This window comes from Mesoplodon bidens (assembly GCF_964165515.1).
Source record: "Mesoplodon bidens genome assembly, chromosome: 10".
Lineage (NCBI taxonomy): Eukaryota > Metazoa > Chordata > Mammalia > Artiodactyla > Ziphiidae > Mesoplodon > Mesoplodon bidens.
The window spans coordinates 6596822-6885179 of NC_138172.1; the positions used below are offsets into that span (position 1 = coordinate 6596822).

General features: G+C 48.8%; 1 protein-coding gene and 1 pseudogene across 4 annotated transcripts; both read right to left on the reverse strand.

Annotated features, from left to right (window-relative positions):
* Positions 1 to 65305: 65305 nt before the first annotated feature.
* Positions 65306 to 187507, reverse strand: SLC6A11 (solute carrier family 6 member 11). Of its 3 annotated transcripts, none has more exons than XM_081247222.1 (15): positions 187229 to 187507; positions 184180 to 184314; positions 183925 to 184065; positions 180317 to 180407; positions 163838 to 163970; positions 133241 to 133375; positions 123574 to 123672; positions 97067 to 97170; positions 91172 to 91296; positions 79131 to 79243; positions 76246 to 76383; positions 72452 to 72554; positions 71529 to 71629; positions 70555 to 70725; positions 65306 to 67674 (listed from the first exon to the last, which is right to left on the reverse strand). In XM_081247222.1, the coding sequence occupies exons 1-15, from the start codon at positions 187482 to 187484 to the stop codon at positions 67522 to 67524; spliced, it is 1998 nt and encodes a 665-aa protein (XP_081103348.1). In that variant the 5' UTR covers positions 187485 to 187507; the 3' UTR covers positions 65306 to 67521. The 3 variants fall into 3 exon arrangements, with proteins under 3 accessions (XP_081103348.1, XP_081103347.1, XP_081103349.1); XM_081247221.1 differs by having other exon boundaries at positions 123568 to 123672; XM_081247223.1 differs by lacking the exon at positions 123574 to 123672.
* Positions 187508 to 207867: 20360 nt separating this feature from the next.
* Positions 207868 to 209096, reverse strand: LOC308623901 (26S proteasome regulatory subunit 10B-like; annotated as a pseudogene). The gene has a single exon. The product of its transcript is annotated as a 26S proteasome regulatory subunit 10B-like (transcript).
* Between the last annotated feature and the right edge of the window lie 79262 nt (positions 209097 to 288358).

Below are 288358 nucleotides of genomic sequence, written 5' to 3' on the forward strand. Positions count from 1 at the left end.
TGGAGTTAGAGAAGGAGATTCGAGACAGGAAGATGCTAAAGATGTTCCCATGATGCCCCATCCTTCCTCAATGAGCACCATCGATAAAAATGGGGCCAAACCAAACAGGAAGAATATGTCTGCCAAATCCCTGAATGAGGAAATGCTTTGTAAGGAAAAGAAAACATGTGGAGTTTGGAAGCTCTAGATCAGGAGTGGCAAAATGGGTCAAAATTGGCCCTTGGGCTTGTTTTATTTGGCCTGAACAAAATTTTTTTTCAGTTTGAATTAGGAGCCAGAGGTGTGATGCTCTAGGATACAGCATTTTAACGAGAGGGAACAGCAAGTGCAAAGGCCCTGAGGCAGGAATAAGTTTGGCATGTTTGAGAGATGGCATGGAGGCCAGGGTCACGGGAGTCCCAGGACAGGAGGGGACAGATCTAGTTAGAGGCAGGCAGGGACTAGATCATGCAGAGTCTCAGAGACCACGGCAAGGAGCTCAGATTTTATTCTAAAGGGGAACGGAGAAAGCGGAGGGTTTAAGTGGTGGTGGTGGCCTTACATTTATGAGTCTCACCCTGGCTGCCCAGAAGAGGCTGCCCAAGAGCAAACAAAGGTGGAAGCAGGGAGGCTCCTTAAGAGCTGAGAGTCCACTCGAGGGATGATGGTGACCTGAACGGTGGCAGCTAGGCCGGAGATGGTGAGGGGTTGACGGGGATCTATTTTGGAGGTGGGGCCCCACAAGCCTTGCTGGAGGATTGGCTGTCAGCAGCCCAGCCCTAGGCCAGATGGCAGGCTGGGGGAGGGGAGCGTGCGGCAGCTGCCTTGGACAATCCCCCTCTGTCCTACTGCACCAGAGGGATGGGTGGCTGCGTGGGGTAGGGACCTGGGCAGAGGCAGAAAGGCCAAGGCCTAGTCTCAGGCTGTCATTGTCTATGGCCAGGGCTAGGCCCAGAACCCACTGGGAGCGAGTGGGGCACCGGGAAGAGCCAGAGGCCGGGAGGGGGAGCAGCGGGCAGGGAAGGGGCCGCTCCCTCCCGTGACGCTGTGCCCGCTCCTGCTTTGTTTTGCTCCCGTTCTGCAATTACAGAAATTACAGAGCCTTGCTTCAGACTGCAATCACTCGACTCCCCTTTATTTCTTTTTGAAACTCTGCGGTTCAAGAAAAAAATTAATATTGGGTTTGGCAGCATGCCAAGGGGAAACAATACAGTTTATTCTCCCCTTTAGGGAGAAACGCTAGGCTCAGTCCATTGGACAAGGCTTTATTGAGCGTCTGTTGTGCACCCAGACCCACGCCAGCTCCTACCAAGGGAGAAGAGCCAGCATTTATTGAGCGCCTGTTGTGTGCCAGGCATTTCACAGGTGCTACGTCATCCAGTCCTCCTCCCATCTCTAGAAGCCAAGGGCTATTTCACCCATCTGACAGATGAGGAAACTAAGGCTTGCCAGCCTGAGGCTACTGTAAAGGAGTCTCACACGGCTCAGTGATTCAGAGCCTTGCTACTCAAAGTGTGGCTCTCCGTGGGCAGCATCAGCATCACTGGCAGCCTGTTAGAAATGCAGAGTCCTAGGCCCCACTCCAGACCCACAGAATCAGAAGCTGCACTTTAACAAGGTCCCAGGGATTCAGGTGCACACGGCAGCTTCAGAGGCTGTAGGTTATGGGTGACCCTGATTATTTCATGGAGCTTGATTCAAACCCCTGCATGACCAGGGGCTAGATATTTAGCTTGCTTGAGCCTCACTTTCCTTGTCTGCAAATACGGACCCTTATACTTCATAGGATTGTTGTGAAACTCTGAAGTGAGATAATGCATGGAATGAGACCAGGGAAAGCAGAGGGCCTGGCACACGGGAAGCACTCAGTAAATAGCAGCTTAGATTGCCATTCAAAGAGATGAATGGCCACGGAAGTGCTTTGTAATCGAAACACGCCATACAAATGTGAGGACCAATTAATAGCTGATGATCCGGTGCAGAAGGGTAGAGGGAGGGTGGATTGTGCAGGTGGAGGGCAGGTGCTATGGGCAGCCCTTGCCACAGATTGGCCTGGAGGTCAGTGACGGCTCCCTGGAGAAGGTGCTCTGGTGGAGAAGGGGCAGCTGGAGAGGATCTCCAAGGCCTCAGGGCTTAGGCCTCCGAGGCCTGAACCCAGTCTGGCGGTGAGGAGTCAGTCTTTGCCAGGGTGCAAGCTGCAGGCAAAACGGATGGCTGCAGGTCCAGGCGTTAGGCTCTCATCCTTGGACCAGTGGGGCTTGGGGCCAGGACCAAGGCAGCCTCCTTCCCGGTTCAAGTCTGTTCCATGCCACACGGGTACACCTGGCCTATAGCATCAGTCTACAGATGGAAAAAAAAGGCCCGGAAAGGGCTGGTGGCTGGTCCAAGGTCACAGAGCACATGAGTCATATGACCCTTACAGACCCCCACCACCCCAAATCTCAGCCCCCTGCACACTCTTACTTAAGACATGAAGGAAAGAAGCTTCCCATCTAGGTGCAAACCCCTCCGCTGCTTCAACAAACCTGAGAGGTAATCTGCAGCCCCAGGTGCATTTCTCAGTATTAAGTGTTGAATGCCTCTTCTCTACAACATCTCAGTGTGACTTTCAGGTAAGTTACATATTTTCTCAAACGGTTTGTTTTAACAGGAAATGTGGCCAATGGTCACCACTTTACACAGGCCCAGGGCCAGATTTAGATTTTCTAGCCCTTGGCCTGGCCCGGCAAGTGCTAAATACAGTGAAGCTGAAATGATTCCTCGTCCCATTTGGCAGATAGTGGTACTGGGGCTCAGAGAGGTCAAATCACCTGCCCAAGGTCACACAGCATTTAGCCCAGGCCCCTCTGCTCACCGAGCACCTGCCTCCCAGACACTGGCCTGGGTGAAACTCTCTGAAGCGTCTGCCTGCTGGCTTCTGGGGAGGGAGAGAGGTGACAGCGTGGAAAGCCCTCGAAAGACGACGAAACCGAGGGGCAAGGCCTGCCCCTCGGCCTGCAGCCTTGGAGGGCCTGGAAGTCTGGTTTTCTAGGGTGCCCCCTAAACCAGAGTGTACGAGAAGGTTAGAGGGCACCCCACACCAATAACCAGAGTGAGAAAAAAATCTGATTTATAACAGCTGGAGGCTTCCCAGACTCATTCAGAGGTGAAATAAGTCATGCTGCTCTTTTCCCTGCGGCTGCACACGGGAAAAATTCCCCAACTTTTCATTAACAGAAAGGAAAGAGAAAGGAGAGCTCGCAGTACGAGAAAGAAGTCAGCTGAGTGCTTAACGAACAATGCCAGGGCCTGCTCCAAATGCTTTATGGATAGTAAACGGCCGTGCTCACCCCTCTCCCACATTTTACTGATGGGTAAACCAAGGCAGAGGGAGGGAAAGGGAATTGCCAAAGGCCTCCCAGCTAGGAACATGGGGGGCCAGAACTGGAACCCAGGCAGCTGGGCTCCTGTGTCCACACTCAACCACTGTCTCTAGTGGGGTGCCTGCGGAACCCCCGAGCCCCACCTTTAGGGTGTGGGAGAATGGTAATTCCCTCCAGGGCAAACCCCCAAGGACAAGGCCTGCTGCTCTTTATAGGAAACCCAAAAGAGGCTGCTGATACTACATCCTGTGAGGTCTGGCTTCACGAAAGGCTAACTTGTCCCCATGGTCATACTGGGCAAACCCTGCAGGGGTCCTGGGAGCCAACAAGAGGTCATGTGGGATCCAGGCTGAGCTCTCACCAGGCCCCTGGGGCTGGGGCCCTAATGAGAGTCCCCCAGGAGACAGCCAGCCCCAGGGGTGGCGATCCCCTCTGGGAGTCCCCAGCTCTCCTCCACCTGCAGACACGGCCTGTGCTTGCAGCAGGGAGAGGGCCTTTCTAGGGCCCAGGAGAGGAGGAAGCACAGTTAGCTTGAGACTCTGGAGTCTGCAGACCCCGGTGGTCTGAATCCTCACACCACACACTACCAGCTGTGTGACCTTGAGCCAGGCCCTTTCCCTCTCTGTGCCTGGCTTCCCTTCTGTGCGAGAGGAGAGGAGTCAGACTCTGGCCGGCAGCAGCCTCCTGACTCCCATCCTCATTCTCATCTCAGCCTCCCTGCCTCGCTCACACAATCAGCGGTTTGCTAACATCCGTCTGGCCCCATTGTCCACAATGCCCGACCTCGCACCTCGCTTTGTCGAGGTAATTGTCAATCCAATCTGACCTGCATCAACCTCGCACCTCCAGGGAGCCAGGTCCCACGCTGGGTGCAGAGGGATCGTCTGAGTCTGCCGCCACTGAGCGCTGGGGACAGCTGGGTGACGGGCCGCGTGGATAACCAACATCCATGCGGTAAGTTCTTCCATGGCCCAGATAAAGGGGGCCTGGGTTCAGGCAAGAAACTGGGAGATGATGGCATTTGGGCTAGTGGAAAGGGGACAGAAATGGGGGCATTCTTGTTATCATCACAGCTACAGAAGCAGGACTAGAATCCTTGCTCCTAACCACAAGCCGAACTGCTTCTGGTCCGTCTCAGGCAGAGAGGACGGGGGAAAAGCATAATGTTTTTAGAGACAGTGAGGGGCCTGGCTTGGTTGGACAGAACCTGGGGTCATTTAGGGAGCCTGGCTGGGGAGGTGGCAGTAGTGGAATAGGGCTCTGAATGCAGGAAAACGGGGGGTGCACTGTGTCCCGTAGTACGTACAGTGATCAGGCCAAAGGCTTATTCAGTGCCTACTCTGTTCAGTGCAGCTCACAGATGCTCGTATTTAATTCTCACAGATACGGAGACTGAGGCTCAAAGGAGGGGAGCAACTTGCCCAGGGTCCCAGATCTGGAGATAACAGCTCAACTCCGAAGCCGATGCTTTTAATTGCCCCTCCCCACGGTGAGCGCTGGGAAGGCGGGAGCTTGGGGACCTTGGAGCCTTTGAAGGTGGAGAGATTTGATCTGATGGTGATTGGGCAAGAACCCGTCAGCTGTGTATGTGGTGGGGACAGGGATGGAAGGACAGTGCCTGAGCTGGGACTGTGGGAGGGGGTGGGGGCCACGGGGAAGGCCCAGTCACTCTACACAACTTGGCTCCTATCCTGACGCATAACTAATTCTTCTGTCCTATCTCCCCAGCTCCCCTGTCCCCTCTGTACCAATGGGACCTGGGTCTTCAACTTGCTCTGCTTCCCCCACAGCAGCTCACACAGTACCAGACACACGTCCCGAGTCCCACCCTGGTGGCAGGGGACGTTGTTATTACAAGTCCTCGAGAAATGTCTGCTTCGGAGGAGGTGGCACCTGTCTCCAAAGCAGTGGTGTGCTGGTAAGCTTTAACAAAGGTCTCTCCGGAAAGCAAGCGACAGTCCTGATTGGGGGCGTCTACTGATTTCTGTGGTGTCCATGTTCCCACCAAAGCCTGGTCAGGGTCCACCATGAGGTCACAGGATCAGAAAGAGACGAGCATACTCAGCAAGCCTCATAGGCTCTTGATTGCTTCCTGTAAGGAAAGCCCTGGACATCAAAAATGAGAGACAGAAGGAGAGAGGGAGACTGGAGGGCAGCATCAGAGTGATGGGGAGAAGGGGCAGGAGGGGGAGGGGAGGAAAGCGAAAAAGGAAGAAAGGAAGAAAAGAAGGGAGGGCGGGAGGGAGGAAGGAGAGGAGGAAGGAGACGCAGGTGTGCTGTTGATTTCCTCTGTGCTGCACCAGGCTCTGCTCTGTGATCGCACAGAACCTGCCCAAGACCCCAAGGACAGAGGGAGCCTGTGTTTCAGAACCACCACCACCCCCGACCCCCAGCAGAGCCCAAGGTCGCAAGTGCTTGAAGAGCTGGGATTGGAAGCAGGCCGCTGGGCCTCCCCTCCCCCCAGCTCCCTCCAGCCTTCCTAACCGGCTGTACCAGGGCAGGCTCCAGCACCCCTGAGAACCACCCAGGGGCACAAGGGGACCCGCAGCGGAAGGGCCAAGGCTGCCGGCTTCCGTGCCCCCGCAGTCCGCGAGGGAGTCTCTCTTCCTCCCTTCCTCTGCCTGGTGTGGGGAATTCTGGAGAATTTTGCTCCAGGGGACGCCTCTGAAAAGACCCTGCTCCACCAGCCAGAAAGCATTCATTCAGATCAGGAAATAAGAGGGACAGGATGCCCACCCAGCATTCTTTCACATTGCTCTTTGCCTTTTAAGACACACTTGTAAGAAAACCAGGGGGTTAAATAACCATTCTCTCCTGTTCAAGATGTTCTTCAAGGACTCTGAAGGGCATTAGGATTAAGGCCCTTTAAGAACTCAGATTTGGGAAGAAGAAAAACATAATACTGCAGGGACTGGCTGAACTAAATGGTGATCTGTAACAAGTCATGGGCAGACGTGCAGCTGGAATGGAGAGCTGAGTCCGTGTCACAGAACGACGGTACTTTGGTGACGGTGGCCCTGGGCAGCTCCACGGTTCCTTACCAAGCGTCCACACCTGGGACTCCATGTTCTCCTCTTGACAGCTCTGCAGCCTTTATCGGCCCCATTCTGGAGATGCACACACCGAAGCCCCAAAGACAGACTGTCTGGACTAAGATCACACAAAGTCACAATAAGAACCAACAGGGATGTCAAACTGATGGCCTGCGGGACGAATGGGTCCCACACATGTTTGGTTGCGTGCTTTGGGGAGGGGGAGTAGGTACGTGTTTTCCAGTTTACTACAAGTCCCACTGTGACCGTCACCTTGTTCCTGACCTCTTTGCTCATTTCTTTGACCTGCATGGCCCTCCAATGCCTTTGAGTTTGCAATCCTGATATATAGGAGCAGTCTAGTCACTCCAGACAGCTCTTTTCTCAAAGTGGTAGAAGGGGTTACTGTTGCCGCTTCCCTAGGAAATATGCAAAATTTGGGGGTTGGTTAAAAAAGCGAGGTCAGCAATATGAGTTTATATTTGGGAAACAACAAATCCTACTGTTCTTATAATACAGCTCAGTTAGATTTAAAAAAATGTTGAGAGACATTGCTTCAGAATATTTTGCAAGAATGAGGAGGGAGTGTATTTTCAGAGTTGAATAAGGGTCAGATTCCTGGGTCTCAAACATTTCCTACAAGAGAAAGCTAATTTTGTTTTTAAAAGACTCAAGCGAATGCTCACTTTAGCCAACACATCTGTTCTTGATTCATTCACCAAGCTTTCTAAAGGAATCTTTATAGCAGAATCCCCCCTTCTTTGTCAAGCGAAAAATCCCATGTGGTGAGAAGCACCTATCCACTTGGGAAAGTGAGATTTTTATTAAGTAAATGTTCTTAAGTCCCACGAACAAGGAAGAAATTCATGAGTAACTTCCACTTGAGAAGTCAAGGGTACTCAGGTTTATTTGTCATGAGCCAAGACAGAATAGGGCGGGGTTAGCGGCACTGCCCCTGAGGTCAAGAAAACCTGGTTTTGAGTCTCAGTTCGCATGCTGCGTGACTACAAAACCTCTCTAAGACAGAGGTGATGATATCTTTCACGGCCACTGTGAGAATTACATGGGAGACTGTGTAAAGTGGTTCATACAGAGCCTGGTACATAGTAATTGCTTGTTACCTGGCCGAGATTATAATAAATCACCTGATTAGGGCCATTATTATTATTTTTTAAGATAGCTATGGGAAAAAAGTCCTGGGCAGAATGCCACACTTATCTTTTTTTTTTTTTTTTTTTTTTTTTTTTGCGGTACGCGGGCCTCTCACTGTTGTGGCCTCTCCCGTTGCGGAGCACAGGCTCCGGACGCGCAGGCTCAACGGCCATGGCTCACGGGCCCAGCCGCTCCGCGGCATGTGGGATCTTCCCGGACCAGGGCACGAACCCGTGTCCCCTGAATCGGCAGGCGGACTCTCAACCACTGCGCCACCAGGGAAGCCCACCACACTATCTTAACGCACAGGCAACCGATAAAAGGGAATGGTTGATCCACTGGCAGACGCCAATCACATCAAATTCTCAGAGCCAACTGTTCATTAAACAGGGTCCCTGAAGTGGTCATGGGTACCTATCCCTGTAATTAGCACGTTTGCTCAAATCTCTTTAAATGTCAACCGTCTTCATCTGTCCACAGGATCAATCTCCCTGACTCTCTCCCGCCTGCCGACGATGGAGGGGTCAGAATCTGGGGGGCTTGGGCTCTCTGCTTTCCATGCACCCTGCCATCCAGCCTCAGGAGCAGCAGCGAACAAACGACGCTCCCTCTCCAGGAATCCAGGAACAGGTTGCTACTCTGGGGGTGGATCTGCTCAGACAGGTTTGTGGTAACAAACAAAATGGTTGCTTGCCTCTAACTAAGCAGGATCCCAGCTCTCACCACTGCTTTTGAAATAGCCAAAAATGCCTGAGTCCAGCACCCTCTTTCTGCTTCCAAACTGGAGTGGGGTTGTCTGCCAGCTTGCATCCCATCTTTGCCAGCATGCAAATGATGTACTTTGGGGTTTCTTGGGGTGTTAACCCCATGATCCCCACCCCCCAACTAGGGAAGTGAATATATTGCACCAGCAGTTCGGGATAGAGAAAAGAAGAGTGTGAGTGAGAGTATTTATTTTTCCACAGGGCTGCAGCGCAGGGTCATTTGGATAGCCGGCATAGAGCAAACACGGTTTCCCCCGATGTGGTTTGCAAATAGGCTTTTAGGGACAGTACATTTAAAGTGAGATACACCAATCATGCCTTACAAAGACAAAATATTTATTTATATTTGTGGTGATGGGGACTGTTCATTTGTTCTGCTGATATTCACTAGCCTGGAATGAAGATCCCTGTTATTTATTGCTCTTGCACTTGTTTTAGCCAGTTTCACTCTTCCAACACCACACCTTACAAGCTGATACATGGTTGGGAGCAGACCCTTCTCCAAGCCTCTTCTGTTTGGTTAATAACAGTGACTATTGGTGCTCAGCAGTGGGGCTTGATGCTCTTCCTACCTTACCTTATTTGGTCTCATAACAATCATAAGAAGTAGGTCTTTTATTACCCATTTTACAGATGAGGACACTGAGGCTCAGAGAGGTGAAGTGACTTGCCCTGGGTCACACAGCTAGGATACGGGAGGGCGGGCTTCGACTTTGGACTTACTGTTTCCCATTCCTCTTGGGCTGGAATTGTTGCTCCTGGCCCACCAGAATCTTCATGTTTGAGATTCTTCTCAACAGTCTTTCGAGAGGTCCACGTGTTCCGAGTACACTGTGTCCCCAACTGCCCTCTCCCTCGCTGTGCCCCCTTGTGGGCCCTCCGTAGCCTAGACTCCCTGCAGCCATTGGAGGCTTGAACCCCAGCTCTATCGCTTGCCCGGGGAAGTGACCTGGGTGAAGTCACTTCCCCTCTCTGCACCTCACTATGCACCTCTATGAAGTGAAGGAAATTATCCCTTTCTGCGAGGTTGTAACAAGGATGCTTCCAGACAAAGCAAGTTTCCCCACAGCTGCCCTCACTACCAGCCTCTTTCTTGGGGAAGCTCAAGCCCTAGACACAGTCCCCTCCACTCACTCGCTCGCTCTAGCAGCTCCTGAATCAGCATTCAACACACATCACTCTGCCTTGTGCAACGCCATTATCTCCTGAGGACACAGGCTCCGTTGCCATGGCAACCAGAGTCCTTCCAACAACTCTATGTAATGATTTCTCAGCAGCAGAGCTGGGCTGGCTTGGGGCAGGGGAAAGAGCACAAGGTTAGGGGTTAGGAGCTCTGGGTCCCAGCACCTGCAGGCCTTAGACCCCCTCCTCTCTAGGCCTCAGTTTACCCATCTGTAACAGAGGTGTCTGAAATGGGTGGCTTTTGTGACTTTCTCTGGTCTAGAAAAACCTGAGAAACAGATTTCAAGGTCCAGGAAGCAGGAGGCAGGGAACCAGAGTTACTGAAGAAGACTGAAGGTTTGAGTGACATTTTAAATCCACAAGAAGAACCAGAAGCTGCCTTTGGTGACCACGCTCTCTCCTGATGAGTTGCCATCACAGCCCTCACTGCACCCAACTTGCAGATGTGTAAACTGAGGCTCAGGGAGGGCAAAGGGGTCTATGGGCACCAGCAAGTAAAAGGTCCAACTCCCGGAAAGGCAGGAAGGGTGGTGCCTAGGGAAGTGCGACAGTCCCCTGCCTGTCCCTCTGCTCCATTCAGCCCATGGCTGGCTTTGCTCTGGCCCCCACTTGAGTGGCCTCTGGCTCCCACTTAAGGAGCCACATAGACAATCACAAGCAAGAGCTAAGCACCTGCTATGTGTCCCCAACTATTCTGGGCACCAGAGACACCAGAAGACATGGCATTCCTGCTCCTGGCTTATCTCTATGACCCACAGTAGGGCCCAGCACACAGCAGGTGCTCAAAGTTTTATTTGGTCCAGTTGTTGGCCCACATCTGCCTCTGACCCCCCAGAGGCCTCTAAGAAAATCTCCCAGAGCAGATACTGATGTCCCAGCTCCAAGGAGCCGCTGCGGACCCCATGCTGGGGAGGGGGCCAGTGCGAACGAGGCTTTGTGACTCCTGGATGGCTCCCGGGTTGGGGAGGGGGCGGTTCTGCCTTGGCGCAGGCTGATGGCACTGCTTTTAGGCACAGCAGTGGCCAGCCCAGTGGCACTATTTAACTCCTCCCAGGCTGGCGTTTTCGTTTAATACCCGCAGCATAATTAACAGTGCTGCATCTGCTCTGTCATTAGTGGCATTCACTGCCATTTGGAGAAAGGGCTCTTAGTTTCCCAGTCATTAGTCTCAGGGACGCTATTATGGGGAAATGGAGGAGGAAGTGGGGCACGCAGCCCCCCTTTACCCACTTGGAGAGCTGGCGCCAGGCACACGGAGCAGCCAATCGACGTGCCCAGTCCAAACCCCTTGGCTTTACAGACTGAGAAAGCGATGTCCAGATTAGGGAAGGACCCGGCCCACTGTCCCCCAGGCTAACGGGCAGCCCGTATAGGAGGCAGCTCTCCCACCACTTCCTGGGGTCTGCAAGCCCAGGCCTCGGGTCTCCCAGCACCTGTCAGTCAGGGGGGCAACCCGGGCAACCACAAGAGTGCCCTGGGCTCAATGTCCTACTGAGGATCCTGGGACATGGCTTGTAAAGTGCTGGGCTCACGGCCTGCATCAAAGTCAGAGCTCAAAACTGGGGCTTGTACAGGTCTGATGACTTGGTGTCACAGTGCTGAAACAACCTGTTAGGAGCGTACGTGCAATACAATGAGTGCATTTAAATTCCTTCAGTAAAAAATAAATAAATAAATAAATTCCTTCAGTAAGACTGCTTCTTCTCCATCCCCAAGCCCACTTTAAAAAAAAAAAAAATCATAGGTGGGTCCTTGACCTCAAGCTCTGGAAACAGCCAACATGAGCGCTGAGAGGCTCGGGCGGCGGCGAGAGCTGGACGCAGGTTGGAGAGCGCACAGCGCATGGGAAGTGGCGACATCTGGCTGTGGTCACTTTTGTTTTGTGTTGTTTATCCTCTGCCTCACTGAGTGAAAGCCCCATCTCCCCCTACTATCCTCTCACTCAGGTACTCTCCAGAGGCAGCGGGTGGCGTGGGAAGGCACAGGGGGCTGGCATCAGCAAGTCCTGGGTTTGAACTCTGCTGTGTACCCCGGGGGGAGTGATTCCACCTCCCTCAGCCTCAGGGCCCTCCTCCGGCCTATGGGGACAGCAACACTGATCCCCTAGCACTGTTCTCACCAGCCTCGGGCGGCCCACGACTGATGCTTGGGAGGTGCTCCTGCACCAGTGGTCAGGGCTGGGCTGGCCACGCCGCCAGGGGACATGTCAGACCCTCAAGTGTCCCTGCCACCCCCAGAAGGAAGCCCCCAGACCTCGTGATATTCCACAGTCTTCAGCACGGGCAGCAGTCCATGGGCAGACGGGAAGGGGGTACGGGCCAGGGTGAGTGGTTTGCATCCCATACCCCCATCCCTTCCCTTCCCTCTTGGGTGGGCAAGACTCCAAGCCACAAAGCGGGTCCCAAACCACCCGAGGCTCACATACAAACACTTGCCCACACCTTTCCTGGTTACCAAGGCCCTTGATCTTTCTAGATGATCTCACAGGACCCCTGGTGTTCATTTTCATCTAAATCCATCTAGATACGCACACGTGTGTGTGTGCCCAAGCATCTGAAAGCAACCATACTTCCTTTCCCCGGGCGCTGCCACCACTGGGGAGTCCTGGCCAGATGAGCACACTTCAGACCCCAAACTGGATGTGACGGAGGACACGTCAGCTGCTGGCCTGAGCTCAGGGGAGGCTACAACAAGATCAGGGACCCTGTCCTTCAAACCTCAGGCTGTGCCCTTCCACGCTATCTGGCAGGCTTGACCCCGGTGCTGTGTTCTGCCTCCTACAAATCGAGGCTCCTCTGGGTTCCTTCCAAGGGGCTACCTGGTGAATACGGATTTGGGCTTAGGAAAGGTGATTCTCCTCAACTGGGAAAACAGAGGTCAGGGGTGAGGGTGTTCAGGGCTTACAGAGCTCCTGTTTCCCCATCCAAAAGGTGGAGATAATAATAGTAGTAGTAATAATAATAATATTGCTTTCACCTGGAGCTCCCAGGGCTAATGCAAACTTCAATGGAAAGCATTTTGTGAAATTCTCCTTAAGCGTTAAGTGTGTGCGTATTTCACATGTGTGCAAAGAGGCCTCATCTGAGTCAAGGTCATTCTGATTTGGGCTTTTTGAGAAAAGTCACTTACAGAAGATGTCTCTTTTTGTTTGACAGAGGACTCTTCTCCAGGATATCAGGGACCGTATTTTCTTCCCCTGGCATACTTCATGCAGGAGCAAAAGAAAGAACAGCCACAGGAGCTTTTTTTTTTTTTTTTTTTTTTTTTTTGTAAACTGTGTTGTTCTGATGACTGGCAGAATTGTTACCAGCACTAAGTTCCAGAAAACTGCAATACTGATACCAAATGTCATTTCTCACCTTCTTGTGACTGCTGCGTTCTCCCTGCACAGAATCTCCTTACCAAACAATAAGGCCATGAAAGCAACCTGCTGTCAATGTCTTTCGGGGCATCTTTGACCTTGAATGTCCCTCTGGTAAGAACTCAGTTATCTCCAGAGTTGGCACGCGACACCAATCTTGCAGACACTGGGCAGCTGACAGGTGGGCAGAGCTGCAGGTCACTGTCCGAAGCAGCCACTAACTCCTGCATCCTCCAGGCTGACCTGCATGCCAGGATCCCATCCAGCCCCGGAAGCTGGGGGCCCCTTTTGTAGCCAAGAGGGCCCCTGGCACCCTAATGTGGCCCGTTCCACCTAGCTGCACACCCCCTGCTTGCACAGGGCTCCAGCCAATCGCTCCGCAAGGCCTGGCCTCCTTGTAATTTCCAATTTGTGAGAAATGTAAAAATAGAAGGCCATTCGCTGCAGGCAGCTCTCATCAAATCGGATGCCACTTTCGTGTCACGTCAGATCATCGTACACAGAGCTGATGGCTTCCTCGGCTGCTCTCGATGGCTTCCAGAGCAGCAAGAGGGTGGTGACAAACTGGGGGGCACCGAGAGTTAGGGCAAGGTGGCTGGGTGCACAACATCAACAGCAGCTTTAAATGAATCTAAAGCATAGGTCATGCATGTGCTGTACAGGGGGGCACCTGAGTACAAATCCAGCAGAGGGATTAGCAACTGAGGGGCACTGGGTACAAATTCATCTCTCTGCCTCAACCTCCCCAGCTAGCAAATAGCAGCTATCACGCTACTGGCCTCCTGAGCTGTGGCAAAGCTCAATTGATGGAACGAACTGGGAAGTGCTTTCTATTGCACAGCTCCTTAAACAGGGCATCGTGGTCCTTGCCAAGTGAGCAAGGCCGGGGCCTTTTCCGTGGCAGGGGTGTCAGCACAATGTGGCCGCCTCTGGGCTCCAGGGCCATTTCCTAGGCCAGCGATCTTGCAGCAGGTGCCTAAACCTCTCTCTTTCTCAGTTTCCTCATCTGTACAGGGACAACTCCACTACGTAGCTCACGGGGTTTTGTGAAAATTAAATGCAATTCTAGCAGGAAGGCACACAGCACACTCCCTGGGAGATCACCAACTTGCAAAAACTCTTAGTTATAACTGTTATTGATGATATTATCATTGGAACAACATTTAGTGGGTTTTTCTTTCCTGTTTATGACTGGATCCAAGTCTGTGCTGAAATATCACAGCTTGCATTCACAGCTACAGTCTATGCCAGGCAACCCTATCTCCGCTATTAGCCGGCTTGCCGCCGACTCTCACGCCCTTCCCCTGCTCCGGAGGCCCTCAGGTGAGCTCGGAGTGAAGATGCTGGACATTCGTAAAGCTCACAGAGGCACATTTTCTGGGAAGCCCTATTTTAGGGTCCACATCGGGCCTCCCAGCCTTTCCCCCTCTCAAGTACCACCTTGTTTCCCACCACCTTCCAGCGACCTGCAGAGAATGGGGTAAAGGTGGCAGAAAGGCCCCTCGGTGCTGGGGCCATTTGGGGAGCTGGTGCCGAGGAATGCCACAGAGCAGTGGATGAACAGCTGATGATCTCCTCGCTGGGGGGGGGGGGGTGGCGGTGGGCTGTGGCTGCAGCTCTTTGCAATTGTCGATTCAAGGTTGTTTTTATCGTGGCAGGTGTGCTCTCCCCACTGTCCAGGCAACTTGGCCCGGTTGAATGGAAGGGGCGGTTCTGACACAGGCAAACTCAGGCCAGTTGACACATCTCTGTTTCCGTCTGGGGGGCAGTGGGATTAAGAGTCTCTAACTGTTTGGTGTTGAGATGTGGCTGAGGGAGAGGGCTTAGGTGATCAAAGGGAAGGAAGCGCTAGGCACACCTCAGGCCAGGTGACAGGGAGGGACTCAGGCACCCCACCTGCTCCCAAGGACAAAGGGGATGGACTTTAGGATGCAGGGGGCTTGAGGCGACAGCAAGGCTTAATCAACCGGGGATGATGCTCAGCCTGTGATCCACACCCCACAAGAGAGGGACAAAATGACATCTCCAAATTCCAAGCGGCTTGGGATGTCTCTATCTCAGCTACTGAGCTCACAGCCAAGCGTAGGAACAGCGTCTTTATGTGAAGGCAAGAAGCCACCTGACACTGTGCTTTATTTAAGGTTGCTCTTAGCATATGCTGGGAAGGCAAGGGAGCAGCCACTGCTCGGACGGCAGTCTGGAGGGGCCTCAATGTCAGTCATCAAATCCTGACCATCGCCCCACCACCTCACTTTATGGAGGTGAAAAACAAGGCCCAGAGACCCATCAAGGGGGCAAAGCGTTGGCCTGGAAGTCAGAAGAGTGGGGTTCAAATCTCAGCCCTGCCTCCTCCTGGCTGTGTGACCTTGGGCAAGTCACTTTCCCTCTCTGTATTGCAGTTTCCTCACCTCTGAAGGGAGGGGATTAGAATAGTACCTGCCGCGCAAGGTTACTGTAGGAATTATAAGCTGGATACATTGGCAGCTTTCAATACTGCATTCCTACCTTCCCATGGGGATGAGAACTTGCCCAAGGTCACCTGCAGAAAATGGCAGCAGCCCAGCTCCAAGCCAATCCTTCTAGGGCTCGTTCCTGGCCGAGGTCTCAGAGGCCGTATTTTGTAGCCTTCCAGCTCAATGACGCGGGGAGGTCCATGCTAGGCTGTCCTCACCTTCCATCTATGTAGGCTTTATTGTAAGACATTTACTGAGTGCCTGCTGGGTGCTGGGCCACGCGCAAACACATTCATAGCACTTGGAGCTCCTGGTGGCCATGCGTATGAAATCCAGGGAGAGACAGATCTATTGTGCTTCTTTCAGCTTTGAGGGACTTGCTCTTTCCTTTGCCCTCTGAGTTGCCTCCTCCTTGGCCTCTAGACGCCCCTCCCAGCCCCATCCTGAGTTCCTAGGGGACCCAGTTCTCACTGAGCCTCCAGCCTGGACTAAAGCGTAGAACACCAGCAGAGATGGTTCCCTCTTCTCTCCCACAGCGGCCACCTCTCTACTGTAATTCTTAGGGATCGCCCCACTCTCTAGATGCTCTGGCAGACAAGCCGGGCTGCGTCCCACTGCCTGGGACTCACTGTTTGTCCTCTGAGGACTGGCCACGGAGCCAGCGCCTGGCTAGAGAGAGAGCGCTTTCTTTGTTTGCCGCCTGCCTGACAATTTCTTTCTGAGGCTCAAGGGAGGCTCAGCCATTTTGCCCCATTGGTGGTGGTGGGGGGCGGGGTCCCTCTCACTTCTCCAGGGTCTTGTATCATCCTCTGTGTGTGGGGAGGAGGTGGAGGGAGGGTCTGAGGCTGCTCTGACCAGGACCAGAGCAGGGGCTGGGTCAACCCTTCCCAGAGAGAGCATTCCAAGGAGAAGGAGAGAGTACAGATGCCTGTTGTTCCCACTGACCTCCTTTGTTCTGGAATTTGGGAGTTGGGGTACCTTTTCACACTCCCTTATGAATGCATTTCCCCCAAAGTTCCCAAAGAGAGAATCTAAGCAATACCCAGCACCCAACACCCCCTCTCTTGCCAAACACCCACCTTGCCTGTCACAGATAAAGGTTTACCCCAAAGTCCACTCACTTAGCCTGACACAGTCTCTGATTTGGGGGTGTCACCAAAGCTCAGGAGCCATTTTATTTAGAGCCCCCAGTTCTTCATGAAGATGAGGCTGAGCTTCCTGGGAGAGGGAGAGAGAGCTCAAGCCCCATATCGGGAAGACACTGAGCATCATCACTGAGGTTTTAAAAACCCAATCTTCCCCTTGGGGTTCACATCTATTTGGGGAGTAGATTAGCTCAGAGCCTCAGTGCTGGGCTGCCAGGTCTGAGTTCCTTGTCCAAAAAGCAAGCTACGCTAGAACACGGCATATGTGGGTGCCAGCCGTGGGGACGTGTGGGTACAAAGGGACCACGCATGAAGACCCGCTGATTATTTCCCCCGGGCAACATCGGGGAGCAGGGTCGTCCCTTTTTCCAATCCTCGGAAAGTAAATGCCAGGATGTAAGGCAAGAAACTGAGAATGGTCCCTGCGGTAGCAAGGAGACACAGTCCTCAAACCCTCTGAGGGACCCCCCTTACCCCACATTCCTCGGGGAAAGGAGTGGGGAGACCGCGTCGCGAGCTTCAGTGCGCTCAGCTTAAGCCCAAGCTGCGGTGTGCTTTCTAGCCAACATTTCTTGACAGCTTAAGCTGCCCTAGGACAGAAAGGAGATGTCCCATTCTCAAGTCGCCTGGTCCCCAGAGCCCAGAGAGAACAGAAGAGGGGCACAGCTCGACCTCGGCGCAGCTGACCCCAGACGGAGAAGTGGCGCACGACTACCAAACGTTATCATTCTTTCCCGGGTCCCCCGCCATCCCCTGGGGATGAACGCGGCGCTTCGACGGCTCCAGCAGAATTCAACACCAGCTGGGGATCCAAGGGGCCCGCGACCAGGAAAAGGCAGGAGATTCTAGCGACCCTCGTGCGAGTTCCCCCGGTCCCCTACGCGTCCCATGGGGATGGCCGGGGTGCGCCTCGACTGGCGGAGCGGCACCTCAGGCTCCTTCCTGTGGCCCGAGGCCGGGCGAGGCGCCGGGGCTGTTAACTCGGCGTGGCCGACCCCATCCCGCCCGGCCCGCGGCGGCGGCTCTGGGCGACCGTCCGCGCTGTCCAGCCGTCCCGGACTCTGCGCCCCGCGTCCCGACGCCGGCAGCCCCTTCCTACCTGCGGCCGGGGCTGCGCTGCCCGCGGCGGGCGCTGCGCGGGCAGCTCGGCCGCTCCGGTGCGCTCCGGACGCGGGGCCGCTCCCGCCTCGGGCCGCGCTGCGCTCCCCAGCTCCTCCGTGCCTCAGCTCCGCGTTTCTCGCCCGCAATCTCGCCGCTCGCTCAGTCTTTCGGGGGCGGGCGGAGAGACACGGGGAAGAGAGGGGCGGGGAGTGCGGGGGGCGGGGCGCGCGGGGGGCGGGGCGGAGGGCGCGCGGGCGGGGGCGGGGCCGGGGCTCCGGAGCCCGCCCAGCCCGGGGAGGCGGGCTGCCGCGACCCCCCGCCAGCCGCGCGCCCCGTTCCCGCGGCTTCTTTGGAGTCCCTTCACCCCACTCCCTTCCTTCCACTCCTGTCTTCCCTTCTTGTCTCTCCCGTTTCCCGCTTCCAGTTCTTCGCTCTCCATCTCCCCTCCCTCCCCCCTTTTCTCTCCTTTTCTTCTCTCTCTTCTCTTCCCCGCCCCATCCGCCTCGCCCGCTGCCCTCTCCCCCTTCTCCTCTCTCTCCTTCCTTCGCCTTTCGTCTGGTGGCCTCTTCCCTGCCTTGGCCCGTCTGTCTGGGTCTCTGTGTCCCAGTCCTTTTCAACATGGATTTCCCTCTTGGCTTTTCTCTCTCCAGCCTTGCCGATCTGCTTCTGATGGTCTTTTTCGTTTCTCTTTCTCTGTTTCTCTCTCTGTAGGTCACAAGGCCCCCTCAGTGGGGGTGGGGTGTGGGCTCCTGCCCCCTCTCTGCTCCCCTGCCTGTTACACAGGGAACAGTTTCTGAGCTGAAGCAACGAGGCTTTTGAACCCTGGCAGGATGTGTGCATAAGGCGGGGAGGGGCGGGTTGGTGAGAACTCCCTCTCTGCTGCCAGGGGGTGGTGGTGGAGACACAAGTGGCTATGCGTGTGGATGGACAGATGGATAAACAGATGATTAAAAAGAGAAACATAGCCTGCAACAACACCCAGGGATGGCAGCAGAACACCCCTCCCCCCTCCCCCGCCCCGTCCCCCAGGTACCCTCCTCCTTCCAGTTCTTGAGATTTGAGGGACTGTCCCAGAGAAGGCTCTCTCCCAGCCAATGCTCACCCAGTACCAGAGGACTCCCTCCCTACCCCTTGCCAAGTCCTGACCCCTGACTCTTTTCACAAAGACTCCTGGTAATGGGGCCATGACTGCCCTTCCATCTGGGTTCCCCAAGGACTCACAGAAAGGATCCCTTCTCTCTACCCTTGACCTACTCTTTGCCTCCTCTCTCTGTCCCCAGGGCTGGCATTTGCTGATAGACTTGCCATCCCCCACCCCACATTGCCCGCCCATCATCCATCCTGGGTCCCACAACACACAGTGCTCCCCAAGGTGGCCCTGACTGCTCCTGGCTCTTTCCCACACTCTCACCCACAAGCATGGAATCTTGATATCTTCCTTGACCCATCCATTCCTCCCGTCTACTGGTCACCACCTGGAGACACCATGGTGAACAAGACAGGCCACAGACCCCAAGGTGGTCCTGGTCCGGTGTGCTAGACAGGTTTCTGTCAAATAACCACACAGGCCCAGAGTGACAAGCTCTGCTGGGAGCACACATTTCAGGCAATCCAGTCCAGCTTGGGACGGTTGGGAAAGGTTTCCTCAAGGAAGTGCCATTTGAGCTGATGGCCAAAGGATGAATAGATGCTATCTGGATGGAGATGTGGGACACAGATTTGAGCAAGGGTATGAGAGTAGCAAATATGGAAGCTATTTTCTCTTGCCTGACCTTCATTTCAGCTTGTTCGGGCGATAGCACCTCAATTTTGATTTGAGGAACTTACCCTTCTCCACTCATATTCATATGGTTGGGTGGAGTTCCCTCCTTTCAGGGGTGGTCATGTGACCCAGGCACAGCCAGAGCACATCACCCTGATCTCAATGGAAAGAACGTGTGACATATACTGGTTTGATGAGAACTCCTCCTGGGACTTTTGCTAAAACTACTGTCAAACACAAGTTTGATCTCCACCACGGTTCCTAAGCCTGCAACTGCTGGCAGCCAGCTTTGTCACTCCTTGAACAGATCATATCTGAAAATGAAGCCAACACAGAGGAAGGCAGAACTGAGAGATGGACAATGGACAGAGTCCTGATGAGTACTGTTTGAGTCCCTGGACTCAGCTATGGCTGAAGGCAGTTTCATTATTTAAATCACATTAAGTTCCTTTTTTGTCACTTACGCAAGTTTGAGTTCAGTTTATGTTGATTAAAACCAAAATAATGGGCTTCCCTGGTGGCGCAGTGGTTGAGAGTTTGCCTGCCGATGCAGGGGATGCGGGTTCGTGCCGCAGTCCGGGAGGATCCCACATGCAGCGGAGGGGCTGGGCCCGTGAGCCATGGCTGCTGAGCCTGCGCATCCGGAGCCTGTGCTCCACAACGGGAGAGGCCACAACAGTGAGAGGCCCGCGTACCGCAAAAAAACAAAAACAAAAACAAAAAACCAAAATAGTGCTGATGAATCCAGTTCTGGATTGAGAAATAGGAAGCATTACTGATATAAACGAATTATAGTAACCATTTCCACTCCCTTTTCTTCCTTCAAGTCTCCTTGATAATCTCACAATCATCTCTCTTTTTTCTGTATTCCTATTCAGAAGTTAATTCCCCTCTATTTTCATTTCTCTAAATGTGTTTTGCAGGGGCTTCCCTGGTGGTGCAGTGGTTAAGAATCCACCTGCCAACGCAGGGGACACAGGTTCAAGCCCTGGTCTGGGAAGATCCCACATGTTGCGGAGCAACTAAGCCCATGTGCTGCAACTACTGAGCCAGCGCTCTAGAGCCCGCAAGCCACAGCTACTGAAGCCCATGCGCCTCGAGCCCGTGCTCTGCAACAAGAGAGGCCGCCGCAATCGGAAGCCCGCGCACCGCAATAAAGAGTAGACCTCGCTCACCGCAACCAGAGAAAGCCCGTGTGCAGCAATGAAGACCCAACGCACCCAAAAATAAATTAAATAAATAAGTTTTTTAAAAAATGTGTTTTGCCTACATACGAAAGCAAAGTCTAGCTGTCAGGTCAGTTTCATAGACCGACCATCTAATGCTTGAATTATCTCCATAACATCCCCTGCTCCCCGCTCCCCTCCCTCCCTGCCGGCCCATGACTGTCTAGCATCTGTCTGCACATCTCCAGTGATGGGAAACTCATTATTCCACCAGGCAGATGGTTTCAAACAACAAACTCTTATCTCACTGGTGTTCCAAGGACTGTCTACTGTGCAGCGGGGAGCTTCAGATAAGGGACCCTATACTATAAAGTTGAGATGTCTGATGCACCGTCTAAATCTAAAGCCTGGTTAAAGTCTTCCAGAGAACTCACATGCATCCCTCGTGGACTAGAGGGATGGGTTCTGTTAGCAGAGTTCCTAAAATGTGGGCTGGCAACCATTGGTGGTAGCTAGGATAATTTTCAGTGAGGTGGAATAACCTGGTGCACAAAAGCTTTTCCATATTCATCTCCCTGTAACATCCTTGTGATTTCTGTCCATGGGCAAGTCTCAGGTTGGGGTAATTTGTCTTTAACACCTCTCACAGTACTGAGCCATCCCATTTTAACTAAGAGAGATAAGCCCTAGGACTGTAGCCCTTGTAGACACCAATATCTAGTTAGAATTGAACACATTGCTCAACTGTCCTTGTATCTATTTTAGTGGAGACCTATTTCTGGCAAGTGATACTGATCTTCTAGTTACAGTGTGATGTACAGTTTCCTTTTCAGATACATTTATTTAATCTAAAAAAGGAAAACACTTAAGTAAATAAAAATAGACACAATGCACAGATTTTTGCAAAACTCTTGCGGCTGGTTTGCAAGTGACTAAAGTTTGCGTAGCCTAATTTAGAGAAACATTTCACCCATGTGTTTGTTCACTCAACACATGTTCATTGAGCACCTCTGAGACGAGACACGGGGGAGGACTCGACAAAGAGACAACACAGCTGGTAGGAGATTCCATTAAAGAGGGCAAGGCCTGACCATGGAAGGTTCAATCACCACATGGAAGAACTGGATTTGACCTTGTGGGGCACTGGGGAGCCTTTGAATGTGCTGGAGCAGAAACAGTAAGGTAGGATTTAAGACTGTTGAAACTGGCCAGGTATGCAAGGTGGATTGAAGGGGAGAAGATTGGAAGCCAGGAGACCAGTAGGGGGCTGCTGTAATATTGTAGGCATGACATGAGGGGGACTGGCACCTAACAGTGGGCACTCAATAAATGGTTGAAACTATTAGTGTTAATATTATTGTGGTAGTCCCCTCCCTTCCCTTGACTTGGGGTAGTTCAATGAACCATAGACTTACAGGGCATCAGACTGGAGATGGCCCTGAGATATTACCTAGTCGAATATCTTTATTTTAGAAATGGGTAAACTGAGGCCTGGAGAGACACAGTGACTTGCCTGCAAGCACCTGGCTACCTGGTAGCAGAGCCAGGAAGGTGATGACCGCTAGCTGTATTTTGGAGCACTGCTGTGTGCTAATCACTGACCCATGGGGAAACAGAGAGTCACTGGCCCAAAGTCACACAGTAGAAGAGGAGAAGAGCTGGGATCCCAGATGCAGCCTGTCCATCTCCAAAGGCGGCACCCTGGGCCACGAAGTTCATTAACCTCGCCCCTGCACCCCCAGGCAACCTCTCATCAGGCCACAGGTGATGCTGTGGGAAGATGCCTGATTTTGGGGGGGCGGGGGGTTGGGATATCCAGATCTGTCATCAGCCCTCTGTGTGTCCTTGGGCAAGTCCCTTTCCCTCCCTGAGGCCCAGTTTCCTCACTTTCAAATTAAAGAGATTTCACTTCCCTTCTGACATCCCAAGTCCTCAGGCTGCTGGGTGAGGGGCTCAGGAGGAAGGCCATACCTGAGTCTGCTCCCCACACCTTGCCCAGGCCTCCTGTCCTGAAGCCTTCAGCTGCTCAAGCAGACTCTGTTTCCACAGACAACACAATTCCATCATCCAGCTTGTCCAAAATTCTAGTAACACTGACAAGCCTCCCTTTGACCTAAGAAAATATCCCCTGTAGGGAAACAGGGCTTTGTGTTTTGTTTTCAGAAGGGATGCTATTACCTTAACTACACCTCCTCCATACCAGAAATTCCCCCATTAGCAAAAGAGCCACCACATTAATGTGTGTAACCACTTGAAAAACCACAATAAACCTCGCGGGGGATAATAGGACATAATATCATTTTGTTATCCTGTCCATGAGTCACGCTGGGGCAGATCCTTGGCAGCAGCCTTGTTGCTGAATGTTCAAATATTTGTGCATGTCATACCACGCTGGGCTCAATACTGCAACACCCTGACAGACGGCCACTTCCAACAAGGCAACCCCCCACAAGATGGGGAGCAGGCTGTTCTCAGTGCAGACAGGGCCTGTCCCAAGGAGATGGCCCGATAAACATTTCTCCACAGTGTACAGTTTGTGGGTAATGTGCAGGCTTTGGAGCCAGACAGACCTTAGCCAAGTGACCTCACCTTCCCGGGCCTCAGTTTCCTCATCTATAGGATGGGAATAATAATAACAGTTATAGCTTTTACCTAACAGCATTGCTGGGAGAAAGCCAGCTCATGTTCTGGTGTGTGGTAAATGCTCAAATATTCTTATTATTCAGGCGCCATTTGCAATCTGCTCTACCCCCAAGTCAGTAAGATTCTAACTGAGGGTTGAAGGCAATCTCAAATGCCACCACCTCCAAGAATCTTGTCTGGCTTTTGCCCAACTGCATATGATTTCTTCATGCCTCCAATTCCCACACAGATCTCGTTCCTGCTTCCCTTTAAAGGTACTCACCACTCTACCTTCAATGGGGGCACAGACTGCTGTTCCTTGGAGCCCTGCACACAATAGGGGCTCAGTATTCATTGACACTTTGTATCTGCTCCCAGGACAGAGAGCCCAGGGCTACTGGGTTCCTTCCACACTCATTGCCAACATCCAGATATATGAGACTACTTTCAGTGCTCCTCAAGGGTCCCAACCTCTGGGCCTTTACATATGCTGTTCCATCTGCCAGGAACACTGTTCCCTTATCCTCTTCTCTAGTGGACTTACCTTCACTCTGCAGGTGTTGGCTTGGATGCCAGTGGGATGACTCCTGCCCTCACGGCCCGGCCCCATTCCCTGGTTGGATTCACTCTGCACGTTTCCCCATCATAGAAATGCGCACACTGGGTTGTTTAACTCCTGGTTTCATCCTCTCTCTCTCTCTCTGGACTCTTAAGCTCTGCGAGGTCAGGAATGGGTACACAGCCCAGTGCTTGGCACACAGGGAGTGCTCACTAAATATCTGTTGAAGAGAGAAATGTACACATGAAAACCATGGGATCATGTCTCACTTATGTGGCAGGTTCTTGAGGACCTGCCTGTTGGCTCCTCGGATAGACAGGGTGTGAGAAGGGCTCAGAGTTCTGAGAATTCTGACTTTTTCTCCCCTGAGCACTGCCAGGCTCCTGGAAGTGAAAACCCTGCCTGCTGGCAAGCATCACAGTCACTCTCAGGACGGATCTGAATGTCACTGTCACCTGCGGGCATCTGACAACCAACCCAGGCTGGTTCCCATGTGTAGGGTACTGAGGACCCCCAGGAGGAGATGGGGGGAGTGTGGTGACTGTGCTGGAGGGAAACCAGAGGGCTGGAAGAAAGGCACAAAGAGGCAATTGGTGCTGTGAAAAGAACATGGGCCTCAGGGTGGGGAGACTAATTCACATCCCAGGAGCTGCATTACCATGGGCAAGTTCATGCCCTTAAAATTCTAAGTACTGTAACTACGTATTTATTGAGCTTCTACTTAGTGCCAAAGCCCTTCACATGAATCATAGCGATCACCCTCCCAGTGACCCCACAGGATGGGAGGTGTTATACCAATTTTACAGCTTAAGCTAAGATACAGAGGGTGTCTGAATCCTTTTTGGGTTCCCCGTAGGCCAAGCTGAGGACAAGGACTTGAGTGCAAGTGGGTTATTTGGGAGGCAGAGCCAACACAGTAGGCAAGTGGGATGCAAAAGGGCAGGCAGCCGGCATAGGGTGTTTGATCCAGCCAGCTACCAGGTGGGCAGCTGGCACTTAATTCCAGGGACAAAACTCTAGGTAACAGGGTAGCACATGCATCTCAGAGTTACCCCACCTGAGGGGAAAGGGAGCTGGGGTATTGATACACCAGTTCTTGCCAGCCTTTGGTTGAAGACTGCTCCAAGGGTGCTAATTTCCTGGCACTTCTGCGCTAGGAACCACTTGGCCGAGCAGCCTTCTGGAGGTGCGGGGGAGCCCTCAGGCACAGCATTACAGGTAAGAGAGTGGGAGGTTGGCCAGAGCCCCTGGGAAAGGTCAGGTGCAGGGTTATGGGTGATATACTGTGTATCCTCCAGTAGGGAAGGGGTGGACACTGCAAAGGTACCTGATGCCTGATGGGGCTGAGGCATGGAGCATTATCCAGAGTCTGCTCAACCTTATTCACTTTCTGGAATTTTCGCCTTCCAAGAGTGAGGGGCATCTGGGGTAGACGTGTGAATCCTGATCTTAGACTCAGGAGTTCCTGGCTCGTTCTAGGACCTCATAGCTGAGTGACATCCCTGGGCCACAGTTTCTTCCTCTGTTACACAGGCGCAGCCGTGATTACCTAGGAGAGCTGTTGAGAGGTAGAAGGAGTTCATGGCACTCAAACCCTGGCATGGAGTGGATGCCCCATCAGGGCTTTGGCATCCATACATCTATCTCTATCTTAGGAAATCCAGAAGCAGCAAATGCCTGCTCCACTTTCATTATCTGCCATCCAAATGGCAGCTAATCACAATATTGTTATTTATGACAGAAATGGATTCAGCATTTTTATTCCAAGCAGAAGCTATTGACATTCCTAGAATAGTCCCGGGAGAGGGAAAGCCCATTGCAAAATGCTCCTTCAGAAACAATTTGCAATCTGTGGCCCAGGCATGGGTCCAGAGATGTGGTCCTTGCTGCTTCTCACTGACTGATAAGGAGAATAAAGCACTCCACCGGAGGCCAGGGCTAGGGGCGGGCAGCAGCCAAGAGAGAGCTGACATCTTAATGGGACACAATATGGCAGAGCCCTGGGATTGCAGCTTGCCTGCCCAGGCTGAGGTGGACCGGAGACATCTTGGCAGGTGGGTAAAGAGGGGGCCACAGGGCGTTTCTGTTCTCTTCTGCTTCCCCCCTTGCCCTCCCCCTCCCTCCCTTTCTCTCTGACCCTCTCTTACCTCTCTTTTTACCTTCCTTTTCTCTCCCTCCCTCTCTTCTTTCTTTCCTTATTTTGTTTTCCTTCATTTTTCCTCTTTAAAAAATAGTATTGGGCTTCCCTGGTGGCGCAGTGGTTGAGAGTCCGCCTGCCGATGCAGGGGACGTGGGTTCGCGCCCCGGTCTGGGAAGATCCCACATGCCGCGGAGCGGCTGGGCCCGTGAGCCATGGCCGCTGAGCCTGCACATCTGGAGCCTGTGCTCCGCAACGGGAGAGGCCACAACAGTGAGAGGCCCGCATACCACACACACACACAAAAAAATAGTATTAATTAGCCGAGTACTTCTGGTATTTACACCCTGTAAACGATCACAATATTTAAGACAAAAGTTCCCTTTGATCTTCCCATTTAACCCTCATTTACTCCTCCTCCCCTTTGCAGATATAATAGGAATAGTTTGCTGCATCTCTTTCCAGACATTTTATTCTTCCCATTTGGGTACATCTACAAATACCTAGTAAACATCTTTTTGTTTGTTTGTGTGTTTATATTTTAAAAATAGCATTGTACTCTAGTTGTCATTCTGCCACTTGCTTTAAAACAACTAAACCTTTTTTAAAGAAAGTTTTCAGTTCATGCAAAATTAAGAGGAAGGGACAGACATTTCCCGTATACCTCCTGCCCCCGCACATGCACAGCTTCCCCCATGATCAACACCACCCCGCAACGTGGTACATTTGTTACGACTGATGAACTTACATTGACACAACGTTATCACCCTAAGTCCACAGTTTACCTTAGGGTTCACTCTTGGTGTTATTATATATGTTCCATGGGTTTGGACAAATGTATAATGACATGTACCATTATTATGGTACCCACTGCCCTAAAACTCCTCGGTGCTCCACCCGTTCATCCCTCCCCTAGACCCACTCCTGGGCAACCAGTAATTTTTTACTGTCTCCATAGTTTTGCCTTTTCCACAATGTCATATAGTCAGAATCATACAATATGTAGCCTTTTCAGATTGTCTTCTTTCACTTAGTAATACGCATTTAATATGTCTTTTTATGGCTTGATAGCTTATTTCTTTTCAGTGCTGAATAATGTTCCATTGTCTGGATGTACCACAATTTATGTTTCCATTCACCTACTGAATGGACATCTTGGTTGCTTCCAAGTTTTGGCAGTTATGAATAAAGCTGCTGTAAATATCTATGTTTGGTTTTTTTGTGGAGGTAAGTTTTCAACTCCTTTGGATAAATAACAATGAGTGGTATTGCTGCATAGCATTGTAAGGGTATGGTTTTGTAAGAAACCAACAAAACGTCTTCCAAAGTGGCTGCACCATTTTGCAATCCCACCATCAAGGAATGAGAGCCCCCATTGCTCTAAATCCTTACCAGCATTTGGTGTTGTCAGTGTTCCAGATTTTAGCCATTCTAATAGGTGTGTAGTGGTATCACATTGTTGTTTCAATTTGAATTTCCCTGATGACATATGATGTGGGACATCTTTTCATATGCTTAGTTTTGATCTGCATATCTTCTTCTTCGGTGAGGTGTGTGTTAAGATCTTTTGAGTTTCAAATTGGGTTGTTTGTTTTCTTATTGTTGAGTTTTAAGAGTTCTTTGTGTATTTGGGATATGTCTTTTGCAAATATTTTCTCCCAGTCCGTGGTTTGCCTTCTCATTCTTTTGACATCATCTTCTGCAGAAGTTTTTAATTTTAATGAAGTCCAGTCTATCAATTATTTCTTTCTTGAATTGTTCCTTTGGTGTTATTTAAAAAGTCATCACCATACCTAAAGTTATTTAGATTTTCTCCTACGTTATCTTCTAGGAGTTTTCTCATTTTGCATTTTATATTTAGATATATTTAGGATCTATGATCCATTGTGAGTTAATTTTTGTGAAGGGTATAATATCTGTGTCTGGATTCATTTTTTTGCATGTGGATGTATAGTTGTTCCAGCACCATTTGTTGAAGAGACTATCATTGCTACATTTCATTTCCTTTGCTCCGTTATCAAGGATCAGTTGATTCTATTTATCAGGATCTATTTCTGGGCTCTCCATCCTGTTCCATTGACCTATTTGTCTGTTCTTTCACCAATAGCACACTGTCTTGATTACTATAACTTTATAGGAAGTCTTGAAGTCAAGTAGTGTCTGTCCTTCAACTTTGTTCTTCTTCAACATTGAATTGTTTTCAAGGTCATACAGCTAGTGAACAGTGATGCCAACTCAAGTCTTGGACTCCTAGTCCAGCATAGAAGAGTGGAAGAGACAAGGCTGAGAAAAACAACTAAAGTGAGATCACAGGGGGCCTTGAGCACCAGACTGAGGCACGAGGACCTTGTCCTGATGGCATTGGGGAGCCAAGGAAAGTTCTTGAGCAGGAGACTTACTGGGAAGCCTTGGGAAGATTAATCTGGCGATGGTGTGTGGTGTGGGTTGGATGGACAGAGAGTCGGGGGGGACCAAGAGGCATTTAGGAGGTGGCTGCAGTTATCCAGGGAGGAATGATGACGCCATGAGGAGAAACCCTAAGGACAATCCCTGCACAAAGAACCCCCAACTGTCCACTGGGAGGGCCACATGGACGTCACTTGATGTCCACTCCCAAGGCCACGCCATATACTACAGTGCATGTCATATCATGGAGCTGGACTCACCTTTGGCTCTAGAGATGGGCACGTGACCCAGGCCTGGCCAATCAGGGTAAATTCATCATCCCCGCTTGAGTGATTGGTTCAGGGAGGAGCACGTGACCAAAGCTGGCCCAATCAGAATGAATCCCAGACCTCTGTTGATGAAGACTGCCTGCCTAAAATCAAGGCCAAAATAGAGGCAGATGTAGTCAAGGAGTAGTGAGAGTGAAACTCAGTCATAATGAGTCCTATTGATATCATCTGAGCCCCTGGATCCAGCAACGCCTGAAGCCCCGCTGGGACTTTTTTTTTATATGACCCAACAAGCCCCCTCCCCTAGACGATGTTTAGTGTAAGCCAGTATGCATTGGGATTCTTTTGCTTGCAACCTAAAGTGTCCTGACCAACACACCAGTAACCTAGATCAGGAGTCAGCAATCTATAGCCCATGGGCCAACGCCCACCTACCACCTGTTTTTATAAATAAAGTTCTTTTGGGAACACAGCCATGTCCATTTACTTACATATTGTCTATGGCTGTTCTTGCACTGCAAGGCAAGTTGACTAGTTGTGACAGAGACCCTACAGCCCACAAAGCCTAATATGTTTTTTATATGGTCGTTTACAAAAACATACATCAATGCCTGACCTAGATCAGTCTCTCTCACCTCCTATTAAGGTGGAAACTGGGGCCCAGAGAAGGGCTGGCCTAACACTGGGGCAGAGCCAGGCCTAGAACCCAGGTTTTCTGATGCCCAGGCTAGAGTCCTTGTCCCCAGACACTGCCCCAAAGTGTTCTGTGTCCTTCTGGAGGGTGTTTGATTCACTTGACAGTTGAATCCCCCTCATAGGCCCAGACAAAATCCTTCTCTGCAGCCTCCCTGTGATGCTCCTGGGAGTTGCAGGGAGCATGGGAAATTGAATTCCATAAATAACTGAACCTGACAGTCCAGCCAGTCCAGTCTGCCTCCCCTAGCGACCTGCTAACTGGAGCTGGAGCAGACATGGAGGACAATTGTCCTGACAGGGACCCCGTCCAAATCCCGCAGATGCTCTCCTGGCCATGCGACCCAGGACCAGAGGAAGGTCCACTTGTAAAATGCTTGTACCTCATCCAAATAAGACAAGGCAGGGGTTTGAGACTCACCCATCATAAGGGAGCTGAGAGGTGATTTGGGTCACACGGGGTAGGGTTGGGAGCGCTCCGAGGCACGAGGAATGTGCAGTCAGAGAAGGTTCTCCGGAGTAGGCAGTCTGGAGCATTCAAGGACAAAATTAAAAACGTTCAGGAAACCCTTTGCTACCTCTGTGAACCCTTCCCCTCCCCCAGCTGTCTACACTCCAGCCACACGAGCATAACCCAAACATGCCAAACCCACTCCTGCCTCAGGGCCTTTGTACTTCCTGTTCCCTCGGCCAGGAGTTGCCGACTCTCAGACCTTCACTTTGCTGGTTTCTTCTCATCATTCAGGCCTCAGCATACTTGTCACCACCTCTGAGAAGCCTTCCCTCGCCGCCTATCTTAAAGCTGCTGGCCGAGCCTAGTCGGTCTCCCTCTCATCCTCCTTTCTTGTTTTCTTGTATCTCTGGCCTCTAGAACAGTTCCTGGCCTGGGGCAGGGGGAGGTCAATAATATCTGTTAAGTGAGTGACCGGGGAAGCACCATGTGCCCCCGGGTACTTACAGTTCAGTGTGGGAGACACAAACCCCCTGTGGTGTGAGAGGCTCCACGAAGGGAAGGGGAGGGGAGGGCAGCTTGGAGACGGGATCTGCCGTGGCCTTGGGGGGCAGGGAAGACTTCCGTGAGGAGGGCAGGGTGGGCAGAGCGTGGGTGAGGAACTCAACGCAAGAGCGGAGGGGAGGCGGGGCTGTGAGGCTGGACGGGGGGGGGGGGGGGGGTGCGAGGCCCAAGGCCAGGGCCGGCTGCCATGTGTTAGGGAGGCTGGACTTCATTCCAAGCCAGGACGGTGGTTGAGCAGGGACATGACAAAAGCAGCCCTGGGCTTGAGAGGCTCATTTCAAGGAAGTGTTGGAATAAGAAGGCAGGACCAAGGGGGGAAGGTCTCTCTCCTGGGAAGGGGTAGGGTGGTCACCAGAGAAGAAGATGGGGTGACCTGGACCCTCTGGTCCACCGCCTCCCCCAGCATCCACATCCAGGGCTGCTGTCCTGCCACAGCCCAGGCCTGGCCCCTCCTGGCTGCTAGTTGGGCAGCTTCCTGGAAGAGGTAACCTGGAGCAGCCCTGGACCCATTCGAACAGGGAGACCTTAGCCCAAGATTTTGCTACCAGTGGGTAGTGGGTAGTTTTGCTACCAGTGGGCTGTGTGAACGTGTGCACCTCTCTGTGCCTCAGTTTCCTTATCTGTTGAACAGGGAGAAGAGCAGCACCAACATCTTGGTCTAAATGAGATCGTGCGTGTCAAGCGCTTAGCATGGAGCCTCACACAGGGTCAGCACCTGGAGGTGACTATTAGGGGCTGGCTTGTTCTGGCTGGAGGTTCCCACAGGGGGAGGAGGGGCGAGCTGGGAGTAGGGGAGGGTTGCTGAAGGTTTGGGGGTGTCTAAGGCATTTTGGAGGCCCCCAAATCCCTTCTGGAAGAGACTTATCTTTGGGGATCACTCAGGGCTGGGTCTGTCCCGCCTGGGCCCCCATCCCCCAGGGCAGCTCTGAGAGCGTCAGTCCTGGGACTGGAAGTGGGCCTCAGTCTCTGGAGCTGGTAGCTGCGGACAGAATCCCTGCCTGCTGTCCTGCCACCGTTCCTCTGCAGCCACAGTGCGCAGGCCAGGTGAAGACAGCCCAGCTGCCATGTGGAAGGTGACAGATGGCCACAAATGAGGGGTGAATGAACCTGCTAAATCATCAGCTGGGAAATTGAGCATCTCACCTCCCATCTGTGAGAGCTTCTTCCCTGTGGAAGGGAGCGTATGTTCAGGTGTGAGTGTGGGGGGTGTTTGCTGTACATACAGATGGACTCAGTGCCATGGCTAGGGCGTGTGGCATACACGTGCACACATGTGTACACATGCTCACACACATGTGTGCACACTCACACACATAGGCACACACATGCTTACACCACCCTGACTCACATTCTTCCCATCACATGTGTACTCCCATTTGTCCATTCACCTACAGGCTCCTGCGCACACCACTTACACACTTGTTTTACATCCAGAAACACCTACCTACACCTGTCCACACCCAGAGCACAAGGTATCCCAAAATGTAGACTTGTGCACCTGCACTTTCTCACACTAACCAAGACCCACTGAGACACACAGTTTCTCACACCGCTGAATCAGAGTGGGATAGGCTGGCTCCAGTTCAGGGGTGCCTCCTGGCTCTCCCTGAGGGAGGGGCCACTTCCCGTGAGGACAGATTCAGTCATGTGAGCGGCTCCAGCCCCTGAAATTGGAGGGGAAGAGCTGTGTGTCCCTCTGGGTGGGGGCCTCCAGAGCCAGCTTCCAGGTCCTCCAGGCTCTCTTTTTTTTTTTTTTGCGGTACACGGGCCTCTCACCGTTGCAGCCTCTCCCGTTGTGGAGCACAGGCTCCGGACGCGCAGGCTCAGCGGCCATGGCTCACGGGCCTAGCTGCTCCACGGCATGTGGGATCTTCCCAGACCGGGGCACGAACCCATGTCCCCTGCATCGGCAGGCGGACTCCCAACCACTGCGCCACCAGGGAAGCTCCCAGGCTCTCTTTTCCCTCTGCTGTGGTGACCTGTGGCACTCCGGGTAGAGGCTGCCCATTTACTCTGGGTCCCAGGGTGTTGCTGACAGGGAGCAGAGCCATAGGTGACCCTCGAAGTAATGTAGATGCTGAGAAGTAACTCTACATTGTTGTGAGCTATTGTGCTCTGGGGACCACTTGTTACTGCAGCATGGCACAGCCTTGGCTGAGAGAGACAACACACATGCATACATACACACACACTGTGAGGTAATATAAAAATTATATATACTGATCTCTGCCCCCATTTCCTGGCACAGAGCTCCTGAAGCCCTTAGAATTTCCTGAATAATAGGAGTGATTTTGTACAGCCACTATGGAGAACAGTATGGAGGTTCCTTAAAAAACTACAAATAGAACTACCATATGACCCAGCAATCCCACTACTGGGCATATACCCTGAGAAAACCATAATTCCAAAAGAGACATGTACCAAAATGTTCATTGCAGCTCTATTCACAATAGCCCGGAGCTGGAAACAACCTAAGTGTCCATCATCGGATGAATGGATAAAGAAGATGTGGCACATATATACAATGGAATATTACTCAGCCATAAAAAGAAACGAAACTGAGCTATTTGTAATGAGGTGGATGGACCTAGAGTCTGTCATACAGAGTGAAGTAAGTCAGAAAGAGAAAGACAAATACCGTATGCTAACACATATATACGGAATTTAAAAAAAAAAAAAAAAAGTCATGAAGGACCTAGGGGCAAAACGGGAATAAAGACACAGAACTACCTGAGAATGGACTTGAGGATATGGGGAGGGGGAAGGGTAAGCTGTGACAAAGCGAAAGAGAGGCATGGACATATATACACTACCAAACGTAGGGTAGATAGATAGTGGGAGGCGGCCGCAGGGCACAGGGGATCGGCTCGGTGCTTTGTGGCCGCCTGGAGGGGTGGGATGGGGAGGGTGGGAGGGAGGGAGATGCATGAGGGAAGGGATGTGGGAACAGATGTATATGTGTGACTGATTCACTTTGTTATAAAGCAGAAACTAATAAAAAAAAATAAAAATAAAAAAATAAAAAAAATAAAAAATAGGAGTGATTTTTTTCTAACAACGTGACACTTGGTGGGCTCGTGGATGGCTTCGGGATGGGGGCTGGTCCCCAGAAAACCCAGCCATGATTAGAAGCTTGGAACTTTCAGCCTCGTCCCTCATCCTCCTGGAAGAGAAGAGGGGCTGGAGATTGAGTTAATGATTGGCCATGCCTCTATGATGAAGGCTCCATAAAAACCTCAAAGTATGGGGTTCCTAGAGCTTCTGGGTTGGTGAACATATCCACATGGTCGTGGTGCACTCCAACTCCACAGAGATAGAAGCTCCTCTACTTGAGACACTTCTGGACCATTCCGTACATACTCCTTCATCTGGCTGTTCATCCGCATCCGTTATTATACAATAAACTGGTAACCTAAGTGTTTCCCTGAGTTCTATGAGGCATTCTAGCAAATTATCAAACCCAACGAGGGGGTTATGGGGACGCTGACTTATATCTGGTTGGTCAGAAGTGCAGGTGATAACTCCGGACATGTGACTGATGTCTGAAGTGGGGGAAATCTTATGGGACTGAGCCCTTAGCATGTGGAATCTGACGCTAACTCCAGGGAGACAGCGTCAGAGCTAAGTTGAATTGCAGGACACCCAGCTGGGGTCACAGAATTGCTTGATGTGTGGAAAACCCACGTGTCTGGTGTCAAAAGTGTTGTGAGTGTGGTCGTAGTGTGAGAGCAAAGGAGAAACACAAGGGGGAGCATGTTTTCTTATGTACACACACACTCACATTCCTGCAGGGTTCTCACACACACACACACACACACACACACACACACACCACTCCCTGGGCTCACACACTCTCCACAGCACACTCCAGGCTAGTCTGACAAGCAGGGCGTCCAACCTCTGGTCAGGAACAGGGAAAGCAGCGGGAACAGGGTGAGGTGGAAACAGATGTATGGTTCGGTGATGGAGCTGTGGTTGAATTATTTCCTTAGGGGATTTTCTGTTGTCAAAAGATGCAGAACTCAAGTGAGGCTGAGTGGGCAAGTTCCTGAGGGTCAGGGAGCACTTCCTGGGGAGTCCGGAGTCAGGAAACTTGGTTTTGGGCCTCGTGTGGCCATGTGACCTTCTCTGGTCTGCACCTCCCTGGGGACAGGAAGTGCTTTGAATCCAGGAATGGAGGCTGGTTGAATCCGAATAATAATAAACAGCCCAACAGCAGCCTTCCCCCGGCACTGAGCCAGCCTCTTCCTGAGTGTCCACTCGTGGAATCCTCACAGCAGCCCTCTGAGATCTCAGGTTCCATGGATTAAAGTCCCCTTGACAGACATCTGTGGGTGGCTCCCAGCCTGCAAAGCCCAGTGCTGGGTGTGGGTGTGGGTGATGCCATGATGATCCCCTGCCCATAGACACAGCTGATTGGAGCCCACGCCAGGAGAGGCAGGCATGATGTTGGGATGGAGTGATGTGGGGATCCCCAGGGGCGAGTGGTCACATCTTGGGGAGCTCTGGCAGGGCTACTTGAGCAGGGCCTTCAGATGCTGGTGAGAACATGAGTTTTGGTGACAGAAAGACCTGGTTTCAAGTCCCAACTCCTTTGCTTCCTGGCCGTGGAACCTTGGGTAAAGGACTTAGCCTGACTGGGCCTCAGTTTCCTCACCTGTGAAGTAGATATAATCATTGCTATAATCATCGCTGGGTTGTTATCGTGAGGATGAAATGAGAAGATGCTCAGAGCAGCCCCAGGCAGGACCAGTCTGTGCCTCTTTGCATAAAGGCTCATTTCTGATGTTCCTTCCTCCAGGAAGCCTTCCTTGATCTCTTTTCCCTCCAAGCTCATGGAGCAGTTTGTACCTGATTAAAACACCTGTTCCCACTGGACATGAATTAGAGTTCACTGAGTCATGAATTTGTTCTACATTTTATCAAGCACGTCTCTGTATCAGGACCAGGGCTGGGGGCGAGGGTGTGGAGTTGAATAAGAGATCACTGCCCTCCCCAAATGCCCCACCCATGTGCCTGTAGTCAGGCTTAGGGCCGTGGCCCTGCTGTGTCATTTCCCACTGCTTGTGGGGCTCAGTGACTGGCACACAGGTCTGCATCAGGAGCTGGGAGACAGAAGAGTGGGGTGGGACGGGCTCAGGCCTGGAGTCAAATCCAAGCTCTGTTTCTTTCTTGCTCTGTGACCGTGGGCAAGTCCCTGCACCTCCCTGAGGCTTAGTGTCTTCCTCTGTGAAATGGCAGCTATTGGGCCTGATTGTCTCTAAGTGCCCCTGGGCGCTGGCCCTGCAGAGTTACTGAGCATGAGCTTGTCCTCGCATGGGAGGATGGTGGGTGGCCCAGAGCCAACCCCAGGCTCACCCCCTCCAGGCCCCAAGTGCATCCTGCAGAGGAAGCAAGGAAGGGTTAAGGCCGAGCTCTCAGGAGGCCACCCTTTATTTGGAGTGGCTTGAATTAACATCTGCAGGCCAATCAGAGTCCGGGTATTAATGAGCCATTGAGTCAGAGGCAGTTTTCCAGTGCACCATGTTGTTGATGAATTAATCACTTCTGACAGCTCCAAATGCCAACTCCATGCTTACCCCCAGCAAGCCTGGGGTGGCCACTGGCTGAGCCACCCAGGGCCTAGGTTGGCTGAGCTGCCCTTGGCACCCCCCTGCCCCCAGCGGCATTTCAGTAGTTCAGCTTGGGGTCTTGGCTTCTTTAATCTGAAGCCAGCCTCTTTCCTTTCCATCCATCACTTTTCCCTGATTCCTAATCCAGTCCCATCCAGGCCAAATCATTCAGCCTCCCCAGCTAGAACAGTGGGTGGCCTCTTCCACTCCTGTCCTCCCACTGCATGAAAAAACACTCTCTCATCTCTTGGGTAACAATGTGCTGAAAATCATATGCTCTCAGAAGCTCATTTTCTCCCTAGGAAGAGAGGTGTTTTATTTGGATGAATACTTGTATACTTTTGGGGGGATCAGGGGTGAGGTCTCCAACAGGAATGCAAATTGAGGGCAGAGCAGAATTGCTCCAGCAGTAAAGGGGATTTTTAGAGACTATGTGGGGAGAAGAGAAAGGAAGAGATGCAGACACGCTTTGGTTGCTCCTTCTGCCTTGACCTTTTGGCAATTCCCTGGCCACTCCATGACCTTTCGTATCCCTTGGCCTTTGCTTGAGCTGTTCTCTCCACTTGGAATGCCCAGGTCTCTCTTCTTGATTTGACACAACTCCTAATCATGCTTCAAAGCCCTCTCTACCTTCTCCAGTCAACCCTTTATGGGTTTCCACTCAACTCTGAAAAGATTGCCTCACAGGTGAAATTAAGGAAACAATCCCATTTACCATTACATCAAAAAGAATAAAACACCTAGGAATAAACCTACCTACGGAGGTAAAAGACCTATACTCTGAAAACTATAAAACACTGATGAAAGAAATCAAAGATGACACAAACAGATGGAAAGACATACCATGTTCTTGGATGAAGAATCAATATTGTCAAGGTGACTATACTACCCAAGGCAATCTACAGATTTAATGCAATCCCTATCAAATTACCAATGGCATTTTTCACAGAACTAGAATGAAAAATTTAAAAATTTGTATGGAAACACAAAAGACCCTGAGTAGCAAAAGCAATCCTGAGAAAGAAAAACAGAGCTGGAGGAATCAGGCTCCCTGACTTCAGACTATGCTACAAAGCTACAGTAATCAAAACACTATGGTACTGGGGCAAAAACACAAATATAGATCAATGGAACAGGATAGAAAGCCCAGAGATAAACCCACGCACCTATGGTCAACTAATCTATGAAAAAGGAGGCAAGAATATACAATGGAGAAAAGACAGTCTCTTCAATAAGTGGTGCTGGGAAAACTGGACAGCTACATGTAAAAGAATGAAATTAGAACATTATCTAACACCATACACAAAAATAAACTCAAAATGGACCAAAGACCTAAATGTAAGGCTGGACAGTATAAAACTCTTAGAGGAGAACGTAGGCAGAACACTCTTTGACATAAATTGTAGCAATATCTTTTTTGATCCACCTCCTAGAGTAATGAAAATAAAAACAAAAATAAACAAATGGAACCTAAGTAAACTTAAAAGCATTTTCACAGCAAAGAAAACCATAAACAAGATGAAAAGACAACCCACAGAATGGAAGAAAATATTTGCAAACAAAGCGACTGACACGGGATTAATCTCCAAAATATACAAATAGCTCACACAGCTCTATGTCAAAAAACCAAACAATCAAATCAACAAATAGGCAGAAGATCTAAATAGGCATGTCTCCAAAGAAGACATACAGATGGCCAAAAAGCGCATGAAAAGATACTCAAAATCACTAATTATCAGAGAAATGCAAATTAAAATTACAATGAGGTATTCACCTCACATGGGTCAGAATGGCCATCCTCAAAAAGTCTACAAACAATAAATGCTAGTGAGGGTGTGGAGAAAAGGAAAACTTCCTACACTGTTGGTAAGAATGTAAATTGGTACAACCATTATGGAGAACAGCATGGAGGTTCTTTAAAAAACTAAAAACAGAACTACCATATGATCCAGTGATCACACTCCTGGGTATATATCTGGAGAAAACAAAATCCAAAAATATACATGACTCCAATGTTCATTGCAGCACTATTTACAGTAGCCAAGACATGGAAGCAACCTAAATGTCCATCGACAGAGGAATGGATAAAGAAGTTGTGGTACATATATACAATGGGATATTACTCAGCCATAAAAAAGAACAAAATAATGCCATTTGCAGCAACATGGATGGGCCTAGAGATTATCATACTAAGTGAAGTAAGTCAGACAGAGAAAAACAAATATCATGATATCACTCATATGTGGAATCTAATTAAAAAATGATACAAATGAATTTATTTATAAAACAGAAGCAGACTCACAGATTTCGAAAACAAACTTATGGTTACCAAAGGGGAAAGGTTGAGGGGAGGGATAAATTAGGAGCTTGGAATTAACATACACACACTACTATATATAAAATAGAGAACCAACAAGGACCTACTGTATAGCACAGGGAACTCTACTCAGTATTCTGTAATAATCTATATGGGTAAAGAATCTGAAAAAGAATGAATATATGTATATGTATAACTGAATCACTTCGCTGTACACCTGAAACTAACACAACTTTGTAAATCAACTATACTCTAATAAAATTTTTTTTAAAAGATTGCCTCAGAGGCATTTATAATCCTGCTCTGGATGTATATTTGTGTACCCATCTTCCTCCCCTGGCAGCCTGGCTGAGAGCTCCTTGAGGGCAGGGACCTTGTCTCCTTCACCACTGTAGCCCCAGGGGCAGGCGTGGAGTGTGTCATAGGGAGGAGCTCAGGCCATGGTAGTGAACGGATAGAATTAGTCAAATCCCCATTGATGGGAGAAGGCCCTTTGGGAGGAGTTGAAAGCTTCTACCCTGGGTTTCAGTCGTGTGTGCCCAAAGGATTGGTAGCCCCATGAGGGCAGGGCTGAAGTTTGATTCCTCTCGGAGTCCCGGGCAGCATGGCCTTGACCATGGGTGGTGGCCAAGTGGAAAAACAAGGGTGCTTGGAGCTGAATGAGGCCTGGTGGCTGGACGGTACTCCTCTACCCTGCATCCTTCCCTGTCCCTGGCTCCGTGACTCACCTGGGCCTGGAGCCCGGGCGCCAGGGATCTCAGGCTGCCCAGTCCCGACCCTACACAAGGACCAGGCACAGAACGTGCCACTCATCAGATTGTCGTACGCAGGCAGCATCAGCATTAGGATACAGAACCCCAGCTCTGCCACTTCCCCACTCTGTGTCCTTGGGCAGGTGATTTAACCTCTCTGAGCCACATTTGCACCTCTGCGAAATGGGCACATTAATAGGCTCTGCTTCATAAGGCTGTTGTGTTGATTAAGTGAAATAGTGACTAGAAAGCCCAGGGTTGATGTTCACACAGGGTCTTCCATTCCTTTTCCTCTTTCCTGTTCTTCCTCTCTGCCTTCCTTCTTGTTCCTCCCCTTTCAGTTCCATCTCTTCCCTCCTCTCTGTCAACTTTCCCAATTTACGGTCCAAAGGTCGAGAGAGAAAGAGGGAGAGAGAGTGAGTGAGAGAGAGAGAGAGAGAGAGAGAGAGAGAGAGAGAGAGAGAGAGGACACAGTGATGATTCAAAGGATGGATGCCCTGTGGGGGTCAGGCATCTGCGGCCACACTCTGACCAGCCTCACCTGCAGCTATGGGCCTCCTCCCTTCAGAGCAGGGCTCCCTTCATCACAGTGTTAGTATTTCAGCAACTGTGGACTGTTTCTCCTGTTGGGTAGAAGTGTCATGGCCTCAGCCTGCTGCTTAGGGGGCCAGTAGGCAGCCCAGGGGGCTTGAGGAGGATGAAAAGGGCTGCCCAGATGGCCTGGGGCCTCTCAGAAGCCATGTTCTGAGGGAAAACAGTTGTCACAAGGCTTCTGATCATCCTCCCTGCGTGGGGCTCCCTTTAATGTCTAGGATCACACCAGTCCCCTGAGGCTTTGCTGGCGGTGGGAACACAGGGATGGTGGGGCAGCTGGACCACAGCAAAGACCGTCAGCCTCCTGCCAGGCGCAGCTGCCTGTCTGCCGGGCCTGAATTCCAGGCTCTGTGTGCGGTGTGGTTTCTACCAGATCCTCTACCTCTCCTGCCTCCTCTCCTGTCTCTCCATAAAGGAAGTGGTTAATCTGTGAAGAGGTACAAGGATGCTCACTCACTCATTCATTCACTCATTACTAAATTCTCTTCTCAACCTGGTAGCCAGAGGGATTCTGTTAACTGACCAGACCCCTCCGCTGCTCGGAAGCCACCTCCCTCAGAGTAGAAATGAAAGTCCCTGCAATGGCCTTCGAGGCACGATCTCGAAGGGGCCCCCTCCTCTGGGAAGCCCACCCCTCGTCTCAGCCACACTGGCCTCCTGGCTGCTTCTGCTCACACACTGGCAGGCTCTTGCCTCCGCAGTTTATATTTACCATTAGCTCTGCCTGGAACGTTGTTCCCTCACGCGAATCCTTCCTGCCCTCACCTCCTGTAAGTCCTTAAATGCTGCCGTCTCTGTAATCTTTCTCTGATCACTTTATTTCATTTCATACCCCTCCCCCAGCATGCCCAATCCCCTTTATTTTACATATATATATATATATATATATATATATATATATATATATATCTCAAGTTTTCTCTACAGCACTTGCTGCCTTTTAAAGCCCTACACATTTGCTTGTCTATCTACATCTCTGAGGATTTACGGGACATCAGGGCAGGAATTCTCATTGATTTTGTTCACTTTCTAGCTGTCCAACCTTACAAAAGTCATGTAATCTCTATGCCTAGGTTTCCTTGTCTGTCAAGTGCAGACCACTGTTCGCACAACCGCACAACCTCACAGGGCTGTGTGAGGACTCCGAGAGAGGATATGTAAGGGACAGATTCTGGCCCAGATGGTGGCCATGCAAACCCATGGAAACAGTCATGACCAGGACCCACATCACAGGAGGCTCCGCCCTCTCGTGGGGGTAACCGAGGGTGCATTTCAGGTGGAGGGGGTGCAGGTAATTCCCACTGTGGGCCCTGTCACTCTCCACCCGACTGCTTTCTCTTGCCTCTGCAGGGCAGGCCGGGTGTGCTCCTGGAAGCAGCCCTGGCCAAAGATGGACAAGAGTGGGAGGATGGACCCCAGCTTCTTGCCCCTCCAGGGATGTCTCGAGGTGAACACTAAGCCCCAGCTGCCCACAGTGGGAACCTACTCAGCAGTGAACTGTTTCTTTACTCCCTTCCCTCCTCAGCTTCCTTGACTAGGGCTCCCTGGGGCCACCACCTAATAAGCTGCTTCCATTCAGATCCTTGTCTCAAGGTCTCTTTTTGGGGAGTCCACCCTGAGACAGGTGGATTCTTGGGGAGGTCTTCCTGGGGCACCTCCACATCCCTCTTTTACCAGCCCAGCCAAGACTTTCCATCCCAACAGTTGTCTCTGTGTTTTTTCTCAGAGTGTCCTTGGGGATTTCCCTGGTGGTCCAGTGGTTAAGACTCCATGCTCCCAATGCAGGGGGTCTGGGTTTGATCCCTGGTCAGGGAATTAGATCCGTCATGCCACAACTAAGAGCCTGCATGCTACAACTAAAGATTCCACATGCTACAACTAAAAAAAAAAAAAAAAAAAAGATCCCACATGCTGCAACGAAGATCTTGCACGTGGCAATGAAGATCCCACATGCTGCAACTAAGATCTGGTGCAGACAAAAAAAAAAAAAAAAGTGTCCTTGGCGTTTTCCTTTGAAATTCCACCTGCCCCTGCAAAGGGGCTCCTGGTCAGGACCTGGGCTGCATGGGAGAGGAAGAATTAATCAGAGTGGTGGAAGAAGAAATCTTCCCTCCAACTAGTATTGTCACAGGTCAGGGGAGTGTGTATTCAGCTGAGTCAGAAGGTAACTGGGAGGAAGATGCCTTGTATGTGTGAGAGATTATTCCACCACATCGTCAGGCCAAACGTGTAGGGGAGACTTTGTCTGAAATAAAGTGGGTCTAAACTACAGGAAGAGCTCAGCTGGCTCTTGTACTAGCTTATGGACTCAAGTGTTCATTCATCTGTTCACCCATTTTATTCACTCAACACACATTTAAGGACTCCCTGCTCCATCTGTCAGGATCCAAGGATGCGGTGGAGAACAAGATAGATATGGCCCTAACCCCAACCCTAACTGAACCCTAACCCAACAAGGCCATCCCAAGTCTGTGATGGCTCCATGGCTTGGAGGGTCTATGCATTTGGGAATCAAGTGGATTTGGGCCCCAGTGAAGGGAGCAGAGCCTGCTCTTTGAGGGTCCCTGCACTTCTGTGCAGTGGCAGTGATCAGTTGGCATCCTTGCTGATGGTGCTGGCTCCATCTTGGCTACACTGGTCTTTTTACACTCCCTGGCCTTCTGTGGTCTCCTGATTACACCTGGGAAGGGGCAGTAGAGCTGTGAGGTGGTTTGCTCACCCAAATAGAGAGACAAACCAAGCCCTGGCTTCTCTTTTGACGTAAAGCCCATGTGTCCCAGAGGAGGATCAAGGCTGCAGACACCCAAGTCTTGGATGGTAGTGAGGCCTCCACAGGCCAGCTAGCTGGCTGGATCTTCTTAGAGGGAGGAGGGAAGAGAAAGGGAGAGAGACAGAGACAGAGACAGAGAGAGAAAGAGAGAGATTCCCCAAATGAGAATTAATGTGCGTTGGTGGTATAGTGGTGAGCACAGCTGCCTTCCAAGATGAGAATCAAAGAGCAGCCTAGAGCCCATGAGCTGGAAACAAGAGGTCCTTGGGAGCACTTTACATTCCAAACTTCACTCCCAAAGACGGAAACCTCTAGACACAGCTCTCTCTGGTTGTCTACACTCCACCAAATGAACTGTTTTCAGTAGAGTGGCTTGTGCATGTGCATGTGTGTGTGTGTGTGTGTGTGTGTTGGGAGGGTTGTGGCTGGGTAGGATAATGGCTAAGAGCTTTAGGCCTTTGGAGCTAGATAACCAATAGTAATTGTGAATTTTCGTTCAGTGTGTACTGTGTACCTGGACCATGCTGAATATGTTACATATAGGGTTTTTCTTGGCTTTCCCAGTAACTCCATGGAACAGTGTATCAGGTGGGGTCCTGACAGGAAAGAGAAGGTACATACATAGGGAGAAATTCAGGAGAGTTTAACAAAAGGTTCAGGAAAACCAACAAAGGATGATGATGCATCTGAAGTCAGCAACTAGGGGCCCAAGTGGACCAAGGGAAGGAGATGTTACTGGAACACAGAGAGAGTGGCCGTAGCTTCAGGAGCAGGCTGCCTGCCAGGGGATGTGGCTTCAACAGAGGAACGCAGGCAAACTGCAGTGACCCAACAGGGAGGCAGCCAGGAAAAACACCCCACTGAGGGATGGGTAGCATGCCCTTGAAGCTGAGCACCCGTTCTCCTCCTGCCCTCCCATCTCCTGCCAGGGTGTCCCATTGGCTTAACCCAACTGTTCATCAGAGGACAAGGGAGCCTGAGGGTTAGTCCTTAGAAGCCAACCTTCTGGGCCATAGGGCAGGGGGAGAAGGCTGGAGAGTAGGCCCAGAGTGGAAAACAGAGCATGTCCAGTAGAGGGAGGTGCTATGATTATCATTCCCATGCAGGAATAAGGAGCTAAGTGAGTTTCAGGGCTCCGTGCAAAATGAAAATGCCGATGCCCCTGTTAAACAATTATTAAGAATTTCAAGACAGTGACAGAAGAAAATTAAACCACATGACATGCCCATGAAACCAACCTTGGTCTCTTGTTACAGATGAGGAGACGGAGGCGCAGAGATAAGCACCTTATCTAAGGCAGTTATACCTGGGCTTTGAGTCTGGCTTTGCCCTTCTAGCTACAGCGCTTCAGACAAACCACTTTACTGACCTACATACAGGAGGGTCTCAAGACATCTAACTACTGTGGCAGTGCTGCTAACAAGGAGGGGGATGAAACCAGCCGAGGCAGGCCAAGCCCTTGGGAGCTGTCCGAGGTGCCGATATGGCATTGGGCTCCCTGGGCCCCGCACGGCCCTTGGATGCTTAGGTTAGCAACAACTTTTGAAATAACCCATTTCTACTCTCAGTCTGTCCCTGGGCTCCTCTAAGTGTCAGAGCACAGAGATCTGAAATGTTATTGTCTGGAGTTTGTGATGTGCTGAGCTGGAAAGAGCACAGGAATCGGAGTCAGGAAATGGGGATTTAACAAGGGCAGTGTTGACACCATCTCATTTCATCCTCACGACCATCCCTCAGAATGACCACTGTAGCCACATCACAGGCTTTCCTGGACACTTACTATTTGCCAGTCACAACCACTGCACAGTTACTCTGTCATGTAAGTGTTGTTATCATCCTCACTTACAGATCAGGAATCTTAGGGCAAGAGAGAGTCACCACTGCAGTAGATTCCATTAGGGCATCACCCATTATGCTTGCCCTGTGCACAGGGTAAGCTGAAAACACTGGAGTTGATGCCCATGGAAACACCTCTCAACCAATGATGGGCAAGGGTTGGATGGAGAAATACCCTTGAGTCTTCACCTCAAGGCTGGGATGACACTGAGGCATGTTCTACACTGTCTTCCAGAGTCCCCTGTGGGGTTAAGCTCTAGTTGCCCACAGTGGGATCTGGCTTGATAACACACCCTCTACTAGCTTCCTTTGCTTCCCCTGTTTCACTTGCTGTCACAGCCAACCTCTAAGATGACCCATATGATCCTCACCTCCTGGTATTCACACCCTTGTAGCCCCTCCCACACTGTATCAGGGTTGGTCTGTGTGACCAATAAAATATGACAAAAGTGATGGAATGTCACTTCTGATATTAGGTTATGAAGGACACTGTGGCTCCTGTCTGGAGATCTCTGTCTCTGTCTCTTTCTCTCTCCCCCATCACTCACTCTGGGGAGAGCCTGCTTCCATGTCATGGGAAACAGTATAGAGAGGTCCACACTGTGGGGCACTGAGGCCCCCAGCCAGCAGCCAACAAGGAATCTGGGCTGTCAACAACCATGACAGGCAGCTTTGGAGTGAATCCTTCAGCCTCAGTCAATCCTTCAAATCGTCAGCCCTGGCTGACAGCATGATTGAAACCTCGTGAGAGACTCTGAGCCTGAACCACTCAGCTGAGCAACTTCCAGATTCCTGACCCTCAGAAACTATTAGATAATAGAAACTTGTTGTTTTATGCATCTAAGTTTGGGGTAATTTGTTATGGTGATAGTTAATTAATACACTTTCTTACTCCACTATCAAGGTTTCCTGGGTTCACCTCCCAAATGAACTATTTAAACTTGAATCTTCATTTCAGGCTCAGCTTCAAGAGGAATCCAGATTCAGACCTTTACCCAAGGGCATCTGCCTGGTAAGTGGAGGAGCCAGGATTCAAACCCACAGTGTATGAAGCGACTGCTCAAGAGTTCAGTGCTATATGTGTCGGTCACCCTTGGCTGCAGCCTGCAAGCACCTTGGTTATAGAGACCAGGTCTTGGCTCCCTTGGTGGTCTCCATACCCGGCTCAGTGCCTTCCACATACTAATGCTCAGTATATGTTACTTCCCTTCTGCTCCCTGCTCTGCCCTTTATTATGGATGTTTGACTTCAGAACATAACTTTCCAGTTTAGACTGATATTTAAGTACCCGAACCCTGGATTTAGGCTGTCTGTGTTCAAATTCTGACTCTGGAACTCACTAGCAGGGTAACTTTGGGCAGGTTATTTAATCATTTTGAGCCTCAGTTTCTTCCTCCATAAAATGGGGGTGATAACGCTACCTAGAGGACAGTACATACCTAAATAAATGTGTATATAGTATTGGTCAATGCCAAGCACTTGGGAACTGTTGTATAAGCGTTCGTGTGACTAGGATCATTTCATGCCTGTCCCCACTCTCTCACCTGAAGGGCACACAACTCAGGCAGCAATTGATTTGGGAAATGACTTTGACAGACATGAGAGCCGATTTCTTTCAATTCCCAGAGCCCCTTGGGGACCCTTACCAGACATGTATAACTTAGAACGAGCTCTCACCTTATCCTGACAACACAGAGAACAAAGCTCTTTGGGAGGGGGAGGGGAGATGAGGGGCTTGGGGGATGCGGAGCACACTCTGTGAACTTCAAAAAATTTTTTTTGCCAAGAATGAATCCTGCCTGCCTTCCCATCAGGTGCTCAGTAAATACACATGAAAGGATGAATTGGAAAAATGCTAAGAGGAACATCACCGCCTTGAAGACAGGGGTGCGTTTTACATAAAACAACATCTCCTGGGGACAGTCACATAGCACCTCTCCTAACCACACACTTGCCCTCTTCTCCTCTACCTTCTGAACTGGTGACCCCAGCCCCTGGCTGGTTTTGATAACTCTACCAGAGACCCTGAAGGCACCATAATTCATATTCATCTCCCATGTTGGGTTAGGAGTATTGGCCATTTATGCCCTGATTATGCTAATTAACTGTTTTTTTTTTAAATAAAGGAGACAGTTATTACCTTCAGTTTGACAGCTTCTAACTGCATTAGCAGTCACAGCTGCCAACATCATGGTGCTGATTAGTTACCTTGAATTGCTTGGAGACAGACAATTCTCAACAGGGTGCACCCCCAGCGTCTCCTGCATTAGGGGGGCACCGGGCTCAATGATTTCAACAGTCTAGGGAGATGAGGCCATAGCCGGCATGGTCACCAGCTCTGATCGCGGTTTAGGCAAAGGCAATGCGTTTGGAGCAGGTGGCCACTAGAGTGGAGGTCCAGACAGTTGTGGTGGCTGCCCTAGGATCAGAGGAGCCATGGTGACAGGAGATCCACTTTCCCCCAACAACGTCGCTTTCCATGGTCCTGAAACACCCTGCACTGGGGTTCATGGTTTCTCCTAACTCTTCACTCCTGATTCTGGAAACTCATGGACTACTATTCCCACAGCTCATATACTTTCTTTTCTTTTTAAAACTCTTTACCTCTTGATAAACATTTTTGTCATTTTTTTATACTGTCACCGATTAGTTAGGCCCGTGACTTATTAATAATTCACGGGAGTGATTTCATATACCTTTGACAGTTCCATAATGCTTCTGACAGTTACACACTTTATTTTTGTCTCTGAGAGGCTGGGAGGGGAGCTGGTGTGACCTTAGCTGCCTTCCCTGAGGTTCTGCTTTTGAGCAGTGGGTGCACCTGGGGGAGGGCGAGGCTGAGGCCTCTAGGAATGCTGACTTCCAAATTAGGGAGCCGAGGGCAAAAGTCTGACCAGTGCCACCAAAGGGACAGGAATGAGGGAAGAGGGGGCCTTCAGCAGAAAATAGCAGTCAAATCTGCAAGCATCTTCCAAGCAGTTGTCCGTCAGAACTGTGTCCTCCCCCTGGAGTTCCCTAGTGGTTAGGATTCTGGACTTTCACTGCTGTGGCCCAGGTTCAACCCCTGGTCGGGGAACTGAGATCCCTCAAGTTGCATGGCATGGCCAGAAAGAAAATAAAAGAACTGTGTCTTCCCAGAATTGCCCATTGACTCTGGTCCCCCATGTGTCAAGGGTTGCCTGGGATGGGGTGCTGATTCCCCAGAATCTCTGAGCTGTGTGTGCATGAGGTCCCTGTGAGCTCCATGGGCACCCCCTCATTTAGGCAAAGACTCTGGCATGTCCTTGAGCAAAGTGAAAAGGAGCCTGCACAGACAGCCACAGCTGAGATCGGGGCCAGGGTTGGGGGGCAGTGAGGGGTGGAGAGCGTGTGAGTCAGAATCATTCCAGGCACCAAAATGCATCTGCCATTTACACTGGCTTCCTTTAGGTAGGTCCTTGATAATTCCCTGTCTGTGCTCCCTTCCCTAGCAGGACTGCTCACTCTGACAATATACCAGATAACACTCACTAAGCTTTGCTCTGTGCAAGTCCTGTTCTCATTGCTTTACATCTGTGAACTCTTTTAAACTTCCCGACCATCCTGCAAGCTCACTACTATTATTGTTGTTGTTTCCATTTTACAGATGAGAAAACTGAGGTCCGGGTAGTAAGTGGTGTAAGTTGGATATAAATTTGGCCCTGAAACCTGTCTCTAATTATTCTCCAATGATACCCCAAATTCCAAGTTGCCTGACCCACCAGGAGGATATTTGGGCTATTTCTACCTCAGCAGCACGTGGCTATCCGCTGGCTCAGGTCACTTCCTTGGGAGGGCTTTTGGGCAGAGCAAGTTCCCAGCACTGGGGTGCTGGGGAGAATGGGGCTCAAAGCCTGGAGGAGGGTATCTTTTTTTAACACCTGCAGGCCTCCCCTGGGATTGCTTTTGCAGACCTTGCCCAGCCTTTTCCTCTGTCTCTGGCCATTAACCTGGGCCTGGGTCTCAACAGAACCTCATCTCACATCCTGGAGGTGTCGGCACAGAGCTGCCAATAAATAGCCACCCAGATCCAGTGGCGTCCACAGCTTGACTCCCAGCAGCTGTAGCAGGACAGTTGCTGGGTCATTGACAGCTGGGAATCTCTCCAAGCCACAAGTGCCTACTGATTGCTTCTGAATGCACCGCTCAAGGCCAGCTCCCCTCTGCCCACCCGAGGAGGGGCCACAGCTTATCAAGGGGAGCAGGGGTGGTGTGGGAGGCAGTGTGGTGTCCTGGGTTACCTGGCCCCCCACCTTGGCTGGATGACTGACTTGGGGTCCATCATCCTCCCTTGGACCTCTCTGGAGAGAAAAGAGATTGGGCTGCAACAGGTCTCCCCGCTCGGGGTCACAGAGGATGGAGCAAGGTAATAACTTGCACTGGGATTGTTCATCCACTTGTCAGCAAGCTCTGTCTCTGGACCCAGAGCCAGATGCCTTCTTCCCTCCTAGATCCCAGTGCCGTGCATGCAGGTTTAAGTGCTCCATAAATGTGCAGTGAATAGATTCACATGCAGTTCCTGATTATCATTACTAATAGCTATTGCTGGCTGAGAGTTTACTCTGCACGAGGCTCTGTTACAGCATCACTGCATGTGATCCTCACAGATCTGGGAGGGGAGGGTCTCCATTTTACAGATAAAGAAATGGAGGGTGAGAGAAGTTTAAGTCACCTTTCTCAAGTCTCACACTGCTCCAAGGGCCAGAGCCATGATTCCAGCCTAGGTCTGGCCAGCTCCCAAGCCTGGTCCCCAGCCTCTGTTATACTAGAGTAAGAATCACAGCTGCTGTTTGTAAATCAGGCTTCTCAGCAAGTCCCCAAATAAGGATGTGTATAGATACAATCTCACTTAATCTTTGCAACAGCCCATTTTATGGATGAGGAAACAGAGGCTTGAAAAAAACAAAGCCAATTGCACAGGAGCACAGAGGGCCTGGAAGTGGGGGAATTGGGTTCGGAGCCCACATCTGGCTGCCCTAAATCTTATATTATTTTGACCACCTTACTGCCCCCCGTAACCCCCACTCCAAATAAAGTTGGGACACGTGGGTGACAAGCCCTTCTAGAATACCCAGCATAAACCATAAGGCCATCCCTGCAACCCCCGTGGGCTATGCTTGAGTTGTTCAAACATGCGTCCCCCTCCACTGGCAAGAGGTAGAAAACGGGGTCAAAGTCTCTGGCAGAAGAGGAGCAAATGCAAGATGACAGCCCCATGGCCGGCGGGCCTGCGGGCAGGAGGGTGTGGAAATGGGTTAGTGTCCAGGGCAGCACTGACCCACTTTGGAGCTCATCTCCTCTCTCTAAAGCCTTGCTCGGGCCCCTCCTCCCCTGCCCATTGGGACTGGGTGAGTGGGCTGGCCCCTACCCACAGGGGAGCCAGGGACATTGGGAAGATCCTTCCCTCTTTGCCTCTGTTGGGGAAATCATCTGCCTGGTACCCTCAGTGCCAAGGAGACCTGCCTGAGAGATTTCAGCACGCCCATCTGAGCAGGAACAAGGGGCTGGCTCGGCGGGCCCTGGGAATCATTCGGGCAGCCATTACAAGCTAGTGGTTTCTCTCTAAACATCCACAAGCAGGACATACATCAAAGACAACGGTGAAAACTCCTCCCCTTGATTAAGCACCACTATGTGCCGGGAACTTGACATACCTCATACAGAATCTGCAGTGGGTGGAGGGACCAGAGTTATATTCAATTTTCCCATTATAGATGAGGAAAGCAAGGCTCAGACAGGTTCAGCAATGTGCCCAGGACCCCACAGTAGGTCTGCTAGGACGTATCCCCGGCTTTTCTGCCTCCAGGGCCCCCAGCTTTCCCCTCTGTCCTGAGAGTTGCCAGGTCTCTACCCCAGAGCAGTGGTTCCCAGTCACAAAGAAACTTGCTAAAAATACAGGATTCCCTAGAAAATTCGGAACTGTCAAGTCAGGGATGGGCCCTGGGAAGCCGGATTTTTTAGAAGTTTCTGGTGGGGTTGGGAGCCCCATTTTAAGGAGGCATTGATCTGAATGTGGAAGGTGAGTTCTAGGGGGTGGTCTCAGTAAGTGGGGACTAGGTTTCTGGCTGCCTTCACCCTGTTTGATTCAACCGGATTGGGGGTCCAGGGGACCAAATAGCGGAACTCGTGGAATGTGAGGGAATTTGTTGTCTGAACACCAGACCTCTAAAAAGCTCTTGTTTCAACCCCAGCAGGTGGGCCTCAGATGAGCGTCTCTGCCTAGGGCCTGCATGCCTGGAGCGGCTGAGGGTCAGGTGAAGGCAGCAAGGAGGGGATATTTTTGCAGCTGCTGCCCTGAACAGCTGCCTGGGGCCCCATTGGGCCTGTGGACACAGTCTCTCGGCTGGGGGGCAGCCATGGACCACCCCCCGACCGCCACCAACTTGATGAGGCATCTGGGTCTGGGGCACAGTAGACCCTCAACAAAACAAGGCAGTGGCCTCCACTTGTCCAAAGCAGAAATCGACTGGTCTCTGATTGCACTTTCTCCCTAGCACCCCTGGCTCCTGGCCGCCACACCTGTCCCCTCACCAGGGCCTGCCCACCTGTCCCGCCTACATCATGCCTCTTCACCTCACCTCCTCTGTGTAATTCACACACACTTGGGCATTTTGCTCTTTCCTTTCCCGATCGATCATGCGGTTCTCTCCACTCTGCCTGGCCAGCTCTTTCTCCCGCTGGTGTCTCCTTCAGAGCAGTATTTCCTGACCACCGTCACCAGCCTTAAGACTCACTGTCTCAGGCCATAGACCCCTCCTTTCTAGTGGACATCACTGTCATTGTTTTGTTTACTTACAGATGGATATATTAAGGTATACACTCCACGCAGCAAGAACATGCATCTAGCGTGGTGGTTGGCTCATAGTAGGTGCTCAACAAGGTTTTATTTAGTGAGTTAATGAATAATTAATGAATGATCTCCAACCCGTGCTTCTAGCTGACTGTCTTCACTCCTGTTCCTGGCTCCCTGTCACTTCTGGATCTTTTGAAAATGGAAGATGAAAGGCACTGACAAAATCATGGTGAAAAGATGACTTTAACAAAATGTAAAGAGAAATCTGGGCAAGGGTGGTGCTGGTGAGAGTCCCCAAGCTCAGCAAAACAGACACACCAAGGCTGTGACAAAAGTCCCCTCCCTCTAAATGAGGAGTGATGAGAACCAGCGCAGTTGGAGCAAGAGGCTGGGCAGAGAGGCCAGCCAGACCACAGTCAGAGGAGCCCCTCTGTACCCCAGTAAGGACTTGGGTCCCTCCCTGCAGATGGGCCAAGCTCACCAAGCCCTGGGTCCGAGCAGAGCTGACCACCAGGGGCCCTAGTGCCTGCACCCCATGGTCACTCACCTGCTCTCAGCCACCCCGCATCCACGGGACCTGTGCTGCCAGCCTCAGCCCACTGCTGGAGGCCCTGGTGGTTGCTGCCCAATGTGGGAGCCGAGCCCCTGTGTTCCTTGGCCGAGTCAGAATGATCATATTCGAGATGAGACGATCAAGAAGACAATGGAAACATCTCAGGGGGAGAAAAAACCCAAAGAGCTCTGCAGGAGAAGTCAGCATGTGTGTGTGTGCATGAGGTGGTATGTGTGTGTGGTGTGGTGTCTGTGTGTGTGGTGTGGTGTGTGGTTTGTGTGTACACACTCACGTGCAGGCACATTTCTCCCAGACCTTCTCATTTCAAGTCCCCCCCTCCTGCTTAGAAAATCTTTACAAGAATCTCCTTCCAGCATGATTCTCCTCTGAACACCTCTCTCAACGCTCAGCTCCTGGTCCACGGGGCAAACAATGCCACGACGTCCTTCCTGACTCAGGCAGAGGGCCTGTCCCTAGCAAAGGATGGACCAGGTGGACCCACACACCACGGCACTGGGGTGGGGTGACTCTCTCCCTCCCCTTCCCCACAGCAGCTGCGTCCTAATCCAGCTGCACGCAGAGGGCAGGTCTCGGGAGTTATAAATCACGTTCAAGGATGCTCTGAACTGCAGAACCCAAGCATCTATTCTGGATCCTTATTTGACAGATGAGAAACTGGGATCAGGGAGGGGAGGCACTTGCCCAAGGTCATATAGACAGCGACGGGCACACCCAGGGGCAGAACGCAGTCCCTTGACTGTCCGCTTAGTGCCTGAGCCGACACACAGCCCTGCTTTCAGGAAGGTTACAATCCAGCAGGCACGGAGCTGTGTGCGTTCATTCATCCATGTGTGTGTTCATTCGTGCATCTATTCATTCATTCACGCACGCGTGTGTACATTCAGCCCACACTCACTGAGCACTGCTACGTGCACTTACCGAAAGCACCGACTGTGTGCTCTGGGTGCATCGCGCTGGCTAAGCCAAGAGCTGCCTTCAGGGAGCCCTGCCTGGCTGTGGAGACAGGACCAACGGTGGGTCTGATGAGCACCCTCACCTTCCACGCTGAGGGCAGATGGGGGAGGGGCTCGCAGGCGGGTGGGAGTGGTGGTGTGCTGGTGTCCAGTGTGTCCTGCATGGATTAGAGGAGCCAAAATGGGGCAGTCCAGTGGAAAGTGCCTGGTTCTGGGGCCAGTGACTCTTCCTGTGTCATAGGGTTGAACAAGCTCATTTGAGATGTATGCACGTGGTGTGTGTGTGTGTGTGTGCGCGCGGTATGTGTATATGGTATGTGTATGTGGTGTGTGTGTGTGTTGTGGTGTATCTGTATGGTGTGTATATATGCGTGTGTGTGTGTGTGTGTGTGTGTGTGTGTGTGTGAAGGGGGAGCCCTTGCTGGTTTCTCCCCCGGCAGCCATGATGAGGCAAAGCAGGGGTGGAGTCTGAGTCTGGGGGACAGAGAGAAAAAGAAGTTGAGGGAGGGAAGTTGCTGACTCCAAACCTGAGCAACCAGCCAGACGCTCAAGGACCCCAGCGGCCAGGCAACCTTCCCCCTCCCCAGCCGATACCTGTCCCCCAGCCCCATCTTTTCTTTCCTACTCCAGGGACACCAAGACCCAGGCGCTCAGTTCTGGTCCCTCCCTCTCTCCTCACACTTAACCCCACTTGCTGGGCAAACATCTGCCCCAGGAACGGAGCAGTTGGCAGAGCTGGGACTGAGGGACGTGTGTCCTGGGGAAGGGGATGCCTGGGTTCCAGCCTGGCTCCTGCCAAGCCCTGGAGGAGACAAACAAGAAAGGAAAGAAGGGGTCAAAAATTCCTCAAACACCACCTCCGTGCCCAGTGCCTGGGGAGTGCTTGCACCCACTCGCTGGTTTAATTTTCACAGGCGGGGACTTGCTATCATCAACCCATTCTACAACCGAGAGCCTGAGGTTCAGAGAGGTAAAGGGGCTTGCCCACGGTCACACAGCAAGACAGCACATGGCTTACACCTGAGCTTATCTGACTCCCAGGCCCCATGCACGTTTCATTCTGCCACATTTCTCTGGGCCTCAGTTTATCCATCTGTAAATGAGGGGGTCGGAGCAGGTACGAGATAATAAATTGGTTTATCCTTCATGCCAACTCTGGTCCACTGTTAGAACGGCCTGACCACTGTTTTGAGAATTCTGAGCTAAGGCTGGGCTCGGTGGGAAGGAGTACGGTCATCCACTAGCAATGTCTGCCCTGGCTCAGGAATTGAGGGTTATAGCAAGCATGTTCTTAAGAGCCGACTTTCTAAGGGTCCTGCCAGCTCTGGCATTTTGGTGCTAGGATGAGTTAACCCTCATCTCTAGTGGTCTTGGGTAAGTCCCTGCACATCTCTGAGGCTCAGGTTCTCACTGGGTCTGGCCCAGGAATGGCTTCCACCAGCCCCTTTGTGAAGGACAGAGCCAGCTGCTCAGCCTCCCTCTACTCAACCTCTGCTTGTACCCTCAGCCTTGAGCAGCTGTTGCCTAGCAACAGGGGGTGGGAAACTTGGAGGGGTTTGCAGAATCCTGGAATCTGAGCAAACATTCTGCCTATCTCCCACATCCCAGGCATGGGCCTTGCAGACCCCAAAGTAGCCCCATGATGGTTCCCAGAGCTGGGGTCCAGGACCAGGTAATGGAGGGAGACAGTTCTCCAGGGGCCATGCAGCTGAGCTCAAGCCCTGGCCTTGCTAGACCAACTGTAGACCTGGGGCTTGTGGCCTCACCTTCCTGAGGTGGGTTTCTTCATGTATAACACTGGGGTGTCTCATCCCAACCTGGCCAAGGCACAGAGGGAGGGTTACAAAGATGATGGATGTGAAGGTGCCTTATGATTCTTGACCCTCCAGACCCTTCTGCCTCTGAGGACCTATTTAGAAACTCAGAGAGCAGCTCAGATGTTCATTCCCCTGCCCAGAGGTCAAGCCTGAGACCAAGGTCAGTCTCTAGCCATCTATTACAGTTCCCAAGCACCACTGTGTGTCAGGCGGGTGCTTAGGACATCAGGGGAAGACTTGGGACTTGTGTCTCCCTTCTCAGGTTTGTGATATTGGGGTCCAGCCTGGCCTGGCCTGGCACTTGCAGCACTCCCTAGGACCCTGGGCAGGATGGACAGAGGTCCTTGGTCTCATACACAGATGGGAGCAGGGTCGGGGGAGGGGACCTGCAGAGAGAGAGATAACCAGGGACGAGGTCTTCAGACAAAGAGGGGTGTAAAATGATGGGGGGGGGCAGCAGGAGAGGCGAAAGCCTATGGGAGAGGGGGAGGGAGGAGAGATACCGAAGAGAAGAAGAAGAAGGGGGTAGGTGAAAGGCTGGGGGGTGCTGGAGAGAGAAGGGGCCTCAGGGTAGCAGAGAGGAGAGGGGCGAGCTGATCTGCATGCTCCTCGGAAACCTCTCAGGGCTGGAAGGGCTGCCTACCAGGGGTCGGAGTGGTCCACTCCCCAGAGCTGCCCAGGACCCAGGGACCAAGTGAGAAATAGAATGAGAACTCCAGTCTCTTTGCCAGAGGTCTGGAGCCCCCGCTGCTGCCAACAGGCCTTCGTTTAGGTTGCCTGGGATTCTGAGGACCAGGGCCAGGTCTCCACTGCCCCCTCACTCCCACACCCCAGGAGGGCAGGGCTCCCTTGTCCTAGAGGCCCACAGGCTCTCTCAGGTAGGGAGAGGGATCTAGGGCTCAGACCCAAAGCAGACATCCCCTCTGTGACCTCCTCCCAAGTGGATACTCAGAATCTTCTTGCACTCCTCTCTGCACGGGGAGTTTACTATCCCCGGGGTAGCCCAGTCTCTCCCAGGATAGTCCCGGGAAGTGAGGCTTAGTTCCATCTAATGAATGGACAGGAGTTAACTGGAAAAAGAAGGGAGAGGAGGTGCTCTAAGAAGAAGAAACAGTGATGCAAAGGCCCTCTGGTGGACCTTTGACTCACACAGTGGGTCAAAGTCTGAAATCTGAAAGAAGACCCAGGCACTGCGGGGAGGGGCTGGGGGTGTAAAATGAGGCTGGAGGGGGAGCAGGTGCCAGTCCCTGCAGGGATGTGCAGACCAAAGCGGGGGTTTCAGTCTTTGTGCCTGGAGCAATGGGGAGCCATTGATGCTTTAGGCTAGGAGGTGGTGCTGGTGTTTGGATTTGCATTTTAAGAAGATCCTGCAACCTGCAGTGTAGAAGATGGGTGAGAGGGGCCAGAGTGGCAGCAGGGAGTCCAGGGAGGAGGCTGCTGCAGTGCTTTGTGCACGTGGTGTTGGGAGCTTGGGCTGGGGGCAGGGAGCAGTGGGGGGCGCAGAGAACCACATGGATTGGAGCCCCATTTGGGAGAACAGACAGGTCCTGTGGATGGATGGGGCTGGGGCAGGGGCCTGAGGAGTCTGGGGCAGAGTTGACTGCTGTCAGACCGAACAACTGACCCACACCTGTAGTGTTTTAAAACACTGCTTCCTGGGCCCATCCAGGCCTACTGATTTCAGATCTCTAATGACTGGGTCTAGAATCTACATTTTTAAAAGGTACTTTCAGATTATTCCAAGAATCAGTCCATTCATTATGGGCAATGGCTAGAATTTGGGATGCCCTGAGTCGATTCCCCATTTTAAGGAGGAAGAAACAGGCCCCTGAAGGGGAAAAATGCTTTTCCAGGATCACACAGGACTAGTATAGTAGAAACAACTAGCATTAGATGTCTGATCTATTCTTCTTCTTCATGGTTTCCCTTAACCCTGGCCAAGAGCCCTGGGCAGGCTCTGGGGTGCTGGGAGGCACAGGCTTCGCCCTCACAACGACCTTGGTTCAAATCCAGATTTCACCATTCCCTGGCTGGGTGGTATGGGCAAGTCACATCACCTCTGGGAGCCTCAGGAACCTCACCTGCACAGGACATGAAATAGGTGCCTCAAAAGATGACTGAGGCGGGCTTCCCTGGTGACGCAGTGGTTGAGAGTCTGCCTGCTGATGCAGGGGACACGGGTTCGTGCCCCGGTCCGGGAAGATCCCACATGCCGCGGAGCGACTGGGTCCGTGAGCCATGGTCACTGGGCCTGCGCGTCCGGGGCCTGTGCTCCGCAACGGGAGAGGCCACAACAGTGAGACGTCCACATACCGCAAAAAAAAAAAAAAAAAAAAAAAAAGATGACTGAGGCGTTTGCACACGAGATAGTGTGCCCTAGGTGCCTAGCACGTGCTCAGTGAAGGGAAGCTCTGGTTATTAACGTTCATCCCACTGCACCAAGGGCAGCCTCAAGTACAGGTGGGAGTGTGTGTGTGTGTGTGTGTGTGTGTGTGAGAGAGAGAGAGAGAGAGAGAGAGAGAGAGACAGAAAGAGAGGCAGAGACAGAGAGAAATGGGGTGCTTTGAAGTCTCCCCCAGCCAAAACTATGTTCCTTCTACTCATGACAATCACAATGTCTGAAAGCCCACCGTTAAAGCCACACTTCCCCAGGCACTATTTTTTTCCTTGCTTTCTTGAGCACAGAATTTTGCCGTGGAGGGAATAGAGGCTGGAGAGCGGGGAGGTGACCTCCCCAAGTCCCACAGGCGGTGGAGGCAGAGTGAGGACCCCACCCTGGCTATGCTGCACCCCTCGCGGGTCCAGGGCCCCTGGGTGCCGCGGGGCCACGGTCGGAGGAGCATGGACTCCGCGCGGAGCCTGGGGAGGAGGTTGGGCTATGCGCTCGCCATAATCAAAGCGCAATCAGCGCTAATCAGCGTGTTCTTGAAATAGACCCAACTGGATGGGGGAAGCGAGCAGCCGCCTGGGTTTGTATAGCGGCAATCAGAGGGAGGCAATTTTAGATCTGCGGGAACAACAGCTCTTTGTCCGTGCGCAGGGACTCTGCCGAGCTCTGCGGAGCCCACTGCGGCTTGGGGATAAAAACACTCCAGTGGGGGCTGCAGCTGCCCCCGCCCAGGAAGGGGGGGCATTCAGGCAGTGGGTCCAGCTGCCTCCAGGGTGAAATCCAAACACTCTAGCACTGTGGCTGGGCACCTACTATGTGCTGGGTGCACAGACAGCTGCTTTTTTGGTGAGAGGTGGGCTCCCTTTTGCAGGAGAGGGAGTGGAGGCTCAGAGAGGTGGTGGCTTCACTGTGGGTCACTGGGCTAGTAAGTGGCTGAGCTGGGATGCGAATCCAGTCTGTCTGACTCCAGAGCTTGAGCCTGTTCCTTTTATGGGGGACCATCAGACCCTAGGAGACCTTATCCTAAGTTAAGCGAACACCCTAATGGAACTCTCAGGTCTTGCAAAGATCACAAAGCCTGGGGATTATTGGTTCCAATTTGCAGATGAGGCAAATTGAGGCGTAGATAAGGCAAACTGAGGCTCAGAGAGGCAAAGAGACTTGCTTGAGGTCACCCAGATGGTGTAAGTGGTGGAGCCAGCATTCAAACCACATCTGTGAGATGCCAGAGCCCCCAGTTGAAATCACTAAGCTCTGGACTTCTTCAAGGGCCCAGTCCCCACCACTGCCTCCAGGAAGCCTTCCCTGCCAGCTCTGGGGCTGCCATTCTCTACCCCTCTGAACGACGCTTGGTTATGGAACTGGCCTGGTGGTTAGGTGTGGCTGGGGGATGCACTTTTGGGGCTTTCGGTGACCCAGCATCATTCCCCCCCTCTGCTGGTGCTGGCACTCCCTGATTTCCCTTTGGGGTAGTAACTCTCAGGCAGAAGGAAAGCTCCCTGACAGCCGGTACAGAGTGAGGTGGGAAGTGCTCCAGTCAGTCAGGGGCACTAACAGGTGTGAAGGGCCTGATCACAAGGAGAGAATGCACCGGGGAGGGGCGGTGCAGCCCAGGCAGGAAGCCACAGCAGCAGCCCAGGTGAGGGCGGATAGTCCAGCAGTGGCTGGAGTGGAAGAGTGTGTGAATTTGAGAGGTACCAAGGAAGAGGAACGGGGAGACTGGCTGATTGGTGGAATGTGGGGAGAGAGGAGGATTCTCAGTTGACGAGCTGGCCCACATGCCGGGTACCCTTGATTCCCCTCACATCCACTTCCAACCCCCCAGGAAATCCTACCTTCAAAATATGGCCACAATCTGACAACATCTGCCCTCTCTCTCCAGTCCAACCCCCAAGATCTCTTGCCTGGATGACAACAGCCTCCTCACTGGTCTCCCTGCCTCCATCCAAGCCCCCCACAGCAGCCTATTAAAGCAGAAATCAGGTTATGTTCCTCTTCTGCTCAAAACCCTCCTGTAGCTCCTTATCTCACATCTACACCAGCCTCCCAGCTGGTGATCTGCCCACCACCTCTCTCACCTCCTTTCTACACGTTCCCCTTGTTCCCCTTGCTTCAGCCATCCTGGCCTCCTAGCTGCTCTGGGAACAGTGCAGATAAGCCCTCACCCCAGGGCCATTGCACATGTTGCACATGTTGCAATGAGCCTGGAATGCTCTTCCCCAGACAGCCATATGCTCCCCCGCCCTTCTCCCTCCCCCGCTTCCCTGACCATCCTATTTAAAATTCCAACACAACTCCGTACTCCCTGGCCCTCCCTATACCTCTTCCCCACTTTATTTCTGGCCCCATTATTTATCATCTTCTATACTGTATATTTTTACTCTTTAAAATATTCAGTCATCTTGTAATAACCTATAATGGAAAAGAATCTGAAAAAAATGTATATATGAATCATATATATATATATGATTCAGTTTTATAAATATATATAAATTGAATCTCTTTGCTATACACTTGAAACATTGTAAATCAACCATACTTCAATTAAAAAATATTCATTGTCTTGTCCTCCCACTAGAATGTAAGCTCCGTGAGGGCAGAGTCATTGTGGGTCCTCAACCAATATTTGCTGAATGAAGGAAGTGGTTGGATAATGGTGTCATTTATTGAGACAGGAGGAACAGACTGGTGGGTGTGGGGTTAGAGGAGATGAATTCAACTGGGAAACTTGAGTTTGAGATGCCCCAGTGGACTCCCAAAAGGAGCTGTTCAGAAAGCAAATATACAAGCATGGACCTTAGTTTCTTCATCTGTAAATTGGGCTAATAATCCCCGCTCCCTCAGTGGGGGTGTGTGGGGAGGGCAGGTCTGCTGAGATAAAAGGGTGGCAGTAATTAGCACACAGTCAGCCCTCAACAAAGAGTGGCTTCCTTGCTTGTGTGTTTCCTTCTCCCCTCAAACAGCTGTGAGAAGCTCACTATAGACAAGTTCCCTGTGACAAGCTTGAAGCCGCTGGCACGTCCATAAATGTTTGGAGAATTATATGGCTCAGAGGAGGGGTCCTGCCCCATTTGCTTCTCCCTCCTCCTGAGGCTTAGCTCACTGGGCGCCCAGAGGCCTCAGCAGAGGCTGGAGCCAAGGCTGAGGAACGTATGCAGTGGCAACATCCTCCCCTTCTCTCTCTTGCCATTTCTTCCAACCATATGAGAATCATTTTCCATTCCCTGCGGGCCTGCGTTTGTAACCAACCTCCCAGTGGTGAGGAGAAGATTTTTAAAAATAGCTTTATTGATTTTATTTTTTGGAATATAAAAGCAATAGATGTTCTTTGTTAAAGAAAAAATTAGATGGTATAGAAAAAAAGGAGAAAATTAAAATCAGCCCAAACCGTATCACCCAGAGATAATCATCATCTACATCTCAGTTTCTGGCCTTCTCATCTGTGTGCTATATTTTTGTGTCCAAATGGGTGTGGGGCAGGACACCAGGGCAGATGGAGCAAGGTAGGGACTAGGGGGAGGCTGGGCAGGTACCAAGGCAGCGCCTGGTGACGGGGCCTCTGTAGTTGCTAATACATGGTCAGAGCAAACCCACAGTCTGTCCCACGTCAGGTCCATCCCTGAGAAGCTTCCCTGTGCTACTCATATTTTATCATCATTTGCTTATTCACCTATCCACACTCCCCTGGAAATTTTCATATTTTTAATACCTTTCCTGTTTATTGGGAGCTCTATAAAACAAATGCCTTATAGCCGCTATCTCATTTAATCCTTAGAATAACCGAAAGAGAACATTCCTGTGATTAGCCCCATTTTACAGATGAGGAAACTGAGGCCCAGGGAGGCGAAACGACTTTGTCCAAGGCACAGAGCAAGTTCAGAACCAGGATGCAGGTCTCCTGACTCCAGCATCCTGAGCAGAGCTACATGTAACAAGAAGCACATTCTCTCCATGTGCCAGACACTTTAGGCGCACACCATTGTCTCCTTTAAGCCCCTCAATGTCCCTGACAGAGGGGCTTATTCTGTCCAGTTGCACAGATGAGGAAACTGAGGAAACATCAGAGAGGTGAAGTCATTTGCCTAAGGCCACAGAGCCAGTGAGTGAGGCTGTTGAGAATTGAAGGCAGGGGCATCTCGGTGTTGCGGTAACACTGCAGACACAGCTCAGGATGGGGCGGGGTGAGAAGGGTGAATCGTGCCCTTTTGTCAAGGGCAGCCTCTTGGTCCCTCATCTGGAGCCTCTGGACCCTCTAGTCTCGAGTTCCAGTCTCTGCTCCAGTTCTGACCTCACTGGTCAGAGCCTGGATCCCAGGGACGGGGGTTGGGTTTAGCAGCAGTGCCACCTGGTGGCTGATTTGCTGCCACCAGAGCCCGTCTGAGCCCAGGACTCCGGGTAGGAGGGCAGTGATCAGGGGAGGGAGGTCCCCCAGCTCGTTCTTCCTTGTGGGAGCCCCAGGTCACCCAATAGCCTCCTGGTATAGAGAAAAAAACCAAGGACTCTGGGTTTGACAGACTTGGCTTTGAATTCCAGCTCAGTCTGTGTGATGCTGGGCAAGTTCCCCCACTTACTTCTCTTGAGTTTGTTTCCACAACTGTAAAGTCGGAATGAATCGCAGTTGCAGGGTAGTTTTGAGGCTAATGGAAAATACCTGACCCTATCCCAGGTGCATGGGAGGTGCTGAATAAATGAGACTCTCAGTGATCAGTAAATGACACTTGCCTTTGCTCTGCTATCTCCTCTGACCCCTCTCCCCACTGTCTGCTCATGGGGACCCACAGATCAGGCCCAGACCCTCTGCTGGGCTTCTCCTAAGTCACCCTTCTTTGGTTGGGCCCAAGCTCCTGTTCAGACCAGGCTATGAGCATCTCCTCACTCTAGAAATTGTTCGCTTTGGGAAGATACTCAAAAGAAAGGCAGAGAAGATTCCTGGGAGAACAAGAAAAGCCAAGTGTTGGCTAGAATTAGTCTGACACACCTAGGTGGGGGGTGGGGGAGTCTCTCTGGAAGAGCAAAGCCTGCGCCACTCTCTCAAGATTAAGGTCGTGGAGTCCTTAGCCCAGGCCCTCCTTGCCCACCGCCTCCCGTGGTTTGCAGTTCAGGCTGGGCCGCCCCATCACTGCCGGGCCGCCCCCTGCCTTCATTCACATTCATGTCAGATTCACTGCCTTCCCCCGCCCCCCGGAAAGCATTTCTGAGCGCCCCTCCTCCCCTTTCCTCAAGGCTGCATCCTGCAGGGTGCTCTCCAGAAACACGCTTACCACAAGGTGACCCCAAGTGCCCCCTAGAACTCCATATGGCTCCATAGCCCTGCAGTAATGACCAAGGGCCCTGATATTTTTACAACTCTTGATGGCCCTCAGTAACTCTGACATACTCTCCGATGATTCTCCATTTTCCCCAGCAGTCCCTTATATACGTGAGTACGGGTACCATCCAGTACCCTCAACCCCTCCTAACTCCCAAAGGGCTCCATCACTTACTGATGGCTCCACATAATTCTACTGGATTCCTAGTACCCCCTAACTTGTCTTTTAGGTCTCCAGGGGTCCCAATGGTCCCTTCCACTATCAACACCTCACTGGCCCCAAACGTTCCCTTGTCCCTCTCAGTGAACCCCAGTGGCAGGATATCATTTCTGGGAAACTATGGAGACTTCTAGAGGTCTCTAGTGTCACCAGAGGTGTTTCAAGGTTCCTGAAGACCCTCAGATCTTTCCCACATGGCCTCCACCACCATCTGGTTCCCCATGGCCTTGAATGATCCATCAGTGCTCATGGTGGCACTCGGTGCCTTCCAAATGTGGTCTATGGCAAGTGCATGGGCCTTGGAGCCGGAGACCCCAGGCCTGTTACCATAGCTCTGCAGCTATCCAGTTCTGGAACCTGGGGCAGCCAAACTGACTCCTCTGAGCCCATTTGCTCATTGGTAGAATGTGACCACCAAGCCAACCCACACGGGGAACGAGGGCAAGGTGCTACCTATGGGGCAGCCAGCATGGTTTCCAGCACCAGGTAGGTCTTCAGTGCCTATTCATTCCCTTTCCCATAGCTCCCCACTCTCAGGCAAGCTGGGTGTTTATTCACCGAAGCCCCTGCCCCAGGAAACATCTGCTCTGTGCCAGGACCTGCACTGATGTTGGTGTTACCCAAACCCCTTCACCACAGCCACACAGCAGGTGAAGTTGCACGATGCATTATGAGTAAACCAGGGCTGGGGCGGGGGGGACTCTGGTTTTCACCATGTTTCCCCAAAGACATTTTTCTGCCTCTGCCTTTGCTCAGGCTGTTCCCCCATCTCAAATGCGCTTCCCTGCCTGGCAAAGCCTTCCCATCCCTCAAGGTGCAACTCAAGTCTCCAGTCCTTGGTTAAGTGCTTTGGTATGTGGGCTCTAGGCAGACCTGGCAAACCTCAGTCCTACTCAGCTCCTTCACTTTCCAGGAGGTGTATCTGGTATCATTTTTTGGCACATTATTTATGGTCTCTAAACATTAGTTCTTTTATATAAAAAAATGGGACGAATAACACTTACCTGTTCGGTCTGTTGTGAGGCTCTGAGGAGGTAATGCAGGCATGACCCCTGGAACACAGTAGGTGCTCAATAAACTGCTCTGATCTTGCCCTTGGCACTCCCTGAGCACTTGTCCCTGGCACGTTCTGCCCTGGAGTTTCTCGTGGGGGTGGTCCTGACAGTCCAGCTAGCCTGAAGCTCTGAGGGTGGTGCCTGTGTGGCTCCTCTCAGTATCCTTCGCGAAGTGGACCTTATTCAAAAGTGAGAGACAGAGAAGGCCAAGAGTTGGCAACAAAGGCTGACTCTGCTCCCTAGCGGACCATGAGGTGCCCAGGCCAAGGGCTCATTTGATTTTTCACAGCCTGAGAGGGTGCAGGGGGCTGAGTATGAGACGGGAGGGCAGAGGACTTCTAGGGGCATCTTGAGCCACCTACATTTCCTCTCTGGGTCACAATTTCTTCACCGTTTTACTAATGGCCAATCCAAGGCCCAGAGAAGTGGGCACACTTGCCCGGGGCCACACTGCAGAGCTCAAACTGGCCGGAGAAGACTGGGGAAGACAGAGCAGCTTCTCCCCATGCACTTGCCCCTGTCCAAGGAGTGTGGGCACCTCTCCTCTTGACTAGGAAGGGCAGGAACACTCAAGACAAGGGGCTGTTCCACTTTTCTCAATACCCCTAGTCCTGGGGGTCCAGGCAAGGAACACGGTGCACGCTCAGTAAAACCTACCGAATACATGACCCTATTTTCCAGAATTTGAAGTTCTCAGCCAAAAGTGCCAGCTATTTGGTGCCTGATCCCCTCCCTCACCCCAGAGAAAAATATCTTAGGCCTCCCCTCTCCTCTGGTTAATTGCAGCACCTAATAGAGCTAGGCTGCAGAGTCACACTTGGCCAGCAGGGGTTGCTAGACACACTGCAGCCTGCAAGGTTTACTGGGTGAATTAATGCCACAAGTTACCAATTCTGTAAGCTCGAGAGTCTGCAAATCAGATTTCCTGGGAATGAGGGAGACCCACACTTCCATGACGCAGCCTCTTTGTGTCTGGTTGCTGACCACTGCCTAACACAATATACTTTCAGACACAAGGAGGGCACGTGGGTAGGGGACAGGTGACTGAACCGATCCCCATGGCTCTGTGAAGTTATAAGGTACTCAGGGACCCTCTGGGGAGTCACAGGGATTTTCTGAATTCTGGATCTTTGTAGCATGCTTTCCCTGTGAGCACATGTTACCACATCACAGATGGCAAGAGGCCAAGACAGGTTCAGGTGGACCTGGATTTTAAGCAAAAGAGCCAACCAGATAGGAATGAGCAGACCCTGTGTGTAGACGACCTTGCTGTGCCATGTGCTAGCAGGACAAAGCACACTCCATGGTCCTGAGCCACTGTTTGGAAATCTCAGACACGGATTTAGAGATTTTTGTCTAAGTTCTGAGCAACAACACACTTTGAGAGCTTAGGCACAATTCTTTCAGGATAATGATAACCAGTGTGAATACAAAGCTTTACCATTCACACCCAGAGTTCATAGGATCTCACAGTCATCCCAAGTTTGAAGCAGGAGGTATTATCCCCATTTTAGAGATGAGAAAACTGAGGCTGCCAAAGGTGGATCCCAGAGCCCAAAGCAGAGCTGCATGCTCCAAATCCTTGTCTCCTTCCACCCCCCGTTGCCTGCCTCAGACACGCAGGGCTGCCCCCTAGGACAGGTGCACGAGCTTTGTGGCAACCATTGCTGCCATCATGGGGTGGCTCTCGCCTTCTCTGGGTCTTGCAGCCTGAGGGGGAGTAAGGCATAGTGATAAGGGGACTGGGCTTTGGGTTCAGACAGAGCTGACTTCTCTTTCTGGTCCAGCTATTTACTAGCTGTGAGGCTCTGGCAAATGGCTTGACTTCTCTGTGCTTCAATTTCCCCTGTCTGTAAAGCAGGGGAAGTAAGACAAATAAAGTGGGGTTGTGGTAGGCTTAAAGAGAGAAATTTGTAAAGCACTTAGCACACAGTAGACATTCAGTGCATGGGGATCACATGAAAGGCAGTGTGTGCTCCTGAAACAGCCCTGGGTGTTTCTAACTTGTAATCCCCAGTTGAAACAGCAACCTCCAAATGCCAAGATGGTTTGGCAGGAATATCACAGAAGTAATAAAACAGGAAGAACCACCCGATGAATACCACTCTGCCAGGAACAGCCACAGAGAGTTTGTTCACTTCTTTAATTTTTAAAAATGAGTAAGCTGACAATCGTGTACCCTTTGAATACCCAATAAAAACGTTCATTATGCAAAACAGTACAACCTTTTTCATTTTTTAATAATACTGTAAATATTTCAGAAAGGATGTATTGTTTCTAATGAATATCAAAAAAGTCACTGCAATGACGTTTCACCTGCCCCCGCATTTCCCTCCCCGCCCCCCAAAGTTACCCAAATACTAGTAGGAAATTACAAAAAGCAAAGAACAAAAACCCTCCCTCTGCCCTGCACCATGAGTCGCGTGAAGTAAGTGAAGTGTTAAGTGCCACAAGTACAATGCGGCATGTCCCCAGCTAGGCCGTGGGGCTGGGCACTGGTGACAGTGGTTGGTGGAGAACCGGTAGCAGCAGCAGTGGGGAGACCCCCTCCCCGACCTGTTGGGAGAAGAGCAGACGAGGATGGACACAGGTGGGGGCTCAGCCGGAGCCCCGGTCTTCCTGCATCCGTTTCCTGGGTCCACCGGAGCAGACAGCTCACCCCGACTTGCCTGGGGGGTGCTTGGCATCCCTCTTAGCAAATGCGGGCTTCAGATGGGGGCTGGCCGGGGCAGAGAAGTTGGGCATTTGGGCCAATCAAACACGCAGGTTTATTACAGGAAACTAAATCCTCTGTTTGGAGAAAACTCGCATTTCCACTGAATAAGATAGAGAACATAAAGGAAAAGGATAAAGAATGCACCTTCCCTGTCCCCAAATAACTCAGGATCCAAGGCAGAGGCTTGACATCAAATCCAATTAAAGAAGAGAGGGGTCAGCCAGGGAGGCCTGGAGCAGCACCAGCCAGCTCCCCAGACCCCAGGGCTGTACCGAGGGAGGGGTGGGAGCCCCCATCTCCCCATCAGTGAGGCTGAGGCTTCTCAGCTCCCTGGCCAGGGAGGCAGGTAGGTTGGCTCCTGGGAAAAAGGTAGGGAAGAAGCCTTGTGAAAATTCCAGGTTTCTGCTGGTGACAGGAAGGGATGGGGAGGGATTGGAGGTCACAGGATGGCAGGAGAGGGAGGAAGGCAGGGGCGACAGCGAGAGGGAGAAAACGAGGCAGGGGCACAAAGAAGGGGCTGGAGGAGGAAACCAGGCTCCAGGCCCAACCAGAGCGCCCTCCCTGGAGGCTGCTGGAAGGTCCTACAATGCAGATCCCGGCGGAGGCAGTGGCAGGACAGACAGCCGCAAGCAGAATAGAGGCCGCTGCCTGGGCCCGAGAACCAGCGCGCAGGCAACTCCAGCCAGCCCTGCTGAGGAGGACAGAGAGGCAGAGCGGAGGGTGTGAGCAGACGGCCAGGAGGAGCCCTGCCACAGGGCCGGGGACCCGGCTGGTCTGGAGGATGGGAATGCTCACGGACGAAATCAAACCACATAGATTCCATGATAAACTTGATTTTAAATAAGGGGGTGAGGGGCGAGGGACTGCCCACCCGCAAGTCTTCAGAAGAACCCAAGATCAACAGCAGGTCTGCAAGCCAAGGAGGCAGGCGGAGCATCCCCAAGAGATGAAGCCAGGTGGGCAGAACCTCAGAGGTCACCGGATCCAGCCCTCCCCAACGGGGACACGTAGAAGCTGAGGCCCGAGAGGGGAGGGAAGTGCCCCAGATCACTCCATGGGACCAGGGAAGAGGAGGGTCTGCCACCCAGGAGTCCTGAGTCTGCTGGGACTTCTTCTTCTCTGACACAGCCTTGCTGTCTGCAAACCCACCTCCAGGAAGCTGGGGATGGGAAAGGGAGGGGCTGAAGGGGAAGCAGGGCAGCGCGGAGGAACGGCAGCTGCGCGGTCAGGGACAAAGGTGGGACACGAACGGGTCGGTTCAAAGGCTGACGGAGGGGGACAGGCATTGCTCCCGCCCACCTGCCCCACAGCCCGAGTATAAAAGTCTGACCCTATGATACAACTTCCTAACCCCTAGAAAATGCTGGTTAAAACTGTCCTAGCACAAGAGGATGATACTAGTCCCTGTACAGGATTATCTCTGCGTATCGTTACTCACATGGCAACTGGGGGGCGAGGAGGGGATGTGACTTGAAACCAGAGTGGGTGCGGCCACCTTAAAATTAACTTGTTAATAAATCCTGTGCAAAACGAGCAAGCCTCTACCATTAGAAGTACGTGGTTCAGGTATTCATTTGTACACAGGGCGGGGACGGCGGGGACGAGGAGCAGGAGAGGCATCAAGGTGGCAGGGGCGGTCAGAAGTGCGTCTCCTTCTCTGTGATAGCTGCAATGGTCCCATCACCCTTGAGTTTGGCGTCACAGTCATTAACCATCACCGTCCGTGGGCCTGCCCCAAGCTTGCCCCGCATGTTCAGATCGGCGCTGGGGGTCGTCAACTTCTGGAATTTCTACATGGTTGGAGAGGAAAAGAGCTGTCTGAGAGTGGCTGCCAGGGTCCTGGGCCTGCCTTGGCGCCTCCCAACGGCACGGTGGACACCTCGGGGCAGTGGAGCCACCAGCCCCAGCCCTGCCACTCAGAGCTCTATCCTGGACGATGAGTGGACCTCCGGGTCTCCGTTTCCCGCCCCCACCCCCGGTCATGGGGACACCAGGGTACCCACTGCTATCACTGGATGAGGAGTAAGGAGACAGTGAGCGGAAGTGCCCACCCTGTACCTGGCCCGCTGCAGGTGGCCAGGACGTGAGAGCTGTACCCAGGGCTGCCTGCTGCATCCCTCCTCCCGTGGAGACAGAGAAGCTGGGGTGTGAGCCGCTGCTCAGCCTCACTACATGTGGGGCACGTCACCTAACATCTCTGAGCTGTGTTTTCCCATCTGTGAAATGGGATAGGAGTACCTGCCCGAAGGGCTGCTGTGAGGATGAGCTACGGCACCTCCAGAGCCTCTCATATAATGATCGCTGGATAAACGGGTACGTTTCCCACAAAAGGCTGTCATCACACTCCCCCATCCAGGGGAACAGGCGGTGTGTGTCTGAAGACGGAAACGTTATCCCTAAGGCCACAGCCTCACGCCGCCTGGCAGAGTGGCCGGCTCTGGGCTGGGCGCAGACAGGGTGGCCATCGTCTACTCTACCGATGAGGGAGTGGAGGCCACGGGCAGATCCTGGACACACGATCCTGCCCCCTGGGCCCGGCCTCGGGTCCCACACCTCAGCCTCATGTGCACCTCCAGAAGACATCAGGCCAGGATTTGGGAGGCCTTTCCCGGGCATAAACCTTCTCCCCAGGAAGGCTGGGAAGACTTTGGGGTGGCTGGTTTCTTATGATCAAGGTTCTGTTTTCTCTTTCAGATCCTGCCGTGCCTGAGAGAGGCGGGACCTATCCTGCCCGGGGGGGATTAACAGGCGGATCCTGTACCCCCGCCCACCCCTCGGCAATGCCGAGCACCTCCTGGGTGCCAGGCACGGTGCTAGGCTCTTGACACAGGACAGGCGCTGGGAGCACGGGCTCTGGAACCAGACACCTGGGCTTGACTCCCAGTCCCACCACTTAACTGGGGCAAGAACTTAACCCTCTGTGCCTCGTTCCCTCATCTGTCAAAGGGGGTCACAGTGGCACATGCCTCTAGCGTTGTCATGAGGCGGCCTCAGATTTGTTGACCCATCCACAGCTCTTAGCACAGACTACCCACCCTCACAGCAATTCTCTGACCCCATTTTTCCTTCCCATCAGTGGGCAGAACCTTCTGGAAATGTAGGGAGGTGAACTAACTGGCAGGGGCCTGCCATGGTCAAGGTGTTAGGGCTCCAGGGCTGCTCTCCTCTGGACACGTCTGGTCCCAAACCAGAATCAACAACTGCCCTTGACCTACATTCCCTGCAGGAGCAGAGGACCCTGACTTGCTCCAAGGGCACGAGCAGGCTGGAGAAAGGGACCTTCCCTCTCAGCCTGCCCCTCCTGGCTGGATGTTGGCTTTTCTGGAGCTCAGGCCCCTGGGTGGGCAGGAGAGCTGGCTCTTGCCTGTGCGTGTCTGCACACAGGCCGCATGCTTGTGAGACGCAGGTCAGCCCCGAGAGCCCTGGGGTGCTGCGTTGGGGCAGGAACGAGGCGGGGGCAGGGGGCACAGGGTACCTGCTCCATCACTCAGAGGCTGTGTGCCCTTGGGTAACTTGCTTCACTTCTCTGTGCTCAGCTTCCTCACCTGTGACATGGGGACAGGAAGCTCCTCCACCTCACAGGACTGCTGTGAGGATTCAGTGGCCTAGTGCTTGTAGATGGCTTAGAGCAGCGTCTGGCACACAGCAGACAGTTTGCAAAATGGGCGAGAAGCTGACTCAGACCTTCTGATCTGCCAGCGGGTGGGAAAGGAGAGTGAAGAGAGAGTGGGTGTGGGGGATATGACGCGTTGGGGTCCAAATTCACTCTGCTACCAAGAGACCACATACTGCAGGATTCCACTGGCAGGAAACACCCATAAGAGGCACACACACAGAGACAGATTTGTGCGTGTCTGGGCTTGGGAACAGGGCTTACTGGGAATGGGCACCAGGGATCTTAAAAAATAATAATAATAAAAATAAATAAATAAATACAAATATTTGCAAACTGATTTATGGTGATGACTGCACTACACAGAAAGTTACTAAAAAAACCCCACTGAACTGTATACCTGAACTGGCTGAATTTTATGATATGATATAGAAAACATACCTCAATAAAATTGTTAAAAAATTTTGGTTTGCTAATTTTTGGCTGTGTGATCCTAGGCAAATGACTTAATTTCTCTGAGGACTAGAGGAGATGCAGCACAGAGAGAGCTTGGCACAGCGACGACACAGGATAGATGTTTCACAAATGTTAGACACTCTCCCTGTGCCCTGGGAATGGGGTCCTTAATGAACAGAATCAACAGAGCAGTAAGAGATAACACTTGGTCTCTCTCTCTCTCTCCCAGGGCCTGGTCTAAGCGCTTTCCCTCTGCATACTCACTGAGTCCTCAAACCACCTCTGTAAGTGAGGGACTGCTGTTGACCCATTCTACAGATGAGGAAACTGAGGCTGAGCTCAGGGAAAACATCTCAACCCCGAGGCTTCAGCACAGCAGTACTGACGAATACCCACTGGGGAGGAGCTGGCCAGGCTTCCCTGGGAGACACGTAGGGGCACGTTCTCATCACACCCATTGCCCAGATGAGGAAGCGGGGACCCAGACATGCCCATGGCTGTACCCACACTCACCAGCCCTCCCAGCACTGCCAGCCCCGTCCTGAGCCATACCCCCCACCTCTGAGCCGCCCTTGCTGACCCCTTCTCCCAGGCTGCTCACCTCCAGCAGCGTCCCCTCCGTCTTCCACACCTTGATGAAGACCCAGAGCGGGATGCAGAGCATGGAGGACAGGGCCATGAGCCAGCCAATGCCATAGCCCCAGGTGGGGTAGGTGTAGATGTTGTTGTACTTCAGGGGCTTGTACTTGACCAGGAAGAAGATGAAGATGCCCTGCGGGGAGACATGGAAAGGTCCCTGGGGCGGCCCTCAGCCTGTGTGCGGGCAGCCAGCAGGGGAGACAGTCAACCCTGTGTGGCGGCCTTGGAGAGGTGACGCCCTGCTGGGTCCACAGCGAGAAACACGGGGAACTGACCCCCACAGATCCCAGGAGACCCTCCCCGAGCCCCAGGAGCCTCATTCCCAGCCTCTGCCCAGTCAGGAATTATTACTTTTTCCTAGCTACTTCTCAGGGCTGGTTTCAAAGCTGCCTTTCAGAACTAAGATGGTTTGTGAAGATGCTCTGAGATACTTCCAGTGCCAAGAGCTGGGTGAAGAGCAGGGGGTTTTGTTTTTTTAATTAAACATCCTCTCACAAAGGCCTCTCCCGGTCTGATGTGAGGGGCAGAGCGTGAGCCCCGCTTTACCCTCACACTGTTGCTTCCCTGTGAACAGCAGAGCCAAGTGCCTTTCCTGGGACCCTCGGCCCTCGCAGAGGCAGGTCCCAGCCGCCTTCTATACATATGCAGGCATAGAACCTGAGGTCCCAAGAAGGGAGGTGATTTGCTCACAATCACACAGCAAGATGGTTGCAGGACTGGGGTCCTAGTGAGGCCCCCTGGCCAAGCCCAGAGACTGTCCCCACAATGCTGGCTTTGAAAGGTGTCAGGTGCCTCGGACTTTCTGAGGGCACAGAAGGTCCCCAGGGGGACATCACCTCCTCAGTCTCGGCCTCAGCCAGGTCTGGGCTCTGGGGTGCAGAAGTACATGGGTGGGTGGGTGGGTGGGCTGCAGGCGGCTCCTGGCAGGGCCCTTACCGCACAGATCCCGGGGGTCACGACTTTCCAGCACCATTGGATGAGTGACAACGGCCGGTAGCCAATCATGTCTTCGATGTTATCATAGAAGCGGTTGCTTCCTGTCCAGAATAAAGAAGACGGGCACACACACCCTAGAAGATTTCTGTACAAGACTCAGAGGGAAGGCTATGAGTGTCTGGTTTCCCCAGCCCAAGACAAATTGCGGCAGGAACCCTATTTACCGCTTAAAAACTACCAAGGTGTTACATATGTGAGGTGTCAGGATAAATTGCAGTAGAAGGGACTCTGGTTCAATATTGGGAAGACCCCTTCTGACCTTGGGCAGTGAGGTCCAGGAAACGGGCAGGAGTTTCTGGGGGAAAGGAGGAAGGTGGTCCCTTCGAGGCGGGGCCAAGGGCTGGCTGACCTGCACGGGGGCGGGGGTCAGGGCTCTGAAGGTGAGGGCCAGACGGGTGGCCTGTGGGGTGTCTATTCCCGAACCACACTTGGGAGTGTGCATCATCATTCAGACCAGCAACCCTCACGCACTCATACGGTTTGGGGAACCAGAAGGCACGTGCTGACTTAGGGCCAGGCACTGGGCTGGCTGCTTTGCCTGCACTACCTCCTGCTCGGGGACATGGTGATTGTTTATAGTACTCCATGTTGCAGATGGGAAAACTGAGCATCAGGGGCAGAAGGACAGAATCAAGGTCACAGTGTCTGAGCCTGGAACCCCTCCCTCTGCTGCAGGGATATAAAAGCAGGAGGGTCTCCCGACAAGTGGGAAAGGACAAGAAGTCCCTGAGGGGAGGACGAAGAGGTTGATGCAGATGGAGACCAGCCACAGGGAACCCAGGCCCAGCCGGGTCCCGGGTGGTGCCCATGTGCTGGGCACCATGGTGGCCTCTGGGGTGTGGAAGGGCTCAGCCTCTACTCACCGTATACCCAGCCGATGCAGATGCATTCGAAGATGGCCACAAAGAGAAGGCACATCCCACTGGCGGCGTAGGAGTCAAAGAGCTGGAAGATGTACATGCCACCCTGGGAAGTGAGAGGACAGAAATATGGACAGAGTGACAGACACACTGGACAGCAGGGTCAGCCAGCTGGCCCTGGGAAGGGCTCTCTGCCCTGCGGCTACCACCAGTCGGGACTCACTTCCACCAGGACAGACTGGTCTCCCCAGGGTCCTGGAACACTGCGCCCACCACACCTGGGCCACCCTCTGGGGGTTGCTGGGATTGCGTTGGTTTGTCTTGTCCCTGCTCCTCAAACGTCAGAGACAACACAGAAGACCAGAGACTGGAGGTTGGGAAGGCTCAGCACCTCTCTCCAGGAGGCTGTGACGGCCTCCCCACTGGCCTCCCTGCCTCCAGCCTCCCTCTCCTACCCTTCCACACACCAGCTTTCACAGGGACCTTTCCAACTTGCAAATCCAACCATGTCACCCTACAGTTTACAATTACCCCTTGGCTTCCTTCAGCCTGCCAGCCAGGGCTGCCCTCCTCACTGGGCCTCAGCTCCCCCTCCCACAGTCCCCCTCAACATGCTCCCTCCTGGACACACCAAGGGACTGTCTCACTTCTGTGCCTTTGCACATGCTATTCCCTTTCACTGGGTAAGTTCCTTCAAAGCTCATCTCAAATGTCACCTCCTCCAAGCAGCCCTCCCTGACAGCCTCATTCTGTCTTTGGGCCTCCATAGCACATTTTAAGGATTCATAGTTTAAAAAGAAAAAGTGTTTTGCTATCAGCTACTCTGTTAGCTCTGAGCTCCTGCTGGGAAGGCTCCCGCACTGGTCCTCTGTGTGTCTCCCACCCTCAGTGCAGGGCCCGGCTTGCAGTATGTCCCCGTAAGTGCAAATTGAATCATATGGAGTGAGTGCCCCATTGGGGAGGGACTCTGAATGGCTTGTCCACAGCTGTGTCCCTGTTTCTGGCCAAAGACTCGGCACACAGTAGGTGCGCAATCATTGTGGGATGCAGGAACAAAGTGGGCCAGCTCTGTGATATACAAATCTCTGAAGATTAAATTCAGTGGAAGGCCAGGGAGGTGCAAGCTTGGCCAGCCAAGGTGATCTGGGAGGATCTCTGGAAGGCAGGGGAGGCGTCTGGGTGGGTAGAGGAGGGGAGGCCAGATGCAGGGGTGGGAAGGGCTGGGATCCGTAAAGAAAATCCTACAACACAATGAGAGTCCTCAGCGGGACAATCAAAAGCAGCAGAAATAAAAGTACAAAAGGGAGGGAGGGTCGGGTTGGGGGAGGTGTTCCAAATGCCAGGAAAGGACGGGGGTTAAGAGGCCAGGATGAACCCTGGACAGCCTCCTTATGTGTCTGCCACGGGGACCTCTTGGAACTAAGCTTCTTCTCTGTGTTCCCCGAGCCCCCGGGCCTCCTTGTGTCATGTGAAAGACCACACACCCTGGGACTATTTGTTTCCTCATTCATCTCTTCAACTAGATCAGGGGCAACATCTCAGTGCTGAGTCCAAGTGGTCCTAGTGTGTGACAGCAGGGAGTGGTGGGGACTGTGGCTAACAGGAGAGCATAGGCCCCACGTGGCCACACAACTCCAGTCGATTGCTGCTGGGGGACAAAGGCCTGGGCAGCTAGGTCTGCAGATTTTCTGGAAGATGCCCAAAACCCAAATTTTCTTGAGAAATCTTTCTCTTTAATTTTGGTAACCTCTTTGTCTTCTTAAAAAATCACAGTGAGGGGGAAACAACATGGATCGCTGGGCCATATCTGGTCTGGGACCTCCTGTCTGTGACAGATATGGCAGGCGTTCGGGTCTCTGAGAGTAAGGAGCTTTCTGAGTTAAACCCAGGACTGCCCTCCTAATTGCTCTCCCGAGGGTCTCCTTCCACAAACATCATACATTAAAAAAAACCCAGAAGGAAGCCTTAACGCAGGGCTCTCCAAGTGCCAGCTCTGTTGTCACTGGTCCCAGGTCTCAGTCTAGCTGTTCCTGGCACAGTGTGATCACAGGGCAGGCGCTACAGTTATCCTCAGTGCTCACGCGGGGGAACCCGAGGCCCGGGCCAGTGACAATACGCACCACAGGTCACCCAGCTGCCCAGCCGTGGGGCTGAGGACTGAGCCCAAGTGTCCGGCTGCAGAGCCCATGCCCTTCACCACCCACCACACTGCCTCAGTGGAAGATCAGATATTTGCGGACTAGCTTTTCCCTAGAGCAGAGCTTTAAATGTGTTTAAATGAGGGAGAAGATCCTGCCAGCAATTACTGAGGCCGACAGGGCCCATTTGGCAGTTTGAACTTTCCGGTGTGATCACTCAAGGACACGCTGGTCCTGGGCAGACACAGCGCTGGCTCCCTGATGGGCTGGGGCCCCAGGTGCCCCGGGGCAGACCCGAGGCCTGGAGGAGGGTGGGCTGGAAGGCTCTGTGAGCAGGGCACCCAGGGCCGGTGTCCAGAGGGCCCTCCACCTGCCTGCTGCAAGCCGGGGACACCCGCCAACGCCTGCTCTTCTTGTAGCTCCACCAGCCTTTTTAAGGCATCAGGTTAACCCCCCAATTTGTGCGTGACAAAAGACTCTACTTTGCATAATTAATCAGTACTTAATGGGGCCCTACTCACTGCCTCCCTGGTTCTCCGTGTGGGGAGAGCTGCACCATTCATTTGCTCAAACGCTGATTATCACTCCCATTAATGTGACAATGACTAGGAGCAGTAATAACGCCAGCCACCGTGCCCCAGAGCCCACCCCATGCCAGGTCCCAAAGGGTGCAGAGCAGGTCAAGGCCACCTCCTGTTCTTGAGGACCTCGGGGCCTGGTGGGGGCAGCAGGTGAACAGACAGGTCATTGTCATGGCCAGAGGGAGGCTGAGCTGAGCTTAGAATGAAGTCCTGAGTGGGAAGGAAAGCAGAGGAGGCTTCCAGGAGGAGGTGGCATTTGAACTGAGAAGCGGAGGATGACGATCAACAGCCCGACTTCAGTACCATATCAGCCGCTGTGACAGATTCTGAATTCCCTCATTTCTTTCCATGTTTCTCACAAAACCTCTTCTTGTCTCTAGACAACAGTTTTTAGGCTTTTTGGTGGGGGGTGGTTTGGCTTTTAAAATTAATTAATTTTCTGAGTGTGGATAAAAAGATATCTAATCTCACCTTCCCAAGGTACTTAAGAAAGTATTTATTAGACAGGATGGCTGCAGGAGGGAAGAGAATCATGGCTTTATGAGACAGTCTTAATTTAGGGTCATGATGAGCCCCTCCTGACCCCAGGCAGAGACAAGAAGAGGGTACACATGAAGGGCTGGAACGGGCACACACAGTGCCTGAAGGTGCCAATTCCTCATGCCTATTCTCAGTGATGCCCCAGAAAAGCCTAGTAACTAGTTGAGGGTTCCGTAGCTGACACTGCCCCCTTCACCCAGAAGTTACTAAAAGGGGTGGCCCCGGCATCCAGACGTTCACGATGACCAGGTAAACCCAGCCTTTCCCTATGGGAGTTTTATTCCCTCTGGCGGTGAAGTGGACACCTTGAGCTGAGCACTTACACATGCAGGACACTGTGCTAAAGGCTTAATGAAAACTTCCATGGAGTCTCACAACAACCCATTACAAACATAAGAACACGGAGTCCCCGAGAAGTGCTGGACCTCGAGCCAGGGTCACACAGCTAGTCAATGTCAGATCCACTAAACCAAAGCCCAGGCGCTTAACCCTTGTGCTACCCTGTTCACATCACTTAACCTGTATCCTTATCACTCACCTCTGTTAACATCACGAGGCCCAGAAAATAGGAGGTGACCGACAGGGCCAGGATGAGCAGCTCCCGCCGATAGCCCCTCCGGAAGACCTTGGGGTACATGTCCACCACAGCGGTCACCAGGCTTTCCACACACACAAACTGGACAGGGTAGAAATGATGGTGTGAAACCCAAGAGAAAGGCCGTTCTTACTGGTCCTGCCTCCAGGCAAGCACAGCAGCCTTAAACCCTGGGCTTCCTTTCCACTGGGTCTCACTTTTATTCCCACACTTACCCTGATGGAGGACCCAAGAATAAAAACAATAATCCCAGCGTTTACAGAACTCCGGCAGGCCCATTTAACACATGAGGACCCTGAGGCTCAGAGAGGGAAAGCGACCTGCCTAAAGTCTCTCAGCAAGGAAGCGGCAGGGTCAGGACTTGAAATGAGGTCTCCTGACTCTAGAATTCCTTCTCCCCCAAAGCTGCCTACCACGTGCCTATGTGTGGGGCCCTGTTCTGGGGTCAACGACTTAAATGAGACGCAGCTTCTGCCTGGGAGGCAAGATGGGCGTCCCTGTAACTGTCCTGAGAGCTGAGGGCTCTGCTGCTGGCAGGCTCTGGTCTGTGGGTGGGACTTGACTTGCTTTGTCCTCCAGGCCTGTGACATTTCCCCTGCCCTTTGCTTCTGGTGGGCAAGTGACCCTCTGCTTGGGGGAGGGCAGTCAGGTGAGCTAACACCCAGCTCTTGCGTTTGGGCTGGGCAGGCTTCAACGGCAGAGCCTGAGCCACTAGGCATCTGTGTCCCGCCATGCTGAGACAGGGCTGGGTATGGGATAAGTTACACTCCTACTCACCCATCAACACCCAGCCCAAATATCCCAGCACACCCCTACCCCCCTGCCTGGGTTCTCCCAGCATTGTGGGCAGACCTCCTGCGTGAGCCTTTTCCTGACTGCTCCTCCTTGCCTCCTCCTTGGGCAGAAGAGATTTCCCCTCTCTTCCATGCCTAGTCCACATCCCTCATCTCGTGGGGCCCATGATTGCTCTTGATCTGTCTCCTAGCAAGAAGGTGAGACCCTGGAGGGCAGAGGTCACATCGTTTTCATCTATTTCCAGTGGCACAGAGGAGATGCTCAGAAAATGTTTAATAAATGAATAATAACAACAGTGGCAAACACATGGTGCTTGTCGTGTGCCAGGCTCAGTCCTAAGCAGTTAACAGATATTAATTTATTTAATCTCTAGGCGTTAGGTCCTATTATTACCTCTTTTGTAAATGAAGACACGGAAGCATAGGGGTGTAAGCAACTTTCCCTGAGATCAGAGGTATAATATATTAGGGCCAGAATTTGAACCAGGCAATCTTGTCCCAGAGGCTGGCTGTCACCTCTGCGGGGCACTCCCCCCACTTCCCTGGAGCCATTCTTTGGCTCCAAATCCTTTCTGGTTCATGTCCACCTCCTTAGGGTACGGATTTCTATCCTTATTGTGCAAAGGGACTGTAGCACAGAGAGGTGAGGTGACTAGCCCAGAGTCACACAGCTGGCCAGAGTTGTGCAGCTGGGACTCAACCCCAGCCCTGTCTGGCTTCAACACCTGGACTCCTAGCCTCCAGGCTGCCCTGGCTCTGCAGCAAGGCTGGCCGTGCTCATCCTTTCTCCAGGGTCCCCAGGGAAGGAAGGAGATTCCAGGGAGCCTGTTGATCCAGCACCTAAACTGAAGTGACATCAGAGCAGGTGGGCTAAGAAGCACACAGACCTGGGTGCATGTCCCAGCAAGTCACTCAGCATTTCTGGGCCTCAGTTTCTTCCTCTGCAAAATGAGGATAACAAAAGGGGACCCCCAGCCCATGTCATTATCATGACTGAGAACTGAGGACACAGCCCAGGCACAAAGCTCGTGCCATTTACACCTGGGGGTGAGCAGAGCAGCCATCCAGGCCAGACCTCTGGGCCCCCCGTTCCCCTTTGCCAACCAAGTGTCTCTGTCCTAATGCTGGCCTGGCTCAGCCCAGGGACTCACAGAGCCGAGGCCCAGACCCCACACCCCGTGCGGAGGCAGGCCTGTCACTGTCACACAAGCTGCCAATCCTTCCTGAGGCCTCTGCCCGCGTCAATGGATGGGATGATTATCAGCAAAAACACCCGGTGCTTCCGCAGCTCGGCTTAGCAGTTTCTGAGAAACCATCCAGGGGAAGAAATAGGACTTGGCTGAATAGACAGACACACCAGCCACCAGGCTTGTGTGCTAAGTGACTCGCACAAGGTCACAGGTAGGGGGGTGGGCAGCACCTCGCCAAGGGACCCCTGTTTGAGAACGGAGCACCAGGCTTTGGCTGGAAAATCTTCTCTGGGGCTCTTAGGAAACCCAGCCACGATGGAGCAGCAGGGTAAGGGGCAGATTCTGGGACAGAAGAGAGACTGGAGGCCGCAGGTTTCTGGCAGGAAAACCAAGGAGAGGATTGGAGGAGGGTGGGAGGGCGGGCTGGGTGGGTTTTACAGTGTGAGAAGGTGCAAGTGCACGTGTTCATGTGGAGAGAAAGGAAAACGTGCACAGATAAATTGCTAGTTCTAACTCTACAGCCTTCACGGAGGAAGGCGAGCTGCCAAGTGGAGGGTGGGTCCGGAGAAGCCCATAGTGAGAAGCGAGGCAGGCAGGTGGAATGTCGGGGCAGCGGTAGCTGGTGGTGGTACCGAGGACCCATGTGGCCGCCAGCGGCATGACACGGGGCCCCAATCCAGAGATAAAAGAAGGAAGAAGAAGATGCTCTTCCACATCTCCGTGTCCTCCAGGGTCTGGGTGGTTCTGACGACAAGGACCAGGACGTGGTGTGTAGGTCTCAGAGCTGTTCTGGAGAGCAATATACCTGGCTCCCTGCCCCTTCCCGCCTGGACTCCCCTCTTACCTGGCTGTCCAGGCCCAGGAAGATGAGCATCATGAAGAACAAGGTGGCCCACAGTGGGGAGAGGGGAATCATGGTGACGGCCTTGGGGTAAGCGATAAAGGCCAGGCCAGGCCCTGGAGAGGAAGGAGAGAGAAAGGTGCTGAGTGGAGTCCAATGCCGCATTCAATTGTTATTTTAATCCAACATGTATTGAGTGCTTCCTCTGTGCCAGGTGCTGTGCCTAATTCTCACTCAAATCACATAAATCTCCCAGCCACCCCATGCTATTGGTACTATTATGATGCCCATTGTACAGATGAGCAAGCTGAGGCAGAGAGAGGGAAGCAAGGGTCTGGAAGGGTCAGATTCAAGCCCAGGTTGGTCTGAGACCCAGACCTTCCTCTGCACAGACCTGTCTCTTACTCTTCCTACTGGGGTAGGTGGGGCTAGGAGGGGGACATTCTTATTAAAATGCAGGCTCTCAGGCCCACCCCAGGGATTCTAATTCAGTCAGTCTAGGGTGAGGCAAGGACCAGGCACCCAATGATTCCTATGTAAGTATTTAGAAGTCCAGGCTTGGACAAATGCTGGTCCCCCCAGGCTACCTCTTCCTTTGGGCGTCTCCTCTCATTTCCCAGATCCACACTCCTCTTAGCTGCTCCCAGTAGTGGGCTTGTTAGCACATTCTCAGGATAAGCTTTATTAATGTCAAGGGCGAGACTGTGATGTTCTAGCCCTGAAGCACAGTGGTCAAGGGTTCAGATCCTCATTTTTTACTGTAAGCTCTACCTCTGTCTCCTCAGCTAGAAAATGGGAACAATGTAGCCCTACCTAATAGGGTGGTTTGGGGAATTCAGTGGGACGATACAGAATATGGAAAGCATTTAAAAAGGTAAATGTTCAAAAAACATTCATTCTGATTGTTTTCTACCTTAGAAACAGCCTTGTTAAAGTCTAATTTACCTATAATAAGCATTCATTTTAAGTGTACAGTTCAATGAGTTTTGAAAAGTGGATACACCCAGATACCCACCACGGCAATCAAGATATAGAATACTTCCATCATCCCCCGGGGCCCCTCTGCAGTCTCTCCACCCTCATTCCCTGTCTTTGCCCTGGTCAACCACTGATATGATATTTTTTCACTTAGATTAGCTTTATCCATCCTACCTGGAATTACCAGGTCAGATGGTAATTTTATGTTTAACTTTCTAAGAAATGCCCAACTGACTTCTGAAGTTAACTGTGCCATTTTACATTCCTACCAGCAATGTTTGAGAGTTCCAGTGGCTCCACATCCTTGTCAACACTTGATTTTATTTATTTATTTATTTATTTATTTATTTATTTATGAATGCATGCATGCAGCGCTGGGTCTTAGTTGTGGCACGCAGGACCTTCATTGCGGCATGTGGGATCTTTTAGTTGCAGCAATGCAGACTTCTTAGTTGCGGCATGTGGACGTCTTAGTTGCAGCATATGGGCTTCTTAGTTGTGGCATGCGAACTTTTAGTTGTGGCATGCACATGGGATCTAGTTCCCTGACCAGGGATCAAACCAGGCCCCCTGCATTGGGAATGCGGAGTCTTACCCACTAGACCACCAGGGAAGTCCCTGATGTTGGCTTGCCTTTTCATTTTTTTAATTGTGTCTTGTGAAAATCAGAAGTTTTAAATTTTCCAATTGTTTGTTGCTAGCATATACACAATACAGTAGATTTTTGTTTATTATCTTTTTATCCTGTGACCTTACTAAATTCACTTAGTAATTTTTTTCTGTAGGTTTCTTAGGCCTTCTCTATGTGGTCAATCATGATGTTTATGAATGAAGACAGGTTTTATTCTTCCTTTCCAATCTTAATCTTTTTAATTTATTTTTCTTGCCTTATCACACTCTCTAGGAATTCCAGTATTATATGGAATAGAAGTGGAGACAGCATACATCTTTGCTTTGTTTCAGATTTTAGGGTAAAGCATTTAATATTTAATAGCTAGGAAATTAACATTGGTACAATACTATTAATTAAGCTGCAGACTTTACTCATATTCCATCAGTTTTTTTCCTTATGTCCTTTATTCTGTCCCAGTATCCAATTCAGGATTCCACTTTGCACTTCATGGCTGTCTGTCTTTAGTCTCCTCCATCCTGTGACAGTTCCTCAGCCCTTTCCTGTCTTTCATGACCTTTTGATGAGTACTGGTCATTATTTTGCAGAATGCTCCTCAATGTGAGTTTGTCTGATGTTCATTATTAAACTGAGATTATGCATATTTTTGGCAAGAAAACTATAGAAGCGATACTGTGTCTTTCTCAGTTTATCATATAAGGGGACACAGGATGTCAGTAAAACTTAGTACAGGAGATGTATACCTTGATCATTTGGGTAGGTTGGTGAATGCCAGTTTTCTCCACTATAAAGTTACCATGTTTCCCTTTGTAATTGGTAACCATCTTGGGGAGGATACTTTGAGATCATGAAAATATCCTCTTTCAGGTCAAACCTTTACCCATTGATTTTATCATCCATTGGTGGATCTTGCCTGCAACAATTATCCCTATGGTGTTTGCCTAATGGGTTTATATTTTCTTCATTCCTTCTCTATTTACTAATTAGAATTTTCCTGTAAGAAAGAGCTGCGCTGTCACACCTACTTATTTATTCAATTTTTATTAATCTCAGGTATGGACTCCTGGGTACTTAGTTTATTCTAGGGGTCATAATCCAATACTATCATTATATATTTTGCTATTCAAATTATCCCTGGTTTGGCCATTGGGAACTTCTTCAGATTGATTCCTGTGTCTTTTTGACATACCTCCAGTATTCTTCTGAGTACTTTCTTATTTTAGGGGCACCATAATATGTTCCAACTTCATCTTGTCCTTCCCCAGCACTCAAATCAATTGCTTCTCCAAGGGGCTCTGGTTCCTTTCTAAATGGCATTTAGAAACCAAGATCTGACCACTAGGTATGCTCATTGCTACTGGAGTATCATTGTTCACAGACCCTCTCAGCACACAAAGCTAGGAGACATGTATACATATATTTACCCACACAAACATACACGCTATGTGTCTATATCTACCTGTATAAATATTAAAACCATAAGTCCATACTTATACCTCCAATTCTAATACAGTTCATTCTAGCTTCTTTACTTTCCTTATTTGTAACCTCTTTTTCAGGCAGTGAAAAATCTGCCTCCAATTATCTATATTGACTCGTTTGTTCAATCCTAACATACCCATGTAATAGTTGAGAATTGCTAACCCATTTCCTTTTACCAACAAGGGTTCAGTAATTTTTTTTAGCCTTACAGTTTCCAGTCAACATACTGCTTCCTGAAATTCACTTATGTTAGCTATTTTCTTCCCCATTCTCTTAAGTATGGTTGCATTGTTCGTTTGTAATATAGTTAAGTTCGTTGGTCACTATTTGTATTACATTTTGGTTCCACCCACAAAAGGCAACTATTTATTTTGGGTGGTATGTGAAATATTACTGTGACTCTAAGAGTCGGAACTAATAAGGATATACACTCAGGGAAGGGGTGCTTCCTTCTCATCCTTCCTTCTTATTTTTCCCCTTTTTCTATCCCTTTTCTACCCACCCCTTCAGGTAACCATGCTCTTTCTTTTCTAGTTTCTCCTATTTATTTTAAAATAAATAAACAAGTTTATTATTAATAATTAACATTTAATAATTAATTAAATATTAATAATTATATTAAAGATTAATTAATATTAACAATTATTAATACATAAACAATTAATTATTGATAAAACTTAATAAGTTTTCTCCTTTCTATGTATTTATTTTCTGTTTATTTTTACACAAACACACAGACATATTTTCTTTTATCTCCTTTATTACATGATGGTGGAAATCATAGATACTTGCTTTTTAAACTTTGATATGCATACCTATTTAAAAAATATGCTTCAATTTCCATTTACTTGATTTTTTTTATAGTGAATAAATGTTGAATTTTTCAAAGACTTTTTCAGTATCTATGGAGATAATTTTATGATTTATTTTATTTGGGCTATTAATATAGTGTGTGACATTAATGGCTTTCTTAGTGTTAAATCAACCTTACATTACTCCTGTAATAAATCCTACTTGGACATGGTATACTACCTTCTTAATGTGATTTTGGATTCTAATATTTTGGATTTGAGGTTGCTAATATTTTATTTAGTATTTCTGCATCAATACACATGAGTGATACTAATCTGTAGTTTTCTTTCTTTGCATTGTCTATTTGGTTTAGGTATCAATATTCTACTTTTCATATAATGAGTTAGGAAAGTTTCCTCCCCTTTCAATGCTCTGGAATTATTTATACAGCACTGGGCCTAGCTGGTTCCAAAGGTTTGGTAGAATTCTTCTGAGAAACCATCTGGGCCTGTTGTTTTTTTGTGGGGTAGTTCCTCAATAACTTTGTCTATCTCTTCTATGGAAATTGACCTGTTTAAGCTTTCTAAATCAAATGGGGTCAATTTTAGCAATCTCTGTCTCCCTAGGAAAATATTCATTTCATCTAGGTTTTCAAATTTATATGCAAAGAGGATTGCAAAATAATCTCTTATGATTTTTAAAAATGTCTTCTGCTTCAGTGGTTATTTCCCCTTTGTCATTTCTAATTTTTCTATTTGCATGTTCTCCCCCCACTGTTTTTTTCTTGATCATCTGGTGATTTGCCTATTTTTATTTCTAAAAACCTAGAATTTTAATTTATTATTATTTTAACTTTTATTAGAGTATAGTTGATTTACAATGTTGTGTTAGTTTCAGGTATACAGCAAAGTGAATCAGTTATACATATATTGATACATAAATCCACTCTTTTTTGATTCTTCTCTCAAATAGGCCATTACAGAGTATTGAGTAGAGTTCCCTGTGCTATACAGTAGGTCCTTATTAGGTATCTATTTTATATATAATAGTGTGTATATGTCAATCCCAGTATCCCAATTTATCCCTACCCCCTGATTCCCTGGTAACCATAAGTTTGTTTTGTATACCTGTAACTCAATTTCTGTTTTGTAGGTAAGTTCATTTGTACCCTTTTTTCAGATTCCACATATAAGCAATATCATATGATATTTGTCTTTCTTCGTCTGACTTACTTCATTCAGTATGACAATCTCTAGGTCCATCCATGTTGCTGCAAATGGCATTATTTCATTCGTTTTTATGGCTGAGTAATATTCCATTGTATGTATGTACCACATCTTCTTTATCCATTCCTCTGTTGATGGACATTTAGGTTGCTTAATTTATTATTTTTAAAAAACCAGATCTACTATTTTTCTATTTTCTACTTCACTACTTTCTGCTTTTATCTTTATTATTTCCTTCCTTGCGCCTTCTTTTAGTTCATTTTGTTGTTGTTTTTCTTATTTTTCTAAACAGGGGATGTAATTAATTTATTTTCATTCTTTCACTTTTATTGATAAATGTGTTTAGTAAAGTTTTCTCTTATTGTTAGTTTATTTCTGTCTCTGTCTTCTTTCATCTCCTGCAGTTTTTGCTTCATAAAGATTATTGCTGTGTTATTTATTTATTTATTTATTTATTTTTTATTTATTTATTTTTTTTGCGGTACGCGGGCCTCTCACCGCTGTGGCCTCTCCTGTTGCGGAGCACAGGCTCCGGACACGCAGGCTCAGCGGCCATGGCTCATGGGCCCAGCCGCTCTGCGGCATGTGGGATCTTCCCAGACCGGGGCATGAACCCGTGTCCCCTGCATCGGCAGGCAGACTCTCAACCACTGCGCCACCAGGGAAGCCCTGCTGTGTTATTTAGTGCATACATTTTTGTGTGTGTTATATCTTCATTGTGAATTGTGGCTTTTAACATTAAAAAGCATCCCTTTGTCATGCTTAATGCATTTGGGCTTGAATGCTACTTTGTCTGATATCAGAATTGTTATCATCATCTATCCCTTTATTTTTAGGCTTTGTGAATCATTTTGCTTTAGATGTGTCTCTTATATACAGCACATACAGGCATACCTCAAGAGATGCTGCAGGCTCAGTTCCAGACCACCACAACGAAGTGAATATCACAATAGAGCGAGTCACATGAATTTTTTTGGTTTCCCAGCAAATGTAAAAGTTATGTTTACACTACACTGTAGTCTACTAAGTGTACAATACCATTATGTCTAAAAAAACAATACCTTAATTAAAATATACGTGATTACTAAAAATGCTAACCATCATCTGAGCCTTCAGTGAGTCACAATTTTTTTGCTGGTGGAGGGTCTTGCCGCAATGTGGATGGCTGCTGACTGATCAGGTGGTGGATGCTGAAGGCTGGGGTCGCCGTGGCAATGTCTTAAAATAAGACGACAGTAAAGTTTGCGGCATCGGTTGACTCTTCTTTTCCAGAGCGATTTCTCTGTAGCATTCCGTGCTATTTGACAGCATTTTATCCGCAGTAAACGGGGTGTGCAGGGTTGCCACAAAGCATTAATTTGTAAAAAATGCAGTATCTGCAAAGCACAATAAAACAAAGTATGCCTGTGCGTAGGTCTTATTTTGTGAGCCAAATTGAAAATCTTTTTCTTTTAATAGTTAAGGTCATTCACATTTATTGATATGATTGATATATTTGGTCTTAACTGATAATATATTTTATAATTATGTATATTTTTATATGTATCTCTCTGAGTTGTGTATTCTTCGTTCTTTTTTATACTTTTATTATTATTATTATTTTGGTATTTAGGAAGGTTTATGCTTTTATACTAGTGGTTACTTTTATACTTGTACCTTTTTAAAATGCTCTTAGGCCCTTGTTCTCTTATGTGAATCTTTACTATCCGGCTTTCCAGGTTTCACCCCCAGTATCCTTTACTATCACCTATTGCTCATACATCAGTGAGCTTTTCCTATTGATATTTTCTCTTGCCTCCTCTATTTTTTGGTTAATGATTTCTACTTTGTAACAGTATGTAGCATATTTCTACATTAGTCCTCTATCTTTTTCCCCACCTTTGTTTTGGTCTTATATGTATACTTATATATATTTTAAGTGCTTGCCATCAGTCCTTTTTCTGAAGTTTCCCCAGTCCTTAATGGGTTGGATGAAGTTCACCCTCTGGCAGATTCTTCCAAAGGGCTGAAGATTGTATAAGTCTCGAAGTTCTTGTATATTGAAAATGTTTTTTCTATAGCCTTCACATCTGAAGACATGGCCGGATATCAAATCTTTGGTTCACACTTCTTTGTGTGAATTTTTAAAAAATGCTGCCCCATAGCTGTCTTGTATGTTAGTTTTGAAAAGTATGATGCTAGTTTAATACTTTTGCTGTTATAAGTTATTTGATCTTTTTTTGCCTGGAAGGCTTGAGGATTTTATCTTTATCTTTGAAATCTAGTATCTTTACTAAGATGTCTTGCAGTTGATCACCCTGGGTTAATTTTTCCTAGTACCCAAGGAGTCCTTTCAATGTGTATATTCGGCTCTTTTTCTGTTTCTAAAAAGTTTTCTTGGATTATAGTTTTAAATATTACCTCTGTTCCATTGTTTTATTTATTTATTTTTCTTTAGGGGGCTCTGATAATACGAATATTTCCTTCTTTGCAGGTCTTCCCTCTACTTTTTTGGAGGGATCATTTTTACTTCTTTATGTCATTTTCATTCACTTGGTTGTTTTCCTTCCTTTTAAAAATGCCTTTTATTGAGACTATTCTCCATTTGATACTTTGCAATTTATTCTTCATTTCTGAGATAACAATATCTTTCCTTTTTTCTCATTTTTTCCCTGATTTAAATCAACTCCCTTTTCATTCATTCCTGTTCTCCCCCTCATGCATTTGTTAAAATTTCTGGTTCAAAGAGTTTTTTCACATCCTCAGATGCTTGTTTGAGTATATTTAATTCTGTTTGGATTGTTGACTTAAAATTTTCTTCTACTTCATGGTTGGTTTTCAGAGGCACAGTGTGGTTCTTCATAGATACGTGGGAACTTTCTACTCCTGATCTTCTATAGTAGTTCTGCAGGGACTTGACTTTTCTCTTGTTCGTGTTCTTGGGTATTTTACAATAGTCCCAGCTTAATAGTGCCCTCTTCTGCCAGTATTGCAAAGTCCAGGCACATTAGCAGCCTTTTGTTCTGGTGATGGGGGAAGGGTGAGCTCCCTTTTCACACCCTGACTTTATGGTTCTCTTTTGTTTTGCAGGTATTTACATTTTATCCCCTTTTCTTGGTTTCCCTTCACCATATCATTGTAAAAGGGTGTTTTTCCTTTCTTTTTGCCTTTTTTCTCCCCAAGAAGCTTTGTGTTTTAAATGGTACCTCCTTTAAAATGTTCCTGTCCCTTTAAATGGCCCGTGCCCCTTGAAGTCACACCTACATTGAATCCCTTCTCTGTAGTCCCTGCTAAGGGATCTGTCTGGATCCTTTCCAGTATATTCAGGTTTAGAGTAGATTTAATCTTTCTGGTGGTTGCTCCAAATAACCCTTAGGTCCTTTCACTAGCCTCTATCTTCTGTCTGTCCCACAGTTTTTCTCGGTTTGCCTTTGTGGTGGAGATTGTGAACTGGGATTGGTGATTTTTCTTTCTGTTACAGTTATCTGCATCTTCAACATTTTCTGCTTCAGATTATGCAGGGGGCATAGTTTTCTGTAGAATATACTTTTCCCTTCTTGTTTTTTTCTTTTTTGGGGGAAAAAATGGGGATATATGTAGCTATATAGCTGTCGTCCTCAGATACTCTTACTTCCTCTAATTTTTAAAAGAGTTTGTGTAAGAGTGATATTATTTCTCACTTAAGACTCCAGCAGGGCTTGGAGTCTTCTTGGTAGAAAGATTTTTGACAATGAATTCAATTTCTTTTCAAAATATAGAGCCATTTAGTTTTTCTATTTCTTCTTGACTCAGTTTAAGTAAATTATGGATTTTTAGGAATCTGTCCATTTAATTTACATTATCAAGTATATTTGCTTGAAGTTGTTCATGATATTTCCTTATTCTCATTTTTAATGTCTATAGTATCTGTAGCCATATCTCTGCTTTCATTCCTGATATCAGTAATTTGTGTTTTCTCCCATTTTTTTCCTTAATTAGTCTTGCCAGGGTGTTATAAGTTTTGCTACCTTTTCTAATACCAAATTTTGGCTTTGAAAATTTTCTCTATTGTTTGTATGTCTTAACTTTATTATTTATTTATTTTTAAAATATGGAACGCTTCACGAATTTGCGTGTCATTCTTGCGCAGGGGCCATGCTAATCTTCTCTGTATTGTTTCAATTTTAGTATATGTGCTGCCAAACCTAGCACACCTTTATTATCTCTTTGCTTCTATTTACTCTGGGTTTAATTTGTACTTTTTTTTCAGCTTCTTCCGATAAAAACTTTAATTTTTTACTTTAAACCCTTCTTTCTAGTGAGAGAGTGGCATTGACATATATACACTACCAAATGTAAAATAGATAGCTACTGGGAAGCAGCTGCAGAGCACAGGGAGATCAGCTCAGTGCTTTGTGACCACCTAGAGGGGTGGGATAGGGAGGGTGGGAGGGAGACGCAAGAGGGAGGGGATATGGGGATATACATATGCATATAGCTGATTCACTTTGTTATACAGAAACTAACACAACTAACACAAGCAATTATACTCCAATAAAGATGTTAAAAAAAAAAACCCCTTCCTTCTAATTAGGTATTTAAAGTTGTAAGTTTCCTTGTAAGAACCTGCTGAGAAGGGTGATGGGGGTACATACTTGCAACGTGCAATTTATCCAAATGGTGGGAACTCCTAAAGGGGATCTTGGTCTGATTCACACCCCTAACCATAGAGCAGGCTTACCTGCTTGGCACCAGGAGTGACACAGGAGGGTGAAGCAGAAGAGGCTAGAGGCAGGCTGTACCACCTATGGGCTGTGTGGCCTTAGGGGAACCACTTCCTGCTCAACGATACAGAGTCCTCGTTTGTAATGGGCAGTATAAAGCCCAGGACTGCTGTCTATGTGAATGACGCCCCCTGGAGTTGTGCAGGGCACATTCTTCACAGCCACAAATGCAGGCCTTGATAAAGCATGCCTTGCAGAGGTGCTATGAGCATTTCATGAGGTAGTATATGAACAACCACCCCAGGGCCTGACAAGTGAGGCACGGTAAATCAATTATGGTACATCCATTCAGTGGAATACCACACAGCCATTAAAACTCATAATTGAGATCTTTATTTACTGTGGCAGAAAGTTCTCATGCTTTATTGTGAATTGAAAAATGCAACCTAATATGATCTAGTCTTCATTAATATAGATATAGCTATGTATGTATGGAAAATCCTGGCAGGAGAACCCCAAAGTGTAGTGAGATTCAGATCAGAAACTTTCCTTTGTCAATATTTCAGTATTTTTCTACAGTGAATGTGCTTTCAATTTGAAATAAGAAAAAAAAAACAATATAATTTATTTTTAGTTGGCTCTTTTGCTTTCTATCCATGACTCTTCTCTGAGCTTCATCTGTAAAATGGAAATAACAATAAAAAGAATAACAATAGTGCTGTAGATATCTTATAGCACTCAACACCTGAGGTGGGAGTTAGTTCGTTCATTTTATAGAGGAGGAAGCAGATTCTCAGAGAGGGCAAAGGTCCCTCAGAGAGGGCCAAAGTCCCATAGAGAAGGTAATGCTGCCTCCTCACAGGGCTGCCCCGTGGTTTAATGCGAGGGAGGAACATGAATATTTTGTGAAGTGCCAGGTGCCTGCCCCCAGTGGGCAACGGGATGGAGTAGTGAGAGCATGGCCTGGATTAAATCTAGCCCTGTTCTTTCCAGTCTGTGTGACCTTGGATAAGGTCTCTGAGCCTCAGCTTTCTCATCTGTAAAATGGGGGTAGCAAAACTGCCACCTCGGAGGGCTGAGTCGAGGATCATATGAGACAGTTCCTGCCCAGAGCAGGCGCTCGATGATTGAGAGCTTCGATCATATTAATATCCTCTGGTCCAGCTCTGGCCCCTGATTTCAGCAGGGACTGCTTGTCCCTCTGACAGACACCCTGCAGAGGAAGGTAGAGCCCGAGTGGTCATGAAGCAGAGCTTGGCAACCAGCTTCCTGCTCCAGCGTCCACATCTACCACCCTGCCCAGCTTGGTGGGTCAGAAGGGTGCTTCCCTCTCTGTGCGCGCCAGGCAAAAGCAGCCACACCCTAGACTGGGGTACTCAGTGGAGGGAATGCAGCCCCAGGGGTGTGTCCTAAAAAATGGAGGGCATGACCAGCACTGAGTAGATGGAGGCCAGGGAGGCTGGGCCCCCTGTGACGCTCCTGACTAACTGTCCTACCAGACATTCTTGCAGGTGAAAAACCTATTTAGATGTATTGGAGGTGAGAGGCTAACTCTGTTATGTAAGTGCAAACTATTTTTGTACTTTTAACTATACATTTAATTTTCTCAGAATTCAAAAAAATGTAAATCAAGGGGAGAGTTATTCACCATTTTGCACAATTACCTTAGCAGCAATAACCCTACCTGTGGTGTGTTTGATACAAACACATGTCATCTTACACTAAGAATGTCACACTCGTGGTGATTCTACATCTAGAACAAGGAAAGGGAAAGAGGTCCTCCAAGCAGAGGGAACAGCATGTGCAAAGGCCCTGGGGTGGCAGGGAGGGAGAGTGATGTGGCAGAAGTGAAAGCAGAGCACAGTGTGGTGGGGCAGAGTGAGCACAGGGGAGTGAGGTGGAGGGTGAGACCGCAGGAGCTGGGCAGTGCAGGGCCTTGGGGGCCACACTCAGAGGTCAGCCCTAGGAGAAGCCAAAACAGGCTGTTCGTCAGGGAAGGACATGTCCAGGTTTGCGTTTTGAAAAAAAAAAATCACTCTGCAGGGTCAGAGGTGCATGGAACAGAGTGGACAATAGGGGAGACAGGGAGGCCAGTGAAAGCTCCTGTGGTCGACCAGGTGACAGTTCTCTGGGCTGGTGGCTCCCTCCCAGGAGCCTGGTGTGTGGATGGACAGTGGGCCCCCTCCTGAGACCTGAGCGCAGGAGAAGAGTGAGTTGAGGAGGAAGATCATAGTTTCTCTTTGGCAAACTTACCTGACTCTGCTACCTCGGCGATGGGCACCCCTTGCTCATATGCCATGAAGCCCAGGACTGAGAAGATGGCAAACCCGGCCAGGAAGCTGGTGCCGCTGTTCAGGCAACAGAGCATGATGCAGTCCCTGTGGGGAAGCAGCGAGAGAAGCTTGGGTCAGGGCGGGTGAAACCAGTGCAGTACTGGAACATTCTGTCTGAGCACCATGGCTGTCCCACTGCCTGAGGAAGCCCTCGTGGTTCAGAGAGGGTAGGTGGCTGGCCCACGATCACACAGCTTCTCTTGCATTTCTAGAAGGTAAGGTAGGTCACAGACCAGAAGCATGGAGACGGGGTGGGAAGGAAGGGAAGGTGGTAAGTGGGAAAATGCACAACCGGTGAGGAAAGACTTGGAGACAAACCATCGCTCCTCCAAGTTCCTGGTAGGAGAGAAAACCAAGGGAAGCAAGAGAGGATTGATTTTCTAGGAGCTCAAAACATGAGGATATAAGCCTCTGAGAGAAAGGACTGCTTCCCCGACAGTGGAGCAGCCTTGGGAGAGACACCCCTCCCGGTCCAGCTCTTTACCGGAGCGGCATCTCCCAGACCTCACTGCAAGCCTCTCCTCTTCTGCTGCGAGGGGCAGCCCCTCCCAGGCCAGACTCCTCATGGGGGCTTCACCAGAGCAGTGACTGCTCCCTGCTCTTGGGAAGGGCTCACAGCAAAGCAGCAGCAGCATAAAGCCGTGACCCAGGAGATTTCAGACTACAAATGACAGGGCTTTGCCAAGATGAAGAAGATGGAACCCTCACATCCGGGTCCCTTCAACCTCGGGCTGTGCATCCTCATGCAGATGGGTCAGGGAATCAGCCTCTCAGGATCTCAGCCGCCACAGAGCGTGCACATAGGAATCGGGCTTACAACACCTGTGATGCTCCACTTCAAAGGGAGGGGCTCTGGGTGTTCTGTCCAATCTCCTCCCTGAAGCATGACCAGCCTGGAGCATCCCTGCAGTGGTGGCGAGCTGGCCTCTGCTCCCACCCTAGCAAGCAGGACCAGTCACCTCGCTCCGTGGTGCTTTGCTGCCCGGACCGCTCTTGCCGCTCACAGTGTAAGAACTTCCTCATGCTGTGTTCGACCCAAATCCACCTCCTCTGGGGAGGTTCTACCCTCCCTAACAGCCTAAAGATCTGAAGATATCACCTTCAGATCCCCTTGAGGTTTTAGCTCGCTCATTTAGACCTCCCAGTTCCCTTATCAGTGTTCCTCATCCTGCTTGTGATCTGAAATTCACTCCAGCTTGTCCAGACCCTTTTCCAATGTCACATCCAGGACTGAGCACTACACTCAAGAACAGAGCAGGACTCTCACCTCCTCTTCTCCTGACACCATACTTTTTGTAATGCAACCAAAGGTTACACTGATGTTGGTGACTGTGACCCCCCAGTTGCATTGCACTGACCCTGGGAATCAAGGGCATGGTGGAAAGAGCATTAGACTGGGGGTCAGGAGCCTTGGGTTCCAATTCCCCTTGCAATTCCTTCTCTCTGGGCCTGACCTTACCAGCTATATGACAAGGTGGCTTGGGTAAGAGGGTCTCTTGGGGCTTGTGATTAAGTCATTTTTCAGCAAATGGTCACTTTCTTACCTTCTTCCTTGGGGTAGAAGAGTATATTTCCCTGCCCCGATGACTTTGGGCTTTGCCATGTGACTTGCTGTGGCCAATGAGCTATCAGCAGGTGTGACACAAGCAGAGGCTTGAGATGTGCTTGTGCAATTGGTCTTGTCCTTTATCCTTTCTGTGATGTGCCATGAGAAGGACTTTTCCAGGGGAGCTGCTGTCCCTGCAGCCTGGACCCCAGAATGTACACATGGAGCAGGCTTGAGCCTGGCCTGGACCCTGGAGCCAAACCTGCCCAACCCACAGCCTGAAGGAGAGAGTCCCCAACTGACCAGCAGACTGGTGAGCAATAAAAGCAAATGCTTGTTGTGGTAAGCTACTGAGTTCTGGGGCTGCTTGTTACACAGCATTCTTGTGGCAGTGAGTGACTGATACAGGTCCCTTTACAGAACTCTTCAGGCACTGTGGACAGAGGCTGGGCTGGCAGGCCTGGAGACTTTATCTGCAAGACTGATCACCTCCTCTCTAAGGGAAATTCAGCTCAGCCCAGGAGGGCAAAGTTATTCCTAAGGCTGGGGTAAATCTGCCCTGCATGCCTGTTTCTGGCCCTTGACTTATCCAACAGTGCAAAACAAGGCAGCACTGGTGAGCAAAGTGTTTTCTCCACAGCCTCTCCATTCTGGAATTCTCCTGTGTTTTTTGGACCTGCAGTGTTGAATATTGTCACTGAATCCCGAGGCCCAGGGAGGATAGTCACACACTCAAACTCTTTTGTCATCTGCCGGGGAAGCTGGGATGTGAATCTAGTTGTCTCAAACACCAAAGCCCACTCTTTTTCTAGGAGCTACACAGTAACAATGCTCCCTAAGAATTCAGACTTCTAAATCCTGACTTTTGGAAAACAATCTTTGGGTGTCCATGTGGCTGTTGAAAACAGATGTCCCTTATTGCAAGGTTCCCCGCCCCCCCCAACCCTGAGTGATGTCCTCACATCACAGAGGGACAGAAGCTCTGAGCAGACCCGAGGTGCTTCCAGTCCTGTGCCCTGCACCCCCTTCCTCGGAGCACCCCAACCTCCAAGCAGAGAGAGCTTAGCGGCCTGTGTTCTGAAGTGAGGATTTTCCCCTCCTGGTTTGCTCCATCTCCATCCTTCTAATTCCTTCCCCACAGGGCACTTTCTAGGTGAAAAGATACGTAAGAAGTGCTTTGAAGTTGGCAGGAGCTGAGCTGGGCTTTGAAGACCTCCAGAAGCTATTATGCTGTCGGAAGAGAGGGTATTAATCTACTCCCTCTGAGTTGGGAAGATCTGCTCAGGGAACAATTTGGAAACAGAAATAAAAGGAGCCCTCAGATTTTGCAATGTCACCTAGGGGATTTGCTTTCTGCTACTGACAGGAGGGGAAAAAACCTGCCTGTCGGAGGGGAAAGCAGAAGGGATCTGGGGCAGTCAGCATATTTCACCCACGTGCTTGGCGAGGAAGAAAGTTGCCATTGCCACTGCCCTGAGACACAGCCTGATAACGAGGCATTCTCGGCCAAATCCTTGTTGACTGTAGTAGTTGGGGAAGAACTGGCCAGGCCTGGGAGTGAGGGATAGGGGTGCAGGAGCCAGAAAGGCCAGGTTCAAAGCCACGTTCCATCGAGCAAGTGGCCTACCCCCGGCCTCAGTTTCCTCATCTGTATAATGGTGTGGCTCCTTCCTTGCTTCCTTACACTTCAGCCAGTGTTCTCCTAGGCTTGAGGAATGGTGGTGAACAAGAGGACCCAGACTGTGTCCTCATGGAGCTGGCGGCCGAGCTGGAGGTGATGGACAGTGACCTAGAGATTTCCGCAACGCCCAGCACAGAGCGCCCGCACTGGCTGCTGGCTGCTGACAGCTGTATGCAGACAGCATCCCTCTCCAGCATCCGGAGGGTGTCACACTCAACCTGGACCAGAGGTCTGCCCACTGCTCTCCCTGTGCCTGCGCCCTTCTCTTCTTACCCGTGGTTCTATTTTGTATCGTGGCTGACAGTGTGCTACATCTCATCCCCCAGACCCACCTCCCGTGAATGCCTTGAAGGATGAGAGGCTCTTCTGGACAAACTGGTCTGACCTCCCACCTCTCTAACATCCCTCTGTCCAACAGCACCCAATGACTTCACTGCCTAACAGCCCAGGGACAGCAGAGCTCGCTGGCTTCCCCTGTGGCCTTTCCTCCAGCATGTTGGATCTGCCCCCTTTCATTGCCTTGGTTTCCCCAAGTGGCAGTCTCTATAGACTGGAGCTGTGTGTATCTCCAAAGGTAGCGATTTGGGCATCTCACACTTAGTGACACGTACAGCACACGGCTGACTTAACAAATGGGTTGGTAAAGCGATCACAAAGCCAGCTTCCAGGGAGGATGCAGCAGAGTGGTAGGATGGAGATTAGAAGACCATGGCCAGAGTCCAGGTCTACCACACCTAGCTGGAGGCATGACATCCATGAGCCTCGATTTCCCTCCCTCGAAGATGGGGATAACACGGGAGGGACTTCATCACTGACAAAAGTTCTCTGAAATGATGCTCCCACTTGAGCCACACAACAACCCAGTGATGTGGCTGACACGTCCAAGTTCCCATCCCACCAACAGACTGTGACAGGGGCCCTCTCACTGTACCCTCACCTGCATCAAACAGGGGTCATTTTTAGACCACAGCTCATTTGCTAGTTAAGGAAAATAAGCTCATTATTTTAAGAGTGTGTTGCTGATTTTTCTCTTGGTGTTTTAGGGTTTTTCATAAGGGCCTGTTTGTAATCTTTACATATTAGGGGTGCCAACACTTTGAGTATCATATTCTATGTTGTTAGTATGCCCTTTAATTTTGTAGATGATCTTCATAATGTTTTGTTTGGAGGTGCAATGCAGAAGGTATACAGATAACATTTGTATTAATGTGGCTTTTTAAAAATTATAAAAGCAATATGTACTCAAGAGTAAAGACAAGGCAAAACAAAACATTTAAATTGGACAGGAAGGTATAGGTAGAAAAAGCCTGTCTCCCTATCTCTGACTTCTGTGTCTCTCTTCAGAGGTGGCTCTTTTTAATGGTTTCCTGTGTATCTTTCCAGAGATTGAGAAGTTCTAGATATTTATGTGAATCAATCTGTCACTTGCTTCCTGAGTTAATTATTTTGATGTTCCCATACCTTTCCCATTATGAAAACAATATTTTATTCCTCATTTTAGGATGGTTTTCTTTTAAAAAATATTTAACTGTTGAATCAATCTGACACTTATTATAGTGCATATGTGGGGCAAGGTGAGGATCTATCCTAATTACTTCCACCAAAATACTCATCCTATCTCAGAATCGTTTGCTGAAAAACCCTTCCTTTTCCAATGAATCCGTGTTCAGGGACGGCTTCATTGCCATTAGTCCACAAGTTTCTACATTAGAATGAGGAGCTCTGGAACTCAGGGGCAGAGATGTGCTGTCCAGCCATCTCTGCGTATTCACCGTCTGTGACCAGGCACTGATTCGGGGGCGCAGCGACCTCAGCAAACAGGCCACTGGCCTGGAGTTAGAGACCAGGGTGCAAAGTTCACTTCCGCCAGGCACTGCTGGGTGACCCTGGCCAAGTCCCTGGGCCTCTGTGGACTCAGCCTCAGGGTAGAAACCAGGCTGCAGGCATGAGGACCAGGCAGCCAGGGTCACACAGCCTCAGGCTCACCTCCCCATGGGGGCCCCTTCCCCACGATGGGTGCGGCCAGCTGCAGGAAGCCAGGGAGGGAGGGGGGCCTGTCAAGAGAGGGGCAGCAGGGCACTGGCCATTCCAAGTGGGACTGGACAGGACCCTACAGTCCAGTGTGAAGAAGCAGGAAAGAAATTCCTGAACAGAAGGCAGAAGAACAAGGCCCTTCGTGTCAGAAGACCTGGGTTCAAGTCCCAGCATTGCCACTTACTAGCTGTGTAACCTTGGGCCAATCACTTATCCTGGGATAAAGCTTTGCTCTATAGGGTAGGATGGAGGCCTGAATACCATTCCCGGAGTAGACTCACTGTGCAGCCTGGAACGCACTCTGATCATGTTTGTTATTCTCCTGGCCCCTCTGTTGGGCCATTCTTTGACCCTGGGGTGGGGAGAGGCTGACAAAGAGCCCAGGGTCCTCTCCAGTTCCACCTGGAATGGCTGGTGCCCTGCCGCCCCTCTCTTGACAGGCCTCTTTCCCTCACCCAGACCTGCAAGGTGGGAAGATGACCGCGAACTCGCCGGGCAGCATGGAGGGCTCTCCGGTTTGGTGGAGAGCTGGCAGGGCCTGGGGAAATGCTCACCTGTAGCAGTTGTTGTTATAATCGTTATAACTTCCCAGAGCAGTCAGACAACCCAGGCAGATGGCATAGGAGAAAAAGATCTGCGTCCCAGCGTCTACCCAGACCTGTAGGAAGGCACAAAGAAGTTGGCAGAAAGAGAAGTCAGATGTGCGGTGAGGGGGTGGGTGGGTGGGATGGCCCTGTTCTCTGAAAGCCCCCACCCACACCCAACCTGCAAAAAGACTCCACAAAGGGACAATCAAATGTCTTCATCTCAGGAATGTGTTTTTTTTTAGAAGTTCTATTCTTGGGGTGATTAAATATAAACGGCCTTAGTTAAAACCAGAATTTTCTGGACTTGATGGACAGTAGTTCACCAAATAGCAAGAATTTGGGTTTTAGGACTCTGCTCCAGCTGTGTGACCTTGGAAAAGTTACTTAACCTCTCTGAGGCTTAGTCTCCTGAACTGCAAAGTGGGAAATAAACTTCCCTCTCAGGACTGCTGAAGCCAAAACAAGTGATTTTTCTGCTTTGTGATTAAGATCACCGCGAGAAAAGCTCTCTCGGGTGTTTCTGAACTCACAGAACTTATTTACCATGTAGACCAGGGGACCATTCACCATGGGGCCCAGTTACAATGAAACCCCATTTTTCCTACAGGTCTGGAGGCTTCTCTCACTCTGCCCCATGCGCTCGGCCAGAGGACAGGGAAGTGAGATGGGGGAGGCCCTCCCACCAAATCTTTACCACCTTTCCAAAGAGGTGCATTTGGGCTTCCTATGTGATACATGTGGAAACTACTTTCTTAGTCTCCAAGCTTCCCTCCAACAAAACCTGCCGTGGAAGGCCTGACACGCACAACAGGAATTATGGTGGTTTCTCTAACACTCCCCTGGGCTCTCTCTGAGCCCTGCTCCTAGAAGCTACCAAGGAAAATCCATAGCTAAAACCCAAATGCCGCTGATGAGACTGAAGCTTGAGAAGCAAGTGCCATCTAGAGAACGGGGCAACTTGCTCAAGACCACACAGCTGGGAGTGGCAGATGCAAGTCCAAGGAGACACACCTCTAGAGAAACATGTGTAACCAACCCCAGAATTTCAAAAAACCTCTGGTGTAACCCCCTACCCAACACAGGACTCTCTTCTGAGTACTTTTGACAGAATAGTGTCTGCTTGACTACCACCAGTGATGGGGAGCTCCCTACCTTTTGACACAGCTCCTTTCTTTTTCTTTAGAGAACTCTGACCATTAGAACATTTCTTAAAATAAGAGAAAATCTCCCTTCCTGTTTTCCTAGTTCTGGGGCCACCCAGGCCACATCTCCCTCTCCCATGCGGCAGTACTTTACAGATTTGAAGAACCCTCTAGAACACAGCCTTTTCCAGGCAAATTATCTTAACTTCCTCTCTCTTGGGGATTTGATTACACAGTACAGGTCACTCTACCCTGGATTTGCTTGCTTGTTAAATCATTCAAGAAATACCTATTAAAAGTGAAGATCACAGTGCTGGTTCTCAACCTAAAAAGTGGTACATTTTCTTCCTCTAACAAAGAGCCTTCGGGTTTAGTGTCTCAGCGCTAAATGAGGAATGCAGGGAAGGCTCTTTCATGAAGTGTGTGTATGTGTGTGTGTGGAGGGGGTGCCAGCAGGTCAGGGCGGGCTGAGACACGGTGAGGAGGAACTGGGAAGAGGGAATATTAAAAAACTTCTTCAAGAAAGGGGAGTTGGGAGACAGGGTGGTCGTGAGAGAGAAAATAATTTAGGGAGGATTTTTTAAAAAATAGCAGAAACTTGAGGATGCTTAAATGTTGATAGGAAGGGCCCAATGCAAAAAAAAAAAATGTTGAAGATTTGGGAGAGAAATGGATGCAATTTAAAGTCCTCCTGCTCCGCCTCAGTCTCCCCATTTGCCACCTTAGTGCACTCCCTTTTCTCCTCGGTAAGGCCAGTAAACCATATGGAGAAGCAAAATACAGGTCAGCTCCTAACCTAGAAAGCAAAGCCAGATCCCAGCAGCAAGGTGCTGGGATGCTCAGCACTCAAACACGTGTGGTTTCTAAAGTCTCTGCAAACAGGGTGTCCCTCTCCCCAGAACCCTCACTGAGTGCACAGACCAGAGTGAGAGAAGCCTCCAGACCTGTGGGAAACCTGGGGGCTTCATCACAACTGGGCCCCATGGCGAATGGTCCCACCCTCCCCACATGGTAAATAAACCCCTCAGTGAGTTCAAAAACACCCAAGAGAGCTTTCCACCCACACGTCCCAAAGATGGGGACTCAAACCACGCTTTCCACCTGCAGGGGATTTTTCTTGCAGTTTGCTCATCACACCCAGCACGAAAACAGGCATCTGCTGGTTTTGCCCACCCGGCACCCATCTCCCCTTTTCAGGTAACAGCACCCCAGTTTTACTTTGAGAAACCACCTCTTCCCCACCCAGGCCAATCAAAGCATTTCTCTTGGCCACAGTGACTGGTTCGGGGATTAGCATATGATGCAAACCAAGCCAATGAAACTCAATTCTGGGACTTGTAGTGGAGCTACTGCAAATGGGACACATTCTTTTCTCTTAGAGATATTAAGCTTGTAACTGCTGGGGGTCATCGCTGACCATGAGTGAAGAGCCTGCCTGAGAATAAAGCCAATGCAGAGGAAAGCAGAGTTTAGAGCAAAGACAGACTAATACTGGAGATATGACTCAAGTCCCTGGATCCAGCCACACCTGAAACCAGGCCTACCTGAGAGTAGTTCAGTTTCAGAGCCTGTAATTCCTTTTCCTTAAGTCAGTTTGAACGGGACTGTTGTCACGTCCAGCAGAAAAAATTCTGACTAATAGCAACATTAAGATCTTAGAAAAACCCAGGGGCTCTAAGCCCAAATTCTTCAATCAATCCTGAACTACCAATGACCCAGCATTTATTGAGTGCCTTCTGTATGCAGAACCCTGTGCCAGGCTCTGAAAGAGGTACTGTACAATTATTTATAGCACTCCATCTCTGTCTGCAGGTGAGATAAAGTGAAACATTCAGAGAACAAGATACCCAGTACCTGGGAGAGGCAGAGGAGGGGAAAGATTTACATGTGCTAGGGCAATCAGAGAAGGCTGCCTGGAGGAGGCACACCTTTAAAGACTAGAGAAGTGATGGAAGAGGACACATGGGGTATGGTTCACGTGAGAGAGGAATGTGTTCTCAATGATTTTTTTTTCTTGCTCCCTTACCTCTGTAGGAAAAAGGCTGTCATTTTTATTCAGATGATTACCATGAAATCAACACCTTTATACAATACCCTTAGCCCTCCCCCTGTTGGTTCCCTACTATGGGGAATATTGAAATTAGCCACACCTTCTCTTTCTTTCTTCCCTTTCCTCTAGAATCTAACTTGAAGAAATATTCATTTGTTTCCAGTTAATACCTAAAGGCATTATGTGAATTTACTTTACTTTTCATATACACACCCCCTTCTCTCCCAATTTTTAATACTTGTACTGTATCTGCATTATCAGAACATACAACCATTTCATATTATATCGTCCCCCTTTTGCCATTATTTAGTGTGAGTTCTACAGGTGACTATAAATTTAATGCTCACCCCCAGCCATTATGTTAATACCTCTCCAGTCAGTTTTGTTGTAGCTTGTTCTCTAGTAAATTCCTCAGGAAAGGCTTATGGGAAATATATTTCCTGGGTTCTTTCATGTTCCTAACAGTTGATCTGTGGCTTTTGTACCTGAAAGTTGGTTTGGCTGCATATAAAATCCTTGGTTCTTTTTCTCTTCCTGAGTACTTTGATGTTGCTTAGTTGTCTCCTGGCACAAAGTGAAGCTGTAGAAAAGTCTGAAGCCACTCTCATTTGTTTCCTCTTACAAAAGCATTTACTCTTTTTGTCTGAATTATCAACAGGTTTGTTGCTTTCTCTTGGAAGTCTAATAATTCTAATATTATTCTAATAAAAACATGTCTTAATGTTGATTATTCTGGGTTATTTTTCCCAGGCATGTGATATACTTCTTCAAGATGCAAATTCAAGTCTCTTCTTTTATTTCAGGGGGAAAAATTTCCTGAATAATTGTTTTTAGTATGTGTTCTCTTCCATTACTTTGGATTTCTCCTTTGGGGACTTGTTTGTAGGTTGGATCTTCTTTATTTCTACACCTATCACTTTTTCTTACATTCTTTAAAAACTTTCTTCATTTTTTTTCTTTCATAAGCTGTCCTTCCTGTCAGCTCTCCTTTCAAATATTCTTTTTGCCTAACAATTTCATTTATGCTAGTGCTTCATAGCATCTATTGTTTCTTCATTTCTTTTAGCTTGTTGTGAAATATTAAGTTGCTGGGTCTTTGTGGAATGCGTTCATTATCTATAGGAACACTATTCTGCTCCTAATTCTTTTTCTTATAATAGCTTTGTATGAGACTTGATCGCAATCCTTTTCTAGTGCTCACATGTAGGTGACATGCTTTTTTTTTTTTTTTCTTGGTACTTTTAGTAGGAGGTTTTCTTGTGTAGAGGATCCAGGGAGATTTTCTGGCCTCACAGGTCTAGAGTTGCCTCTTCCGACAGTACCCAAAGTCTTTAAAACTATAGCCACGCAGAGAGTACTTTCTGAAATTACTGTTCTCCACTCTTATCCAGAATTTCTTTTTGTTTCCTCTACTGTCTTTGTCCTGCTCAATTTGGATTCTGCTTCCAGTGGTTTCTCCTCAATGTGGGGGTCCTGTCTGACCACAGAGCCTCAGCTGGTCAGTCTGTAGACTTCCCAGGTCCCAGAGCCCTGCCTGAACTTCCCACAGTCCTCTCACACTCACCTGTGACTTGCAGCCTGAACACATCCCTCCTAGTTTCAGCTGACATTCTCAGATGGGTGCACCAACCTTGTATTCCCAGAGCCCTCTCCTTCTATGGGTGAATACATGTTAGAGATTTATGGGTTTCCTGTCTCTCAGACTTCTGTATCCCTTTGCCTTCCTCTTCCTCTTCCTCTTCATCTCATCCCATAGAGTGGATACCATGCACATGTTACTGTTGTTGGTGTTTGACCCTCCCTACCTGTTCAGTTCACCTTTTGTGGTTCATGGAGCCACCTAGTTATGCTGAAGGTACCATCCATATGCTTTTTGGTTTACTATCCTAGTTTCTCTGTTTAGGTGTGGAGATTCTGGAAAATTAAAAAAAAATTTTTTCTGTTGCCATCTTGTCTCCTTGGTTCTCAAGACATTTTCAGAGGGCAGATTAAAGAAGATTGGTCTTGACTGGAGGTGAGAGACGGATCCCCAGAACTGAGGGATGTGGTGGATGGGGGTGTAACCCTAGAGGATGAGCCAGTTTTTTAAAGGGAGGTTCGAGGTACAATGTGGGGGAAATGGGTACAAGTATAGTCTGAGCTGTTCAGGAGATAGGCAGAAAGTCTAGGGCTAAATATTGCAGTCTGGGCTGGAGACACAGATTTGCAAGTCATCAGGATTTTAGTACTAACTTAACGTCTCCTTGACTCCAGATCCAAAACTTTCTCCACTGGCCTTTTCTATTTTCCACATTTGATAAACCAGTGTTGATTCAACTTTTCTGCTGAGCTACATGCTTATTGGGCCTGCAGAGCCCGAGAAGCTTCAGGATTAGATTTCTTGAAAAAGTCTCACAAAGAAGCATGATATGTCTTCACGTGGACTCTACACCATCAGACTCCTTAGCAGACAGGCATACCTGATGCACGACTATATTCTTAAACACACCTGTGGCTGCGAAAATGCCACAGGGTTCCAACTGTCAGCCTCCCTACAACCTCTGTTTAGGAAGAAATGAATGAACTCACTGGGGGAGCTGTATTCGTTAAGGCTACGCTGAAATAAACAATAACCCCCCGAGTCTCAATGGCTTAGCACAACGGAAGTTTATTTTCCGCCTACACAAAGCACATGGCAGATTGTGGAGGGGCTGGCTCTCTTCCACCCAATGACAGCGAGCAAGCCCTTCTACCTTATCACGATACCCCCAGGTCAGCACAGCCTCTGATGCAGAGGAACAGACTACTAGAGCTTTGCTTGGGAAGGTGTTTTGTTTTTTTTTTTAATGAATTCATTTATTTTTTGCTGCGTTGGGTCTTCACTGCTGTGCGTGGGCTTTCTCTAGTTGTGGCGAGCGGGGGCTACTCTTCGTTGTGGTGCGCGGGCTTCTCATTGCAGTGGTTTCTCTTGTTGTGGAGCACCGGCTCTAGGCACATGGGCTTCAGTAGTTGTGGCATGTGGGCTTCAGTAGCTGTGGCTCGCAGGCTCAGTAGCTGTGGCACACGGGCTTAGTTGCTCCGCAGCATGTGGGATCTTCCCAGACCAGGGCTCGAACCCATGTTCCCTGCACTGGCAGGCGGATTCTTAACCACTGCACCACCAGGGAAGTCCCATGCTTGGGAAGTTTTTAGAATCAGACTTGGGAATTACTAATACCACTCTGCTCACACACCACTGACCAGAACCAAGTCCCGTGATCCCAACTTAAAGACAAGGAGGTCTGGGAAAGTCTCTTCCCATTTCACTCAGGAAGAGAAAAAATAGATGGTTAGTGAACACAAAGCATTGTCTCTGCTACAGGCATTATCCCAAGTCTTTTTCATCTAAGACGATTTCTTTCTTCAACTAGGAATTCCACAAACACCCAGAGATCAAACTAGATCATGGTGGCCACTAGAATGATTTGACAGAATGATTTGCAAAGAGAGGCTAATAAAACAGGCCAACAGGACATTCATGAACCTTCTACCAGTTTGGTGATGCCTTAGGAAGTGGGAATCTTGAGTCACCATTTGTTGAAAACCTACTGTGCATGCAAGGCTTTCATGGAACAATCTCATAATTTACATAACCCCCTCACTAGGCAGTATTGTCACCTCCATCTTTAGAGAAGAGGAAGCGGATGCATAGATAGCCAAACAGCTAATAAGGGACAGAGTCAGGTTTGAACCCCAGGTGTTCTGGCTCCACGTTTTAAAGAGAAAAGCTGGGGCCTCCTGGTGCACTGAGCAGGCCTGGACTCTCGGCAGGGGTTTAAACAGCTCTGTGGCTGTGAGGTCAACAGGACAAAGGCAACCCCACCTCCATGAAAGGAAGACCAGGCAACTGAGCCCCACTGACCAGCATCTCCCAGGACGCCACAAAGGCGGGGCAGCTCAGTGGAGAAAGGGCTTCCTAGTTCTCAACAGAATTTGAAGAGAAAACAGTCTCCACAGAACAAACCCTAAGGAAGCTGGGTCAGTAGCCGAGAAACGGATCGCTCCCCATGTTCTGCAGCAATGAATGGGGGGCGTTCTGGCTGCGCGGCAGGGGCGGTCCACATTCAGAGGGTTGGAGGACAGGTTTGCGTGGGAGCCAGGGTGCAGAGGCCCTCTGGAAGAGAAGTGGTCCCGCCCTCCTAGCTCTGGGGCAACTTCACCTCTCAGAGCAATGTGTTCCCATGAGCCCTGGTGCCCAGTAGGTGCAGAAAGCAATGGATCAGCGTGAAACCCTCCTTCCCAACTGGATCAGTGGGGCCCAGCTGGGGGAAGCAAGGAAGGATGGACGGACCAGGACACACTCTTCCCTACCAAGCTCAGGAGCTACACTGTCAAGATGGATGCTTAGTACCCGCTGCCCCTGTCCACACGGACAGCACTTTAGAGTGTACAAGACATCGTCCTGCATCCTGTGACCTGCCCACTGCCCTGGGGTGGGCGTCATCACGCCCAGGTTAGAGACAGCTGTTGGCGGGGGGGGGGGACAGAAAATGCCTGCCCTCTCTCCCTCTTCCCCCTTTGACCTTATATGTAGAATGTCTAATCTCCTAGAAGCTTGAGGACAAAAGCGTCACGTCTTTTTCTCACCCCTTGTAGAGAAGAGACTACCCTGATTGCGGAGACCTGGGAGAGGGTCAGTGTGCACAGCGGTGAGCCCCTCCCTCCTTCTCTTGCGCACAGAAGATTAAATAAGATGATGTGTGTGAAACAAATGCTCAGCACAGAGCCCAGCTCTTGGAAAGCACTGAGGAAGTGCTCAGAAGTGTTCAGAAACCCAGCCGTGAGCTCCAACAGCAGGCACTTAGTCAACGTTAATCCCTTCTCAGAATCTACCGGTCTTCACAAATCTGAAGGAGAAGAAAAAAGCCTCTTTTCCCTTTTCTCCCCCCACAATGCACAAGCACCGAGTGTCCACTATGTGTCCAGGAGCTCCTGCCCTCAGGGAGCGTACTACCTTCTAGCAGGAGAGACAGACCACACACACGGGCAGATACACTGGAACACGGCATCTGGTGGAGACGGGCAAGTGGGCGGATGGATGACGGTGAGAGGCAGGGGCGTAGGTCAGCGGGGCAAGGGCCCTGCTCTGTGAAGGGGCAGTTGCAGATGTGACCTGCTGCAGTGTCTTAAGGCAGCACGGGCTACAGAAAGAAGATCCCCCAGAGATGTGCTCTCATGTCTACAAACAGCTGCCAGTCAGAGCAGAAGGGCGGCAACCCTGCCAGGGATCAAAGCTGGCGCCGGCAGGTGGGCCTGGTCCGTCTGTCCCTGCGCCCTGGAGGAGACGGTGTTTGCTGCACTGAGGCTCTGAGGTCTCTGACAAACGTGGCGTTAACCCATCCTGCCAGGAAAGCACCAGTGAGACGAGCCAGTCATCAGAGCACCTGCTCACCTTTGGAAGCACCGATGACACACCGGGGCCTGTTCTACACACTTCACAAATATTAGACTCACTGCTGAGATCAGTGCAATCATTATCTCCCTTTTATGGATAAAAAACTAACACCCAGAGAGGGGGAGTTTGTTGTCTATTTAGCTTTGGAGAGATGTACGCACTGGCCACTGTGTGAGGAGTCCCCTTGGGCTTAGGGACAAAACCTCCGGAACCTGGCCCGCCTTAGGGAGAAGGCCCTGGAGCATCATGTGAAGGGGACTAAATCAAACCTGGGCTTTTCCCCGGTGCCTGGTTCCGCACCTCTCTGGGGCTTAATGGAAAGGGCATGAGCTTCAGGGTCAGGGAGACCCAGGCTGGAGCCCCGCACTGCCATTTACCTGCTGTGCAACTCTGGGAAAGTTACTCCACTTCTCTGAGCCCCAACTTCCTTGTTCACAAAAGAAAGATACAATGAAAGTAAAGTACGTAATGGGGTACCTGGTACAGCTCCCTTAATCTGCTTCCTTTTGGTGGCTAATGCTTTTCCACTTCTAATGTGGCTAATGCTATACATAGCATGTACAGTAGCTTCTCCACTGAACATGTTATGAAAACAGGCTCCCAGGTCTTTCCCACCAACCCAGCCCCCTCCCTCCCAGGTGAACTAATCAGACTTCTGAGTAGTACCAAATGCTGCCACCGTCCATCACTAAAGCAGAGTCACCTGCCCTTAGGGCCGTGAGCGAGGGTACAACAGGGAGGGGCGGAGGGAGCCAGCACCCCAGTGCTCCCGTGCTCCGTGCCCTGCCAAGAAGATGCAAAAACCTCCAGACCCAACAGCACATGCGGCGTCTGGCTCTCGGATCCAAGTAGCCAGGACAGGGCTTGGTGGCCGTCCTGGGCTCATGACCCCCAACCTTCTCTTTCTTTAACATTTTCTTTTCAGACAGACAGCCACACACAGACACACAAACACACACACAACACCACTTTTGTAAGCAGAGCCTTCCACTGAGGTGAAAACATAACGTATATGGCCTGGCAGAAAATAGCTGAATTAAGCTCTTTCTTTTGGCCATTTATATTGGCAAATAGTCTCAGAAGATTAAAAGTAGGTTAGGAGAATAATACAACAGCTGTGTTTCCAGTGTGTACCTGACAACGGCTTTTGTAGAAGTGAATGATTACATGAACATCACTTCCTTCCCACCGCTTTCGCAGCCCCCTCTGGGTTGCTAGGCGCCCTCTCTTCTCCGCTCAGCTAATGCCACATACAGACACTGATGAATACAGTATGGCCATTATGAGGAAGGGAGTCGAGGCAGGAGGATTCAACTGCTCCCTCCCTGGTGCATTCAGTGAGGGGAGAGGGCTTTGGGGGAGATGATTCTGGATATATTTAAATGCTAATGTGCTGGGCAGCCGGGCAGGGCCGGCGGGAACAGTGGTGGGAAGGGGCAGCAGCTCCTGGCCTGGAAGCTCCACTGGAAATATGTTCTGCAGCCTGTGGCTCCAGTGCCAGCCCTTCCCTGGGCAGCCAGCCTTGCCCAGAGGCCCTGCCAGCAAAGTGTCACTGGGCTGGAGGGTTGCACCGTGGGCGGTGAGGGGAGCCTGGGTGTGTCGGCTGACCCTGGTGGCCCCTTTGTGTGGAGCAGGGAGCAGGGTCACTGTGCTGGGCCTTTGCCCGGAGGCTGGACAGCTGTGTCCTGGTCACACAGTGTAGAGGGAGTGGACGAGAAGTTGCTGGCACTGCGCTGATGGCAATGACCTCCGTGCCTTATGTGACAGAATCCTGGGGCCATGCACGTCTACCCCTTAAACCATCGCATGAGACAGTGGAGCCCCATTTTACTAAAGGGCTAAAGAGAGGAGGTTTGGAGCAATGGAGGGCATGAGCAAGGCCCGAAGACGGCACGTTCTTGGCCCTGTGCTGTTCCCGGGACTGTTCAAACGGCCTTGGGGGCTACATTTTAGGGCAAGGTCTTCCCCCTAAAGTGTTCCTCTAAGAGGGTGCTACTGGCCTTCTGGACAGGACAGTCATTGTGCAGGACGGTCCTGTTTGTTGTAGGAGGTTTAGCATCACCCAGTCCCACTCCCTAAATGCCAGAGGTGCCCCCGTCATAGAGGAAACCAGAATTACTCCCCGACGTGTTACTAAATGACCCCTGGGCAGTGGTCCCACCTCTCTCCCTGGGAGAACCAGTGAGGCAGGGGATTCTGAGCTGGCATCAGCGGTGGGGCTGCAGAACCCAGCTGCCATTGCTGGGAACACAAGGCCAGGGTCTTCTGGGCCAAACCGAGCCCCAAGCAGGTGCGTTCTCCTGTGTCATCCAAGCAAGCACTGAGATGGAAATGAAACCTTGTCATCTCCCGCCTTAACCACTTCTCTCCTAAGAACCATGGAGCTGGTACAAAGGCAGAGAGCCAGGGGAAGAAAGGGCACACAAGGAGGCTCCAGGCCCTAGGAGAGCCAAGCAGTGGTGTATACTACAGTCTAGAGAAGGGACTTCCTCAAGGGGAAAACAAAACAGCAAGCAGCCACGGTTGGTGAAGGCAGCCGCCTCTGCGTCTGCCCAGAGACAGAGAAGTCAATACATTTACTGACATCATTATATTCGTTGATCTTTGTCTGTCTCCCCCCAACTAGAACAGAAGTGCCAGGAGAGCAGGAAGTTCTGTTTTTTTCACTGATGCATTCCCCAGCACTTTGCACATTGTCAGCATTCAAAAAATATATATTGAATGCCACAGCTGCTTAGAGTCTCCAGTACATAGGAATGGGGAATTCAAGGCTTATGCAGAATCCTAGCTACCAGGCCAAGTGGAGAGTGTGTTAGACTGAGAGGGCCAGGACACCTGGTTCCAATTCTAGGTTGTCCTGAAAGTTCCTATGTGTTTTTCCTAAAGTTCTTTCTTTCCTCCTGGCCTCAGTTTTCTAATCTTCAAAATAAGGAAACTGGAATGCAATGAGATGACAAATATATGGCACGCACATCCCATCCCTATTCCTGTCCATGGCAGACATTACTGATCAATCCCACCTATCATTCCTGCCCATGGCAGACATTGCTAACCAATCACACAGTTCTTTTGCCCCCAGTTATGGTGGAAAAAGTCCACCACCAGTCAGAGTTGGTAAGCGAGTTAAAACCTGACAGTGATGTACACCGCAGACCTACATAGCAAGGCTATGTCTGGGGGTCAGCTGTGACTCATTTTCCTTGGGGTTTTCTGCTGGGGTGTTTCAATCCTACAGTCTTGAAAGCCTAGGAAGACACTATAACACCACGGAGTTTAAGCTCCTACCCCACATTAGGAACAAACTTCAAGTCAAATGCACAGGGCAGAGAGTCTTTATAAAAGCAAGAAGGAGAACAACACCATGCTCATGGAGATTCACACTTTCAATGGATTTTTGGTACTTGTCCTGGCCTGGAAGGCTGGAGGTAAGTGGCATAAGCAAAGGCCTGGAGGTAGGGAAAAGAAAGGACTGTCTGGAGTTTCCTAGTGGGAATGCTAAGGACTGAGAGAGGGGATGGAATGTTCCTTCCTGAATCCCATGGATTCATAGAGCTGGTATTTCATTCATCACTTCGTCTTTGGCTGAGGTGGGAAAATACCTATGGTAGCCACAGGGTGGATGCAGAAGATGCTACTCAATTCCACATGAAAAGAATTCTGATGGGGCAAGGCAAAGTGCCCAAATTTCGGCCCTGAGCAGCCTCCCAGAGGGGATCCATGGTGGCGGCGGAGGGGTGGGGAGGTCAGTCAGAGTCAACAACGGAAGAGCTTCCTCCCTGGCTGAGACCCCCAGCCCTGGGATGAGTTCCCTGTTAGTAGAGGTAACCAAGCAGAGTTGGGGATGCAATTCTTGCATTGCCTTGGAAGTTAGGGCAGAAGATCTCTGAGGTTTTCTGCTGGTAAGAAACTTGATGGTCAGTGGGCCAATTCCCCTCAACAACGTTTTCTGAGCACCATATATATCTGCCAGGCATGGCCAGTACGGAGATAATTCAGAACGCCGATCCCCTGCTCGGAGGCTAGCAATCTAGCAAGTGTATGTGGGGAAAGGAAGTCAGCCAAGTGCTTTCCCTAGTCACACAGATTCAGGCAGATCTGGCTGAGTGCCAGCTCTGCTGGGCAACTTCAAGGAGGTCACTCCTTGAGCCTCAGTTTCTTTGTGGGCACAATGGGAACAAGAACAGCTCCAGGGGGTTCTGGAGACATGAGTCAGCGTGCGTAGAGCGCGTGCTGGCACCTGGCTCACAGTAAATGCTCATCCAGTGGGAGGGGCTGAGTGGCCAAAGATGGCTCCTGACTTCCGGCTTGAGAAGAATCTTTGAAGGGTCTGGGGGCTGAGTAGGTGTGTCCCAGGAGGGTAAGCAGAAGAAAAGTCAGCTCTTCTCGGCACAGTCAGGGGCTGGTCCCAGAGCCCCGCCACCTCCCCACCTGGTATGATAGCTGCACCAGGGGCAGGACCCTGGCCCCCTTGCAGAGGCTCAGAACTGCCCCGACAGCTGCCGAACAAGCCTCCTTCTTAGTCACACCTCTTTCCTCCCCCAGGCCCACAGACAAACCCCAGGGAGCGGGGCTCTGAAGGCCTCAGGGCGCCTCTCTGTCTCCCTGGGGCCATCGCCTCCGGGTGGCATTAGGAGTGAGAACAAAGGGGAAACCCACTGAGGCTGTGGGGGCCTTCATGGCAGCCTGTGTGAGCATCGCCTGGGGATGCAAAGACAACCTCTGCTCCTGAAAAAAGAAGGTGGGTGGGTTCTCTTAATCATCTCAGCCACAGACATCCAGGATCCCAAGCCCTTGCAGACTCCCTCTCTGCAGGGGGATTACAAAGCTGACTGTTCATCTCGTGTGGTCCTCGCCACACCTCAAGTCAGATGCTGTTATTATCTCCACTTACAGACCAGGAAACAGAGGCCCAGAGAGGCTCTAGAAGTGGCCCTGGATCAGCCAGCCAGTAGGGAGAAGACCCAAACCCAGACTTGTTGACCCCAAAGCCCTCCCTTTAATCTCTCCAATAGACTTGCACCATCTCAACCAAGAGGAGAGAGCCCCGGGCGACCAGCCTATCACCCGAGTCTCTGCTCCTCCCAGGCCCACATCCCAGTGGAGGCAGTGCTTGACATCCGCGGACCTACCTGCGTCCGCTCACAAATTCCCCCTCCACCGCCCACCCCCACCCCACGTCCTTGCCAGCCTTCACGGTCACATAGCCATCTGCTCCACACCGCCTCTCCTCTGCTCATCCGAACGGAGAGGTGACAGCCTTCAACGACACCAGATGCTCGGGAGGCTGACTAACAGAGCAGCAAGCCCAGAGTGCCCAGGAAGAGGGCAGAAGAGGTCCAGAGGCTGTGAGTGCACGACCGTCACAATATGGCAGGCTGCCCCCACCCATAAGCTGCGAGGCCGTCTTCCTGACCACGCAAGTCAAGGTCGTGCAGGGTGAGAAAACAGGAGGGACGGCTAGCCTCACGTGAGCATGCACAGGAGACAAGACAGACCGCCACAACACTCCCTCCCAAGGGATGCTACAGGAGGGTGGCCTCGGCTCTGGGCAAAGCCAACTGACAGAGGGACTGTCCTCACTCCTCACGCCTCTCTCAGTGACGTCCCCGGGCATCTGCTTGAGCAACAAAACCAAGAATGACAGAATGACCAGTTTAAAAATAAATCAAGACATGAATGTTGAAGTCTTTGGGGAATGAAGTGTGCCAATGTCTGCAACTCACTCTGAAATGTAGCCAAAGAAATAAAATGGATGGATGGATACAAGTCTTGGGAAGGTCTGTGATGAAGCCAACACAGCAAAATGTCGATGGCAGAATCTAGGTGGCGGGTAAGATGTGAGTGTTCCCTGGGCAGGTAGAACCAACAGGATGCTGGAGAGGATGCTCCCATGCAGCAGTGGGAACTGTGGACTCACTGGGGAGATGGGTCCGTAACTGCCAAGAGGGAGGGAAACGCTTCCCAGGGACATGTCCGGGAGAAGATGTGTGTTTTGTGGCCAGTACCTCACGAGCGCATCGGTGGGGACTAAACTGAGGAAATCCTAGCTCTGCCCAGGTGACCGTCAGGGGCCAAACCCAGCATTCAGTCAGCCACCAGAAATCTCAGAGTTTTCTGGGATTCACAAGTCTCCTTGACCTCAAAGATAAAAAACACATCTGAATTCTTTAAATCCTCCAACTGCGATTTGTGGATTTATCTGAGCAGGGCTTAAACCTCACTGTCAGCCACAATTCCTTTTAGGCTGAGGTGGAACAACCTTCCAGGGTTCAAGAGAGGAGCAGGAGTGGTGACCAAGAAGGCACAAGGGCACACACCCTCCCCACCCCCACCGTCGCCCTCTGCATGGTTTCACGGATACATGTGATGCTCTCTCTGAGGCATTCACTAAGATGTCCATGTCTGTAATGTGTTTTCCTCATCTGTCTCTCTTAGAGAACCTTTACTTTCTTCCTCCCTTTGTGTCTTCTCTACTCTGTCACCTATTTTGAGGTATAAACAATTATCATGGCAGCCCCGGGCAGGAGCCTAGCGCTGAGATGACGGCATTCTACAACAGGTGTTTAGTGAGCACGTACTGGGTGCTGGGCAGCATGGTAGCCCCCGTGGGGGAGGTATGGTTGAAAGAGATGCTGTCTATGTTCTGGAAGGGTAGTCTTGGGTGGTGAGCCCGTGTAGTTTGGATTAAGCCCCCAAGGATGTTAATCACATATTTGCTTAGAATGGCATTCATGCAACCCTCTTCCCCCACTTACTCACATGGCCTTGAAAACTCTTAATGTGCTATCATCTATAACCTTGGAGACATGTGGGTGATTTATAACATAAAAATATTCACATGCTCATAGATAAATCATCTCCAATCTCTGGGTCTGACTTTCAGACAAGGACATTTTAAAGACTAATTCCTGGGCTCTGGCACATTTTTTTTTTTTTTTTTTGCGGTATGCGGGCCTCTCACTGTTGTGGCCTCTCCCGTTGCGGAGCACAGGCTCCAGACGCGCAGGCTCAGTGGTCATGGCTCACGGGCCCAGCCCCTCCGCGGCATGTGGGATCTTCCCATCCTGGGGCACGAACCCGTGTCTCCTGCATCGGCAGGCGGACTCTCAACCACTGCGCCACCAGGGAAGCCCTGGCACCTTTATTAATCATACACATACAACCGCTAACAGGAACTTCCTGTCAGCATGAAATAGCCCAGAATGGGTCATAAGGGGAGAAAGAAAAGTCAAGGGTCATTGATCGTAAAAAGATTGAAAACCAGTGATTTTACTTGATGCCCTCATTATGGCTGAGGGAACTCAGCACAAGGGGGGACAACGACCCTCCAAGGTCAGTGATGGAGCTGGCCCCCTGATCCTGAGCCTAGGAGTTTCCCACTGGGCAACAGTACCTCCTGCAGGCAGGAGAGGGTGGGAAGTGCACGGAGGGAGCAGCCGAGCCAAGTGGGGTGTCTCTCGGCACTAATCAAGGAGCCGGGGCAGCTTCCACCCTCTTTGTGAAGGTCATGCAGAACTCAGTACTGGCCCTGAGGGTCTTTTCAGCTCTCGCTTGCACACGAGAAGAGAGGCAGGCAGAACATGAGATTCACACACCAGTGAGTTTTCAGCATCAAAAGTCCCAATCCCCAGCAAACTCAGATGTATCAAAGCCCTGTCACCTTGCTGCTCGCAGGCAGAGGAAAGCCTTGCTCTCCTTGCTCCCATTTGTGCTGGGTCAGAAATCATCAGAGTATGTTGCATTTGCAAAGCATGCGCCTTCATCACTAAGGAGGTATCTCGGGAGGCAGTCTTAGCATCTTCCAGAAAAGAACGGCGTACACCTCTTGGCGGCCCTGTGTTCCTCAAAGCTCTGTCGTACAGGTCAGCCCCATCGGTACTCTCAGCAGTCACTTGAGGTGGAGAGGATCGGGCTTATAAAGATAGAAGCCCAGAGAGGTTAAGTGACCTGCTCAAGGTTACAAAGCTAGTGAGTCAGGACCTTATTCCATGTCTGCTCTAACCTCTTGATTTCATAGCTGGGGAAACAGGCTCAAAGGGTGGAAAGATAATAGATGTTTCAAACTGGAGGTTCTATGTCCTCGTCCTGTTCTCCCCCAGCTGTGGCCGTGGGTAAGTCATGTCTTCTCTCTGGGACTCAGCAACTTGTCCACAAAAGAAGAAGGTGAATCTAGAAACTGACTCTCAAATTTGTTAAAACAGCAAATAAATGGGGCCCATGGGACTTTTTGTCAAAAACCTTGACAAATATGATTTTACTCCATGTGCTACAAACAAATTCACTGTCAGAAAACATAATCATGGATAGTATGAAATATGAAGTCATCACCACAAACATATGACTTTATGAACAAAACTGAACTGTTGAATTAAGCACTCAGGGCTACTTCCTTTAATATTAATTTCCTGCTTAAACATTCAGTATGTCATGTTTAAGACCAGCAGATGAAGAAAAGCAAATACCAAGGGTCCAACATATTTTTATGAGAGACACAGAAAACAAATAAGTATGAAATATAACAGATACTGAAAATTCATAACCTGTCTGGAAAGGGAAATAGAAAATTCTTCCAGATGCCAGAAATGAGAGTCAAAGCTAAAAGATGAGGACTAGGAATAGACCCAGCAACCCATGGGGATATCCAAGTAGAGACACCTGAGGATCTAGAATTTAAATTCCTTCCCAAGGACAGAATTAAGATTTCAGGCCCTGGCAGGAATACACAAAGGAGAAAAGACAGTCTCCTGAATAACTTGTGCTTGGAAAACTGGACAGCTACACATAAAAGAATGAAATTAGGGCTTCCCTGGTGGCGCAGTGGTTGAGAGTCCGCCTGCCGATGCAGGGGACACGGGTTCGTGTCCCGGTCTGGGAAGATCCCACATGCCGCGGAGCGGCTAGGCCCGTGAGCCATGGCCGCTGAGCCTGCGCGTCCGGAGCCTGTGCTCCGCAACGGGAGAGGCCACAACAGTGAGAGGCCCGCGTACCGCAAAAAAAAAAAAAAAAAAAAAAAAAAGAATGAAATTAGTATATTCAAAATATACAAAATAATGTATAAAATGTACAAAAATAAACTCAAAATGGATTAAGGATCTAAATTTAAGACTGGAAACCATAAAATTCCTAGAGGAAAACATAGGTAGATCATTGCTCGACATGAATCACAGCAATATTTTTTTTGGATCTGCCTCCTAAAGTAAAGGAAATAAAAGCAAAAATAAACAAATGGGACCTAATTAAATGTAAAAGCTTTAAAGCAAAGGAAACCATCGACAAAATAAAAAGACAACCTACTGAATGGGAGAATACATTTGCAAATTATGTGACCAAGAAGGGCTTAGTATTCAACATACACAAACAGCTCATACAACTCAACATCAAAAAAACCAAACAACCCAATTAAAAAATGGGCAGAATAGACATTTTTCCAAAGAGGACATGGAGATGGTCAACATGCACATGAGAAGATGCTCAACACCACTAATCATCAGGGAAATGCAAATCAAAACCACAATGAGATATAACTTCACACCGGTTGGAACGGCTACCACCAAAAGAAACACAAATAACAAATGTTGGCGAGGATGTGGAGAAAAGAGAACCCTTGTACACTGTTGGTGGGAATGTAAATTGGTGCAGCCAGTGTGGAAAACGGTATGGAGGTTTCTCAAAAAACTAAAAATAGAACTACCATATGACCCAGCAATTCCACTCCTGAGTATATATCTGAAAAAGACAAAAACACTAGTTCGAACAGATACATGCACCCCAATGTTCATACCAGCAATATTTACAATTGCCAAGATATGAAAGCAAACTGTGTCCATCAACAGATGAATGGATAAAGAGGATGTTGTTCGTTTATACAATGGAATACTACTCAGCCATAAAGAGAATGAAATAATGCCATTTGCAGCAACATGGATGGACCTAGAGATTGTCATACTGAGTGAAGTAAGTCAGACAGAGAAAGACAATAATTCCATGATATCACTTATATGTGGAATCTAAAATATGATACAGAGACAAATATTGTATGATAGCACTTATATGTGGAATCTAAAAAATATAACAAACTAGTGAATATAACAAAAAAGAAACAGACTAACAGATATAGAGAACCAACTACTGGTTACCAGTGGGGAGAGGGAAGGGAGGCAATATAGGGGTAGGAGATTAAGAGGTACAAACTATCATATATAAAATAAACTACACGGATATATTATACACCACAGGAATATAGCCAGTATTTTATAAGTGGAGTATAAACTTTAAAAATCACTATATTGTGAATCACTATATTGTACACCTGTAACTTACATAATACTGTACATCAACTATACTTCAATAAAACAAATTATTTAAAATAGAAGATTCCAGGCCCTGGGCATGACCAGAAACTGAGTGGGATTACTGCAAAAACCTAGGAGCCAGAAAGGGATTGTCTTATAGTGAATGAGGTGTCAGAAAACTCTGCCCCTCAGCCCAGGACTCGGTATGGAAATATCAGGTATGGGTATGATCACACGGTGCTCCTGCAAAGTGGGCATCCAAGTTTAAACAGACACTTTAAAACTACTGTCCTAGAATTGCATACCCAGCTAAACTCCCATTCCAGGGTGACAGTGAAATAAATACCTTTTCAGTTATGAACTAAGAGAGCTCAGTTCCCAAAGGCCTTTGCTGAAAGAACTACTAAAGGATGTACTCCAACAAGAAGTTTAATCTATTAGAAAAGAGTAAAAATAACAGGAAGCAAAGAAATCAGTAAACACATTGTAAAATCCAAATAAGTATCAACTCTATACAGTAATAAAGCAGAATTTAAAAAGGGGTGGAAAACAATGACAAGGATGGGGAGAGTGTGGAAGCTGGAGGGAAATTTGTGTCCTATGGTATTTCTTGCTCAGAAAGAGGAAAAGGCTAGTTAAGAGCCACTCTGACTAACTGGGCACCCGCATCTTCTGTCTTCCCACTGCTCTGGGGGGGAGACCCTTTCCTCCCGTCCTGGGGCCACTGCAAATGTAGCTAGCACAGCCTCCTCGGCATGTCACTGGGTGGAACTCCACTGCAGTCCACTCTGCCCAAGACAGCTGTGGCCACAGTTCTGGTCCTGATTCTTCAATGTGCATTCTTTGAACTCTTCTGGAAATAACCAGGCCCCTAAGGGGTAGAGGAAAGAAACCCACAATGCCAACAGCATGCCTTCAGAGAGCCAGGGCTCACTTGGCACCCGATGCAATTGGAGTTTGAGTTTCCACAGACTCTTCTGCTTCTTGAGGCTTTATCCCTCTAGAGCACAAAAGTACAACAGAATGGTCTGCAATGATAGAAACATTCTATATCTGCTCTGTCTGATATGGGAGGAACCAGCCACATGTGGCTATTGAGCATCTGAAATCTGACTCTTGAACCTGAGGAATGGAATATTGACTTTAATTTCAATGACTTTAAATTTAAATGGTTAGGGCTTCCCTGGTGGCGCAGTGGCTGAGAGTCCGCCTGCCGATGCAGGGGACACAGGTTTGTGCCCCGGTCCAGGAGGATCCCACATGCCACAGAGCGGCTGGGCCCGTGAGCCGTGGTCGCTGAGCCTGAGCGTCTGGAGGCTGTGCTCCGCAACGGGAGAGGCCACAACAGTGAGAGGCCCGCGTACCGCAAAAAAAAAAAAAAATTTAAATGGTTAGATATGGCTTGTGGCTCCTGTGATGGACAGTGTAGTTTTAGAGGGTGGGCGATCCCTGAAGGGATCCATTCCATTCTCAAATGATCCTGAGAGAGATGGGTACAGGAATTCCCAGAGTGATCTCTCCCACCCTCTGCCCTGGAACATGAGCGAGAGCAGGTAGGTGGCCCCAACACCCAGGAAAACCTTGCTCACCTTACTTGGCCCCAGGACCTCTTCCTCCCCGACCACAGCCTTCACTGATGTGTCTGATACGTCTCAGCCAGACCTGAATGCTCTTAGACCAGTGCTCCTCAAACTCCCACATTGTAAAACCAGTGAAGATGCTGCTGAGATGCAGACTCTGATGGGGCAGGTTGGGGATGGGGCCTGAGAATCGGCATTTCTAAAAACCTCCCAAATAAGGTTGATGCTACTGCTGGTCTGGGGACCACACTTGGAGTCATAAGGTTTTAGATTTCTTGAAATGTCAGTTAGCTCTGCCTACATGTACGATGACAGCTAGCATAATAGCTTACATTAACATCTGTATCTGTTCTCTAAAGGCGTTTAAAAGCATATTCTGTGAGAACAAGATGGGTTAACAAGTTCATACTAGGCAGCACCACAAAAATGCCTGAAGTTTTGGTCAAGAAAATAAAATTAAAGGCATATTCATCTCTTAAAGAAAATAACAGCTAACATTTACTGAGCATTTACTAAGTGCTGGACACAATGCTATCCACACAATGAATGAGCATTGTCTCATTTAATCCTCACAACAACCCTTTTTACAGATGAGGAAATCAAGGCACAGAGAGGCTAAGTAATGTGGCTGCAGTTACACAGTTAGTAAGCCGATGAGCCATGAAATCCAATTAGTCTGATGGGACCCCACACTGTACCTGCAGCTCTGGTTGAAAGCCAAGAACAGGGATCTCTGTTGGGGGTGAATGGACTCTTTTTAAGAAAAAGATGCTAACGAAATACGTGCCCACAGATATTCATAGCAGCTTTATTCACAATGATCAAACTTGGAAGTACCCAAGATGTCCATCAATAGGTGAAAGGATAAACAAATTGTGCTTCAACCAGACAACAGAATATTATTCAGGGATAAAAAGAAAAGAGCTATTATGACACAAAAAGACATGCAGGAACCTTAAATGCATATTATTAAGTGAAAGAAGCCAATCTGAAAAGGTTACATAATGTATGGCATTCTGGAAAAGGCAAAACTATGGAGACAGTAAAGATCAGTGGTTGGCAGGGGTTTGGTGAGGAAGGAGGAGGGATGCCTAGTGGAGCAATTTTAAGGCAGTGAAACTGTCCTTCCTGTATGACACCATAATGCTGGATACATGACATGATGCATTTGTCAAAACCCATAGCCTGCACCACACAAAGAGTGTGCCCTAATGTAAACAATGGACTTATTTAGTAAATACTGCAATAATAATGTATCAATACTGCCTCATCTTTTTTTTTTTTTTTTTTTTTTTGTGGTACGCGGGCCTCTCACTGTTGTGGCCTCTCCCGTTGCGGAGCACAGGCTCCGGACATGCAGGCTCAGTGGCCATGGCTCACGGGCCCAGCTGCTCCACGGCATGTGGGATCTTCCCAGACCGGGACACGAACCCGTGTCCCCTGCATCGGCAGGCGGACTCTCAGCCACTGCTCCACCAGGGAAGCCCACTGCCTCATCAATTTTAACAAATGTACCACAGAAATATAGGATGTTAATAATAGGGAAAAGTGGGACCAGGGGAGAGAAGATATATGGGAACTCTATATTTTCTGCTTAATTTTTCTGTAAAGCTAAACCTGCTTTAAAAACATTTATTAATTGAAAAAGAACATGCTTAATATACAATATTTTATGTCTAACTTTGGGGAGGGGTGGCCAAAGACCCTCCCCCAATGAAAAAACTCCTGTCCTAGAATATATCACTCATCCACCCCTCCACCCAACTCCCACAGAGCCCAGCAAATGTCTGGCAAGAGTGGATACTTTGTATATTTCTGTTGATTCATTTTCAAAGCAAAGACCAGGCACAATACCTGGCATACAGTATGTGTTCAGTGATACTTGCCGGATGAATAAACATAAGACTGGAATTCTAAAACATTGGCCTAAGAACCCCTGGAGATGGGCTTGCAGCTGCTCCTCTCCTGTGCTGTAGAGCTGGAGTCCTCACTCTCTGTGGCTCTCACCAGCCCCATCTGTGGCCACTCCCGGTGACATCTCAAGGGTAAAACCAGTGCCTGATTCATCCCTCATACTTCCACCCCATGGGCAGGACTTGCACACAGTAGGTGCATCCTGAATGTTTGCTGACATCGGTCTCTTTTCTCTGTAGCGCCTCTCGGGCTTCTGCAAGTAGCTAGACAAACTCACACAATGGCACTAACTCCAGCCACACCTGCCCATACACCTGTGACATCACAGCTGGAGCGCTGCTTCTCATATCCCCTATGACATGGCAAAGCTTCCCCTCTCCCCCAGATCAAGGTCATCTGGTACGTATCTCTGCTTCTTCCCTCTTCACCTCCAAACATACTCTATTTTCTCGCTCTTTCTACACACCTGGAGAAGTTCCCCTGTGCTGTTTCATCTAACCTTACCATATCTACGAGGGGGCAGGAGGTGAGTAAAAGATGGGACCTTGCCTGCTAGAGGCTTACAAGAGAGGAAACTGAGTCTCAGAGAGAGTCACCTGCTCAAGGTCACACAGTGGGTGAGGGAGAGGCAGGCACTCAAATGCAGCTCCGTTCGACTCTAAAGCTCTCTGATGGCAAGCTCTGCTGAGCCTCTTTTGTCTGCATAATCTTCTGACGTTACAGCTTTGTTCATGCCAGTCAACCTCTGGCCCCGAAATGCTCAACAGCTCCCTACCGACCACTGGATGAAATCTTCAGCTCTCCGGCCTTGACACAGGATGCTCTCAAATGGAGGGGTCTCAGTCTGATGTCTCAACCTCATTTCCTGTGATTCCCTGTCACAAAACCTATCCTGTAGCCACCCTGAACTTCTTACCATTTCCTTCGTATATGTAGACTTTCTGGTCTTTGCTTATCTCCAGATAGCCTTCCCTTCCCCATCCTTCAAGGATGAAATGAAAGGCTCCCTGTTTCATAAAATCTTCTCTGGGACATATAATTGGAAATAATTTGGCTCTCCTCTGTTAGCAGTCCTTCATCTAAACCACCATATGACATCCACCCACCCACTCACCCATCCACCCACCTCCTCATCCAGTATTGACTGGGATCCTAACATATGCTAGGCTCTGTGCCAGGTGCCAGGGAGTCCATATTCTAATTGAGGGAGGCGAACAGAGAGGCTTCAACAAATGAACACGCGATCGCTTCAGAGAGCCATCAGCCCCATGAATAAAATAAAACAGGGGCTTGGTTAAAGTCACGGGGTTTAGTGGGGATGTTTGAGCTCAGCTGATCAGAGATGACTTTGAAGCAGAGACCTGTAGGGTGAGAAGGAGCTGGACCTGGGAATATCTGATGGGGCAGTGGCCCAGACAGACAGGGTCTGTGGTAGGAAAGCGCCTGGGATGCCCAGGACCATGTGGGACCTGGGACCAGGCCACGGAGGGCTCCTCAGCCTCGGCCATGGTGAGTAGCCTGGACTTTTAATCCCAGTGCAGGGGGAAGCTGCTAGGCCTTGTAAGCAGGAGAGTCAGCCTTCTGCTTCTGGTCCTGAGTGACTGGTAAGGAATGGCCCTCCTGCCATAAGCAACTATCAGAGCAGACAAAAATATAACCATTTCCAGGCAGTAGATAACATGCAGGGCAAGACTGCTACCCCTGAGAGATGGGAAGATCCAAGAGGGGTGTGCTGAGCCCTCTGCCTGGGGACAAGAACTAGAGCCAAGCAGAACACACAGTCCCGTCAAGCTGAATAGGCAGGGCCAGAGAGTAGGGCAGCTGAAATAGCTGGAATCTGCAGTGTGGGGCGCAGGAAAGGGGGAACTGTGCAGAGCGGATGCCCCAGATGTCCCTGTGGAGGTTCCCACGAGGCTGTGGCTGATGTAAACATCCAGGGTGAGACCACCAAGACTTCCCAGATAGCACCACTTGGGGTTGAAAATGCAACAGAGACACTAGAGGCCAGACGCTGCCAGGGAAAGAGCAGCGCCAGGGGATCGGGGCTCCCGCCCTGCCCGAGTAGACAGATCTGGTCAACACCAAGTATTCACCCTTGCTACCTGGCTGAGACACAGGAAGACCTTCCATTAGGGGGAAGAACCATGTCCTAAAGCAGGGTTTCTACACTGTGGCACTATGGACATTTGGGACCCATAATTCTTTGTTGCAGGGGCTGTCCTGTGCATTGTAGAATGTTTAACAGCCTCCCTGGCCTCTACTCACTAGATGCCAGTAACCCCCCAAGTTGTTAACAATCAATACTGTTTGCAGACATTTCCAAGTGTCTCCTGGGAGGCACAATTTCCCTGGTTGAGAACCATCACTCTAGAGTAATCACTACTCTAGCTCCATCCTAATAAAGCCTAAAGCCAAGCCCTGGCAAGATCTACAGGGGAGACAGAGTTCAGAATCCCATTAAGTCCTACCCAGTCCTATTAAATTAGAGGAGCTTGGGAAACAGCTTGGGATTTCCACAGATCCACACTAAAAAACAAAGTTGAACCTATATACGTTTAAGGTCATCAGCCAGTAACTGAACGACTTATTAAAATAAAAAAAACCAACACTCTGCAGAGGAAGATAACAAAATCCAGAGTGTGTACAACATACTATTCACAATATTCAGTCAAAAACTACCAGACATGCAAAAAAAACAAAACAAAAAACCAGAAAAACATGACCTAAATCCTAAAAAATGTCAGATTTAGCAAAGACTGTAAAGTAGTTATTATAGATATATTCAAAGCATTAAAGGAAAATATATTTGAAGAACAACATCAGGAAGTTGCATGAGCCAGGATTCCTTTTTCAGAGCTCCCTGGGTCTGCTGTGTGAGGAAGAGAGTAAGTGAGTAAGAGGCCCACCTTGGAGGATGGCGCCCATCTTGGAGGCTATTCTATTAGCCCAGAGGAGGCTGGCTTGTGCCTCAGTAGTTTAGGCTCCATTTATATTAGTGTGTTCAACCCTGGTGGATACTCTCAAAGTGGGGGACTGCCAACTTAGAGCAGATGAGTGGAGAAAGAATAAGCAAGTGAAAGTATAAATGAATATCTCAACATTGGGACCCAGGTGAGTAGAAAGCTGTCCCAAAGTAGAGGTGAGGGGCTTCCATGTCACAGGAGGGGCCAATCAGTGGCTGACCAGGTTACTACAGAGGGGATTCCTGCACTGGGCACCTTGGGTGGGAATCTCACCCAATGCTGGGATTCTAGGATTCCTGCAAAATAGTCACATAGGTCTGGGATGCTCAAAGACCCCAGAACCAGGACTGTCAGCCCAGTGCTGGGCAGAGAGAGAGTGAGCCCAGAAAAATCAGATATGACAGAAAGTTTCAGCCTTGAATCCTTTACACGGCTGAGTCAGACTCACCTGGGTTCAAGTGCTAGCTGTGTAAGCAAGACACTAGTGCTTTAACCTCTTGGAGCCCTGACTCCTCATCTGAAAACCTTTAGGTCATGGGTTTTAAGATTCTCAGGTCCTATAAGACAGGACTTTTCTCTCGGTCACAGAATCTAAGGACTTATTGGTCATCAGAATTTAACGTACTTATATATAGCACTTAGCTCCTGAGTCTGGAACAGAATAATTTTCAACACCTGACTATTTGCTGATTGAGTGAACTGGATAAATTAAATGACAAGTTCATAAAGCACAGTAACTGACATAGAGTCACCCATCAAGAAATGATAAGCAGGGCTTTCCCCGTGGCGCAGTGGTTGAGAGTCTGCCTGCCGATGCAGGGGACACAGGCTTGTGCCCTGGTCCGGGAAGATCCCACATGCCGCAGAGCGGCTGGGCCCGTGAGCCATGGCTGCTGAGCCTGTGCATCTGGAGCCTGTGCTCCGCAGCGGGAGAGGCCACAACAGTGAGAGGCCCGCGTACTGCAAAAAAAAAAAAAAAAAAAAAAAGAAAAAAAGAAATGATAAGCAGTAACCAGTATCACGACTCTTACGGATACCTGAGCAGCTCTTCAACCATCAAGACTGCAGGTTAATAAGGTGACGCTAAAACTGCTGAAAACTAAAAAGCACAAACCTTCACCTTGAGTAAACCTGTGGTTGGAAGAATGTAGTGGGCGCCCAGCAATGTACAGAATCTCACTGGCGTGTACAGGAATTCTGATTCGAACAGCAGGCAATTCTGAAGGAATTCCAAGCAGTAAAGAAAGAAACATTCACTGTCTTTAAGTGTACATGATGCCAGATCAATAACGCATCTCTCATTCCAGAGGAGTTTACCTAACGACTGGAAGGAGCACACTGTGTCGGGAGAATTCCGACCACTGCACAGCCCTCCATCGCTGACTTTATTGTTATTGTGTGCCTTTCCTAAGAGGCGGTCATCTCTTGAAGAGAAGAACAACGTGTGATCTGATTCTACACCCCCCCTGCTTGGTACTGAGAGGAAAACAAACCAGCATGGTGGAGCAGTGACCCTAACCCAGAATCAAACGTACCGAAAGGAGACCTTGGGGGATTTTCAGTCCCATGGCGTGAGGTTTGCAACCCCCATGTCAGTGAGGTTTGTAATCTTTTCCAAAACACATCCAATGTCTCTGAGTCGACATCAATTTTGTAAATATTGGTTTGAACGTCCAACAGCCAAGAGGCCCATTTTCCCTTGGGTCCCTGCCTGGAATCAGAGTACACTGCCAACAGGTGGAAGCAATTCCATGGTCCCATCCCTGAGGTTCATCAGGTAGGGTTTTCTTTTATTTATTTATTCATTTATTTATTTTTCACATCTTTATTGGAGTATAACTGCTTTACAATGGTGTGTTAGTTTCTGCTTTATAACATAGTGTATCAGCTATACATTTACATATGTCCCCATATCTCCTCCCTCTTGCGTCTCCCTCCCTCCCACCCTCCCTATCCCACCCCTCTCGGTGGTCACAAAGCACCAAGCTGATCTCCCTGTGCTATGCGGCTGCTTCCCACTGGCTATCTATTTTACGTTTGGGAGTGTATATACGTCCATGCCACTCTCTCACTTCGTCCCAGCTGGGTAAGCAGGTAGGGTTTTAACCCAGGGTCTTGTTTTCCCTGATGTGCCCTCCTTTGGGGTGGGGAGGGGGATAGATTTGGTGTTCTATGGGCTCTCACTGTTTGGGCATCCTTGGACCCCATCCCCAGGATCTGACACCTTAGCTACAGGCTCCAGTTCCCTCCAGAGAGGAGGCTGACTTGGGGAACTTGTACACGCCCTGGGAAAGCAGACCCCACGACGTGGATCTGTGACAGGTTTTTCTATTCTTGCCCTGAAAACACACACTTGAAACACAATGAAGAGGAATCTGGGGCAGGGAAAATGTGATTTCCTGCAAGAGCCCCTCGGCTCCCCAAATACTGAAAAGGCAGAAAATAAAAATTTGAGGGAAAAAAAAATGGAGTGGAAGCACTTCACACTTCAGAGAGAACACAGGGCTGACAGAGAAGACAAATAGATGTTTAGAAAGTTATAACAGACCACGGAATGCAAATTGCCAGGGGACAAAGGCGGCGAGTTGCTGTGTAGCTTCAAGGGCTTGACGAGAAACTTAATTTACTGAAGCCATGATAAAAGCTCTCAGTTCTGAGTTCAAGGCCTCCGCTTTGGGCTGTGAGGCCTAGGCTTGCCCTGGCCAGTGCCAGTGGCGTGGACACAGAATGAGGAACACTGTCGACTTCCCGGCGCCCTCCTATGTGCCGGGCACCCAAACTGAAAACTAGAAGTGTGTTTGCATTCCCAGGCGCACTGGCTTCACGGCTACTCTGTGCAGTAGATAGTCATACCTGGATGGACAGGTGAGCGCCTTGAGCCCAGAGAAGTAAAGGGATGGGCTGAAGGCCGTCTAGCAGCTCAAGGGCAGTAGTGTCTCAAATTTCTTTCCCTCGACATCAGATTCCACTGCACTGAAAACCCCTCTCTCTGGAGAGCAGACCCCCAACCACAATGTGTGCTACGTTACCGTAATGCAAAGTCACACAGGCTCTGGTGGGAATCGTCCTTCCTTCACTCATTCAAAAACTATCGAGTGTGTACTGTGGGGCAGGCACAGTTCTGGGGGCTGGAGTTCTACAGCAAACGAAAGAGATCAGTCACCTGCGCTCGCTCATGGAGCCTACACTGTAGCGTGTGGAGGACAGTGACACACAATGAACGACGTCTGAATGTTGGCAAGTGTCAGGGAGAAACCAAAGCTGGGAAGGTGGGCAGAATGCGTGGAGGGTGGAAGGGGGCTGCGGTTTTAAACCAGGTGGTCGGGAAGCCCTCACGGACACTACAGCCTTTTAGACCTGGAAACAACTGCCATGGCTCTCTCGACCCCGCGTTTTCCTGTGAGGAAGGTGTTCTCCCAGCTCCCAGGCTCCCACAACTTAGCTCTTTACCTGCTTTTGCTTTCTGGGGTTCTCTCTCCTGCTTCACTAGCTGGGAGACAGGAAGAGGCGGCTGTTGTGAACACTCCCCGAGCCGGACCGACAATCAATTTTGATGGAGAATCCCTGCCACACAAGCCCAGAGGGGCGAGGAGGGTCCCTCAAAGGGAATTTTCCCTTGTCCAAGGCCCCGCAGAGCTGGGGTCCAGAGCTTTGCACCAGTGAGGCTCCCTGTGTCCCTTTGTAAATGTAAATGACACAGCAGATAGGCGTGTCTGAGCCCCTTGTAAGCAGGAGGGTAGGGGAGCTGGGCCCGGACCTGGAGTTAATAGAGGTGCTGGATCCTGGGGAGGCTGCAGAGCTGCGTCTAAGCTCCTCCTCGGTCTGGTCCGGATGCCGGGAGAAGAGCGTCCTATGGGGCGGGAAGGCACCCTGGGGACCGTCTTTCTCCTGTGGGTCACTGCCTCCCCTCCCCCGGATGACCTGCATGGGCACCCCCCCCACCCCAGGCCCAAGACTTCCGGGAACCCCCAACATGTCTGCAGAGAAGTGAAGCTCTGATGGTAATGTGCAGCCCCCCAGTTATCACTGGAGCCCCAGGACAGGGCCGGTGCCTCAGGCTGCAGGAGAGACCAGGAGATTTAGGGGTTCTAACGCGTGCAGCCTCAGCCATCAGCACCCCCCGCCGCTGAGGCCCCCACCAAGTAAGCCTCTGGAAGGCATGAGAGGGAAAGGCATGGCAAGAGGGCAGCCGCTTCCCATCCCCTTGGATGTATGTACAAAAGGCTGAATCATGCACTGGCTTTGGCACAAGGACGGTTATCAGTAACAAGCTGCCACATTCTTCTCAACTGACTGGAAGGAAGCTGCGATCTCACCCAGTCCCTCTTCTTACAGGGACAGGAACTCAGGCGAGGAGGGGTGACTCTGCCCTCTTACGCCAGACTGTGGTTCCCCCTGCGGGGAAGGGGGGGTCTTACTCATTCTACACACTGACGTCTGGCACATAGGTTCACGCAACGAGCATCTGGAATAACGGAAGGTGCGGCTTTGCCAGGCTCTGGTGACAGATGAGTGGTACACAGGACCATCGGGATGCCTGTCCTCGTGCGGTCTGCAGATCAGGAAGGACCCCCCAACCAAGTGCTCGCTTCACCCCCTGCTGACCCCTCAGTGCACCTGAGATCACTGACCACCCCCTACTCCCCAGGGACCAGATGGAGCAGCCCAGGGGACCAATGACCTCCCTGTGGCTCACCTGTCCCCATCACCTCTCCTTCCCAGCTCTCCACCCAGGTGGCTCCAGAATCAACCCTTGAGTCTCTCACAGCCTGAACACTGCAACTTCTAGATCATCCCCACGAAACAAGCGTGTTTACACTCCGAGAGCAGCCAAACAACTAGACCGAGTGACACTTTCCAGGAACTTTCCTTCTCGGTGCAATTTGAAGTACAAATGGGAAACTAAGTTAAGATGATTATTCAGGAAAAAAAATCTGGACTTGCTAAAAGGAGAACACTACCAAGAGACACAAGACCCAGGCTTTTACTGACCTCCTGATAAAATATTTCCAGCCAGCCGCTCTCTGACCAGCTTTCTCTAACTGTGAGAGCTGGCCTCTCGTGTTGAGCGGGAGCATGTGGCCACCTCAAGTCCTAACGCTACCCAGATGTCCCTCCAGCCCCGGCTGTGGCCCAAACTTCAGCCAACAACCTTTCACTTGCACTATTTTTGCCATGTCCACGTTTGTTCTAATATTTATTTAATACTGCCTTACTAACACAACACTGCAAAGCAATTATGCTCCAATAAAGATGTTAAAAAAAAGAATGTTATGACAAGATAATAAACATAATTTGCAAAATAAAAAAAATTAACCTTGTTTATTTTATCATGCATATATATACACACACACACACAAATATATATATATATATATTTTTTTTTTTACCACTCATTATTTGATGGATATTTATTTCCAATGTTTCCTATGATAAACTATTTCTTTTTTTTTTTAGCAAACCTCTATGTGCATGCCTCCTTATGTACACATAAGGGATGTTCTGGGTGGCAGCCTATGCTCACTCCTGGTTTTCAAAGTTCTTGCCAAATTACCCTTCAGAGTATGTGTGTGAGGTTGTGGGGAGGGGTGTCACATATATACATGTGAGTGTGTACACTGTCAGGCCTCTGTATTCACGGGTTCCACATCCTCGGATTCAACCAATTGCAGATGGAAAATACTACATGGTCTGTGGTTGGTCCAATCTGCAGATGCAGAACCTGTGGATATGGAGGGCCAACAGTAAGGGACTTGAGGATTTGTGGATTTTAGTATCTTCAGAAGACTGGCTCCAGGACTTCACACAGAAACCAAAATCTGCAGATGCTCAAGTCCCGTAGTCGGCCCTCTGTGTCTGGGGCTCTGCATCCGGAGATTCAACCAACCACACATCGTACTGTAGCATTTACTGAAAAAAAAAAAAAATCCATGTATAAGTGAACCCACACAGTTCAAACCTGTGTTGTTCAAGGGTCAACTCTGTGTGTGTGTGTGTGTGTATTTTGATTTGGTTGATATCCCAGATTTTTTTCTAATGCACATTAAAATAAGTACATAACTATAAAAGGAAAAGAATATTCCTCCACGGCTGGGCCATCATCCTAGACCTTCATGGTCATCTGATGGGGCAGGCAAGTACAGCCTGGCATCCTCATTCTAGAAAAGAGGGGACTCACCCCAGAGAGGTGAGGAACCTTGCTTGAGGCTACATCTCCAATAACGGGAGAGTAGGAATCAAAACCAGTGGCCTCTGCTTCTTCATGGTCTGGAATATGTACAAATGGGAACAGTTGTTACTGGATAGTGTGGATCTGTTTTCTTCTTAAGACAACTCCCTTTATTTAGGAGTTGTCCTTCCCAGAACCCAGGAACCCTGGGCTCTAAGTCTTCACTGGGTTGCTAAGCGGCTGTGTGGCCACAGGCAAGTGGCTCAGCCTCTCTGACCTGGATCTCTCTATCTGTCGAGTAGACATTCCAGCTGGGGCATTGTGATTCTACTGACCTGCTCAGATGCTGCCCTCCCTCTCCACAAGGAGACAAGCTTTGCGTGATACACCAGCCTCCAAAGTTTGAGGAGCCATCAAAACCCTTATGCAGACTCATCATGACTGTACACTCCACTGCCTGCCTTTCAGCCCCCAGAGCACATCAAGAGCAGGTTCAGGGCTGCTCCCACCTCCCTTTCCAGACATGCTGAGCCGTTCCTGCAACACACCCCAGCTTCCAAAAAACACTAGCTACCTGGAGTTTTGTTTTCCTTACCCTTTGGGGTCACTATCCGTATCTCTGTCCAGACAATCAGCTATGACTATTGCTTTTTGGTGGAGACACACACAAACATATCCATTTTCTGGCCATTACTGAGAGAGAAACAAAAAACATTACAGCTCACAGATCTGGTGAGCTGGAGGTTTTTAGACTTCTTGCTAAAGCAACAAAATCTTTCTTTAAAAACCACAATAGCTCTGGCTCTTATATTCATTCAGCAAACGTTTACTGAGCTATTATGTACCAGGCACTGAGCTTTCCAGGGCCTAGGGACACAGTGGTGGGCAAGGCAGATAAAGACCCAGCTTCCAAGGTGCCTTCTTAGAGAGGCCCTTCCTGGCCACCTGTTGGGAATCACAGCGCTTTTCCCCAGCACTCTTTCCCCACATCCATACTTTGTCTCCATGGTTCTTGCCACCCTCTAATGGATGGCATCTTTTACTTGATTTTGTTTACTGCCTTATTCCCCAGCCAGCATATAAATTCCACGGGGTGGGGATCACTCTTTTGTCCACTGTCTAATTCCATATGCCTAATACCTATAATAATCTCTGACACAAGAGTAGGCACTCAGTAAATATCTGTTGCAAATAAATGGAAAATAAATAAATCATACAGGTCATACATATATGACATATATATGTGATTATTTCACCACAAACATGATAAGTGCTTTGGAAAGTCAGTCCAGGGGTGCATGGTTGGCAGTTGGGACAGACTTGCCTGACCAAATAATGTTTAAACTGAATCCTAAAGGGTGACTGCGTGTTGTTCAGGCAAGGTGGGGAAGGAGGGTCTCGGGGAGAAAGAGTGTTCCCAGTGGAGAAACAGCATGTGCGAAGGTCCTGGGGCAGAAAGGAGCCCCAAATCTGGAATTCTAAGGTCTGGAATGATAGAGGAGGAGAGTGATGGGGGATGCAGCAAGGAGGCAGCTCACGGAGGACCTTAGAGGCCCCTCCACTTGGATCTTATTCCAAAGACCACAGGGAATCCCAGAATGGATTTAAACAAAGAGGTGCCCATCAGATTTATATTTCAAAAAGATCACTCTGCTGCTGGGTGGGAAGTAGCCTAGAAGGGTTAAGAGCCACTTCTGGAAGACCAGTTAGGAGGCTTCTGTAGTTGTCAAATGGGAGATGGTGGTGGCCTGAATGAGGCTGGTGGCAGTAGAGGCAGAGGGCAACAAGGATGGAGTGGGGGGGATCAGGTGGGGGTCAGAGCCCATCAACCTTCCCCTCACAGGTGTCTGAAGGTTCTTCAACTCAGGGGTCAGCAGACTTTCTCCAGAAGAGGCCAAACAGTAAATATTTAATGTTTTGCAGGTGTGCAGGAAAGCGTTACCATAGCAGGCCTGATGCTGCTCTCCAGGAGGCATGGCTTGCCCTGGTGTCTGGGAACTCTGCTACGACATTCCCTATGATGCCAAGTGATGCAGTTGTCCACATGCCTGGGGCACTCAATTCTGCTGGACCAGCCTGCCTGGACTGTCCATACAAGCAATGCAATTTACAGTGAATGCCTGCTTTCCTGATGGGGGTGTGGAATCCAGAGAACTGTGATCGATCATGCACTTAATAAAATGCCCCCATTAAAAACCCAGACTCCAAGTCCAGAGCAGTCTCCTCTGGGCAGAAGTGCTGCCCACGTGCTGCCGCATTTCGATACTGGAAGAAGGAGGACGTTCTGTGCAACCTCTCCCGGCAGCAAGGGGAGAGACTGCTCTACGCCTGGTGTGGATTCCTCCAGACTCTGCCTGATGTGTCTTTTTCTGCCACTGATGATGGAAATAAACCAAATCCAAGAGAATAACTTCTTCTACGTCTCGCAAGCCCTTCTAATAAATCACTGAATGTGGGGTGGTGATGGGGGGAGGTCTTGGAACCCTTGATACAGGGGGTCATATGGTTTCTGCCTCAACCACCCAGTTCTGCCTTTGAAGAGCCACAGACAATATGTTAAAAAAAAATAATACCATGGCCATGTTCCAATAAGACCTTATTTATAAAAATGGGCAGAGGGCTGAATCTGGCGTGCAGGTCATAGTTTGCCGACTCATGCTCATGGAAAACTCAGGGCTCTCCAAATCTACTTTGAAAACCATTGACTGAATTCACCCTTTCATGTCATCAGCGGGGAAATGAGGCCCAGAAGGAGAAAGAGAGAAGGAACTTGTCGAAGGTCACTCAGGACCAGTGGCAGAACCAGAGGAAGAATCCATGTCCTGACTCCCAGCCCTGTGTGCTTTCCACCACTCCAAGCAGCCGCTCCATAGAACAGCCTTGCCGATACGTGCTGGCCTGGGACCCAGAGACCTAAAGGAAAGATCCGGTAGGAAACTGGGATGATCAGGGCAGGTGGTCTGAATGGGGAACCGCCTGGCCTCACTTCTATTCTGCGTGTGGAGGTGGGTGTGTCTGAGTGTGCACACGTGTCTATCTATGTGTAGGGCTCCAACGTTGTAGGTACCAGTTGGGTTTTTGCAAACTTTTCTGATCATCAGAATGGCCTCTGAAGCTTCTTAATGACACAGATGCCCAGGTGCCATCTCAGCCCCCTGAGAAAATGCATTTCAGCATGTGCCAAGGTGTTCTGAGGATCAGCCAGGTTTGGAAACTCTGGGAGATGCTCAGGACTGGCCAGCCCTGAGGACCAGGAGAAGGAAGCCGGTGGGCAGAGGAGAGAACAGGACAGCCATCCTGGATCAAGGCAGAATTTGTGGACCTAACAAAAATGCACAGACCAGTGATTTTGGAAATCTGTTTTCCAAAACTGCTTCTTCAACTGAGCCTTTGGCATCAGACATTGGAGTTAGTGAAGCCAGCCATCAGGAGCTAATTTCCTTCTTCCTGGGATTCTGCTTGCAGCTCAGGCTGCTGCTGTTGGGGCCTGAGCCTCGGGGCCCTCACGGCGGGGCAAACTGAGACAGAAATGAGCACACGGGCCCAGCCGCCATCCACCTGAACCCACCGTAATGAGCTACAGCTGAGCTGCGCGAACCAGCACTCCTCACACCCCCATTCTCCTAATAGGGGGTGGCCGCAAGCCAGAGACAGAAGACCTGACATCTCCTGCAAGCCTCGTGATCAGCTGAATGCAGATCCCACACTCTACTGCACGATCTGTGTTTGTTTTCAAAGAAAAACGAGCGCCTCTTCACCCACTGAGATATCTGTTGAGTATGTTATTTCACACATTGGAATTGCCAGGGGGCCTTTAAAAGACACTGAGACCTGAGACCCACCCCCAGAGAGTTTGTTTTCAATGGTATGGGTTGCGCTCTGGGTGGGAATCAGGATTTTCAAAAGCTCCCCAGGAGTTTCTAACAAGTAGTGGAGGTTGAGAAGACCTGGGCCCCTAAGATGCTGCGTTCATCTGTTGTCTAACACACCCCCCAGGCACACCACCCCTACCCACCTGGAGAGGCTTCGGCATGAACAGTTCTACCCAGAATTCAGAACAGCTGATGCCTTTCCAAAGACAACTGACAGCTTAGCCAGGTCACCAGTTACTTTGTTTCTGTGACCTACCCCCGCAAAGAAAATCACCAACAAAGACCCAGTTTCTCTCAGAGAAGCACGCCTGCAGAGATCTGTGTTCTTAGGTGGAGAAAAAAGTGTATTTTTATTTTAAATGACCTCTAACTGAAATTTAGCATTTCTTTCAATTACAAAGGCAGGCAACAGACCACAGTACTGTAATCGGTAGAAATCCCAGATATTTTCATATCACGGTACAGAGTTCTCCAAATATCGTGTATGCTCATCACTACTTTGAAATCATGGAAATTATTCACCTCGTGCTGGATCTTGCTACCTTACCATGTCACAAATCTGTCTATTTTTCATGTTTTGGTGATTGTATTTCAATTTATTTGATTCCCTGTGTATGTAATTTATGCATTGAAAAGTATTATTCTGAGAAGGGGCCACAGACTTCCCTCCCAAGGGTCGTTGAGTCTCCGTGTAGAAGGCTTCCCAGAGGTGGAGGGTGGCTGTGCACGGAGCCAGCGACTCTTACCTGTGGGTCGGAGAGCCGGGAGAGGTCGGGGTACAGGTAGAACTTGATGCCCTCGGAGGCCCCGGGCAACGTGACCCCCCGGATCAGGAGTATCAGCAGCATGACGTAGGGGAAGGTCGCGGTGACGTACACCACCTGCGAGGAGAGGAGAGGAGAGGATCAAGAAGGAGTGACGGTGGCGGGCAACGTGGCAGGCCCCTAACTTCTTGCCGGCAGCAAAGGGCCACCCAGCGCAGCGGTAAGAAGTGAGCCCTCACACAGCCTGTTCTCTCACCCACCCGCTCAAGGCTGGGTCTTGCGGTGAGCATCTCCTGAGAGCCCACAGTGGTGCTGTATCAGTGCTTTCCAATCTTTTTTTGACCAGAACGGAAGAAAGAAATATATACGATATCACAACTCATACACACATAGAGCTGAAACAGGAAGTTTCACCAACTCATGCTCATCTCACATGTGTGATACACTCTAATATTTTCTATCATACTGTGTCATTTTTAAAAAACTGGTCATGGCCCTTTAAATTCATGTCACAATTCACTAATGGGTCAAGACCCACATTTTTTTTTTTTTTTTTTTTTTGCGGTACGCGGGCCTCTCACTGCTGTGGCCTCTCCCGTTGTGGAGCACACGCTCCGGACGCGCAGGCTCGGCGGCCATGGCTCACGGGCCCAGCCGCTCCGGATCTTCCTGGACCAGGGCACGAACCTGTGTCCCCTGTATCGGCAGGCGGACTCTCAACCACTGTGCCACCAGAGAAGCCCCAAGACCCACATTTTTGAACATCACTGCTCTTAATGAAAATCAAGTTTTCATAGCCAAAGATGGAGAGGAGAGGAGAGAGGAGGATAAAACAGAGGAGGGAATGGGAGGGGGACAGGAGGATGGGGAGCTGTTTAGGGTGGGAAAGACCCAGTGTTTTCCTGGAATCATTTCTGCTTGGTCTGCTTGGAAGCAAGCGATTGGACCCAATGAACCTGAGAGACCCTTGCAGCCCATGGATTCTGTGCAAGAATCAAGGCAGTGAAAGAAACGAAATCTTCCCTAAGCTTCCTTGAACAAGAGCTGCACAGAAGGAAACAGCAACACCTTGACAGACCACAGGAGTTCCTGTTCTACCTAAGGTGCCCTCAGGACTCAGTGTCCCCTCCTGGTCTTATTTTTTCTCCCTCGTCACATGCTCTCCTCCAATCACTTCATTCCTCCACCTATTTAGAGCATCAACTTGTTAATATTTGGGGGCCACAGACACTTCTGAGAATCTGATGACAGTTATGGACCCTCTCCCCCTTTTCCCCCAAATGTACACTTTCACAGATACGTGCACCAGCTTTTTGATGGTCCAGAGGCTCAGATTCCTCAAGTACAGAAGCTGTGCTCGAGGACCTAAGATCTTAATCCCTCCATCACTCTGGAGCCTCTCACCCCTTTGCAATGCAGGGTTTCTTTCACTAGTGGCTCAGGCCTTCACTCCACTCATTTATTTATTTACTCACTCATTCACTCACACACCCTAAACACTCCCTTGTACTGAACACTGAGCTAGACTCCTGAATGAATGGGAGTCACAGGATGAAAGTTTCTGTTTCAAGAGGCTTCCCACTGACAGAAAAGACAGGCGTGTATGTAGGTAGATAACTAATGCACTGTGTAATCAGGGGAATGCAAAGGATGGTGGAGCACAGAGAAGGGAGTAGCTAATCTCAGGGGTAGTCAAGAGAGGGCTTCTCCAAGGACGTGACCCAGGTGTCATCCCGTAAAGGATGAATAGGAGTTCAGGACATGGGAAATGGAGACGGAAGGAAGAAGGAACGAATGAAATCCTACTATATGCTGCGCACTTTACACATGACGACAGAAACTGCTATGTTTATTCATCACTTCCACACACCAGACATTCATTCTTCAGATAGTTATGATTATTGTCTTTTTAGATATGAGGAATGTCAGAGAGGTCACTGCTCACTCACCTAGGATGGCCCTGCTAAGGAATGTCAGATGTCAGATTCACAACGAGGCCTGTCTGACTTCAAGGTCATGCAATCAACCATGAAGCTGTATATGTGACTCCCACGACAGCCATGCAAATTCAGTGTTATATTCCCCATTTTTACAGATGTGACTCTCAGAGAAGTTAAGTCATTTGGTTGGTAAGTGACAATGCAGGGATTTAAACTCAGCCTGAACAATAGGAAATAAGAACCAGCAGGGGGTGGTGTCCATGGGTCCTGCCAGCACAACCTGGAAGGCTGGATGATCTCATCCAGACACTGTTCCTAACCTACCATGATGGCACCCACCTCAGGCCACCCACAACTCTGCCCCACAAATTTCTATGTCCATGTTCCCAGATCAACCACTGGCTCAGTCGACAAGGCATATAATCAATACAAACAATTTCTTGCTGTCACATATATGGTAATCCAAAGAAGTTGAAAGCAAGTCAAATATATAACTACAGACCAGTAGACAATACTAGTAATACTACTACTACTACTAATAAATTAGAGACCAGTAAACAGTAAATGTTGGTGGTTCCTGCCCAGAGAGCTAATTAAGATTGCTATAAAATCTCCACTTCCCTTAGCTTTGTAGGCACAATCTATCATAGATCTTCAGCATTTCATACAAATGCTTGATTCTCCTCCTTCAAAATGAACCTCCCTAATCAACCAGCTTATGTCTATGAAGCTGGGAAGGCGAAAATCTATTGCTCTCACCGTATAATTTCCACTTTTGCCTCTGTTGTATGGCAGAAGATTAATTATCCAAAATGCCCAGGACCTGATTAATGATATTTCTGGAGCTTAACCCCCAATGCTCACAAAATTTAGGGAAAAAGATGTTATCCTGTAAAACATAAGAACAAACGAAAATCATAGACATTTGGCCTTCATCTATGGGACCATCCTGATGTGACTAAATGTGCTGGTTGTGCTCTGTCTGGTCTGTGGTGAGAGGACTGGGCCACTGGTGTGTCATCAGGGGTCATCCATCACCTGGCCACACGCAGCCTGCCATGCCCCTGGCGGTACACAGAGCAGACTGCTCCTCAGTCAGCACATGGGCAGGATTTATTAAGTGGCTGATGATTATTCTGAATCAATTCCAATGTTCAGAGTTCTAAATGGATGCTCTGCTTCTAATATGACATTTAGGAGAACTCCACTCTCTCCACTGGCACCCACACCCTCCTTTTTATGCTCATTTTGTAAAACCATAAGGGAAATAAAATATTCAGGTAAATTGCCCGAAGACCACAGTGCGGACGAGTCAGCCTGCCAAAATGAAACCACTGGGTGTCAGGCGTTAGCTAGAACAATCCCCTTGTAAGCTGATGTTGGAGAGCCTGGAGCCAGGGTACAAAAGGTGGTTCGGGAGGATCGTTATGTAATGCACGCAAGTGGAGAGCAGTATGAAAACTGAGATGCATTGCTGGCCCAGCTCTCCTAAAAGCCCCTTGCAATCTGTCTCTACCCTCAGCCATCCTAGACACGTGCATATCACCTTTGATTTTTCCCAAGAGCAGCTGTAGACTGTCCAAACAGTACAGACCTTGTTATTGAGAACCTGAACGTAAATGGTACACATGGTGCCACTTCCCTCCTGTGCCCATGCCAGACATCACTAGCTGATTATGATACCCTGCAGCTAAGCCTGGATGTGGCCCCAGAACCCTCCGCATGGGACTCCAGGCACCCCCATTATCAGCTGGGAAGAACCCGCTACCTGCTCCCCTTGCTCTAGTCCATTTTTCACTCATGCCTTCACCATCCACTGCAGGTCCTTAGTCCCAGCCCTCAGAATGGTGAGACCAGGTGCTGTGCTCAAGCACTGCTGGATGTGTGCACACGGATGAGGTGTCTAGGGTCATGAACCCACCACAGTAGCGTGAAACCGGGAAAGGAGGCTAGAGAGACAGGTTGGAGGGTCTCCAGGAAGGGCTCTGGCCTTCTCCTGGCCGTGACAGCGGGGTTGGAGCTGGGTCTCCAAGGCTAAGCAGGAACAGGAGAGCTGATTCAGGCGGGGAAGGTATGGAACCAGCCTGAAATGAGCACAGATCTGGTCCCCTGGGATGTCTAGGCACCTCCAGGTTGTCCTGCGGGTGCTCAGGCTGCAGTCAGCCTCACCGAGGCTGCCCTCACACCCCAGCAGGAGCATCCAGTCCTGTCAACTTGATCTCCAGCTATACTCTGAAATGACACCCTGCCTTCATCCTCATCGTCAGGGCCCTTCATCACCTTTCTTCTCAGTCATGTGACAGCCCCATTCCGTAGCCCAAGTTTTTAAAATAAGAAGCTGGCCTGTGTCTTCCTGCTCCTGAGCCCACCTCCCAGTCTCTCACTCAGGGTCGTGGGATACAGAGCGAAGGGCTGGGCTTCACGTCAGGGACCCTGTGCTCCAACCCTGGCGCTGCCCCAACTTGCTGTGTGACTCCATCGGTCTCCACCCCTCCCCCAACCACTCCGCTCTCGCTGTGCCAGGTTCCTCGCTGCTGGGGCGCATGCCAGGCCTCCTTCAGACCTCCCTGCCTTTTCATGCCTCCCTTTGTCCAGAACGTCCATCCCCGGCTCCTGGGCCACCCAAGGCGTTAGTCCTGGGTACGCCTGAATCCCCACAGGGCTGAGGACTCCTCAAAGCCAGGGGCCCTGCCTTCCAGCTGCGATATCGTCCAATCTACTGTCCACATCAGGCAGGGAGGCCCCCGGTGGTGGGTTTGAAGTACCTCAGTCTTACGTCAGGAGCCACCCTCTTCACTATAAACCACGCCTGTCTGCCACGTCCTCCCTGACCCTCACCCCACATCCATCCCCCAGTCACGCCAGCATCTGCCCGGCACCGTAGCTGTTCTCTGTCAGCTGTTTTATTGTCTTGCAAGTTTAACATTTCTAAAATGTAAGTTCCACAGAAAAAGGGAGTTGGGTCTTTTACATTCTCTGCTGTATCCACAGTGCCCAGGCTGGCATAAGGTACATACAATGTGCTCAATAAATATTTGTTAGAGAAACAAATCAGTAGCCTGATATCTGGACCCCGAGGTAAGAATGCAGGTCTTCAGAATAGCTCTTGTGCTTTGTCCATGTGAAATGTTAGAATCACATAAAATGGGGTTCAGAAAATTGCATCGGATTTTAGGGAGTGTTCATAAATAAGGAAACCACAGGAGATGTGGCTTTAAAAGACAGACCAGTCCAATGATGGAGGGCAAGGAAGTTCAGGTGCAAAGTTCAGTTTCAAGATGTCTGAGGCCCTAGGATCTGTCTGGAAGGGAGCCAAGCAGGGCTCAGGCATTATGCTAAATTATGCAGGGTCTGGTTACGGGCATAATAAGGTCACTGACAAGGTACCATCAAGCCTGGCTGTTCCTGGCCACTGCCAGTGGTGGTTAGGACCCAGAGAGGTGGGTGTGGGGGAAGGAGGGTCTCAGCTGTCAGACCTCTCAGGCCTCTGAAAGGAGACTCCTGACCAAAGCACACCCTTTGGTTCAGAAAGAGGTTGTGTTGGGTTTTTTTTTATTTTTTGTTTTACTATTGTTTAATTTCCTTTTAGCAGGTCAAGTCCTACTGAATATAAAGGTTAGCACAATTGGTGGTAATTATACTGTATCCTGTTTTAATTGACTCTAATTGCTCATTTGCATTCCAATACTGGAATTGTGGGGTGTTTTCTCCCTACTTCCAGGACAAAGCTATTTATTTCCTAGGGGGAGGGGACGGTCCGATCACTGAGAATGCCACGAAAGTTGAAGAAGGGCTGCTCCTCCCTAAGTTTTCTAGGATAATGGAGTCAATTGGAAAGCTGAGCATTGTTCAAAAGGCACTGAGCTAGCAGGGTGGTGTTGGGGCAAGGACCCAAGACCGCAGGGTCAGAAGGTACAGTTTGCTGAGCAGCTTGGGCAAGTTCCATACTCTCCCTGGGCTGGCATTTTACCATCGACAATGAGGCGGGGGGTGAACTAATCCAAACTGGAATCACTCTTACCATCTTCCCAATTTTTTTTGCCACATACGTGTATCATCTCTGCATTATTTACTTAATATTTTCTATAAATCAATATGCTCTTTTACATTAAAAAATATTATGTAATAAGAAAACTGTAAACTGCCACGATAAACTGAAAACCATTATCTCTTACCACAAATAGAAGATAAATGCAAAAATAAATGCAATGAAGATAAAATGTGATTAAATTCTAGCTAAAGGTTCTGAGTCTGAGCTGTGTTCTCTCTTAGTTCAAAGGCAAGAGGAGCAAGTGTCAGAGAGGTGCTAAAAAATAAGCCAGCTTACTGCACCTTTTGCCTTCAGACACATGAAAAGGGAATACTGTCTCATTATGTGATGGGATGTTCTTTAATCTGGGCTCACATATTACTAAAATCACCCTGTGGACCGCCAGGAGAAAGAACACTTCCCCTATTTGTGAGAAGGACAGGATGGATGAAGCTGAGATCCATCCCAGCAACTGCAGTGTTTCCTAGAGCAGTGGTCCCCAACCTTTTTGGCACCAGGGACCGGTTTCATGGAAGAAAATTTTTTCACAGATGGCCGGGGTGGAGGGGGGGCAGTGTGTGTGTGGGGTTGGGGGGGCGGGGGGTGTGTGGAGATGGTTCAGGTGGTAAATGCAAGCGATGGGGAGCAGCAGATGAAGCTACGCTCGTTCGCTCGCCCACTGCTCACCTCCTGCTGTGCAGACCAGTTCCTAACAGGCCGCGTGGTCCGTGGGCCCCGGGTTTGGGGACCCCTGTCTAGAGCACAACCCTTTTCAAAGGACCAGGACTCCCTGGAGCTCTCCAGGGTCCTGATCCTGACTTCGGCTGAACCTTCCGCGAGCCAGCTACATGGAGCTTGGAAGACACGGAGGTTAGTGAGCACCTACTGGGTGCCTGAGATGTGTCACAGAGTATCTCGAACTGATCTCAACACCACTTGAATAAGTTCTATCCCCACTCTGCAGACAAAGAAAAAACTGAGGCTTGAGAGAGAAGTGGCTTGTTCCAGGTTACAGAGCTGTCAGTGATCAGGAGTTTGCCCTCTCCACCACATGTGCTGGGCTCTCTGCTGCAAACCTGGCGACACAATACCTTCCTGTTTTCAACTCCTGTTTGCTCCTCTGTCTGTCCTTAACCTCAGGGGCCCAGCTTGCCTGACTTCTGGCAGCAACTCATCATTGCCTGCTACCCCAGCCATGTTTGCCTCTGTGTCTGGGGTACCTCCGCCCATCCCATATGGTTGGAAAGCAGGGTACTGAACATCCAATCCTTAGAGAATCATTGTTTTGAACACCAACAGATTTTTCCCAGCTTTGGTTTTGAGACAGCACTACCTGAACTCCTAGGAAAGAACGCTACAGCAGGCACCAAATAGTCTGGCGTGACTTCCATGCAGATGTTATTGATCTCTAGGAACAAGGTGCCAGGAGAATGAGAATCTGAAAAGGGAGGTCGCCATGGACACATCTGGCCCCTTCATCATTTTTAGAGGCGTTCTTAGACCACTGTAGCAGAAACAGTAAACAAAGAAAAAACATTCTGTCTGTTGCAAGTAACCAAATTCTAAATAGGTGGAGGGAATCATGTTTTCAAAAGAAAATAGTGAAGGTATTCACTATTCAAGGAGGTAACAGTACTTTAGCAATGCAGCAACATTTCCATGAGGAGCTAAAGTTTTAATTTGACAGTGGTTTGTCATTAGCACATGTGTGGAGCCTAAAAGAATATGCCAAAACACTGGCTTGCCTTGGGATCCAGGTAACGTGGCATCAGCCCTGAGCTGGGCTGAGGAGTAAGTGAGGGAAAGTGACAAGGGACAGGATTAGAACTGAGAGGCAACAAGGGAGGGAGGGATAACTGGATTCTAAGTCCCCAACCCACCACAACGGTGGAGACTCTGAGCTGTCCCCCACCAAAGATCCACTCTCCCTTCTTCAGCAGTAACAAACCCCCTAAGTTTCGACTGGATCCATAGCTGCCTAGAATAAAGACATTTCCCAGCCTCTCTTGCAGCTAGGTGTGACCAGGTGACTACGTTCTGGCCAATCAGGTACAAACAAAGTCAAACACGTAACCTAAATATCTAACCCTTGAATCTAACCCCTGACTACCTCTGTGACTGTGGGTAGGGCCTGCTCCCAATCTTAGTCTATGCCACCTTTCCTTAAGTGAATGCACCTGCCCAGATGATCCACACTATTCCTTTCCACTCAGAATGAAGCGAAGATGCTGAGGACAACCTGAGGATCTGAACATGGACTCTTGACAGGGACCATCCTACACCTGGGGTCAACCAGGAATAGGAATAAGTAGAGTCAGGAAGCCTGCAGAAAGGTCCCGTCCATCATAGTAAAACAGAACTTAGAACAGACCTGCCAGAGATCACCATTTCTTGGTAATCCACAGTTCCAACCTTCTCTGTCACAGTTTAGACTGACCTGACAGTGTGGACCCCACCACCAAGTACAAAGGTGCGTGCCTGGGTTAGAAGGTCTCTGCAGCCTTCCAGGGCCTCCATCTTCCTCAGTGTAAAATGAGGATAACCCGTTTCCAAGGTCGATGTGAAGATTAGAGATCACCATGCCAAGCACATGACACAGACACCGACCGCTCAATAACTGAAGGATTCTGACTGCCTTTGCTGGTATCACTGGGTCAAGACGCAATGCCCTCCAGCCCAGTGGCCTTGACTGGCAAAGAACAACATATCTGGGGGCTCAAAAATGCAAACAGAGAGGCTGTCTTAGCTATATGGGGAGGGACAGAGTGGAGTCTCCCGAAAATCCCTATGGGATCCCCTTACTGACAAAGGGAGTGACTGGCAACGTGGTGGCAGTGGAAGGCTGGTGTTAAGAGGTGGTTATGCATTGCCTGGAAAATCTGGGTGAATCGGGTGAACAGGACTCAGAGATTAAAAACAAAAAATCATCAGGACAGAGAGAAGTGTACACAGCCATCCTGAGGAGTTGTAGCAGCCAGACTCCAGGAGAAAGGATGGAAGGCAGTGGGAGTGAGCCATGGTGGCCATTATGGACGGAATCCTCTGAAGTCCTAGCTCCAGCAGCAGCTGAGGGGCCAGGGTGCCGAGGGTGCTGAGATGGAATGGAAGACATTCTATCAGGCTGGACCAGTTAAGACAGAATTCCAATGTAAAAGAATAGAAGGGACTCAAAAGCTGAGTTGAAGGGAAGGACGGGTCCCAGATGTGTCATCACAGACATGTTTATGTCAGGGATGAAGCTTGCCCTGCAAAGGGGGAAGCCAGACTTTTGGAGAAGCTGAGGACAATGAGCATCACCAACCTCTGTGGGGCTCCAGGAACCCAGCGAGGAAGGGGCTCAGGGGCTCCCCACTGAGGGGTACGTGGTTGCTGGGGGCTCACGTGCAGCTTATGGAGAGGAACTTGCAGAGACTTCTCAGACATTGACCCTAAAATGCCACTTCCAGCCCTGGTAGTTCAGGAGAGGATTCACTCAACATCTAATCTCATCATCAGGGTTGGGGCATTGTGGGCAAGAAACCCAACATCTTAGGAGGCCAGGGAATGGTGTTACTCTTTCTTCTTGCTGATGGTTGGCACCAAAAAGATCATCCACACCCATGGCCTATTCCAACCTTGAGATCCCATGGCTTTATTATTTAGTAGTCAGGGACATCCTGGTTGAAAGCAGAGGGCTCAAGAGGGAAAGTGCTCAGTTTGGGAGAAATGGAAGATCAGGGGTTACTTAGTAATGATATAATGATGGGACTAGTAGTTATTGCTGGCTCTACATGCTTTACTCTTATGCTATCGAATTCTAAAAGACAGAAAGTAGTATTATCATTCCCATTGCACAGAGGTGGAAATGGAGGCACCCAGAATTAGAGTATTTGGCCCACGGTTGCCCAGCTAGAAAAAGGTAGGATTCAAGCTCAGATCCATCCAACTCCAAGGCCGATACTCAACTACTACCTAGCCCCATGGGGAATTCAAGTGCAGCTTCATCACACGCCACACTTCCCTGTGTTCCCTGAACAAACCCTGCACTTTCCCACGTGCAAGCCTTTGCTTCTGTTCACCCAGAAGCTCCTTTCCACCTTCTCTACTTACCAAAATCTCGCCAATCTTCAAGACCAGTTCAGTTACATCTTCCAGGTCTCAGCATGAGGCCATCCAGGAAGGACAAAATGCTCCCTCCATAGCCTACAGCACACTGATCCGGGATAGGCCTTGACTCCAGAAAATCCAAGTTCAAAACCCAGCCTCTGGTGCTTTCTATGCATGTGGCTGATTTTTGGCAAGTTGTCTTTCTACGTCTTCATATTCTTTTCTGTAAAGTGCGGACAATAATGCAGCAGATTGACTCAATCCCTCTGAGCCGTGCGTTTTGTTTTGTTTTTCAATTAATTAATTTATTTTTGGCTGTGTTGGGTCTTCATTGCTACACGCAGGCTTTCTCTAGTTGCGACGAGCAGGGGCTACTCTTCGTTGCGGTGCGTGGGCTCCTCATTGCGGTGGCTTCTTTTGTTGCGGAGCACAGGCTCTAGGTGCGCGGGCTTCAGTAGTTGTGGCTCGCGGGCTCTAGAGCGCAGGCTCAGGTGTGGCGCACGGGCTTAGCTGCTCTGCAGCATGTGGGATCTTCCCAGGCCATGGCTCGAACCCGTGTCCTCTGCATTGGCAGGCGGATTCTTAACCACTGCACCAACAGGGAAGTCCCTGAGCCGTGGGTTCTTAAGTCCATGGAATGTGGATTACAGTTCCCACCTCTCACGGCAGGTGTGAATTACACGAGCCAGTGTCTACACAGCACCAGGCACAGCAGCCCTTACTCAACAGCTCTCCTTCCTCCTGAGCCCTTTTCCATTCTACACTCTCGTGCACCTGCCTCTCCCTTACTGAGGGTGAGGGCCTTATCTTTGCATGCTCTGCGTGCTTCTCGTTCAGGCCTATGAAAGCTGTAAACACTTGGTGAATGAGCCCATTCTGACCCCAATAACCCAGTGAGAATGAATGGGATAAAACAGGACATAAACCCACGTGTCTACAACGGGCTTTCGGCACAAACAGTCTTCTCTCACTCGAGCCTCTCCATCTGAAAGTAAAGGACTTTCTGTCCAATTCAATTCACCAGCCATTTATTAAGCCCACTGGGTGCCAGGTCCTGTGCTGGTCTTAGACATCGTGCTGATGAATGAGCCGGACCCAGACAGTGACAGTCATGACGAAGGGCCATTCGGGAGACAGCAGCAGTGGGCGCTCAGGGACACAGAGGCAGCTCAGGTGGCAATGTGTCGCTAGCGAGGTCCTCCTGGAGCTGGGCTTCGAAGGGGAACAGGCTGTCCTGTTGCTCCAAGGAGTCCTGATCTAGAATGTGCTGTGTGAATACATTCTTTAGAACAAGAAGGGTCAGCACACAGGGTGCTTCAGCCTAGGAACCTCACCTCTAGGAAAGAAACAAGATCTGCATGGTGGCAGGGAAGCTGTGTCCAGAGGGGACAAGAGACTTGAAGAACAACCACATGCACAAAGATTGCTGAGCCCAATTCAAGTCCTTGTCCACAGGATACCTAAAAAAAAATCACTGGAAGGGGGAGTCTGGTGTTTAAGCCTATTTCATGGTGAATTAAGATTAGCGAGAGAGTCAATGCTATTGATTTTTACACATCTCCACCATGAAGACCACAAAAATGAAAACGAATCCCCAGAATAGCCCAAGCAACATAAATATTCCATGCAGTGCCCAGCCAAGCTTCCATCGGCATTAGGAGCTATTATTTACTGCCTGGAAAACACATTGGTACCTTGGCTTATAGTGATTTAAACACCATCCATCTCTCTTGGACTAGAAGGCTGCTGTCGCCATGGCAACCAAGGGCACCATAAAAGCACACCCTTAAATCCTGGGCAGGGGTTTACTGGTGCAGGGAGGCTGTCGAACAAGAAACACCACTCCATGTCCTCTTACTTTGGCCTTCAACACACTCTTAATGATGGAGGGCAGAGGAGAGCGTCCATGCTCAGGGGCTGTGTCTGCAGCCAGAAAAGGCAAGATGCTGCCTGGATCCTGTAAGCATCACCTGTTCCCTAAGACAGACTGCCTCCCATCCATCCCACAGGGCAACGACTCGGGGGGCTCTCCTGGGCCCTTTCTCAGGCATCCTGAGCAACACAGGTCCTTCCCAGACCACCTGTGCTAGCTGCAACACGCTCCTTCCAAAACAGCTTCATTGGTTGAAAGCAGAATCCATGCTTGCCTCCTGTTCTTGCCTCAGGTGATGGCCATCTGTCTTGTTTCCCAACTCTCCACTCAATGGCCACTCCCCAAGGACACCAGGGCACCTCATTAAGGGACACCTTGTCTTTCTCCCAGTTCCCAGCTTAAACACTTTCCCCCATTAGATGCTCCTGCTTTCCTGCTTCCTTTCCTCATGTTGTTTTTAGTCTTTTACAAGTTCATTTTTTCACACATTCCTTCCATCAATTAATCAACCAGTCAGCCAACTCTGATTAGCATCTGTTATGTGCCAGATACTGCAGTAGGCATAGAGGATGCAAAGGTAGGTCAGGAGCGAGCCCTGCCCTCTGGCTGTCATGGTGGCTGCTTGCTGGGTCTGCAGATTTCTAAGCTGTTTCCCGAAGTCCGGCCTCCTCCCACATCTGTTCTTTCTCTACACACTCCTGTGGCTTTTCTTACCTACTCCTACGGTTCTTGGGGCCACTGATGTGCTGATGATCTTCAATGTCTCTCACCAGCCCAGTGGTATCTCTTGAGTTTAAGACCCGTACTTTCAACACCCTTTTGTGTACATCCACCTGGATTTCCTACCTACAACCGCATGCTCAAAACACAAATTGTTACTTTCTCCCCCAATCTGTTCCTCCTTCTGTGTCTCTTTCTTGGATAATAGTGTCACCTACCCGACAACCTCACTGTGTCCTCTCTGAGTTCAACTTCTGAACTCAAATGAATAAAGCATTTGAAAGGGAGAGACACACGGTCGGGATCCACTGCCCTGCAGCCCTGATGCTGCCCTCCCCAGGTGTGGCCAGCTGCAGGGGGCCCTCCCTCTCCTGCTCTCCTCCAGGTCCCCCCACAACAGCCTTTCTCTACTTCCCAGAGGACTCAGCTTCCTCCACCGCTCATCTCTCCAAGTCCCATACCTTTACCCCTCCGTCCTTCTCCTGAATTCTCTCCCTGGGTATCCCACCCGTTCCCAGAGCTTTAATTCCATCAACTCTAAAATGCATTCTCTTAGCACTATTTATCTTGTTGTCTCTGAAATCAGGATGCCCCCCAGGTGGCATGTAGTTACCACTCTCTGAGTGTAAGGGACCTGGCTCAGAGCTGATCCTTTTATCATCACTTTGGCCGAGTTATGGGCTCTGTTGGTTAAAATATTTTTAAATCAATTTAATTTAAATCAATTGCTGTTTGATGTTTAGAACGTCTTTTTAAAAGATTACACTGTGTTTCACAGACAGAGGGTTAAAGTTGATACTGTAAAGCAAATATAAATCATCAGAGAAATGATCACGATCCTGTATTTTCTTGCAAAGAAACAACCAAGTACTTTATAGATCTGAGAAGATACACACCAGTAGACGAAGCTGGATTATGCTGTTACTGCAGTACATGCAAACTGATCGCTGTCTTACCTCAAACAATACACCTGCAGACAGGAGAACCTGCCGGTTCCTTTGGGAGAGATAAATAATCTTCAAAGCAACAAGAGTCCAGTGTGGTTATTTCATGTGTCACAAAGGAATAACCAACGTTAAGGTAATGTAGAGCAGATTAACTAGCAGTATTTCTGCTTCTGATGTACATCCTTCTTAATTGGACGTATTATGTACCTTCTGGTATATAAAATAACAGTGTAACTTAGAACAGGTAAAATATGGCATGTCAGAGGTTTCTCATCTTTTGGGGGACACAGGCCCTTTTGAAAATCAGATGATAGCTATGGACTCATACCCTAGAAAAATGTACTTATTCACATGATCCCATCTTTTTTTTTTTTTTTTTTTTTTTTTGCGGTACGCAGGCCTCTCACTGTTGCGGCCCCTCCCGTTGCAGAGCACAGGCTCTGGACGCGCAGGCTCAGCGGCCATGGCTCACGGGCCCAGCCACTCCGCGGCATGTGGGATCCTCCCAGACCGGGGCACGAACCCACGTCCCCTGCATCGGCAGGCAGACTCTCAACCACTGCGCCACCAGGGAAGCCCCCATCATTTTTTTTTAAGATTTTTTTTTTGTGGACCTATTTTAAAGTCTTTATTAAATTTGTTACAATATTGCTTCTGTTTTTTTATGTTTTGGTTTTTTGGCCGCGAGGCATGTGGGATCTTAGCTCCCCGACCAGGGATTGAACCCACACCCCCTGCATTGGAAGACAAAGTCTTAACCACTGGACCGCCAGGGAAGTCCCCTGATCCCATCATTTTTATACAATTCCAAGGGGTTTCAGGGGCCCCCCTGAAGCACCCCTGGGCCCCAGGTAAAGAAATCCTAACACACAAACTGATGACTCCACTCCACATCCCTCTGTCCGAGCTCCAGGCTTCCTGTCCACCACCCGGACATCTCCACTTGCAGTCTCAGAGGCACTGCAAACGTAACGGGTTCCCAAAGAGAGGCATATCTCCCTCAGTTCTGGCCCAACCTCTCCCTCCCCTGACACCACCCCGTCTCACCCAACAGCTCCACCAAGCACAGGTACTCAAGCCAGGAAGCTGCGTGGACTTCTCTGCCCCCAACACCCTCTGCGTTCAGTCACCGAGGGTGGATTCTCACCCTTGTGTATTTCTCAAACCGTCCTCTTCTCTCCGAAAGCTGCCACCACCTCCTACCGAACGACTACTATGTAGAATGCAGCCTCAGGTCCCATGGAACCATTCCTCATGCCACAAGCACAGTGGCCTTTCTCTAAAGAAAGCCCGGTCACCACACCCCTCCGCTTTAAGCCTTTTGTGGCTCTCCACCACCTTCATCTCACTAGGTGCCTTCCTAAGCCACCCCTGCCTACCACTCCAACCTGTCTCCCTCCGTTCCCTCTCAAGGACTGTGCACTGGCCACCCTGAACTTCTTTCTGTTCCTTTCCTGAGCCAAGACCCCCCACTCCACCCTCTCTCTGTACCAGCCCACACGTTGCACAGGGACCACATCTTAGATATTTGCCTCTGTGTCTCCAGGACTTACCAGGGTGCCTGTAATCCAGTAGGAGTTTAATAAATGCATGTTGAAGTAACCTTAAGGCACATGGTTCCATAAAACACTAATGCAGTACTAAATGCTCTGGTGAGGCAGAAAAACAGAGAGGGTTCTGCTCCCAGCTCTGGGGCCTCGAGCAGGTTACGGCACCTCTCCAAGCCTCAGTGTGCACATCCAGAAAGTGGGAATGAAAACATCTACTTCAAAGGGTTGTTGCAAAGGTTAAACAATTTGATATAAGTTGGCAGTTGCTGCAAAAGCAGTATTGTCATCTAAAGGGCAACCTGGAGACACATAGGGCTATTTTAGGTGACCACAAAGACTGAGGGTCAGCATGTAATGACTGAGGCCTAGGAAAGCTGGCAATCCTGCATGCACAGGGACAGCCCCGCACAACAGTACTGCCCTGTTTTTCATGATTTCTAAACGTGCCACCAGACACTCGTGTGTGTGGGTTGCTTCTAATTATTAAGCCTAGAATCTGATTCTGCTTTACATATAACCTCAAAGTATATTTCACCTCATTTTAATATAAACTGAATTTTCCAGAAATGCAATTACCATATAAATTGAAGGTGGATGGTACTATCTTTTACTCAGTGCTTTACCAAATGTTATCCATCATTTCAGAAAATCATGTCACTACTGGCAATACCACCAGTGGAACCTGAGTAGCCAGTGCCACTCCCTTGTATCAGTCCATGTTTGTAGTCATGGCATTCATGAAGAGTCTATAATAACGTAGGTGCTAGCTCTTATTTCAAGATGTAAAACGTAGAGGAAAAGTACAGACAACACTTGGCTCTCCCATCTCACAGCCAAGTGCAATCACTCCAGGGTGGTGCTGGTACCTGTCGACTAGATTATGTTTGTGTCTGAACCTTTACATGTTGAAACACATGTTGTTCTATTACAGGTTGCTTCCTTTCTGCTTTTCCTTTACAATACAGCTGGGGTATTATATAGATTTTCTCAGACTTACCTGTGCTGGTAGATTATTTATGACTTGCATTTCCAGGTGGCAAAGGCAGTGTTACAATCCTCACCATCAACAGGGGTGCTGGGTCTATAAATGGGGCTTGTAAAGGCTGTGGTGCCAGTGCTGGCACAGAGTCAGCACCAGTTTCCTGGTGTCAATACGATAATTGTCACAGCACTGGGCCAGTCATAACTGTGACACAACATACTTGTGATTCAGGACCAGAGCAGTGTCTGGCTTCTGCAGAGTGAGTTACCATCTGCTCCAATGTTCTTACTGGGGGGGTCTCGTTTATTACCCACGGGCGGCTGTCAGACAGGAAGGAAGGCAGCTGCTGCCCAGCACAGAGTGCAATGTGAGGCCTGTCGGGGACCCCTCCACTCTCCTCAAAAACACCCCTGCTCAAGAACTCTCAATGGCTCCCCATTGCCCACTTGCCCACGGGACCTAGTCTAGCCCGACCCTGGAGTCTGGCCCAGCCTATCGCTTCCAACCTCCACAGCCATGCTTGATGGTCTCTTTCCTTACCCCTCCTCCTCCACATGGCCATCCTTCAGCGTGAAGCTCACATCCCACCTCTCCCAGGAGCACTTTCCAGACAGCTCTGGGCCACAGCAACTTCTTTATCCAAACTCTGTACCAGCACTGACCGAGCCATCATTTGACAGTTCATCTATACTACAAAATGCTGTTAATGATCTTCAAGTGAGCGAATCCAATCTTACTGCCCCACTAGACTGAAAACTCTTTTAAGCTGGAGAATGGGTTTATAGAAATGACAAGCCATAATATAAAAACAAGAGCGATTTGTGTGTTTACTGTGTGGTAAGCAGATAACTTAAAGGCATCACCTCACTTAAGCTTCACAGCAACCCAACGAGATGGGTGCTCTTATTGCCCCCAGTGAAGGCTGAGGAAACAGCTCAGAGGCAAAGAAAGGCCCAGCCCCAGGGTCATGCTGGAGGCAGAGCTGTGATGCAAAGCCCTGTCTGCTGGGCTCTGCTCTCTCCCACCCTCCCACCACCAGTGGGCCCGTGGTGAGCCCTCGGGCCGGTGGGCGGCTGAAGGTTCACTTACTGAGGGCCCTGCATTCACCAGTGGGAAGAACAGTGGTTGGGGATCGGGATCCACCTTGGCAGACCTGGGTTCGAATCCTGCCTCTGCTAGCCATGTGACCCATGCCCATCACCTACGCCTCCGGGACTTCATTTATAAAGTGGGCGTGCTGACCCTCACCTGACCATCTGCTGTAAAGTTAAATTAGACAATGAACAGAGAGTGCCGAGCCCGATGTCAGGCATACAGTAGGTGCTCTGTGAAAGGCATTTCCTTAGCTGGGGGGAGGACCCGAGCTTTGAACCTGGGCAGCCCGACCCCTTAGCTTCTGTGCCCCCTGCTCATCTCCCTGCACCCCCTCGACCTGCAGCCACCCTCCATTTGCTCCTCATCCCCAGAGAGGGTCTCGCACCTACAGCTGCACACAGATCACACGCAACTGCCATCCACCCTGCCTCATTTTCCACTTCTCTCCCCCGAGAAGGGTTTTCCCTCTGCTGTTTCTTTAGCCACAGGGAGGGCGGCGGGGGGAAGAGAGCTTAGTCGTGTGACTGCCAGGAAGTGCTTTAGAACTTTCACCTCAACCAGTCAAACAGGTCCTAGCATGTGACAGGCATCACACACTTGTTGGCTGATTGAGTCAGCAAGCCATAGTTCCCAGCACCTACCACGTGGGTTACCCTGGGGACAGAGAAATGCACAAGCGCCCCCGACAAGCCATGGATGCTCTGTCAACACATACAAAGAGGAAGAAAGAGGGAAGGAAAGAGAGAGAAGGGAGGAAAAAGGATGTAAGCTAGCTTTTTGGCCTTTGTACGTGGTTCTTTTTACCTGGAATCTTCTTTCTCCTCTGCCTATGGGTAATTAATAACCATCTGTACCTCCCCAGCCAGCGTGGATCCCACTGCTTCCTGGGGTCGCATTTATCCCCAGCACAGGGACATTTTGTAACTGCCTGTTTACTTGTCTTCTAAACTCTAGCCTCTAAACTTGTTTAGAGTTGATATCTGTGGTCCTGGGCACAGGACATGGTACACAGGACATGTTTAATAAATATTTGCCCTACAGGGTAAGAAATCACTCTGGGCCCACAAGCCCAGCAGTAATGAGACAACGAGAGGCAAACTCAGGACAGCTGAACGCTGCCGAGGCGAGAGCCATCAGGGGAGTGAAGAGAAGGCCGAGAAAGATGTGGGTGGGAGGGGCCCCTGAAGGCTTCCTGGAGGAGAAGAGACAGCAGGAGGGTGAGGAAGCAAGAGCTGGAAGGGGGCAAAGTGCCCCCGGTCACCCTGCTCATCTGGCGAGTGAACATGGAGAAGGGAGCGCCGGTGGAAAGTGGGGACAGGGAGGCGGGTCTGAGGGAACGGGTGTTTGGGGTGAAGGAGACTCACCTCTTTCATCCAATCCTAACATTTCCCAAATGCCAGGACAGGACTTGAGCTGGGCCTTCAACCATGAGCATCTGGGCATGAGGAGAGAGATGGTGGGGGGCCCAGCCTGGCTGGAAGCAGGAGGTGGGAAGGGAAAGTAGACAAAGATTTTTGGGGCCGATAAGACTGGTGATTCTGGCAGAGGTTTCACACCCTGTCACGTTCCTGGCAAAATGATCTCCCATAGGGAAGGAAAGCCACATGAATCAAGCGCTTCCATTAGCATTTTCAATGACTGGAAAAACTGTAAATATCTTGAGTCCAGTAAGCCATGGAAGAGTTTACGATGTCATGAAAGATTTATTCAATGGAATTTAAAAATCGTCTTTTGGCAAGATGGGGGCAGCGGGAATGCTTTGTGATGAAAAAGGCAAAACATTCAATTCTATCATGTTATGATTAAATGAGGTATAAACTACAGTTATACGAAACGTGTATAAGGATTGGAGGGCAACAGGGAAGCGATTTGGGGGGGGACCATTTTTCACAGCTATTGTTACAATATTGTTTGGGCAATTTTTAAGACTCAGAGTAGGTGCTATAGATGCTGGGAAGCTATGGTAGAGTTCTGAGGGAACAGGTGCACAATGAAAGCCATGGTTAAGAAAACAGAGTCGGGCTTCCCTGGTGGCGCAGTGGTTGAGAGTCTGCCTGCTAGTGCAGGGGACACGGGTTTGGGCCCTGGTCTGGGAGGATCCCACATGCCGCGGAGCAACTAGGCCCGTGAGCCACAACAACTGAGCCTGCGCGTCTGGAGCCTGTGCTCCGCAACGGGAGAGGCCCACGCACCGCGATGAGGAGTGGCCCCTGCTTGCCACAACTAGAGAAAGCCCTCACACAGAAACGAAGACCCAACACAGCCAAAAATAAAATAAATAAATAAAATTTAAAAAGTTGTTTTAAAAAGAAAGCAGAGTCTGGCAGTGGTCAACACGCGGCCTGGGTCTGGGTGGCCTGCTGTGCCAACATCCAGGGGTGAGGTGGGGGGCACGTGGATGAAGGCGCTGGGAAGGCTCTGCTAGGTGGCTAGGCTACAGTCCCAGTTATTCAAGCAAACACTAATCTGGGTGTTGCTGTGAAGGTGTTTTATAGATGTAATTAAAGTCCATCATCAGTTGACTTTAAGTAAGGGAGATTGTTCTAGATGATCTGGGTAGGCTGATCCAATCGGTTCAAAGGCCTTAAGAGCCGAACCAAGGTTTCCCTAATGGAGAATGCCCACCTGTGGGCATCGTTTCCTGTCGAGAGCTGCAGCCCGCCCTCTGGACGCCAGACTTGCCCAGGCAGCCCTCACAACCGCCAATTCCTCAACGGAATCTCTGAATATGTATCTCCTGGTTCTGCTGCTCTGGTTGAATGCTGACCGACAAAGATGGCCACAGGGGTGGGGAGCAGGGGGGATCTGCAGACAATCTGGTAGGAGACAAGCACAGTGGAGTGACGGACGCCTCCACAACACGCCAGTCCCCTGCTCAGCCCCCGGCCTGCATTCTGCACAGGCTCATGCCATCCCTCACTGCTCCCCCAGATGCCTCTTTGGGCCTTTGCCTGTCACTGTTCCCATCACGTCTGTCAGAGCCAGCCCACCAGTCACCTGCCCGGAGTCTCCTGGACATGCTGACCCCTCCCACCCCACTCCCGGCATGCTCCGGCTGCCAGGCCCCCAGGACTCAAAGGTTCTCTCCCTAGGGACACCAGCACAGCCCCCCACCTGTCACTGCACCTGTCACGCTACCCTTGAAAGAAGGGGAAACTGAGGCCCAGGGAAATGGAGTAACGTGAACAGCCAGAGAGGGTGGTGGTGGCCGCACTAACTCACGCGGCTGGAGAGTTGCGGGGCAGGACACCAAACGTCGGCTCATTCCATTCTTCGTCACTAGCTCTGTCTTCAGCTTCTTTGCCCAATTCTGGAGGGCAGGGTGCACAGCTAGCAATTCTTTTAAACTCCCCCTTGCAGTGCTCAGCCTGGTGCTAATATTCAGGAGGCACAACAGAAACACTTCTGCCCGTTTCTGGTGCAGTCTACGACACCTCGCTTGGCCTCATGTGGAGTGCAAAGCTGACTTGACTCCTTGACGCTGCCATGCGGGAGAGCGGCTCGTTTCCCAGGGAGATGGCAGCACGTGGATGGGCTGCGGGCAGGGCCAGGCTCCCCGGGGCGCTCCGGAAGGGTTAACGGCGCCCACTCCCCTTGGGCCCCGCTGTGTGCTCTGAGGGCTTTCTCAGGAGGCGGCCAGCCCCGCGGGACCCCTCCCACCCAGAAACCACTCAGACTTTGGGGGGCCTTTGTGCTTTAATAAAGACGGTATTACTGAGTCGCAAAGCTTCCCTCCTTTCCAACCCTCCTCGCTGCCAGGGTTCCCGCTAAAGGTGAAGCGCTGTCATTCAAGGCCAAAGAAAGGGCTGAATCAAGACGCTAAACTCTTTTGACTTAATGTTAGAATCTATGGCTCTCCCCGGACCAGTTGTGTGAGAAGTGCTCCCAACTTTGCACAAAGGCCCCTCAGCAGTGGATTGGGGTGTCCTCGGGCTCTGGGGGCGGAGGGCAGGGGATCTCCCTGCGGGGCTCTCTGCATGCATCTCATGAACGCTCTAGTTTCCTCTCTGAATGTAGACAGCAGCCGGGTGCTGGAAGAGCCCCACCACCAACGCCGTCCCCGCTTGCTTCGGGCTGCAACAAAGGCCACTTGAGGGCCGAGAGACAGCACTGCCCAGTTCCTTTCCTGGGCCTGTTCTCTCCCCTTTCACACATCTTTCCCTTTTATTCCCCCCTGCCCCCTTTACTCCTGCTTTATGCCTCATTGAATCCATCAGCCACTTTACAGGGCGCTCCTGAAGAATACATTTTCTGTGGGGGGCTCCTGATGGTTTCCCTGCTGGCAGCTCCAAACCCCCTTGGTGGTAGTGGGAGGGAAGAGCCACTGATGGCCCCTCCAGGCTGCATCTCCGTCTGGCAAGTCTGGGAGAAGCTGGAGGCAGCAGGCACCCTCACCTGCCAAGAGGCCCCACCCTGCTCCTCCCTGCTCCTGAAGGGGTGTGATCCCTCATGATCTTAGGGCAAGCAGCTTAAGCCCTGTGAGCCTTTGTCTTCTCATCTGTAAAATGGGGATAGCCATCGTACCTTTCTCACAGGGTTGTTTTAAGGGTTCAGTGGGTTAATGTAGCAAGCGCCTTAGAACAGGGCCTGGATCAAAGTGCCACTGAAACATCTGCTTTACCATTACCATCACGCAGAGGACGCGGGCTGTTTAAGAGCCTTTGCACAAATAGAACAGAAACAGACTGTGGTTATCAGTGGGAAGACAGGTGAAGGGGATTAAGAGGTACAAACTACTAGGTATAAAATAAATAAGTTACAAGGATGATGTAAGTACAGCACAGGGAATATACCCAATATTTCCCAAAAACTTTATATGGAATATAATCTATAAAAACATTGAATCACTATGTTGTACACCTGAAACTAATATTGTAAGTCAACTACACTTTAATAAAAGAAAGAGTCCTTGTACTACCTCCAACTCCTCTACTTGTTTGTGAATGAAGGAAGGAAAAGAAAAAAAAAATCAATTCAAGGCTATTTGCAGCTGTTTCTGTGTGAGTGTGTCTGTCTGTGTGTGTTTTCTTTTTTTCCTGCCTTGGTGTCCTGGAGCTCTGAAAAGAATAAAAACAGTGGCCTAAAGCAGTGAAAAGGCAGGATTCTTCTTAAAATCCCAGCTAATCCTGCAGCTTCCTTTAAAGTGGCACGAGGACGAGGCACGGAAGGGGCCAGAACTGTTTTTGTAGCACCCTCCCCTCCCCACCACTGCCCCTGGAGACCAGGAAACGAGGGGGAAAAATCCATAAATCATCCTCTGAGAGGAGGAGAGAAGAAGGAACCGCCAGGGGGACAGAGCAAAGAACAGGAGCCAGCTGGGCAGGGAGTGTGGGCGGCAGGAGGGGGCACCTGACTAGCTGGTGGGCAGGGAGGGCTGCCTGCAGAGGGCAGAGCATCTAGGCAAGAGCTGGGCAAGTCGCCCCATTCAAAACTCAGGAAAGAGAAAGGTTTTAAACTCCTGTGCAGCATCAGGTCCCACAGAAGGAGGATGCCACGCCAAAAGGTGTCTCTGATCGGACACGTCTCTCCATCCCGTGGCACCTTCACTCTGGTCACCCGCAACTAGAGCTTCCCAGCCTCTCCGCTCCCACCCGTCCATTGTCAACGAGTAGCCAGAGCCAGCTTTTAAGGATGAAAGTCAGACCATGCTACCCCTGCTTAAAAGTTTTCAGGGGCTCTCCACTGCCCTTAGAATAAAATCCCCGACCCTTCACCGTGGCTGTTAGCCTGTCCCCCACCCCATCACATGCTAACATCGGCTCCATCTGGCCCCCACCTTTACTTTGCCTCTCAAATTCACCAAGTCCTTCCCACTTGAGAATTTCATCTGTGCTGCTCACCAGGCCAATCCCTTCCCATCCTTCCCATCACAGATGGGGGCCTCTCTCAGGGAGGCTTTCCTGACCCCCCCGAGGATGTCTCCTGCCCTAATTCTTCCCCCTCAAGGCCCCCGTCTGCCACCCACAGTGTTTCTATAGCTGCTCGTTCTCCATCTCCCCCACCAACAGTCAGCTTCACAGTCTGACTTGCTCACCACTGAAAAGAGCCCCCAGCCTGGTACCTGGCACACAGTCAGTGAGCAGTAAACATTTAATGAATGAATAGAAGAATCAATGAGTAACATCCATAACAAGTGAGCATTTCGATACAAGAACCAGAACATTGGGCTTCCCTGGTGGCGCAGTGGTTGAGAGTCTGCCTGCTGATGCAGGGGACGCGGGTTCATGCCCCGGTCCGGGAAGATCCCACATGCTGTGGAACGGCTGGGCCCGTGAGCCATGGCCATTGGGCCTGCGCGTCCGGAGCCTGTGCTCCGCAACGGGAGAGGCCACAACAGTGAGAGGCCCACATACTGCAAAAAAAAAAAAAAAAAAAGAACCAGAACATTTAGGAGCTGGAAAGGCTGGGGTGAGATTTTAAGAATCCTTCAGAAAAGCTCTCCATTGCAAACCATCACTGTAGCTTTTCAGTATCTGAAGTGGTCCACGTTTTGGGTGACAGCAATTTAGGTGTCAGTTTCTTGTTACATGGCAAATAGTTTGCATTAATTAGTTTAATAGATGAGAGATCCACGAACTTGTTCTGTGAAAGGCCAGATAGTGAATATTTTAGCCTTTGTGGGTCACACAAACTCTGTTGCAACTACTCAGCTCTGCCACTGTAGTGGCACAAAAGCAGCTGAAGGCAACACAGAAAGATATGGATGTGGCTGTGTTCCAACAAAACTTTATTTACAAAAGCAGGCCATAGGTGAAATCTGGCCAAAGGCCAATGCTGACCGATCCCTGGGTCAGACTAAGGCCTAGCAAAGCCATAAGAGAAGGACACGTAGTAAGGACTGGTTTTTTCAGTCTTCAAAGAATATGCATAGCAGGTACTAGGATATCACCATTCCCTAACGTTGCTTCCATGCTGTAGGATGACAACATAGAATAAAGACAGGAGCACCTTGAATTTATTTGAAATTATTGTTTCATAGAATATAAAGGATTTCAGTTGTGTCATTCTGCATGTCAGCAATATGTTTGTGCAAATGGGAAGTTCTAAGGGCAATTTTCACTCTGGAGGTCCTGGGGAGCTACTGTTGAATGTCTAGGTGGGTGGGTGAGTGGACGGATGGACAATAAAAATGGAGAAGACAGGATGTTTTCTAGGGTGATTACAAAGTAGACTTGGTCAACAACTGGGGAGGTTAGGTGAGAAGTTGTCAAAACAAGTTAGTGGTCTATGAGACCAGAGGGAGGACCTGGTGGCGGAGATGGGCAAGATGGATTTGGTGGACAAATGAAAAAAACAAGGAGAGACCAAAGCCAGTCTTTTCAACAAATGAACATCCACATGCAAAAATGAATCGAGACACACAACTTACACCCTTCACAAAAATTAACTCAGAACAGGTCATAGATCTAAATGCACAACTATTAAACTCCTAGAAGATAACGTAAGGGAAAACCTAGATGACTTTGGGTATGGCAAAGACTTTTAGATAAAATACAACACCAAAAGCACAATCTATGAAAGAGCTAGTTGATAGGTTGGACTTCATTAAATTAAAAACTTCTGTTCTGCAAAAGACAATGCCAAAAAAATGTGAAAACAAGCCACAGACCAGGAGAAAATATTTTCAAAAGACCCATCTGATAAAGGACTGTTATCCAAAATACACAAAGCTCTTAAAACTCAACAATAAGAAAACAAACAACCGATTACAAAATGGGTCAAAGACCTTAACAGACACTTCACCAAAGAGATATACAGACAGTAAATAAGCATATGAAAAGATGCTCCACATCACCTGTCATCAGGGAAATGCAAATTAAAACAATAAGGAGATACCACTACATATCTATTAGGATGGCCCAAATCCAAAACACCCACGATGCCAAATGCTGGCCAGGATGCAGATAACAGGCGTTCTCTCATACTGCTGGTGGGAATGCAAGATGGTACAGCCAATTTGTAAGATAGTTCAGTGGTTTCATACAAAACTAAGCATGCTCTTACCATAAGAACCGGCAGTCATGCTCCTTGGTATTAATACAAAGGAGTTGAAAACATATGCCCATACAAATGCTTGTACGTGAATGTTCACAGCAGCTTTACTCCTAATTGTCAAACTTGGAAGTACCCAAGATGGCCATCCATAGGTGAATGAATCAACAAACTGTGGTACATTCAGACAATGGAACATTACTCAGTGATAAAAAGAAATGAAAAGCTATGAAAAGACATGGAGGAAACTTAAATGCACATTACTAAGTGAAAGAAGTCAACCTAAAAAAGCTACATAGAGTATAATTCCAAAGATATGGCATTCTAGAAAAGTCAAAACTATGGAGACAGCAAAAGACTTTTCTTTTTGTGGTTGCCAGGGATGGGGAAGGGGGGAGATGAACAGGTAGTGCACAGAGGATTTTTAGGGCAATGGGACTATTCTATATGATACTATAATGCTGGATCCATGTCATTGTACATTTGTCCAAATCCACAGAATGTACAATACCAAAAGTGACCCTAATGTAAATTATGGACTTTGGGAGATTATGATGTGTTTAAGTAGGTTCATCAGTTGTAACAGATGTACCACTCTGGCGGGGGATATTGATAATGGGGGAGGTTATACAGTGTTGGGGGCAGGGAGTGCATGAGAAATCCCTGTACTTTCTGCTTCATTTTGCCGTGAACCTAAAACTGCTCTAAAAAATAAAGTCTTTAAAAAAAAAAAAACAAGGGCACAGGAAAATCACAAAGATGTCTCCATGTCTTAGCCACTTGATTTCAATTATCAATTGAAAATGATTATCATCCACAAGATGACCAGTTATAAATAGCCTGGAAGTTTCCTCCTAAAGAAAGCAAGTGTTTCAGAATCCTATATTTTCTCAGGACTTAACATACAATTGAGAAACGTTCTTATTTATTTTGTTAATCCAGACTTCTGAGAATTTCCAATATTGTCCAGAGAGAGAAGAAAAATAACCTTGTAGAACTAAAACCAGGGCAAGAAAATAAATGGCTTACTAAGCCCCTGCCACGCGCTCAGAAATCGGATCCATGTGTTCTCTTTGAACCTGGACATGAACCCACAGCTGGAGGTATTAGAACAGATGAGGACCAGGCCTAGGGAAGGCAGACAGATCTGGATTTGGATCCCAGCTCTGCTCTTTCCAAGCGCGGTGGTCTTAGGCACATCTTGTGGCCTCTCTGGGCCTCCACTTCCTTACTTGTATAATAGGGTTTGGACTTAAACCCTCCCAGCTCGGACAAGCTACATTCTAACATTCCAGAGCCAGTTCTCCGCCATTAGAACCCCCATGTTCATGGGGTTAGGACCTGATTCTCTAACTGTTCCCCAGAGTGTCCCAGCACCTCGCAGGGAGCCCCTGCCCAGGCAGGATTCATCCGTTCCTCAAATGTTTACTAAGCAACAGTCATGGGCCACTTGCTATGTACCGAAGCTGGAACCTAGCTACTATCTCTCCAGCCAGAGCCGCTTCTTCTGAGAGTTCATGTTGCTCGCCCTGACTCTGGGAGACCCTGCCTGCGGGCCTCTGTGATGTCAGAAGGATGAAAAGCACTGAGGAAGGCACAGGAGGAGATGGAGTGAAGGTCACACACAGCGATTGTCCTTGGTGGGGGCAATGACGCCAATACCGCCTCAGGGCCCACACACCGCCCCTCGGGCCACTGGAGAGCACTGCTACCCCCTCACCTATCGCCTTGCCATGGCTTCATCCGTGATCTACTTATTTGTGACGTGATCCGAAATCCCCACTTCCAGAGCCACCTGCCAAGAGGCTGAGCCTGCAGCGTCTGTCTGCATGAACTCCTGAGCAGGGGATGGGCTCTCAATTGAGTTAAGGTTGGGGTTATAGTTTTTGCCTTGGAGACAGGATGGGGCCAGGAACTTTTTCTCAAGTTAATGAAATTTCAGAAATTTCTGGTGAAGCCCAGGTATGGAGAGCACGCTGGAACTTGGGATGAAGAGGAACAGCCAACTCAGGCATGGCCGGGACAATAGCAGGAAGGTGGAGTTCCTGCTGCTTCCTTTAACTGGCTCTTGAGAGCGGCTCTGGCCAGGGTCCCGCAGGCAGGCGGCAGGGGCAACCTCTGCCCACTCAGGAAGACTCCGATGACCCTGTGTTTATTTTTAGCTGTTTTTGTACAAAATCCGAAAAGCCTTTGGACACTGGGCTCATGTTCAAGGTGAGATGAATGATAAACAGTAACAAAAGCATCAGACCCTCCCCTGAGGAGCCCACATGCTGATCCGGGCTCTCCTGGTCTCCCCAAACTGTCAGATGTGACCTACAGAACCTTGTGATTTATAAACAGCCAGGGAGCTGGGCCACCAGACCAGCTCCTAACCTGACACTTACTCACTGTGAGACCGTGGACAAGTCCCTTCTGCTCTCTGAGCCTCAGTTTCCTCATGCATAAAATACGGGTGCAGATGGACCAGATAATCTCTAAGGAACCTCGCAGATCCAGCAAACCACATCTCATCCTGGACACGTACCCTGGTCTTGGGCATGAAACATGGGGAAGAGCCCATGAAACCCAGTCTTGAGGAAAATACTTAATTGTTCACATGACTTCAGCATTTCCCTTAATAGCACCATTTAGATCCAGCTGCAACCAACAATCATGGAGCACCTATGTTCTAGACAGTCTCATTAACTGCCTCTTCATAACCAATCCGTGAGGAAATTGTCATTGTCCTCAGGTCACAGATGACAGGAATGACGGTACACTCACCCAGAGGCATGGGCTATGTGGTCACCAAGGCTTGGGGTTAATCCCAGCCCTCCCCTCCCTACCTGAGTCTCCTTGAGCAAGTTACGTAACCCCACGAAGCCTCAGTTTCCTCATCTGTAAGATGGAGATAATGCTAGCCCCTGTGTCTCATGGGGTTGTTTCAAGGTCTGAATGGAAGGGGCATGTGAAGCACTCAATAACCGTCCTCTTGCCTTCCCTAAATCTTTTCTGAAATCTCTCGGAATGTAGCCTGCCAGTTCTTCCTTGATACCTGGTCCCTGCCTTAGGATTCTCTGACACACAGGCTCGATGTCCCAGCCAATGGCAAGTGGCCCCACTTGGGGACTGAGCTTCCTCCTGAGGGCTGAGTGGAATGAAATTCCGCCGTGGCCCAGGTCCAGGCCCGAGAGCTCAAAGCCACACATGCACGTGGACAGCCCATGCGTGCGCACGCACCAAAACCCCATCACTGCAGTCCTCACCGGCCCAGCATGGACTCCCGGAAAGGTGGTCATCACAGTAGGAGCAATAAGAGCACCACCCATGATACCCCCTCCCTTTTTTCTATGGTTCACAAAGCACGTTCACATGTTCACCTGGGCAGGGTAGAGGTTGTGCTTTATTCATCTTTACATACCCACTGAATAATGCTAGGTATTAAGCAGATACTCAGAAACTACTTTTTGAATGAATAAGTTTTATAACAAGATGTTTTTAAATCACCATCTACTCAGCACGTATGATCAGTTCCCCATTCTGCTAAGTGCTGAAATGTGCAGCCTTGCATTTCATTCCTACAAGCATCCCTGAGACGAGCTCACTCATCAATCCCTGTTTTGCAGAAGAGGAAACAGGCTCAGAGAAGTTAAATGATGCACCCAAGGTCTCAGCCAGTGAGAGAGAGACCTGAGATGTGGACCATGGTTCCAGACCCTGGTTCTTACCCCCTCCAGTCTTTCTCCTCTTTAGCCAGAAGAGGCAGCAAGGGGGGCATGGGGGCAAGATGCATGTAGTCTGAAGTAGTAGATTGATAATACAATGAATTTTATGTTTGGAAAAACAAAAAAATCCTATTGTCTTTAAGATACAAACCAGAGAAAGCAAAGATCAGCAAAATCACCTTGGCTGAGGGGACATGAGAGTCTCTGTTCTACTCTCTGGTCCCTGAGGCACATTTACGATGACTTTCTAGTCCATCCTTGGCCTCCTTATAGCCCACAGCACGGGGCTTGTTGGTATCTCTTCTGTGTTCTCCTAAGCCCCCTCCTGCAGGTCTGCCCACCTCCCACATTCTAGCAGTTTCCTCTTCATCTCACCTACCACTGTGAGATAGGTAGGGAGCCAAGGGGACCATCTTTTGCAAAAGGTCCCAGAGTTATTAAGTTCTATTTCCTTGGACATTTTGTCTTCACCCACTGCCCCAGCCAATAACTTAGAATAAAGTTTATGAGCAACTGCCTACCAGAAGCAGGCAGGCAGGGAGTGACACGGTCAGGGTGACACAGGCATTTAAAAAAAGCCTGATTTTCCTCTTTTCCACAAATGAGGAAACTAATGGCATTGACACTCAGCCACAGGACCAGGGGTGATGGAAGTGGTGGGGACTGGTCAACCTAGTATCCCTAGAAGCAGGCAGCTGCTGCTCAACTCAGCCCAATGCTACTGGGTAGGCGTGCAAGCCCAGCGTGGCCCAATCTTCCAACTCAGCCCAGTGCTACCGGGTAGGTAATCAATCCCAACATGGCCCAATCTTCCAACTTTCCGAGGGACGACAGAGCCCTATTTCTTTTTTCCCATATTTCACATGAAACTTCCTGATTTCTGAATGTTGGTAACTAATTCTGCCCCACCTCTTTTCTTTTTAATATGATACATGAGTGGGCTGGACTTGGCCATGAGCTACACATTTATAACCTCTCGTGAGCCTTGTGGCACAGATGGCTGTACTCATCAGACGGCCCTTTGCTCCCCTCACTCCTAAGCCTCCCTGGCGGTTGGTAAGCCTGTGCCTTAGGCTCAGGCCAGTGGCCTGTGAGTGGAAGAGCCGCAGTAACTTCCAGGCCAGGGCAGTTCGGAGCTGGCTGTCTCCCCCCATTTCTCCTCCCCTGTGAGGCCCTCGCCCTGGAGGCCACCTGCTGCAGCCAGCACAGCAAGGCTACAAGATGGAGGCGGGTGAGAACTCGGGATCCGTAGCAGAGGCACCCAGCACCACCTGCCCTAGCGCACGCCTGGAGTGCAGGTCTTCATGACAAAACCCCATGGTAGTAGTTTAGCATTTCCTGGTTTCCAAAGCACCTTAACTCTACTTTCCTTCTATGACTCTCAACCCAGTTAGAAAACAGGACAAGGCTTTTTTATTTCACAGGTGAGCAAACGGAGGCTCAGAAGATAGAACCGAACAGCCCCGAGGTGTGTGGCAAACAGGTGGTGGACTGGGATTCCAGCTCTGGACTCCTTGTCTAGCGCTCCTCCTAGCCCCCACCTCAGGAGCTGGCCTTTGCAACATGAGCCCCCTGGCATTCTCTGGGCCACCTGTGGCTTGTACAAGAACGACTCGCCCCTCCCCTGCCTGCGGCTAGCTGAAGATCCACCTCTTACTTTTCCTGTGGACTTGGTCCCCTTCCAGATGCAGAAGTAACAGATGGTCCAGCCTGCCAGCAGACACAAGGCCAGCTCCCAGCGAAGGTTCCCAATGTGCTCGATCCCATCTGAGATGGCCAGGACCCGGCGCCTGCGGAAGGGAGGGCAGAGAGTCACGGGGGTTGGAGATGGCCCACACTTGACCCCACCATAGTGGTGCAGAGGGCAAGGACAGCCCACGCACTCATTCGCCCACCATTCACCAAGCGTCTTCTCTGAGCCAAACTCAGGGCCGGGTGTGGGAGCCTCAGAAAGGAGCAAGACTCACCCGCAGCCTTCATGGATTCACTCCATGGGGGATAGGATGCGGGTTAGCAGATGGTTTATGGAAACAGTATGGTAAGAGCTGCAATGGGAAGAAGCACAGGGACTTTGGGAAGACTGAGAAGTACCTAGCCCACCTCAGGGGTGCTGGAAGACGGCAGCACGGTCCATAAACATTCCAGGTCCCTCCCTCAGGGTAGATGACACAATGCTGCTGAACTCAACCGTGGCCAGAGGACTTGCTTTGGCCAGTGGCACACACTTTCCTTCAGACGGAGGCGTTCAGAGGCAGGCGGTGTGGTCTGCCATGTTCTCTTTGCCCTAGTGTTGCTCTCAGAACAGAAGCAGGTGTCAAGGTGGACCTCTAGAAGCCCAAGTTCCTAAGTGAGTACATGAGCCCTCCTGCCACCCCACATGAGCAGGGTGGCTTTTTTTAAATGCCTGTGTCACCCTGACCATGTCACTCTCTGCTGCCACCCCACGTGAGAGCTGCTGTGTGAGCAAGAAGCAAACTCTGCTGAAAGACAAATGCTGGATGATATCACACTCTATGTGGAATCTAAAAAATACAACCAACTAGTGAATAAAACAAAAAAGAAGCCGGCTTACAGATACAGAGAACAAACTAGTGGCTACCGTGGGGAGAGGGAAGCGGGGAGGGGCAAGACAGGGGTAGTTTTTTTTTTTTTAAGGGGTTATTATGGGATTATATAAAGTCATGGGTGTGAAAATTTTGAAAATTGTAAAGTACTGTAGAATTTAAATAACCTTTCATTCAAAAAAAAAAAAGCCACAAAAACAAAAAGAAACCCAACTCTGTTGCTTCAAGCTACTAAGATCTTTGTTACCGCAGCATAACCCAAACTCTCCTGACTGCCACAGGTGTCAGAGAAAGCTTTCTGGAAGAAATGATATTTGAGCCAGATTTTGAAGGATGATAGAGTTTAGCCAGGAGAAGGAGGGGGGTAAAGATTGTTTTAGGCCCAGGGACTAGCACAAGCAAAGGCCAGAAAATGGAGCATGGGATACTTGGGGAACGAGGAAGCCCAGAGACAAGAAGCGAAAAGCAGGACAGATAAACAGAGGAGGCATCCTTTGGAGGCTTGAATAGTGTGCCGAGGGGCAGGGGTGTCCCAGAGGGCCCAGGCCACAGGAGAGGGGGACCCTGGCTGCGCTGAGCCAACGTGACCAGCCGTGGCTCTCCCTCAGAACCCACCAGTCCTGCAGGGCTGACACAGGCCTGGCTCCTACAGCCCCGCCTGGGGTTTGTGTTTCTCTAAAGTCAGACTCGCCACGCTTCATATTGTGCAGAACCATGGCACCAACACAAACCCCCTCCACACTCGCTCCACGAACCCCGTGCCGGCTGCCAAGCCACCCCCACCGGACCACGCCAGTCGCCTGGGCACTCTGGGAACGTCCTTTGAGAAAGCAGCTCCCATCCCACTAAGCATGAAAGCCTCCCTCAGTGTCTGTCTCCCTGGGAATCCACTCGGGGCCTGATTTTGCATTAATTACTCAATGACACCAATTAGCGCTGGTCTGCAGGCTCCCTCCAGCCCCAGCCCCTGTCGGAGAAATCAGGCAGGCCCCCAAATAAAATTGGGCTCTGTGCAGTCGGGGATTTACTCGAAAGGAAGCCAGCTCTCACACCTATAGGCAGAAGGGGGAACATCTACTAAATATACATTTATTGAGCATGTACTAGGTACCAGGCACTATATTAATACTGAGGATAAAAAGGCACATGTGGTATGGTCCTTGCCCTGTACTGGGATAAGTTGGGCAAAAAAAAGTCCAAGTTATCTGAGAAAGAAAGGAGACAGCTGCTTAGCTATAACGGTTACTTCATTTGCTTCTTATGTCTTAGCAGTCTTTGGTTTTAATTTGTTTTAAAACGACAGGCTGTATTAAAGGAAACCTTTAAGAGTATCTATCATTAAAACAGAGCAGGACCCAGAGCATGGTCCTTGTGGGGTGCTTGCCAAAAATACAAAAATTCAGGTCTTCCCTGGTGGCGCAGTCGTTGAGAGTCCGCTTGCTAATGCAAGGGACACGGGTTCATGCCCCAGTCCGGGAAGATCCCACATGCCGCGGAGCGGCTGGGCCCGTGAGCCATGGCCGCTGAGCCTGAGCGTCCGGAGCCTGTGCTCTGCAACAGGAGAGGCCACAATAGTGAGAGGCAAAAAAAAAAAAAAATTGCTGTGGGCCCATCCTGGACCCACTGAGTCTGAATCCTTACAAAATGGTTCCCTGGAAGCTGCATTTTCCTATGTTTCCCGGAGGATTGCTCATGCACAGCAAGGCTTGAGCAGCACCGCAGAAGGAGAATTTCCTGGTGTTGGAGGAATGATGTACAGACTCCAAGGGTTTTGTTTTGTTTGTTTGTTTCTGACAGGACACGGACAGGGAGTTAGGGATCCTCTGAGAGGGTACTGAAGGGATGTACTTTCTCCCCAGAGAAATACCCTGATGTGCCCATTTACTCCCCAAATTCTGTAGGAACTTCAGGGTGCTCACAAACTCCCGTCTCCAGACTTAGAGCCGAGGACGCATAAGTACCACCTTACAAACTGCCCCCCGAAGCTTCCCAAACACCCATCAGGTGGCGAATGGGAAAGGACAACCCAGAGCAGGAAAGAAAGCGGCTATGGCAGACAGAAATGCCCAGGGTACCCTCTGTGCCTGTCACTGCAGCCTCGAAATCTCCATTAAAGAAACACTGAGACAGGTCTAGCAGGGCTGCATGCACACCCATGCCCTCTTGCTGATGTTGGTGTTTCTTGAACAGAGAATCTGAAAACTGGAAAAGGCACAGGGACAGAGGGAGAAAGAAGGGGGCAGACCCGCCAGGAGAGAGCTGGTGCAGGCCCCCCTCTTCCACATTTTGGATGCTGCAAACTTTTGAGTCATGCAGCTGGCTTCGGCGCCCTCTCGCTTAATTGAACAATCTAATTCCCAAAATGGGAAGCAGATTACTAAAAGCTATGCAGGATGAATTGCTCTTTTGTTCCACCAGACATTATTTGAAAACATCCTCAAACTATTTTCTTTAGGTTTTACCAGCACTGACTCTAACTAGCAAGGGACATTGAGTTTCTAAAGAAAGGAGGCTCAGAGACCAGGTTCTCAGCCTGCAGGACTGCGGGGTTGTTTTCAAATCTACAAGGGCAGCCTTTGAGAGCATGGGGGCTGGGACACTCAACTCTGGAGACTTGGAGAAAGCACAGCTCTTCCTGGGAAAAAACTTTCTTAATGACCCTCCCCCGTGAAGCGCCGGGACAGAAGCAAGGTCTGAATAAGGAAGAGTCTGCTGCCAACACCCTGGCAAAAAAGGACCCAGGAACAGACCTCCCGACACCGTTCAGGGGGCGGGAAATGTTGAAGACTGGATGGGGCCCTTCGGAGTAATATCGTGCACCTACAACGAGCCAGGCATGAAAGCAGGTTCTTCATGAAGCATTTTTTTCAGGCCATAAGACTACTTCTGGAGATGTCCACCCAGCACTTGGAGGTGTAATGCCTCTGCTTCTCCAGCCCTGGGCACACACAGAGATGGCTGGGCTCAAAAGCCAGCTCCGCTCCTGACAAGCTGTGTGACCTTGGGGAAGGGACATCACCTCCTTTCCATAGGTTTTCAAGCAGGAACTCATCTCACCCTCCCAACAATCCTCGAGGTAGACGCAATTGTTATCATCATTTCAAAGATGAGGAAACCGAGGTGCCAGGCGGTTAGGTAACTTGCCCAAAGTCATGCCGAGAGCAAGTGACGGGCGGGATCCTGGCTCCAGGGCCCAGACTTTCAGCTGCAGTGCTAGCTCCTAGACTCCCCCATGACACTAAAAACACCCCTTCCTTCCTTCATTACAAATTAAAGCCATGTTGAATGCACCCCCCCAAAGCTACCTCACGTGACTTTGTGCGCTGGGCAAAAGTAGTACACAGCACGCATCCTTCACGCATTTATTAATTTATTCAAGTGATACTTATTAAGGTGTTTTCAGTGTGTCAAGTACTGTGCTACACTTGGGGTCCTTCAACAGCTCCTGGTTCACAGGGGAAGACAGACAAGTGAACAGAGCAGAGTGTGGAGAGGGTCAGGACAGGGAAAAGCAGGGGACCCTCACTGCAGATCTGGCCAGTATCCGGACGTGGGAGTGGGGCTGTGGAGGCCCTGGAGGGTCAACAAAGAAGAGGGAGGCATTTGGGGCAGAAAGTCCACCAAAGGCAAAAGCCAGGAGGCTGGAACAAGGGCTCGGGAAGGAGAGACAAGGGCTCAATGTGCAGCAGGAAGCGGGGTAAGAAGTGGGGGCAAGGATGAGGCTGGAGTGATGAGCAAGAGCCAGATTCTGAGCCTTGCTGAGGAGCTGGGGCTTCATCCTGAGGGTGATGGAAGCTGAGAAGAATCTTAAAAAAGGGGAAGACTCCATCAGATGCATGTTCCCGAAAGCTCTCTTTGGCTGCACTGGAAAGATTGGATGGTAAGGGTGGAATGGAGCAAGGTGCCCAGTGTGGAGACTTTTGCCTTAATTTGGACAATAAAGAGGGAGGGGCTGGACTAAGGTAGGGAAATGGCCCTGGAGGGGAACAGATGGGCTGGGGAGCAGCAAGGGTGCAAGGTGGCTGCCTGGAGGTGGCAGGTAGCAGGGAGGTTGGAGGTCCAGACTGACGCCATGTTTGTACCTTCATGGGTGGGGGTCATTAGCTGAGCAGCAATGAATTGTCAATCGGGGTAGAGGAGGAGGAGGTGGAGAGTCCATCTTTTAGATAAGGTGATTTTGAGATGCTTGCGGAACACCCAGTCGGCTGCAAGGCCCAGAGGCAGCTGGGTGTCTGGGTACAAAGCTCACAATAGAGATGCAGGGAGGAGATTCAGACCTGAGCCCTTGGCCATCAAGTGTCCTGGGAGAGCTGGAGAAATGGGAGGGAGAGGGCTGGCCACACAGCCCCCAGAACCCCATCATTTACAGGGCAGATGGAGGCTGGGAGGAGCCCTTTGAGGAGACAGAGAAGGGTTAGGCATCCCTGAAGAAGGTGGCATCCCCAGAGGCAGAGGGAGAGGGCGTTCCAGCAGGGGAAGCAAACCATCTGCCAAGTGCCTCCAAGCAGCCTGGTGAGAGGGAGAGCGTTGTGGAATTCGGGGCCAGAGTGGCAGGTGAAGCAAGGATTGCTGCTCAGCCCTGGGGGGGAAGACTTCAGACAGCAGCACACAGGGAGCAGAGGGCAAGTGAGACCTGGTGAGGCGGCTCTTTGGGGAAGTTGCTCTGATGAGAATGCGAGCTAGGAGTTCTTGGCCACAGGGCACCAGAGCTGTCTTACCTACATTCGTTTTATTTTCAGGTTGGCATGACTGGGATACTTAATGGGAAAGAGCCAGGAGGGAGGGGAAGCTTCAAATGCAGGAGGGAATGGGGGGCGAGGGAGGCAAGAAGCAGGTAGAAGTCTCTGAGATGGGCAGCAGGGCAAGAATCCATGGGTGGAGACGTCATTTCTACAGGAAGAAGAGGGAAAGAATTGGGAATCCAAGAGGTGAGTTGAAAAGCAAACTATCCTCATTAAGAGACTCTCAGAGTAAGGAACAAGAAGGAGCTGTAGCAGAGGGGACTGTGGCAGGCGCCACCCAAGAGCCCTCACATCTCACTGCATTCAGTCCTCACACCAACATAACTACCATGAGGGCATTCTTATACCCATTCTACAGGTGGGGAAACTGAGGCCCAGAATGGTGAAGCAACTGGCCCAGATTGGGACCTGAAACCAGGTTCTTCTGAGGGCCACACATCCTTCTGTCTCGGCAGAAGCTGATCCCAGAGAGAGGATGCCTCCCACTCGAGGCTTCTGCTATGTCCTCCGCAGTCTGCGGGAAGTGGCTTGAATCCGATCCTGCAACACCCTCACTGTCCTCTCTGTGTCTCACATACACAGAGGGGCTGAGTCCAGAGGGAAGGAAACAGCCTCATACCTGGCGCTTCCCTTCCAAACACTAGCTTCCAGAGCCGAGAGCGGTTTGACCAGGGAAAGCAGAGATGGAGTAGACCCTTCTCTCCCACCACCGCAGAGGGCCTGGGAGGGGTGCTGTGGGAACAGGTCCCAAGCCGCCGGGGAGCCCTCATCTTAACGTCCAGCATGGAACCAGCAAACGCACCACCTTTCTTTAACCTGCCATGGAGGGGAGCACCGCCAGGGATGCAGAGACCCCCCTAAAAGCCGGCACTGAGGGACTGCGCTATAAATAGCCTTGCTCAGGCCTCCTTTCTGGTCTCCCAAAGCAACAAACAAACAAAAGATAGCCCATCACCCAAACAAATGCGCCTTCCCTGCCCCCTCCATAATCCCTCCACCTTCGGAGTCCTGCTCTCACTTCCCCGGACCAGTGCAGGCCCCCAACTCTCCCCGTGTATGGGGTCTGCTCCTGCAGAGCCCTCGTCCGAGGCCCTAAACTGAGCTGGGGACTCAGGGCAAGGGCCCTCCTAGACCTCTGCATCATGCATTCACTCAGGAGAGTCACTGGATGCTACCTGCATGTTGCTGAGGGCCCTAAGAGCAGGGCCTGCAGTGATGAGGAAGGCAGGTGAGTCCTGCCCTCAGGGAGGAGAAAGGTGATGACAAGGTCAGTGACAGTTTGCACTTCCTTCATGCTTACTGAGGCCAGTACAACCATGATTCCTACTTTACTGATGGGAAAACTGTAGCTTAGGGCAGCAACATGCCCAGAAAGGCAGAGGCAGAACCTGAAGCCACATCTATCCAACTTCAGAGACAGCGTTCGGACCCATGGCCCCATCCTGGGGAAGATGGACTAGAAATGTGTCACCCAGGGAAGACAACTAGGCAACGAAGCTGGTCTGTAGGGTCTGGAGCTCCCATGCCAACTTCTTCTATCACTGCAGAAATCCTCCTCCCAGGTCACGAGGAAGTCCCCTCCAGTCCCCTCCGCTTCCCAGGATTCATCCCACGGTTCTCTCTGCCAAGAATGTCTCTCTGCCACACGCCTTAAAAATTCTGCCTGTCCTTCAAGCACCAGCTCAAATAATACAAAGCCTCACCAAGTGCTTCCTTGGTCCCCACCTGTACCCTGAGGATGGGTCCCTCCTTCCCCCTGAAGATGCAGTGAGCATCTACACGCACCAGGCACTCCTAGGTCAGGGGTCAAATAACTATTTCTGTAAAAGGCCAGATAGTACAGATTTAGGTTTCGCAAGGCATATGGTCTCTGTCCCAACTATTCAACTCTATCCTTGCAGTGTGAAAGCAGCCAGAGACAATATGTAAATGAACACTATGGCTGTCTTCCAATAAAACTTTATTTACAAAAACAGGCAGCAGATGGGATTTGGCCCATAGTTTCCTGAACTCTGTCCTAGGCTAATGCTTCCCAAAGAACACTAATCCTTTAAGACACCCTGAGGTCACACTGGGACCTCACTGAGAAATGGCTGCACATTATAGCCCTCCTTAGAGAGTCCCAATGCTCATTAGACTATTAAAGGCTCTGAGAAGTCCTGCAATAAAGACATCTCTATAGCTTTGTCTAACCCAATGTTTCCCAATCTTTTTTAGAACTATTCCCCATTAAAGTGAAAATTAAAACCACAATGAGATACCACTTCACACCCACTAGGGTGCACCCAAGAGGAGGGCTGTAATCAAAAAGACAGAAAATAATAAGTGTCCTCAAGAATACAGAGAAATGGAACCCTCATATATTTCTGGTACGAATATAAAACATTCTAGCCACATTGGAAAAGTCTGGCCATTTGTTAAAAATTTAAACATAAAACTCAGCCATTCCACTCCTAGGTTATTCAAAAATAGCCAAAAACTGAAAACCACCCAAATGTCCATCAACCAATAGACAAATTGTGTTCTATTCATACAATGGAATATTATTCAGCCACAAAAAGGAATAAAGCAGTGATACATTCTAGAATATGGATGAACCCTGGAAACATTATGCTAAGTTTAATGAGGACAGTGACAAAGACCACACATTGTATGATTCCACAGAATATGCAATGTCCAGACTGCATAAATCCACAGAAACAGATAGAAGGTGAATGGCTGCCTGGCAGTGAGAGTGAGATTAACTATAAATGGCATGGGAGATCTTGCTATAGGGCCATGGAAATAGTCCAGACCTATCTTGCAGTGACAATTTCACACTTGGCAAGTTTGCTCGAAAATCACCTACTTGCACACCTAAACAGCGTGCAGTTTATGGCATGTAAATTATACCACAAAGCTATTAAAAAGTTGTTAAGAAGGAAGTGCCCTGGGCTTCCCTGGTGGCGCAGTGGTTGAGAGTCTGCCTGCTGATGCAGGGGACACGGGTTCGTGCCCCAGTCCGGGAAGATCCCACATGCCGCAGAGTGGCTGGGCCCGTGAGCCATCGCCACTGAGCCTGTACGTCCGGAGCCTGTGCTCCGCGATGGGAGAGGCCACAACAGTGAGAGGCCCGCGTACAGCAAGAAAAAAAAAAAAGAAGTGCCCCACCACGTTTCTGCCCTTCCAAAGCAATACCTCCTAACTTTGTACAGAACACACTTTGGCACAGAGCACTGGGCAGTCTCGCATATGTTATCTCGTTTTACACTCACTGCCCAGAGCAGACTGAGGCTCCAAGTAGATATGGACCTTGCCATAGATCACAAACTGGAAAGTGGCAGAGCCTGGCCTTGCACACCAGTCTCCTGACCCCAAGTTCAATGCCTGTTCTGGTCCTGCATGGCTGGAGGGTAAGATCCAGCAAGATAGGAAGCAGTAAGGAGAGGTGTCTATAAGTAGGGATCCTACGCCACAGAAAGGGCCTCACTGCTCTGTGGCTGGAATCCCAGTGCCCTCGGGTTCCTGGCCTTCTCCTCCTTACCAGGACTCAGCACAGCCTTCCCAGACCCCCAGGTTCCCCTGGTACAGCAGCTCTGCGTTATGAGTGGCCGAAAGCTCGGGGAGGGTCTGACACCTGGCGGGGCCGGCCCCTCCAAGACACTCTGTGTTAAGCCTGGCAGAGAACCACTGTCTGCGACGGAGGGGCTGTGAGCAGGAGAGGCACACATGACATCAGGAAAAGCCCTGGACGAGAGATCCAGAGCATGAGCGGGCATCTGCCCCCAGGTCTAGGGTATCCCACCAGGAGGCCTCTGTTTTTTGAATGACACCTCATCCACCTGAGCTGTGGGGTGAGGGAGTGGGGACATGCTGAGAAAGGGCAAGATGCAGGGGTGAGAGGAGCCACCATCGACTGGTTACTGCCCCTCTGGTTACTGCCCCCGTTTCCATCACTTTATGCTGACTGCACCTGGAAGGGTGGTGAGGTGCACCCATTTGCCAGGGAGGAAACTGAAGTTCAGAATCACCTGCCCAGGGCCCCCATGAGTGAGTGGGAGAGTCAGGTCCCAGCTCTGGTGCTTCTTCCTCATCTTAGAGGTCTTCCAGGGAAAGCATGGAGCAGAGAGAGAGAGAGAGAGAGAGAGAGAGAGAGAGAGAGAGTGTGTGTGTGTGTGTGTGTGTGTGTAAATCTGGAGAGTTTCAGACACTTTATCCTGGTTTTATTAGAAATAATACGGAATCGAGATAACACGCTAAAGTTTCGGAACAACCCCTTCTGAGTTACTCTCTGCCTGAGCCTGAATTCAAGTCATTCATTAACCTCTTGTGCCACCAGCTGCAGGGCCACAACCTACTCCAGGAGGCCAGCATCAATTTCCATGTGTCATCACAGCAGATCAGAGTCTGCTTGCCTCACACTCAACACCTGGCTCAGCTGGAAACCACGGTATTCTGTTAAAAGCAAGGTTCAAGTCATTTCCTAAAGGTACCTCTTGAAATCCAACAAGACAAAAGCCAACAGGTTTTTTGTGTTTTGTTTGTGCCGGGCGCTGGACACAAGTCATTCCTCATTTGTTCCTCCCTCCCTCCACCAATTATACATCTCCATCTACAGCAAAACTCTCTCTTCAAGAACCTAGGGCCACAGGGCTGCAGAGAGAAGGGACACACCAGCTGGATTCTGCCCCGTGATAAAACAGGGAGCTGATGGCATTTCAGACACGGGCGGGAGGAGCATGTATGGAAGGGTGGAGGGATGCAGGTGGGATCAGACAGGGCCGGCTCTCAGCCCAGCTCCAGCTCTTGCTAGCCAAGAGAGGCACTTTGGATAAGTCCCTCAACCTCTCCCTGCCTCAGAATCCCGAGTGAGATGGGAATCTGTTCAGTGATGCTGTACCATGTATCCCCTGGGTGGGTGGATTAAATGAAGCGATAGGCCTGGAGGGCCATGCTCAGGGCCAGGGTACACAGTAGATGCTTAGCAACTAACTGCAACTTCCCTTCCTTTACTTCATCCGTCAGGATGTAAAAGGAACCTCAGTCAGAACTCTTGTGGTTCAGTAAATCACTGCTTCCCATTACTCGGTGTAAGACATCCACTATTTATGAAAACAAATGCCCTCGTAGCTGATTTTATATACAAGTATCTTTAATGATCAAGATTGGATAATAATAGTTCTATAAAAGGGAGCTGATCTAAGAGATGAATTACGTTTCTGAACCTGGGAACTTATACTCTTCAACAGACAGGGCAAAAGCAAAGTAAGAGGACACAACTCCACGAGGTTAAAAAAAACATTCATTCATTCAATTTTCCATCCATGTGTTTGAATCAATATTTTTTGAGCACTTAGAATGTGCTGGCAGGACAACAGGGAACAAAAGAGGACAGTCCTTGCTGGCATAGGGCTTATAGTCTAATGGAGGGAGAGAGAGACAATAAACTAGTAAAAAAGACACAAGGATTTCAGATAAGTCCTGTGCAGACAATAAAACAGACAGATGGGGTTGAGAGGGACGGTGTGCCAATTCAGCTGATAAGTGGAAGCAACAGGATGGGCAGGGAGGGCTTCCCAAATGACATGTGAATTAAGACTCAATGATAAGAACGAGCCAGACACACAAGGACTTGGTGAGGAAACTTCTAAGCAAAGGGACTCTTCTACGCACAAGCTGGACACTGAGCCTAGGACAAGCCCAGGACATACGAAAGACAGAAAGAAGGCCGGTGCGGAGGAGGGCAGAGGGGAAGATGAAGGAAGCAGCGGCGGCCCTGGGCCCACAGCAAGAATTGGAGTTTCACTTCAGCAACGTGGAGCCCAAATTTTGTGTCCAAATTAAAATCAGTTCAAGTGGCCACATGACTTAGAAATAAACAATTTTTTAAAACCTCCTCCAGGAAAGATAAACCAGAAAGACAAGACTGCATCCTTCTGAATAAAGATAGAGAACTGAATACCCTTAGAGCTTAATGCAGGCTCAGCACACAATATGCTCTCGACAAATGTGTGCTGAATGGATGCCACGCAAAAGCGATTTCAACTGTATACATGGCGAGCATGCAGTTGCTTGCAAAACCCCGGACGAGAGGGATGAGAGGACCGAGAAAGGGAAGTGAAAATAGACCAAAGCCCATCTGATGCTACAATGCCGGTTACACTCTTATAGCACTCAATCCCTCCAGAGGACGCAGGCTCAAAATGTAGAACCGCAAACATATTGAGATAAACTCACGGGTGCCAGATGCATAATGAGTTACTAAGGGAAACCAGGGTGGCCTGATTTTGAAATCTGACATGAGGAAGACAAGCCGTCCCTGCCCCACAGGCCCCCTGCCTGAGCCAGAACCCAGGACTGACCCAGAGCCTGAGCTGAGCCAGTGAGAACAGCTTTCCTGAAAAGGAAAATGAACTTTCAAGATGCCAGATGCCCAAGGTCAGGGTAAAGCCATGGGCAGCCCTGCTCAGGGAAACAGCACCTTGTAACTGACTTTATGGGAATCTATGGGCTTGTCTCGCCTCCGCTTCTAGAGGGCTAGAACCGCGTCTTACACTCCCACCACTCCCAATTACACCAAGCGTCCTTCTTATGTGCACCAGGAGCTCAGACATTTGTTGAATGAATGAACAAGCACACAACTGAGGCAGGCCATTCTGACCAAGCAACGTGGCCCTGAATAAGGTCTCTGGAGTTAGAGGCAGTGAGAGCAAGACAATAAGAGCACACTATAGACGGGAACCAGCCACACAAGGAAACAGCAAAGAGAACTAGGAAAGAAACAGTTTTAAGGACACTTGATCCAATACTTGAAGGGCTGTCACATGGGAAAGGAATTAGGCACGTGCTATCCAAAGCCCCAGAAGCCAAACTATGACTGAATTCAAGGAAGAACTTTCTCCTAGCAGAGCGTTTGCCAGGCTGTGTTTAGTGGAATGTTAGCATTCCGGGGAGGGGGATGGCTGGGGGATGAGAGGAAAGAGTCCAAATGATTGCACAGGAAAATATTTGGGAATTTGAGTTAATCAAAGGTAATGGACATTCTTACTGAAGGGCATGGCTTTCAGCCCTTCTCAAATTTATGTGGCTCCAAATAGCTTTTCATAGGATGTTACAAACATCTCATAGAGTCTCTACATTCCAAGTTCAGCTCTGAGGAGAAGATGAATTAGAGCTGTCTGATAAAAACACCTTACGAAGGAAGGAGTGTCACACCAGCATTTGAGTACTTTTAGGATGCAGAATTCAACATTGCATAGATGATACAAATGCAATCAGAGTAGAAAACTAGAACGATGGGTTCATTCTCACATTGACTTTCATTTTGAATGACCAAGTAGCAGACAAAAAGGCCCAGTTACAAGTGAGGACACAGACTCGCCGTCCCCTCCCACCACTTGGTGTCCAAATGAGTGGGTGACATGGATATGACAAAGGGATCCTCAAAGCCATCAGTGCTGTTCTGGGGAGCTTAGGGACAGGATGAGTTCTTGCCAGAGTCCACTTTGACTCTCCTCACATAGTATTTTCTAGAAAATATTGCCTGCCACCTTCCTCCCATGTACCTGTACATTCTGTAAATATTCACTGGGGGCCTTCCATAGACCGGCAGTAGTGAGCAAAACCAGAAAAGGTACTGCTTCATGACTGCCTCCTGGGGAATTCAGACAATAAACAAACATATTGCACAAATAATAATTTAATCAAGGTTTTCCATACATGTTACAAAGGAAATGAATGGTACAAAGCAACGTAAGTTACGCAGAGAACTTATCCAGTGTAGGATTTGAGGTTGCGTTCCCTAAGGGAGCACAGAGACCATGTTTTGCAAACACTCAAATGTGCAGGCCCTAAACATTCCACTGGAAAACCATAGCCTAGTGAGGCTGGAAAAGGTCACACAGCACCTCCTCCCGCCCCCCAAGAGCAGCCTCTGCTCTAGCATAATGTCATATGGATGCTCTATTTGGGACTAAGACTCGGTAGGTCTGGAGAGAGCTAGAGAATTTGCATTTCTAACCAGGTGATTCCAATGCTGCTTCTCTGACAACCACATCAGGCAGCACTACTTCATCAGGCATTTTAAAAGACCTAAATAGGGGCTTCCTTGGTGGTGCAGTGGTTGAGAGTCTGCCTGCCAATGTAGGGGACATGGGTTCGTGCCCCAGTCTGGAAAGATCCCACATGCCACAGAGTGGCTAGGCCCGCGAGCCATGGTCGCTGAGCCTGCGCGTCCAGAGCCTGTGCTCCACAATGGGAGAGACCACAGCAGTGAGAGGCCCGCACACGGCAAAAAAAAAAAGACCTAAATAAATGGAGGGCTATACCATGTTCGTGGACAGAGAGGCTGAATCACAAAGATGTCAGTTTTCCTCAAATTAACCTATAAGTTCAATATTCTCCCAACCAAAATCCTCACAGAGTTGTTCTGTTCTTTATTATTGTTTTTTAACTTGACAAGCTGATTCTAAAATTCATTTGGAAGACTGAAACAATTTTGGAAAAGAGCAAAGTGAGGGACTTGCCTTATGAGGTCAAGGCTTAAAATTAAACTATAGGTATAGTATTGACACACAGTTAGCAAAAGAGATGAGCAGAACAGAGAGCCCTAAACAGACATGTGCTTGTAGGAAAACTTTATATGGAAGATGGCATTACAAATCAGTAGGGATAGGATGAACAATTCATACATATATATATATATATATATATATATATATATATATATATACACATATGGCTGGATTCCTACCTTGTACCATATACAAAAAGAAAATTCCAGGTAGATTATATTCCTGAATGTGAAAAAACAAAACTTTAAAACTCTTAAAAGAAACCTGCCCCCCCCAAAAAAAGAAAACCCAGAAAAAAATTTTTTTTACAACTTTAGGGTAGGTAACTATATCTTAAATAAGACACCAAGTGTGCACACCAAAAAGAAAACTATTGGCAAATTTGAATTCAATACAATTTATGCCATACATAAACAAGAAAGAAAAGCCACACACTAAGCAAAGCTATTTGCAGCATGGGTACTAAAACCTACAAAGTATCAAGAACTCCTACCTATGAGAAAAGAGAAAAGGATATGAGCAGGAAGTTAATGGATGAGGAAACCCAAATGGAGCAAAAAAAAACATGAGAAGATGCTCAACTTCATAAAGTAATTAGAGAAATGCAAATTTAAAACAGTGGGATACAATTTCATACCCATTACACTGGCAGAGCTTAAAAACTCTGACCAGAACAAGTGCCTAGGTCTAGAATGGGGAGCAGTAGAAATTCTCGTTCTACTCTTGTTTGGAGAGTAAATTAGAACAATTCCTTTAAAAGGCAATTTGACATAATCTGATAAAACTGACAATGCATGAACCCTACCTCCCAGTAATTCCACTCTTAGGTATATGGCCTAGAAAACTTCATTTGTGCAGAGAAGCACAAACAAGACATTCACTCAGCGTGCTTAATCATAGAGGGAAATGCGAGACAGTCTAAATGCCCTTCAAGAGGAGCCAGGTAAACACAATGTAGACTCTTTAGATATGGAAATACTATACAGCAGGAACAGAATGAATGAACCGAAGCTACATGTATCAATATGGAGACCATCTCAAAACCAATATTGAGCAAAGAAACAAAGCTATAAGAAAAAAGTGAGTAATGGATACCATTAATATAAAATTTTAAAACATTCAAGAAAGACTTAGCTATTATTTGGGAGATATACATAATATGAATGTATGTGTATATATGCACATGTGTGTATGTATAGAGGGAAGTATTTTATTTATACTAATATTTATATAAATAAGTTATATTTATAATTATAAACTCATGTTCTTTACATTCATCTTATAGAATGATAAATCTAAATTCAGCATAATGACCTCTAGAGAGGGAAGGAGAAGAATGGTATCTGAGAATAGAATAAAAATCACTCATAAAACCACTGTCCCTCTACATTATCATTAAAGTAGGGGAGGGTCTTCAATGAAGCCAGACCTTTCCAGATTAGAAAGCCTTTAGCCACCCTTCAACCCAGAGGAAACTTCTCTTCAATTCCTGGGGCACTGCACAATTCTGCACATTCACAATGTAAATCATGCCCTCTAGGGTTGTGCAGTGAACAACTTATACAACCGTACATGGCAGCTCTCGTAACTCCAGGGCCACAGACCCCTTTGGAATACTGATGAAAAATGCCCGTCTCTGGGAAAATGCCCACCCACACAACTACTGCCTATAACGTCTGTGGATTCAGGCACCTTCCCAACAACCATCAGCAGCCCTACATTGGTCAAACTCTTCCAGGAACAAGGGCTTACAACCTTCAGAAGTACTTGCAGACAACTCTGTGAGACTAAAGCTCTTCCTAAGTACGTTGAAAACCTGCCTCTTTACAACCTCTACCCGTTAATGTTGATGTACTTCCTTTCCGCATGACATTGCTGCTACTAAGAGAAAGCTAACCTGTCCCCCCGGAGACTTCTGCTTTCCAGGCTAAATACATTCTTGACTTAGTTTATTGCAAACATGCCAAATCTTCTCTTTTGTTAAAAATGAATTTTTAAACTGCCCATCATTTTACCAAGCACTTCTTGTCCCAGTAACTAAATAGGCATGCTGACATGTCATCAAAGAACAAGAAAGCATTTCTCTCAGCTGCCCCTTTGGGAAACCTCTCAAGATCTCCATTCTGGCTTCCAAAGCAGCCAGATGCCCACAGAAGCCAGGAAGTACAAGGCTGGAGGCAGGGTCAGGCTTTTTCCAAGGGTGGGGGCACCGTTAACTGAGCAGCACCAGGACAGAGCCCCCCCACCGGGCCAAAGGAGACAAGGTGTTTCCACTTACTCCCAAAACTCCATGACGGGAGAGGTGGCATTCTGTAGGGACACGTGGCTGTGGTTGGTTGCGTTCAGTTTCTGGAACTCCACGCAGTTCTCTACAGTGGAAACAAGACAAGAAACACAGGAAAATTACCCTCCGTCAGGGCTGGATCTTGGAAAACCTTCAGGGCCGATGGTGCAACCAAGAGGTTTCACCCAGCCGCTCCAGGTAAACATGCCTCAGAGAGCACTGTGGGAAAAATCAATCACGTACAAACAGTTTAAGAGGGAGGCTTGGCTTGATTCAAACAGGAGGAGAAGTTTGGGGGGCAGGGTACCTCCTCTCTCCTATTCCCACGAACATGGCTTTTCCAATTCTTTCCTCTGGCCTGATTCTTGAATCTTTCACCTTTTCCACTTCCCTGCCTAAGGCCTGTCCATAGCATTTACCTGTCCTGCTCAGTGGCCCGGGCAGGAACAAGGGGGCTAAAGGGGGGTGTCAGCCATGGTGTCCCTGGGCCAGTAATGCAGGTGAGACTCAGTTTTTCTTCATGGAAGAAGAGGCTAATGTCACAGCTGCCTCATAAAGACCTGATGACTGGATGAAATAACATCCAAATGTGTAAAGAATCCCTAATTCCTTCATCATTCCCTCAATCCAGGAAAGGATTTATTGAATATCTCTTCTCATTTCATGAAACTTGATGACCAAGAGAGATTTGAATCTCAAGTTAAAAACATCTTAGTGTTCATCCTTTAAGGTCCAGGTCAGCCCATTAACCTCTCCTCCAAGAAGCCTTCCGTGATCTCCATCTCCTGAATTCTAAGAAAGTTAGAATTTAAAGGTCCTCCAAGGAACCTCCTTCTCCACGCCCTTTATTTTGAAGAGGAGGAATCAGGGTTCAGAAGTAGTCAAGGGACCCCACCCACACCCATTCCCCCCTCACAAGTCACCAGCCAGTTAGGGGAAGAAAACGGGATCAATTCCAGCCAAGGCTCCACCTCCTTTGCCATGGTTATCGCCTGGTTCTGTCTGCCACCATGGGATCTGGGTTTCCTTCCTGCACCTCCCTGTTCACAGAGCTACCTCAGTCACCAGACTGTGAGCTCCCAGAGGACAGGGCCTCCTGCACCCATGCGCTTCCAAGCCCATGCACCCAGCACAGTGGCCAGCACGGAGCCCGTATTCAGCCTCACTCTGGCCCTTCGCTCTCCTCATGTGTGCACGAGCCCTCCAACTCCATCTATAGTCTCCAGAACAGGAAGCCTTCCTATATGTGATGTTTCACACAAGTGTTCACACGCCTTCAGAGAAAAGGGAATGCAATCAGTGGAAGAAAGCTTTGCAGCCCACTGGGGAAAAGTTCTCCAAGTGTCTGCCCCCTTCCCACTTCTCTGGGCAACTGCTAACCATATTAGGAAAGGAGATGGTCTGTGGGGTCCACAGACAGTCCTAAGAGAAGTCTGGGAATCTAATATTATAGGCAAAATGCCTGAATGTACACTTGTGCCTTTTTCTGGAGAGGAGCCCTTAGCTTTGATCAGATTCTCTAAAACAGTGTTTCTCAAAATTTTTTTCTAGAGTAAAAAAATGTCTCAGACACCCAAGGTTGACATGGTATTTTTTATTAAAATGACATTTAATCTTTTACAAATAAGTAATGAATTATAAAGTCTTTGTGATTATAGTATTCAAACACCTATAAAACCAGAATTTACAAGTTAAATACCAACTATACTATGGAACCAACACAATTCAAATTGATAGCATAAAATGGATGTGTATGATAATGCCATCTTGTGAAATTAAATCAATTTCCCAACAGAAAAACAGTACTGACAGGTAGGAGGCAGGGTCTATGGAATTAAGCTTGCGTATTTTTTTTTTTTTTTTTTTTTTGCGGTACGCGGGCCTCTCACTGTTGTGGCCTCTCCCGTTGCGGAGCACAGGCTCCAGACACTCAGGCTCCGCGGCCATGGCTCACGGGCCCAGCTGCTCTGCAGCACGTGGGATCCTCCCGGACCGGGGCATAAACCCGTGTCCCCTGCATCGGCAGGTGGACTCTCAACCACTGCGCCACCACGGAAGCCCAAGCTTGCATATTTTTCCATGCACTATTTGAGATTCAATTCTACCACCATTTTTCTCCAGTCACAAATTTGCAAAACCTTCGTTCCTACAGTTTGTTGCATTCTTGGCTGGACTTAGCATCAATGACCATTTATGAATTAAATCTCTCTGCTCTTTTTCCCTTGGCCACCATCATCCTGTTCACCAAGAATGCACCTTAAATTGTAAACATGGACATAGTCAGGCACTGAGATCCCCCAACCGTCCTCATTTATAAGGTGGCTGTGCAGATGATCCAGAACATACACATATTTTTAGAGTATCCTCAAAATAAAGATGCACAATTAAATGATCATGGAGGACTCACAGCCCTCCAAGAATATGTCCTTGAATTTTAGTTTGATAAACAAGACCCCATAAAATGTGGTGGGTGGGGGGAAGCAAGGCAAAGTCATACAGGGATAGAATCTAGTTCACAGCGTTTTCTTGGTCTAATACCCACTGTTGCTTCTGCTGGTGACCAACATCCTACCCAGTCTTACTGTGTCTCAGCTTTCAGGATGACTGGCCACTTCCAGGGACAACCTAACCACAGGTTACAACACAGATGGCGAATAGGTTAAAGCATGTGTGTTGATTCCAGTCAAAAGGTGGTGGCTGCCTAGACTACTGAGCAGAGTTCTGAGGCCAAGACTAGACTCAAAAGGAAAGCATTCTACAATCGACTAGTGATGTCTGCACTGAGCACAGCCTCCAAAGACAGGGGTTGAGAAGTATTTGCCTTCCCTAGATTGTAAGATTCAATCCTGACAGGATGACAAATTGATAAGTAAACAGTATATTAGAATCCAAAGTAATGTAAAAAGTTACCCATTCAAGGCAGGAGGAGGGTGGTGAATTCAAGTATCTACCTGGGTAGCACAGGTAGAATAAATGAGCAATGTGAGCTGGGTGGGGACTGTGGCCAGCTTGAGGACAGAAGCTTCAAGCAAAGGCAACAGACGGTTCTCAGCTGCAGCCATTGCTGCCAAGTAAGAATGTGGGAATGTGGCTCTGGTTTCGCCAGATCTTTTTAATTTTTCAAGAGAAGCTGAAAATCTGGATTTTCATGTCAAGCCTTCTGATTTTTCAATTTTGATAACCAAATACATTTTTGAAATTTGCTGGTCACTGATCTAAAGCCTAACTGGCTGACAGGCCCCCTGTCTGCAACCCTTGATCTAGTCTAACCCCTTCATTTTACAGAGGAAAATCTGACACTCAGAGGCAGGGCTGCAATTGCAGCCCAAACCCCCGAATCTCAGTTTAGTACTTCTTCCTTGCATCACTACTCTGTGCAGGAAGGGTTCAGTCTCTGTATTTGGCAAAGCAAGGAAAGAGCATCACAATTCTTCTTCCTGTGCCAATCCCTGGGCCAGTGCTCAGCTCAGGTTCAGAGCTGAAGAGTGTACAGAACAGGTACACTTTCAGTGGAATCTGGACTCATGGCAAGAGACATGACATACCACCAATCCCAGGTCCCCCAGCAGGACCATCAGAGAGACCCTCTCTGGAGGCCATACCTGTGTTCCATTCGTGCCCACAGGTGGCCCAGGGGAGCTCGGTGGTGAAGCAGTTGCTCAGGTAGAAAATGGCCCACGCCAGGATGATGATGTAGTACACGTTTAGATGGGCCTCAATCACCTGCGTTGCATAGCCAATGCCTGAAAGAACAAAGGAAAGGCAGTGATTTGTCTCTCTCCGCCTTGTTAAAAGCGCCCTTCACAACCTGACATCACCCAGGAACCCTTTTACTTTCTTATTAACTCAGCACTTACCTTCAAATAAAGGGCACACTTTCCTCCAACACGTAATGCCACCTTCACTCGTAAATTGTCCCAGAGCTGTTTCCAGGAAAAAAACAGGAATCCCACAGCATATAAAAAACACCACATAGGGAATCAGGAATGCCCCTGCAAGGATGCAAAGTAAGCGAATGAGGTTAAAATTGCCTCCACCACTTCACGTTCAGCCCTTTAATAAGCACCTACTAGAGGCAATACATCATGTGCTCTGAGCTTGAGTTCAAGTTCCTGCTATGAGGACCAGAGTCAGAAAATGTGAGCCTGGGTTTGTGCTGTCTGCTGCCTACTCCCTTGAGTAAGTTTATGTCACATCTCCCAGCCTCAACTTCCTCAACTGTAAAAGAGGGCTTTAATACTTAATATCTGCACCACTTATCTCACAGAACTGTTGAGAAGCTAAGATGATAATGTAAAAGAAATTGCGTTATATGCTTGATTCTTTTATTTATGCATTCTACCCTCCAGCGCAGGTCAAATTCATTCCCTCCCTGAACGTTACATCCTTCTTTTATATTCTAAAGTAACCTCAACAGGCCAGGGGAGGGGGACCTCTTCTTCTTACTTGGGAAGTGACCTGCAAAAAGTCTTCATAAAGAAAGGCATTCTCAAGGAGATATACAATGAGCAGTAACAGGCCCTTGTACATGAGCCCCATGTATGAAGCTGAGTTATGAGCAGTTCGTAGCAAGAATCTGTCCAGAGAGGCTGGCTTTGAGTCAATCTGAGAAAAGACCACCGTTAAGCTTTAGTGCTCCCATCTTGAAACACAATACCCACTGCCTGGGCCTTTCTGTGAAACAAATTAAATAACTGAGGTGAACATGAGCCATTACAAGAAGAAAGGGATTTTTCCAAATCCCTCATTCTCTCGCTCTTGTCTAATAACAAAGCATGAAAACACACGCTATTCCCCACCATCTGATCTCACAAATGAAGGCTTTCACTGAAATTGCTTTTTGCTAAATGAAGTCCCTTTAACCACAGGATTAATAGCAACGATTCTGATCAATCCTGATAATAGGACAATATTTACCAGGTTTTGAAAAGGTCTTAGTTTTCTATTTTTACAAAGTTTCACATTGGGAAAGAAATATTAAACTATTGTTGCAATTTATGAGTAGAGCTGTGTAGATTTTTTTTAAAAGGTAAACAGTTGATAAGCAGATACCCCAACTATATTAGAAGGAAAAAAGTGTGTAAAAGAAGAGGGTCTGTTTGCTGAATATAAATCTAAGTGATTAAAACAAGCCACAGAAGTTTCCCAAATATGCTGTAATTTACCTGTGAATCCTCTAGAACCTAACAGATGACACTTTCTGAAAGCCTTGTGGCCTCTCTGTTCACAAAGCTAGTAATCCTTAAGATAACTAGCTCAATTAAACCAGGATATCTGTGCACCCAGCGGAGACTCTTGTCTCATTAGAGTAAAAAGAAAATGACTCATTTTTAAACTTGACTCACTACAACCTTTTTTTCATCTGAGGCAGAGTTTGTAATTAATGCAACTTACACTATTTTCTGATTTTAGGAATGCATTTTTTGTTGTTGTTTTGGCATAAGAATTTCCCATATTTAAAAAAAAAAAAGAAAAAAGATGTTAAAACGGCTCTTGCCTGGGACTATCCCAAAGGGTTTCCGCAGACATCTAAGCGGACATGGCAGCTTACACAGGCTGAATGTGCAAAGAGAGGCGGATTCCCAGATGAGGGCACAGGGCACGTTCGGGGTCTCTGAGTCTGCTCCCTCTCTCCCCCTTGCCAAGCCATCAACACTGGCGGCCACTTCATTACCACTGCAGGGCAGGCTTGGAGCAGGCTGTGCCTTCAGGATGAATGTCTCCAAAGAAAGGGCCCTGGCCAAGCAGTACCCTTTTCACTCTCCCTGCAGCTGCCCGCACAGGAAGTCCCGCTCCACGAAGCCTAACAGTGTGGTCCCTGCCAACCTCTGAGCCACCTTCATTGGGGTCTGGGGATCTGCTGGAGGGACACAGCAAATAGAGGGAGGAAAACATAGACACAGACTTCTCCTTGCAGAAACTGTGCCACTCAAGGTTTCACAAAGTCCTTTGCCATGGAACTGCCAGCTGTCCTGCTGATATGACAGGTCGGGGTCTCCTAAAGTCTGGAGCCCCTTCCTTGGGCTGGGAGTTTTGAGGACTCACTGCTGCATCTCCACCAAACTGACTCGGACACGTTGTCTCTAGAAACAACTCTCTCATCACCTTCCTTTCCCTGACCCCTGCAAGCTTTAAGCATCTTCTAAACATCCAATTATTATTGTTGCTTTTTGTCATGAGTGACTCTGAGACCAGTAAAAGAAACTGAATGGTGCCCATTTCCCCACCAGACAGTCCTGAAAGTAGGCCCTAGAAAAGGCCCTACGGGTAAATGAAAGGCATGGAATCAAACAGCAATGCCTCACCTAAAAGTTCTCCCTGTTGTCATCCAATCCCACTTTAAAACCAGGCCTTTGGTGTCAGAATCCCATCTTTACCCCTAAGTGAGTGACTTCTCTGGCCCTTAGCTTCCTCATCTGCAAAATGGGTATAGCACTACCTACAAAGATGACTGTAGGATGAAATGAGATGATGTAAGTAAAGTTTAGTACGGAGGCTGGCGTTTCAACAAGCGCTCAAAACCCGAGCCTACTCAGATTAATGAGCCCCTTTCCTTCATGCAGGTTTCCAGTCAGGAAAGCTGAGGCTCAAACGGGCTGTCTCCTGCCCCAAACATGAAGGGCTCCTCCTCTCGGTCTGCACCTCACGCTGGGACAGAACACACCTGGCGGACAAGTCCCCGCGTGCTAGCAGGTGGTACACGCAGGTGCCAAGCGCGCATGCGCACTGGGACGGCGCGCCTTGCCCCGGGGTAAGCTCGCTCGCCAGGTGGCCGGGGCCGGCATTCTCCGCGAGGGTTCCCCTACACGCAGGCGCGGGAGGGGTCTCGCGCTCACCCCTAGCTCCCCGCCCCCACAGGGCTGGCTTCCCCCAACGCATTCTCCTCAGGGCCGCGCGACGCCTCACCTCCGCCGTTCTTGTAGCACAGGTAAGGGAAGCGCCACACGTTGCCCAGCCCGATGATTTCCCCTGCCACGCTCAGCACGAACTCCACCTTGTTATTCCAGTGGCCGCGCTCGTGGACTGCCTTGTCGCGCTTGTCGCGCGGGTCGCGGGCGGACGCCGCGCCCCTGCTGCCGCCGCCGCCACCCAGCACCTCGGACTCCCGCGCCTCCTCGGCAGCCTTCCCGTTGCCCAGAGGCAGCGCCTTCTCCGCCGTCATGGCCGCGCTGGCTGCCTCGTGCGCCGGGCCGGCTCTGCGCCGCCGCCCCGGGCGGGCTGGCTTTTCAGGAGGCGCGAGCAGGCGGGAGGGGGAGGCAGGGGGTGGAGCTGAGGGGCCGGGCCGGGCCAGCGCACGGACGGGGACGCTGCGCGTCGGCCCGGCCCGCCCGGCGCCCGCGTCGCCTCAGCCCGGCTAGGCCGGGCCAGCGAGCACCTTGCGCGCGCCGAGCGCCTTGCGCGCGCCGAGCACCTTGCGCGCGCTACCCCTTCCTTCTCATGTCCTACCCACATGGCCTCTTAAGAGTGGAAGGGTCCATTCAGGCCTAGGCTGGGCTCCAGGCACCAAGCCCCGAAGTTCCACCACTCTAACCTCCACCCTCCTGGGCCTCAGTTTCTCATCTCTAATAAGAGAAGTGGCTGTAGAACAGGCTTCTCCGACTTTAACGTACACACCAAACACCTGCGGACCTTGTTAAACTGCACATCTTGATCCAGTGGGTGGGGCTGGGCTGGAGCCTTGGCGTTTGGAACATGTGCCCAGGTGATGCAAATGCTGCTGGCAGGGACCACACCTGGAGGAAGAACGGAGTAAATGAACTCCGGGTTTCTTCCCAGTGCTCAGACTGTGAGCTCCCCTAGGGAAGGGTCACCTCCAGATCTTGTCCATCCTGGCGCCCACTGCTCTAAACACAGTGACTCAGGACAGTGTGGCAGTTAAGCGCTCCGGTCCAGACTGGCAAATCTAATTTGAATCTCATGCTCCACCTATCTTAGTCTTCTTAGTCTTGGGAAGAAGTCATCTGACCTCTCTGTGCCTCAGTTTACTGATTTGCAAAAAGGAATACCAACAGTGCTTTTCTTATGAGTTTGTGTGTGTGTGTGTGTGAGAGAGAGAGTTAATAAGAAAATGCTTATAAAGTAGTGTATTCGAAGTGCTCTATGAACATTAGCGATTATTAGTATTATCATACAATGTGTAGTCACTCACAAATATATTTGTGCATATTCTTGTTTAATATCTGTCTTTCCACTCAATTGAAAGGATGATGTACATTGTCTTGTTCATTATAACAGGTACAGAAGCTAGCACAAAACCTAGCACATAGTAGATGCTTACTAAATATTTGTGGAGAGGAGAAGGAAAGGCCAGAGGAAGGAAAAACAAAAGCAAAAGAAGATTAGGTCTGCAAGGGGCTACAGAGATCATCAGACCCACCTCTCATTTCACAGCCCTGAAGAAGCCCAGCCACATGAACTGTCGCTAACGCCACCCACTGAGCTCCATCCCTTGGAGCTCCCCCGAAACTCTGAGGAAGAGCCTCCTTGTCTTGTGGCCTCAGCTTCTCCTTCATTCTAGCTAACGACTGCTCAAATCTCTCCCCACCTCCATGCCCCCCAGAAAACCCTTCCAGCCACCATCTTTGCCTTTCAAGCTTCCTTCCTCCCCTCCCCCTCACTATCATATTTCTTGAAAGAGTGAGTTTACATGCTGCCTGCCCTATCTTCACCTCCCACTCATTCCTCAGCCCACAGCAATCTGGCGCCCACCCCCGCCACTCCCTTGAAAATGGTATCTGTGAAGTCCTGGAAGCACTCTTAAAGTGGCAAATCCTTCCTTGTCTATCGCCATCCTGCCTGACCTGTAGGTAACTTTCTGCACCATTATTCCCATCTTTCCCTCTTAAACTTCACACCTGCTTGGTTTCCTTGGTACTGCCTGCCGCTGTTACTATTTCTCTCTCTACTTCTCTAGTCTTCCTCTCTTTCCACTTAAATTGGGTCTTTCTCACGCCGTTAGCCATCCAACTAAATGCCGACAGCTCCCAAACCTCCACTCCCCGGTGCTGTCCAGCATATACTCAAAAGCAGAGGTCCTGCAAAGTGAGAGTGCAGGGTGAGAGTGAACTGAACTCAGGTAGATGCAGGCTCTGCCCCTTATTAGCTGTGTTACCTCTGCCTCAGCCTCCTCCTCTGTAAAGTGGGGTTAATATTAATTCTGACCTCCTGGGGTGGGTGTGAGGGATAGAAACCTTGAGCACAATAGGTGCCCTTTGAATAGTATTTATTTTTTTTATTGTGATCATGATGATGATGATGGTGATGATGGTGATGTTGGTGATGGTGATGTCATTCCCTTGCTTAGAAGTCTTCATTGGGGCTTCTTTTCCTACAGGATAAAATCAAATCGCTGACCCTGGCATTTTGAATTACCACCACAATCTGATTGTCCCAGACTTTCCTTCTAAATTAATTCCATCTTCTCCCATGCTAAAGGTCCACATCAGTATTTTCATCTTCTTTACAGTGATCCTCAGTGCTGCATATACAATGGACAATCAAGATCATCTTCGATCTTTGTGGTCCCTGCACATAATAGGCACCTAGGAGTTCATTTGTTAAATGAACAGCTACATCAAAAGTTAGAGATATATGCCTGGATTTTATTATTGCAATATTAGGCTATACCCCAGAATCTGTGTAAACCTCCTTTGAATCTAGTTACATTTTCACTTTGTACAGCTGGTCAGCATAATTAGCTACAGGAATTGACTTCCTCTGAGCAGCTATGATTTTACAAGGCCTGCTTGGGAAGTAACATGAACCAGCAGCACAAGAGGGCGGGGACCCCTGCTCAGTTCTGCTGACGAGTTCTGTGGCCTCGGGTACATCCCCTCGCCTCTGAGCTTTGGTGTCCTCCGTTCATAAAATGAGCCTGATTGTCGTCATCTCCCATGGTGGTCTTAAAGATGAAGCAAGACCATATGCGGAGAGCATTGTACAAATACTAATGTCCCAAACTCTCAAGTTTTAACATTTCCCTTTATGAAAGTTAACCAGGTCAGTGTCCTCCTGTTAGAATTTAGTAAATAAATATTTAAAGTCCATCCCCATGATTATTTCTTGGCTCTTGAAAAGGCTTTGTCTTTTTCTCTGTCTTTATCCAAAAGAGACCACATCTCCCTTATCATTTCACAGCCTCAACTCTGGACCTTTTCTATTTGGTTAGTCCTTTGTTTAGGTTCAGTGACCTGACAAGCACACACCATGGCCATGGGGGTAGATGTGCTTAGGTTGGAGCACAGACAGGGATATGAGCCAAGTCTCATTTCCAGAGCTGGTCCTGATGCAGCATAGCATAGTGGTTAGGAACGTGGGCTCTGCAGTCATACTTCCTGGGTTCAAAGCCCAGCTCCACCACCTTGGCAAACTGCTCTCAGCCTCAGTTTCCTTATCTGTAAAATGAGGGTACTAATAGTATCTGCCTTTTAATTGCTATGAGGGTTGAATGGGTTAGTGTTTGCAAAGTACTTGGATTTGTGCCTGATACAGACATTTTGTTAAATAAATATAGAAATAGTCTTCAGAGAACAGAAATGTCATGACTCCCTATTCCCTTCTTGGGCCAAGCATTCAAAGTCTTTTATCTTCTAGAAATAGCAGTTGCTGTCCTGAAGGTCTGTTTAAACTTCAGGATTGCTCATTCATTCATTCACCAAATACCTATGGCTCTTCAGTTGTTTTTCAGATACCGTATTGGTCATGAGGGGACAGGCACAAGGCCTGCCCCAGTGGGATGCTGGAACCAGCTCAGACCACCTGGTGAAAGCTGATGATTAAGTTTTCAGGGATTTTGCAAGCCACAGTTGTTGGTAGCTTGAACCCTGTCGTGGTGGTTGTATTTACACCACGGGAATCTGCCGACACTACCGACACTACCAATCAGCTCCACCCCACTCAGCCAGTGTACCGCCCACTGTTATGGGAGGAGACAGCTGCTAGTCAAGTAGTCACAGCAATGACTGGGAAGTTGGTGCTATGTACCACGGAGGAGAGGTTTGTGGTGCTGAGAGACCTTGTAACTGAGAGGTTGGACCTTGTCAAGGAGGTCAGGGAGAGCTCCCTGAGCAAGTGACAGGTGAGCCGCAGCCTGAAGGGACAGGAGCAGTGATCTGGATGAGGAGGGGTTTGGGGGTCCTTAGTAGTGATCTCGAGGGCTGGGGCTGGAGCACAGAGTGCAACAGAGTGTGCCTGAAAGGGAAGAGTTTTTAGCAGTGGGCAACATGAGCAGATTTGCATTATAATGAGATTACTCTGACTGACTGCCCTGTGAACAGTGGATTATGGGGCAGGGTGGGGGCAGTGAAGAAGCTACTGCAGAGGTCCCAGCCAGAGATGATGGCAGCTTAGAGGAGGGAGGGGACAGTGGAGAGCGACAGAAGAAAGTGGAGTAGAGTGATATGGGTGGGCGGGGGGCTGGGGAGGGGTGAAATCCAGAGGACTCAGCCTGGGACTGGATATGGACGGCAAGGGAAGGGAAGCTGTCAGGTACGTCTCCTGGTTGATGGAGCTCTAGCACCCCACCGTGGGGTGATGGTCCCGCTCCACTTTGTGCAGGTGGGCCCACTGCTGGCTCATTGGGGGACCAGAACACTCTCCTCAATCATGTGAACGGCTGCTGGACCAGAAACCTACATGGCAGAACCAGGATCAAACAGCAGAAGCAAAAAGGCGTTCTGTACCAGAAAGAACCTCCTGCAAATTGTCCATTCTGAATAGTCTGCTCCAGGAGGCGGTGAGCTCCTCAGAGCTAGAGATGTCAAAGCGGAAGCTGGATGCAGCACACGGCAGGGACACCGTGGGGGGGACTTAGGGATGGGATTTCCCAATCATGAGAGTCAGAGAGAGCACAGTTCCCCGGAAACACCTTGCCTTATTATTACCACCATCCTTTTTTTAATAAGTCTGCCTCAAGAAGCTCAATTCTTCACCTTTTGTTGGACCACGCCATTAGCCACGCACTTCTGCAGGACCCTCCCAGCTCTGGAGTTCGGCCATCTGACTTGCTTTGGCCACTACAGCGAGGAAGAAGAGATGATGTGCGAGTTCCAAGCCTCGAGAGACTGTGTTTCTGGTCACCTGCTACTTCAAAAGGATGTTTCTGGTCAGTCTGCTGGTCCAGGAGGAAAGCAAGGTACACATAGAGCAGAACTGCCCCAGCTGAGGTGCCCCCAGACTAACCCAGACTGAAGCAGAGCCTGCAGCACCCCACAGAGGGATGAGCAAACCCAGCCCAGGTCAGCCCACCTCCCGCCTCCTGACTTAAAAGCTGTAATAGTCAGTGCCTGTTGTTCTGAGCCACTGAGTATAGGGGAGGCTTACATACTTTTGTTCAAGTCCTTCCCTTTCTTTTTTTTTTTTTTTTTTTTTTTGTGGTACGCAGGCCTCTCACTGTTGTGGCCTCTCCCGTTGCGGAGCACAGGCTCCGGATGCGCAGGCTCAGCGGCCATGGCTCACGGGCCCAGCCGCTCCGTGGCATGTGGGATCTTCCCGGACCAGGGCACGAACCCGTGTCCCCTGCATCAGCAGGCAGACTCTCAACCACTGCGCCACCAGGGAAGCCCTCCTTCCCTTTCTTGAACACCCCCGTTTGCTCATCCGACAGAGCTCATTCCCTCAAGCCCAGATCAATGCTCACTTTCTTCATGAATTCTAAAATGCTTTCTCTACCTCTAAACTCTCAGGGCTCCTTGATGACTCAACCTTCCAGCATGAGGCATCATTTTGCCACCCTTCCACACCAGATCTAGGGCATGCCCCCGGGGAAGGTCCCTGTAGAAACATTCTTCCCTAAATGCCCTCAGTGCTGGCTCCGGGCAAGGTCTTTACTGGTAAGGCCAGAATTCAGATGGAAGGATGGGGGAGGCCTGCTGGCAACGCTGCCCTCCCCTTGACCTCTAGCAGTCTCTAAGTGTTCGCTCCGTCATCTGCGTGTCTTCTGCCACAATGTCTGGCACAGCCCTCTTTTATCGGAAGGAAATGCTGAAAGAACTGAAATGAGCATGAGTAGACGATGACTCTGTCTGTATACTGTAGTAGATTGAACGATCGGTCCTGACTCTTCACTCCCCTGTAACTGGGTTTACACCCTCATTCTTGCCACGGCCCCCTGATGGACAGACTGTCCTGCGCCTTGCCTTGGTTTTGGCCTCGGCCACGTGATTCACACTGGTGGTTTGACACGTGCTTGCACAGTTGGGTTTGCCCTCTTACCTGCTGACACTGCTGAGAGAACACAGCCCACGTGGCTGCTGCCCCCTCCCCCAGCCTCAGCCCCAAAAGGAGACAGTGGGGCTTGTTCCACAGCCAAAGCTGACCGATATGCTTATCACAAGCTGTGCTCGGGCACTCACGCACCCCTTCTCTGTTATGCTGCCGGACACCACTGTGGGGTAGGGATGGTAATATCTTTGTTCTACAGATAACGAAACTGAAGCTCAGAGACATTGAGCACCTTGTCCAAACTCACACAGTGGAGCCAGAATTCAATCTCAGTTTTGTGATTATACTCTTTGACCTGCCAGGTTTGATTGCAGTCCTCTTCTAGCCAGTGATTTCACCCATATGAACTTTGTCTTTCCCTGTTTGATCTAAGCAGAAAAAGGAGACAGAGGAGGAAGTCCATGTCCTCTTCCTCACCTAAGCCTAAGAACATTAGCTCGAAACTTAGTCATTATATCCTGGATGCCAACCCGGGAAGAGGAGCCCCCATCTGGGCCATTTCTGGGGGAGACTCTTAAGTTCCCAAACCCTGATTTTACACTTGGACTCTGAGCTGCAGCCCTTCTGGAATTGGGCAGCATCTGTGTTGTGAACGCAAGCGGTTCCTCACTTCTGAGTTTCCCTGTACTTGTACCTGATCTCCCCGTTATCCTGCCTCAGAGGTCTAAAGCCAGTGGCATATCAAGATGTGTACATTTACCTACAGGTGGGGCTTCCAGAACCACTGCATCCGACAACAGGCTGTGTGTGCTCAGCTCCAGCGGCGCCGTTCACATTGTCACCCGAGAATTGTGCAACGTGGTGGCCCTGATCCTGTTACAACACATGTCAACCCTGACCCTGGGTTACCCAGCTGGGAGACTGCTACGCTCCCCATGGGCCCCAGATATACAATGCCTTATAACTGTATATCAAGGTTCCTCAAATATTTCCTGTGAGGACCATAAACTGAGAACTGAATGACTATTAACGATATGTCCAGCCCCAAATCATAGCTCTCTGGGTCCGTTTCTCTGGTAACAATGATATCCCAAGCAACATTTTCTACACCACTTTCTTTTTTGTGATCCATTACCAAAGGAAAAAAAAAAAAAGGGCTTCCCTGGTGGCGCAGTGGTTGAGTGTCTGCCTGCCAATGCAGGGGACGCGGGTTCGTGCCCCAGTCCGGGAGGATCCCACATGCCGCGGAGCGGCTGGGCCCGTGAGCCATGGCCGCTGAGCCTGCGCGTCCGGAGCCTGTGCTCCACAGCGGGAGAGTCCGCAACAGTGAGAGGCCCGCGTACCGCAAAAAAAAAAAAAAAAAAAAAAAATTATTGGGGAACTTTTAAAGAAATTTTCCTTGTGCCCTAATACCCTCATCCCAGAGAGAGCCCACAGTGGCCCCTAGGGTCTGCCATGTGCTAAACAAGGCGCTGAGTGCTGGTGATGGTTCAGAAGTGGTCTTGGCCTTTCAACAAGTTAAACATAATCCAGCATAGTGGGCACTCAAATAGAGGTGGAAACAAGGTCTTATGGGAGCATCCTAGGGGGTTGCATAAGACTTCAGGGAGGAGGTGACATTTGCACTAAGCCCTTGAAGTATGAGTAGGCGTTCAGGTGGGCAAAGGAGAGGAGGCTGTGGCAAGCAGAAGGAACAGTGTAGGCAAAGGCACGGAGGTGTGGAGATGCTTGGTGGGTGTGGGGGATGCCAACTACCTAAAACAGAAGTGTCCAACTGAGCAGCCGCCAGCTGCACGTGGTTACTAAGTGCTTTAAATGTAGCTGGTCCTACTGGAGATGCAAAACACATTCCAGATTTGGAAGACTTAGCGTAATAAAGAAGAATGTAAAATAGCTCACCAATATTTTTAATATTGATTACACGTTGAAATGAGTTTTTGGATTTGTGGGTGTGATATTGTGATTTATAAAAAATATGTATTTGATCATTCAGATGACCAAAATATAGTTCTCATATATATATGGTCTTCATCCACAGTTCCTGGCTCTCAGCACCCAAAACCCTTGGAATTTCCTGAATGAAAAGGACAACAGAAACATCTTTTGTCATATTTGGTCTCTTGTCCTCAGTCCCTGAAATCCTTGAGAGCCATAAAGGGGAAATGGTATCTTGTTATTCGTAACAAGTCTCTTTCCACCACAACTGGGTTTTTGTTAATGAGGTGACTTTTGGAAAACACCTGAAAATGAGGGCTGGTTGCCAGGGAACCAACCACTAATAGAGGGGTGGGACTTTCACTCCCACTCCCTGATCCCAGGGAGGGGAGAGGGGTTGGAAGTTGAATTAATCACTAATGGCCAATGAATTGTGCGTATATAATGAAGGCTCCATAAAAACCCAAGTGGACGGGGTTGGGAGAACTTCTGAATCAGTGAACACAGGGAGACATCCTTCCCCATACCCTGCCCTATGCATCTCTTCTGTCTGGCTGTTCCTTGGTTATATCCCTTTGTAATAAGCCAATAATCTAGTAAGTAAACTGTTTCTCTGAGTTCTGTGAGCCACTCTAGCAAAGTAATCAAACACAAGGAGGGGGGCATGGGATCCTGCGATCTATAGCCTGTTGGTCAGAAGCACAGGTGACAGCCTGGACTTGTGATGGGCGTCTGAAATGGGGGAGGGTGCAGTCTTATGGGACAGAGCCCTTAACCTGTGCTACAGCATCAGATAGTGTTGAATTGAGCTGAATGGTAGGACACCCAGCTGGTGTCTGAGAATTGCTTGGTGGGGTGGAAAAACCCCACAAATATTGGAATTGGTGATCAGAATCATCTATTGGGTTAAGTATAATACAAGATTAAAGTGAATTTCATCTTTCTTCGTATCGTTTTTAAATGTGGCTACTGGAATATTTTAAATTACTTACGTGACATATTTCTGTTAGCACTGGGCTAGAAGAACTGGAGCCATAGAGGCAATAAATTCAGATTCGAGCCTTTAGTTCAGCTGTGGGCTGAAAGGAGCCTGTAAGCACGCCCGATTTGCTGCACAGCTCAGAGCACCAGCCACTCACTGTTACATGGCAGCCAGCCTCTTCACACTGTTACGTGCTCTGCCCAGTCCCTGAAGCATCTGTGCTTTAGAGGCCGCTGTGAGCACCCGCGGTGGCCATACCCCCAGAGTGGCAGCCAGAGCGTGAGTGTCCCAGCTTTTCTGCACCAGTGCTGTCCTGTTGAGATATAATGAGAAGAGGTCCAGACTCTCATTTTTGCGCTGCCTGGGGAAAATGCTGGTCTATGCTGTAAACCCAATCTGAGTCCCAAGCAAGTACGCTCTCAGGGGCCTATTTGAGGTCTTGAATCAAAGCTATTGCAAAACCCAAGACAGACAGCTTCCTGCCCGAGGCTGAATATTCAGCCATAACTTAGAGATCAGCACCCCCGCCCCACCGCCGTGGGCCATTTGCTTCTCATCAAGCTGTGAGTTACGGAGTGCTGTGCCCATTTCTAAATGCCCATCTGTTCTCCTCTTTAGAGAATGGCAAGGGGACAGGTGTCTGTCACTGCCCCAAGTAGATTTTTCTCAACTGTCTTTCTTGCAGATTCCCTCATTCAGTTCACACCACAAATAGTGTGTGGTTTGTATTATCATCATCTCCAATTTATATTTGAGCGAACCAGGCTGAAAGAGTTTGAATGGCCCATGTAGCTTGTAAGTGGGGTTGCGGGAGCTTGGATTTGGGTCTCCTGGCTCCAAAGTCATCTTCCCATTGCCTGACCTGGCCTCAGCCTTGTTGTGTTATCTGACTTCCCAAGCTCCAGTCATGAAGCTCTGTGTTAAGAGAATGCTGGCGGCTGTAACACATAAACACTGAAATCCCAGTGCTTTCACACATTTGAGGTTTACTCTCAATATGTAAAGCTCTATCAGATGTTTGAGAGGCAGCCCTCCATGCAGTGATACAGGGACCCAGGTTCCACCCATGTTGGGGCTCTATTAATTTCAACATGGGGCTCCCAAGATCTCTGCCGGTCTCCTCCACAGCTGCCATGACAAGACAGAAAACCGCCAACATCCTGTTGGGGGATGCTGGGGATGGAAAATACATCAGGCAGCAGTGGCATTCCACTTCTAGGACAGAGACCCCAAATGACAGTGTCTTAAAGAGAGGAGGCATGCCCCTGCTTCCCTGCCCTCTTCACCCTGCTGCTTAGGACGTACACGTGGTGGTAAGCCACCTTGAGCCACGTGGTTGAGAAAAACGCCCTAGGGATGGCAGAGTGCAAGAGCAGAGGCTGGGTCCCTGCATGACTACACGGGGCTGAGTCACCATGCCAGCCGTGCACAACCCGCCTCCAGACTGTATGCAGGAGAAAGGGATTTTCATCTCATTTAAGCCACTGTTGCTCTGGGTTTCTGTCCCATGCAGCTGAACCTGTATCCAAAATACAGGGTGCCCACTCCTTTTGTCCACAGTAGGACTCTCACAAACAGTGGCTGGAAAAAGAGTTAGTCAGCCCACAAGCCCCAGCCCTTACCACAGGTGCTTAGGGAGTCAGAAGAGGGAGTAACAACCTTTTGGGCGTATCATGACATTTTTTATTACGATAAAATAGGTATAACATAAATTTACTATTTTAACTATTGGTAAGTGTACAGGTCAGAGGCATGAAGGACATTCGCACTGTTGTGCAGCCATCACCACCATCCATCCGCAGAACTCTTTTCATCTTTCCAAACTGAAACTCTGTACCTGTTAAACACTAACTCCCCCTTCTCCCTCCCTCAACCCCCTGGCAACCACTATTCTACTTTCTGTTTCTGTGACTTCGACTGCTCTAGGGACCTCATGTAACTGGAATCACATAGTCTTTGTCCTTTTGTGACTGGCTTATTTCACTTAGCACAATGTCCTCAAGGTTCATCCATGAGCCAGAATTTCCCCTTTTTAAGACTGAATGCTATTCTGTTATATGGATGGATCATATTTTGTTTATCCATTCATTTGTTGATGGACACTTGGGTTGCTTCCACCCTTTGGCTATAGTGAGTAATGCTGCTATGAACATGGGTGTGCGAATATCTGGGAGGAAAGAAAAGATCTCTGTGGGAAGGGGAAGAGAAAGTAGAAAAGGCACATTCATATCTTGGACCTGGAGGTAGTGTGTAACTTTTCAGCTCACATATCATTGGCAGGAACTAGTCATAGGGTGTACTAGTTATCTATTGCTACATAACAAATTACCCCAAAACGTAATAGCTTAAAACAATAAATACACAGTACCTTATGGTTTCTGTGGGTCAGGAAATAAGGAGCAGATTCACTGAGTAGTTCTGGCTCAGCTTCTCACGAGGCTGCATTCAAGAGATGGGCTGGGGCCGCAGTCGTCAGAAGGCCTGATGGGCTAGAGGACCTGCTTCCAACATGATGCACTCACATGGCTGTTGGCAAAAGGCCTCAGTTGTTGGCCATGTAGATCTTTCCACAGGGCTGATTGTCTTCAGAATGTGTCAGCCGGTATTCTCCAAAGTAAGGGATCCAACCTAGCCTCAGAAATTATACACCATCACTTCTGTGATATTCTGCTGGTTACATAGGTCAAAGCTGTAGGTGATGCTCACTGGTGTAGTTCAGACCCAAGTCTCAGAGAGACACCGTTAGGGGAGAGGCATCATCAGGAAAAGTATGGATGGGAGCTAAATTCAAGGATTGGGAGTCAGGAAGCAGTATAGCATGTCAGATAAGAGCACTGGTTTTGGAGTCAGTAGCCTGGATTTGAAATCCACTTAAAATTCTTCGTTCTTGGATGAACACTCTCCTCTCAAGAGTCCAGTTTCCTGTGTAACAGGAAAAAATGACATTTACCTCATAGGATTTTTAGGATTGCTGATCTAATCCAGTGTTTCCTAAACTTTGCTTTATCTGTGTTCTTAATGCTTTTTTCATATATGTATGCCACCTATAGTATTACCTAATATTTTTATATGTTTTATAACATCTTTATTGATATATAATTCACACAATACAACTCACCCATTTAAAGTATACAATTCAGTGGTTTTAATATATTCACAGCTGTGTAAGCATTACCATAATCAGTTTATGAACACCCCAATTTTCATCACCCTAGAAAGAAACCCTGTACACTTTAGCAGTCACTCCCCATTTTCCCCCAGCTCACCCCTCCTCCAGCCCTAGGAAACCACTGATCTACTTTCTATCTCTATGGATTTTCCCATTATGGACATTTCATATAAGTGAAATCATAAAAATATGTGGTCTTCTTTGTCTGGATTTTTTCATTTAGCATAATGTTTTCAGGATTCATCCACATTGTAGCATTTATCAGCACTTTATTTTTTATAGCTGGATAATCCATTGTGTGGCTATGCCACATTTTATTTATCCATTTATCTGTTGATGAACATCAGGATTGTTTTCAGTTTTTCACTATTATGACTAATGCTGTGAACATTCGTGTACAAGTTTTTGCATGGACGTACGTGTTCAGTTCTCTTGGGTATACCTAGGAATGGAATTACCTGGTCGTATGATAAATCTATGTTTAGCCTTTTGAGGAACTGTGAGACTGTCGTACAAGGGTTACAATTTCTCCAACTCTTAACTATTATTTTTTTTTATTGTAGCCATTCTACTTGGTGTGAAGTGGTAGCTCATTGTGGTTTTGATTTGCTTTTCCTTATTATAGACTCATTTTGTTTATATTTAAAGGAGACTTTACATTGCTACCCTAAGTGGAAAGACAGTATCATTCACCACAAATAGTTGGTAACCTGCTAATAATGTAGCTATCAGAATGACACTTGTCTCTGTATGCATGCTGTAATTGATGTTTACTGCATTTTGGGAAATACCAATATAGTCTATGTAATAAACGTGAAGCTATCATTTTATTATTGTTTGTGAGTCATAGGCAAAGGCAGAAGAGGGTCTTTTGTTGTGTTTTGTTTTTTTGGTTTTATTTCCAGGAAGAGAGTGGGGTGAGATTCAGAAGATCTGTATTAAAGAGGGAGGTCTGGCTAGTGCGAGGGAGCAGCCTTAGAAAACTGAAAACAACCAGAATGTGGATGACGAGAATTTACGAAGTAGTGTTAAGTATAAAATCTGCTGGATGGCAGAGGTGAGAGCTCAGGGATGCTTTTCTGCAATGTATGTTGATCTTAACTCTCTCTTGCATCCTTGCAAGGCAGGCTAAAGTGTATATTCTTAGAGCTCATGGATGGTGAGGGGGCACCGCTGGATCTGATTCAGCCTTAGATGCCCTGCCCTGCCCCCAATGCTGCAGCTCAGACACCTTGTGTGAGGGCAGGGCTGGTCGGGGAGTCCTGACCTGGCAGCTGGGACTGAGGTTCAGAGGCTGCAGAAACTTGTCCAGGATAACACAGCTAACGAGTGACTCAGATGAAATTCAAACCAGTCTGGCTCCAGGGCCAACTTCTCCCTACCTCTTTAAGATGTAGTTCTTCAGAGGTGATAGGAAGAATCCATACTTGGTCAGGAGTCAGGGAAGTAGGTGTTCTCTGGTAATCAAGGAGGGGAAGAGAGACCTTGCATGTAAACTGAGGCAGAGCTTCTGTGCTGAGAGGGTGATCCTGGGCTGAAAACAGGGGACACCTACCTGTGTGGTCCTGCAGTGACCAGATCTCAGGTACTGTTTGTTGAATGTCACTGCGTGCTATGCTCCATTTTTAGCTTTACAAGCATCACTCACAGGAGTGCCAGGGAATAGGGATGTTGTAAGCCAGAGCTTACAGATGGGGAAACAGGCTCAGAGAGGTAAAGCTATTTAGTGGAGGTCACACAGCTAGTAAGGAGCAGAACCCGGGTTTGAATACTTGTCTGCCTGATTCCAAAGCCCATGCTGTTTTTTGTTTGTTTGTTTTTTTAAAGGAAAGCCAACGTTGGGGGAAGATGTGGAATCTTTTTTTTTTAATTTATTTATTTTTATTTTTGGCTGTGTTGGGTCTTCGTTTCTGTGCGAGGGCTTTCTCTAGTTGCGGCAAGCGGGGGCCACTCTTCATGGCGGTGTGCGGGCCTCTCACTATCGCGGCCTCTCGTTGCGGAGCACAGGCTCCAGACGCGCAGGCTCAGTAGTTGTGGCTCATAGGCTTGGTTGCTCTGCGGCATGTGGGATCTTCCCAGACCAGGGCTCGAACCCGTGTCCCCTGCATTGGCAGGCAGATTCTCAACCACTGCGCCACCAGGGAAGCCCGCCCATGCTGTTTTACAGAACAAAACAAAACAAAGTAAATGCTGCCTTTTCTAATGCAGGGTCTTCAGGGGTAAATCAATAGACCAAAAAAAAGGTGGACAGCAAAAAGGATCCCCAAATCACTTGGGTGTCATCCACACACCCCTTCACATACTCAGACATGCTCCAGCCCACCTTTCCCGGGCCCTATCACTACTGTAGGCAAGTGGGTCCCTTTCTGTGTGCCTGGACCCCTGGGAATCTGTGACGACAGTGATGAAATTGGGCGAGTTTAAACATTTCAGCAACATTTCAGATTGCACACTTCCCTACATTAGGAAGATACCAGAAAACTCACCCAGTAATTGCCTTTGTTGAGGGTAGCAGGAGGAAGTCTGTGCAGTAAGCAGACCTGTGTGTGGCAGTTTGCTTTCTACAAGTCACTTTGCCTGTCTGAAGCCTCGGTTTCCCTGTCTGTGAAATGGGATAATAGTAGCACTTTACTTCAGGGGCTGCTGTGGTGATTATCCAGGTTGAGTGCTTAGCCCAGCACTACACAGTCCGTACACAATTAAGCATGTCACTCTGTAGGTGTGAGAGTGATTCTGGCAAGCTCAAACTCATCAGAAGAGCCTCAGACAGATGTTTGTCTTTGATTAATAAAATGTTATAGCACACAGTAATTGCTTTACCAGAGGTGGTGGGCAACAGTGGAGAAAACATGGGATTTAGAGCCAGCAGACTAAAGCTGAGTACCAGCCCTGCCTCTCCCTAGCTGTGTGACCCTGGGCAGTTCAGGCTACCCTGCAGGGCCTTGATCTCCCCATCAAGGGGGTCTTGCTGTCCAGAAACAAGGAATGTGACCAGCAAGCAGCGTCCATCTGTCACCTCTTTTAGGGTCTGCTTTAGCTGGAGAGAACCCCCTTGCCAAGGTCATGCCCTTCCCTGGGCAGTCTCATCTACTAAGTAAGTGAGGCGGGGATATAAATGTCCAGCCATTTCTGCTGGCGCAGGACGCTCTGGTGGTCAGAAAGGCACCAGCTCTCCCCCAATCAGCCAAGAAGGATTCCTCAAGCTTTTGTCAGACCTCCACTTCACCTCTGCCCAACCCTGCTTTCTCCTCCTTCCTTCACAGGTATTGATCCCTAGTAAACATCTTGCACCCCAGACTCCATCTGGGCATCTACTTTTGGAGACCCCAACCCCCAACATTTGGTACCAGGGCTGGTCTGAGAAGGCAGGTGATAAGATGGGCTTTTGGAGCTAGATCACTTACTGCCTGGGTGGTAAGAGGGCCCCATCACCGGTGGCTGACAGAGCAGAGACAGCCCACTTGTTATAACTTTCACAAGTGGGGAATCAGAGGGTGGCTCCCTAAGGAAATGCACTAGCAGGCGTGGTGCACTGGGTAATTGACATGGACAGAGGACACTGTGGGATAAATGGGGTTGATGACCATGCCCAAGCACCACTGAAGCTCTATACCCAGAGTCTATAGACTTTTTTCCTTAAAGGGCCAGATAGCAAATATTTTAGACTTTGCAGCCTACGCAGTCTGTTGCAATACTCAACTATCCTGTTGTGGCACAAAGCAGCAGTAGACAATATGTAAACAAATAAAACTTTCCAAAAACAGGCTGTGGGCAAGATTTAACCCATAGACTGTGGTTTGCTCATTCTTTCTATCTACTAAAGAAAAATACTGAACAGCTAAGGGTGACTAATGGACAAGTGGTTGCTTTTGAAGAAAGAAGCTTTCATTTTGTTTCCAGTAGCAGACAGAAGAAAGCTGAGGACCAAAGTCAGGACCCCAGGATGTGATAACGTTAATTTAAAGACAACTAAATGACCACCCCAACCAAATGCTCTTTCCAGAATTCTGTTGGTTTTCATCATGGCACTTTGCACACAGAGAGTCACTTTTTTGTGGAAGTGGGACATACATAAGAAAAATGTACAAGTCGTAAGTGCACAGCTGGGTAAACTTCACAGGGTGAGCCCCTCATAACCAGCACCTAGATCAAGTAACAGAACAGGACCAGCACCAGCAGTCCCCTCATGCCCCATCTCAGTCACTCCTGCTCCTAAGAGGACCACTACCCTGACTTTGAGCATGTGTAGAGTACGCTTCCCTGCTTATGAACGTTATAGAAATGGAATCCTACTCTGTGTGATCTTTTGCGTCTAGCTGGCTCTTTTACTCAGCATCATCAGGGTAAACTTCATCTATATGATTGTAGCTTGTTTGTTCCCATGGTGTGAATATTCTGCACTTCATTAATTCTATAGGTGATGGACATTTGAGTTGTTTCCACTTCTGGCCTCATTATGAGGAGTGGTGCTGCTGTGAACGTTTTTGTGTGTGTCTTGAACATGTGCACACATTCTTGTTGGATGTATGCCTAAGTAGAAATGCTGGATCATAGGGTACATGTATGTTTGATTTAATAGATCCTGCCAAAGAGTTTTCAAAAAGTTACACAATTAAGATTTTTACCAGCAATGTATGAGAGTCCTAATTGCTTCGCATTCTGGTCAATACTTAGTATTTTCTGCCTTTTTAATTTTAGCCATTCTGATGGGTGTATAATGGTATTGTATTGGGTTTTTAATTTGCATTTTTATATTTCTTTGCACTTTTCACATGACTATTGACAATTTAGATGTCCTCTTTTGTGAAATGCCTGTTCAGGTTGTGTGCCCATTTTTCCACTGGGTTTTTTGCCTATTTTTTTCACTTGTAGGAGTTCCTGTTAAATTCTAGGTATGAGTCTTGTCAGATACATGTATTACAAATATCTTCTCCCACTATGTGGCTTTCGTTTTTAATAACTTTAATGCTATGTGCTTTTGTTTTTAGTTTAAGAAATCTTCGCATATTTAAGGGCATATAGATATTTTCTTATGTTTTCTTCTAACAGTAATATTGTTTTATCTTTCATATTTAGATCCATTTATTTTTGTGTATGTGTATGATATGGGCTAGGAGAAGGATTCTTTTTTTTTTTCCGCATATGGTAATCTAATTGCTCTGGCAGCATTTATTAAAAAGTTCATTCTTTCTTCACTGAGTTGCAGTGACACCATTGTATTACCATGTATGTGTGGATCTTTTATGGTCCCTCTATTTTGTTCCATGGGTCTATTTGTCTGTCCTTGTGCTAATACCACACTGTCTTAATTGCTATAGTTTTTAACTACCAGTTGAAATCTGGTAACATAAGTCCTCCAACTTTGCTTGATTCTTCAAGATGGCTATCTAGATCCTTTGCATTTCCATATATAGTTTAAAAATAATTTCTCAATTTCCATAAAAAACCAGTTAGGGGTTTTCATGGAGATCGCATTGAATGCAATCACATGGAAGAGAATTAACATCTCAACAATATTCAGTCTTCCTATCTTGAACATGGAATTTCTCTCCATTTATTCAGTTCCTCTTTGCTTTCAATCATGTTTTGCAGTTTTCAATCTAGAGGTCTTAAACATCTTTTGGTAGATTTATTCTTAGGTATTTGACATTTTTGATGCTCTTATAGATGGTATTTTTAAATTTTTATTTTCCCATTTTTTGCTGCTAGTCTATGAAAATACATTGAAGCACAATTGATTTTCTTACAGCTTTTTTGAGGTATAATTGAGGTACAATAGCTGTACATGTCTAAAGTGTACAAATGATAAGTTTTTACATGTATATACACTGTGAAACTAACACCATAATCAAGATAATGAAGATATCCATCACTCCCAAAACTTTTCTCATGCCACTTTGTAATCCATACCTTCCTACCCCAGGCTGTCAAATGCAACAACAAATCTGCTTTCTATCACTATAGATTAATTTACATTTTCTAGGTTTTTATATAAATGGAAATTCATATTATATGTACTTTTTGTGGGGGGAGGGAATGGGGGAGTCTGAGTTCTTTCACAGAGATAATTATCTTGAGAGTTAGCCATGTTGCTGCATGTATCACTAGTTGATTCCTTTTTTGTTGCTAAGTATTCATTACATGTATATAACACAGTTCATTTATCCATTCATCGCTTGATGGGTATTTGAGCTATTTCCAGTTTTGTGCTATTACAAACAAAGCAGCTGTGAATATTCATGTACAAGCTTTTCTGTGGACACTTGCTTTCATTTCTCACGTCTTGGGTATGAAATGGATGAATTAGTGTTTTTGTTTATTTCTAATACATACTCAGGAGTGGAATTGGTGGGTCATATGGTAGTTTCATTTTTAATTTTTTGAGGAAGCTCCATACCATTTTCCCCAGTGACTGCACGAAATTACATTCCCATCAGTACAGTACTGTACAAGGGTTTCCTTTTCTTCACATCCTCACCAACATGTGTTATTTGTGGTCTTTTGATGATAGCCATTCTGATAGTTGTGAGGTGATATCTCATTGTGATTTTGACTTGCATTTCCGTGATGATTAGCAATGTTGAGCATCTTTTCATGTGTCTATTGGCCATCTGCATTTCCTCTTTGGAAAAATATCTATTCAGTACTTCTGACCATTTTTTAATCTTTTTTTTTTGATGTTGAGTTGTATGAGCTGTTTATAAATGTGGGATGTTAACTCCTTATCAGTCATATCATTTGCGAATATTTTCTTCCATTCAGTAGGTTGTCTTTTTATTTTGTCAATGGTTTACTTTGCTGTGCAAAAGCTTTTAAGTTTAATTAGGTCTCATTTGTTTATTTTTGCTTTTGTTTCCTTTGCTTTAGGAGATGGATCCAAAACATATTGCTGTGATTTATGTCAAAGGCTGTTCTGCCTGTGTTTTCCTCTTGGAGTTTTACAGTATCCAGTCTTACATTTAGGTCTTTAATCCATTTTGAGTTTGTTTTTGTATATGGTGTTAGAGAATGTTCTAATTTCATTCTTTTACAAGTAACTGCCCAGTTTTTCCAGCACCACTTATTGAAGAGGCTGTCTTTTGATTAATTGACCATAAGTGTGTGGGTTTATTTCTCGGCTCTATTCTGTTCCATTGATCTATGTTTCTACTGTTTTGATTACTATAGCTTAGTAGTGTAGTCTGAAGTCAGGGAGCATGATTCCTCCAGCTTTGTTCTTCTTTCTCAAAATAGTTTTGGCTATTCAGGGTCTTTTGTGTTTCCATGTAAATTTTAAAATTATTTGTTCTAGTTCTGTGAAAAATGCCTCTGGTATTTTGATAGGGATTGCACTGAATCTGTAGATTGCCCTGGGTAGTATGGTCATTTTAACATTAATTCTTCCAATCCAAGAACACGGTATATTTTTCCATCTATTTGTGTCGTCTTCAACTCCTTTCATCAGTGTCTTATAGTTTTCCAAGTAAGGTCTTTTACCTTCTTAGGTAGGTTCATTCCTAGGTATTTTATCCTTTTTGATGTGATGGCAAGTAGGATTGTTTTCTTAATTTCTCTTTCTGATAGTTCATTGTTAATGTATAGAAATGCAAAACATTTCTGTATATTAATTTTGTGTCTTGCAACTTTACCAAATTCATTGATGAGCACTAGTAGATTTCTGGTAGGGTCTTTAGGACCTTCTATGTATAGTATCATGTCATCTGCAAAAAGTGACAGTTTCGTGGGCATAGAGGAAACCTACATCAACATAATAAAGACCATATGTGAAAAACCCACAGCTAACATCATACTCAATGATGAAAAGCTGAAAGCATTTTCTCTAGGATCAGGAGCAAGGCAAGGATGTCCACTCTCACCACTTTTATTCAGCCTAGTTTTGGAAGTCCTAGCCATGGCAATCAGAGAATAAAAAGAAATAAAAGTAATCCACATTGGAAAGGAGGAGGTATGTTTAACTTTTTTTTTTTGTAGGAGAACGGAATCAAACAGATTTTATTAAACTTTTTAGGATGAGGAAAACAAATGATACAGAATAAGTCGTAAGAAATGCTCTCTGGTACTACCGTCACAAACCATTTTCAAGGTTTTACAAAATACACAGCAAATACGAAAAGCTTCAACATACTCTTCTTTTATAACTTCTGCTGCAATAAATACAAATTAACAAACATACAAATTTCTTCCGTACTTCTTAAAAGTAGAATTACTGAATTACTAATTTTTACAACGTTATTCATACACATTTTTATTTATACACTTTTAATGAGATCATTGCCAATACATACATTATTTTCCTTAACTTTATTTTTACATTAAGCCAATATCTGTCACGCAGCCATCAAAAACCTTACAGTATATTACACAGGTTTGTAGTCCAATCTAGACTCTAGCTTCGTAGAATCAGCCACTTTTCTGACTGCTTTCATGAAGTGTTCCTGTACTATAAAATCATGATCAGCAAGAATTGCAAACATACTTGCATCAGTACAAACATTTCTAAGTTCTGCTCCATTAAAGCCATCTGAAAGCTTCACAATTGCTTCATAATCTATTTCACCATGCTTTGGAATGGGACCTGCATGGATTTTCAATATATCTAACCTTGCTTGTTCATTTGGTAAATCAGTATGTATTTTTCTATCTAATCTGCCTGGACAAAGCAAAGCAGGATCCACTGTATCTGGCCTATTTTTAGCCATGATCATTGTAACTCTATGTAGAGTATCAAATCCATCCACTTGATTCAGTAGCTCCATTAAAGTTCTCTGAATCTCTCTATTAGCTGAAGTACCCTCAGGAAACCGACAACCACCTATAGCATCTATTTCATCCATAAAAATGATGCATGACTGATGGTCCCTGGCATAATTAAACATTTCTTTGATCAAACGAGCACTTTCACCAATGTACTTGTCTACAATAGAACTAGATACAACCTTTAAGAAATTGCAGTCCAGCTTGCTAGCAACAGCTCATGCCATGAGTGTTTTTCCTGTACCTGGTGGTCCATATAGCAAACAGCCTTTTGGAGGTATTATTCCTACACGTTGGAATAATTATGGGTTTGTAAAAGGTAATTCTATTACCTCTCTTAATTCCCGAATCTGTTCTGATAGCCCTCCAGTCTCAGCATAAGAAACATTCCCAGGGTCCTCATGAGACATGTTGTGAACCAGTGGATCTACCTCTCTTGGCAAATACCTCATGATAGTTAGTGTAGTCATATCCAAAGCAACTCTTGTTCCTGGCTTCAGCTTACTTTTGTCAAGCTGTCGACGACAACCCACAACATATCTTGGTCCATTTGTAGCTTTAACAATGAATTTTTCTTCAGTTAATTGCTTAAGTACTTCACCCCCAATCTGCGCAACACTTTGTAGGGCCTTCACATCTTTTTCAGACTTTTCATACTGCTTGGCAAGTTCTTTTAATTGTTCCCTTAACTCCTTGAGACGGCTGCCCATCTCCTTGTGCTCCAGCAGCTTCTGGTGGTAGTCCTGAAGCACCTTATCTCTAGGGTCCTCCATGATGGGAAACTATTTTTAACTTTTTAAGCAACTATGATCTGTTTTCCAAAGTGACCGACCATACCATTTTATATTCCCACCAGCAGAGTATGAAAGTTCCAGTTGCCCCACATACTCACTAACGCTTGGAGTGGTCAGTCTTTTTAATTTGAGCCGTTCTAGTGGTTGTGAAGTGGTATCTCATTGTGTTTTTTTTTTTTTTTCATTGTGGTTTTGAATTGCATTTTCCTAATGACTAATGATGTGAGGCATCTTTTCATGCACTTAGTTGCCATCTTCTTTGGTGAAAGGTCAGTTCAAATCTTTTACCATTTTCATTGGGCCATTTGTCTTACTATTGAGTTATACATGTAAAAAAATATATCCTACATACAAATTTTTGTTGATTATCTTTTACAAATATTTTCAGTCTGTGACATGCCTTTTCATTTTTATAACAGTATCTGTTGAAGAGCAAGTGTTTTTAATTTTGCTGGAAACCAACTAAATTATTTTTTCTTTTATAGTTTATGCCTTTTGTTTCCTATTTAGTTTAGTTTTTGTTTTTTTTTTTTGCCAAATATAAGATCACTAAGATTTTCTCTCATGGTTTCTTCTAGAAGTTTTATGGTTTAAGCTTTTACATCTAGATCTATGATCCATTTTGAGTTAATTTTTATATATGGTGTGATATGATAATGATCTGGTTCATTTTTTACTTCCAAATATGCAACTGTTCCAGAACCATTTTTTGAAAAGATTATCCTTTCTCCATTGAACTCCCTTGGCACCTTTGTTGAAAATTAATTAACCATGGGTATTTGGGTCTATTTCTGGACCTTCCATTCTATTTCACCGATGTATGTTTATACAGATGCCACATTGCCTTGATTAGAGTTGCTTTATAATAAATCTTGTAATCAAGTAGTCTAAGTCCTCCAACTTTGTTCTTCTTGTTCAAAATTATTTTGGGTATTCAAGGTCCTTTGCATTTAATATAAATTTTAAAATCAAGTTGTCAACTTTACAAAAAAAAAACCTTCTGGGACTTTGATTGAGATTGATTGAATCTACAAATTGATTTGGTGAGAATTGCTGTCTTAGTATTGATTTTGCCAATTCTCAAACATGGTATATTTATCCATCTATTTAGGTTTTCTATCATTTCTGTTAGCAATGTTTTGAAGTTTTTGAGGTACTAGCCTTGTGTATCTTTTATTCAAACTTTTGATAAGTATTTTATATTTTTGATGTTATCATTAATAGTGTTTTTTAAAAATATGAATTCCTGATTGTTTCTTTCTGGTACATAGAAATAGAATTATTTGTTTTATGTTAACTTGGTATCCTGCAACCTTTCTAAATTCACGTATTCCAGCATTTTTTTGGTAAATTTCTTAGGATTTTCTACAGACTATAACTTTGCCGACAAATAAAGACAGTTGTATTTCTTCCTTTCGAAATTCTACGCCTCTTATTTGTTTTTTCTGGCCTATTGCACTGGATAGAACCTCCAGTATAATGTCATGTACAAGTGGTAAGAACAGACATCTTTGTCTCTCTCCTGATCTTTGTGGGGAATGTATTCAGTCTCTCAGTGAGGTGGTATTAGCTATATGTTTTTATGGATCATCTTTATCGGGTTGATGAAGTTCCCGTCTACTCCTAGTTTGCCTAGAGTTTCTGTTATGAATGGTTGTTGGATTCTATCAAATGCTGCTGTTGCGTCTGCTTCCTCCTCTTCCTACTCCCCCTCCTCCTTCCCCTCTTCCTTCCCCTCCTCCTTTTCTTCTTTTTCCTCTTCCTCACATCTTTTGAGATGATAATATGCATTTTCCTTCTTTTCCTTCCATAAGTATGGTGAATTACATTAATGTTACATGTAAAACCAACCTTGCATTCCTGGAATAAACTCCACTTGGTCATGGTCCTTTTACATATTGTAGTTGTGATTTACTAAACTTCATTTTTTTGCATCTATGTTCATGAAAGATGTTGATCTGTAGTTTAGTTTTGCTTTTTCTTGTAATGTGTTTGTCTGGTTTTGCTACCAGGTTAATGCTGGCTTCATAGAATTTGTTAGGGAGTGATTTCTCCTTCTGTTTGATTTTCCAGAAGAGTTTATGTAAAACTGATATTATCTTTATTAACTGTTTCACAGAATTTACCAATGAAACCATCTGGGCCTGGAGTTTTTCTTTGTGGGAAGTTTTTTTTAAAAATTAATTTATTTTATTTTTGGCTGCGTTGGGTCTTCATTGCTGCACGCGGGCTTTTCTCTGGTTGCGGTGAGCAGGGGCTACTCTTCATTGCAGTGCTCAGGCTTCTCATTGCAGTGGCTTCTCTTGTTGCAGAGCACGGACTCTAGGCACGCAGGCTTCAGTAGTTGTGGCATGGGGGCTCAGTAGTTGTGGCTTGCGGGCTCTAGAGTGCAGGCTCAATAGCTCAGTAGTTGTGGCGCACAGGCTTAGTTGCTCCGTGGCATGTGGGATCTTCCTGGACTACGGCTCGAACCCGTGTCCCCTGCATTGGCAGGCAGATTCTTAACTACTGTACTGCCAGGGAAGCCCCCGTGGGAAGGATTCTAACTACAAAAGAAGTTCTTACTAGATTTAGGGCTAGTTAGGATATATATTTATTCTTGAGTGAGCTTTGGTAATTTGTATCTTGCAAGGAATGTATCCATTTCATTTAAATTGCTGAATTTATTGGTATATACTTATATATAATATTCCCTATTAGCCTTTACTCTCTGTAGGATCTATGGTCATGACCTTTTATTCCTGATATTAGTAATTTATGTCATCTTTTTTTTTCCTGATTAGTCTGGCTAGTGGTTTGTCAATTTTTTTTTTTTTTTTTTTTTTTTTTTTTTTGCTGTACGCAGGCCTCTCACTGTTGTGGCCTCTCCCGTTGCAGAGCACAGGCTCTGGATGCACAGGCTCAGCGGCCATGGCTCACGGGCCCAGCCGCTCCGCGGCATGTGGGATCTTCCCGGACCGGGGCACAAACCCATGTCCCCTGCATTGGCAGGCGGACTCTCAACCACTGCTCCACCAGGGAAGCCCCCCGCCTTTCTTTTTTTTTGGTTTGTCAATTTTAATAATTTTTTTAAATAATCAGTTTTGCTTTGCATTGTTACTTTTCTGTTTCAGTTTCACTGCTGTTTAATTTTTTTTCTCTTTATTTTTTTCTGCTTATTTTAGGTTTAAGTTGCTGTTCTTAGTTAGAATAACTTTGAATAGAATAATAAGTTAGAAACCTAGGTCATTGATTTGAAACTCTTCTTGTTTTCTACTATAAGCATGTATTACTATAAATTTCCCTCTAAGCAGAGTTTTAGCTGCATCCCCAAAATTTCGATGTGTTGTATTTTTATTTTCATTCAATTCAAAATATTTTGTAATTTTCCTTGTAGTTTCTTCTTTGATCCATAAGTTAATTAGAAGTATGTTGTTTAGTTTCCTATATTTGAGGACATTCCAGATCTATTACTGATTTCTAACTTAATTCCATTGTAGTTTAAGAACATAATTTATATTATTTAAATTCTTTTAAATGTATTAATTTTTATGTTGATCCTGTATCTAGTGGTCTTGACAATTTCACTTGTTAATTCTAATTGTTTGCTTTGCCCCTAAGATTGTGAATGAGATTGTGGACATCCTTATCTTGTTCCCAAACACTAGAGGAAAGAATGCAGTATTTCATCATTAACTATGATGTTAGCTGTGGATATCTTGTACATACTCATTATATAGTTAAAGAAGTTCCCTTCTATTCTTAATGCTGAGGAATTTGTTATAGATAGTTATTGATTTTATCAAATGTTTTTAATAAATCTTTTGAGATATGATTTTTCTCAGTATGGTGAAATGTATTGATTGATATTTAAATGTTACGCCATACTGGTATTTTTCAAATAAACTTTGCTCAGTCATGATACATTATCCTTTTTAAAAAATATATCACTGTATTCAATTTGCTAGTATTTTATATAGTATTTTTGCATCTCTATTCATGAATGGTATTGTTCAATAATTTTATTTTTTTATAATACCCTTGTCTGGTTTTGGTACCAGGGATGTGCTGATCTCAATATGTTGAGAAACGTTCCCTCTTTATTTTGGTGACAAAAAATTGTTTTTTTTTTTAATGTGTAGAAAGAGTTGTTTGTCTTTTTTTAAAGAATATAGGACTATTCAGATTTACTGTTTCTTCTTGTTTTCATTTTGGCACGTTATGTTTTTCAAAGAATGATGGCATAAAAATTCCCCTTTTAGCAGCAGGAACATCCGCTCCATGTCAAGTATCCTAAAACACAGAGTGTTGGTTTTAGTTTGTCAACACACCCACTGGCCAATGGCAAGACCAGGAAAGTCATCCCAGGAGAAAAATTTATGGTAGTATATAACAACACTTTACACATTGTTAAGTGCATGTGTACAGTTTGCTGTTGGTTTTTAGCGAGGTGGGAACATATTTTGGAATGCCCGAGGTGCTCTTTGGCTAAACCTATCAGCTGTCCTAAGATGGGTTGGAAAATATAGGTTGCTAAGAGTCTCCCAGCATCCAAGGAAAACTATTATACGTATTTATATTACGAGGTTCAGAGTAGCCAGTAGTTGAGCTCCTTTTGAGGGGTGACGGTACCTCACTGGAAATCACTTCATTCAACCAGCAGCTCCCTGGAAACTGGGACCAGGAAAAATAGTTCATGAATTGGAAACCAGAAGAATTCTCCAGAATCTGGGTGTGAGCTAGAGGTAGCAGCAAGGTCAGGGTGAGGGCCAGATAGGGCCATGAGCCACTGAGCTAAAGTCACCTCCTAACTGAGAGGACTGGCTTCTCACCGGCAGCCTGCCTGGCCTCCCATCTCAGGGAGTAGGGACTGTCCTGGGTTCCAGGGTCACCAAGTGAGCCATCTCTGGCTGGAGTGGGTCAGATGTTAGGACATTCATTTATTTACCCACTTGCTCATGTTGGGTCACCACTGAGGTACCAGGGCCCTGGTGACTCCTAGCCAGGTGAACACAAGCCTTCCCCCACCCCGCTCCCGCCTGTTCCCCATCTCATCCCCTTTTCTTCCTCAATTCATGTTTTCTCTCCTTTTGCATCATTCCTGCTTCCTCTCTCCTCCCCTTCTTTCCTCCCCTCTCTCCACCTTACCCTCCCTCGTGTCCACCTTCTCCCCCCACCCCACTTAAGACACATTTCTCCCACTCCTCCCTCCCCACTGCCTTTCTTGTCAGACAGTAAGAACCTTGGAGGTGGTTGCCAGGATACTAGACTAAAACAGTGACAGAAATGCAAACCAGGAGTTGTTTGAGCAGAAATAGGAATGAAACAAAAATTCAGATCAATAGATGTCAAGCCACAGATCTTTCAGGTACAGCCCGCGTTTCTGATCCAGGAAGGAAGGACCAATAGCTCTCTAGCCCTTTAAGGGGACTTAATGTTAAAGAACGTGGTTCTCCTCGTGGGGCAGAGAAGGAGCTTTTAACTGTACTTCTGGTGCTGAGTGCCAAGAAGTCGGGAAAGAAGAAAGAAATTGGGAGAGTCATTACCCAGAATTAAGCAAAAAAAGGCAAATGTCCTTCCAGAGCCAGGGGTTCCACTTCACAATGGAAGTTCCAGGCATGTCCTAAGGATATCACGGTCCTATTAATTGGAACCTTTGGAGCATTTGGTACTCATGTTCCCACGTCATTCGTACCCTGCGACAAACACAGACCAGCAATCATTGTAAAACAAAACTCATTGCCTTTGCCAAGGGGCCATGTGAAGACACAGGCCTGCAATTATGGATATGGCCACCAGGGGAGGTAGTGATTACTGCAGATTTGGGGCAATGGACCAAGATATATTCTCTCTCTCTCTCTCTCTCTCACACACACACAGACACACACACACACACACACACACACACAGACAGATGAGTCTATCTCTTTATCAAAACAATAGGAATATTACTCAACTGCTGTATCAGATTTAGACTAAGATAGGGAAAATCACAAATATCTAGATCCAAATTGCATCTTTTCTCATATTAAACAGTTTCTCACGTTGAGGTTGGTCCTTGGTGTGACATTAGGAAGACACAGTGCCTTTCTGGGCCTCCTGGGTCCCCAGCTCAACATCTTGCTTTTCTGTGTAGGGACTTCAAATTGATTATTTTAAAAGCCTTTAACTATTCATTTGCTCTTTCAGATAGAATGAAGTAATTGCCCTTTTCAAACTATTTCTGCTTGAGAACTTCCTATGCTAACTGTCTCTCCTGCTTCACTCCCCCCACCCCACTCAAATACAAGAACTTTTCTTTCCACTTGAGAGCAAAGCTGAATTCTTATATGCCATAATCCAAGAAACATTTCTTAAAACCTGGGATTATATACCTGAATCCTCACACCAGATTCTTCGTGATTCTTTTCCTTTTTAGTCAGGAGGGAGATCCCAGGCATCTCAGTCCTTACCTCTCCCTTCCTCCCACTATCCAAGTTCAGGCTCACCATGATGGAATACAAAAATAAATTACTTATTAAAACTCTATTAGGCCCCTGTCCCTCAGGCTGAACATTTTGCATTTTTCTTCCTCTGAATGTTTAAAAACCCATTTTGAGAACATTTGAATAAATGAGTTTTTAACCAAAATTTAAACAATGATTCTTCTTACACGATCCCAGGTTCTTGGGAACAGAATTGCTGAGAAGCCAATGGGCAGTGCAAAGAGGCTTCTCTTCTGAGCCAGCTCATTTATTTGCTTGGGACAGTGAATGCTCTAATCACAACATATTTGGCTTCCTTTGTAATACTGGAATTCCTTAAGTGTCCTTGGCCACTTTCCACCCCCCAAATATTAGTCATGCCGCTTGGTGCTCACACAAATCCCCAGCTCAACACTCCCGAACACATCCTTTCCTATTTGCATGGAAATTAGATTTTTAAAACTTTAAAATGAAAACAAGCTTCACAGCCTGTGTCCACAAAATGCCTCTTTGTCGGTGAGTGCACTGTAAACTTTGCTTCGAAGCAGTAGTTTTCAGTTCCATCAGTTCATGAGGCTTGAGGAGCTGAGCTGGCAGCACAGCCCTGTCCGTGGGGAACTTCTCCCTCGGTGCCAGCTTCGCCAGCTCTGGCTCTGCTTAGATCTGAATTGAAGCACCTGTGTGTCTTTTACCTTGGTGCTTTTATTATTATTTAGTAAAAATTGATATCAACTTTGATCTCAAGTCTGTAAGGTAGCACATTGATTTTTTAAAATCAGAAGGTAAAAAACCCTCACCGTCTTTGGCAATGGATAGAAAAACTCACTGTCTCCAGTGTGGGCACTAGGAACAATCATATCTCACAAGTCCATCCTGTCTAAATAACTACTGAATATTTTGTTGAGCACCTAATATGTACCAGATGCTGGGGATGTGGAGAGAAATATGGTGGTGCTCATGCTGGTAGGGAGAAAGAGAGATGTGAAGAGATTTGAATAGAGACCACAGCCTGATGTAATGAAAGCAGAGGGTAAATGAGGTCTGTGGGGAAGTGGATAACTTTCCAGAGAAGTGAGGTAAGGCTTCCCAGAAGAGGTGGCATTTGAGGAGCGCCTTGAATAAGGAGCAATGTCCTTGCTGGAAGTGGAACATATGGCAACTGGAAAGGGAGTTTGGGTCAGATGTGTGAAGGTCTCCAAATACCTGGCCAAGAAGTATGGCCTCCATCCTCCTCACGTTCATTTAGAAACATTTATTGGTTCATAAGTTTATTCTGCTCTCTCAGTGGTTGGTCCCTGGGTGCCAGTGGTGCTACTGGTGTGCTGGGATCTTCCTTCAGGTCCACCAGGCACCTTACTCTGCACCGCCCTGGGCCCTGGGAGGCTGACCCGCGCACACTGCATCAGCAGGCACTGTGCCCTCTGGGTCCTGGTTAGAGGTGGCAAATTAGAGGCACTGGCAAGAGATCAGGGGGTAAAGGGAAAGAGAGATCGGGGTATTTGCCACCCCAGTTCCCTGCCTGTGGGGTTACAGTGCCCGTCAGTCTGCCCTCTCCACATAGCTCTCTTGGGGTCTAGGCAACTGCTCCCTCTTCTTGGTCCTCAGGCCTCGGGGGGCGGTGACTCCCTGCTGATACTTGTCCTGGGCGCTGCACCATCTCTGCTGCTCTCCTTAGACTCTGCCCACACCTTTCCAAGCAGTCCCTTCACAAAGCTGCCCTCCGTCACCCAGCTTGGTGTGTGTGTCGTCTGTCTTCTCCCAGTACCATGACACATAAAAACGGCACATGAGGTCCCAACTCCCATGCAGCTTATCATCTAATCCTCTTGAACTTGTTTAAGCAGGAGAATGATCAGATTGCATATTTATGTTTTGGGAAGATCACCTGGATGGCAGTGAGGAGAGAGATTTCAGTGGAGGGGAGGACCGTGAGGGAAGGGGTGTTGCTGTTGTCCTCGCAACAGATGCAGGTGGTCCACTTCAGGGAGGGACAGAGGGAGAGGAAGGGGATGAAAGAGTGAGAAGGAACAGTCCAGGGTGGCACTCACATCCTGGCTGGGGCAACTGGGCAGATGTTCGGCCCTGAGCTGGGGGACCCCGGAGAAAGAGTCATTTGGCGGTGGGGGGGGGGGGGAATGAGAACTTTGGTGTTGATGTGTCTGTTGCCAGTGGCACAGCCAGGTGGATGTGTCCAGCCAGCTCTTGGAATTGTGGGTTTGAGTCTGTGGGAGAGGTCAGGGTGGGAAATATGGATCTGAGCGTCCTTGGAGTCTAGGTGGAGGGGGTGGGTAAGAGCCAAGAGAGAACATGTTGAGTGAGCCGTGCAGCGGGCCTGCGAGAGGGCCTGTGGGGCTTGGATATGTGCAGAGCAGCTCAGCACTGATGCAGGTGCCTGAAACTCCCCACGCTGGGTGGTGAGTCCCCTCATCTCAGCCCAGGGCTCATGGGGGGCCTTACACCACCCCCATGTCTAGGGAATGCCATTGGATCTGTCCTTGGTGCTTCAGGTTTGCCAAGCATCCCAGGCTCTTCATTCTGCTGAATGTGGAGATGGGTAAGGAAGAGGCAGGACATTGAATTTGATTAAATTAAATGCTCCATCCACGAGCGTTTTCTTTGGTCTTGTCCTCTCATTTTGGTGCCAGGGTGCCTGCTGTCTTCTTTGGGAAGCCCTGTGGCTTGGAGTTTGGGTGGTTCAGCTATGTTTTGAGTTTGGTACGAGGGAAACTGCTGCCCGGCCTCACCGACAGACACAGTGACCTGGCAAAGGTCACACCCGTGGCTGGAACTCTTGAGCTGCTGTGAGTCTTGGGAAACGGCACGCCTGAGCTCACAAGAGAGCCTGAAACCCCATGTTGGAGAGTAGTTACAGGGTTGGAAGGTGTAATAGGTTGAGCTGTGTCCCCTCAAAATTCATATGATGAGGTTCCAACCCCCAGTACCTTATAATATAACCTTATTTGGAGATATGGTCTTTAAAGAGCTGGTTAAATTAAAATGAGGCCACTAGGGTGGGGCCCTAATCCAATATGACTGGCGTCCCTAAGAGAAAGAGACCCCAGGGGACCTGCACGCAGTGAGGGATGACCATGTCAAAAGGCTGCAGGAGGGTGGCCAAGGGGAGAAGCTTCAGAGGAAACAACCCTGCTGACACCTTGATCTTAGACTTCTAGCCTCCAGGACTGTGGGAAAATAAATTCCTGTTGTTTCGACCACCCAGTCGGTGGCACTTTGTTATGGCAGCTTGAGCTGACTGGCACAGAGGGAAGGTGACAGTGTGAACTAGTAAGTTACCATGCCTCTGAACCACACTGCTACACCGAGCACAACGATTCACCTCCTGCATCTGCTTTTCACCCCAAAAGAACAGAAACTGTTTGAAGGATGAGACACTCTCTATGCCTGCATGCCCTGACATTTTCAAATAAATAAATAAATCATTCAAGAAAAGCAAGCAGTAACCAAACTGATTGATCAGGAAGAAGGGCCAGCAGATAGCGACCATATGCAGCCCAGCTTCCCTGTGCTTTATATATAATCCCGTTTAACCCCAGATCCCTTTGAGCCCCTGGGGTGCAGACAGGGTAGGTAATTTGCCCCAGTTCACAGCCATAAGTAGCAGAGCTGATAACAAACCTGCCCCAGCCAGCTCTAGAGGCCCAGTTATTTCCACTGTCCTCTGCACTTAGCTCCCGGGGAATTAAAAAGAAGACAGGACACTGCACCCCTCTCTCCCAGTCTTACTGTCTGGCTCACAAGATGAGACGTACACAGGTGGAAAAGTGATGGGCAGTCAAGATGATTGACCTACTTGCTGTGTGGTTGGAGCTCTTGGACTCTGCTCTCAGAAACGCCCCATGACTGCCTGGTGGAGCTGGGCTTCACAGAGAGACCCACAGGGAGGTGGCCCTGGAGGCTTTGCTCTCAGACTTCACAAGATGTGCTGTTTTCTTGGTTCTTACCACCCAGCTCAGTTTTGCCTTAGCAACTGGTTAACTGTGGCTGTGGCCCTGCATCCTCAGCTAAATATTCCTGGTCCCTCAACCTTGGCCTCTAACCTCCCCATCTGTCCTGGCTGCAGCCATGGACTCCTTCCCCTTTTGACTCCAGTGCTGTAATGATGCCACAGCTGGCTCGCCGCCTCCTGGACCTGATTCCACATGGTGATAAGAGGCAGAAATCATCTTGGGCAGGTAATGATCAGGTGTAAGAGGACGAAGCACCCACGAGAGACAGAAAGCCAGAGGCCTTGAACAGAGCCTTTTGATTTTTATTTTTTAATAAGTTTATTTATTTATTTATTTATTTATTTATTTATTTATTTATTTATTTAGGCTGTGTTGGGTTCTCCTTGCTGTGCACGGGCCTTCTCTAGTTGTGGCGAGCAGGGGCTACTCTTCGTTTCCGTGCGCGGGCTTCTCATTGCGGTGGCTTCTCTTGTTGCGGAGCACGGGCTCTAGGCACGTGGGCTTCAGTAGTTGTGGCTCACCGGCTCTAGAGCGCAGGCTCAGTAGTTGTGGCGCACAGGCTTAGTTGCTCCACGGCATGTGAGATCTTCCCGGACCAGGGCTCGAACCCATGTCCCCTTCATTGAGAGGCGGATTCTTAACCACTGTGCCACCCGGGAAGCCCCCAAGAGCCTTTTTAGACATAAAGTGGAAAGACTTGCCACTTCAGACACTTTCCGTAATGGCTTTGGCATTCTGCTCCGTACAATTCTCTCCTCCTTTCTGAAAATCCATGCGCACGCTCGACCTGACTCACTGACAGCGCCTGTAAGAAGGCATCAACACACACATCAGCAGTCACAATGCACACAAAACAAAGAGAGCAGAGGAATTTATGTGCAACCTGCAGTGGAGCACGCTCAGATGAGTGGAGCAAAGAAATACAAAACACACACGTGAAAAAGAGGGGCGAGGGAGAAGAGACAGGCAGGGTCTGAGTAAAGCAGAACACAGACGGAATGCCGGTCCTTGCAGGGCAGAAGCTTCTTGTTCTTCCTACATTGTGCTCAAGGTGGCATGGAGCAGGTGGCCCCTGCTGGCTGGCTAATTGAGTGATGGCGCCAGGAAAACATAAACTGAACAGTTCATGCTTAGAGAAGGCTGGAGAAGATGGCCACACTATGCCTGAGGAAGCTTGGCTTTTGTCCCACTTTCAGAGGTTCCAATCTTGGCTTTGCACCCTCGATTCTTCCCAGGGAAGCTCCTTGGGGGTCAGACTCAAGTTTGCACTCTTTGTCACAAATATCTTCTTTGGAGACATCCCAGCAGCAGGATTGGCCAGCTTGGTTTTAGGAAAGAGGGGGCTGTTGGAGAGCTTACTCCATCCGATGCATTTTCCAGATGGGGAAATTGTGGCCCTGTTTGGGTCAGGGGCTGTCACTGGTCTCTACCACCTCCCGCCTTTGCTCGGCTGCAGCTCTGGTGCTCTTGAACTTGGAGACTCAGCCCCCGCTGCCTACCTTAGTCAATCCTGGCCCACGGGGGTGTGTGTGGGGAAGGAGGCATTAGGAGTCCCTTCCCCACTGGCGTGATGAAGCTGAGTTTCATCTACGGCTAGGGCCCAAGAGCAGTACCCCCAATATTAGGTGAAGGACTCCAGTCTCTCACACCCACCCCTTCTCCAAGGCTTCATCTGTAAATACAAAGACAGCATGTTGATTTAATTTCATTTGACAACTCTCATTGAGAAGGATTGGGAGACTTCCAGGGACCACTCTGTGATGGATTAGTTATGTCTGCCAGAGACACAGGCTGCAGAGTGGGGTCAGGCAGGCCACGGATTTGGCATCCCAATTAAGCCACATCCACTGCCTACTAGACTTCAAGTATCACTGCATCCTGGGTTCTCCGGCCCCACCCATATATGTCACCTCTGACATAGATGCCTGCTGCACCCAACCCCAAGTGTGGTATGCCCAGTGTGCCCTGCTGACCACCCACCTGGACCCTCCCTTATGTCTGGGTTAGTTTGTCCAGTCTCCACTTTTACCTGAGCCCAGCTTCCTGCTTGAGAGGAGTAAACAAGCAAATGCCCCTAGAGTATTTGGCAGTGTCCACACATAGTAGGTACTCCGTAAGGTACTAGTACATGTATTATATCACAACTGTCTGTCTTCCTTAATAAATAATTGTCTACTACATATCAGGTGTTTTTTGTAGCTTGTCCCACTTAACCCTCCTGACTGCCAGGAAGATAGGTACTACTATCATAGTTCCAATTTTACAGATAAGGAAACTGGGCTCAAGAGGTGACATCACCTGGTCAAGGTCAGATAACTTGTAATCAATGAACCTTTGGATGTTTGATCCAAATCTCTGTCTCTTTTCAGTGTTTGCCATGTGGGCTCTTTCCAAGTTGAACCCCCATCGCCAATTGGCATTCTTTCCCTCTCAGCCCCCTATGCACAGGCTAAGGAGTTTCAGTACTGACACTGCTGGGTGTCAGCCTGCACTTCTCTATGGAACACAGAGATGCCTTCTGGGTGTCCTTGTGCATGTCTGATAAGACAAAGTCATGGGCTCGTGCCCAGCAACCCTTTCCAACCCCCCAAACTCTCCAAACCTCTCTGGCCACAAATCTGGGACCTCAAGAATTGGCTGAAGGATGCTGCTGTTCCCACCAGTCCCCAGCTGCCTTTGCATTTCTGGCAGGGAAATTACACTTAATGACCTTTCCGTGCATTTAATTCCGCATTCATTCTGGCTGATGTCTTCCACGGAACCTTTTGAAATAGGGGAGGAAAGTCCTCGGACGTGTGACTTTAAGGGCTTTCTGCCCTGGGGCTGGGCTGGCTCCCTGGGGGGCACTGCTCCCCTCAGAGGGAGGTGTCCTGGCCACCTGGCCACCAGGCTTGCATGGGTGCTGGCTTGACTGTCCTGCTATGCCACGTGGTGAATTGCTGTGTGCTCTGGGCTTGCTGAGGCCGTCTGGATATGGACTTGGAAAGGGCAGAGGGAGAGTGGGAGCGGATGGTGAGCCTCGGGACAGTGGCTGGGGCGCCTCAGGCATCCTCCATGTCTTCATGCACCTTCTTGGCGGATACTGTTACTTCCCTCCCTCACACATTGTGGGGTCATACCTGCCCCTTTGCTGCCTGCACACGGCCATGAATTCACCCCAATTTCTAAGCCAGTCCTAGCCAAGGCAGGAAATACACCAGCCACCCTGGCACTACACCCAGCTCCTCCCCATAATTCTGAGCCCTGGGATAATACCCAGGGAGCAGATGCTGTTGATTCCATACTGGTACCCCATCTGTGTGCTGATGGTGCCTACTGTGGGGAACTGGTGGATTAAAACTCCTCTCGGGTTAGCTCTGAGGCATGTTCTACACTGTCCCCCAGAGGTCTGCAGCATAGCTGGCCTCTAGTTGCCCACAGGGGTCATCTGCTTAAAAACAGCCTTCGCCTCCCTGTCTCCTGCCCCACCTCCCTTACTGAAATTTCCTAGAATCACCTTCCAAATACACATGCCTCAAGTCTGTTTCTTGGAAAACCAAACCAAGACACCCTCCACACCATTCCTAGAGCCTGCTGGCTGCCCCCCAGCTCAGGGACCAGCTCCCCGGAAGACACATGCTGGTTCAGCCCAGTGGGCTCGGCGTCTTCTCCCTACCCTCCATTTCTCACCCCTGCCACCTTCAGACCAGGGCTCTGGCTCCCAGCCAGCATCTTGCCCACTGAGGCCTTAAACGTTGGCCACTGTCTGGGTTCCTTCCATTCTACTCCATCTGTCCCAATAGCAGCCTTTTCCAGTGTCAACTAAGACCCTTGAATCTGCTCAGACCATGTGGCTGGTGCAGCCACAATTTCAGAGTCAAGTCCTCACCCTTTCCCTCAGGAGGAGAGGCAATGCCCCAGCCAGAGGCAGGGCTGCTCGGTGGAAGGACAAGTTTAGGGGGCAGATGGACCTGAGCTCAGGTCTCAGCACTACCATTTACAAACTTCTCTGCTTGAGGAAGTCCATCTCTCTGAGATTCAGCATTTTTATCCTTAAATGGCAGGTGGCAGAGAAGGCTAACGGTCCTCCATGGTTTGTGCTCCCTCTTCCAGAGTACAGAGCTGGAGTGGCTGCCCAGCCTGGGACAGGATTTCTCAGTGCTCCTTGCACTTAGGTGACAGGTTCTCACCAACAGAATGTGAGTGGAAGGACTGTATGTTACTTCCAGGCCAGTGTGACTAAGAAGCAATTGTATCTTCTCCATCATCTCTTTCAACTTCCTCCTAGATGCAGAGTTCTAAGCCTGGGTCCCTGAATCACCATGTGGAGCAAAGCTGCCTGCCAACCAGAGACAACATCATTGGAGCACGTGAGTAAAAAATATTCCTAAAGCTACTGAATCGTGGGAGTTTATTTGTTCCAGTAGCTGGCATTGTGCTAACCAATACATAATCATGTCTCCACATTGTAAAAACCTAAGTAGATAATACAGAGAACCTCTACTGTAATGAGCACTTACTGTGTAATGAGCACTTACACATACTGTGTGCTGGGTACTGTCCTTTACATGCATGGTCTTACTGAATCCTCAAAGCAGCCACATTAGCCACATCTTGGAGCTGGAGAAACCCTAGCACAGAGAGGTGAGGTGGCATGGCCAAGGTCACACAGCTACGAAGTGCTAGATTTGACTCTAAAGCTATTTCTTAACCATTAGGCTAAGCTGCCTCTAGTGCCTTCCACAGAGGGATGCTTCCTAAATGGGTACCATCTTTGTTAATCAGGCAGAGCAAAGTTTGGCCAGGGCCTCCTGCCACCTAGACGGAACTTTTGTCTACATGGGGCGAAGCGCCACCCCCTGGGCAGATGAAGGGGACAAGGGAGCCTCACCAGAGCCCTCTTGGTCTGGCACTTGCTCAGGACACAGCCTCACCCCTGAACACTGACGCCCCAGAGTCACCGCTCCCCAGAGATGCCCTGAGTCATTCCTCCACTGGACACCTGGCTGGTGGGGAGCCTGAGAGCAAACCCAATGTCCCAGGTTTCTGGAGGTGAAGACATTCCCTCAGAGTCCGTCCCTGCAGCCATCAGCCTCCGGGGACCTGGCAAGCAGCTCCCCTCGAGAGGCCTCCCTGGGCCCCCTGGGATGGCTTCTCTCAGCCTTTGGCCTCAGCCCAGCCTCCAGCAGGGCTATTTCTGGCCAGGCGGGTAATAGATTTCTGTCTCCTTTTTGAGAGCCTTTTGTGTGCCCTCAAACCCATAGCCAAATGCTCCCCCTCCAAAAAAAAAAAAAAAGCTGTGTTTCCAGCCCCCGTGTGAGGACACGTCTTGCAGAGCTGGAAGACCTGGGGGAGAGCTGGCCTGAGGTTTTATTTATGTTAATTGCCCACCTCTCTTCCCCAGCCCTCGCTTCACAAAGCTCCCTTGTGGGGCACCAGTGAAGCATCTAATGTGTGGTATATATCGAGGCAAGGGTGCTGCCCTGCGTTTCCTGGCTCGTGATTTATGAGGTGGGGCTGGGCTTGCCGCCCTGACCCTGCCTTGTCCGGGAGAGACAGCCTAGAATCCTCTCTGATGGGGATCCGGGATCTGGCGCCCCGCCGCACCGCTCCAGGAACTTACTGAACCTCTGCCGGCCGCTATTTCCATGGTATGATGGGGAAACTCAGGCACGGTTAGGTAGCTAGACGTGGGTGCCAATTAGAGGAGCTTGGGTCAACAGAAATTGTCTTAACTGGAGCCCAGTGTTTCTCACACCTTTACTCATGGCACTTCTCTGGGAGCTGCTTAAAAATACTGACTCAGTCACATTTGGGGCCTGTGGTGCTAGAAGGTCAACATGAAACATGATTAGGCACCAGCGAGTGTTTCAGGGATCATGCTGAAACACACAGACATCCCAGCCCCACTGGAACCTGGACACCATCTTGAATCTTCAGGGATGGGGCCTGGGTGTTTTGCTTTCACTGAGGTCTGAGAAATACCCAAATATGAAAGCCAAAAGGGACTATGAAATTCATATAGTCCAGATTTCCTATTTTCTAGATGACAAGATTGAGGCTTAGAGGGAGATGGGGTATCGGCCAAGGTAACATACCAGAGTTACTGAGAACCAGAGGAGAGAGGGGTGAGGGTGGTCCTGGAGGAGGTAAGAGGAAGCAGAGGTATCGCCTCACCAGCTTGAAGCCCCCAGACCTCTGGGAGGCTGGAGCTGGCAGCTGATCCCAGGCATCCTGTCCCTTTACCACTCAGTCTCAGAAAACCCTTTCCCACTTTTTCCAGGTGGGAAAGAGTCCTGCCGTCCAGTTTTGTCAGGACTTGGCATCCATAGAGGTGTTTTGCAGGTTGTATCAGGCCAATGGGCAGGGGTTCTGGGCTGTTCTAGAGGAAAAAGACACAATTGCCCTTAGACTGTGTGGACATGGCCCTGGTCTGCCTTTCCCTGTCACCCAGCCCAACACGCTGGGGACCCCTGGGGCACCTGGTCCCTGGGACCGCAGGTAGACTGCTTTGATCGTGGCTGCATGTGTGTTTGTGTGCATTCAACAGAAATGGAGGGGTGGGAAGGAAACAACTTATAATTAATGAAAGATGGTGTTTGAATTAGAATTTCCTTTCCTTTTAAGTTTCAGAACTTTTGCTCCAATGTGAGCAGGCAGTGGTGACCTGACAGAGGAATGCTGGACTCAGAGCCAGATTCCAAGGGCTCACATCTCTGTCTGGCATGTGGCCATGTGGCCTTACGAATGCCATCCACCCTCTCCGAGCCTTGGCTTCCTTATCTGTAAAATGTGGGTCATTATCTCTCCTTCACAGGTTGTTGGGAGCATGACATGAGATGCCATGGGTGCAGGTTCTTAGCACACTGTGGGTGCTGGGTATTCGCAGAGCGAGCCCTCTCACCTGTCCACACAGAGATTCTGCAGACTGATCACAATCTTTCTGGAGAGGCATATTTTAGCATACATGGTTATTCTTTCATTGTTGCCTAAAGGGGCAGGAATGTTGTCAGGTAAATATTTTTCAGGAAATATATTTCTCTCAAAATTTTCTCTGCCCTCACACATATGTGAAAATGGAGGGAGTGAACACAGAAATACCTTCTTAAAAGTTTTCCCCTTAATTTTTACCGAAGTCTTATAGACATGCAGAAAAATGCACAAATCATACATGATTTGTGCTAATGACACTAGCTGATGACATTCATGAAACTAGCACCAGCTCAAGAAGGTTCTAGAACCAGAACCAGCATCCCAGAAGCCCCTGCTGTATCCTTCCCAGGCCACTCTCCTGAGTCCTGCTTTGGAACTTTGTAAGAACAGTCTCTAGAGTCTGTCGTATTTGTGTCTGGCTTCTTTCCTCCAATGTTGTGTTGGTGAGATCCGTCTATACACTTCCAACATGTACTCCCCCATCCTTGCAAACACCTGTATTGTCTGTCTTGCATTTTAGCCATTCTGGTGGGTGTGTAGAGGTATCTCATTGTGGTGTTAATTTTCTCTTCCCTGATCAGTAATGAGGTCGTACCTCCTTACATTTACTTGTTGGGCATTTGGACATTCTCTTTCTACAGTGCCTGTTGAAGTCTTTTACCCAGATGTCTACTGGGCTAGCTGTCATCTTATTGACGTGTAGGAACTCTTTATATATTTTGGGTACTCTTCAGGTTTTTAGGGCTTTAGAAGGCTTCCCACTGCTTTCCCAGACACTTCACCCTGAGTACATCAGGAGCTCTGGTCTTGATGGAAACCCACTGAGTACGAGCATTCAAGAGACGTCCTCCTCCCAGCTTGATGCTGCCATGTTGCCCTTCAGAGTGCAAGGTGGTCCTCTGCACATAGAAGCTGGAGAACCTTGTCTCTGGTCCCCTCCCCCCTCTACCTCCCTCTGTGCCTCTTTTTCACTTTTTGATGCCCACTACCTAGGTTCCCTTCCCATGGGCCTTGTGCTCAGCTGGTGAAAAAAACCCAAATCACTTTCAAGGTATCTTTTGCCCAAGAGTCTCCAATCCTTTGGTTGATAGATGGAGGAGAGGGTTGGGGGGAGTGGACCTTACAGAGTGTCTGGGGCCTTCCCACCACTGGTCACTGCACCTGAGACTCCACCATTAAAGCTTTAATCCTCAAAGACAGCAGCTAGTTACAACATGAGGACAATTTCTGTGTCGTAGCAGAAAGTTTAGGTGCCCCAGTAGATACCAGCTGAATACTAGCCATGCTCAGTGCTGAGCCCTGACCAGGTCTGTGGCACCAGGCTTATTCTTGTCTTAGCCTCCCCCTTGCCTGGTTCTGGAAGGAGCAGCTCCAGGTGACTCCTCCGGCTCACTTCCATCCCATAAAGGATCTACCCTTTAGATCCTCAAACCTGATGCCAACTGCATATCTCTATTCATAAGACAGCAGCAGGCTCACTGTCCCATTCTGCTCAGCTCCATCATAGGGCACTGCGGGAGGCTGGAAGGAATAAAGCTTCCCTGGTGGAATTACAGGCATCATGGTAGCTGATTGAGGGAGGTTCGCACAGGAGGTCCAACCGAGGGGATCCAGCTGGCTTAAGTGGACCAGTGAAAGGATGCGCTCCATGCTATTCTTGGACATCTTTCCAGAGGGTGGGTATACATTACTCTTTGCTGCCTAATTGTCCCCAGAGCAGGAAACCGAAAGGTCTTGTGGAAGTTATTGCCTTGACATTTTGACTGAGCTATTTCCCCTCCAGGTGGGTGACCCAGTGCCTGTGTGTGTTGGACAGAGACCAAAAATAAGATCCACTGGTTTTAAAGCCATGTCCCCCAAAGTGTTTCCTTCTGCACATTGAAGCTCCGAAAGGATATCTTTAAAAGGTTAGGCATCTCCGCCAGGAAAGGCATTTTGTTGTCTTGCTTGAGCAAAAATGTCCTTCAAAAGCTACTAGTTGACCCTGCCAGCCTGAGCAGAAGTAAGATTTCATCTACAAAGGTCAATATGAGGGTAAAACTTGAAACACATTTAAACCAGTTACTTTTTTAATGAAATACATACTCAAGAGGAAAAATTCAAATAATACAGAAGATCTGAATACTCAGCCTAATTTTTCAGCACTTTATGGCAAAAACAAGCATGTTACTGGTACCATTTCCATGGGTGCATCAGTCAGCATAAGCTAAATTATGCTGTGATAACAAGTAGCACCAAGATCTCAGTGGCTTACAACCACCAAGATTTATGTCTTGCTCAAGCTACTTTTCCAGTGGGGATTGACTGTGGGGTGTGTCGTGTCTCTTTCACTCTAGGACTCAGGCTGACAGAGCAACCCCTGTCTGAGATATTGCTGTCTCACAGTAAAAGTAAAAGAGAGAACTCAATGGCACCAGGCAATGACTCTTAAACCTTCTGCCTACAAGGGCTATGTGTCACTACCTCTCATGTTTCATTGCCCAGAGCACATCACATGGCCACACCAGAGGTCAGTGTAGAGAGATCAAATATTTTGATCAATTATACAACCTTTCATCATAGGCAAAGGTCAGAATGATCTGTCTCCATAGGCCCTTTATTCCCATCACACCACGGACGCCTTCACCCTGGAGAATGCTCTATCCCCGGCACATCCTAGGCGTGTTCTGCAGAATGCTATTTTCCCGATGTCAATAAGTGCTGGGAGATGAAAGGGTTCCATGGTTAAATAAGTTCGGGAAACACTAGGTTAAAGAGAGGTCTTCAAGGCAGGGGCTCTCAGAATCTGTAGTAGAGTGTGAATTGTTGCTTTTAAAGAAGGAGAGAGTCAGTTGGGCCTACTGCCTGGTCCCTCTAGGCCAGTGTTCCTAACTTTGGCTGCACATTGGAATCACCAGGGGAGCTTTCAAAGAAATCCTAATGCCCAGGCCACACCCTAGAACAGTGGCCTAAGCATCTCTTGGGGGTAAGACTCAGTGTAGGTACTTCTTTTTTTTTTTTTCTTTTTTGTTATATTCATTAGTTTGCTTGATTTTTTTTAACATCTTTTTTTTTAACATCTTTATTGGAGTATAATTGCTTTACAATGTTGTGTTAGTTTCTGCTGTACAACAAAGTGAATCAGCTATACATATGCATATATCCCCATATCCCTTCCCTCTTGCATCTCCCTCCCACCCTCCCTATCCCACCCCTCTAAGTGGTTACAGAACACCGAGCTGCTGATCTCCCTGTGCTATGCGGCTGCTTCCCACTACCTATCTATTTTACATTTGGTAGTGTATATATGTCGATGCCACTTTCTCACTTCGTCCCAGCTTACCCTTCCCCCTCCCCGTGTCCTCAAGTCTGTTCTCTACGTCTGTGTCTTTATTCCTATCCTGCCTCTACATTCTTCAGACCCATTTCTTTTTTAGATTCCATATATATGTGTTAGCATACGGTATTTGTTTTTCTCTTTCTGACTTACTTCACTCTGTATGACAGACTCTATGTCCATCCACCTCACTACAAATAACTCAGTTTTGTTTCTTTTTATGGCTGAGTAATATTCCATTGTATATATGTGTCACACCTTCTTTATCCATTCATCTATCAGTGGACACTTAGGTTGCTTCCATGTCCTGGCTATTGTAAATAGCGCTGCAATGAACATTGTGGTACATGACTCTTTGAATTATGGTTTTCTCAGGGTATATGCCCAGTAGTGGGATTTCTGGGTCATATGGTAGTTTTATTTTTAGTTTTTTAAGGGACCTCCATACTGTTCTCCATAGTGGCTGTGTTAATTTACATTCCTACCAACAGTGCAAGAGGGTTCCCTTTTCTCCACTCCCTCTCCAGCATTTATTGTTTGTAGATTTTTTGATGATGGCCATTCTGACCGGTGTGAGGTGATACCTCATTGTAGTTTTGATTTGCATTTCTCTAATGCTTAGTGATGTTGAGCCTCCTTTCATGTGTTTGTTGGCAATCTGTATATCTTCTTTGGAGAAATGTCTATTTAGGTCTTCTGCCCATTTTTGGATTGAATTGTTTGTTTTTTTTGACATTGAGCTGCATGAGCTGCTTGTATATTTTGGAGATTAATCCTTTGTCAGTTGCTTCATTTGCAAATATTTTCTCCCATTCTGAGGGTTGTCTTTTTGTCTTGTTTATGGTTTCCTTTGCTGTGCAAAAGCTTTTAACTTTCATTAGGTTCCATTTGTTTCTTTTTGTTTTTATTTCCATTTCTCTAGGAGGTGGGTCAAAAATGATCTTGCTGTGATTGATGTCCTGGAGTGTTCTGCCTATGTTTTCCTCTAAGAGTTTGATAGAGTCTGGCCTTACATTTAGATCTTTAATCCATTTTGAGTTTATTTTTGTGTATGGTGTTAGAGAGTGTTCTAGTTTCATTCTTTTACATGTAGCTGTCCAGTTTTCCCAGCACCACTTATTGAAGAGGCTGTCTTTTCTCCATTGTATATTCTTTCCTCCTTTATCAAAGATAAGGTGACCATATGTGTGTGGGTTTATCTCTGGGCTTTCTATCCTGTTCCATTGATCTATATTTCTGTTTTTGTGCCAGTACCATACTGTCTTGATTACTGTAGCTTTGTAGTGCAGTCTGAAGACAGGGAGCCTGATTCCTCCAGCTCCATTTTCCTTTCTCAAGATTGATTTGGCTATTCAGGTCTTTTGTGTTTCCATACAAATTGTGAAATTTTTTGTTCTAGTTCTGTGAAAAATGGCATTCATAGTTTGATAGGGATTGCATTGAATCTGTAGATTGCTTTGGGCAGTAGAGTCATTTTCACAATGTTGATTCTTCCAATTCAAGAACATGGTATATCCCTCCCTCTGTTTGTATCATCTTTAATTTTTTTCATCAGTATCTTATAGTTTTCTGCATACAGGTCTTTTGTCTCCTTAGGTAGGTTTATTCCTAGGTATTTTATTCTTTTTGTTGCAGTGGTAAATGGGAATGTTTCCTTAATTTCTCTTTCAGATTTTTCATCATTAGTGTATAAGAATGCCAGAGATTTCTGTGCATTAATTTTGTATCCTGCTACTTTACCAAATTCATTGATTACCTCTAGTAGTTTTCTGATAGAATCTTTAGGATTCTCTATGTATTGTATCATGTCATCTGCCAACAGTGACAGTTTTGCTTCTTCTTTTCCATTTTGGATTCCTTTTATTTCTTTTTCATCTCTGATTGCCATGGCTAAAACTTCCAAAACTATGTTGAATAATAATGGTGAGAGTGGGCAACCTTGTCTTATTCCTGATCTTAGTGGAAATGGTTTCAGTTTTTCACCATTGAGAGCGATGTTTGCTGTGGGTTTGTCATATATGGCCTTTATTATGTTGAGGTAAGTTCCCTCTATGCCTACTTTCTGGAGAGTTTTTATCATAAATGGGGTGTGAGTGCTTCTTAATGCTCCCCTGGCAGCCACTGATTACAGTAGGAACCCCTTCTAGGGGGATGGTAATTCTGGGAATTGACCTTACACCAGCTTGATCCAGAAGCCAGCACTCAGAGGGGACTAACATTGATTTGTAGCACCTTCTTGGATCTATTGTGCAGATAAGCTCTAGCCAGAATGTTCAGGACGGTCTAGATGGGCAAGAGGAGTGTAACTACCCCAAAGAACCCAATGATTTAATATTGTGATGCTGACAGAAGGCTTCTACCATATAATTTGTAGCACGGGCAACCTGGTGTCTCTTGGGGGAGACTTAGCACTGCCAGGGGCATGAGCCCCCACCAGGCACGTGCCAGAACATCACCAGGTTTGTCTCTGAACTCCACACAAAAACCAAGTCGTTTTCTATGGCCTTTGCCTTTAAGGAAACATTCCACTCTTTCATGACATCACTGGTATCTTTCAGTCAATCCCAATCCATCCTGCTGGGACCCCTGCGTGTTCTCAGACTTACTGGATGATAAACCTTTTCCTGGAAGATGTCAAGGCACTGGCATTCGCCCCACAAAAGAAGCTTTTCAAAAGTGTGTAGGAGAAATTAGGAGCCCACTTAAGGAGACACTCGCTCTTCTCTTGAATTATGTCTCCTTGGCATTCCTCTCTGGCAGGAAGGATGAGCTGTTGTCTCCAGGAGATGATGTTGACTAAATGCCTCCCTGGTTTGAGTGATCTCTTGGCTGAGCCCTGCTATGGTTGAACAGGAACGTGTTAAAGATGCCTTAGCTTCCAACTGGGGTGCTCTCCCCAGGGCATCAGAAACACTGAAAGCCCAGTTGAAAAATAGAGGATGAATCTCTGAAGCATTTTGTGCTCAGATTCCTCTCATCAGTTGTCTTTAGAAATGAGTCTGGAAAGAGTGGGAAAGGGGCGAGTGTAGAAACTACCCCAGGTGGATTCTGCATCAGGTTCAACCTGGACTCGCCCCAGGGTGGGCAACTGAGTGTCGCATCCCTCAGTACCTCACGGTGCCAGGGCTCTGGGCTCAGGGTCATGCCCTTGACCCTCGGACATCCCCCCATCAGTCATCACATGCGCCATATGGTAAGGAAGTCACCCACTGCTCTGTCTGTCTCTCCAGCCATGCTGAGGTCCCCAGTCAGGGCTGGTGCTCACTTGCCTGTGCATCCCCATGACCCAGCACCATGCCTAGCACATAGTACATGCTCACTCAATGTTGAAAACACAATGCAAAAACATCTCCAATCTCCAAGGACCCCTAGTGAACTCTAGGCTTCAGTTGCCATGTGTGTTTTGGGGGCTAAATTCAGATAAGCTCCAGGGAAGCAAGATGAGCTTTCAGATTTCCTTGATGTCCACATGAGACCCAACAGCGCAGGTTTAAAGATTAACAGCTTTAAACCTCTATTTCCTCTGTGGCTGCAGAGAAAATAGAAAATTAAGGCCTCTGTTTTGGGTTACAGAATGGAATTGGTTCCCTTTATGCCTCTCTGTGGAAGAGAGAAACATTTCCATCATCTCAATTTATAAAAAGCAATCGTAAGGCCAAGAAGAGATAAGTGGAGTAATTTCAGAAACTCTCAATTTGGGCAGTTTCTTAAATCCTCCAAGTCTGAAATTGCTGCACATGAACTTTCTGCAAGCATTGCATTTCCTGGGCCGGCTGTTTCTTGGAGAATAATTGGGCAGGTTGAAGGGGCTGTAGCCTAGGGGGCTGGGACAGGGACAGGGACAGGGACAAGAAGGCAAGGGTGGGAGGCGAGTGTGGTGGCATCTGTGAGTGGCAGCCTAGGATACAGAGAGTCTCCTCGGCCAAGATTTTAGAGGATGAGGATTATATGGGATTGTCTTAAAACCACGTCTGCCTGTACCTCCCCACCCCTCCAACCCCGCACAAGATTTGTGCTCAGCAGCTGTGGGGTAGGGAGCTACTCAGCAAGTGAATCTGAGCAGGCAAGTGACATCATAGCGTAGGAAACCCAGCCACCTGGGTTTCCCAGCACTGTCATCGGCATCCTGCTCTAGCCTCCGACCCCGACCTCTCTAGTGCACACCAGCCTGACTTCTGCCTGCCAGCCCTGCATCCCTTTCTTGAGGGCTCTCTCTTGCCCCTCTGCCCTCCCAACAGCAGACCAGAAGTGCCAGGGGAAGTAACACCTTCCTTCCCTGTCTCACTTCCTACTCCCCGGCTGTGTTTCTGGGGATCACCTCCCAATAAACCACTTGCCCTCAAACACTTGTCTCAGGCTCTGCTTCTGGGAGAACCCAAACCACACAGTCCGTGGGAGCTGTATGACCTTGGACAAGTAGCTTAAACACTCAGAGTCCAAGTTTCCTCATCTGTGCAATGGGGATAATTTTACCTGAGCCACGGGCAGGTGTCACAAACAGGAGGCCTGGGGACTAGACGTGGCCTCCAAGTAGGTTTTATTTGGTCTCCAGGTGGTTTTAAAATAGTTTATTATGGAGTCCATGTCATGCATTCCAAAGAAAATATATGATGTTTATATAAGGTATAAAAATTCATGTAATAAATATTCACATACCCACCTCCTAGCTTAAGAAACAGACCAACCCCAATACTACTGAGCCCTCTGGATACCCTCCCAGTCTGTGCTCCCAACCCCCAAGAGGTCACCACTATGATGAATTTTGTGCTTGTCATCCCCATGCTTTAGATATAAATGACATACAGTTTAGTTTTGCATTTTTACAAATTGATATATTTCACATCAAAATCCAAATTTCCAACCTCCTCTAAGGACAGTCAGAAGATCCAGCCAGGGGACTTCCCTGGTGGTGCAGTGGATAAGACTCTGTGCTCCCAATGCAAGGGGCCCGGGTTCAATCCTTGGTCAGGGAACTAGATCCCACATGCATGCCACAACTAAGAGTTCTCATACCACAACTAAGGAGCCCGCATGCCACAACTAAAGGAGCTGGCAAGCTGCAACTAAGGAGCCCACCTGCTGCAAGTAAGACCCAGTATAGATAGATAGATAGAAAGATAGACAGAAAGAAGATCCAGCCAGGCTGGACCCACATCGCCACGTGGTAACAGTTGTAGGCACTGAGTCGTTGGGGACCTACCAGGTGGTGCGGGGATCTTTGAGGACCCACAGTTGCCAGTCCCTGCTGTCCCCTCGCTGGGCTCCGCACTCCTTCATTTACCTGCCCGTCGTTCCCCGTGGACGCCTGGCCTGGTGAGTTCTCATCGTGAGAACCTTTCCAATGAGATAGCCCACAGGACGCCCTTTGAGGACAGCCTGGCACAGCAGCAGTACTACATCAAATTGCTTCTTATCACCACCAGTATCAGTGACATCCTAGGAGGCAGCCAGGGTCAGCAGCCTTGTCTTGAGGCTGATGAGGTGACGTGATGAGGCCAAGGCCACTTGTGTGGACAGAGGTGGGATCAGGGTTCCACCCAGCACTGGGGCACAGGCGGGCGTGTCTGCAAATCCACTGGGCCTCAACCTCGGGCTGGGGTTTGGGCCAGGCCGCCCTCCCCCAGGCCTCACGTGCGTACCAGCTGAGTTCTCCTCACGTGCTCCCTGCCCAGGCCCACCTGCCTCTTCCACAGCCCTCACTTTGAAACCAGAGGCAGGGACAGGTAGGGGAGACCTGGAACCGGTGGCTCACATCTTATCCTCCCGCAGGAGTAGGAAAGGGCTGCACCGGAGTTCTGCATCCCTGAGTAGGTCTGCTGGTCTCTCTGGGCATGGAGGTGGGCACTGGGGCCTGTGCATCATCGCCAGCGGATGGAGCTTTGTTTGCCTCGCTGAGTCCCCAGACCGGGGGCCGGCCAGAGAGAGGGCTCTTTCCTGAGGGGCTGGACTTTCCCACAGGAACAAAGTGGGGCTTGTTCGCTGGGCATGAATCTTGGCGTGGGGCAGCCCAGGCTAGGCTCGGAGCTGCCAGGCGGCGGCTCCACGATATCAGGCAAATTCCGCCTTCCCCACAGCTGGGGCTGACAGCAGGAAGCCCCAGGGAGGCTCCGAACAAAGGCAGAAAAATGGGCCACGTTTATTCATTCACTGACCAGCCCGGGCCTGGCTGGGCCACAGGGCCCTGTCTCCATGGCGACGGGCGGCCTTCGGAGCTCCCGGTTGGCTCGTCCGTGACCACTGCCCCTTGGTTCCTGCGCACCCCCGGCACACAGGGACACAGCATCCCGTGGCTCCCCCGGTACGGCCTTGCTCTGTGGTGTCTGGAGGAACGTAGGCCAAGCCAAACGGGAATCAAGGTCTTGTAAACAGACAGGAGGGAGCCTGTGTTGAGTTCTGAAAGCCAAACGCATGGCCAGTCTTGGGTGAGTGGGGTGAAGGTGATGGTGCAGATCCCTACTGTGTGCCTGGCCAGGGGATGCCCACATCAGGCCAGCTCAGCTTGGCCTCTCCAGTCTCATTCTAATATAGCAAACATGGAGAGCTGCTCGAGCCCAGGGAGCGACGACTACTTCTGCCTGGGGGAGGGGGTGTCAGACAGGGAGGCCTTCCAGAAGAACTGTCATGGGCATTGGGTCTTGAAGGGTGCATAGGAGTTTGCCAAGCAGGGAGGGAAAGGGCACTCCACGCAGAAGGACAAGTACTGAGACCTGAAAGTACGTGGTGTGATAGACAGTAACTGAAAAATTTTTCAACTGGGATGAAGAAGGGACATAGCTGGAAATGAGGCAGGAGTAGGGGTGGGATGGCTGTGTGATATGACTCGGGGAAGCAGGGCCACCATCTCCCCAGTCACTGCCCAGAAGGGGCCCCTGGGACTGACTCTGAGTTGTGAATTCTGCATATTGGCCTCTTCTCAGAGTGGTTTTCGTTGTGGGCTAAAGAAGAAATGACAATAATGATACCTTACAACCATTTAGGTCAAAAATGACAGACAGCATAGGAGGGAGTGCCCTCCCATCTTGCCCCCATGGCAGACATAACTAAGCAATCACAGCACGCTTTCTGGTCTGGCTCGGCCTCAGCTTCAGAATCCTTCTCAACACAGTGATGATCAGGCAGCCGCTACCAAGCAGAGGTGACACCCGAGAGAACATGTGTTTGTCATTCCTGGTCCATCCCTCTGTGCTCTCCGAACAGCTTGCTCACATTTGAGCCTCATTTTTTTTGTTGTTGTTGTTGCGGTACGCGGGCCTCACACTGTTGTGGCCTCTCCTGTTGCGGAGCACAGGCTCCGGATGCGCAGGCCCAGCGGCCATGGCTCACGGGCCCAGCCGCTCCGCAGCATGTGGGATCTTCCCGGACCGGGGCACGAACCCGTGTCCCCTGCATCGGCAGGCGGACTCTCAACCACTGCGCCACCAGGGAAGCCCCCTGAGCCTCATTTTTGCCCCATTCGTCAGGGCGAGTGTAACTGTCTTCGTTTCACAGATGAGGAGACTGAGGCCCAGAGTGACTTCCTCTGTAACACACAGCAACTTAAGCACAGAATGAAGGATGAGAACGGGGGGATCTCAGCTCTTACTCGGTTTAGGACGTGTTTAGAAGGCCCAGTGCAATCAAGGTGGTAGCATTCAAGTAGATTTTTCTTCCTTTTTTCCTCTGGAAACCCACTCAATCCCATCTTCCACTGCTTTGGCCAGGACACGAGTCCCCTGATATCATCCAGAAATCTAAGGCATCACTACATCTGGCCATTCCCCGAAGCGCCCGGCCTCACTGGCTTCCTGGAGCGTGGATGACGCTGCGGCGTCAAATGTGCTCTGACAGCTGCTGACGAGGACGGAAGAGCAACGTTTGTGCAGCTCTGCTGGGCCAGAGAGAGCTGCTGGGGGAAGCTCCCCAGGCTGGCGGCCGGGGCACCTTGAGAGCAGTAAGGGCAACGGAGGGATGGGTTCATGGCCCCCAGCGGACTGGTGATTCCAGGGTGCAGGCATGGATGACCCAGCCTCCCTGACCTTGTGCGTTCGTTTGCTGCTGAACTGAATGAAGCCTCATTCTTGGAGCCAAGCCCCTGCTGGGTACCCCACTCTCTCCTGTTCTCTTTCACACCTCCAGTGAGTGCCAACTGACTACCAGCCACCTGGGCCCCTGCCCATCAGCTGCTCCCAGGTGGCTGTGTCTCACTTGCTAGGACATCCACCAGGCACCTTCTCCTTGCGGCTCTGCCTTCACCTGGGCGGGACTGGCTCACCTGCCCCATCCCAGCCTCCAGGCTTGCCTTCTTCCCCATCACCTGCAGGTCGGTACTTCCCCAGACACACCTGCCCTGCTCTGGCCACTTGGCATGGCGAGACCCTCAAGCCCCTTCTCTCCTGGGTACCATGAGCTCTCTAGACACAATCTCAACTTTTCTTGATCTGGCTCTGTCCCAGAAATTGCCACCTTTGCAGTAACAAATACCTGTGTTAGCTGCCAGGTGAAGTGACAAGTACGTATCATGCACTCACCATTCTCAGGCACTGGTGGGTGACTTTTTCATTCTGTGTCAGGCTCAGGGGAGCATGTCTGGCTTGTGAAATTTCATATCAGGAAAAATAGCAAAGAGGTTTCATTTCAGCTGTCAACGCTGATTATCTGGGGATGTCTATTTGAGTACGTTGTGGGATAGGCATCTAAGGCAGCCATGGACTCAGTGGGAAAAAGCTCAGCAATCAGTTATTAATGTCTGTTTGGGGCACAGGAGTGGGTAGTAAATGTCCGTGTGCCACAAATTTCATTTCTCTGTGTCTACACAGTGGATAACATGGGAGTTTCTAAGAAGTTCCTAATTATGTAAAGCAGACAATAAAGGAAAGAGAAAGAGACTGGTGTCTCCTAGGAAGGGCTGCTTGAGGAAGGGAGGAGATGAGCTTTTGGGGTCACTGCACCCCCTGGGGTCTGAGGTATCATCTGGGCCAGGTTGAGTTTACTTAGATGTGATAAAAAGTTTGATTCTTCCTTCTGCCTTGGTTCTGCTTCTCTAAAACAAGTTAATTCTGTCAAACTAAGATCTGGAAGGTCCTTTCTGACTCCAGTGTTCCTAAGTAATGATGTCTCATAAGTGTAGAACGCTTTACAGCTCCCAGCCTCCTCTCATACCCACTAGCTCACCTGTACTTCACAACAAGCCCATGATGCAGCCATTCTAAAGATGAAAAAACTGAGGCCCAGAGATATTATGTACCTCTTCCCAAAGGTCTGCGCAGGTCTGCAGAAGAGTTACCTGAACTCAGTTCTCCTAACTCTAGTTATTCTCCACCTGAAAGTATATTTATACATTTCCAAATAATCAGGACATGTAGGTTATATTTAAAAGTTCCTCGGGTGATTCTAGTGTTCAGCTATGGTTGAGACCATTGCTAAAAAGTTAGTTTTATGACTGACTTCAGAGGAGGACGTAGAGGCTCAGAGAAGTTAAGCAACTTACTCAAAGTCACACAGCCAGAAGATAGTGAATTCCATGCCAGACAGGATGACTGTGTAACCATGTGTTTATCATGGTCCAGGGACTCTTGTATATTGTTTCATTTCATGCTCTTGACAAGTTTATTCTTTAAAAAATAAACCTGAGGAAACTAAACCAGAAAGGTTAAATAAGCAGCCCAGAGCTACAGAACGAATAAAAGGCAGCAAATAAGGGTTTATGCCTTGATTAGATTTGGGTACACAGGTGTGTACTTTTTACAACTCATGCATTGGTTCATTTAAGATCTGTGCCTTTTACTGCGTATCAATTTTACCTTTAAAAGAGCATGAACTCTAGTCATGCTTTAGAGCAGAGAGGGAGATTTACAAGTTATTTTGAAATGCACAAAAAAAGTCGGATAGATGAATAGAGGAAGAAATAAGTGGATAGATATGTGATAAAGGTGTTGGGTCTGTGGGTGTTCACTATACAATTTTTTCAACTTTTCTGCATGTTTGAAGTTTTTCGTAATAACATATGTGGGGAGAGGCAGCTAATAACTTGCATTAGACTATGAGCTCAGTGAGAACAGGGATCTTTGTCTGGGTTGTGACCGCTGAGTCCCCGGCACCTAGAATAGTGGCATGAAGCAGGTTTTCAGTAAAAAATGGCTGAATGGAAAGTGATAGGAGAATATTTAGCTTGTGTCTTTAAACCTTAAACTAAGCACGTACATTGCAGAGAGGACTTAGTGGTATCTGTGAAACAGAGGGTAGGGAAGAGGAACACTGGGCAGAGTAGAGTGGGTGGGCACAGTGGGGAGGGCTCTCCCCACTTTCTGTGCATGAGCTCAGCACCCACTTCCCCTGGCAGCAGCAGTAAGAGCCCCTTGCCCCAGAATTGCTGTGCCAGGAGCTGGGCGTTGCGTGGGTGCATGCTGCCCTCATGTGGCCAAGGCGAATATTGCACTAGTGTTGGAAGGGCCTCTGCCCCTTGAGCCCCACTGGGCAGTACTCAGGGGGCCACAGACACTGGAAAACCAACGCTGGGTCCACAGGGGCTGCATCTCTGGGCCTGGGGCCACTTGTTGGCACGCTCCCCTATCAGCTAATGGTTCTCCCGGTGGGGGGTGTGGATCTCCCATGACCTCACTACCGTCCTGAGGTTTGGGAGAAGTAACTGACATGTGTTGGCACCCCTACTTCCTAACGCTCTTCCATGGTCTGTCCGATATGATCATCACACTGACCCTGCCAGGTAGGTGGCATGATGGCTCAGAGAGATCAGAGCCGCACAGCAAACTAGGGACAGGGAAGCTGCCTCTAGGAATTCCAGAATATGGCAAAGAGGATGCTAGCCTTCCTGTGGCAGGATTCAGAGGACTCCAGCTCTGGAAGGGGCAAGGAGTCAGGGCAGTTTGGAAAAGCCCCAGTACTCACAGCCTCACCTGGAACCCTTCAGCTGTCACCGAGGCACCATAGGTGGGCTCTTTACCTGCCCCTTCCATGCCTTGCTGGACCCAGCTGTGTGACCCTGGGGAAAGTTACTTAACCTCTCTGAGCCCTGCCTCAGTGTGCCCAATGGGGAGGACAATGTCCTTTACCTTTTAGGGTGGTCATATAAACAACTGCGTGAATGTAAGCAAAGTACGGTGCATGCTCAGAAATTACCCGCCATCCTCCCTCCACACTGCAGCTTCCACATGGGCAGGGATTGTATGGGTTGTGTTCACTCCTGTAACCCCAGCACAACTGGAGGGGTCATTTCTCAAAGAAGAGTAAGGTCAGAATTATGAGTGGGGTCTTTGCAATCAGATACCTGAGTCTGGGTCGTGGTGCTGGGTAACCTTGACAAGACACCTGGCCTAAGACTCAGCTTCCTCCTCTGTAAAATGGGGATAACCGTTGCTGTATAGCCTGGTGCAGTGAATGGGCTGATGTGACCAAAGCCCCCGACACAGAGCCTGGAACATAGTAAATGCCCAAATAAATACTGGCTAGTGGTCGGATGGTTCTAAGGTGGCTATTCAACATCAGCTGTGGCTGTTGTGAGGAGTAGTGGTAACAGTCCATCAGGCAGACTGATTTCCCGTTCAAGGCTGCACCAGCCAAAGCTCTAACCTGACCCTGTCTGAATCCACGTGTTGGTGGAGGGGGAGGAAGGGCAGTGATGGCATTGCCCTCCGGTCCCCTGGGCCCAAACGACCCTGGACACCAGCACAGGGTCCCCAGCCCTCAGTAATGATGGTCCCGGGGAAGAGGAGTGGGCTGTGGACTTGCCCACGATGGAGACATCTCTCTGCCTGACCTGGGGGGGTGGGGGGGTGCTCAGGGCTGGGACACAACGAGGGACGCTTCCCTCTTCTGAGGCAGATCAGACTGGTCTTAGTACTGGGTGCAGAGCCGGCCTGCAAGGTGGGAGGAGAGGGTGATGTGAGTGTGGTCAGCTTTCAGACTGTGAGCCTTGACTTCAGCATAGGACTCACCGGGGGTCTTATGGGAATGCAGACCTCCTTCAGTAGGTCTGGGTGGCATGGGGGGCCTGGGGTTCTACATTTCTAGCAAGCTCCCCAGTCACCTCGATGCTGTGGGGTCCAGGCCACACTTGGAGTGTCAGGTTTAAGGAAAAGCAGGCTGACTTATCTTACAGGTATGGTGTGGGAGGATTGCAGCAGGCCTGGGGTCGCCCTGGGCTGTTTTGCCGAAGTAAGAGGGGTACCTGCCTGGCACTGCGCCCTGGTCACGGCATAAAGGGCACTGATCTGTGACCATGGGTCCGAAGCCACCAGCTTGTCAACAGTGTTTATGGTTAATAATGGGGTCAGTGATGTGTACCTGGTCTCAGAGAGCTCCTCCAAGGACTCTGCTGTCAGTGTGGTTACCTGGCAAGAGCCTGCCTGCCCGGCCAGCGGGGCATGGGAAGCTGGTCTACACCCCATCGTGAGCCTCCTGCTTCTAATATCCCATGTGTAGACATCAGTAGTCCCTGATCCGATATGGCTGTGCCTTGTCAGTGTGACAACTGGAAGCCTCACCTGGCCTCTTGGGCCCCCTGGCTGTGAGACAGCCTTTGGCTGTGATGCACATCCTTTCTTTAATACTGCTACTATCCTTTTTCCCCAGCTTTATGGAAGAATGTCTGACAAATCAAAATTGTGTACATTTAAGGTACATTTAAGGTACACAATGATGTTTTGATATACAAAACATTGGGAGAAATGATTGTGAAGTATGAAACGATGACCACAATCAAGCTAATTAACATACCCCTTGCCTCACATAGTTATTCTGTGTGTGTGTCGGGGGGAACACTTAAGATCTACCCTCTTGGCAAGTTTCAAGTGTGCGATACATTACTGTTAACTGTAGTCATCATGCTGCACGTCAGGTCATGCTGTCCCTATCTTGTGTCTTTTTCCTGCAATAAACCTTAGATGCTGTGAGTTTTCTTTGCGGTGGAGCCCAGCCTAACTGCCACTAGTGCAACAGGCATTGACACACTGCATCCTGTGGGCGTGTCCTGGGCTCCACTCAGTGGGGACAGAGGTGGTGAAGGTTCTGCTCTGCTCTCCCAGGAGAGCTGTGGTTCTCAACCTTGTATATACATTGGTATCACCTGGGGAGCTTCAAAACTACTGAGGCCTAGGCCCCATCCCCAGAGATTCTGATGTAATGTTGTGGTCAGGGGCGTGGCCTCGGCACTGGGGTTTTTAAAAGCCCCTCAAGTGGTTAGATAGATAGATTGTATATGTGTGTGTATATATATATATATATATATATATATATATGTATGTATATAAAATCTAGGATATCTGTCTATCTACCTATCTATCCTATTGGTTCTGTTTCTCTGGAGAATCCTGACTAGTGCCCTACCCCACTACCCAAGGCTAGAGAGCAGCCTTGGAAGTCTGTCACCTTTGAGGTGCTACCTGCACTCTGAATGAGCACAAAGACAAGAACAACACCCAACCCCAAAGAAAGACTGTCATCTGCAAGAGTGGAATTTCTGACTTCATCTTGCCTAGATGAGGGGACACTTGGGGACAGGAGACTACATTTTTATGCCTCTCATAACATACACTCGGGATAGGACCCAGGGCCAGACACTCCAAAGCATCCCACAGGCCCCCGAAGATGAGTAGTGATGGCTTTGCTTTGAGATGTGATTCTCTCTTCCAGGCTCTGAAGCAGTCCCTGTCCACAGCTCTGGGTCACAGAACTGTGTACTTGCTCTTGACCTTGAGCATTTTCTCTCTCCAAGCCGTATTGTGATTCTTGCTTCAGAGAGCTGGCGTCAGGATCCAGCCCTCTTGCGTTGCCGTAGTCACCAGGGCCTCACAGCTTCTCCTGCACTCACAGCTGACTAGCTGCACAGGGATGAGCCCCAGGAGGGACTAAGCTTTATCTAGACCAGAACCAAAGAAAATTTTGGCAATGTGGGAGCTCGTAAGTTGTCCAACCGGCAAGGAGTCAGGACAGGCGCAATGACTATGACTCATAGAAAGTAAACCATTTGTTGGTTTTCAAGTAGCTTCTCCATTGTAGGCTTTCTGATGGGAAAAGAGGGAAAGCAAGATAAATACGAAGAACTTTAGAGCCTAGAGTCTTTGTGCACCGCTGGTCTGGGGCTATTAGATAGGGATGCCTGCAGGAACCCCAAAGGATCCAGTGTGGCCCTCTGAGGAATAGTCATAGTGCAGCAGCCCCCCAGATCTTTTTTTGCACATCTGCTTCCCCTTTAGAATGTGAGACATCATCTCAGAATGACTTGGGGTAATTTATTTTAATTTCTCTGGGGCTCGGTTTTCTCACCTATAATATGGGCAGAGTAGGGGACCAGTGGCATCTAGAATCAAGTACACACAGGACCCAGAAGTCGGCAGTGAGGTGGGGTGATGGGTGATGTAGTTGGATCCGAGGTTAGACTCAGAGGGAGACCCGTGACAACCACTTTCAGCTCCAAGGTTCCATTTTTCAGTCTCTGTATCCCTGGTTAGCACAAGGCCTCAGCCAGGAGGGGAAGTCTCCAGTCATTAATCCTCAGAAGGGGTTTGGGAGAAGATTTGTCCCCGCCTGGCCAGATTTGCTGGGCAAGCTGAGCGCCTCCCAGCCTCCTGCCGGCTCGGCGCTCTCCAGGGTCCTGACCTGGCCCTGGTTTTGGTTCCCTGTCCTGGAGGCTGGCGGCTCCACCCAGGTTCCTGATGGCAGGACCCAGGGCTCAGGGGCAGCTCTGCCATACCACCCTGGAACACATTCAGAAACCTAATAGTAATCAACTTTAAAAACGATGTTTAAAACCTGGTTCTACCTTTCCCTGCCAGTGTTTTAAACTGAGTTATTGAACAAATGTTTTCAACATAGGTCTGGAACTTTTTAACTTTTTTTTTCTTAGATTACATTTGTCCATCAAGTCACATATTCTCCTCTCTTATCTGTCTGTTCTCCCTTTCACCTTTCTCTCTCCTTTCTCCCCTCTCATTTTCTCTGCCTTTCCCCTCTCTCCTCAAAACGAATGTCCCCTTTCTCAAAGGAGAGAAAGAAACACTTCTAATCATCTTCTTAAAAACTGATTCTCAGGACTTCCCTGGCAGTCCAGTGGTTAGGACTCCATGCTTCCACTGCAGGGGCCACGGGTTCAATCCCTGGTTGGGGAACTAAGATCCTACAAGTGGTGCAGTGCAGGGGAAAAAAAAAAAAAAAAGATCCTCAATGACTTCACTTTATTTACAGTCTGGATTTGAACTTGAATAATCCTGAAGTTCTCCAGACTAGAAAAAACATATTTCTCCATAAGCTGTCATGTTGTTAGAACATTGTCTCGCCCTTTGGGGCTGAAAGGTATGATTTGTAATGGCCTGACCCCACTTCCTACACCAGATGCAAATCAAAGTGGAGGAACTTGAGGGCAACACCCATTCAACACACATATGTGCCGAGCCCGTGCTCTGTGCCCAGCACTGGTGTCGATGCAGGAACTGCGCTGGTGGACAAGACAGGTACAAACCCCTGCCCACAGGGAGCTGACGCATGTCCCTCATGGGGGAGATAGTATGATATGCTCCTGGGTGAAGCTGAGAAATCATATAGAAAACACATACCTCCTTCTTCAGAACTAAGAATAAGATATTCCCATACATCCATAGGGATCTCAAAGGGTGCCAGTTTGGGGTGTAGTTTCAGATTCCCATCCTGGTGGGTGTGAGAGGCACCAGGGCTGTAGGCCTCCTCATTAGCAGAAAGGGAGTGATGTGGCAGGCCCACAGGAGGAAAAGCAAGGGGGTAATGTTTCTCCAAAATCTTTTGCTCGTTTCAGGCGTCAGAGAATTGGGGAGAAGGAGGAACCAAGATCTGGGTAAAGGAGAGGGTTTGAGGCTCCTGGGGCTTTCAAGGGGTTGGCTTTGAGCCACATCACAGATCTGCTCGAAGGTGGACCAGCTTTTCCCCTTAAATTCACATCTTCCTAAAGCCCCCACCTGGCTGAGGTGTCTCAAGAGGGTTCTAGATATTCTTGCTGCTAACATTTATGGCCCTTTCCTATAGCCACTCCCTGGCACTACATGTGTGGTTGTGAAGTGGTCTGAGCCTGTGGGAGGGCCGTTGGCCAAGGAGGATTAGACCCACATGCTTTGTTCCGGGAATACCAATTCTGGACATTTATCCTGTGAAATAATTCAGAAATAGGGGAAAATGCTATTATGAGGGGGAAAACATGTTTATAGCAGTGGGAATTAGAACTGTGAAAGGCCAAAAACTATGAATCTTCCATAGTGGGGTTAAGTGAGTTGTGATGTATTAAATTAGTGGGATATTAAATTTTTCACTAGAAAGGTAACATAAGGTCTCAACGGATTATAAATGTCAAAAATCCTCCATATCAGCTGCTGCTCTCAGGGGTGAGGAAACCGAGTTCCAGAAAGGAGAAATGAGTTCTCTGAGATTGTGTGCAGGGCTGGAACAGGGCAAGGACTGGCCTCAGCGTGGCTCACAGCCCAGCTCCCTTTCCACCATTCTAGAATCTTCCAAAGGGAGGCTTACGCCTTGCTCAGAAAATGAGTTTGAATTGGGGGAGGGAAGGCAGGCAGGACGTTAAGTGCCATGAATTCAGAGACGTTAAATGCCATTGAGTGGCGCTGAGAATGTCAGTGCATCTCCAGGGTCCTCCAGTCCTGATGACTCCACTAGAAGGTGGGGAGAACCTAGAAGAAACTAGAAGGAACTCCCGGGTCCTTTTCTTCTCCCAGCTTTATTGAGGCATAATTGACAAATAAAATTGTGTATATTTAAAGGGTGCAGCACTTTGAGTTGATATACGTGCGCATTGTGAAATGATTACTACAAGGTAATTAACACATTACTTAAGAGAGTACTCTTAGCAAACTTCCAGGATACAATGCAGCACTGTTAACAGTAGTCACCACGTGACGGCCCCTGCTCGCTGACGTGTCTCTGACACTCCCTGAGCTCTCTTTCCACAAAGAGCAAAGGAGGTGAGGGACGTTGCAGCCCAGAGCCCCCAGCAGGTTTCAACCTCCATCTAGAATTTAATCACTTTGTTTTTACAGTTGCATTGTAATTATGGAAAGTCACACTAATTTCCTATTTCTGGTAGCGTTATAAGATCTCTTTTTAAATAACTTAAATAAATAGATGAGTTGTTTAAAGAAAGGTAATGAATTAAAGAGTGTAAAGGAAGTGCAAGGATGTGGCAAAAGCTGAGAGGTGCATCCAGAGTTGGGGAAACATGGGAAGCCCTGCCCCAAGCCACCTGGAATCTAGAACATTCGTCAGCATATGCAGGGAATGGTGAGTTGAGAAAGGGGAACTCTAAACTGTACGTGCACATTGATAGCAATTATGGAAAAAAGAGTTCTGCATCTGGGTGGTGATGAAAGGAAAAACAAAGATGGTAAGCTAAATATGCAAGGGGAGATTTTTGTTTTGTTTCATTTGTTTTAAAAATAGACGCTTGGATGTGTTTGCAGGCTGAAGGGAGAGACTGACTAGAGGGGGGGCATTTATTCATTCCTGCATTCATTCATTCCATAGAGGTATCGAGCCCCTACTTTGTGCCAGGCACTGTGAGAGATGCTGCAGGTACAGCAGTGAACAAAACCAGAAAAAGCCCCTGCTTTCAGAGGTTTGCATCCTCATGGCGGAAGACAGCAACAAAGAGATAAAAAATATATTATGTGCACAGTGGTAGAAAATGTCATGAGAGAAAATAAGGCAGGGAAATGAGATAGGGAGTGATGACCAGTGGGATGCTATTCTTTGGTGGTGGTCAGAGAAAGCCTTGCTGATGAGGGATATTTGAGTAGGTCTCAAATGAAGGGAGAGAGTGAGCCATGGGAGATCTGGAAGGAGAGGGCTCTAGGTGGAAGGAATTCCAAGTACAAAGGCCCTGGGGTAGGTGTGTGTTTGAGAAACAGCGAAGTATGGTCGGGGTGGAGTGATGGGGGGAGGGCAGCAGGAGCAAGTGCAAAGGCCCTGGGGTAGGTGTGTGTTTGAGAAACAGCGAAGTATGGTTGGGGTGGAGTGATGGGGGGAGGGCAGCAGGAGCAAGTGCAAAGGCCCTGGGGTAGGTGTGTGTTTGAGAAACAGCGAAGTATGGTTGGGGTGGAGTGATGGGGGGAGGGCAGCAGGAGCACGTGCAAAGGCCCTGGGGTAGGTGTGTGTTTGAGAAACAGCGAAGTATGGTTGGCGTGGAGTGATGTGGGGAGGGCAGCAGGAGAGTCAGAGATCAGAGATCACGTGGGGCTGGGTCGACAGTGTAAGGACTTCAGCTTCTGAGTGAAATGGACTCCACTAGAGGGTTTGGAGCAGAGAAATGTTAGTATCTGACTGGCATTTTATGTGGAGAACCTTGGATATTGTGTTGAGAAAGACTGCAGGGCGGCAAGAGAGATGAGTGAGGAGGCTACTGCAGTGGTCCAGACCAGAGTCTCAGTGGCTCAGACCAGAGAGGTAGTTGTTGGATATGAACATCAACTAGACAGTAACGTGGGTGGTAATTACTTGGGTAATTAATAGTAAGGCAAGGGGCTGCAGAGGGCAGGAAAGAATGAGATGAAGAGGACTGAAGTGAGGGGCATGAGGAATTTGCCTAGAAAGGGAAGTGCCATGGTCTTACCCCTGGGGATGGAGCAGATGCAGACCATTGAGGCACAGAGACATATAGGGGAGGAGGTAAGGGAAAGTGAGGTTGGGCAGGGCAGGACCTTGGGTACCTCAGGAAACAGTACCCATCACTTCCTGTAAATAATGGCAGGGGAGGGGAGATGCTCAGCCAGAAGGAGAACAAGTATTTGTTCCTGTCTGTCATCCCTATTCTATTGTAAGCTCCAAGAGGTTGAGTCCTTCCCTGCTGGGTTCAGCACTGACTACTGAGCCCCCAGTAATGGGCATGGCTTACAGTGGCACCCAACCAATTTTGAGTGAATTAATGGATGAAATGGATGGAAGGAGGGTTGGATGGAAAGATGGATGGAAGGATGAATGGAAGAATGGATGGAAGAGAGGATAGATAGATGGAGAAGGGATGGGAGATTGGTTGGGTGGAAGAAGAGATGGAAAGGATAGATAGAGGGACGAAAAGATAATATGCTAGAATCAGACTTAAAACTCCTGGTTCAAAGTTACTTTGAAATAAAGGAATGGGTGAAAGAATAAAAAGAAGTTTTGAATAGTGCATTGGGGAGTAATTTGAATCAGATTTGAATGGATGAAAACCAATTTATAGGTCACAGTTTCCTTGGAGGATTGGAATTAGAGCAGAAGGAGTTGGTATTGTGAACGGATGTTTTAATCAAGCTGCCTAGCCTGACAAGTGCAGTTCTTTATGCAGTATGGGGTTGGGAAAATTGCACTATTCTTAGAGTTAAGGAACCTGGATTCTAGTGAAGCAGTTGCTCCCCTTAAGCAGGTAAAGAGTTCAGAGCCCAGTCTGACAGAGCTCAGTCCCCTGGAAGAATATGGGCTGGAGAGACAAGTCATCAGGCTCCCAGCCAAGCAGAGCTGCACTTTAGACTTGGGTAGAATCAAAGCTTTCAACATAAATTGAGTCATATGACATACAATCTTTTTCTCCCCTACACCTGAATTTATTTCTTCTGTATTGCATTCCTTCAAGATGCTCCTAGGAAACTAAGCTAATCAGATAGGCTAATTTATACTAAAGTGTTAGTGGCTATGGGGGGGGGGAATCAGCCATTCTACTACTTTCCAATTACAGGCATTGAAACTAGGACCCAAAGAGAGGAAGTGACTTGATCAACCTGGAATAGACACCTGTTTAAAGGTCAAACTTGTGCTGAGTTTGCAAGGTAGAGTAGGTGTTAGTGCAGGAGAAGAGAATCCCGGACAGAGGGAACAGCATGAATGAAGGGAATATAGGGAATACAGAGGGATGAATGAGGATATAGGGCTCTTCAAGCGGTTCCTATGCATGGGGCAGGGGTGAGGGTTGGAGAAAGATGAGGCTGGAGAGGTGAGGTGTACCAAGTCACAGATGCCATTGTGTGCTGAGCTAAGGAATTTGGACTTAATCTTGTAGGTTGTGGGAAGCTCCTGAAGAATCTGGAGCCAAACATATTAGAGGCAGTAAATTATAGTGGCTAAGAGCATGGACTCTGAAGTCAGGCTGTCTGAGTTCAGATGTTGTCTCTGACGCTCATCAGCTGTGTGACCTTGGGAAAATCACTTCACCTCTCTGGGCATCAGTGCCCCATCTGTAAACTTGTACCTTCCTCATAAAGGTTGTTGTGAAGATAGTAGGTGTTATTTAAGTGCTAAGAACCATGACTAGTATATACTAAATACTCAGTGTTTCTATGCTAGCAGCTATCTTCTTATCATCATCATTATTATTACCATTAGTTAGGTTTTAGAAAGCATGTTCTAATATCCAATGTTTTTGTGTGGAGAGAAGCAGGATTAGACTGCACATGGGAAGACCAGGTGTGGTAATTCAGATGGGATGGAATAGATTGTCACCCGAAAGCCAAATCCAGACTGCTGCCTGTGTTTATAAATAAAGTTTTATTGGAACATGGCCACACCCACTTATTGACATACTGCTATTGCCTTCACGCTACACCAGCAGAATTGAGTAGTTGCAACAGAGACTATCGGGCCCTCGAAGCTGAAGATATGTACTGTCTGGCTCTTTACAAAATAAGTGTGCTGACCCCTCAGGCCGGGGGGCAGTTCAGCTTTGGGGCAGTGTCATGCTTCTGTGCACCTCCAGCCACCTTCAGAAGGGACTGCCACCCTGTAAGGCTCAGGACACACCTGGCTCTGCATTTCCCAGCAGGGTCATCCCCAACAGATGGGTGAGATGTTTAGATTCTCCCAACTCGATTTCCTCTCTGACTAGTTTGTACTGCTTTATTGTTCTTTTGCAGATGAGTTCTTGTATCTTCAAATCTGTAAAGGCAAAAAATATTGAGAGCAGCCCATGACCTTTCTGGCAGTTTTCAATTTCTTTCCTCTTCATTTTTAGCTTTCATTACCCCCAGGATAGCATCTAATTATTTCTTGAATAATCGTGTCTCCTGGGCTCTGAGGAAATTTGAGAAGCTTGCTCCCTATTATGTCTTCCAAATTAGTTTCTCTTCAATTTTGGTGCAGTTACTTTTGTCTTTTCATCTTGGTTCAGCCAAAAATAGTCTCTCAAATTGAGTGCTAAATTCTTTGGGATTTCTTTCATTCCAATTAACTTTCCTCAGGGCTCTCTTTGGTTTTATAAACGAGGTCTTTGCTCCTTGGGATCTTGGTCCTAAGCCACTGGGCTGTCTTTTCACGCCAGCCTCGCTTCTTGTCTTCATCCATGTGAAGGATGGGGGCCGGGGAGGGAGAGCAGGGGGAGGTGTAGAAAGAGGCAGAGAATCTGGTGTGTCTGGACTCTGATGCTTACAGGCTGAGAGATACTGGGCAAGTCAACCTTAGCTGACTACAAAATGGGAGGAGACGCCTGTTGCATTGGGGAGCACATCAAGGAGAGGTATCAGCATTTTGATAATGGGAGCTGGGGAGCAGGTGTGGGGCAGGATTAACACTCCTTCCCTGTTTCTGAGCCCCTATTAATGTTACCGAGATCAAGCCCACTCTCAGATTCTCATAGTCCAATGATCAAGCCCTTAGCACCAGCTTCACTTACAGGAGAAATTCCGAAAGCAATCAACAATTCTTTATTAAAAGTGTAATATCATCTATGTAGTGAAATGCTTTTCAATTTACAGATCGCTTACATACCTGTTATGTTATTTCCCAGCCTTCTGGAGTAGCCTGAGCCAAGGCATCAACCCATTTTACAGATAAGGAAACTTAGCCCAGAGAGATTAAGTAACTTGCCCAAGGTCACACAGCTAACCAGGACGGAGTCACTTAAAACACTGAATCTCACCTCTTTTTTTTTGACATATGGTCACTCCTTCCTTTGTTAATTTTTTTAGTGTCCAAGTGGAGAGCACTGTCTTCTTAAGAATCCTTTTGCTGGGTGTGTAATATTCCAACAGTCTGAAAGCCAGGACTGGCCCAGCCTGAACCAGGAGTCTGGACACACAAGCCTCACTGGACATGAGGTTCCAGTCCAGCCCAAGCTGCTGGAGGCCAGGAGCTGGGTCACGTTCATCTGCCCACTTCCCCCGCCCCAGCTCCCAGCATGTGCTGGTCTCACTCCAGGGGCTCAGAGAACACACATTGAACTCCACACAAGAAGTCGAGGAGACTGAGTGTGAATTTTGGTTCTACCACTTTCTAGCTGGGTGGCATCAGACAAGTCCCTGCACCCATGGGAGCCTCAGTCTCTTCATCTTTTAAATGGGGGTGGCGCCCATTCCATAGGTTGGCAGCAGGGTTCACATAAGAGAATATGAGAACATATCTGGAACCGTGTCTGTGCTCAATAAACCCCAGGGTTCCCTTCCTCTCCCTTGCCTCCCTCCTTCTGCCTGAAACTCCACCTTTAAAGCCTTATTTGTTATCACTCTTTTTTAATCCATTGATCAGGACTTTTCCTGAGAGCAAGTGTTTAAAAACTAGGAAGAGGAGAGGCTGAAGATGGGGACAGGATCCTAACAAGGGAGAGAAAGAGGACAGAGAGCAGAGGTTCAGAAGTCAGCATTCCCTCCACAAATCCACCATGGACCAGCCCTGTCAGTGGTGGAGATTTCCCTTTTTTTCCCCTCTCTCTCTCTTTTAAAAATATAAAACTACGGCTTCCCTGGTGGCGCAGTGGTTGAGAGCCCACCTGCTGATGCAGGGGACATGGGTTCGTGCCCCAATCCGGGAAGATCCCACATGCTGCAGAGCGGCTGGGCCCGTGAGCCATGGCTGCTGAGCCTGCGCGTCCGGAGCCTGTGCTCCGCAATGGAAGAGGCCACAACAGTGAAAGGCCCGTGTACCGCAAAAAAAAAAAAAAAATTAAAAAAATATATGTATATATAAAACTATTTATAAAAGATGACTAAAGAGGAGATGTATGAAACTATTTCTTGGTAGACCCTTAAAAAATTTTTTTTCAAGAAAGTATCTTTTCCTCCAGTATTTGTATTGATGACCTGAAGAAGCTTATAAGACCATGAAGCCTCTATGACATCGTGGCTTAGAAGCCCAGGCCCCGGGGCCAGGACCAGGGTTCAAATCCTGGCTCTGACTCATCCTGGCTCTATGACCCCGGACCAATTACTTCACCTCTCTGTGCCTCAGTTTTCTCATCTGTAAAGTGGGGGAAATGATGGTTCCTAGGTCACAGGGCAGTGTGAAGATTGATGAGATAATGTGTGTCAAAGTCCTAGGACAGTGCTGGGCAATGTAGTATTAATAATAAAATAATAATAAAAATTAAAATTTTTAAATTAACTAATTAATATAAAATATAGAATACATAATTATATAGGAACATAATAGTGAAATATATGTATATTTCATATATGTGTATGTAACTATATATAATATAATAAGTATAAAAGGAGAATTCATGAACCATTCTTCCACCTAATCCAAATGCCTATGAACAGCAAGGGTGGACCCAGCAGAAAGTCGTTCTCAGGCTCTTTGCCTTTCTGATAGAGCATTGCTGACACCTTGCCCCTAAGCTCCCAGTCCTCACAATCAACATTTTTAACGGGTTCCTGATATTCCATCGAGTCCTCTGCCCGTGGCTGCTCTGGGTCCTCAGTTATTTCCTGCTGTGAGTCACTCCAGCCACACGGGACCTTCTTGGCACCTTCTGGGCTTCCCACCTGGAGTCTCAAGCCCCCCTGATGACTTGTGAGTTGATTGAAGAGTCAGGTGTGAGAATGATTCCTCAGGTGAGGAGGGGAGAGTGGCAGCCTTGGGTCATCAGAGACCTAAAGGCCACTGTGGCTCCCAGGGCCAGGCCCGGGCTGGGGGACACATGGTGGAGCCAGGAGAGGCGGCTACTCGGCCCAGCTGCTGTGGTGGCACCTAGCAGCACTGGGTGGCAGGCTTGTCCTGCTTTTATGGACACCAGTGTCCCCACAGTGTCCCTGCAGTGGAGGAGGCTCTGCTGGCATGACACCGCCCCTCCTCTTCCCACGCTCAGGCACTCCCCTGTCCTCCCCCACCTCTGTGCCCACCGGGGGGCTCACGCCTGTCACTTCCTAAGAAAATCTGGGAACCATAACAGCCTTCCCGCCGAACAGGCACGGGGCTCATGGGTTTAATCTCGTCTCCTCCTGGCCACCAGCCACGTGGTCCAGGAGGGTACACACTTCACAGCAGAAGAGACTGAGGCCCAGAGAAGTCAGGGTGCTTCCCCAGCCAGGGGAGGAACCTAGGTCTGGTTCCAGAGCCTGCGCCCACGGCTGTCAGAGTTTCTCGACTGGGTCACGCCCCTCGTTCGGTGGCCTTGGCTCCAGGAGACTGAAGCTGGTCAAGGACGGAATCCAAGGCTGAGCGGCGGGGTTTGCGTATCTTGAATATATTCAAAGGGACTTAGTGTCATCATTTATTTGCCCAAATGCCCCTTCCACCAGGCATGGGACTTATGAGGCAGGATCACACCTTACTCACTTTGAGTCTCAAGCACAGACCTGGAGCTGACACCTGAGCCCCACTTCTGCGCTGCTTTCGGAATGGGAGTTCCCAGAAGGGAGCCACAGAGGCTTCTTGGAGGGAAGTGGATGCTCTCCTCCCAAGGGTCCCGAGGGAAGCTGTGGGACCACCGTGGTTTGAGCACCTACTGTGGGTCAGGAACCGTGATGACACTTCTCATATGTCCTAGGGCACCCCCCCCACCTTCAAGGCTGGATCACTGTCCCATCCCACAGATGAGGAAACTGAGGCAGCTGTGTATATGCAGGAGCAGGTGCAGGAGAGGCTGGCAGCCTTCCACTCCGGCCAGGCTGCTGTTGTGGGCCCTGCTACTTCTGCCCACAGTTTCCTAGGCTTGAATCTGGGACAGATCCCAAGTCCCGATCAGGTCATTCTGAGCTGATTCATCTTCGTCTTTCCTCTCTGCCTCCCAGGGAGATGTCCCTGTCTCATCCTGGCAAACCCTGCGCTGTTTCCTCTCGGTGCTAATTCCTGTCGTCTCCATTGGGACCCCTTGGCAATTCCAGGAGCTGACCATCCACTAGCAGGGTCTGTGACCCCAGCCCTGGCCTCTGCTGACACCCCATCTCTTGCGCTGGTCCTGCCCAAACCCATCCCGCCAGGGCAGGGTCATGTCAGCATCCCAGCTCCATAAATCATGTGTGTGGGGCTTGAAAAGGTTTGGGGCCAGCCCACCCTGATAAGCCCTAGCCCCCACACAGTCTCTACAAGCCCCCTCCGCATTCTGGGGGACTAAACTTTTGCTTCAAGTCCTGTCCTGAGGTCCACCTAGGGCCCTGCCTCGGCTCTCAGTCTCCCTCTAGGGGCACCCCCAGACCCCCTGCAACAGCCAGCCCATGCTGCCTGACCCCAAGTTCTGACCTCCCACCTGCCCTCTATCACCACGGGACTGGTTCTTCCTGGGATCCTTCCTCACCTGCATCCAGCCGACCGCCCATCCACGGGCCTGGAGTCACACAGACTTAGCTTCTTGGCCCAGGTCCCGTTACTGCTGTGTGACCCTGGGTAACTCAGTCTCCTCACTTAGCTGAGCCATCATTACTTTATAAAAGGGGCAGTAATTCCTACTTTTCAGCATGGGTGGGAGGATAGGTGTAAAATCATCCAGCTAGTACTCATGGTCTCCTCCACTGGTGGTAGCATTCATTCATTCATTCATTCACGATTTACTGAGCGTCTCCTGTGAATCCAGCACTGGGAGTTCAGTGGTGAGCAAAGCCCAAGCCTGGTCCTGGTGCCTCTGTGCTCCTTGCCCTCTGGTGAGAGAGATGTACAATAATGGATACACAGCAAGTACAGCGATGAGGGTGATGACGAGTGCTGTGGGAGAGGATAGCAGGGTGTGGGGAGAGGGCTGGGAGGGGCTGCCTTGGTGGAGGTGTCTGGGAAGGTGGCCTTTGAGCAGAGACCTGAATCACTTGAGGAACTAGCCGTGCAGCTCTCTGGGGAGGAGGGAACGGCCGTGCAAAGGCCCTGAGATGGGCCTTGCCTGGTGCACTTGGGGGCCGCGAGGAGGCCAGCGTGCTGAGCAGACAGAGTGAGGGGGAGCACGGGGGATGTGGGGTCAGCGAGGGTGGCAGGGGCTGGACTGAGAGGGAGTCTTGTTTTATTCCAGGTATGGTGGGCGCCAGCGGAGGGTGGCAGTGTTGAGGACCCAGTGCCTGTTACTGGTCTGTGCTGGGTCAGCGACAACTCCACCCCATCACTGTGATGGCCTGGGAGGACACGGGCCTCTGCCAGGTGGGGAGGGGAAGACAGGCAAGCTCCTGAGGGTCCAGGCCCCTCAGGCCCCCCACCCCTGCGGCCAGCCAGACAGTGCAGGTTCCCAGCTGCTGGCCACACGGGAGAGTGAGGAGGAAGGCTGGCAGCAGGCAGGGCTCCAACTGTGGATTTGGATCCTAGGCTGACTCGCTTCAGTGAGGAAGTTGGTGAAAGAGGAGAGGAAGAGGAGGAGGGAGGTGGAGGAGGAGGGAGAACAGGAGGAGGAGGAGGGGGAGGAGGGGGAGGAGGAGGGAGGTGGAGGGAGGAGGAAGAACAGGAGGAGGAGGGGAGGAGGAGGGATGAGGAGGAGGGGGAGGAGGGGAGGATGGAGAGGAAGGAGGAGGGAGGAGGGGAGAAGGGGGAGGGGGAGAAGGGGAGGAGGAGGAGGGAGGAGGAGCAGGAGGAGGAAGAGGAGGAGGTGGAGGGAGGAGTTGGGGAAGGAGGAAGAAGAAGAGGAGGAGGAGGGAGAACAGGAACAGGAAGAGGAGGAGGAGGAGGAGGAGGAGGAGGAGTGAAGCACCAGTGCATCTGCTTTACTGGAACAAGATTTCTAATTCTATGCACCACTCACACTTGGGGGAAACTGTCAAAACCCTTCTCGACCCATCAGTATAAGATGCCCACAAGTTTTAGGAGTTGGAAAGCAAGTAGTTTTAGGGAAAAAAAAAATTGTCTTAGTTCTGTAATTGGCTCCCAAGGCGCTGCTCAACGATTGTTAAAATACTGACACGAAACCTCCGAGAAAAATTGCTCCAGACCTTATATTAATCATTGTGTCGCTAGACAAGCAGAGGCCTTCCCGTGGAGTGTCAGCTATGGTATGTTTCAAGGTCAGATAATTAACTTTATTAAGGAAGAGTCAGATTTGCAAAGGGAGCAGGGACTGAGACTCAGGTGTGGTCCACGGACTCTCCCACTGCCTGAAATGCGTGAGAGGCTACAGGAGCTCCACGAACTTCCCGAAACCACAGATACCATATTTCTAGGTCGGTAGTTCTCACAGCGTGAGTCCACAGCAGCAACCTCACCTGGGCATGTGTTAGCAAATGCAGATTCTCAGGCAGTGCCCCAGACCTTCTGAATCACACGCTCGGGGTCTGGGGCCCAGGCATCTGTGCTTTAATGAGGCCTCCAGGGGTTCTGATGCATGCTTCAGTTTGATGGTAGCTAGGGCTGAGCACTATAGAAGGACACAGTGGCCTAGAGTGAGGGTCTTGAGAGTCACACTGTCCGGGGTTCAAATCCCAGTGCTGCCACTTAGTAGCTGTGTGAGCTTGGTCAGGTCACTAACCTCTCTGAGCTTCTGTGTCCCCACCTATGAAGTGAAATCATAAAAACCTTGGGACACAGAGGGGATTTTTAATCCAACAATGATGATGGGTTCAGTCTTCATCAAATAAGAGTCCTAATGATAATGATGATAAGAATGTTTTGAAGAGAGGAGGGGTGTGAACGGAAGTGTGGTCCGAAAGACAACTCTCCAGGGCGGCCTGAACACCTGAGTGGCTACAGGTAGCATCACCAATGATTAGGGTCTTGGCTAGAGTGGCAGCAGAGAGAGGCATGAAGGGGGGGCTGTGAAAGAGTCATCAGAGGTCAGGTGGAGAGGGATCGCAAGCAATTCGATTCACCCAGCAAATGTTTCCTGAGCACCTGTGATGTGCCAGGCCCTATTCTGGACCCTGGGTGTGCAGATGGCAGAGTCCCTGCCCTCGTGGAGTTCATGTGTCTGCAGGAGATAAAGTCGGTGAGTGAGCAAGTGGGAATGCACGAGGATTTCAGCACATGGTTGGTGCCACAAAGAAGGCTGAACAGGGAGGTGGGGCAGAGGGTGACATGGGACAGGCAGGGTGGTCAGAGCAGGTGACATTGAGCTGAGACCTGAATGACGAGCAGGAGAGCCGGTCAGGAGAAGGTTCTGGGGAACGAACAGAGGGCAGAGCCCGTGCACAGGGCTGAGCATGGTGTGCTAGAGGAGCAGGAAGAAGGGTAGGGCCTGGAGAGCAGACCCAAGCGTGTCCAGGGCACCACGGTTCTCACCTCTGAGACCCCACTCCTCCAAGAAGGGCTGTGGTGAGGAATTGCCAATGTGATGAATGTAACCAAGCCCGGCACAGGCGGGTCCCTAGGAAATGTCCACCGCTGCCCCGTGATGGCCACCTCCATACCCCCTGGCATCACAGGAGGAGTCCAGCAGATATCAAAGCCAAAATCAGCTTGGGCATTGGAAATAAAAGTTCTGATGTCTTTGGCCCAATATCAGGTGTTAAAACAAGAGGCAGTTTCCTTAAAGCAACAGATAATGCTTGAGCCTCCACCAAGGAGGATGGACATGGGGGACATGGAGAAATGTAAAAGTCCTTGATCCCAGTGCATGTCCCGGCCCTGCTGTTGCCAGCTTGTGGTTCACCCCGGTCTCCTCTGAGATGGGAGGAGATGTCCAATAATAGTTTAGCTTACAAAGTACTAGGGAGTCAGGCCCCCAGAATGTGCAAGGTGATGGGATCAGAGCTGATCTTTGAGATAAGTGGGGACCTTCCGGGGATGGAACAGCAGGGAGAAAATGGGGAAAATGAGTGCAGACCACGTGGAGCTGCAGACTCAGTGACTGGAAGGTGATCGGCGAGATTCCCTCCTTAACTTCACTGAGCCTTAGTTTCCTCATCTGTAAAATGGGAATAATCAGTGGGAGTGGTGAGGATTACATGACATAATATTGTACAGCTCTGAGCATGGCGCCTGAAACAAGCTAAGACTCACTAAATGGTAGCTGCTATTATTAATATCAGTACCATTGTTGTTGTCATCAGTACTGTAACCAGCAGGGAAGTTATGCCTCAGGGCTGCCTGGAGGGACTCGCTGAGCTGTGATGCCTCTGTGGCCAGGTGTAGGACCCCGGGAGAGTGGCCCTCTGTCAGCCAGGCCTAGACAGAGCCAGTAGCCCCCGAGAAGAGGGTATGGGCTTTCGAGAGCTCCCAGCTGGTGACAGCAGGGGGCAGAAAGGAGACAAATTGTGGAAAGACTGAATTCCCAGATTGTTTTGGGTGCTCCCACAGCCCTTTGCACTTACCTTTAGCAGGGCACAGGTCCTGATGTGGTGCAGTAATCAGTCCCTTTATCATAGTGAGAGCTCTTTTACGTTAAGTCCAGGGAATGACCCCTGTTTGTACTTCCTGGGTAAGGCACAGCCACGTGGAGAGCAGTGATTGCTTGAATGAACAAATAAATGAACAAACAAAATAAAGAATTAAAGCCTAAATGAATGGGAGTAAGTGGGCTGGCTGGTCCAAGGAGGAGTAAATTTAGGGTGGGGACGGTGGGGAGGTATCATGCCTCTCTCCCCCGCTGGAAGGATCTTGGCTTAAGGCAACTGCACCTCTTTTCTTGGACACAAGGGGGCGCCATCACCGCAAACCCCACATTGGGAGGCTGAAGGAATCGGAACACTTGCCAGTAAAACTGACCTGATGCTTCAGTCAGAAGGGACCCAGTCCTTCTAGGGTGCAGATCAGCCTCCCTCAGACCTGAGCTGTCGGTTACAAGAGGAAGAACTTGATAATGATGACAGTCAGCTTACCACACAGGTGGTGAGCTCGGCATTGCTGCAGGTGTGCAGGCGAAGGCTGGCCTCAAACCTAGGTCTCTGTAGTGAGCCCCAGGCCTTTTCCTGACATACCTGCAGCTGCTGGCGCTGCCCACGGTGGGAGGAGCCTGGAAAGCACCCCCAACGCCTGCCTGCCTGCCTGCCTGGGAGGGGAAAGGAAAGCCTTTCTGTGGGTCTCCTCAGAAGGTGCCCCATCTCCTTCCCACGGGCAAACACCTTCATTCTATAATAGCTGAGGAAAGTTTTCCCCAAAGTAGCTTTGTTTCCTTTTTCTTTTATGGAATCATTTCAAATTTTACAGAAAGTTGCAGCAGTGGGTACAAAGAGCTTTTCCCCCCAACCATTTGCTAACATGATACCCTGTCACCCCCATATATTTTGTATTTCTTACAAACAAGAATGCTGTCTACCTCACCACAAGCTCCCACATCAGAATCAATACTTAATTCTTGCCTGAATCAAGTATTAGTACTAAGATGGTTGCCAAATGGTGATTTTCTGATTCTACCTTTCCTTCTAAATTTATCGATCGGTAATCCAGCCATATGGAAAAGCTGTCTCCTCTCCCATTTACTCACTCATTTATGTGTGGACTCAGTGTGGACACATGGATTCCCATTGTATTTAATAGGTTACGGTCTATTACGGTGATTGTTTATTTTGTTGCTCAAGTGGTCCCAGGTCTGGCCAGTGGGAGCTCCTTCACACTAGCTCCTGTGTCCTTTTGATGTGCCCCCCTCCCACATTCTTTGGATATGTCTTTACTTTCTGACACAAGATACTGCAGGCTTATCTTGTATTCCTGCCCTTTTTCTCTGTGTAAGAAGACCTGAATTTATTATCCTGCAGAGGGGCATTTGCAAACTGTGTTGCTCTAACCCGCCGACCCTAAGAAGCCTCACTGTGCAGGAGGGAAGGGACTGGACACTGCAGTCAGACTGACCTGGGTTCACATCCTACCACTTACTAACTGTGTTTCATCGGGCAACTCTTTCAACCCCCATAAGCCTTTCCTCATCTGTAAAATGGGTATAATTTTCCTACAACCTCACAGGGGAAGAAGTGAGGGAAACCTCTCGTAAACGTGGGTGGCCATCTCCTGGAGCTCACTTTGCTGCTGCTGTTTTAACACCACCAGCACCAGCAGGTGGCCAGTGGCTGGGAAATTGACAAGGGGATTCCTGGACCCACCACAGAGGGTAGAGAGCTGAGTTAGAGACCCTAACTCAGTTGGGCTCACCAGTGGTATACTTTACCTATCCAAGTTGCCACTTCTTTCCTCCCAACGGGACTTGACATTTATTCCCTGTCTTCCAGCACCTTATCATGGGGAAAGATGGACGTTTGTAGGAATGAGAAACGTGCACCTGGGATTTTGTGAGGGAGAGCCCTGACATCTTAGAGATGCCCTGAAAGCCCGGCTGCAGGGAAAGCACCTGGCTTGCAGCGAGTGCTTAATAATTGACAGCTGCTGCTATGCTTCTGCTCTTTAAATGGTCAAATGAGTTTGGGAAATGTTGCATTCTGGAGCATTCTTAGAGATTCATAATGCAGGTTGGGATAATACAGATGCTGGTAATACACACTTACATTTTGCTTTTGGAAGGTGGGATCTGAGCCTTCCCTACCTCTGAACTCTCCCCAGTGCCAACAGCTCAAGGCTTGTCATATAATAGATGACAGTAAATGCTAAATGGATCAGCATCCTTCCTCCACCTCGAATCTTCCCACCCACTAACCATTCCTCCTCCTCATTTTCCCATTTTTATGTTATGGACCTGTCTCCTGGTCCCTTCTCCTCCTTCTCCTGTCCTCCACCTTCTGCCTTTCAGTCCCTCCTTTGAGGTCTCTCAAACACATCACGCATCTCTAGCTGCCTCTGTAGTAGTCCAAGCCTCCATAACCCCTTGCCTAACTGCGTCTCAGTCTCCAGTCCCCCACCCCCATGCATTCCAAACCCTGCAGGGAATCTGTTGCCTGGTCCATGCCACCTCCCCAGCCTGGCATTTGAGGTCCACAACCTCCTAGCCCTGTGGGGTGGTCCCATGCCCACACACAACCTAGGAAGCCACTTTTTAACCAGTTTTCCCCAAGGAATCCTGCTTCACTGCAGGATACTAATATAGCCACCTCGGTTCTCTTTAAATAAGTCTTTGCTTGGTAGATCCTTTCCTGTCCTTTCCCTTTAAACGGATTTGTATCTGTATATTCAAAGTAGGTTGCTGTAGACAACATATGGTTGGGTCTTGCTTTTTTATCCAGTCTGACAATATCTACTTCCTAACTGGGGTGTTTATGCTATTTAAGTTTTGTGTGACTATTGGTAAGATTGGGTTTAAATCTACCATTTTGCTGTTGCTTTCTATTTGTCCTACCCATTCTTTATTCCCCCCCTCTTTTCTGTTTTTTTCTTTCTTTTGCCCAATCAGCTATTTTTATGGTTCTATTTTATCTCCCTTGTTGGCTTATTATATGCCCAGTTGTTAAGCAGTTGATTTAGGGTTTATGTACTACACCTTTAACTTATCACAGTCTCCATTCAAGTATGCCACTTGTCATGGGATGGAAGAATCGGCAACAGGACATTTCATTTTCCCCCTCTTGGCTTCTGAGCTATTGCTGCCATGCATTTTATTCACTATATTTTGTAAACCCACAATAAATTATTATTTTTGCCTTAAACAGTTAATTATCTTTTAAAGAGATTTTTTAAAGAATATTTCTTATTAACCCATCTGTTTCTCATTTCCAGTACTCCTCATTCCATTGTATGGATCCATATTTTCCATCTGATTATAATTCCTCTTATGCCTAAAGGAGTTCCTTTAACATTTCTTGAGGTGCTTGTGATGGAGTCTGAAAAAAAGGGTCTGAAAAAAGTCTTTTTTCAAAATAACAGCTCCGTTGAAACATAGTTTACATATAAAATTCACCCATTTAAAATGTAAAATTTGGTGTACAATTCAACAATCACCACTGTCTACCTTTAGAACATTTTTATCACCCCCCAAAAGAAACCCCATACCTGTTTGCACTCACTCACTCACCTTCATTCCCCTCTTCTCCCCAGCAACTATTGATCTACTTTCTGTCTCTATGGATTTGCCCACTCTGGACATTTCATATAATTGGAAACACGTAATATGTGACATTTTGTGTCTCATTTCTTTCATTTAGTATGTTTTTGAGGTCCATCCATGTTATAGCATGAATCAGTACTTCATTTTTCTCATGGCCAAATATTCCATCATAGGGATATTCCACATTTTGTTTATTTATTCATCAGTTGATGAAGATTTGGGTTGTTTTCACTCTTGGCTATTACAAATAATTCTGTTATGTGTACATGCTTGTACAAGTTTTTGTGTGGAAATTTGTTTTCAGTTCTGCTCGGTATATACCTAGGAGTGGAATTGCTGGGTCATATAGTAGCTCTATATTTACCCTTTTGAGGAACTGCCAGACTTCTTTCCATAGCACCTGTGCCATTTCACATTCTCATCAGCAACGTACCAGGGTTCCAGTTTTCCGTATCTTCACCAACCCTTGTTGTTTGTTCTCCTTCATTTTTGAAAGACATTTTCGCTGTGGATGGAATTATAGGTTGACAATTTTTTCTTTCAGTACTTTAATCATGTTGTTCCAGTTTCTCCTAGCGTTCATTGTTTCCAGTGAAAAGTCTGCTGTTATTCTTTTCTTTCCATTGTTTCTCCATACATAGCATGTGCTTTCTCTCCTGCTGCTTTTAAGATGTTCTCTTTATCACTAGTTTTAAGCAGTCAGATTATGGTGTAGTTTTCTGTTTCCTTTGCTTGCGGTTGCTTGAGTTTCTTGAGTCTGTGGATTAATCATTTTCATCAACATTTTAAAATGTTTGACCATTATGTCTTAGAACATTTTTTTTTGGTCCCTCTAACAACCTCTTTTTTCTTTCCTTTGAGGACTCCAATTATATGAATATTAGGCCCCTTGTTTCATAGCTCACAGGTGCTTTATTCTCCCCCGCCCTTGCTCCCCCTCTTCTTCTTCCTTCCCCTCCTCCTCCTCCCCCTTCTTCTCTCCCTGTATTTCATTTTGGGTAGTTCCTACTGCTATTCATAAAGTTCACTAATATTTTCTTCTGCTGGAACTAACTTGCTGTAAATCCCATCCATATCCCAGACATTCTACTTTTAATCGCTAGATGTTTGATTTGGGAGTTTTTATATCTTCCATATCTCTCCTTTACATGGCTATTCTTTCCTTTATCTTCTTGTTACATATAGAGTATTTTCAAATAGCTGTTTTAATATTATTCTACTAACTCTGTCACCTGCATTATTTCTGGATCTGTTTCAGTTGGATAGTTTTCTCCTTCTTATGGCTCACATTTTTTCTGCTTCTTTGCATGCCTAGTAATTTTTTTAAGTTATTGTGGATTTAACGTTGAGTGATGAATTTCTTGAATTTTCTTTAAATCTTTTTGAGCTTTGTTCTGAGATGCAGTTAAGATAGCAGGAAACAGTTTGATACCTTTGTGACTCACCTTTAAGCTTTGTTATGTGGAAACAGAGCATCCTTTAGTCTAGGACTAATTTGACCCCACTACCAAGGAAATAGCCTTCTGAGTTCTCTACTTGTTGCCCTGTGTGTGAGAAGGTCTTCCCTGGCTGGATCTTAGGTTTGCCTATTTGAACTTAGTATAAGTAGAATCATGGGATATATCTTTTTGTGTCCAATTTCTTTCATTCAATGTTATGGTTGTGGGATTAGTCCCACATGTTGTTGCATGCAGTAGTAGATGTTTTCCATTCAGTATTTGTGAATATACCACAACTTATTTATCTGTCCTACTGTTGATGGAAATTTAGGTTGTTTCTAATTTTTATCTATTTTGAATAACACTGCTTTGTTTTACCTTTCACATTTAGATCCAGAGTCCAGCTGGAATTAATTTTTGACTGTGGTGTGAGGTAGGCATCTGGGCTCATTTTTCCCCATGTGACTACTCAGTTAATCCAGCTCTGTTTGTTGAGATCTATCCCATTCCACTGGCCTATTTGCCTACCTGGGTTTTAATACCACAGTCTGCATTACTGCAAGTTGATCATATATCTTGATATCTAGTAGTGTACATCTTCTAACATTGTTCTTTCCATTTGTTACCTTTTGTTATTGCCCATGATCACATACATGATCAATTGAGGTGAGCTCTGCTTAAGCTGAGTCTTTGCTTCTTGCTCAGTATGCCATGGATGTGAAGATCAGTTTCTTCTTGCAAACCAAAACACTGGTGAAACTAATTATGCCTGAATTCTCTACTATGGAAGCCTTCCAGTGCTCACGCCTGCAATCTCTTAACTCACACTCCCCACATACATCTGCATTTGAGACTGAGACTCTGGAGTCTGACTATCCTGAGGTTGAATCTTACCTCTGCCACTGTGAGGCCTGGGGCACAGGTTGGACATGGGGCAAGTTGCTCCTTTTTTCTGGGCCTCGATTTCATCATCTTTAGAATGGGAGAGGTCATAGTACCTAACTAACAGGGTTATTGTGAGGACTAAATAAGATTATGTAAAATGTTTAATACATGGAGTAATTGACAGGTACTCTCATTGTCATCATCATCTTTATCATTATTGCCCCATAGTCCCTCCCAACCTGTCACCAGGAGGGGCCAGACCCCAAGCTGACCATCTGGCTACATTCACACTGATCATGTGGTCCCTTCGAGAACTGGGCTTCTGCCTTCCTCTTGGGTCAAGGCATACCTAACCTGTGACCCATCTCTACTGCCCTCCTCACAATTCCCAGTTACCCAACTCTCAGCCCCAGAGACTCAGTCCCTGTCTTCTCCCATGTGCTGTTGTGGGCCCAGCTCTGGACAAGATTTCAAAAATGAAGACAAATGTCACCTCCATGGAGAGGCCTTTGCTGCCCACACCCCTGTCCCATGAGTCTCTCTTCCTGCTTTATTTTTCCTTGTGACACCTAATGGTCCCTGCCATTAGATCACATATTTCTTTATTGGTTGTCCATCTTTGCCACTAGATGGAACCTCAGTGGGGGCAGGGACTTTGTTTTGTCATTGCTGTGTCTCCAGTACCTTGAACAGTGGCTGGCACATAGTAGGTGCTCAATAAATATTAGTTGATTGGATGGATGAGCCGTTTTTGCTAATGTTATTCATCCATTGATTCCATTGATACTTGCCCAGCACCTACTGTGTTTCTGGGTCTTGGCATTTGTTATGAGTTGAATTGTATCCCCCAAAAGACATATTGGAGTTCTAACCCCAGTACCTCAGAATGTGACCTGATTTGGAAATAGGATCATTGTAGATACAATTAGTTAAGATGAGGTCATACTGGGGTAGGGTGGGACCTTAATCCAATATATCCTTATAAGAAGAGGAGAAGAGATACAGACATACGAGCAGAGAAGGCCATGTGACGATGAGGGTTAGGGTTGAAGTGCTGCAGCTGCCAGCCAAGGGATGTCACTGTTTGCTGGCAAACCACCAGAAGCTAGGAGGAGGCAAGGAAGGATTCTCCTCTACAGATTTCAGAGAGAGCATGGCCTTGGTTTTGGACTTCCATCCCCCAGAACTGAGAGAGGATAAAATTCTGCTGTTTAAGCCACCCAGTGTGTGGTACTTTGTACTTAGTTAAGAAACCAGTACAGCATCCCTCTCCTCATTTGCCTGACAGGACACCAAATCCTTATCCCTGCCTGGAGATCCCCATTCAGTCAACATACTTGATTTCCAGTGAGCGACACCAGGAAAGGATTAAGCAGAAGAGGACATCAGGCAGTATATGGACTCTCCTGGAAGGCTAGAGAAGGGGTCTTTGGGAGTGGGCTGGGATCAAGGGAGGAAGACACTAGAAACATCCCAAATCCAATCATAGGATCCACTGGGTGTACAGTAGGCAGATTATACACTGGCGCCCAGTGACCCCCACCTCTTTGTATCCAAGCCTTGTGTATTCCCCTCTGGAGTGTGTGCTGGGTTTAGTGACTCACCTCTAGTGAATAGATTGCTGTAGAAAGTGATAGGGGCATGTTAATTCTTACATTCAGTTACAAAAAGTCTCCTGATTCCTCTCTTGCTCTCATGTGCTTGCTCTGCTGGAAGGCAGATGCTGTGTTGAGAGCTGCCCTGTGGAAAAGCCACAGCCACTGAGGAACCAAGGGCCTGCATCCAACACCCTCTGTGGAACCAAATCTTGCCAATGGGCCCCTGAGTGATCTTGGAAGCTGATCGTTTCCTGGTGAAGCCTGGGGCCCTGGCTGATACCTTGATTGCAGCCTCATGAGAGACCCTGAGCCAGAGGACTCAGCTAAGCAGTACCTGGATTCATGACCCACAGAAACAATGAGATCATAAATGTGTGTGTTCTTTTAAGCTGCTCAGTTTGGGGTAATTTGTTATGCAGCAGTAGATAACTAGTACAGAATGCAGCCACTGTGGGAAGCCCTGCTTGCTAGACTGATAATCTGTGCTTACCTCCTGCCCCTTCAGGATGAATCACCTACTCTCTCTGCTCCTTTGTTCCCTCACTCCAGATATAAAAGCTCCTAAGTGGGAGCATTTGATTGGTGGAATTTAGGTCATGTGTTAAAAAAACAAATACAGATTCTGTATGGACAGAAAAAAAATCTCTTCTTTAGGTTTCCTGCGTACATGCTTATAGTAACCTTGACTTCTCCTTAGCACGTATTAATTAATGGATCTATGTCACTAAGTCACTAAAGTCTTGTCCACTAAACTGTAGGCTCCCAGAAGGCAGAAGCTGTCTGTTTTGTTTGTTACTCATTCCGTTGCACGTAACACGTGGCCTGACCCATAGTAGGTGCTCATTAAATGCTTGATGAATAAATGAATGAGTGAATGAAAGCTTGACACCTCTCACTCTAGTTTATACACGTTGTCTTCTCAACATGGAGTAATATCTCTCAGACTTTCCTTATCATGAGAATCAGTTGGGATGCTTCTTTAAAATGCAGAATTATAGGCTCCATCACAAGTCTGGGATGAGGCCCGCCCAGAAAACTGTAATTTAACAAGCCCCCTATGTTATTTAAGTAGCTGGGAGCTATAACATCACTTATCTCTAAGACCTGGTCCCCCTCAACCCAGCTCACCACTAGCTGAAACCCAGCTGGATATTTTGTAGTCTTCTTCTCTGGGACAAGTGACCCTCATTTCATTCCTCTTTCTCTGGAGGACCTGCTGATCACCCCCTTTACTCACCTGCAGGGTCTTCTTTGCTTCTCCTGATTTCTCCATGACCTTCAAGCGTCAGTCCAGCCATGGACATGGAGGCGCTCTTATGCAGGAGTGTGTGTGGGCATCTCACTCACGGGCAGCATTGGGTTATGGGACTCATTCGATATTGGGTTCAGGGGATGGCCAGAGAAGATCTGGTCCCTGAAGATGGGCAGGAAAATGAACATAAAAAGACAATGCTGGGCTTCCCTGGTGGCGCAGTCGTTGGGAGTCCGCCTGCCGATGAAGGGGACACAGGTTCTTGCCCCGGTTCGGGAAGATCCCACATGCCGTGGAACGGCTGGGCCCGTGAGCCATGGCCACTGAGGCTGCGCGTCTGGAGCCTGTGCTCCGCAATGGGAGAGGCCACAACAGTGAGAGGCCCCCGTACCGCAAAAAAAAAAAAAAAAAAGACAATGCTTATAAAAGCAATCCATCTGCTAAGTGCCAGATGAACAGTAGGGACTGTAAGTGCCACAGGGAGTAATGTAGGGAGTGAGGCCAAGAACTGAAGCATTCAGGGAGGTCTGCATGGAAGAGGAGTATCCTAAACTGGGCCTCAAAGAAAGATGCTTGAATCCAGTGAAGAAGTAATGAAAAGGAAAAAAGGAAAGGAAAGAGTGTACCAGGCAGGAGGAATTGAGTGAGAACAGCTGTAGAGTTGAAAATGGCCAGGGCAAGTGTTCTGGCTAGCTATTACCACATAATAAATCACCCCCAAATTTAGTGGCTTAAAATTGTAGCAATTAATTTATTCTCTCTCATGGTTTTTGTGGGTCAGGAAATCAGGAAAGGCCCAGCTAGATGGTTCTGGTTTGGGGTGTTTCATAGGGTTGCAGTGAGAGGGAGAGAGGGGCTGAGCTGGGACAGTGGTGGGGGCTGGAGCAGCTAGAAGCTAGCCTCCCTCTCCCTTCCCCTCTCTCTCTGTCTCTCTCTCCATTCACGCAGTCTCAGGGCCTCTCTTGTGGACTGTCTGCATGGGCTACTTTGGGCTTCCTCACAGCATGGCAGCCTCAGGGCCATTAGCTGGCTTACATAGCAGCTAAGGGTGACCGTCTAAAGAAACTCAGGTGGAAGCTATAATGCCTTTTAGGACCAAGCCTCAAAGTGAAATAATGTTGTCTCTGCTGAACTCCGTTGGTCAAAACAGTCGGAGAAGCCCACCTAGTTTGAAGGGGAGGGGACATAAACCCCACTTCTCAATGGGAAGAATGTCAGCGTCACATTATAAGAAGAGCGTGTGGGTGGGAGATACTGTTGCGGTCCTCTTTGGAAAATACACTCTATCACAGTTTAAGGAACATGCAGACCATCTTGGTTGTACCAAGAGGTGTCAGTTTACCTGGGCTAAGGAATGCCCAGGTGGCTGGTAACATGGGATTCTGATTGTGTCTGTGAGGTTGTTTCCAGAAGAGATTAGCATTTGAATTGGTGAATTGAGTAAAACAGATTGCCTTCCCCAATGTGGGTGGGCACCAGCCAATCCTTTGAGAGCCCAAATAGAACAAAAAGGCAGGGGAAAGGAGAATTCTCTGTCTCTCTGTGCCTCTGTCTCTCTCTCTGTCTCTCTGTTTCTCTCTCTCTCTCTCTCTCTGAATATATATATATTTTTTTCCTACTTCTCAGGAGAACCCTAATATAGGGTCTGTGTGGTAGCTTAAGGAATTAAGCTTGCAGAGATCGGCTGGGGTGAGATTATTGGGAATTTGAACTTGGCCTGAAGGCTAAGGGGAACAATGAAGTTTTATGAAACCAGAGTGAGCTTTGCTTGGCTTTAGGGGAAGTAAAATTTGGTGCTGCTTGGGGAAAGGGTGAAGGAATGAGAGCCACTTAGGGATGGCAACAGCATCATATTGTTGACTCAGCTTGTGAGCATCTATAACCCTTGGGTTGTTTGCTTCTGTGTCTGGGCTCATTCCCCCATTGGTATTGCTTTTTCATCTTTACTAATGTCAAAGTCATTACTTTCCCATCTCCAAGAATTTGGTACTTTTCTTTGCAGGATCATGATTTTCCTCTGGTCAGGAGCACTCTTTGAGGGTTCCCTTCCTTTCTCCCCATGTATTAGCAACTACTCCTAATGCAGCATCATCAGCAGTTTTGAGGAGCTCACTCTAGGTCCCTTTGCCTGGCCCGTGAATCGAGCTAGGTGGGTGCTGGTCCTTATTTCTGGAGGCCTCATGTGCTCTGATGCCAGACTCTGAGCCATCTCCTGCAGAGGGCGCTCCCAGCACTGCCCCCTCCCTGGCTGCCTGACTTGGTAAAACTACTTAACTTGTCTGCAACTCAGTTTCTTTATCTGTACATGGAGATTATAACAGTGCCTACCCTGTAGAGTCATGCTGAGGATTTAGCCAGATAAGCCTTGAAAAACGCTCGGCTCAGAGCCCTGCCTGTAGTGGCCTCTCCATGAGCGTGAGCTACTGTTACTAAGGTCTGGAGAGGAGCGTCTGTTGCAGGATCAAAAGCTCCGGACAGTGAAGTAGAAAGAGTGCGGGCCCCGCCAGCAGAGAATGGGTTCAGAGTCCAGCAGGGCCATCTGCTAGGAGTGCGACTTTGGGTGAATCACTTCATCCATCCATCTCTCTGTCCGTCTGTCCATTCAAAAAGTGTTTCTTGAGTGTCAGTACTTTGCCTGCAAGTGAGTTCTGTGCTGAGGATTCATCAATGGGTAGGGCAATCCCAGCTCCTGCCCTCATGAAGCTTAGTCTCCCAGGGAGGACAGATGCTGAACACGCAGTGACCTGCAGGCTGTGTGTTCATGGTGGCGGAACAAGATGCTGACCCAGTGGGTCTTGCTTCCCCCATTGCACATTTGGAAATGTCTACAGATGCTTTGGGTTGTAAAGCTTGGGGGGTGCTACTGGCATTTGTGGATAGAGGCTGGGGATGCTGCTAAACATCTCATAATACACAGGCAGCCTCCACAACTAAGAATTGTGTAGACCAAATGTCACAAGTGCCGCCGAGGTTGAGAAAGACTGTGCTGTAGGAATGCATGACGGGGGAGGGCCTCAACGAGTGGGGGTGTGGGCAGCAGTCAGGGGAGGCTCCCTGGAAGAAGTGACATCAGAGACCTCAAGGACGGGTGAGCCAGGTAGTGTGTATGTAGGTGGAAGGGGAGCTCGGGGAGTGGAAGAGTGTTCCTGGCAGAGGGAACAGCATTGCAAAGGCCTGGAGGCAAGAGAGAACAGGGCCCCTGAGGAACTGAGGAAAGTTCATTGCTCCTGGGATACAGAGAGTGGAGGGGGTTCAGGGGACAGATAAGATGGCACGTGTGAAGCACATACTACAGGAAGCGCTCAGGGGGCCTGAGCATTTCCCGTGCATCATCTCACTGAATGCTCACGGCAACCCTCTAAAATATGTGTTATTGTTTTGCCCTTTTACAGGTGGTTCAGAGAAGTGGGAAGTGGATGGTCACGATGTTTTTGTTGCCATAGAGTCCAGCGTCAAGCACATGTAAGTTCAGGCAGCAAGGAGGGGCTCGTGTTGTGTTTGTTGATTGAGTGAGTGACAGAATGAGTAAACCCAGCCCATATCTGGGGGTCCTAAACAGAAATGACTGTCCCGTGGGGCCTGGGGATTGCGGCACAGCCACAACTGTCCTTGAGACAAGCCAGCAAGTGTCCCTGCACCCAGGTGTGATTCACCTGCAGGGCCCTGAAAGTCCCGGCTGCTCTCATTCCTTCCTCCCCACTAGATGAAGAACACGTGCCACAGGCCACCTACATCCTCAGCTCCCTGTCCTGTCACGAACCGGGCTGGCACGATCTGCTTCTCAAAGGCCACATCGTTGCCGTGGGGTCGCCTGAGGATGCAGTGACCTACATTGTGCCTTTGGACGACATGGCCTTTGGCATCCTCAGCCACCCAGGAGGAGGTGGCAAAAGCATAGGTTCCCAGACCCCATCCCAGACTCCGGGGGCAGGATGATCTAGCAGAGTCTGTAGGTTGTAGATTTTCACAATCTCCCCGGATGACTTTTAGGCAGGCTAATGTGTGAGAAATGGCACCACGAACCAGCAAAACAGCCAGCCTTTTGGCGGGCAGCCTGCATCTCACAGAGGTCCCAGCATGTCGTGGCAATGGCTGCATCTGCTGAGATCTGACTCTGTGCCGGGCTCCAGGCTGAACCCTCACTCAGGGATCCGTGGGACATGCTCATTTTACAGATGAGGAAACTGAGGCCCAGTGCATTGAAATACCTAGCCATCCAAGCAGGATCTCTGGCTCAAAAAATAAGACCTCAATAAACACAGGTGCTGAAACCTGTTTGTGGCCTGAAGGAGGTAATTTGGTTGAGTTCACCTTGCTGGCTGGTGAAATAGCCCAGCTTTTCCTCTTTTTTCCCCCAGGTCATTTACTCAAGAGAAAGGCCTGTGGAGGTTATTGGAATGAGCCTGGGGAGATGGTGTGAACCCCAACTCCAAGGGAGGAATGGAAGAGTCAGAGGGCAGGTAGGTCAGAAAACTCCAGTGAGGAGCTGGAACAGGGACCCAGCAAGGCTGGCATCCTTTGTCGGGGAGGTGATTGTCTGGGACCTCCAGGCAAAGCCGTCTTGTACCCAAGAAGCACAGTGATGGCAGTAAGCTTGTGTGTAAACACAGGACCTTGGCATAGCTGCAAAGAATGAGCCCACTGGGTTGGGTCCAAGACCCGGAAGTGCCTCCAGAAATCCTTGTCTGGCACCAGACAGTGTGTTGAGAAGGATGCATTGGGGTGGCATTGAGGGCTTTGGGCTGGGGATCCAGACAGCTGAGTGACTTTCGGTTTGTTCCCTTTGCTGTGTGAGCTTGAATCAACATCCGTCCCTCTCTGAGCCCGTGTTTCCCTGTATGACGTTGGGTTTGAACCAAATCTTCTCTAAGGGTCTTCTTGTTCTAGACTAAATTCTTAATTAACCTCAGGGCCTGACACAGAATAGCTGCTCAGTAAATCTGCGTCGAATAAGTGGATGTGCTTCTCCTCTTCCTCTGTTGGAACCGAGGTTGGCGTGGTATTCCGCTCCTTCTGCCCACTCCTTCCCCACACATACAGACCCTCAGTGGCAGTCAAGTGCTTTCTCTAGCGCCTGTGTGCAGCCTGTTTGACCCTCCGTCCTCCAGGCCACACCATCTGGCTGAGTGCCCCAGCTTCTTACTGCGCCTCCCTCCCTCCCACCACCTGCAGCGTGTCCCTTTCGACCCAGCCCCCTGCAGTGCAGCCAGCGGGGTCTCCCTAGGACGCAGTCAGAACCAGCACGTCCCTCTTCCCAAACCCCAGCTGCCCACGGCCTGCCCACTGGCGCCTCTCCCCGGTGACCCCACATTTGGCCCCAAATTGCCTTGCAGTCTAGTGGCCACCCTTCTCTCAAAGCCTGGCCCCTTGGAGTTTCACAGCTCACCTGAGGAAGCTGGGAAGAGCAGGGTAGGATGAGGCCACTTCACTGTGGGCCCACGTCTCCAATAGCTCGTGGCTCTGCGATAGACTGGTCCGCAGATACATGTACGGTGCATCGGCAGCTCCGCCCGTGATGCAGGACACATCACAATGTTACAACCGATGACCCATGGGTGAACGTGACGGGGCAGGTGCAGGGAGCACCAATGTTGGGCCCTTTTTTTTTTTTTAATATTTATTTATTTGGTTGCACCGGGTCTTAGTTGTGGCTCGCTGGCTCCTCAGTTGTGGCATGTGAACTCCCAGTTGCTGCATGCATATGGGATCTACTTCTCCGGCCAGGGACAGAAACCGCCCCCCGCGCCCCCCCACCCCACCCCCCACACTGGGAACGCAAGTCTTAACCACTGCGCCACCGGGGGAGTCCCTCCTGGGCCCTTTTGTGGTCAACCCGAAGATGACAGAGCGTAGATCTGCGGGCAGAGCAGCCAGTGGGGAGCTCAGCCCTGTTTGTTGCGGCTGCTTCACTGACGAGTTATGTGGCTGCGTGAATCACTCAGCCTCTCTTAACCTCAGTGTCCCCATCTGCACATGGTGCTGGTGCGACTCACCCCTCTCGGGGCTGCTGGGAGGATTGCCCAAGATAATAGGTCTGAGGTATGCGGGTGCTTTGCCTGCGCTGGATTCTGTTGCGGGGCATCACCACCGAGGGCTGGCCCCCGCCCAGAGCCTGTGATCTCTGAATCCTTCCACTTTCAGCTGCTCCCAATAATGGCCTGCGTGGTGAGGCTGGCTGCGTTTCCGATTTGGGCTCAAGGCAAACATCGATCTGGGGTGTGCTTTGTGAGGATGGATGAGTGGACACCCAGCCACTCTCCAAACTGGATCTTGGCCTTTAAACGATTAATGTATTCAGGCTGCAAATAGTACCGTATGTCCCAGTGCCTCTGGGATGCTTGGGAAAAAGTCCGGTCCCCCTCAGCACTTTGGAACAGGAGGCCTGAGGCCAGAATGTGGTTCTCTTTGCTAAATTTAGGGCTGGGCACTCCTTCGTGTAAATAGGACGCTGCAGTGTTGGAGGTGGGGCCTGTCCTCTCTTCTGTTCAGGTGGGTTTGAGGTTTTGTTTCCTTCTTGGTGGACTGGAAAGAAGCCTGGGTTAGGAATTGAGATGTGGACTTGGGTTTTGACTGTCTGTCCAGCTGGTTGTGTGACTTCTCCAAGTTTTGTCTTCCCACTTGCAGAATGGAGACATCAGTTTCGCCATGGAAAAGCCCTTTGGGAACGAGGAAGCAAGCACAGGGCAGGCGCTTCTGGGTTTGGTGGTAGACTCTGTGCACCGAATAAAAATTGCGTGGGGCCATCTACATCTACATGCCCTCATGCTCACAGAGGGGGCATAATGGGATGTCAGTTAGCTCCGAGCTCATCCTTGTCCCTGAGCCCAGGGCAGAGCCTCTGGGTCTCAAAGATGCTCCCCTTCCTGTCTTCACCCCCTGCTACCCACAACAGGCCCAGCACATAGTAGGCATTCAGAAAAATGGTCATTGGATAGATGAGGGCACGGCTGCACTGGTGAAGGCTGGATCATCCACCCAACCCCACAAGGAAAATGTGCTGCATGAAAACATCCCAAATAAACCGAGTCTTGCCTGTAGGCGACCCCCGTTCTGTGATCCTCTGAGGGCAGGGACAGTGGTGTGGAATTACATTTTATTCATTTAATTTAATTTGCCTCACCCTAGCTCTACCCACAGAAACATCCATTAGAGCGAGCAATGCCTGGAAGGTCTTTGTATGAGGACAGAGCTGACAGGTGCGGACTGGTAGGAACACCTGTGCCCTTGCCACCTCCAGGGCTGCAATTGTCACCTCAAAATCTTGGAACAACCAGGCCCCTGCGTTCAGGGTCTTTCCCTTTTGTTTCTCCGTCTCATCTGGCTCACTGGTTTGCAAACTTGACTGCACCTAAGAGTAACCCACGTGGAGTTCTGCTTTCTAAACCATTGCAACAGTTAGGATTTTCCAAGGACAGTTTGAGACTGGGTCACACGCCCACCCTAGGCCCCGTCTCCCCTGCCACTGCGTTAGGCACGATTCTGCTGTGTACACACCCTTTGATCACTGCTGTAACGTTGGCACCTGGTGCAATGCTTGGCATGTATCATGTACGATAACTGCCCAATAAACGTTGCTTGGTTTACCTGGTAGATTAATTAATGAAGCAGAAGAACCTCTGAAATCTCAGTGGCTTCATATTAAAAAGGTGTATTTCTTGCTCATGCAAAGTCTCTTCCCCATCTGGTGACTCTGGGACCTCGTGGTTCTGTCATCTCCACTGTGGCCCCACAGTGTCCTGTGGCACAGAGGGAAGAGGAGGGGGGAGGGGCGTCAGCTTTTCTCTGTTTCAGCCCAGAAATGCATATATCCCCGGGGCTCGTCTGCCAGGCTAGTCGCACAGCCCCAAGTCAATGGCAAGGAGGGCGGGCAGATGAAGGGAGCCCCCTGGAGCCTCCCCACTTCTGCACCACAGCCGAGACTCCACCCGCAGATGGCCCTTTATGATCCAGCTCAGGCTCACCGGGCAGCGGAGCGTGCCTGGAACCATCCGAGCCTTTGGCGGCTCCTCCCTCACACCCTCCTCTAGCACTGCAGGGACGGAGAAATGAATAACTCCGCTCAGCAGATGAGGAAACTGTGGCTCAGTGTGGTTGACCACTTGTCCAAGGTCGCACGGCCACCAAGGAGCAAAACCAGGACTCAAACACAGATTTGTTTCTTAACTCCAGCCCCAGTGCTTTCTCCACCTTGGTCCAGATGTCCTGTGGGCACAATGGTCCAGGGGCTTCAAGGCAAAGAAGGGATGAAACCTGAGACTCTGTGGGAATATGGGTCGGGAGAGACGGGTAAAGGGTCAGATGGGAGTGGGCGGTGGCCAGAGTACTACGTGTACCGCCAACTTCACATCATGTTGTCCGGGAAGGAAGCCCAGGATTGGAGAAAACAGCTACTTGCACGATGAGAGGTGAAGAAAGGAGGTGCCTTATAAATGTGACTCAATTTATTGGATACTCCAGAGAGTCATTTAGATTTTGCCTCGTCTTTGAGAAATGAGGACTGTCTCTGCATGTCCTCAGGTTTTTTTTTTTTGAAATGAACATTTCCTCCACCCCACAGAGAACTTGTTATTCAGAAGGGTTTTTTTCCCCCATCAACTTCTTTTTTGGTCTAGTTGAATGCCAGAGGGGATAATAAATATATACAGTAGGAAGCAAAACAAAAAAGAAATACAGAGGGGCGGCCTCACTTTTCAACAAACTACCTTAAACAAGTGGGTTCAGACTTGTGGACAGGTCTTTATCTGCTCTTCACAAACCTTTAAGAGGCTCTGTTCTGAAAACAATAACGACAATTTGGAGAAATGGAGCAATGGAGTCGGGGAAGGGATGATCCATTTTTATCTGGGGGAGCCCTGTCCGTAGTCCTGATCACATCCTCTCTTCTGGTGGGTGCTAGCCTTGGTCAACAGCCACCCTGCCCAGGCCTGTCTGGAAGCCTGGGGAGTCAGCTCTGTTAGGCAGCTCTGCTGAGTGACTCAGGGAAGACCATTTGGTCACCAGGCAGCTCTGACTGTGAGACCGTTCACCTTCCTACTGACTCCACATCTGCCTCCCTGGCCCTAGACTTACACCCCCTAGTTCTGCCCCGTTCGTCTTTCCCGGGACCATCTACAGGGGCACCTGTTTTATCAAATTTCTCACTTAGTGTATAAAAAGTAGGTCACTGATTTGTTTCGCAGAACCTGAAGCCTTGAACATCAAGACTTTTCAGGTTGTGTTACATCAGGTCGTAGGTGGCAGCCATCGCCAGGGAAGTGTGGAAGCCCGGAGGACAGGACTTAGGTCCTGCAGCCACACACGTGGCCTCGGTGTACATGCGTGCTGGTTGTGGAGGGGGTGTGGAGTGGCCGAAGCTCCCCCAGAAATGCATCGCTCTCACTCTGATCATGTCGTAGCCTGCTTAAGCCCACCCACCGCTCCTGACACTCTCGGGATGGAATCCAGCCATCCTCATGGGACTTCTGAGGCCTCTACTGAGGGGAAATGCCACTTCATCTCCCGTTACACAAGCTCCCACTTCATCCTGCAAACGCTGAGTTGCTCGAGTCACCTCCATGCACCGCACTCCCTCCTCTCCTGCTGTTCCTGCCGCCTGGCGCGCCCTTCCACCCACTCATTCGTGTGCACACGGCCCTGCGCAACTCCTACTTCTCACCCAAGATTGAACTCCAGCTCTCCTCCTTCCAGAAACCTCTTGGGCCGTCCTGGACTGAGGTAGCATACTTTATCCATCCTGGCTGGTCTCAGTCGCACTTGGGCCTGTGAGCTCTGGACCTGGAGGAGAGGATTTCCTTCCAACCAGCATGGGGCCCAGTTCCCCAGGAGCTCAGCAGACAGGTAATGATGCAGTGAAGCCTGCACATCCCCCACGGTAGCTCACGTCTCAGATTCCATCATGCAAGTCCACAGAAATACAGGATTTGGTCCCTGGCAGCTCTCACGCTCAGGAGACTGCTGAGTCCACAGTCAACAGAAAGATGCCTGTATTGGGCAGAAAGTACAGGAAGAAGGCCAAGAGGACAGAGGCCATCAGGACTCATTCTCTTCTGATTTGCTTTTCTTGAAAGGATAGAACAGTATTAAAGGAAAATAATTAAAACGAGACAAAACCCAAAACTGTTTTCGTTCTCTATCTTTTCTTCTCGTTCTTCACATTTATACATGATTTTATGTGGTTGTAATCAAGGTGTTGGCAAACTTTGCATTTCCCCTTCTAACGAAGGTAAAACCCCCAGGGGGCCTAGCCTCAGGCTCCATCCCAGGGAGACGGGGTGGGGTATTTCACCATGTGCATCAGCCCCTTTCCTGAGCCCTCCCCTCCTAGAGCTTGGGCTCTGGCCCTGTTCCAGGCCTCACCCCAACTCCTCCTCTCTCCACCCTGCCCCTGACACCCCAATACCATCACCCTGGCTTTATCCTAAGGGGGAGGGACTCGGCACATATGGAGCATGCTCAGTGTGTTACCAGGAAAAGCCCATTTTGTGCTCACAACAGCCCCGCAGGGTAAGCACGATTTCCCCTGCCTACAGGTGTGGAAACTGAGGCTCGGAGCGGAGGCACCTTGCCCACAAAGCAGGCCTTCCCACTCTGAGGCCTGGGCCCTTGGCTCCCCCTGAATCAGCGGATCCCACGTTCCTGCTCCAACCACGTGGCTGGTACCTGGTTCTCGCCCAACAAACTGGACCGACCAGACGGCTGACGCCCATGAGGGCCCAGTTGTCTGGTTCAGGGGTGAGATGGGTCCCACTCCTGAAGTCCCTGTTTCATGAGAGCCAGGAGAGTCTAGGCTGAGCGCACAGACGGGACCATTATGCCACTTACAGGCTATAACCTGGCAAGTGTCTCAAGCTCTCCATGTTTCAGTTTCCTCATCTGTGACATGGGATCTTGTGAGGATTAAATGAGTTGATAAAAGCAAACCACTTAAAACAGTGCCTGGCACACTACAAGTGCTACATAATTGCCATTTATCATTGTCATTATTTTTATTATTATCTCTCTGACTGTGACATGTCATTTCTAGGCAGAATATGCTCACGCCTCCCCCATTGGACTCTCTGTGACTTTTTTTTTTTTATTAGGGGGTTGAGGTCTCACAGGTCATGGGGTTTTCCTGATAGATAACATTTATTGTAGCTCTACTATGTGTCAAGCCTTTTGTATCCACGTCTAACAACCACCCTGCAAAACAGGTATTATTACCACGAGTTTTCAGTTAAGAAAACGGAGGATCAGGCTCCCACGCTGGCCAGAGGCAGAGCCCAGAAATAAAACCAGGGTGATTTGGTGCCAGAGCCCCGAATCTGTCTTTCATCCCCCACACTTCCACTGGAAGATGCAGTGTTCATGCTGGCCTCTCGCTCGTCCTTGGGGCTTCTTTCTGATGGGAGTGCAGTTCTCACTTTGATGGCGTGCCACCCTCTTCAGCAAGGAGCAGCAGCTTTGGGCGGGGCGGGTGTGGACTTGATTTTCCAGATTGTCACTGCTGTTGGCCACGAGAGGCTGGGAAGACCAGGACCCTGTCCCCTGAGTCCTCAGGACAGGTCACCGTATTGGCCACAGCACTCCTCCCCAGGTCTCTGGAAAGTTCTCTTGGAGAAGCTGGAGCCGAGACACTTTCTCTATCCTCCCTCCTTTTGCCTTCATTCATCACCAAGTACTTTCTGAGCCCTACTATGTGCCAGGCCCTGAGATAAGTGGAGTAGTGCGTGCAAAGGCCCTGTGGTGGGAGGGAGTTAGGTGTGTTGGGAGACAGGAGGTCAGCATGAGCTGAAGCTGGGGAAGTGGGAGATGAGTGCGGAGAGGTGGGCGGTGGCCAGAGCTTGGTGGCCTCCTCTGCCCTGTGGGGAATTGAGGTTGTATTCTAAACGTGGATGCCCTTGGTTGTTCTGGGGCTGTGAGACCCAGTGTGCGCTTCTTGGTGGGCCCCACCCACACCTACTCCACCCACCAGGATCCCTCCGTTCTTGTTCTCCCCACCCCCTTAGCTACTCAAGCTAGAACTGCAGAGTCATCTTCAACTCTGCTCTCACCCTCACCATCTGTTGTCTTATCCACATCCCCTTCTAGAAGTTTCTCAAACCCATCCCTTATTATCCAGCCCTGGGCCCCTGCTTTGGGTTAAGGTCAGGGTCAGTTTCTCTCCCCTCTGCACGGCCTTGCTGTAGCCATTCCCCTTCAGCTGTCTCCAACCTCCACTGGCTCCCCTGGAATCCATCCTTCGCACATCCCCTCAAACTAAAATCAGGCTGTGTTATTCCCCACCTACAGAACCTTCCACGGCTCCGCACAGTCTAAGCTGTGCTCTCCAGTGTGGCAACCCCTAGCCACAGGTGGCTATTTAGATATATGTTAACTAACGTGAAATAACATTTTAAATGCTCTTCCTCAGTCCCATGAGCCACATCTCAAGTGCTCAGGAGCCATGTGAGGCTACCATATTGGAACACACAGATACAGAATGTTTCCTCATCGCCAGAAGTCCTGTTGGACAGCACTGGGCTTTGATGAGCTAAAATCCAAACTGGTTAGCCTGGTATTTAAGGCCTTAAACAATCTGGCCCCAAATGGCCTGTCCTGGTTCATTTCCCACCAGCCCTTCCTGTGCACACTCAGTTCCAGCCACATCACATGACTCTAAAATGCCCAATCACACTTCTGTTAGTGTCTTGTGTATCCTTCTAGGATTATGCAAACACATGCAGATATGTATGGTGTGGGTACATATGTGTGCCTGTGTGTCCATTTTCTTGTTTCTCCTCTTTTCTTATACAAAATATAGAGTACTAAAGTTCCTTTTGGAACTTTGATGAAAATGTTATGAAGTTTAGGTTATGGCGATGGTTGTGCAATTCTTAAAGATACTAAAAGCCATTGAATCATCACTTTAAACAGATAAACCTTATAGTAGGCAAATTATATCTCAACAAATCCATTTTTTCTTAAGAGTGCTACATTTACTGATACAGACTGTTTTGTATCTTGCTCTTTTCATTTCACAGTTTAGCCTGGAACTCTTTTCCAGTCACTGTATACAGAGCTTCCTCATTCTTTATGTAGCTGCAGATTATTGCATTGTGTAAATGTTTCATCGTTATTTACCATGGCTCTAGCTGACAGACACTTGGGGTCATTCCAGCCCTTTGCTACTCTGGACAATGCTATAGAAATAACATGTCCCCTGTGTGGGCTGGTGTATCCGTAGGACAGATTTCTACAAGTGGATTGCCGGGTCAAAGGGTAGCTGTATTTGTCATTTTGACAGATATTGCAAACCTCCCTCCAGAGGGTTGTACTAATTTGCCCTCCCACCGGCAATGTATGAGAGTATTTGCTCCCCCAACCTTCACCTACAGCTTGCGCCAGGCTTTTGAATGGTTTATCAGTGCCGTTTTAAATTAAAATTTTCTTATGAGGGAGGTTGAGTAGCTTTTCATATGTTTAAGAGCCCTTTGGGTTTATTTGGGGGGAATTGCCTATTCATGTCCTTTGCCCATTTCTATTACGTTGCTGGTCTTTTTCATCTTGATTTCTAGAAGCACTTTATATATTGTGGCAATCGACCCTTTGTCCATGATGTAAGATACACTTTTTTTCCCCAGTTTGTCATTTGCCTCTTGTAATTTCATTTATGTATTTTTTCCCACACAGAAATGGGAAAGATTTTTTTATCTTGTTAAATTCAACAATCTTATCTTTTCTGACTTTTGGATTTTGGATGATAGAAAGACCTTACCCACTCCAAAGTATTAAAGGAGTTTGCCCAGGCTTTATATTGATACTTTATGGGTTCATGTTTTTGTTATTAAGTTAGAATTTCAATCTTCTTGATCCATTTGGCATATAGTATAGGGTATGGATCTAATCATATCTTTTCCCAAATGATTGCCCGTTCGTCCCAGCGCCATTTATTAATAAGTCCATTTGAACCCCACTGATTCGAGATGTTGCCTTTGTCATATACCAGCTTCCTATATGGACTTGAGCCTATTCTTGGACTTTCTATTCTGTTCTGTTGTTACACCTGCCTCTTTATTTGCCAGTGTCACAGTGGTTTAATGACTGAGGTTTTACGGTATAAATCCAACTTAAATCCACCTCCTCATGATGCTTTCCAAGATATCCTTAAACAAATGGGACCTCGCCTCCCCTCTGATCTTAATGTACTGTATGTCCCTGACCCCTGACAGATTGCAAGCTCCTTAAAAACAGGGCCTTGGGCTTCCCTGGTGGCGCAGTGGTTGAGAGTCCGCCTGCCGATGCAGGGGACACGGGTTCGTGCCCCGGTCCGGGAAGATCCCACATGCCGCGGAGCGGCTGGGCCCGTGAGCCATGGCTGCTGAGCCTGCGCGTCTGGAGCCTGTGCTTCGCAACGGGAGAGACCACAACAATGAGAGGCCCACATACCGCAAAAAAAAAAAAAAAAAAAAAAACAGGGCCTTGCCTTCTATAACTGCCCACCCAAGGTGCTTGGGGTGGGGCCTGGCACAGGGCAGGCCACTGACACCCACATTCGTCCCTCTTGTCACAGTGATTGCCTTTGAGCATACAGGGCTGTAGTTTCTGGACATCACATTTTTCCTTGTTTGAAAATCAAGACACAATTTCCCTGTCTCCAGCCTTCTGACATTTCTCCCAGAGTCCTCCCAGATGTCTCAGGACCTGGGCTGGTGACTCTGCAGTGAACTTGGGTATCTTTTTAGGACTGGATGCTCCTCTTTGGACCCTGGACACTCAAGAGCTCCCGGGGACTCGCCTTTCCTTTCTCCTTTCAGACTGCCCTTCCGTATCCAGTGGGAAGTTCCCTCCCTTTGTGGTGAAAGTGGGATTGGAATCCTGTCTTTCTTTCTTCTGTCAGCATGACAAGGAGGGCACTTTGCCCTGCTTTTGGAGTCCACCCTGCACTGAAAAGTGTGCAATGGAAAAAAGCCTTTTCTGTTGAGCCTAGAGATGCTTCCTTAAGTCTGGGCCAGTTCATGACTATCCGCTCTTTTTAAACATCAGGCCACTGTAAGGGCTGTGCAGCCCTAGTTAAACATTTTGCAGCCTATCCTCCACATGAGCCCCTGCAACAGGTGCCAGGGGCACAGTGATGCCCCATCTGCCCCGGGAGAGCTGAATTTCCAGCAGGGCACCTGCACAGACAGAGAAAACACCAACGGCATGGTGTTCAATATGACAGCATGTGCACTGGGGGCTTTTTTGGTCCCCAGGTCCCTTTCCTGATGCAGAGGTTAGCACGGCATGGCATTTTCTCGAGCTGGGGTGGCCTTGAGCCTGTCTAGTGTACCTCACCCCCACATTTTACCCGTGACAACACTGAGCCCCAAGGAAGTGACAACGCCCCAGGCCCCCAGCACGTCAGACTCCAGGCTGAGGACTGCGGCCCGAGCCTATGTCACTGATCTTCCACCAACCCCACAGTTTTCTCTCTCTACCTCCCCCCAACCAAACCAGCTCCACGGCCAGGCACCATAAACCTCACAAACATCTCTTAATTCCCTGTATTTCCCACACACAAGATCCAAGGCAGCATCATCTCTCACCTGGATCATTTCAGTGCCTCTGCTTCCCGCTCTGGTCCTCAGGGAAGCCAATGGAATCCTATCAAAATGCTGTTTTGATCAGGTCACCTTATTGCTTAAGAACTCTCTATGGCTTTCTATTGCTTTTTTTTAAAAAAATTCCTTAAACTTTTTATTTTGAAATAATTGTAGATTTGCATGCAATTTCAAGAAATCATAGAGGTTCCATGTACCTTTTGAAACCCAGTTTCCCCCTATGGCACTATCTTGAATCACTGTTTTTGTGGCTTTTAAGATAAAGATGGAGATTGTTATTCTAGTTTGACCCTGGAGTCAGAGAGATCTGGGTTCAAATTCTGGCTTCACCACTAACTGGGCAACCTTGACAAGTTATTTTGCCTCTCTGAGCTTCAGGGTTTGGGGGCTATAAGATTCATAATAAAAATGCTCACCTCAAAGAGTTGCTTGAGTCTTAATGAGATAATACATACAAAGAGCTTAAAATAGAGACTGACATATTGATTGGCATTCGATAAATGGTAGAATGGCTTGGAATGGTCTGGCCTCTGCCTGCCTCTTCCTGCCCACAATCCCTCTTGCTCTCTCTGCTCCAGTCACACCTAACTTCTTTCTGATTCTTACTCTTGTCCTTCTCCTACCCCACCCCAGAACCTTTGCACATTCTGTTCACATTCCTTCTCTCATCATGCCGTGTGTTTTATTTTCCCTTACAAGTAGTGATTTTAGCATGTAAATGTCTAATGATATTTGGGGTTTTTTGTTATTATTCTTCTCCACTAGACTATGAGTCCACAAAAGTCAAGATAATGTTTGTTTTGCTCACCAGAGTATCCCCAGCACCTTGCAGAGGGTCTGGCACTGAGGAGGGACCAATACGTATTTCTCATCTGAGTCAATGAGCAAACGGCAGGGGTGGGTGGGAAGAGAAGGTGATGATGGGGATGGTGGTGAAGATTTTCTTAGCAAACATTTATTGAATGGTTATTGTGTGCCTCACAGTATGCTTGACACTGTGTGAATTCTCTCATTTAATTCACTTACATTTAAAATGACCTCCATCATTCTCTATCCACGTTTATTTTTTCCTTGGCTTTTTATCACTGCCTGATATTATATGTTTATTTAGTATCTGATTTCCTCAATAAGGTAAACTTCATGAGCTCAGAAATTTAGTTTTGTTCCCTGCTATGTCCCTAGAGCCTAGAACAGTGCCTGGTACATAGTAGGCACTCAATGAATATCTGTGGAATGAATGAATGATCACATGAAATCTATGAGGCAGGGACAGTTATTACCCCACCCTCATTTTAAACATGAGGAGATGGAGGCTCGGAGAAGTTACGTACCTGGTCCAGGTGAAGGCCAGAGCTGGGGCTTGAACGTGAGTCCTCTGACTGCAAAGCCCCTAAGTTTAACTGTGATGCACTCCTGCTTTGGGTTCCCCCAAACAGGCACTGAGACCAGGATTCAAGCTTAAGTAGCTCATTTGGGAGGTGATTCCAGGGAACCAGGAGGGGCGAGGGAAGTGAGACAGGGAAGGGAAGAGAAGCAGGCCAGCAAAGTGTCATCATCAAGCCGCTTACCCTTGGGACCACTGGAGCTGACTCCCACCAAGGTGGTCTGGTTGCTGATAGAGACCAGCAAGCTCAGAGTTATCCTGCCCAACAGGCAGGGGAGCTGGAGAACTCACACTCCAGCTCCCACCAGCCACTAGTTGAGGGCTGCTCCTGGGAGGAATGACTCTCTAGCCTGTCTGCCTTGCCCCACGTATGGGCTGATGCTCCCCCGGTCAGACAGAATTTCTTGCAAAGCCTGGCACTCATTTGCCAGGGGAATGCAGTGGGGCACTACCAGCACCTTTTTCAGATGCCACACAGACTCTCACCCTCAAAAGGTTGCTGTATTTCCTCCAAAGATGACATTTAAAGACCACATATTTATAGGAGAGAAGCCCTTCCTCCTCCCTCCCCCGGGCTTGGCAGCGCTCCTCACCCACACCCTCTTGGTCTCACTTCCTGGGGTCCTAATATCCTTCAAAGTCTGGTTTAGATCCCATCCTAGGTCCAGGCCGGAGGAAGCCCCAGAGATTACTTATTGCATCTTCTGACTCTGTGAGGGGCTTCATCGTAGCTCTGGTGGAAGGTCATCCTGGCAGGGCTGCAGTCTGACCTCTGGGGGCCCTATCCTACCCTCCCTAGTCCTACGGACACTTCTGGTCCCTCTGCTACGTCATGGTTCATACGTGTGGCCTAAGCATCCTCCTCCCCCTCCCCAGCTTGAGCTGCAGATCCCATCCCGATGGGGTTTCCTGCCTCCAACTGCATTAGCTTTTCCAGCAGCCACCCTAGTGTATATTAAGCCTAATCTGAATCCCCAGGGTTCTCCATCCAACCCCTGTCTTCCAAGTCAGATGGAGAGTCCCCCATGAGGACTGGAAGGAGTGCATCTTCACAACCACAGTACAGAACAGGCTCTTGGTCCGTGTTGACTTTCATCTTGATAAACACAGTCCTGCGGAGGAATGCACTTGTCCCTCCCTGCCATGCTGGTTCACGGTCAGCCCAAGCATCGTTTTCTTTCATGGAGAGGTGGAGTTGAACACATTTCCCTTATTTCTCTCTTTCCTCCTTCTGTCTCACTCTGAGCCTCCCTTCTCTAACTACAGAACCAGCTACAATTGCCCGATTTTGCTTTCCTGAGCATTTGGGTTTGGGTCTCTCCCCTTTCCTTAACCCCCTTCCCATTCCACTAGCCCCTGTTGAGGAAGAGGATTCATACACATTCATCTCTGAATCCTGCACATCGTGCGAGGTCCTGGCTCACCGTTGGTGCACACACATCAGATAACTGGATGGATGAGTCCTCAGCTGGGGCCAAACCCCTTCTATGGCTGCACAGCCACTGTCCTTCCTGCCTCCCTCCCGTCTCACCTGACACACCCACACTCCAGGCACATCAGACCCCTCACCCCCACATTCTCATGCCCCATCTCTCTCGTCTCTCTCTCTCTCTGACATGCCCTTGACATGCCCCTCGTCCCCTTGGAGAAATCCATCTGGGAATGGAGAAGAGGCAGCTGGCCTGGCTGTTCCTTTTTCTAGATCAGTGCCTTAGCTGATCCGTGCCTTCGCTTGTTCAACTGCAAAATAGGAATAGGAAAATGATCTCAGGTCTGGCTCCTCAGAAGCAAAGCCTGGGATGGGCATTCTTGTGCATGGCATTTACTGAAAGAGTGCTCTCAGGAGAAACCTGAAGGGGAAGGTGCTTGGCAAAGATGTGGTCTCAGGACAAGTCCACCCTCAGCCTGATCCCTAGGGGAGCCCTGGAGGGTGAATAGCACCATAGAGGCTGTTGCTACCTAGTGGTTCCCATCGGCCAAGGACCATACCCTCCAGAGAAGGGTGCAGGTGTGAGAAGCCAGACCCCAGAGAGCAAGGGGCTGGGTGTACCTGCCAGGTAGAGGGCAGGGTGGTGCATCAGTAGCGTCTGCTAACAAACACCTGCCTGATAGACAGGTTGGGAGGATGAAATCAGTATATTCAAAATACTAAGAATAGTAATCGACACAGTAGAGTTCAGCTGTTATTTCTGTCATCTGTCCTCTTGCTTCAAGACCCTGTAAAGTTCCACCTCCGAAGTCTTCCTCACTGGCTGTCTTGAGAATTAATCATCCCTCCCCTGGCTGCCTCAGCACTGGGTGTTTTTCCTTCTCATTTAAGTTTTAAAACTGCACAAATAAAACATGGGAGATTGTTAGTGTAAAAGATTCTCACAGAGCCTGAAATATACCGGCTATACGCAGAATGTTCTCTCTGCCCTCCCATCTTCCCCAGAGGAAATCCCCGTTCAGTCTCTGTTGGTGGTACTTTGTGACTCAAGTGTATTGATCAACCTGCCTTGTATTTGGGGAGTTGGGTCTTCCCAGCTGCATTTAGAGACCCTTAATGCGAGGGATCCGGCTTGCCATTTCCTCTCCCCTGCTCAATAAACATTTGCTCAGCTCAGTCTCCTGAGCTTCTAGAGGACGGGATGGGGGTGGGGCAGGAGGTCGTCAGCCTCCTCTCCTTGGAGATTCCGACTCTGGGCCTGAGTCAGCCCAGGAATCTCTTTACAGATTCGGGTACCAAGTTCTCCAGGTAGGTGAGATAAAAATGTGTCTGAGAGGATGCAGTTTTAAAGGTGGCTTCTACCTGATGAAGACCTTGCTCGTCGATATATTTAGATGTCCCCTCCTTCTTGCTTAGTAGGACTATCATTTTGTGTGTGTGTGCATCGAATGACTTTTACTATGACTAAAATAGTAAGACACAGTCCTTGTGGGGGAATTGGAAAATAAAGTTGGCTTTAATCCCATCCCATCAAAATCACTTTTGAGGGACTTTCTCGCAGTCCTGGGATCACGCCATCCTGGCCAGTTTTGCTCTCAGCCACTTCTGGCCCCTGCCCCTCTAACAGGCCACCGGGGACCCGTGCTTCTTTCTCTTCTTGTCATGAACTCAGAGATGATGTGCCCACCAGCTCGCCAAGCGCCGGTCACCTCCCTGCCTCTTCTTCCTGGTCCGGTGGAGGGAAGCGGCCGTTTCCCTCTATATCTGCTGCCAGTTCCGTCGCTCAAGAAGTCTTCAAGTTGCAAGGGTCTGTCAGGGGCCTATTTTTAGTAGAGTGGGACTTCTGGGCGTCCAGATTGCCGAAGCTCCCTTGCTACCAGCTGCTCTTCTGAGTTGTCACTGGAACCCCCATGTCCTCACTTCTCACACACTTGTCACTTCACATAAACTTTGTCACAGCCGAGCAGTTCCTCCCCCCACACCATTCTCAAATGAGGAAACTGAGAGGGGGCTTGTCTAGGTTTCCATGTGCAGTAGTAAGCCCAGTGCCTCACCTGACCCCCCCATCCTGTCCACTCCACTCC

Bases quoted from the DNA above. Each gene is read 5' to 3' on its own strand.
- SLC6A11 (XM_081247221.1), bottom strand. From the start codon at position 187,484: ATGACGGCGGAGAAGGCGCTGCCTCTGGGCAACGGGAAGGCTGCCGAG. The intron at 91,297-97,066 runs GTGAGCATTTCC...GCTTCCCCACAG, and splicing joins TATAACAACAACTGCTACAG to GGACTGCATCATGCTCTGTT. The intron at 70,726-71,528 runs GTAAGGGCCCTG...GTCTCCCCGCAG, and splicing joins TGACCCCCGGGATCTGTGCG to GGCATCTTCATCTTCTTCCT.